Source organism: Homarus americanus, unplaced genomic scaffold (genome assembly GCF_018991925.1).
Source record: "Homarus americanus isolate GMGI-L3 unplaced genomic scaffold, GMGI_Hamer_2.0 scaffold17856, whole genome shotgun sequence".
NCBI classification, from domain to species: Eukaryota; Metazoa; Arthropoda; class Malacostraca; order Decapoda; family Nephropidae; genus Homarus; species Homarus americanus.
The window spans coordinates 1,457,774-1,662,882 of NW_024738735.1; the positions used below are offsets into that span (position 1 = coordinate 1,457,774).

At 39.8% G+C, this 205,109-nt stretch overlaps 6 protein-coding genes across 7 annotated transcripts in view; 2 read left to right on the top strand and 4 right to left on the bottom strand.

Annotated features, from left to right (window-relative positions):
- The window catches only part of LOC121874337 (forkhead box protein F1-like), an 86,030-nt gene extending 66,775 nt beyond the window's left edge, over window positions 1-19,255 (bottom strand). The window contains exons 1-2 of the mRNA XM_042378461.1: window positions 18,027-19,255; window positions 13,406-13,585 (exon numbers count right to left, since the gene is read on the bottom strand). Coding sequence (XP_042234395.1) covers window positions 13,406-13,585; window positions 18,027-18,894 — 1,048 coding nt within the window. The 5' untranslated portion in view covers window positions 18,895-19,255. The remainder of the gene's footprint in view (window positions 1-13,405; window positions 13,586-18,026) is intronic.
- A 21,032-nt stretch (window positions 19,256-40,287) lies between these two features.
- On the bottom strand, window positions 40,288-112,536 carry LOC121874339 (mucin-5AC-like). The gene is made up of 4 exons (XM_042378462.1): window positions 111,744-112,536; window positions 50,353-60,710; window positions 43,717-43,884; window positions 40,288-42,327 (listed from the first exon to the last, which is right to left on the bottom strand). Exons 1-4 carry the CDS (start codon window positions 111,784-111,786, stop codon window positions 42,169-42,171), a joined length of 10,728 nt encoding a protein of 3,575 aa, XP_042234396.1. The 5' UTR covers window positions 111,787-112,536; the 3' UTR covers window positions 40,288-42,168.
- Window positions 112,537-131,113: 18,577 nt separating this feature from the next.
- Window positions 131,114-170,694, bottom strand: LOC121874340 (tetratricopeptide repeat protein 17-like). Of its 2 annotated transcripts, none has more exons than XM_042378464.1 (20): window positions 170,551-170,694; window positions 168,583-168,720; window positions 166,339-166,460; window positions 165,096-165,207; window positions 163,428-163,651; window positions 161,951-162,118; window positions 159,163-159,282; window positions 157,027-157,193; window positions 153,965-154,199; window positions 146,746-146,886; window positions 145,437-145,686; window positions 144,073-144,297; window positions 143,107-143,295; window positions 142,156-142,234; window positions 141,870-142,015; window positions 140,394-140,662; window positions 138,755-138,992; window positions 136,447-136,604; window positions 134,673-134,778; window positions 131,114-134,349 (listed from the first exon to the last, which is right to left on the bottom strand). In XM_042378464.1, the coding sequence occupies exons 1-20, from the start codon at window positions 170,689-170,691 to the stop codon at window positions 134,218-134,220; spliced, it is 3,360 nt and encodes a 1,119-aa protein (XP_042234398.1). In that variant the 5' UTR covers window positions 170,692-170,694; the 3' UTR covers window positions 131,114-134,217. The 2 variants fall into 2 exon arrangements, with proteins under 2 accessions (XP_042234398.1, XP_042234397.1); XM_042378463.1 differs by having other exon boundaries at window positions 153,965-154,220.
- A 1,907-nt stretch (window positions 170,695-172,601) lies between these two features.
- Window positions 172,602-179,452, top strand: LOC121874342. Its single transcript, XM_042378467.1, has 7 exons — window positions 172,602-172,703; window positions 173,493-173,602; window positions 174,343-174,524; window positions 175,561-175,755; window positions 176,201-176,299; window positions 176,880-177,044; window positions 178,564-179,452. Exons 1-7 carry the CDS (start codon window positions 172,675-172,677, stop codon window positions 178,714-178,716), a joined length of 933 nt encoding a protein of 310 aa, XP_042234401.1. The 5' UTR covers window positions 172,602-172,674; the 3' UTR covers window positions 178,717-179,452.
- Window positions 179,449-187,899, bottom strand: LOC121874341. Its single transcript, XM_042378466.1, has 7 exons — window positions 187,883-187,899; window positions 187,250-187,704; window positions 184,681-185,023; window positions 183,583-183,730; window positions 182,052-182,491; window positions 180,811-181,313; window positions 179,449-180,110 (listed from the first exon to the last, which is right to left on the bottom strand). The coding sequence occupies exons 2-7, from the start codon at window positions 187,610-187,612 to the stop codon at window positions 179,775-179,777; spliced, it is 2,133 nt and encodes a 710-aa protein (XP_042234400.1). The 5' UTR covers window positions 187,613-187,704; window positions 187,883-187,899; the 3' UTR covers window positions 179,449-179,774.
- A 2,053-nt stretch (window positions 187,900-189,952) lies between these two features.
- Window positions 189,953-200,826, top strand: LOC121874343 (glycoprotein-N-acetylgalactosamine 3-beta-galactosyltransferase 1-like). The gene is made up of 10 exons (XM_042378468.1): window positions 189,953-189,960; window positions 190,337-190,399; window positions 194,258-194,425; window positions 196,131-196,262; window positions 196,593-196,731; window positions 197,089-197,204; window positions 198,252-198,362; window positions 198,628-198,788; window positions 199,441-199,596; window positions 200,211-200,826. Exons 3-10 carry the CDS (start codon window positions 194,311-194,313, stop codon window positions 200,286-200,288), a joined length of 1,008 nt encoding a protein of 335 aa, XP_042234402.1. The 5' UTR covers window positions 189,953-189,960; window positions 190,337-190,399; window positions 194,258-194,310; the 3' UTR covers window positions 200,289-200,826.
- Window positions 200,827-205,109: the final 4,283 nt, after the last annotated feature.

The following is a 205,109-nucleotide window of genomic DNA, read 5'->3' on the forward strand; positions in this document are numbered from 1 at the left end:
AGTAAGCGACGTGAGACTGAAAAGGAAAAGGATGGAGTATAACCTAAAATAATTAGCAGGATGGGAGACGGAAGGAAAAAAGGAAGTTCACCAAACAAATCTTGAAAAATTATCTTGATTTCGCATATTGTTGATAACTTGTCCACTATATCTATTGTGTATTTAACTATCACTGAGGTCTAGATCCTAAACCCTAGGGACATTGGGTGCACAATAAACTAGCCACTCGCCGACAAAAACTAACTAAACTTAGAAAAATAACGAGGGATGTAATAGAAACAAATTAAAAGGAGAGTAGGAAGAGCTGAACGGACTGATGACAGGGAGAAAACAAGGGAGTAGAGAGTACCAGGAGGTGAAGAGGCGTGGGACACCTCCATCCCTCAGCATATGAAGGAGGTGGTGAGGGGAGACTTGTAGGACACAACCCCAGGGACCTCGGCACCCCAGGACCCCATGAACTCCTCTAAGACATCCTTTACAGCACCTACCCCAGGGACCTCAACACCCCAGGACCCCACGACCACCTCTGAGACACCTATAGCAGGACCTCTCAACCTCTGGTACTTGCTTCAGGATACTCACATCACGGACCTTGGCACTCCAGGATATCTTTAAGAACACCCACATCGCCTCTCAAAAGTGACACAGTATATTATACTTAATGAATCCCTGTAGTACAAACATAAAGGGTTATTTACCGTCTCTGGACAAAGAAGAGGAAATGTTAATGGTCTCTGGGTAAGAGGAGTGGAAATGTAGCGCTTTTGGACAAGTAAAGGATATTTTATGGTTAACTGGATAAGAAAAGGGATATTCTTACGTCTCTGAACACACAGAAGGACATGTTAAGAGTTTCTGGACAAGTAAAACGACATTTTAGCGCCTTTTAGTCTTCCGAAATGTCTACCACAGAGATAAACCTCTTTGTTTTTTCCGCAGTAATAAGTATGTTAAACTTCATACTATTAATCCTTATCAAAGGCTTCTGTTATGTTACTACGAAAATTGCTAGAAAGAAATATTAATGTTTATGTAAGTAAGTCAGATGATCTGAGTACATTAATATATACATATAAATACGTTTATTTTTTCAGATATATGAATTAATTTTAATAGGGAAGCAGAGTGATTCGAAAAGAAAACTTTTAAGCAGACATGAATTTACACAAACACAAACGCTATAGAAGTTAATTTTAGCCCAGGTATAAAAGAAACTGTTCACAGGTAAATGTAAACTCTACACAAATCCGATAATTTATACAGATTGGTATTTTGAATATAAACAGATGACTACGACAATTTAATCTGTTAGTACAATTTTCAAGAATAATTGACGTAAATTGTGCACATAATATTATAAAACCTCTGATACAAACGTATTAAGTGTTTCATTAAGAATAATCTATCTGATCCTCGAATAAAGCTTTTCGAACTGGTCATTTAAACTTCAAGGTCAAAGGTTTTGGTGACAGATTATTCAAGTGTTTCATTCCATATAACCACAAACTTAGTCATTTAAAACTTCCCTTTAAACGCCTCTAGCATATTATTACCTTCAAGGTCAAAGGTCGTGGGAGGCGAAGACCCACACAACAACACCTCACCCTAGACACTTCCTCGCCGGGGGGTCATGTAATCCTGAGGTGGATCCCTCGGGTAGACAGTGAGAATTGGGAACGTGAGCTGAGGACCTGGTGGGGTTATATGTGGGGAGTCAGTTTGGGAGGAGGTAGGGGAAGGAGGAAGGAAAGGTGGGAGGGAGGAAGAGAGAGAGGGAAAGGGAATGGGAGGAATGAGAAAGGAAAAAGGAAGAAGGAAGAGAAGAGAAAGGAGTAGGTAAAGAAAATGAATAGTAGAATAGGATGGTAAAGGAGAGAGCAATTCTAGAAATATTTATATGAAGCGAATAATACATATGATAACCTTCATTAACTTTCATTAGTGAATTGCGACTTACTCACCTTTACAATTTAAGAATATAGAAATTTAAAAGCAGAGGAGTCAAGTTACTGCTCACAACTCTAAGAAACTTTTAGATATGGAAACAAAGGGAATAGTCATATTAGAGCTCTCATATCTAAAATTAAAGGCGGGAGTTAAATGAAGGCTTATAAATGATTCAGTAACATTTCAAAATACGGTAATTTAAAGAGAAGTCATATGAGAGTTCTTTATCCCGAGCAGCTCCTTAAGTGTCCTTGGGGTCTTCTCTCTCGTCTTGAATAAAGGAGGATTACTCCCTGATGCGCCTCATTATGGGCAGATTAGAGTGATCTTGAGGGACTAGAGGGATGAGGGCAGAGTCGCCGTGCCACCGGGATAACCTCGACACTGACACAACAAGGCCGTGGTGGTCTAACATGGTCGCTCCTTCCACTCCTCTGTCTCTTTGTTTTGCTCTGCCTTTCCTCCCAAATTAATATTATAGAATTATAACTATGGGGATTTATTGAGCTTCTCATAGACAAGATGGAAGCTCATATGACTATTATCATTACTTATTTTTGCACCTATTCTTCCCGCCTTTACCCTCGCTCCTCCTTCATCTCTTAGGGAAATCTAGTAAGGAAAATTATTCCTCTGTCCCATAACGTTGATGACATATTATATTCGCGACACTCACGAAAAATATATGAAACGTACATCCACTTTGCCATGTTGTTTAAATTTATAAACGCCCACAGACAACATGAGGTGTGTGTGTGCGAACTAGATGAGGTTACAGTAGGTACTAATACTAAAACTGTTGGCTAGGTAAAGGATATTAAGTGTTGTCTTGTATTACAACTGTAGAGGATAATAACTGATGACCTCCACAGGTGTCAAGTTTTTCGACCCAAGTGTAATTTATGATAGTATTGTATATTGTATAAATAATAATACTGAAAAAAAGAGACAAGTTGACCTTTAATTAGATATGTGAAATTATACTTACATGAGTTACCAATGAGTAAATATTAATGGGTTTATATCTAGAGTTTATGTTTATGAGTGAGTCAGAGGTGAGTGAGTGAGGGTCAGAGGTGAGTGTGTCGTCCTCTGTTTACGTTTATTGACTTGTCTTTTCTCGTCTTAATGGACATATTTCAGAATGATAATTTGGATTATTTATTTAATTCGTATATTTCATAAGAATGATTTGAATATCTTAATATTATTTATTTATTTTAATGATAATGTAGAATACTAATTATTTCAAATACCTCATATTAACAATTTACACTTTATAATAATTTTCTCTACCTTAACGCACTCGTGAACGCTCAGTTAACGCTTATTCTTATTTATTTATCTATTATTTTTACATTTCTTTCCCTTCTCCCTCACTGTTCGTTCATCTCAACTTCCACACTTAGACACTGACCATACATACACTCAGCAGCCGGTGAAGAATATTGTTGATTTATATATCTAGTGTGTTTATTCAACGGGTCAGCCACATTACGTGCTGATTAAAAAACATTAACATTAATTAGTGTTGGTTGGAAGAGAGGTGAGTGTGGGGGCTGGTACGGGCGCTTGAGTGGGACACGTAGAATGTTAAGTGCTCGGGCTGGCCACTGTCTGCTCAACCCCAGTACTGACGCCATCACCACACTGCCTCACTATCCCCTGTGACTCTCGGAGATATTCAGTTCACTCACCCTTGGCATTTTCAACTAAAGTGTGTCCACCGTCCATATAGTTATCAACCATAGCTGGCATACAGTACTACCTCTAGTAATTCTCAGCTTCGTGTAATAAAGCGATGCGATACTGTTTTTACTTAAACCTCAAAAACGCCAAGAGTTCAGCGTATATAAACCATTACGTAGCATTATGTTGTTTTATGCGTTTAGTCCTGCATTATAGAGCGCTCCTCCTTGTGTTGTTTGTATACGGTGGAGGTGTCACACTCCCATGTATGTAAACACAGCACCAAGAGCATCAACCTCCACCCTCTCTACCTGTCGCTGCCACCTCCACCCAACCATTGCGTCACTGTTATTACTACCTCTATCCTCTAATACTAACAGTGTGTATAATCCTAAGAATCATTTAACATAAACACAACAATGGGTTCGTCCAGACGTTGTGTTCGATTATTTAAAGTTTGCCGGAAAGACACTGGCCTGTCCCCGGAATGCTTTATCCAGGAAACACACAAGTAATATAACATCAAACACCTTAGCAGTGTATAAATAGACGCAGTTATTGTGATTAGGTTTGATTGTTTGACGTCAGAACCACATAGACGTATTTACTTCTATGAGTGAGAGTTGCATAGGTGTTGATCATACGGCAGAAGGTAGCAGAATGTCTCCTTCACACCGTACTCAAAGTGTAAATTCTAAACGTCACTATTCAAGAAATGTTGCTTCATGTGAGACAACAAAACCTATAGCGTAAAAAGAGTAATTATGTTACACTCAGTTCACAGACACACACTCTTCAATAGAACAGTCTGTGCGCCTAACCAGCCAATTTACAAAACACAACAGGCAATAACAGATGACTGATAAAACTTACATACAGAGCCGCTGTGCTTCCTGTGTCACTCTTGAACCAATCACAGGAGCGAGTTTCGGAAAATTTTCTTTGTCGTGATTGATTTCATAACAAACAGCAACAGTGATAAGCCAGCCAAAATACTGAAGGAATAATGAAATAATGAAAAACATCAGACGTTGCTTATACGACGACCTCACTCGTCACTTTAAACCTTAATTCTTCACCTACTTCAAACCAAATATTTCAAGGTTCACCAGATTTCACAGTTCCTTATAAACGTCCCTCTTGGGCGCCTCCGCCAGGTGGACTGAGGCTCCCCGAACTCCTTGTGGTAATGTTCCTCCTCCTGCCGGTCCCTCCCCCTGACCCGGTCAAGGTCGTTCCATGTAAATGTTAGCTTTAATGGCCGCTATTTACAAACAGTTACAAACACGGCCGAATCCACGCGCCTCGGATCAAACAGTTTACGTTGTGGACAGCTCGACCCTCCTCCCCGATCACACGCCCTCCCGCCTCATAAACACTCCACCCTAGCAACCTCCTCCCTCATGTCCCCTACAAGACACCCATTCACTCATGAATCTCACATATATTTAACACTTATCTCACACACTCATTTATTTTGCCTAAAACAACTCACACTATGAAAAAATTCCTTTGTTGTACCTAAAAAAACCCTTAATTTTTCCGCGTGGTGGTGGTCGGTCCCCAGCGGCCAGCTCCAAAGGACGGTAGTAAACAATTGTGCTCAGCAACCTTCAAGAGCTCTTACCTAGCCCGTTTTGGAAGAAGTTATTCCCTACTTAGCCATGTAAAGCAGCTCATTCTGTGAGATAAATAAACAAGCGTTCCTTTTATTTCTCGGGAATCATTGAACAAATGATTTACCTTCTTTTTGTTGCTTCTCGAACTCTATAAACATTGTGGTAGTGAGTCAACGATGAGGGTAGTGAAGTCCTTCAAGCGTCTAGTCGTGATAAACAAATTGAGTGATTGGTTGCGACCCCAGCGACCTCTGTCAGCGAGAATGAACCCTCTGTGTCCATCCTGAGGTAGTCCTCCAGCTTAATCACTACTCAATAACTAGAGAGAGAGAGACTCCGTGTGTTGAATTCTTGAGCCAGATGAGTGACTGGTCGACCTTTAAACTAATGAACGAGGGTATCTACTAGTCTTTAGTGAGGTGACCTATACCAAAGTCCACAGGGAGATTGTCCTCAAAAGGTTGACTAACAGAGCCTCGCCTCCACTACGAATGGTGGGCGATGCTCTGACCAACACCAGGTTCGGAAAACGTTAAGGTCCGTACCATAACATCAACACCAACTCGAGTAATCAACCATGCCTGATGCCTCCCTTCACCTCGCAATATCATGTTTATGGAACCTACGCCAGACGAATGTTCGCCCAACTAATTTCCTTCAGCAGTGTTTTGTGTATGATAAAAACATTACAAATCCTCGCCTGCACTGGATCATGAATGTATTTGTCTTCTGTATCATTACTCCTGGTTAATTTAATTATCAAATTCGTTTAATTCACACTCACTTTATCTATTTGTCTATCTCTCTTCCTCCCTCCCCTCCTCCCACAAAAACTGGTAATTAAATCTGGCGCGACCCTCCTCCTCCCCCTCCTTCTCCTCCTCTTTCTCCTCCCTCTCTCCCTCTACCTTCTGGTTTTCATTCTCCCCTCCTCCTGTCTCTCACCCCTTCTTACCTCACCTCTCTCCTAATTGCATTCTTCTCCTACCTCCTTCGTCTCCCCCTACCTCTCCTTACTTTTCTCCTCCCTTTCCCCTTTCTCTTGGTTTTTATTCTTCCCTTCTATGTCCACCTCCCTCTTCTCACCTCTCCCTCCTACCCTTTTTACTCTTCCCTCTGTTCTCTCCTATACATTTATTCCTAACTCCTTCCTTCATCCTTCTTACTTCTCCTTCTTTCTTTCCTCCTGCCCCTTCCTTGTCATTTTTTGCTGCTTCTTCCCTCTTCCTTCTCCCCTCCTTCCCCTCTCTTCCCTCTCTCTCTCCTCCCTTTAGCTGAGAAGGACCGACCATGATTCAGCACTGACATCCTCCCCTCACACACTCACACCTCTACCACCACCACCACCACCACCACCACTCCTCCACCTTCTCTACCATCTCTCTTATTTCACTTTTATCACCTTCCCCCTACCCCCTTCTTCGCTCTTTCATATGATTCCATTAAAAAGCTTTGTCTTGCTTCGTTGTCTTATTATTTAATCTTCCCCTCACATTTTTCCCCTCATTAGATTTGCTTCTTCTTCTTCTTCTTCTTCTTCTTCTTCTTCTTCTTCTTCTTCTTCTTCTTCTTCTTCTTCTTCTTCTTCTTCTTCTTCTTCTTCTTCTTCTTCTTCTTCTTCTTCTTCTTCTTCTTCTTCTTCTTCTTCTTCTTCTTCTTCTTCTTCTTCTTCTTCTTCTTCTTCTTCTTCTTCTTCTTCTTCTTCTTCTTCTTCTTCTTCTTCTTCTTCTTCTTCTTCTTCTTCTTCTTCTTCTTCTTCTTCTTCTTCTTCTTCTTCTTCTTCTTCTTCTTCTTCTTCTTCTTCTTCTTCTTCTTCTTCTTCTTCTTCTTCTTCTTCTTCTTCTTCTTCTTCTTCTTCTTCTTCTTCTTCTTCTTCTTCTTCTTCTTCTTCTTCTTCTTCTTCTTCTTCTTCTTCTTCTTCTTCTTCTTCTTCTTCTTCTTCTTCTTCTTCTTCTTCTTCTTCTTCTTCTTCTTCTTCTTCTTCTTCTTCTTCTTCTTCTTCTTCTTCTTCTTCTTCTTCTTCTTCTTCTTCTTCTTCTTCTTCTTCTTCTTCTTCTTCTTCTTCTTCTTCTTCTTCTTCTTCTTCTTCTTCTTCTTCTTCTTCTTCTTCTTCTTCTTCTTCTTCTTCTTCTTCTTCTTCTTCTTCTTCTTCTTTAACTTCTTCTTCTTCTTCTTCTTCTTCTTCTTCTTCTTCTTCTTCTTCTTCTTCTTCTTCTTCTTCTTCTTCTTCTTCTTCTTCTTCTTCTTCTTCTTCTTCTTCTTCTTCTTCTTCTTCTTCTTCTTCTTCTTCTTCTTCTTCTTCTTCTTCTTCTTCTTCTTCTTCTTCTTCTTCTTCTTCTTCTTCTTCTTCTTCTTCTTCTTCGTCTTCGTCTTCGTCTTCGTCTTCGTCTTCGTCTTCGTCTTCATCTTCTTCTTCGTCTTCTTCTTCTTCTTCTTCTTCTTCTTCTTCTTCTTCTTCTTCTTCTTCTTCTTCTTCTTCTTGCCCTCCTCCTCCTCCTCCTCCTCCTCCTCCTCCTCCTCCTCCTCCTCCTCCTCCTCCTCCTCCTCCTCCTCCTCCTTCATTTTGAACACTTCATTTGTTCGTTTCTCCTCTTTGTTTTTGTTATTATTGTTTTTCTATTCTCCTCTTTAACTCAGTTTTATCTCTTACACCTGCGGTTATCATTCTTCTTTCCACCTCTCTCTTTATCATTATTGTTTTCCTTGTCCATTTCTTTATCAGGTCTTCTTCGACTTCTTCTTTCCTTCTGTTTTTAAATAGTTCCGTCTATTTATTTCCATTACCAGGCTTTCATTCTACTTCTTTCCCCTCTTTTTTTATTTCATTTTCCCCCCATGCTTCTATCATCAGGTCATCCACTTTCTCCCCCCTCTGTTGATAGTCCTCTCTCAGACACCTTTAATCAAGAGACTTTGTACAGGTAACTATGTTTATTGCTCGAGATTAGCTCCCAAGGATAGTTAGTGTATAGTAATGAGTGATTTAACAACGGATGATAGAGGAATTAGATAGGTGTATTGGGTAAATAGGTAACGTTTCATATATATAGTTACACTAATAACGAATAATTTAATAACGAATAAGAATGATAAGTTCCTGGATTTATTTATTTTTAATTCTCGCCTTACTTTTTTTTAACTTTTTTTCCCTTCAAATACTTTCTTGATTATGAAACTAGTGACTTTTTGTCTACTTTTTTTTTACATTGTTTTCTCCTTCCATTATAAATACTGTACACACACACACACACACACACACACACACACACACACACACACACAGAAACACACACACACACACACACGTACACACACCAGCGGTAGATAAGGGCAGGGACTGAGGGTTTGTGTACAGGGATGAGACGACACTTGTGGCGGGTACGTGGCTACACACACTCCTGTTGATGTTGTCATTCGTCCCGCCACTACCACCATCCTCTACTAACACAACCACAATCCTTTACTAGCACAACCACAATCCTCTACTAGCACTATCACCATCCTCTACTAGCACTATCACCATCCTCTACTAGCACAACCATCATCCTCTACTAACACAACCATCATCCTCTACTAGCACAACCACCACCCTCTTATTAGCACAACCACTATTCTCTATTACCATTATCCATTATCACCTTCATCCTTTACCAGCGCAGTACCATCACTACTATCATCGCTACCACCATCACCCTTTACAAACACAACCACCATCCTCTGCAAGTACCACCACAGCTACCACCACTCTACCAACCATACCACCACCATTACAGAAGCGCCTCTACCGACACTATAATCAAAACCACTGCCAGTTTCACCACCAACAACAGCACCACCATCACCATTATTACCAGAATCAAAAACCCTACCATCATCACCATTAACACTACTACCACCGTCACCAACACCATCACAACTATCACCACTAATCACTACTAGCATCACCACTATCAGCATCATTACCACCACCCAGTCTCGCATCCTCTTGCTATATCTGGCTTAGAAGGAATCTCCGAAAGTCCTATCCGGGTACTATGGCTCCTGCTGCCTAAAAGGAATTCTCAGGACTCGTGAAATTCTCTGTTCGTGTCCTACAAGATAACTCAGACCAGGCAATAGAATCCTTTTTTATCCTCCAATGTTTTTTCCCTGAGGTCGAGGATATCCCCCTCTTTAGGTCTAAGAAAGGCGTCAGTGTCCTCGCGGTAGTTGTGTTCCGTGTAGCTACTTAGGGGAAGGATTATCGTGTCCTGTAACCTGCTTGTTGGGCTTGTTAGTGTGACGTTTGGGTGCTTGTAGGGGAAGTTGGTCAAGTGGGGTGATTGTAACATGTCGGCGTATCCAATTTTGATTACTTAAATCCAAACTTCGGAAATTCTGTCAAATCTTGTTTTCATTCTCTAATTTAACTTTGTATTTATCTATTGAATCAACAATATATATATGATTAGATTCTTATATGACAATTAGTTGTATTGACACAGTACGTTATCAATAAACGAGCTATGTATTTCAACCCTATGTACTGTAGGTGGCTATAAACTTAACAGTGTCACGTTCCCAGCAAACAATGTAGGAGACAGACATTACCTGAGGAACAACTGCTATGAAAATTCTAATGATATTTACATAAATCTCAAGCATTGTTTTCTCTTGGGTAAAAAAAAATAAATGTTCGTCATCTTTAAAGAAAACCGTCTTCTAACCAGGGTAAAATAATAATAATAATAATAATAATAATAATAATAATAATAATAATAATAATAATAATAAGTCTTTTTGCCTGAAAATTCGTCTGTTTCTTGCGTGTCTATATATCTGTATGTTTGTTCGTCTGTTTGTGCAATTGGCTTGATTGCTTGTTTGCAAGTCCATCTGCTTAATTGCTGTCTGTTTATATGTCTTCATTCCTGTTTTGTTCCGTTTCATACACCTTGTTTGTTTGCTACATCTCTCTCTGTCTGTCTGTCTGTCTGTCTCCCCCACAGTTATCCAGTTTTCATGGTCATCTGAGTACCATTACATAACAATCCTCTTTGCTTTGCTTGTCTGTCTGCTTTATATAACTCTGTCTATCTGTTTATTTTACACTGCCTCTCTCTGTCTGTATATCCCCATCTAGCACATCATTTCCAAGAGTGCCACAACTTTCTTGGCACTTTAGCTGTCAAAAACAAAAACAGCAACAACACGACTTATGTCTACATGAAGTCTCTCTCTCTCTCTCTCTGTTTCCCATGGCCCTCCTGACACACGGCGTCCCTCCCCCCATCCCTTGAAGGAGACGTTCATTAATCTTCCGGTAGGTTGGTCCACGCCTCTTGAGTTCGGCAGTTCCCACGCTGGAGGCTTATCTCTCCTCCTCCTCCTTCGTCGTTCTTCTCTTTTTGTTTTTGTCTTCCTCCCTTTCTTCTTCGTTGTCCTTCTCTTCTTGTTTCGTAAATTCCTCTTTTTTTCTTTGTCGTCTTTTTTCCTTGTCTTCTTTTTCGTCGCCGTCGTCGTCTTTATTCTCTTCTTCCTCTTCTTCTTCGTATTACTCATCATTATTTTTCTCCTCTTCTTCCTTGATATCTTCTTGGTCTTCATCTTTATCCTCTTAGTTATCCTTCTCCTCCTCCTCCTTTTTCATCCTGTGGCACCAGGAAAACAGGAAGAGGAGGGAATGGAATTGAAGGACGGGGAGGAAGAGATACATGGGGGGAGGAGCTAGGAAGGTGAGTGAGGGAAAGAGATGGAAAGGTAAAACGAAGAAAAGTGGATAGAGAGACACACACACACAGATACCCGAAGCTCATCTCATAATTGATTCGGTTAAAAAGGTTTAAAAAACAATTAGTTTATACATCAGAAAATTAACACTGAAAGACATGAAACAAAACAAAAAAATAATTCGCACTATCAAAAAGTTAATATATAAAATAAATATATAAAAAATAACACACTCGACCGCCAAGGATATATGTATTTTTTAATTTTTAAGGGAGAGAAAATTAATTAAGGAGTCATGGTGTTCCTCACGCATCCCAGACGTCACTTGTTTTGGCGCGCAATTTGTCACCGGCCGTCAACACCAGCGCCTCACGCCCGTCGACAACAACAACACAACACCGCCCACAACGCCGCTCATCCAACACAATTTTCCCCGTTTTTTACACACATCATCCTCTAAGGGTTTAAGGTCCGAATTATCACGAGGTTAACTCCTTAATCCTCCGAACTAGGGACAAAGGAACGCCTGTCTTAATTAAGTCAACTGTGTTCCCGTCCTTATTAGGGACGAACGTTTTTGAACGCGTTCTTTGTTTAGGAATTTAAGTTAGATGCTTTCTATATCAACTAGATATTAAAGAACACAAATTAACACAAAAAAGTATCATTTTAACCACCAACTGTCCGCGGCAGCTAAATTAAGACATTTAGAAGCGTTATCACAAATTTACTTAAGAGAATCACAGTGATGGTTCATATTGCTATTATGCCTCTAACTAATGCCAAGTGAGTGTAGCTAGTAGAGTTAAAGTCTTAGTGTAATATTAACGTCATTTTGAACTTTATTTACGTACTTTAACTTACGTCTTGGGGGAAAAATTCATAGTATCTCGAGTGTAAGCAGACATCAAGGTCAGGCAATGAACCACTGAAATATCTTGCTTTAGAGAATGCATCAGCTTACCAAGTTACCACACGCTTAGAAATAATACCTCTTAGAAGACTTACAACTTAGAATCCCCAGACTAGCGTGAATTCCAAGTAAATCTTCAGGTGTTTCTTGAAGTAAAAAAAAATGTTTCTCTTCTGACAATCCCTAAAGTTGCTTTAATATGTAAATCAAAAGGAAAGAACATAGTGAGGTCACAGTTTTAAGGCAGCATCCGGTGTTAGGTGGTGACATAACTCAGGTGCAGTCCAGCTTCAATCAGCGTTTCTCATTGGTGAATTTACGAGTCACGTCACAACTACGTCACCACAAGAGGACAGAACGCGTGGACGTCCTACCAAGTTATATAAATTAGTCTTCAAAACCATAACTACAATTAAAGTGCCACTATTAATCTATTTAGTTTAACTTTGTTCATAATAAATGACGTATTTCATATCATTTCGTGTCTATACGAGTTCTCGGCCGGAAAATGACAGACAGACAGAGGACAACAGGGAAATTTCAAACATTTTAACCAATATATAAAAACATGTTATCTCTCTCTCTCTCTCTCTCTCTCTCTCTCTCTCTCTCCTCTCTCTCTCTCTCTCTCTCTCTCTCTCTCTCTCCCTCTCCTCTCCCTGCGTGACCTCCCTTGACCCTAGCTGACCTGAGAGACAAGTGACGACGGGAGCGACATGACCCGCGGGACAGTGCCAGGGTAGCGTTACTGGGTGTGCTAGCTTACGTCCTCTCTCTCTCTCTCTCTCTCTCTCTCTCTCTCTCTCTCTCTCTCTCTCTCTCTCTCTCTCTCTCTCTCTCTCTCTCTACACACACCTCTCTCACACACACACACTCAATTCTCTTTCTCTCTCTCTCACACACACACACACGCAGTTTAAATAAATACTATCGTGACAACTTTGAATCCCTGATAATTATAACCTCTTAACTTTCTAGTAAACTCAGCAGTGTGTGGAGAGAGCGGTCGCTTATCTAGAAAGTGGTTGTAATGGGTCAGTTTTGCAGGATATTTTTTGTTTATGTGAGTACATAACTTCTTAAACGCAGGGTGTCATTTGGTGTGGTATTTTCGACTTAAAACGAGAGTAATTATGTATACATTTTATCTCTTTATCCATTTCTTTATATCTATATGTATGTATCTATAATTATGTATCTATGTGTATATATCTATAATTATGTATCTATGTGTATTTATATTAATAGATATATAGATTGATAAACATACGCATGTAATACTCTAATTATTGAAGGGATATATTCACCTAAATCTATTTCTGCTAAAAATTAGAATAATAATACATACTAAGCGTCTTATATGGTCTGTTTTCTTTCTTTTACAGACAAACCACACACACGTTCCTCGCCCAGGGTCACACGGTAAGTCTGGCCACCCACAGTATCTCTCACTCCTCACTGTAGGGCATTTGTAAGTGTTTGTAAAGTGAAAATTTTAGTGTGAAAAACGCCATTATGTACTTACCGTGGAGGGCCGCTAGGTCGTGGTGATGGTGGTGATGATGGTGGTGATGTGGGGGCTGGTAGGCGGAGACGTGGGCGGTGTTGGTGATTGTGGGTGTGTGCAGAGGCGTGTGGTCCTGTGTCACGCCCATATACCCGCTCACACCCTCACTCCCAGGCGGCGTCAGGGGACCGGGAGAGCCTTAGAGGGCGGGAGGGTGAGGAGACCGTCGTTAATAACAATAATAATAATAATAATAATAATAATAATAACTAATAATAATAATAATAATAATAATAACAGCAACAACAACAACAACAACAACAACAACAACAACAATAATAATATTAGTAATAATAATAATAATAATAATAATAATAATAATAATAATAATAATAAAATAATAATAATAATAATAACAACAACAACAACAGCAATAATAATAATAATAATAATAATAATAATAATAATAATAATAATAATAATAATAATAATAATAATAACAACAATAACAATACCCGGCGGTAATAATGATAATAATGGTAACAACCACAAAGGCATATTAACTCTGCTTCCCTTATTACTTGCAAGACTTTCCTTCACTTCCTACCTACCTGTAAGATCTCCCCTCCCCTCACTACGTACAGTACCTACCTGTAAGACTAATTTACATTCAGGAAGGGGAAGGGCACTTTACTTTCCCCTTCCCCTCTATATGTAGGACTTTCCTCCCCTCACTCTCTATAACTACCTGTCAATGACCTCCGCCCCCCCCCCCCTTACCTCTCACTCCCTACCTACCTGTAAGACTAATTAAGACAGGAAGGTGGGGAGAGAGGAAGGAACTTTAAACCCCCTCCACCTTCCATCCACACAACCTAACTACCTTCCTGTATGAATAATTAACAAGGGGGGGTAAGGCAATTTACGTCCCTCCTCCTTCTACTTCCCCTCCCCTTCATCTCCCTCCCCCATAAACCACCTATCCTTCCTGTAAAACTAATTAACATTGGGGAGGATAGGGAGGCACTTTTACCGCTCCACCGCCTGATTCTCCTCTTCCTCCCCCTACTCCTCCTCTTCCTCCCCCCACTTCTCCTCTTCTCCCCCTACTCCTCCTCTTCCTCCCCACTCCTCCTCCTCACTACTAATGCACTGAGAGGCGTGCTGGGGCTCTGTTGTTGTTGTTCTGGGGGCTGCCGCTGTACAAATGGCAGGTTGACGTTGGCTGTAGCGTAATCTGTTGTGGTTGGGGAACGGCCAACCCCAACCTGGCATGAATGACGACCGTGGTGGGGAGTGGGGAGAGGGAAGAGAGAGGGGAGACTGAAGAGTGAGAGAGAAGCTATAGGACGGAGAATATAGGAGAGGGATGGGAGAGTGAGGATTGAGAGGGGAGGAAAGGGGAGAGGGAAAGGAGAATGAAGAGTGAGAGAGAAGCTATAGAACGGAGAATGGGAGAGGGAATGAAGAAAAGGGGGGAGTTGTAGTGATGAAGATAGTGAGATAGTGAGAGGTGGAAGAGTGAAGAGAAAAAGAGAAAGGGAAGGATGGTAGGGAGAGAGAGGAGTATAGAGAGGATGTGGGAGAAGGCAGAAGGAAGGGAAACAGGTGGGAAGGGAAGGAAAGTGGTGAAGATAGAAGAGAGAAATGAGATGGAAGAAGAGAAAAGGAAGGGGAGAGGGAACAGAAAGAAGGTAGATAAAGATACAATAAAAGGGAAATAAGAGAGAATAACTACAGAGGAAAATAATACGTAATAAAAATTCACAAATACACACAGACACACACGATAAATAGTGAATAGTAAAATATGAAGGAAAATACTATATAAGCAATTAAAGAATATTATATCTTGCTTGTCTCTCATAGAAAAAAAATCACCACATCTCTGTTTTGTATTAAAAGAAAATATAATTAATAAGTCTATAGGAGCTTATTAACCCAAGTATATATATAATTTTTTTTTGAGTCAATAATAACACCGATTTACGTGTTTCTAAAGTGGTAAAAATCGGGTCAAGGTTCTCAGGTGTAATCGGAGGGCCGTATTTGTTGTTTGTGCCATGAAGGACAATATACAGGTTGGCCGTCACAGCATGGTGTTTGTTGGTCTTAAGATCACTGACATTATTACAAGCTAATCTGGATTATTTTGGATTTTTTAATACCCGTAAACAAGTGTTGATAGTGTTATTTATATTTAGGTATACTGGTGGATCTCTCTCTCTCTCTCTCTCTCTCTCTCTCTCTCTCTCTCTCTCTCTCTCTCTCTCTCTCTCTCTCTCTCTCTCTCTCTCTCTCTCTCGAGCCCTCATGCGAAATAGGGATAATTGTTTGTTATTGTTATTTAGTAAAACTGACTCGGTATCAATCAGTTAATGTCGCTGGCTCTCTTTAAATAACCAAATTACCTAGATATGATTTGGGGAAGTTATGTTCAAGTAGTATAGGTTAGGTTAGGTTACGTTACGTTGCGTTAGGTTAGGTTACGTTACGTTATGTTATCATTAATAATATTGAGCTAATCTATTCTAACCTAAACTTTAGAAAGTAACTGACTTTTTTGCCCAAAAGGAATAACTTTTTTTTTTTGCTACCACTTAATGGCCATTAATTCATGTGTGGTAAAATATTATGTTTCACAGAAGATGTTGTTTAACATCATAAGAATGCCAAGTTGTATTGTACCTATAATATGTTAGGTTAGGTCAAAAGCCCCCTTTCCCCCTCAAAAAAAAAAAGAAAAATACATATATATATATATATATATATATATATATATATATATATATATATATATATATATATATATATATATATATATATATATATATATATATATATATATATATATACACACACAAGTTAACGCTATTTAGTAATTACCCATATTAAATGAAGTTTGTAACAAAAAGCGATAATATCAATATACTGTATTTATTTTGTTAGAGAATTCATACTGGTCTTTATATATGTATGGTCATCAGACAATCATAAAGCAAACTGTATTTGAGTATTATTATTAATATGCTAAGTAAACTAACCTTAGCTAACCTCTAATGATTTTGGTACAGTCTGTTTATGTTATGATAATAAACGACGTCTTAGATAAAACTGAGTGAATTTGATCATATATGAACGAATTCTCACTAACCTACGCAACTGACTTCATGTATTTACCCCTATTTGGCCAAAACGTTTGAGTTCCGAATATATTTGTTGTAAGAGCAAATCATAAGTCAATCACGTAAAATGCAGTCATATGTAAAGCCACTATTGTTGTCTCTCGTGGCACTGGTGGTGTCACACTACTGGCACTCAGCTGGCACCAGAGTTTATCACAATATTTGTCAAGTCAAGACAACATGTAGAGGAGGACACGTGTACAAACTTGTCGCCTCCCTTAACACACACACACACACACACACACACACACACACACACACACACACACACACACACACACACACACACACACACACACACGCACACACACACACACACACACACATCAAGTGACCCATACCCCAATTCTGTAACTATATTTTCAGCCCTTTGGCTGCTATAGCAATAAATCGTTATAATTATTATTATTATTATTATTATTATTATTATTATTATTATTATTAATATTATTATTATACAACACTAAGCACTACGCATACAGCAATACATATCCACTTACCAACAAATACGTACTTCCCAACTCACACACAACTATGACAACACACATACACATGTTCGCGCGTGTGCGCCCAAACATTGGCATATAGGCAACATAGGCACTCATACCAACAACACACACACACACACACACACACACACACACACACACACACACACACACACACACACCACAGTAAGTCAGTCACACAGACCTAATAACACAAAACCTCCAGCAAGATGTCACCCGGCCGTCCTTCCGACCAACGAAGAATTTATCTAATCCGGATAAGAAAAATATGTGTTGAAATGGCTTGACACGGGGACGAGCGTAAAAACAGGGGGGCGCCTCTCACACATTGTGGCCTGACAGTTATATGTGTGTTTGGGACCACAGCCAAGCTAAACCATTATACAATAATTGCCCGGAAGTTTGCTTAGCGTTTATGACAAACATAACTATTGGTGCCTCTTGTTTCGCTGATAACAGTATCAAGGAGGGAGTTGTGGCCGTCAGCGGCTTATCGGGGGCAGGCGGTGACCCCGGGGAGAACCTGCTGAGGGCTCTCTTTCATACCTGGTGATTCCTAAATGTTTACAATCGATGTTGACAATCAGAGACTGTATTTTCTTACTACAGTTCAAAGTAACAAATTTATCCGAATTTTAAGTGAAAAACTCTTGCGGTCTTTAATGCATTTTGTTTTTCTTAATTCTAGTAATTAACCTATTTGTTTTATTCAGAGAAAGAGTTTTTTCTTGACCGATGTCATCATGAATGTAGTTTATGGATTAAAGAAACATTATTAGTTACGTGTTATCATATAGACTATATCCATAAATAACAGATAAATTAAAAGCCTTTTAGGCGAATAAATAGAGCGTGTTATGGTTGGTGGAAGTGCCTGGGCTGGCAATCGGGCCGGGACTCGTGGCCGCCAGGGCCGTGTGGCCGAGGCCGCTTGCTGCCACTCACCTGTCGGGCTGTTGCTCTGCTTGACGTAGGCTGCCGTGGGTGTGAGGGTGGGCGTGGTGTTGGGCGTTAGGGCTGACCACATATCTCGGTCACCAAGGGCGCCCATTGGCGGGAGGGGCGCGGCGGGCGTCATGCTGGTGTAGACGCCGGGGGAGGCGGGTGGATATTCTCCCACGCCGCCGCCGCTGTAGGAGGGTAGCGAGCAGGAGGCGGTGTACATGTTGCCCCCGTAGGACGTGGGTGGCTGTGGGTAACTGGCGTAGTCCTGGTAGGAGGGATACTGGCCATACTGCGTGGCCGTTGACAGTTGAGGGCCGCACACATCGTAGGGCCCTGGCAGGGAGGTTGCCGCGCCCTGGTAGAGGGGGTACGGCTTCATCGCCTGAACCTTCCGGCGAAACCCTCTGGGACGGCGGCGGAAGGATCCCTCTTCAAACATGAGTTCGGCCGTAGGGTCGATAGCCCAGTAGTGACCCTTGCCCGGTCTCCCCATGGATTTTGGCAGCTTGATGAAACACTCGTTGAGGGAGAGATTGTGGCGCACAGAGTTTTTCCAACCAGTGTAGGAACCGCGGAAAAAAGCAAACCGCTGCTGCAGGAACTGGTAAATCTCGGAGAGCGTCAGGCGCCGCTGTGGGGAGCTCTGGATAGCCATTACGATGAGTGCAATGTAAGAATATGGTGGCTTCTCCTGCCGTCGGGCTCCACCTCGCTTACCACCTCCAGAAGTCTTCTCGCTATTGACATTAGGGGCGGCGACTCCTGTCGGAGCATCTGTCGGCACCTCGGTGATGGGCGGCGGTGGGGCCTCCTCGGGAGGTACCAGGGGCGCAAGGGCCGCTACTCCGCCATCCTCTTCACCCTTCATGGCCACAGCGTTGGCCAGTAGTGCCAGGTCGCCGAACTCGGCCGTACCCGCCACACTCCTATAACCGAGAGTAGCGATGGTGGCGCTGACGGCGACGCCGCGGTGCTCCGTCCTGACTGTTGTGGTGCTGCGCTGACACACGGTACGAGTAGTGGACACCAGCCCCTGCCGTGCTGGTGCTAAGTCTACCTCACCTTCACAAGTGTTCAAGTCAGTAAATATTTACGGGTAAGAGGCACGTGGGGCGCAACACCACACGCGGCGAGAACTGCTCGTCTGACTGGCTGCCCTACACGTCTCACGCTGTGTCTGGGGTCACAGTCCGCTCTAAGTCGGGGTGGCACTGGTCAGGTCGTGCCCAGGTGAGCGTGCCACTGCTTCGGGCCCGCGCTAATCGTGCCCCCGGACCTCCCAGGGCGCATGCGCGGTCATGGAGGGCGGGGCCTGGCGGCAGCTCTGTAAAATGCCGCGATCATTATCCGCTTGTTTGTTTCGCCTGCCTGTAACGCGCCCCGGCCACGCTGGGTCCCAACCTAGAGAATCTTATTGCTATCATATACTTCTACACTCCAAACTCTTTCATTAAAATTAACCACATAAAGTTATGTTTCCTACAGAAGACGCCGTGGAGTCTGCTATTCACTGATCACTACAGAATAGTGAGTGGATGCTTCAGTAATTATAATGTTTGAGTAAAAGAAGCTAAAGATTGAAACATCGAAACATATTTTTTGCTGCAATGAACACGGCTATTTCAGGCCCCATCATTCAGTTCTTTTCTGAGAACATGCCCGTGGAAGCCAAGAAAATCGGCAACCCAGACCACCCACATTCTTGAGTTTTGTTACGCTCCGCCCACAACGTGGAAGCGCCAATCTGATTGGCCTACATCCAATGGGTGGAGTTAGTGGGCATTCTTACGCTGTGATTGGTCTTTGAGTCATTTCGTTCTAATGTCCTGTTGGTAATGGATTTTCTGAAATCTGGCATCTTCAAGTTGATACCCCAGCAATTTGTCTTAGCGTAATGACACAGCTGAGGCGACCATCTCTGTCCTCGGCTAGGAAGTATCTTTAGTTAGGTTTAGTTAGTCTATCAGGGATCTCTTATGGTGTTGGTATATCTTATAACCATTTTATTGACCACAAAAATATTATGAAATTCAACCATGGATTTTTATTTCATGGATTGATTATTATATCCACCCTAAAAAGCTTTTCTTGACACAAACGCGATACTACTACTACACGTAAAGAAATAATAATAATAATAATAATAATAATAATAATAATAATAATAATAACAATAATAAAACATTTCATTGTTATTGTTAGATTTTCCATAGGCTAACATAATCAATATTAAACCAACAGAATACCTCAAGACATCATACTGTTAGCAGTGAGACTTTTATAAGGTCGTGAAGTATATAGTATTTGAATATTCCAAAGTTACTTGTAATTATTATGAACGTAAATATGTAATCCTGCTGTCATTGAGTGCGATGATATAACCCCTTAAATCATCAAGTCATCATACTTTAGGGGTTAAGTCATCATACTCAAGGGGCTAATTCATTGTACTCAAGGAGTTAAGTGATCCTCCTCAAGAGGTTAACATATCGTACTTAAAGGGTTAAGTGATCGTTCTCAAGGGGTTAACATCGTACTCAAGGGGTTAACATATCGTACTCAAGGGGTTAATAAACGCTCTTCAGGCTTTAGTTTATAAAGAAGAAAAGTGAATATAACAGCGGCAATTAACGATGAAGAGCAAAGTCTGTAAGGAAGTTCAAAGTTTTTAATATCTTGAGTTTGATGTAATTGAACTTGTATCATCATATCAAATACAGATGAAATAGTGGGATATTATTCAGTGACTAGAAACAAGTATTATTATGATTCTTGTAAGTTACTGCTTGAAATAAGAGAGCATGTTTCCAAGACAAAATAAAAATTATGATTTATATATTTAATTTGTAAAATGACATTGACATAGATTTTTAACTTATTAAATTCTTCCGAAGCTTACGAAGTATGAGAATACAGGGAAGATTGACAGAGACAGGATCTTTCTGATACATATCAAGTTACAACATAGGAAGCCCGTGGTAGCGACATGCACCAACAAAATGAGAATAATTTACAGGAAGGCGAAGCCAAAGATTATGACCAGTAAACATGAGTCCTATCACGACCTTGGTGTACAGATCCCATGACCAGTGCCCCTCGCTCCGGCTCTCTGCTTGGCCCTTGACGCCCACTGTGCCTGACCTCCACTTGATACTAACTCTGATTATCACATTTTCTTAATATTCTCTAATAAACTTGGACACATAAAAAGATTAAATGTATTATCTATATTATATGACCTCTTGATGCGTTTTTTTTTCTAGAGGTGTAATAAATGTTTTGTATTAAAGATTGGTGTATATGAAATGTAAATTGTTATGGTGTTAGGTAAAAAAAAATAGAAAAAAATAATAAGAGCCTTTCTGTCATTGTTATTCTTTTCATTTATAATACCATTCTTGCCTTAGTCACATTTCTTCATAGTAACTCCTTTTCCCTTTCTACTTGTTTACACCTACAGTACTTTACACAGTTCCTAAGTCTCCTCTCTCCTCTAAAACATTAAATTCACGTTCTTTATTTATCCATTTTCTTTTCCTCTTCATCACTTATTCTACCCAGGATTTTCTCTTCTTACTTATTTACTCCTTTTCTCCTCTCCCTCTTTTCCTCCATCCATGCTCCTCTCCTCCTCTTGTCCTCTATCTCCCTTTCTCCTCTCCCTCCTTATTCGACGAACCACCACCGTATGTCTTAAGGATTCTCCCTCCTCCTTTGAAGCCATGCACACCGGTTCCGCCTCCCAGCCAGAATGTCACACTGAATCATAACAAAGACAGCTACTCAGGCGACGTCGTGTCCTGGGAGATGGTCACTGCACCAAATATTTCCTACTTGGATTGAAACTTCTCCGGGAAGTAATCAAAGCGAATTTTGGGAATATGTCACCAGAGCTCAGTGGGTAATTTTGTCTGGTTGAGGTCAAAGGGAGAGGTCAAATAGAGGGATGGTTGAGATAAAGGTAGCTACGAGGGGTCAGTGAGTTGTTTTTGTTAGGTGGAAGTCAAAGGGAGAGGTCAATTAGTGAGAGATGGTTGAGGGGTAGTTAACTGTGAGGGGTCAAAGGGTAATGTTTGGGGAGACGTTAACTAGGGGGCGTTAAGGGGAAGTTAGGTACGAAGGGTTAAAGGGTAATTTTGGTTGGGTGGAAATCAGGAAGGTGAGAAGGGAGCAGGGAGTGGTCAAATAAGCAAATAGTTAATGGGCAAAATTAGCAGAAATTAAGGGAGACAGGTTAAGAGAGGAGGTAGAAGGTAATGTTGGTGGGCGTTAGAAAGAATGAAGGCAAAGAAGGGGAATTAAGAGACCTGAAGGAACAAGAAACACCCCAGAGACTGTCGCTCCTCTGTGTGAGATATTAAACGATGAAACATTTCACTCTCTCTCGTCGTTCCTTTTTCTTCCTTAACAAGAGAGAGAGGGAGAGAGAGAGAGTGAGAGAAAGAGAGAAAGTCGTAACTCCTTTTCATTATATAGAAGGTCCTCAAGCATTGTTTCCAAGTGTTTTTTGTGTATTTAAGGCATGTGTGTGGTCCCTGGGGTTGGTTGTGGCTGGTGGGGTGGACGTACAGACAATCCCCATGTAAACACGGAAATTTCATCTCAAGGACGTTTCGTAAAAAAACATGTCACAGTAGGTTGTTCGGAATTACCTCTGACTCATACACCGCTTGTAACTTTCTCATGGTAACGTGGTTGTAAAGTTTATTTTATATGTAAACAAAACAAATATATCATAAGGTCTTCTGGTACAAACTTTCCACAGATACTTCAGGACTGCTTGGCTTTCACACCTCTTGTCGGTACTTTGACTTTTTTCCACATATTAATTTTCCCTGGAAATTTCCCTTTTCTCCCCTCCCCCTTGATTTTTTCTCTCCAAAAGTAACCCTGAGCTCCCCTTATTTCACCTTAACCTAGTACCGAGATTGGCTTCGAACAGTTTCAAACTTCAGATTATTCAGGAAGTTTTGTTTCTTGGAACACAGAGGAAATAACTTGAAGAAATTAAACTTAATTCCATGTATCTGTTTTTATTTGCTTGGAAATTAAACAGTTTTGTCGGCCCTTGTCAGAGAGAAGGAAAATTAAGTGTTTTTCTTAGTCACGTGACCAGTTCGTCTATACGGAAAAAAAACATTCACTCCCTCTTACACATCTTACATTGGTATTTAGTTGTCAACTGCGAGCCTGAGTAAATGAGACTGAATACCCATAAGAAGGCTGGGGTGATATTTAGAAACGTTGATGTTAAAGAAGAGTTTAGGAGCCAAGAGCTGGAACATGGCCACTTGTGTGGGATTTAGTTACAATAATAATCCATACTGACCATAAGTGTTGTTGTCACCCATAACACTTTTGTTGTATTTTGTTGTATGTTTTTCTTTTATATTTATGTTGTCTTTATATCTTTGTTGTAGTTTTTTTTTTTTGCCTTTTCGTTGTATTTTTGTTATCGGATCTTTTTGTTGATGTATGTTTTTGTTGTATCTTTTGTTGTTGTATATTTTTGTTGCTGTTAGACTTTTTTGAAGGATATCTAGAACACAGTTTTCATTTCCCGAACACCATGATATGCGTACATACTATATTCCTTAAGAGAGCTTCTATGATCACTGGGTCAAAGGTCATGGTTAATATTGTACAGCAAATAAATTCCTTTAAGCTCTTCTGTGGTATTAAGATTTTATTATATTTTACTATTTCTTTTTTAATGATTGTTGTTTTTATTTTCGTAATGTAAGAATAATATATCTTAATTATCTTCTTGAAAATGTATTTATTCCCTGTTCTATCTTCTCTTTCGTTTCGGGTTGTGTAATTCATTTATTAGGATATTCTAATTGGGAGTTTTAAATGTAATGTCAATTAGATTTAAAAAAAAAGAGGAATAGTGAAAGACGTAATCTTAATTCATTTGGAGATTAAAAGTCACAAATAAAAACAACGCCACGGCTTCAGTTGATAGTTAAGAACATTAAAAAAAATAAATCACTGCGCTCCGTCATCCTGAAACAAAGGTACCAAAGCCAGCGAGGGTAAAAAAGTTTTAACCCAGCGCCTCAACATCTGCTGAGGCTTAGTGGCCACAAATACACCGACAAAGAGAGAGAGGAAACATCAATGCCATTACAAAGACTAACGTGAAACCCCGGGGAGAAAAGGAAATTGCGAGAGTTGAGATAAACCCGGTAAAAAGATATTGAGGATGTAATGTCTGAGGCGGCCGGACCCCTTGTCTTACGCCTTCTTCAGGGAATCCGGGTTGTTCCCCTAGTTCACAAGAACCGTAAAATGACGTGGGCTCTCTGCCACCTCTCTCCCGATGTTTCTTCACTCGGTCTCGTCTGTATATTTGTTTTTGAGGACTCGGGGGTGATGAGATCCTAATAAAATCCTGAGGAGTAGACCCAGCTGCCCTCCACGGCCCCAAGAGGCGTCTCCTCCTTCGTCTGGATTTATCAGTTCCGGTTGCTGTCGCCACCGTCAGCTGTAATAATGTACATACCTCAACCCGGGGAGTGGGGTCATGGTGTGGTATTCTGGATGTGTGTGTGTGTGTGTGTGAGTAAGTGTCTTTTTGTGTTTACTTAAAAATCTGTTTACATTATAAGTTCCTAATTTACGCATTTTTTAACGATACAGTGACACCAAACTAAATAAACCGCAAACCTACAGTATACACAATACAATGAGTCGAGTAGTTCCTAGTGATCAAGTATTCACAAAAACAATACGTGTGAACTGCTAATTATAGAACATCAATGAAGTATTAATATTAAGGTACTTCCTAATGCTTTAAGAACATCAGCATTAAGTTATTCATGGGCCTTGTTTGTGCTCACATGGTCTGATAAAAAAAGAAACTCCCAGTGAACCGTATGTCCAGTCAAGATCATCCAGTCTGTGACCACACGCTCTTCCCTCCTCATCTGACCCACCGTATCCTTCCTCTCTTAATTCTACCTCTACTTTAATGGTCAGAATCCAATTGAAGTTGAAATCACTCCCACGCCTCATTGACCCCAGACGATCTGCTCACTACTCCTCTTCTAGTCATCAGTTTAGTCTATGATGTTGTAAAGCCAGTTATTTATATTTCATTCTCCCTCTCGTCTTTTGTTCGTTGAGACTTGTTAGGGTGGAATTCCCTCCTTGCAGTGTAGCTTTCTCTCTACAGTCTAGCTTTATCTCTCTACAGTGGAACTTACTCTCTACAGTGGTGGTAAAACTTCCCATTAGATCCCCCTACTTACAGTGGAACCCTTTTTACTGTGGAACGCCTTATCTACAGTGGAACGCCTTCCCTGTCCCTGTCTTAAGCTTGGCAGGTCTTACAGTGTTGAGCCGTATACAGGCACCTCTTGACATCAACAGGTTGATATGTTTCACTTCTATAGTGTAAGGCTGTAAGAGATCGTGAGTTCGTTCTGTGCCTTGTGCAATCGCAATTTGAGAGAGAGAGCATACCTAAAAAGGAAATGGAGAATTACAGGAGTTTCCCCAAATGGGCCGATATGTGTGTGTGTGTGTGTGTGTGTGTGTCGGCCTGGTGGTGTCTATTTGTCTTCAGGGAGGCTGTGGCAGCCCCTACACCCTCACACCCGCGCATTACCTCACACAACGTAAATACAGCTCACACCTGCCTCGCCTTGTTCACCACCCGTGAAATGGTTCATGAACTTGGGATTGTTCATGGTCATGGGAATGTTCATGAATTTGGGCTGAAGGTGGTTCATATACATGGGATTATTCACCTCCATGAGATAGTTCTAAAACTTGGTCACTGGTCACTGGATTGTTCTTGGACCTGGAGTAATTCAGTTACCGGGAATTATTCATAAACCTGAAGAGGAAGATAAAGGGGGAGGGGGAGGTTGATATTACAAAATCAAGTTGTGTCTGCTTAGCGTAGTTACCCCTCGTTAGGATAGAACACTTACTATAAGTAAACGAACATGAGGTTACTGATTGGTGGAAACAGATCACGTGACCAAACGAAATGATAATATTAGGACATCGTGAGGTTGAATAGTATAGAATATTACAAGGAAAAACTCTAGGGTAACACAAATACAACACTAGTTATGAGATAATCAATATTTTTTGTTTCAGAAAATTTTGAAGAATGATATGAAAATGATCACAGATTAGTACACAGACACTCTCTTTCGTTTACACACTGCTACTACTAGTACTACTTTGCTCTCACTCAAAATTATATATGGCGATCATCCAGCTATGATACATTGATATGAGTTATTAGGGATGTCACCTTCGTTGGTCAGTTCTGAGGTGACTAAAGAGGCCGATACGGGACCGGCAGCGTCGTCCACAGATGTTGCACATGTGGGGGGCTACATCTAGTGCGGGACGGGCGGCGGCAGCGTCTTTCCGGCATTGGCGCCTCTCTGCTTCGGTATGCCGTCGGGTTAACTCGAAAGTATTGACACCTTCACGTGTGGTGCTCCTCCAAGCGTTACGGTGTCGAGTGATCGACTGCCGGGTGAGGGGGTTGATTTGGCACTTTTTCAGGTTTGTCTTATACCTTTTCAGTTGTCCGCCAGCGTTACGTTTTCTACACACACACACACACACACACACACACACACACACACACACACACACACACACACACACATGTTGCGTTTTCATTGCACAGATTCCCAATGTTAATATCAATTGCTCAGCCGTGCAACTTGAGGAACCCGTGAGAATAAGAGATCCCCCCAATGACGGTGCCAGAGAGGCGAGATCCTCTCTCTCTCTCTCTCTCTCTCTCTCTCTCTCTCTCTCTCTCTCTCTCTCTCTCTCTCTCTCTCACTAACACTACTACCACTACCGCCACGATGATGACAACCACAATTAACACCACTACAACGGCTACCACCACAACCACCAAAATGACATCCACTTTGACCATCACCACAATTACCACCACTATCACCGGTCATAATCGTCACCCTAACGATGACTACTACCACCATTACTACCATAATGACTAAGAACACTTCTATAACGACGATGTATATCACCACAACAACTGCCATTATCTACCACAACGCCAACCACCACAACCACCATCACAACTCTAATCACAACAACCACCAACCATACCACCGCAAAAAACTACATCCACCACCACCCCCAAAGAAACAACAACCACTACCACCACAATTACAACTACTACAACTACCACTACTACCATCACTACTATAACCACTACAACAATCACCAACACCAGCTGTCTATGTTGGTGCAAGTGAGTGTTAATTTTCTCTGGGTGTTCTCTAAACAAACGTTGGTCACAGCGATCCTCAGTACAGGAAGTCACAGTGATACAACATTGTGCACTCTCTCTCTCTCTCTCTCTCTCTCTCTCTCTCTCTCTCTCTCTCTCTCTCTCTCTCTCTCTCTCTCTCTCACAGATAAGCTCTTCCCTCCTTCCTTCATCTTCCCCTCCCTCTACTATCTTTTTTGTGCGTTATCTCTCTCTCCTTCTCTCTCTTTATTTCCCTTCCTTCCTTCATCTTTCCTTTCCATCTTGCCATCATTTCATCCCTCATTCTCACCTCTTTTCCTCTTTCCTTCTATCTTCTTTCAATGTCCTTCCTTATACCTCCTTCCGTCTCTCCTTCCCGTCTTTCCTTCATCAATTTCTTCTTCTTATATGCCTCCCTCTTTCTCTGTCTCCCTCTCTCCTTCCCTCTCCTCTCCCTTCCTCTCCCTTCCTCTCTCCCCTCCCTTCTCACATGTGTCCCCTTGATGTGTGTATATAATCAAGATAAAAGAATGAGGATTGTGTGTATGTGGGTGTGAGAGTGTGTATGTGGGTGTGAGAGTGTGTATGTGGGTGTGAGAGTGTGTATGTGGGTGTGAGAGTGTGTATGTGGGTGTGAGAGTGTGTATGTGGGTGTGAGAGTGTGTATGTGGGTGTGAGAGTGTGTATGTGGGTGTGAGAGTGTGTATGTGGGTGTGAGAGTGTGTATGTGGGTGTGAGAGTGTGTATGTGGGTGTGAGAGTGTGTATGTGGGTGTGAGAGTGTGTATGTGGGTGTGAGTGTAGTGTGTGAGTGTGTATGTGGGTGTGAGAGTGTGTATGGTTATGGGTGTGTGTGGGTGTGAGAGTGTATGTGTGTGTTTGAGTGTGTATGTGGGTGAGTGTAGATGTGGGTGTGAGAGTGTGGTGGGTGTGAGAGTGTACATGTGGGTGTGAGAGTGTACATGTGGGTGTGAGAGTGTGTATGTGTGTGTTTGAGTGTGTATGTGGGTGTGAGAGTGCATATGTGGGCGTGAGAGTGCATATGTGGTGTGAGTGCATATGTGGGTGTGAGAGTGCATATGTGGGCGTGAGAGTGCATATGTGGGTGTGAGAGTGCATATGTGGGTGTGAGAGTGCATATGTACTGTAGGTGTGAGTGCATATGTAGATGTGAGAGTGCATATGTGGGCGTGAGAGTGCATATGTGGGCGTGAGAGTGCATATGTGGGTGTGAGAGTGCATATGTACATATGTCAACCGTGGAAGGCTTTTATTTCAAGATTTTTTTAATGCGAGTTGAAGGAGGAGGTAAGAGGTAAAACAGTTTAAGAGTCAAAAGAGCAATGTTTGGAATAGGTCAATAATATCTTATACCGAATAGGCGAGCTTGGTATTTCTTTAGGTGGAGTGCAAATTCATTATATTTGTGAGGTGGAGCGAGAGTGTGTTTGCCTCAGTGTCAAACAATTTACGTATCTCGGTCAACATATAACATTCATTATTAATGTTAAATCCCGATGGTGAATGTTTGTGTTACTCTTACTGAGGAACGCGTGGCTTTATTGGGTCCCATTACTATGTCTCTTCCAGTTTGTCTTTCTCCTTCATCTCTTCCCCTTCTTCTTCTTCCTCTTCCTCTTCCTTCAGCAATCATTGTGGCTGGCAAACTGGTACATAACAAAATTTGTCTATAATAAAATATAGTACAGTCCTTATATACTTACATACTGTATATAATAGAAGCGAACTGGTAATGGATATAGGCGTATATTAGTAATGGGCCATATAAATAAACTCTTTTCAGTGGTAAAGACAAAGCTGACATTTTCAAGGGGAAGATGGGGATAACTCTCATAATTCACTTCTGTTAAATACATCACAGCACGATAGAGGCCACGTTGACTTCCGCCACTGACGAATACTGTACACGACTGTAGTTCTAACTTTATAGTAGTAGAGTGTCTGAGCAATTAAGTAAATGGGTAAATAACCTCCTAAGTAAGTAAGTGAACAATTTAAGTAAGAAAATTTATAGAGATAAGTAGCCTACTTTTGGTAAGTAATTAAATAAGCAAGAAGAAAGACATTAAGAAAGTAAGTTGATAAATATATAAGTGAATAATATTAAAATTCAGAGGCCGGGTATAGATATTTGCTCAGAAACTTTAACAACAACACAATTCGAGGCCGCCTCACGTAACTGTGTTTACTCCAATACATCCGTGTCACATTACAGTCTCCAGCAGTTTCTCGCCCTGGCCAGTCCTGCTGCCTTCTCGGGACCTGCCACTCCACCCAAGCGTGGTGGACAGTTGATACTCCCTCAAGAGGTGTTGGAGGGGCATAATATTCCACCCAGGGGTGGTGGAGGGGCTTGATATTCCACCCGGGGCTGGTGGAGGGGCCTGATACTTCATCCATGAGTGGAGGAGGGGTCTGTTACTCCACCCGGGGGTAGTGGAGCGACCTGATACTCCACCCATGGGTTGGGGGGGGGGGTCTGATAATCCTCTCGGTTGTGGTATAGGAACCTGATACTCCACCCAGGGGTGGTGGAGGGGCCTGATACTCCACCCAGGGGTGGTGGAGGGGCCTGATACTCCACCCTGGCGGGGGTGGAGGGGCATTATACTCCACCTGGGGGTGGTGGAGGGGAGGGATGGCTGGCCCACAGTATATTTTCACACTGGTGGTGCGAGAGTTAGTGTCTGGGGAGGCTGGGATCGTAACTTACACTCCGGGGGAGGACGGGGAATGGGGTGGGGCGACGGGGGTAGGGGAAGGGAGGGGAGGAATAGGGAGAGAAAATGGAAGGAAATGAAGGGGAGGAGGATGGGGAGTTGAAGGGAAAGGAGGAAATTAAATGGAAGGGATAGGATGGAGTGGAAGGTGTGGGGATGGAGGAGGAAGGAAGAAGAGGCGGAAAATTTGATGCGAATGAAAAGAAGAGAGGAGGATGAGAGAATATGGAAATGGATAGAGGAAGAGAGATTGCATGGAAGGTCAGAAGTAAAAAAGGGGGGTGAAGCAAGAGGGAGAAGAAAGGAGTGGAACCAAACAATAATAAAACGTGAGGAGAAAGAGGAGGTGAGGTAAAGAAGAAGAGGAGGGGGAGGAGGAGGAGAAAACAAATATACTGTAGGTCTTCAGTAAATCCTCTTGACCGATATGACTATAGAATTTACATGGTCTCGCTAACTAAGGAAGACATGACCGATAAATCCAATCAGTTTAACACCTTCCTTGACATGATTGGAGGATTGGAGTACAAATTTTCCTAATCTGAATACTAGTTTAATTAGGTCTTACGGCACTGAGGATGGTGTCCTTGTTTAGACAGCCAAGAGGACAGAGAGATGATGAGGTCGTTACAATGGTGTCGCTTCTTGGGAAAAAGTGAAGGTGCGTAAACAGAAAAGAGTGGCCGAGTTGAGCGGTGTGGGATTGTTGGGGACTACTGAGAACCGGTGAAGAGATAAGAGAGAGAGAGAGAGAGAGAGAGAGACCCTCTTCGCTAGTGAATACACATCCCGCATAAGTGCATAGACCAGTGAGAACATACACTCACACCGCGTACACACACACACACACACACACACACGCACACATACATATACATTAATTTTCTCTGTACATAGCCGCTAGCGTAACATGTACACACACACGCGCGGGGAATGTATACACGTTATGACTATGGGGGTATACTATACATAATACACATGCAGTTTATCTACATATTGGTAAACATAAAGGGATAAATCACCTATACACGCATAAACCTCCAGGCAAAACAGACTGCCAGTAACACAGACAGACAGATTGACCGACAGACAGACAGACAGACAGACAGACAGACAGACAGACAGACAGACCCAGCAGTAAGGCTTAGGACGTAGACAGACGTATAGTAGAGTGTAATTGTAGCTTTTTTTGCTTCTGTCCAGCAAGATAGATATAGAGTGCTCAATAAACTAGCTTTACTCCTACAGAAGCTAGAACACACACACACACACACACACACACACACACACACACACACACCGGGGGAGACAGACACCCCCTGGCAGGGTTGGATGTAAACAGTTTACAGTAGCGCCAACCTCCAGGTCTGGCTTACTGGTGGATGTGTCCATGTAGACCCCAGAATATCGTTTGGGTGGTGTAGCACGTGCCTCCCTCTCCCTCCATCCCTCTCACTCCCTCTCCCTCCCTCTCATTTACTCTCCCTCCTCACTCACTTTCCCTACTTCCTCACTATAGGTCTCAATATGTTTTATTCACCCTTCTCTTACTATCCCTCTCTCTCTCACTATCTCTCCTTCTCAATTTCTATTCTTCCTTTCCATTCATTCATTCTCTCCCTCTGTATATATTATTCTCTCTCTCTCTCTCTCTCTCTCTCTCTCTCTCTCTCTCTCTCTCTCTCTGTTGGTCTCACTCTCCTTTTCTCCATGTCTCTCTTCCATTACTATCACTCATTTCCTCTACCCTTCTTTCACTCACTCTTCCCCGTCTGCTTCCTTTCAATCACTCTCTCACTCACTCTTCCGCCCCCCTCTCTCTCTCTCTCTCTCTCTCTCTCTCTCTCTCTCTCTCTTGCTACAACACTCACGTCTACTACCTCATGTCACTCCCATGTGTCTGTCACTCATGTCACTCCCTCATGTTTGTTCCTCAGGACACTTTCTCATCTTTTCTCCTCATGTCTCTTATGGCCATCCCTTCTAATGGCCATCTCCTCTTTGCCTTTTTCTCTTATGGCCATCCCTCTTAAGGCCATCCTCGTCTTATGGTAATCTTCTACCTTTTCCTCAACAAAATCGTCCTTCATGGCTACAATTTTTTTCTTTGATTGGCCACATTCTCCTTCCTCTTGGCCACATTCTCCTTCATCGCGGCATTATTTTTCCCTTTTGTGCCATATTCTCCCTTTTCTTAACCCCATCCTCCCTTGTTCAGCCACCATCCACACACTCCCGTTCCACCACACTTTTATCCTTCTTTCTTCTTTTCTTTCGCATTAAATTTTCCCCCCCTCTCCTTCCTTTCTGCTCCACCGTCCACCCTTTCCGACCACACCTTCCATTACTTCCGGCCACCCTTCCTCTTTCCTTCCTCTGCAACCATGCCACAACCTCGCTCCCCTTCTTCCTCTTCGTCTTTCACCCTCCAGCATATTTAGAGAGTCCCGACGTACTGTCCAGACGTCTGTGTTGTGCCTGCCTGTTACTCCCTCTCCCTCTCTCTGTCTCCCCTCTTTCCCCTCACCTCTCTCTCTTCTCCTCCCCTCTCTCCCCTCACCTCTCTCTCTTCTTCTCCCCTCTCTCCCCTCCCCATGCTTTTATCATAATTAACCATCTCTACGAGGTCACGTGAGGTAGAGGGCATTATCTGTACTCTTAACTCCCTAGTAGGCTGTACTGTGTGGGGGGGGGGGAGCAACAGGAGAATAGAGAGTCACGATGTTTATAATTTTCATGTAAATAATTGACCAAAGACGATAATATTCCGAGTGTTATTTTTTTATTTTGATCAAAAGTGTAATTGAGTAGTTTATTATTGTTATTGTTATTGTCATTATTATTATTATTAGTAGTAGTAGTATCATTACAGCTGTTATTATTGATATTATCTGTATAATGAATAATAATAATAATAATGTAAGCGACCACGTTTTCTCATAAATACTGAACATCCGGGTACTGAAAAATAATTCCTTTGATCTATTTAAAGGGCCTAATTACCTAATTGGCTGACCTGCTGCTTCCATCAACTGTCCTAACGGCTTGTTTAGACGAGCTCCACTAATGACTGGTACGCTAATTTGTTATGTGGTAGAGTGACTGACTGTGGAGAGGGAGGAGAAGACAGTCAGTATTTGGTGTTACTGAGTGTAAATAACTGTTCGTTCTTAAAATAGCTTTTCGCATTCGTAAATGGGTGCTTAGGACATTGTAGATTGGTGTGAATGACTGTTTGGGTGACTGGGGGATTTAAGTGATTGATGGGTTAAGTGACTGAGAGACTGTAGCTTGGTGTGATGAACTAACTGACAGAAAGACTGGAGACTGGCGTGATAAACTGACAAACTACGAGACTGGAAACTTGTATGACAAACCAACTGGCTGAGAGATTGGAAACTGATATGGGAAACTGGTTGACTGAGAGAATGGAGGTTGATGTGATATCCTGATTGACTGGGGAACTGTAGTTTGATTTAAAGATTGATTGGTTGTCGGTCAGCACAGGAGTGACTTCGTGACTTCATATATAATTGACTGGGTGACTGACTGAAGAAAACAAGTAATAAAAAGACTAACTGGATTTGGCTCTGTGATTAAGTATGCAGCTGACTGGTAACTGTTGTAAGTATTGATTTATCAGAACTGGAGACTAACTGTTCGTGACAGACTGGATGATTAATGTAAAAATGACTTTCATAATGTCATAACTAGAGACAGTCTGTACACTGTCTGGCTGACAGTTTTTATGACTGGTGAGCAAAACTTAAATGTTGGAAACTGACTGTCGTATTGAGTGACTATCCAAACTGGAGAGTGACTGATTGACTGACTGAAACAAGAGAGAGAGAGAGAGAGAGAGAGAGAGAGAGAGAGAGAGAGAGAGAGACTTAATTCATAGTAGTGGAAGGGATCAGGTATAAGTGAACCACGTGAGCGAACCCATGAGCCTGGTGAGTGAACCTTTGAATAAAGGTTAATGAAATTCTGAACCAGGTGAGTGAACCAGTGAGTCAGACGCGTTAACCATGTGAGTAAACCTGAGCCAGGTTAGTGAACCGTTAAATTAGGTGAATGAACTTCTGAACCAGGTGAGTGAACCTTTGAACCAGGTGAGTGAACCAGTGAGCCATGTGAGGGTAGAGCTCGTCCAGCAGGTGAGAGGTGATAGGACTCACCTGACACACTAATTAAGGTAGTGGGGGAGAGAGGCGTGGGAGGCGTGGTGAGTGAAGCCCAGGCCCAGCGCCATGCAAGCCCGCCAGGCTTATTACACTGCATACTTCGTATATATATATACACGAGTGTGTGTGTGTGTGATTTCACACATCCACAGACTTCGGTTTTGGATTCTTTCTACCCATAAACACCTCCTATCTAGGTTTGTGACTGGTGGTCTTCGCGTTAGTCTCTTCCTATGTCGTGGGATCCACTCGAGGGTCACCTTAGTCCACTGTTGAGAAGATCATGTACAATATCTTGCCCACTATAGTGTTACCTCACGTCCTGTCCTTAGGCTTTATGATAATGTTTGTTCTTTTTAGTTTGTGGTGTTATTCAACCGTTTTCTTTGTTTTCTCAATGGGTCATCTCAACATACAGTACATCTTTTGGAGCGTCTCGTATAGTACATTAAGTTACCCTTCACGAGTCGTCGTTGGTTCAACACACCTGTCAGAAACTTTGCTTTTCACACGATGACACATTTTGTGTGTTTATATACGTGTTTACGCAACATGATATAATAATTATTCCGCAGTGTCTAACAAACAAGAATATATTATTTACAAACAGCAGCTTCACTTCTACAAAAAAAAAATGCGTTCGTTTGACAAACACTACCTAACTTACCCATTAGTGGTGACCAACCCCACCAAACACTGCCCTCCTTTCCCAACCACACCCCCCAACATACCTTACCACACCCACAACACACTCCACCATACCATGAAATCACCAACAGAACACCCCAGAAAGGTCACCAGCTAATGAATCCCTAGCGAAGTCACCAAGACAGTTTAGTGGTGAGGATATAACATCAGGGTTTATTGTTTATTCAGCAAACAAAGCACACCAGAGAAGTTACCAACAGTAGACATCTGGCCAGATCACCAAAACACGCGAGAAAAGTCCGTCAAGTGGTGAGTCAAAACCACCAGGTTTTATGGTTTATCCCGCAAACAAAACACGCCCAAAGGGTCACCACTAACTAACATCTGGAGGGGGGGGGGAGGGGGTCACCAAGACGGGCGAGACACTCCTTCAAGTGGTAAGGAGATGGCACCAGGTTTTATGGTTTATTTCGTCTTTTGAGGAGCTGCCTGGAGGAGGGGGCGACGGTGTGGTGGGGTCTGGTGGCTGGTTTTGGTGTTTATGTTGGGCGTGTTGTGTTTAGTCGCAGCTGTCTCAGGCCGGGTCACCACGGCTCTTGTTGCGAGGGTCGTTGAAGCATCTGCGACGACGAAGATGCTAGTACTACTACTAGTACTACTACTGGCAAGAACAACAGCAACAACAACAATAATAATAATAATAATAATAATAATAATAATAATAATAATAATAATAATAATAATATACTACTACTATTACCACTAATACAATAATATTATTGTGTGTGTGTGTGTGTGTGTGTGTGTGTGTGTGTGTGTGTGTGTGTGTGTGTAATGTGGAATGTTGAGGGATTATTGTTGTTGATGTTATAATGTTACTGCGCCTCAACACCTTGGGTCTTAAGTACGTAACAAGGGTAGTCATTACACAAGTCCATCAACAATTAAAGATCATGAGAACTATGAGTCATAAGTTGTTTAAGTGAAAGTATTAAGTGACTTGAGTTGATAATTCTCACACTTACCGTACTAATAATATTATTGTGACTTGTACCATTTATTTTATAGCTCTTATCATTGTTATTACTGATATTATTATTATTATTATTATTATTATTATTATTATTATTATTATTATTATTATTATTATTATTATTATTATTGTTGTTGTTGTTGTTGTTGTTGTTGTTGTTGTTGTTGTTATCTCCTCTTAAGGCCCTAAAGTTCGTTATATAGAGGTCTATCGTCTTCCTATGCATAAAATCCACACAACTGGCAAAGCTTGGACACCTGATCTTGATGTTGTATAGCGTAGCCTCGCGGTTGAGTACGTTGAAAGCATTGGAGGCGTCTACCAGGAATGCAGCCTCACAGTCATGCTCCTCAAATATGTTTCTCATGGCGTGAATGTCACCTTCTGCAACCCCCCCCCCCTCCTTGCGCCTGGTAGCTGGCACATATACTTGGTTGCCTGCTGCTGCCCTCATCATCATCTTTGACTACCTCCATTATACATTTACCAATAATTTGTCTCAGCACTTCCCATAGGTCTATGCAACCTGAATTTTTGTCCAATGCGAAAGGGCTACTACTACTACTACTACTACGACTACTTCTTTGTAAACGTGGCCTGCAGCCTCCCCCAATAGCCACACCTTCGCCGCCATTTTATTACCTTAATATTAAATATCCTAATACATAAGTAGCTATCCTATCTGTGTTGAATTAGTTGAGCCGCAGATATATGCGGCATTCAGTGACTGTAGCCTCATAGTCAATATCTGCAACTGTTGTCGGCTTTGGGGCCGATGCTCTCGTTCCCCTGAGGCAGAGCAAAGCCGACCGAAGGAGAGAGAAGGACAGTCGACATCTCATCCAGGCTGTAACATACTGTAACTGTTGGGCTGCTGCTTCTGTTCGGATATCACCTCCGCGAGTCTGGCGTAGAAGCATCTTGCACTTGGTCCCATCCCACCAGAGGTTGTGAACACCCCATCCACGATAACTATCACTGTTATTATAAGCATAACTAACACGACCGTTACTGATACTAGTACACCCACTACTATTATCAATTCTATCCTATTAAAGACTGCTATTATGTTCACTTATGGTCGTAATATTTCTGATGGTATCAATGACAACGCTAAGGTTACCACCATGACAACAAACACAGGTGGCATAAATAATCGCCCTCTCAAGGGAACAGTGATTGAAGCACATTGTCAAGGTCGTCAGGTAAATATGTCAGAAGTTAATGTTAGGAAGTGCTTATTTTGTTTCAAGCATTTATGAACGAAGTATGTTCAGTCACCTCAAAGGTATCTCTCTACCGCCTTTAAGTTGTTTAATGTAGGATAAAGTTTCATAATGCAATAGTTGTATAATGCAATAGTAAGTCGGATTTTTTATACAAAATTTATGAACGAATTGGCTTAGGTGTCTCGTTGTTATCCTTCATTATATCAATTCTTACAAATGAAACTCTTTGTTATCTTGATTCCTGGTATTTCATTTGTTCTGTTTCAGTTTCACGTTTTTTTTCTCTTCTATTTATATTTTCTTTCGCTTAAATGAATTTTTTGGCTACGGTTTTGTTATTGTTTTTATGTCTGTTTTACCCTTGATGTCTTACCTTAGTATGTCGTCTGCTTCCTTACCTCTCACTTACCCTTTCCTTTCCTCTCACCCTGTCCTCCTTCCACTGTTCTCCATACCTCTTATAATATTATCTCTACCTTTCACCCTGCCCGCCTAAATTTTTACGCCCTTCATCACCGTTTTTCCCCTTTACCTACCCCTTTCCCCTCACGTCTCATCCTCTTTCCTCTCAGCTCCTACTCCCCTTTCCCCTATCTTGCATCCCTTTTTCTCTCACTTCATCTCTCCCGTCACCTCTCATCCCTTTTCCCTTCATCTCGCCCCCCCACTCTCCTCCCCTTCTCCCTCCCCTCACCTTATCCCCAGTCTGGACGATATCTCTCCCCTCCTTTAAGACGCGTGCCCTCCCCCACACAACCAATATGTCAGCGAGGGGGGCGGGTGGTTGCGGTGGGAGAAGAGGGGGGAGGGGCGCTCAGGGCACGTTGGGGGGCAGGCGCGAGTATTTCTGGCGTGCTGACAGCTCCCCGGCCCCTCCTCTGCTTCTCCTCGTCCCTCCCCGACCCATACCAGCTACCACAGAGACTCTGGTATTCCTCTAGAGAGCAACTTGGCTCTCCTGTCGGCCTGCCTTGCTAGGGACGGACAACAGCAGCAGCAGCAAAATGATATTGATGGTGGTGTGGGTGTTCGACTGAGTAGAGGTTCCTGTTGTAAATGAGTGACTGTGGTACGCGTACACATACATACTCACTCACTCACTTTTTTCTCACGTAGCTTTTATATACACATACGTAAATACTGACATAAAACACACACACATACACACACACAGTCTACTCCTGAAGGAAGACTTACTTATATACTTCTGGCCTGATCATTTTCTGCCACCTTAAGCGCCTCTAAACTTCCCACAACACATTAGGAAATCACATACTGTCTGAGAAACAACACAGGTGAGCCGTTTTCAAATTCACTTTCTTTGAAGACCAACTCTGGTAAATCATCAGACAATAATCACACCTCACATGACTAAGACGCTTCACTGTGCACACTCCCCATCCCTCGATTAGAATTAAAACTACTGTGTATATATTGAGCATTTATTTTTATTGTATTTCATGGGTATTATGTTACAAATAATACAGGATATAAAGGAGTTTGTGGTGCAGGAAGATGGGTGGGTACGGCACCAACACCGTTACACACCACATTGCCCCACACTAAACTACACTCTCAGGGGATCAACACATTGCCCTACACTTACCTACACTTAAAGGAGCCATCACATTGCCCTACACTTAATACACTCAGGGGCCAACCCACAGCACTACAATATATATTTTTCGTGAATAAGACGACAGAGAATTATTAATATCTCAATAATAAGTTATCTTCCATCTTATTGTGCTGTTTTTATCTATTAACTTTTGTTTAGTTTTTTACATACTTTTATTGTCATGGAGTTCATTATTAAATTACGTATTAATTTTTTTTTGTGGGTGATTATACGTGAATGATAAATAAGAACATAGCAAAAGCATGTGGAAAACCTTAAAACCTTTCTTAAAATACTATAACATTTCAAGAAGATTTTTCGAGCTATTCATGAGTAGTATTCAGGGGTCAACATCAGGGGTACAAAGCTGACACGATACTAAAGTCAATATTTCTATGTGTTTGGGAGATACCCATGACCCAAACACTTACAGTTTTGTACATGTTTAAGGACAGGGATTCAAAGTTAGCATAACACTGACTTTTTGGGTCTTAACACACACGTACTGGACATACACACAGGTTCCAAAACATTACCCTACCAACTTTGAACCCCTGATGTGACACCCTTAAGTTATAAATTTCGCATAATGCAGCATATTCATTCACTATAGATCAGGAAATGAATTCCCAAAGATTCAGGCGATGATATTTTTCTCTAAGCTGCGGGGAAAATATCGTAGCTAATTACAGTAGTCTAAGTTTATCTTCGACGTCACTTTGGCCACCACCACCGTGTCTTTTCTTCAGGTAACCAATTCTAGTTGCAGAAAAACAAAGGCCACCAATAATTAATTATCAGTTGGGTGAAGTGAGAAGAAATTAACGAGCAAGCCGAGACCCTCGACCCGTGCAGTGAATAGCCCGTGGCAGGTATGGACTATAGGGATGTACTGAGGAACCAGTGCATGGCATTAGTCGAAGAGCACCTGCAGTAGTAAACGAGGCGAGGTATGGGAGGGAAATTCTTTGGGTTAATAATTTAGTCAGAAAAGGCGCTCATGAAGCTGACTGACGCAACTAGAAATAACGCAAGAGTCTCTGGGAACTCGGATCCTGAACACAACTCATGACAGCCAGGGTCACACCACACAGGGTCACACCACATAGGGTCACACCACACAGGGTCACACCACACAGGGTCACACCACATTGGGTCACACCACACAGGGTCACACCACACAGGGTCACACTACACAGGGTTACACCACACAGGGTCACATGGTCCAGCATGACAACTCTGATTATCCTCAATATATTATTTAGGGGTCATTTCAGTTGTTCAAAGTTCGTATGATGCTGTTTTTTTAATATAGTTTTTAATGTAAAGAAAACTTGCAGCGTGTGAATTGGGCTAAAGATTAATGTCATGCCAACTTATACGTGGACAACAAATTTGCACGTGTTTAAATTCGGGGATTTAAAGTTGGCATGGTGTTGATTTTTAGGCCCATTGGCGCGCCATAAACATCTTAACACACACACACACACACACACACACACACACACACACACACACACACACACACACACACACACACACACACACACACACACACACACACACACACACACACACACACACACACACACACACACACACACACACACACACACACTCCATAAACAGCCTCGTACCAACTATATACCCCTGATATGACCTCTAAGAATATCCCTTATTAATCGTCAACATTTTATTGATAGTATTCTGATTATTGTAATTTTCAGACATCGAGTCCACATTACTTGTAAAATCCAGGAACTTATTATAAGCTTCTGTTTTTAAAGTAGACTTGATATCAGATGATACCATTCACGTTACTGTGAATCTTCCCGAGGATTATTTTCACTATGCGTGAAATTATTACCGAGATTTCCATTAGTGTTCTAAATTTCAATGAATCGAAGTCAAATAATAGTGTGTGGAATAATACAGAAACCATAATTCACTTGGGACTTATTAATACCTCAAGAAAACTCCTAACTACAGTGTACTGAAACATTATTATTTTTTTCTAATATAAATGTAGCCAATAACAATGTGATACAGATTCATTATAATATAATTAAAACATATATATCAAATTTTCTGATTATTATTATATTCTAAAACAAAAATCTAAATTTTATAACTACAAATACCTTTTATCAGATCACACAATTTTATAACAACTTAACCATTGGCCGCCTCGGATAAAATTAATATTAGCTAGAGAAAGTGCATGTGTGTGTGCGTGTGTGTGTGTGTGTCTTTGTGTATTTGTAAGTGTACATATGTCTGTGTGTTTATGTGCGTTGGTCTCATCAGGTGGTGGTGTTCCTAAGTATATTCCTGTGGTGTTACCTCACTTTTATCTGTTGACATAATAAGGAGGCCTTGCACCAGGACTGTCGATAAGAATGGTACTGTGTAAATGCTTCTCTCAGCTTATTAATTTGTTCTTCTGAAATAGGTGTTCCCTTAAGGTATACACAACCTGAGGTATACATTCCCTGAGGTACGCACACCCCAAGGTGTACATACCCTGAGGTACACATACCCTGAGGTACACATACCCCGAGGTACACATTGCCCAAGACACACTCATCCTTCAGGTATGGGTCTCCTTCAGGTTGGTGAGGGACACCTGACCACCAATGGAAGGTATAAACTATCACAAAGGTTACAGCTAGTAATATTTAAGGCACTTGTTGTCATGGTCGTGAGCTGCAACCCGCTGGTATCAACAGGAGAATAATCCCGCTACATCCTAGTTCCAGGTTCGACAATGGGATTGCATAGCGCTGTTGTTTTCTCACTGTAGGAAGCGTTACCATATTGCGGAAGATCGTATGTAAGCGCCTCTTCTGCACAAGTCAGTTTCTAGACTTGGGTTTGACCTTTATTATAGTTCACAAACACATTGGAGAGGGATCGTAAAATTATTAATTGATTGATAAAGTCATTTATCTTTTATTTCCGTCCCTTTTCAGAGTTTTACAATTGTGGGCCGCAGACATCACTGTCGTAACACTAAAGATATGTACAACCTTGTCTTTACGTCATCCTGTTGATCTCTTGAAAAAGATCACGGAAGAACGCGCCCAAAACCTAACTAGTCTCGCCCATTCCAAGCTCGTGGAATTAGGTCACTTCCTGACCAACACAGAGTAGAGTGTGGCTCCGCCTGAGTGTGTGTTTGTTTTCACCGTATTTGGCTTTCCATCTGTCGTTCCACTCCTTGAACTATCGCCAAAGGACACACACACACACATAACACACGCACACACACACACTCACACTTCCCCTCTTCTCTGTACGAAAATGTTTACCAGTGTCTGTTTTCCCAGCATCGCCAGCCAGGAGGACTTGGGGTCGTCTTATCTACACTGGCGAATGTCCCCTTCCTAGGAGTCTTTTATAGTTCGCAATTCCGTCATTTAACTCCTTCAGCTGTCACCAAGAGCCCGGATATCTGCCAGCTTCTGTGCCTGCCGCTGACAGTCGACGGTAAACCACCACTGGCAAACGAAGGTGTCCTGATGGAAGATTGTTCCTTTCGGACACAGGAAGGAGAACTTCTGGAGGCCGTTACACACGTGGTACACCTGCCGGAAGAGGAGCTCAGCTCAGATAGAGAACACGGACTATGAGTCAATGAAGAGACCCAACGTGAGGTATAGAAGAGATCACTAGTAAGGTGTTAGAAGAGCCCAATAGCGAGGACTAGAAAAATCAATGGTGTGGTATAGAAGAAACCAATGGTGATATTTTCTGTTGTAAATTAGGATATAGGGATGGGGCAAAGAGAGACCCCAGGGACCTGAGCTAAGAATTAATAATAATAATAATAATAATAATAATAATAATAATAATAATAATAGTAATAGTAATAATAATAATAATAAGTATAAGTGTGTGTGTGTGTGTGTATGTGTGTGTGCGTGTGTGTGTGTATGTGTGTGTATGTGTGTGTGTGTGTGTGTGTGTGTGGAGAGGTGAGGGAGGAGAAAGTGTGGAGGTGAGGACGATGTGTGTGCGTGTTTACCTGTGGATGATGGTGGTGGTGACACACCTGTGTGTCCTGGTGGCCACCTGGTATGGTCCATCCCGCAACGTGCACCGTCTAGTGTAAACTCCGAGTCTTATTTTGTCCTCCTATGCGCACACCTGCCATCGCACACACCTGACATTGTACACATCTACTATCATACACACTTGTCATCGTACACACATATACAGTATACCTTAGTATACAACTGCCATTTCTCACACTCACCATCGTACACCCTTGTCATCAAAAACACCTACCATTTCATGCATCTCCCATCTCACACACCTGCCATCGTACACGCCTGCCGCAGAACTCATAATGATCGTTCACCAACGTTCCATTCTACACCATCGTTGGAATCAATGGTTCACAATACTATCATCTCTCTCAGCTACGCAGAACCCCATCATTGAATCAGGAACACAACCACAGGTGTTCACGTAAGTTCTTATTATACTGGCTGTGTTAGCAAGAAATACTCCCTTTATACTGAGAAAACACAACTTACGACATAGTGACATAATGGACCACGTCACCAATGTACAGAGGAAGATAAAATTAGTTGAAGGCAATGACGTTATGAGTTAAAAATCTGAATTTATTATGGATCAGCTGACACAGAGAGGTGGTCAGTTATTGAACGTTTTAGCATTTGAGGAATTACATCTGAGGTTGTTTACGTGTCGGGAATGAGTGCAGTAGCTGAGCAACACATTGGTAGCTGCCTAATTATTTTCTTGTATTCATTCGTTCATTTTTACTCATCTTCATAAATTCACTCTTTCATGTGTACGTATTTTTATTTATTCATTCATTCAGATCTAATTATTTAACATGAATGTAGTCTGTAATACCTAATTTTTTTAATATACTCTAACCATTTTCACTCATTCTTGTTATTCATTTTATTCATCTTCCTACACTATGGATAAACTGGCCTCACCTGACAGGAGGTATCCGGGTCTGCGTACATCTTGCCGTGTCTGATTAAGCTTTTGGTGCACTCGAAGGATGTTTCTGGGATGTTCTCTAGCACTGGGTAGTCCACTCCTGCTGTCCCAGGGATCTTATCACCGTCAGGGTCGTCATCCAAGGAAACTCCACCACGGCCCTGAAGAGATGAAGGGAGAATTAGGGTAGTCGTTTTTCTCTTCTTTTTTTCTTCTTTTTTGGGGTTATTTGAAGGATTTTGAAAAATAGTGAAGGAAGTATCAGGATGTTCCTTTAAGGGTTTCTTTTGGGTAGGATGGTCGGAGAGATTTAAGGGATTCACCCTTTCAGGATAATGTTTAACTTTTTGAGGACTATGTTTTAAGCCTTTGAAGTCGATGGTTTAAGCCTTGGAAGTCGATGACCCTTTGACGACGAAGGTAAAACCCTTTGAGGATGATGGTTTAACCCTTTGAGGGTGATGGTTTAACCCTTTGAGGTAGACATTATAATCTTTTTATCATCAAAGGGTTAAGAACCGTGAAGAACCTCAAGGGTCTACAGAATTTTGAGAATTTTTTAAGGATATGTAACATTATAGGAAACCCAGGATGTCTCAAGATTTGGGGCAATTTAAGACATGTCACGAGAACTTGAAATCTTGGGAACTTAGGGGAATTTTAGATTCGGAGATTGTCTTTTGGGGTGTCTGGGAGCTAGACAAATGGGGCTTAAGAAAGGAATTTTAGGAAAACTAGGAGAGCTATGGAGACCTAGAGTAGATATCTAGAAACTTTAGAAGATTCGAGGTATAATTTTAAGGGAATTTTAAAGATACGGGATAATGATTCAAAAGAGTTTTAGGAAAATAAGATAGGGATTCAGATAAACTTTAAGAATATAAGGTAGAAATTTTTATGAGATTTAAGGATGTAGGATAATGATTCAAAGGATCTATAAGGATGTAGGATAATGATTCAAAGGATCTATAAGGATGTAGGATAGTGATTCACAGGAGCTATAAAGATTCAGAGGAGCTATTAAAATTCAAATAAGCTTGGAGAATGTAGGATAGGGTTTCAAATGAGCTATCAGGATACAGGATAGAGATTCAAAGAGTTTTATTATCCTGCAGTAGGAATGGGAGAGAGTTATTCTTCGAGTGGCCATGTTAGGAATTTTAGTGTGTCTTAGTGTACGAGTATATGTTGGAGTGGAGGTATTTTTTCAAGCACGAGATCCTTTGAGAATAGAAAACTGTAGGTGTGAGTTTATAATGATTTTTTTTTCTATATGTGCTTCTGGATGTTTGTTGAAGCTCCAGTGATCTTTTGATAATGATCCGAATAAAATTATAAGTGGATGTGTTGTAGTAGAAAAAAAAATATTCCTCTTGTCTTGATTCATTGGGGGTTCGAATCATTCAACCACCGATGATGATTTGTGTTTACGTCTCGTTCATCGGTGTTCAATTTGTACTATTGTTTGTACTGTGTTTCGTTTGGTGTTCGAAACATTACTATATTACTGATAATCCGTAATGTCGTTTTATTATAATGCTTCATTTACGTTTCGAATCGTCCGTCTCTCTCGCACGCTCATGAACCCACATCAATCAACGCTTCTCTCCACTGTTGCTGCAGCGATGGTAAACATTGTTTCAGTCAACAGAATGGACGTACATAGGTTGATGTTAAAGTGAAGTTTCGATAATTTTGGCCATGTAGTTTATTCCTATATTGCTATTGAATTAATATCGTATTTGTATAGTTAAGCACAAGTTTTCTTCTTAATATTACTCTGGGTAGCACTAAACCTTTGGGTCAATATTGTTGTTTATGTAATCGCTGAAAATATTGATCACTATTGTACTGTCACTACAATACTGTTATGTATACTTGTGTATTTTCTTCTCGTCTTACTCTTGCTGCGACTATCATCACCATATTATTTACATTACGACATTCTACTGTGAATTGCATTTTTTCTAACATCGACACCATTACTAAACCCTAAATCAATATGAAGACATAAAATGTTGACAAAAACAGCATCTGGGATGACATACACCAAGCAGCTTGGTGAACCTCGCTGAGGCCTCTTCTCATAACAGTTGTTGTCATCACTCAGATGGACCCAGTCAGCTCATCACCTTGGCTAGTATAGTACAGGAATGCTACAGTCGTTATGCATCATCAGGCAGCGCGGTAAAACTCTTCCTGATACTGATTTTCAGGTGTTCGCTGTACGACAGTTTTGGCTTTATGGACATTCAGTATTTTGAGATCTATTTTTTTTTTACTATTGACTTTACTTTCAGTCTCGTGTTGTTTTTCGTTAAGGGAAAGCAGATAGGATGTTGGCCATTATATGATGCGCAAAGTTGATGGCTGTGTTGTGTGTGTGTGTGTGTGTGTGTGTGTGTGTGTGTGTGTGTGTGTGTGTGTGTGTGTGTGTGTGTGTGTGTGTGTGTGTGTGTGGAGTTTTATAAATTTACCACAATTGACTCTTATAATAGATTATTAAACAAGACAGAACATATTAAAATACCAGTTATTATGCCAATGTTAGTACTATTCTATACCAAAGCATTATCTGTTAATATATAATACCATAACCTTTAGTTAGTTTAATGCTAAAATTATTTAGTAACTATTATACTCCATAAGAAAGAATTATTAATCTAATGAGAATAGGCGTATCCAGAAAATTATTCATTGGTCTTATCAACCCTAAACTGAAATTGATGACGTCAAGTTTACTGAAATTAATGACGTCAAGTTTACGTCATCAATGTAAACAGTCAACGTCACGAATCAGCTGTTCTTTGTTGTGTTGACCTAGAATGAATTTTGTGAACACGCCTCATAATTTAATGTTTGACTCACACTCTCATCTCCACCGGTGAAGGGAACCAGGAGGGACGGACTGCGTGTTGGAGATGAGGGTAGTTTGTTGGAGATGGGGAAGGCATGGGAAGGGGAGGGAGTGTGAGAGAGAGGAGGAGGGGGAGATGTTGTAGATGTGGTGAACCTGACTCTCCCTCGGTTCACCACAGTGTTGCGGTTAAAGTTGTTCTTGGTTAAGCGATTGTTGGAGACAGGGATTGGTGAAGGATTATTAGGGAAATGAGTAGATTGTGGAGTGTTGGCGAAATGATTAGGAGGGAGACTGTTGGCGAATTGGGGTGTATTGGCGAATTGGGTAGGGTGGGGAGTGTTGGCGAATTGGGTAGGGTGGGGAGTGTTGGCGAATTGGTCTGGAGGGAGACTGTTGGCGAATTGGAGTGTATTGGCGAATTGGGTAGGGTGGGGAGTGTTGGCGAATTGGGCTGGTTGAGGAGTGTTGGCAAATTGGTCTGGTGGGAGACTGCTGGCGAATTGGGGTGTATTGGCGAATTGGGTAGGGTGGGGAGTGTTGGCGAATTGGTGAGGCGGGGAGACTGTTGAATTGGGGTGTATTGGCGAATTGGGTAGGGTGGGGAGTGTTGGCAAATTGGGCTGGTTGAGGAGTATTGGCGAATTGGTCTGAAGGGAAACTGTCGGCGAATTGAGGTGTATTGGCGAATTGGGTAGGGTGGGGAGTGTTGGCGAATTGGGTAGGATGGGGCAATTGGGTGGATGGGGAGTGTTGGCGAATTGGTCTGGAGGGAGACTATTGGCGAATTGAGGTGTATTGGCAATTGGTCTGGAGGGAGACTGTTGGCAATTGGCTTGGATGAAGAGTGTTTTGAATTGGTGAGGCGAGACTGTTGGCGAATTGAGGTGTATTGGCGAATTGGTCTGGAGGGAGACTGTTGGCGAAGTGAGCTGTATTTTCGAATTGATTAGGATGGGGAGTATTGGCGAATTGGTTAGGATGGGGAGTATTGGCGAATTGGTGAGGGTGGGGAGTATTGGCGAATTGGGTAGGATGGGGAGTGTTGGCGAATTGGTTAGGGTGGGGAGTGTTGGCGAATTGGTTAGGGTGGGGAGTGTTGGCGAATTGGTTAGGGTGGGGAGTGTTGGCGAATTGGTTAGGGTGGGGAGTGTTAGGGACGAGGAGTGAGGAAGGACTGGTAACATGGGATTGAGGGGAGGTGTTGGGGGAGGGTGTTGAAGGCCGACTGTTGGAGATAAGGAGAGAGCCCTTGTTTGAGGCGGGGAACGAGAGAGAAGGTTTGTTGTTGTGAAGGAGTCTTGGAGGATTGCTGGTCGGGATTGGAGGTGGGGAAGCGTTAGAGAAAGTGCCTTGATGGGGAACACCAGGACGACTGCTGGAGATAAGGAGTGGAGTAGGACTGGTGGAGATAGGGGAGGGTGGAACCACAGTGTTGGTGGATGGTGTGGGAATATTGCCAGAGCCAGGGAATGAATGTGGATCATGAGCACCGACAGATAAGAAAGGAGTGTTGAAGAAGGAGAACGACGGCGGGTTGCCACTGGGAGGGAGGGAGGTGGAGGGGTTGGCTGTGATGGGGAACGGCAACAAGCTGTTTGGGTCTGTGACTGGCTGGTGATGCTGAGGGATTCGGGTTGGTGGGAGACCGAGAACCGTGGGAGGTTGGGGTCTGTTGGAGTGCGAGGACGATGAGAACTGGTTAGAGAGAGGAGCTGGTGGGGGATTGGTCGGGACGGGAGTTGGTTTCAGTTTGTTAGGGACTGGAGTACGTGTAGAACCCAAATGAGTTGGGCGATTATTGTCACCAGGAGGCCTGAAGAAGAACTGAATGTTCCCTCGCTCGTTGATTGGTTTATTGGGAACTTGGAAGTTTAATGACGGTTCAGGAGTGCTTTGGTCTCTGGGAGGACTTTGGGTCGGAAATTCTGGGAGGTTATTGGAGGGCGGGGTGAAGCGGACGGAACCTCTGTCTTTGAAGCTTTGTTGGTGTTGGTGAGGTGAGGGGGACAGGTTGTGGGAGGAAATGAGGTTGCCTTCACCGTCGAAGATGAAAGTTGTGCTCTCTGGGGGAGTGACTGGCTGGACGAAGGTCTTGGAGCCTCCGTCAGATGATGTGGACTCAGTTATAATAGAATGAGTCAAGTGAGGGTCAGTACTGGGAGGTGATGTTGTGTGGGAGAAAGGAGAAGAGGAAGTCGTGTGGGAGAAGGGAGAAGAAGTCGTATGAGAGTTAGGAGAGGAGGAGGTCGTGTGGGAGAAGGGGGAGGAAGTCGTTTGAGAGTTAGGAGAGGAGGAGGTCGTGTGGGAGAAAGGAGAAGAAGTCGTATGAGAGGCAGGAGAGTGGGTCGTGTGTGAGTTGGGAGAGGAGGAGGTCGTGTGGGAGAAGGGGAAGGAAGTCGTATGAGAGGCAGGAGCGTGGGTCGTGTGTGAGTTGGGAGAGGAGGAGGTCGTGGGGAGAAAGGGAGGAAGTCGTATGAGAGGCAGGAGAGTGGGAGTTGGGAGAGGAGGGTTCGTCGTTGGGAGAGGAGGAGGTCGTGTGGGAGAAAGGGGAGGAAGTCGTATGAGAGGCAGGAGAGTGGGTCGTGTGTGAGTTGGGAGAGGAGGAGGTCGTGTGGGAGAAGGGGGAGGAAGTCGTATGAGAGGCAGGAGAGTGGGTCGTGTGTGAGTTGGGAGAGGAGGAGGTCGTGTGGGAGAAGGGAGATAATGTAGTGGGAGAGGAGGTTGTCTTGTGAGTGGTGAGAGGGGAGATTTTATGGGTGGTGGGTGAGGAGGTCGTTGAAGGGGTGGGAGAAGAGGTTGTACGGAAGGGAAGAAGGGTGTTACTATGAGTGGTCGTGTGAGGAAAGGTAGAAGGGGAGGAAGTCTTTCGAGAAGTAGGATGGGTGGTGGTGTGAGGGGCAGTAGTTGTAGTAGTAGTGCCATGAGAGGTGGTCGAGTGTGGGGAGGAAGTAGTGGTCAAGCGAACGTTGTGCGGGGAAGGTGTGGTAGTGAATGGTTGCTGTGTGTTCCCGATAAAAGAATTCCTGGTGTGAGGCTGAGGTGTGGTTTGTGAAGCGTCAGTAAATGGGAAACTGTCGGCAGGTCTCTGAGAATGGCTGGCATGTCGGTCCCCATGAGTCGTCGAATCAGGCAAGTTACTATTAGTCGTCACTCTGGGTTTCGATGTCGAGGGAACTCGAGGCCTGAAATGAGTCGAGATTTGATGTTGAGAGTTTGTTCCGGGAAGGTTGGGTCGAGGTTGTGATGTCGGGAAACTAAAGGGATTATTATCGTTAATTCGTGTCGGGGGAGTGAGTGTGGTAAAGGGCCTCAAGAACTGTGAGGGTCGAGTGGTACCTGAAGAACCGTTGTCAACTCCAGGGGGGATCAGTGTCGTGTGGGGAACTATGATACTTTGAGGCGTCTTAGGGTTTGTGGTCATCAGGGAAGAGTCTCTAGAAATAAAGCGATTCCTAGGAGGATCTAGAGGCCCTTTCTGGATTGTGGGACGCTTGTGGAGAAGGCGAGAGGCCGTGCGTGACGGAGGTGAGAGTGTGGTGCTGGGAAAAGATTGTTTGGGAGACTTTGGTTTTTGAGTGACGGGTCTATCGTGAAAGAATCTGATTGTTTGCATCTTAAAGTTGGGTATGAAGGGGGTTGTTGACGGTGGGTTAGTGGTGGGCAAGAAGGTAGTTATGGCAGCCGGGGTGTTAGTGACTCCTTTCCCGCTGTTAATATGGTCATCAAGCGTTTGAGAACTATCAACAGTAAACACAGGGTTGGAAGGAACCTGAGATGTCGTCAGGAGTGAGGGAGAAGAAGGATCTCGGTCAGTAACGCCGGCGAAAATGTCATCGACGCCGCCGTCGTTGCTGGAAAAGCTGGGGATTGCAGCGTCGGCCGGAATTGCAGCGTCGGCCGGTCCAATCAAGAAGCCGGCAGCCTGATTGACGAAGACGCCAACGTTGCTCCCTGAACCCGAGCGATGTGGAGTTGAGGTCGGTCGTCTGCCAGGTAGGTTTTGTTGGCTCCCTGAAAGATTCTCATGCTTGTTTAGGGGGTTCTGCTGTCCTCTCTGGTGGTTCTGTTGTCTTGTTCGTGGGTTCTGTTGTCCTCTCTGGGGGTTTTGTTGTCCACTTTGGTTCTGTTGTCCACTTTGGTTATTCTGTTGCCCTCTTTGGGGGTTCTGTTGTTCCCTATGGTTGTTCTGCTGTCCTCTTTGGTTGTTCTGTTGTCCTCTTTGGTTGTTCTGTTGTCCTCTCTGGGAGTCCTGTTGTTCCCTATGGTTGTTCTCTCGTTCCCTATGGTTGTTCTGCTGTCCTCTTTGGTTGTTCTGTTGTCCTCTCTGGGAGTCCTGTTGTTCCCTATGGTTGTTCTCTCGTTCCCTATGATTGTTCTGTTGTTCTCTTTGGTTGTTCTGTTGTCCTCTCTGGGAGTCCTGTTGTTCCCTATGGTTGTTTTCTCGTTCCCTATGATTGTTCTGTTGTTCTCTTTGGTTGTTCTGTTGTCCTCTCTGGGAGTCCTGTTGTTCCCTTTGGACGTTTTTATTTCCAGAGAGTAAATTATGTTTTCCGTCCTGGAGTGTTTGTTGTCCGAGGACGAAGTGTTGGTGTGCCGATGGGGGGTTCTGTCGTACACCGCCCAGGCTTTGTTTTTCGTCTTTGAAGGTATGTTGATCACCTGGTCTCCTGTGCTGATCGCCTTGGGTATTCTGTAAACTACTTTGGCTAATAACTTTCCCATCTTGAATTATTTGATGGCCACCCTGGTTGTTAGGTAAACTACTTTGGCTAATAACTTTCCCATCTTGAATTATTTGATGGACACCTTGGTTGTTAGGTAAACTACTTTGGCTAATAACTTTCCCATCTTGAATTATTTGATGGCCACCTTGGTTGTTAGGTGAACCACTTTGGGTGATAACTTTCCCATCTTGAATTATATGATGGCCACCTTGGTTGTTAGGTAAACCACTTTGGGTGATAACTTTCCCATCTTGAATTATTTGATGGCCATCTTGGTTGTTAGGTGAACCACTTTGGGTGATAACTTTCCCATTTTGAATTATATGATGGCCACCTTGGTTGTTAGGTGAACCACTTTGGGTGATAACTTTCCCATCTTGAATTATATGATGGCCACCTTGGTTGTTAGGTAAACTACTTTGGCTAATAACTTTCCCATCTTGAATTATATGATGGCCACCTTGGTTGTTAGGTAAACTACTTTGGCTAATAACTTTCCCATCTTGAATTATTTGATGGCCACCTTGGTTGTTAGGTGAACCACTTTGGGTGATAACTTTCCCATCTTGAATTATATGATGGCCACCTTGGTTGTTAGGTAAACCACTTTGGGTGATAACTTTCCCATCTTGAATTATATGATGGCCACCTTGGTTGTTAGGTAAACTACTTTGGCTAATTGCTTTACCATCTTGAATTATATGATGGCCACCTTGGTTGTTAGGTGAACCACTTTGGGTAACTGGTTTACCATCTAGAATGATTTGATGACCACTTTGGGCGTTTTTTTGATTGCCTACGATAATGTGTTGACCTTCTTGGGTAAAGTGGTGTCCATCTTGACTACCTGGGATGCTGTGTTGACTTTCTTTAATGTTCTTTTCGCTACTTTGTATTATGTGTTGACCCTCATGAAAAATCTGCTGACCGTCCTGGAAAATCTGTTGACCGTCCTGGAAAATCTGTTGACCGTTCTGGAAAATCTGTTGTCCATCTTGGTTGCTGTGCTGACCGACTTTTATATTCTGTCCATTTCTTTGTGTGCTGTGTTGGTTATCTTGGAAAATCGGTGAACCATCCTGGAAAATCCGTTGGCCATTCTGTGAAATCTGTTGACCAATGTGGAGAATCTGCTGACCATTTTGGAAGCTCGTTTTACCATCTTGGAAAATTTGATTTCCGCCTTGAGGATTCTGTTGGAAATTAGGAGGCCTTAGATTCACATGTTGGGCGTCTTGAATGTTCTGGTGCCTGCGGTTGAGCGTCCCTTGTTGCTCCTGGTGCGTCTGACCTTCAGCTTGAACATTATGTAATCCTATGTTAATATTCTGATGCAGAGGTCTGGTGTTCTGCTTAGCTCCTGGAGGTCTCTGCTGTCCCACGGAAGGGATCTGGTGGCCTGGGATGTTTGACTGACTTCCTCGTGAGTTCTCTTGCTTGTGTTGTGAAGTCTGTAGTCCTCCCTGGATGTTTTGATGCCCTCCCTGTAGGCTTTGGTGTTCTGTTTGAAGGTTCTTTTGTGTTCCAGGAGGTGTCCGTTGCCCTTCTTTGAGGTTTAGATGTCCACCTTGTAGGCTCTGATGTCCTTCTTGGGTCTCTTTTTGTCCCCTGTTCAGGTTCTGCTGTTCACCTTGTGTCCTTACTTGTCCTGTTTGGGACCTCTGTTGTTCACCTTGTAGCTTCTGTTGTCCTGTTTGGAACCTGTGTTGTTCACCTTGTGGCCTCACTTGTCCTGTTTGGGACCTCTGTTGTTCACCTTGTAGCTTCTGTTGTCCTGTTTGGAACCTGTGTTGTTCACCTTGTGGCCTCACTTGTCCTGTTTGGAACCTCTGCTGTTCACCCTGTAAACTTTGTTGTTTTCCTTGAAGGTCTTGCTGTAATTGTAAGTTCTGTTGCCCTGGAAAGATCTGGTGCCCTTGGTTCTGCTGTGTTCCTTGAATGGTTTGTTGAGGTCCTTCCGGTTTCTGTTGCTGTAGCAACTTTTGTTGCTCCGCCTGCGGTGGAGTCTGAGATGCAAACACTCCCCGAGATATAATGCCTTCCTCTGAGGTAATCGTCACACCCTTCGTTATCATGTGATGGAGCAGAGGTGGTGGAGCGAGAGAATCTACGTTGAGGAATTTCTCTTTTGAATTGTTCTGTATAAGTCTCTTTGGGACAGCGGTAGTAGTGGGGAGGTTAGGCGAAATGATGTCTGGAGGATTTGTATCCACATTTGGAAGGAATGTCGTCGCTTCCTCCTGCTGCAAGGTTGTGCTCTCCCCTGAACTAGTTGCTGTTATGAAATCGCTTATGCTATTTGGGATAATAAAAGAACTTCCTGGAAACAGCGATCCGTTTGCAATTGGTACAGCCACCAGCACAACTTTGGGCGTCACTGTATTGAGGGGTGTTGTGATGATCGGTTGTTCCGAAACTGGTAACGCTTGAGTCGTCTCTTCCGGCCGGTTGTCTTGGCATAAATGACAAGGAGGGTCTTCCTCAGCAAAAAAGGCTTCGTTAGGATCAATTGCCACAGGTTGGCCCTGAGGTCTGGGAGTGGTAGTTACCAATGGCTTCCTGTCATTCACGGGTGGACGCCTAGAAGGGAAATTTGCTCGAGTCGTGAAAAACTCGTTCGGAGACCTAGTGGTAGAGGATGGTCGCGGTGATGATCGTGGAGTTGTAGTAGACTTTGAGGAACTTCTCTGAGGCAGGATGACGAATGTTGCAGGCGATGGTGAACCAAAATCAAGAGAAAACCTCGGAGGATGAGGCGCTTCAGTTTTTGATTCAATATCTAAAGTGGTCGTAGAAAAAGAAATAGGAGAGACTGTTGTGGCCGACGTCTCGAAGCCTACAACCTCAACAGTTGGGGATGTTCTTGGTGGTTCTGGAGACTCACGTTCCAACAGAGGAGTGACTGGAGGGATTATTGTTTCGAAATCGATGGCGGTGGTGGGCCGAGGTCTCGGCGCCGGTGTGGTGGAGTGGTGGAAAGGTGTGAATCCCTTTTGTGGTAGAGTGCGGGTTATTTCTTGTGGTCCAGAAATTGGGGAAAGTCTTACCTTTGTAGGTGAAGTAATTTTAGCTTCCTGATTGTTGAAGAAGTTAAATGGAGGGGGAACATGAGACGAAGTCATGCCTTCTGTTGACGAGATAATTGTCCTGTCTGACTGGAAAGTTAAAGTACTATCAATCAAACTTTTTGTGGTTTCATCAAAAACTGTGGGAGTTGATGTTTCATCATCAAAGAATTGTGGGAAAGACGTACTCTCTACTTCACCTGAAGTAGTAGAAGGACCAAAAAGAACATCATCAAGTTGTGTCGTTATGTCTGGCACCTCCGAGGGCCTAGATGTCGTTAGTCTTCTCTGAGTGCCGAACCTATTTCCTTCAACCTTCTGTCTATTTATGAGCGTCGCCAAAGTAGTTATTTCATCTCCATCCGGCTCTGTCGTTGGAAGCTCCAGTGTTTCAGGTTTTGGCTTCGATTTAAAGAATTGTGTAGTTCTTCTAGTATCGGTCTCCACGCTATTTCGTGGCGTTGTGGGTACTGCGGTGGCTTTCGTGCGTGGTTTTATGGTGGTTCGAGGAATCAACAGTGATGGGTGTCTTGTTACCTGATCAATTTGCGGCCTCACTGTTCTGTCCTCCATTAAGGTCGGGCGGGGTGTAGGAGACGGAGAGAAATGAGTCCTAGGACGTGTCTCCTGTTGTGGCTGAGAGCTGGAGAATTTCGAGGTAGGTCGAGGACGTCGTACGCGGAAGGTTCGTGAACGGTTACCTGCATTGACACGGAACCTTGGGGGAAGATTTGGGAACCTTCTGGCTGGCTGAGGATCATCACTCTCAGGGGAGAACGATGGACTAACTCTGTGTATGGCAGGACCTTCTGAATTTACGCTGAAAGGCCTGGGTGAGGGCACAGGCCTTAAGAAAGATGACTTCCTCTCTCCCTCAATTACCAGTGAAGATCTTAGCCCGTCTGGTAGAATTGGATTTGTTGCTCGACCTTGTGGAATTACTTCAGATATTTTGGGGGCATTTTTAATTCCAGCTGGACGTCTCCGGTGAAGCTGTCCTCGAAGCCAGAAATCTTGAGGTCTTCTGGTAGACGCCGGGATCTCTTCAGTAGTGTCCTCTGGCATGTCGGTGGTGAAGCTATCTGCTGGTGTTGTTACAGTGACAGCCTCGGTGTCTGCTGTCTCATCGGTTTTCTTGGCAGCTAAAGATTTTAATCTTTGGCTATTTAGTTCCAAGAACCTTAGAAACGCGGCATTCTTGGAGTCTTTGTTTTCAGAGCTCGGGTTATCGGTGTTACTTGAAATAGTAGACAACTCTTCAGCCTCCGTCGTCGTAGCCTGTGTTGTGGTCGTGGGCCTTGGCCGAGTCGTACCTTGAAAAGATGACTGCTTGGTACTGTCTCGCCTGGGTGGAGGCTGGGTAAAAGCACCACCCGAAGGTCTCACTTCATTGGACTTGGGTGTGGGCGCCTTAGTGGTCTCCCCTTGTGAATTTCTCTGACTGAGGAGTTCACTGAGGCTCAATCTTCCACTGGAAGTGACAGATTCTGGTCTTTCAGACGTGGTCCTTAACCGAGGAGAAGAAAGGTTATTATTTCTTCGTTGAAGCAAATCAGGTCTGGATGCCCTTTGAGGCAAGTCTGTTCTGGATGCCCTTTGAGGCAGATCCGGTCTAGATACCCGTTGAGGCAGATCTGGTCTGGATGACCTTTGAGGCAAGTCGGGTCTAGATGACCGGAGAGGCCTGTCTGGTCTGGATGTCTGTTGAGGCAGATCCGGTCGTGGTGCAAGTTGAAGAAGATGCGGTCTGGATGTTTGGTGAGGTATGTCCGGCGTCTCTGTATCTCTATCTCGATCGCTCGTAAGTTGTAGCAAACGCAGTTTCTCCCGCAGTGTTGTAGGTTCTGAGGACCCGTCAGAAGAACTTTTGGTGTCGCTATTCCTTCCTTCTCGAGGTGAGTTCTGAAGGGTGGCCATACTCCTCGCAGCAGAGAAACGACTGGGACGATTCTGCAGAGACGTGGGCACTTCCTCATCAAAAGGTAAGATTGATGCTTCTGTTGCAGCAACTCCTTGGAGAACCTTACCTGCTGGAGGGGCAATGGTGGTGATTTCCGTTGAGAGATTAATCATCGACGACTTTATCTCTGCTTCATTAGTGTCTGACGAACTTGAGTTTGTATCTTCTGACAGGATTCCTGTATTAATCGTGCTTGAGTTATTGTCAGCGTTTGTTGTTGTTTTTGACATATTCTTTGTATTTTCTTCTTTTTCTTCTTTCGTGAGATTAGAATCTTCGCCTGTCTTAGGGGATTCTGAAACCTCAGAAAGATTTTTCACTTTCGCAGAGGGCTCGGAGACGGTAAGTGACGTCACATCCATGTTAAGTATTGTTGGCACCAAATCTTCCTCAGCTGTGATGAAGCCCTCGAAGCTTGTGGTACTCTCGGCATCTGACATTCCCTGTCCCTCCACGTCAGTGGGCGTCTGTAGGCTGGTGGAAAAGAACACCAGCTCGGTTGGTGCAGGCTCCAGGTCATCATAGAAGTAATCCTGCGGTGTATCAGGTTTCTCCAAGTTTATTTCTAAAGGATCAACTTCCTCTGTTGTGGGTGTCAGAGTGAAGCCAAGAACATGGTTCAACGCCGCAAATTCAGGACGAACAGACGTTCTGTCGAAACTACGCAACAACATTTGGAAATTATCCATGGAATCAAGAACGTCAACTTCATTCTCACCAACTGCTCCAAATTCTGGTAGCGTAGAAAACTCTGTGGTAGGACCTGAGGACGTAGTTTCAAAGTTATCATAGTCGAGCGAGATAAAGTCTTGGTGTTGGGGGGCCGTTGTTGTTGGGGCGTCAGTCACTGGCTCTGTGACTCCCTGGCTAAACCTGGTCGTAGTGTCCATCATCTTCACTGACGATATCAGAGGATTGTTAGAGAAGGGAAATTTTGTTGTACTTGGTGGTGGTGTAGTTGTTGGTCTGGACGTTGTGGATCTACTGGACAGTAAAGGGATCCTTGAATGTGTTGATGAGATGGAAGTCATTGGAGTTCTCTGTGTGGTTAGAACTCCAAAGGTTGTCGTCAATTCCTGGTTTTCGGCTTCTGTTGTAGTGTGATCACCCACAACAAAGTCAGTGGTTGGGCCAGTTACAGATGTTGGAGTATCAAAGTCTTTGAATGACATCGTTGTCTCTTTTGTGGTGGTGGAGGATATTGGCGTCTCGGTCGCTGCTTGTAACCCGAGAGTTGTCGTTCTTAAAGTCGTTGCCTCTTGCTCTTCAGCTGTTGTTGCCTCTGTCTGCCCTTCATTTGTACTTATTGTTGCTTCTTCCTCTACTACATTAGGCTTTGTCAGTGTATCGCCCGATTCGGTTTTTGTGATGACTCCTTGTGAGATTAGCTTTGTAATCAGGTCTTGAATGCGTGGCTCCTCAGGTTTCGTTTCTTTTGACGCCTGCGTTGTTGCCACCAAACTGTCAGCCACACCCGTGTTAAAGTCGTCCGTCTGGTAACCAGTAGTGGTTGGAGGAGAAGCCTTTGTTGTGGTGGTTTCAGGAAAATGATTGAAGGCTTGTGTAGATTCTGAGTCCAACCCTGCAGCAGAATTAGTCAGACTTGTTGCTGCTTCATCGACTGTTGCTTCCGAGGAGAGTTCCAGTGTTGTGCTAGGGATTACTGGTATAATATCAAAATCACTTTTGTCTTCAGGATCAATTGTTGTGGGTTGGGTTTTCGATGGTGGGAGGTCATCAGAAGAAACTGTTGTGGATATAGACAAGACTGATACAGGTTCTAAAGACGTACTTAATTGTGTGGTAGCGACGGAGTATGACACTGTCTCTTGGTCGTCTAGTGTGATAGGGCTGGTGTTATTATCAAGTGAACTGTAGGAGACAGTAGTTGGTGGAAACTCTGAGGTGCTCATTGACTGTATGATTGTTGACAAGAGGTCGTCAAGGGGTATTTTTGTCGAGCCATCGTCTCCGTCAACAGCATGGATTGAAATAACTGGGTTTGAAGTGACGCCAAAATGTGTTGGCGACTGTATTGACGAATCGGTTGTCTCTGTAAACAGCGGTCTGGATGTTACTTCTTCTAGAATCGATATAACTTCCTCGGTCGTTGTGGTACCAGCGAGGCCTCTCAAGCTAAGCATGGCAGCGATCCTCTCCCGGATCTGTTGTACTCTGGACAACGTGGTTGACTCCGTGGTTGAGGAGGGCATGACAAAGAAATTCTCTGAGACAAAGTTGAAGTCAGACTCTTGTGTCGTGGTTAAAACTCTCTCCGTGGTGGTGGTCGTGGTGGTGGTTGTCGTCGGGCTGGTGGTGGTGACGGGCCGAGGGGTTGTTGTTCGTCTATTTTTAGGTATGAACCTATTTCTGCTTCTAAACTCATTGAGTCTCTCTCTAAAAGTGAGAGGCCTCTGGGTGGTCCATCTATGAATGATTCTTGATGATGCTTTAGTGGTGGACGATACTATGGGGTCTACCCCAGATTCGGTACGACCATGCAGGGGAGCCCTCGTGTTGCGTATACTGGGAGTGATGGTTGTGAGGGTACGAGTCACAGGTCTCTGCTTGAAGTCATCGCTCCTCCTCCTTTGTTCAAGTCTATTGCGAGGATTAAAATTCCTAGTGATTGACTGTCGCCTGGAATTTTTTAGGCCTACAGATTCTTGGCTGGGAGGAGACCCACCTTTGACGGAGGGACGACGGGAACCAGCTGACGTGGATTTTAAACGTCTCTCCCTCAGTTTCCGAAGGCGCTCTGTGAGTAACTGGGTCGGAGAGAGAGGCCTAGGTCTTGTCTGTCTTTTCAGGTTTGTTCTTGGTGAAAGTGAGGCCACGTCCGAGGAAAACGAATTGGACGATTCTGGAGCTTTAGTCGAGACTAAAGAAGCTGCAAGTCTGGTCGGCTGTGCGCTTTTCTGATCGAAGTTGTCCTGGACGGGCACATAATCTGTTTGATCTGTATTTTGATCAAAATTGCTAATCTGGTCCTGCGGGTGACCTTCGGGAATAAAGTTCCCCTGCACGCTGTCCGTCTGTCTAATGCCGTTATCTCCAGCCTGGCTACTAATCTGACTGACGTGTGTCAGGGAAATGCTTTCAGACGCAGGTAGTGTTACCGGAATGTCCTGGTTGCCAACTCTCTGAGGATGACTGAATTGGTCGTCACTTTCCTGTTTATCATCCCTGGCAATAAAGGTCCTACGCTCGGGTTCACTCCGGTGTAAAGAATCACGGCTACCTGTGGTCTTGCGGGCTTCAAGTCTCTCCGCCAAGGTCAATGGTTGCCGGTTTTGAGGCGGGTCTTTATCATCAGGTTGCTGGCTTTCCCGATTTCTCCTTGCTTGGTTACCTCGCGTTTTGAAATTTTTGAGACGAGAAGCCAAAGTTCCACGTAAACCTGGTGAAGCTGCTGGGCGTCTTGAAGTAAACTGTGGCGCACCACTTTTCCGGATGCCTGCTGGGATAGCTGCTTCATTGCCCTGCAGTATATCTGATAAGTTTATAGTATTTCTAATTGTGGTAGGAGAAGCCGTCGTAGTAGTAGATATACTTGTCGTCGTTGCTGTAGCAGCTGCTTCAGTTGTAGTTGTTGCTTCAGTTGTAATCGTTGTTGTTGCTGTTGTTGACTCTGTTGTTGTGGTTGTTGATATTATAGGATTGGTAGTTAATGGTTGTGGTGTAATAGCAGAATTTGTTGTAGTTGTGGAAGTTACTGGTGTGGTGTTTGGCTCTGTTGTTGTTGACGCCACTGATATACTTGCTGAGGTAGCTGGTGTATGTATTGTTGTTGTAGAAGACGAGGGAAGAGGAGCTTCTGTCGCGGCTACTACTTCAGAATGCTCTGCGTCTGTCTGATAAAGGCTTGGATTCTCAAGGGGTGCCGGAATTTGAGGGACTATTCCCGCTAAAGGTACTGCGGAAGAGCTACGACTACCAGGGCTGATGTCGCCTCTGCTGATGCCATCATCTGTGCCAGCAGGATGGTCAACCGCCTCAGAAACGTCGCCTTTTTTTTCTTGAAGTTCATCTCCATCAGGGGCAAAGGACGAAGCTCCGGGAGACACCAGAGAAGGACTGGGTATATCTGGAGACTCGGGGAATCTAATCCCACCTGGCAGAGGAGATTGGTTCATTGTACTAGGCGGTAAAGGTGGTTGTTGGTTTTGATTAGCAAAATCAACTAGAAAGGGATTTCCATTAGCCTGGAAGTTTCCAAAGAAGGGGACGGAGTGTCCTGGGGGGGCATTTCCGACCCCAGGTGGAAACGTAGGGAAGCTGGAAAAGACGAAAGGCGAAGGATTCCCATTAATGGGCTGGACCGTGGGCGGATGAGATGCTGAGACCGGAACTTGCCCTCTCACCCATGCCGACGCTGCTGAAAAAGAAAAGTGGATTTTATAACATTAATTGTAAATTATCTTTATTAAACTCATCTTCATGTCCATAATCCTCAAAAGAAAAAACAGCAGGTATGTATATAATATTAGCAATTATATGAATACTGATATGAATATAAATATAGTGTAAAGTATACTGTACGTTAAAACAAGTGGTAGCTGGGGGTTATAGCGACAAAGACAAACTCTTTACAAACACCAGATAACTTTACAACAGAGGGTCCTCGTACCCATCACTGACTCACCACCAGGGATGTGGTGACTGAGTAATTTCTTGCGAAACTTATCGTTTACAGAAATACAGTATTAGTATGATCAATTAACAGCACCTAGCGTTCTTCTCTACCTTGCAGCTTGTACAAGTTATGCCAGAGTAGAACATTTACCCGCCAAATCCCGGCACTAGTGCTCTTATTTTGCCTCTCAGTAATTACATTAACATAATTTTCATATTTCATTGGGGAAATATACGTGAGGTCTTTATAAAGTAAGAACCATTTATCCAAGATACTGATATTTTCTCTAAGGTTAAAGACACGAGTTTATAATGACGGCACGATGCTGTCTTTGATACCTTTTATATACCATGTGTAAAGAAGACATCAAGAGTGTGTCTTTGAGCTAAATAAATCAGTGACATGCCAACTCTGAACCCCTAAGATGACCCATAACTCAGAAAAAGAATAAACCCTGAATACGTGCCCTGTACTTGGTGTGACTCGAGTCCGTATCTCACCTCCACTACTCTCTAAGACAAATAGTTTGACATCGAATTTCTCTCTAGATGTTTTGAGGGATTCTGACAAAAAAAAAAGTCATCCTACACTATACTGCCTTGTCACTATTACTGCACCGTCACTCTCACCTTCGTCTGTGTTACTGCAGCTAACACTATACAACCTTTCTTGAATATCACTGAGTCGTCGTTTTGTGTGTGTGTGTGTGTGTGTGTGTGTGTGTGTGTGTGTGTGTGTGTGGGTGTGTGTGTGTGTGTGTGTGTTTTTTTAATCCTATGTCTCTGATCCAACGTTTTTTTCATTCTCGTCTGTTTTTCTGCCCTAGAATTTATGATGTGTTATGTATGCTAATTTCCTTGTTTCACTGTATAACTGCGACAATAAAGAAGAAATTGTACACTACTTGCCACAAGATTTTACACGGTGATTTGTACAACATTATGACGATAGTGTTGACAGGTATATAAACGAGAGACGAAATAACTACGATAATTAAATGCCGTTATATAATTCATCCATTAACATACTGAAACTACGAATTAACTTAAGATACTTGATACCATTTACGTCATTTACTGTACAACATTACGTCATTTACTGTACATCATTACGTCATTTACTGTACATCATGACGAACTAACGAGAATAATTCACAACCAGCGATATTGATCATTCCATAACACATAACTATATTAATCAGGGAAAAAAAAGTAAAAGATTCCTCACAACATTTCTCTCGTTCTCAGTGAGTCAGAGTTTCAGGGGATAATTGTCGTGTGTGTGTGTATTTATCTTGGTTGCTCCACGACCCAGCGGGGGAGCAGTAAACGTCTGCCAGGGGAGGACCTCCGCACACCCTTATGTCCTCCACAGTTTGTTACTTCGGTGTCCATTTTCTAACCTCTATTTCTCATTGTGTTGGGGTGGAGAAGGAGGAGGAGGTAGTGGGGTTTTGATGGTGTGTGTGTGTGTGTGTGTACATGAGCGCTATTGCGTGCATTCTCCTATATGTGTGGGTGTCTGCATGGCGTGTATGTATGTATGTATGTATGTATGTATGTATGTATGTATGTATGTATGTGTGCTTGCATGTACAGTATATCTGTGTAAACTATCTCGACTTACCAAAGGTATTCTCTCTCTCTCTCTCTCTCTCTCTCTCTCTCTCTCTCTCTCTCTCTCTCTCTTCTTCTTCTTCTTCTTCTTCTTCTTCTTCTTTTTTCCTTCTTCTTCTTCTACTTCTTCTTTTTATCGCATGTATTCCTTCTTTCTCCTTCGCTCCCTCCACCACACTGAGTCACTTCACACACCCTTCTTTTTCTATCTTTACGATCCCTTCGTATTTCATCGCCTCCTCTTTCTTCACCTCTTCCTCCATTCATCTTCTTCGTTGTCTTCACCTCCTCTTTCCTCCTTCTCCATCCACTTTTTTACTGGTTTTGCATCACCTTTATTTTTTTTCTCCATTTCTATACCCATCTTCTTTTTCTTCTTCTTCTTCTTTCTTTTCCTCGCCTTTCCCTCTTTTTCTTTCTCCTCTTCTCCCCTTCTCCTTCCCTCTATCTTCTTCCCCTCTCCTTCCCTTCCCTTTTCTTCCCTTCTCTCCCCCTCTCCTCCCTTCCCTTGCCCTAGCTACCTGGGGGTGTTGGCAGGTGGCCGCCAGGTCTTCCTTAATTATCTCAGGTGTTGGTCAAGTGAGACGTCGACTGATGGATACCCAGCCTAGCTCCTCCCCCCCAGCCGCTCCTCCCTCCCACACCTATAGCATACACCCACACGCCCACCTACATCATATACCCACACGCCCAATCTGTACCATACGCACACATGCATCTTATAGCCACATGCCCAATAGGACTGAACCCGATGAAGAACTGGTCCATTTGATCTAATGTGATCCAGCTGTATACTGCATGTACCCATCCCAGTGCACTGTTACCTATACCCATGAAATACACTGTTATAGACCCGTGATATACACTCTTATCTACATCCATTGTATACATTGTAAAGGCAATGTACTGGAACTACTCTGTAACATTCAATGCAGTAATATCCTGACCACTGGAATCTGTTATATACACCTGTTGTGACCTCTAATCTGTAATCTGTTTTGCGTTACCGCTCACAGGATGAGTATGGGATGCACAGTAAACAAATCGTTGTTTATGATAATACTCAAGTTCAATGTTATATACGTCCATGAAATACACTGAATACACTGGCTTGTTACTCACGCCAGGAAACTACCAACTTTCCAATACACAGGATCGTTTGCCTACAACTTAAGGCCCCCTGGTGATGGTCGGGAATCCAGTTTCCTAAGAATTTTTTTTTCTTGTGTATATTTCTGTGGAATCAAGGCGTGCAGTTACATACAAAATATACATTTAAAATTACAATAAACTTAGTTCACAAATGCGTACTTAGCTCCTTAAGGTATTTTGTTCTGGCTAACCCAAGAAGATTTTATTCATCTGAGAGAAACCTTTACCCATGAATGAGTCAAGATCAAGATATTCATGTTTAAGTCCACGGGCTGCACACTCCTGGTACTACGATGCTGATACACGTTTTCTTTGGTGCATGAGTTAAGGGAAACCTTAACGAAATAGATTTGATCTCAGAAATAGTAACTAGGAAATTTGGAAATAAAGAAAGGAAGAAAGAATTAATGAAAAGACATGTGAACAAGCAAAAGAAGGGTGAGAGAGAATTCATAATTAAAAGAAAAGATAAGGTAAATAGATAAATAGAAGGAAAGAGAGAGGAGGGAATGGACAATTGAAGGTAGATTATAGGGATGTTGGTGGAACAGCAGTAATGTGTACATCTCTCACACTATATCATGGGTTCGATTCCTGGCCCGAGACACATGTGGGAAGGGTATTATCCTCTGTGACTCTATCATACATCACAGGTTTTCTCCGGGTGGTGTTTATCCTGTAATAACACTGGACAATAAAATTCATAGCAAAAGTAACAAACAACAGACCAACCGCCCCGAACGGCTTCTGGTGGAATGATAACTTTAATAATAATAATATAGACAAAGAGAGAGAGAGCATATCTCCCGCTAAGACAACACTGAGAGGTTCACGCGTTTTATTTTCTAAGTAATAACAAATACCACTACAAGATTTTAGAGTCTTTAAGTTACTACAAATAGTCAGCTTAACCCAGAGACTCAAAGGAAGTGACTCAGACGAATTTGGGTGTAGGAGTGCAGAGTATAAAGGTGATGTTCTTGGTGTTTACTGCGCCACTGTCTACAGTATACCTACACTGTATGTACTGTTTGGACTGTACATGCTGAACCAATGTGGACTTTTATGACGATTTACTGAATATCTATATAACTATATCTATTTATCAACAGTATGTATGTATGTATGTATGTATGTATGTATGTATGAACAAGATTAATCATTTTCAAGAGAGAGAAAAAATCTATCTTGCTGAGTGAAGTTTGTAATATATTTTCAAGTGATATAGTTATATGTGTGTAGGTAGGTGGAGTAGTGTTGGGGTGAGTGAGAGAACATTAATGTCACTATTGTTGTGATGGACAGCCAAGACACGTCCCCAAGATGGTGTTCTCTTTCGTGGCTTTTCTCACGGGGTTTAAGAGAAATCGTGTTGGTTATATCATCTAAGTTCAGTCGGGTTATATGAGTGAATATTATAGCTTAACTCTCTCCGCCAATCACCACTCTGTGAGATTATAAAAAATTCATACGAACAGTTTAAAGAAAAAAATACAGGTAATCGCCACTTCCCACGTGCTGAGCCTGATGTGTGAGTTTACCTGAACGGTGAAAGACATCTCGCACATGACTCTTACACTTGACCTTGTATGGCCAGTGGTAAGGGATGCCGGGAATATCTGTGGAGAGAGCTTGATGTTGTACAAGTCTAGCGCGGGCTGCCTCCCCTACAACACATCCGTCACTACTCACCATTGCCTAGTAAAGACAACATCTTGCGGACGATAGGAGCACTGACCAAAATTTCAGGGATGAGGATTAACTATTACTTTATCTTCCTGCCGGGTACCAGAGCTACGTGTTTCAATCACTTCTTACAACTTATCAATTACACAATATTTTTCTGTACCTTTTTAGCTCAACCATTAAGTTTCGCGAAAACACTCGATGATCTATGATGAGTGTTCACATGCTTGCGTCTAGATAGTTGTTTTAACCCTCGCCTTGTCTCTGTATCTGTCTGTCTGTGAACTAAATTTTAAACGCTAACGTATTGTGTACAGGCCCCCCCCCCTCTGAGCTGAAAAAATCGTCTGGTGTTACCCAAATAACACACAAAAGTGGCGCCCCCGTAGTGAAGGAGGCTTGGGTAAACTTTTTATCTTCTGGACAATGGAATTATTTTAGTTAAAGCGGATACTGTTCCGCATGGAAAATATAAACCATCACTACCAGACCACACTAGCTATTATTCCGGCACAGAAACACAACACCAGTAGATGAGAAACAATAAACGTTCGGAGAGTTCTGTCTTTGTGAATCAGAGAGAAACGTCGGACAACGTTAACTAGAGATCAAGGCCAAGACTTTATATTAAGTAGAAACCCTAAATTAAAAAGAATGAGAATGCTGAAGGACCTCCTTGAGGGACTCCGCAGCTGTTTCCCACACTTTCCATCCTCCCTGTATGTGTGTGTGTGAAGCTAAGTGGGTCCTTCTTCAACAGTCTATATATAAACTCTTAGCTAACACAACTACCTCACAAGATACAAAATAACATGAAAATGTAGTTGCGATTAACATTCATTAGCTTTTAAAACAAAATAGGTAGATTAATATGAAAAACATCATCGCCAGTTTAAGAATAGTGGTGGAAGTGTGACAGACAGAGAGGAGGTGGCACTGTTGCAGCATCATGATGAGATATGTCACGGCGGAGGTCGTAATACACCCCAACATTAGTCCGATGTCGTAGGAAATACCGAGGGAGTAACGTCCGCCCGGATTCTCAAACACAGCCCATGCTAAAAAGTTTCCCCAGACTTAGAGTGTGAAAAACAAAAACATTTAATAACTGTAGAGTCACGATTAATTTTCGACGCCATATTGGTCCTGTACCGTAGATTAGTTGAGATAGTTAGGTAGGTTTTCACACTTCAATTGGGGGAAAAGTTGATATTCCGATACTGTGTGACTTCAGGTACAGAGAAGGTGACCAAGGTTGTCGCGTGTCACGAAGACTATGGCTTTTGTGGCCCTTGTCACGCTACGCTCTCAGACTGATCATATCATGGCCATAAGGTTTTGAATTTACATCATGGTTCACAAGGTTCTAGGTTTACATTATGACCACGTGGTTCTAAGATTACGCATGACCATTAGGTTCTGTAGCTTTGAATTTACAACCTGACCAATAATAGATTCTAAGTTTTTAATATGACCAATAAGTCTTAATATTTAAAGCATGCCCATAAGGCTTTAAGTTTATAACATGGCCATGGGACTCAAAATTTACAACATGACCATGATACTCAAAGTTTACTACATGGCCACAAGAGGTTCTCGGCTTATACCTCATAGACAACAGGTTCTGAGTTTCCGACATAGCCGAGGGATTATTTTGGTGGGGAATCTCCAACACGATTATGGCTCTGCTAATGGTGTGAATTTACATTACAACAACGGAATTCTTTGTTTACAACATTACCATGAGGCTCTTTGTTTACAATATGGCCATAAAACCCTGTTTCTTGTATGACTGTAAATTCACACAGCCAGCAAAGTTTCATAGTCACGAGGCTTTGCTGGTAGTTTGAGTTTATAACACAATATAGTTTACGTTTTGTCATTTCCTTCGTCAACAGTCGGCTGGTATCTTCTCGGAGTTGTGTCACGCTCTTGAACACTTCCAGAGTAAACTTCCAGTAAAATAATGTATTTAAACCTCTTTGGGGTTCTGAGTCTTTCTGACTATTATGACTTCTTGTACTATACTTTGCTGTGTCAGGTTATATCTAGGAGCTGTACTGATTACTGTTGAGAGATGGAAGCATCCACCATCTCTTGTGTTACTTTTTATATAATTTTGGTTTAAGTATCAATAAAGTAGGATATAATTAGAGTAATTAAAGAATATATGTGGCCTCATTCTTGAATATTGTTTCAGGCAAGATGGTCCCTGGCCCAAGACATGACGGGTGAGGCCAGTTTCCTCTACCACCAGAACAAGGTGAGCACGACTTCTGCTGCTCTTTATTATGACACGATGGACAAGTGCCTTTATTAATTTTTGATGTTGACTAAAAACATTGTTGTTCATGTTAGTTTAAGAATACAATTGTTAATAAAGGTTAAGGAAAGGGTCGCCATTTTTTTTTTGAGGGTGGCAGATTTTTTTTGGACACGTTTGTTGTGCTGCACAGATGCTTATCTAAAAGAAGAGAGACAAGAATGTAGGGAAGTGAAATACATACAGTTTTCCTTCAGAACTTTATGATCTTGTCATCAAAACTCCCCCAGGAAGGCTGAAGGTCTTAACCACTCATGATGACAGACAACATAAACCAACTTAATGATCTTACATAGCTAGTGATTTGGTTAGGTTTGGTTGGTGTCTGTTGCCAATAGTCGTAGCCCCCACAAGCTATTGCCGTTTGGTAACAACACTTCTAGAGATACTACTGAAGGTTCATAGTCTTTATTTAATCCTCTCCCACCTAATAATCATTTTTACTTTAAAAGAAACACATCCTTGAGATCCTGCCAGTATATAACGCGGTATAAGTGGCGATTTTTTCTTTAACCTTTACGATAAAAAACTAATTGAGGAGTAAAGAGAAATAGAAGGTAATGTGATTTTTTTTTCCAGGTAAGTGAAATTTAACATCTCGAGGGACCGCACCACCACAACACATCACACTTCAGGTATGTCCAAGTCAGTTTTATACGGTATATCAGCTATCTTTCTTTTTGTACTTGCTCGGGAGTCTTGTGTCTCCTCTAACCAAGTCGTCGTTACCTCCCATTTTGGAGATCGAGATAACGTTTGGGTATATCATTAACTCAATCATATTTCGGAACTTTTAATTCCTTCACGCCATTATTATATGATCCTTTAAGTAATTTTTCATTGCAGCATCATGCATCCCCTTAGAACTTAGAACGTATTCTAACACACACACTATCACAACACAAAAAATGTTCACACACACACAAACGTTCACATGTCTCCACACAAGACACTTAAGCCTACATTAGCATGGCCTTCACGCATTCAACAAACAACTAACCCCCAACACCATCTCTGTATAGTCTACAAGTGAACGCACTAACTAGCTAGCAAGCAGATATTACATCAAATGAAGTGATGTGCGTGACGCAAACTTTCCCAGAGATTAGAGTTTTGACGTCCACGGTGCTGCAACCCCAAGATAATCTCCGTGTTGCTTGATGTTGGTTGGCTCACAGTCACGGTGGCCCCACGACTGTCTCTCAGAACCTCTTGCATGTTGCGTCCCCTCCTGCACCTCCCCTTCTCTCCTCATATCTCGTGTCATGCACTGCTTAAGCAACCCGCCAACAACATCTTCAGCTTACTGCTCCGATGACTGACACTGTTTCGAAGTGTTGATGTTTCCGTAGAGGCTGTAGGAAGAGGAGTAGGAGGAGGCAGTATTGCTTTCGGTGTCTTATAGGGTATCTGTGTTGCTCCATCTTGCTTACGTCGAAGGTCTTCACTGGTGACACTTTCCGGGTGGTGTTTATATTTTGACACAACTGAGGCGTTTATCCCCCCCCCCCCAGCCCCGTATTTCCTCCCTTTTATTAAGCACCCGAAAATTTTTGAGTTACTTTGATCGAAACTGTCCAGTAGCATTGACCGAAAACTTGTAAGAGTTGCCGTAAAAAAAATAAAATAAATAGATAAAAATATCAGGGAATATTAACTATTGCGTGACGGGAATTCGATATAAATAAGATGATATTGTTTGTGGTGAAATTGTAGTTTTGTGTGAAGTAAGAAAAGCGAAGTATTGTAAATCGTACAAGGCCTGTACACATGTTTTATGTTTTCTGCATGTTCAGTGTTTTATGTTGGGTGAAGACATAGAATATTTTCCAATACTGTTCGTTCTCACACAATCATTCCTGACCCTTCGTGACATCAGTATTTATGATCTTTTAAAATCATAGCAGAGAGCTGCCTTTACATATGTATCTTACTGTCACTTACAGTACACGTACTGATAACTTTAATAGTGAATATACTGTGTAATTTTTATTATGATTCTTATTAAAACCTTAGGGTGTTTTTTAGTGCATGACGTGTCAAAAACATGTGGCTTGAAATTTATGGACAAATGAATAGTTTTTGTGGGAATTCTTTGGTGCGATTTTTCATATATCTGGCGTGCTTATTTCCCCGTTCTACTCCAGATATCGAGAAAATTTTCGCATTCCTTCTCACCAGAATAAGGAAAATGTCTGTGTTTACTCACGAGAACTCTGAAACCTCAAATTCTTGATTCGATTTGAATATAATCTTAGTAGAATATATTTTCCTCAAGGCACCAGTGAACATGCAGTAACTGATCAAAATTATAAACTTTCTGCGACGTTCTCCAGATATTTTAGCAACACACGGATGCGACAACAACAATATAAATGATGGTGTTACCAAGTAGTTGAAAATAAACGTATATATATATATATATATATATATATATATATATATATATATATATATATATATATATATATATATATATATATATATATATATATATATATATATATATATATATATATATATATCAGCCGCGAGGGAGTCAAATGGGCCTTGAAAATGAAACGATAATTCTACAGACGTGTACAGTATGACACAACTTCCTCTATAGGTTAGTGTCATCCACCCACTGACGGTCTACCTACACAACTGTGGCGGCGCACCGACGCCTGACCGCAAGACCACGAATGTGTAGGATCTCAGAACACGAAACGACGAAATTCCGCAGTGTTTGAAGAGGTCTATATATTAGCGTATGTACATAACATCACATGCAAGAGATACGCATGTAGAAGAACCTTGGATATGGAACGCAAGACAATGACATAATACTGGACATCGTGCGGAGATCTTGTGTGAGAAACAGATTATAATACAGTACATCTTTGGCAACTTAAGTATCATCACAATTTTTCACAAGACCATCAAGGCTATGTAATGCGACACAATATAAATCTCTTCCTAAGAAACTGAAACAGACCTTTTCCTTTTCAAGAGACAGGATATATCCATGAGTAAACTAAGTGTAAATTATTTATGTGTGTCCTTGATATACCAACTAGTAAATGTTGACTGGAAAAACTGGTTACAAGGGAGTGGCTGAGTAGTGGATCGAGAACGATTGTTATTGCTTATTCCAACCTGTACAATGCCTTTCAGACTTGTTTACTTGGAGTGTGACTGGTAGGAATTCAGAATACTTTTTTTTATCAAGACTTTCCCTGTACTGTAGCATGATACCGCTCTCTTTACCACTGTACTAATGTGTATAAGAGACCGAGATAAGCCCTTGAGATATATATATATTACCTTGTTTCGTGATATACACAGTAATGACGTTACAGCAAGTATACCTGTGTGTCAGGTGGCTGATAATAGATAAAAGAAGACACGATACAACAATAAGAGGTGGTAGATTACGTAGATAAGAGGAGGTAGATTACAGTGATAACAGAAGGTAGATTAGTGATAAGAGGAGGGAGATTACATTGATAACAGGAGGTAGGTTATAATGATAAAGGGAGGTAGATTACAGTGATATCAGAAGGTTGATTATAGTGATAACAGAAGGTAGATTAGTGATAAGAGGAGGAAGATTACATTGATAAGAGGAGGTAGATTAAGAAGATCATTTACGTGTACTCAAGAGACGGATGAATGAATACTATGAATGTATGAAGGAATGAAATGAATGAACAACTTCTTACCAGTGAAGTGTTATACTAGAGATAATAATGCGAATGTTATGAATGAACTATAGTAATATAGACGAGAGAGAGAGAGAGAGAGAGAGAGAGAGAGAGAGAGAGAGAGAGGAATAAACGGCAATGACTTATACAGCATCTTCTACAGTATAATCAACTTCAGTCTATCCAACCAGCTGTGAATCGACATCTATCTGTACAGTTGGGTAAGTGAAGACGGTCGAGTACAGTGCCGGACACACGGCCTCCCTATTTACCGTAGTCGCTGTGTTGTATCCACCGTGCCCTTTATACGGGTCGTCAGGCCTATGGGTCCGCCTTCATTCTATCATTGCCGTCAGCTGGGAGCCTCATCATCCTCACCACAATAGCCTGAGAACTACCGTTTTTATTCACATTATTTACTCTTTTACCCGGCGTAAATCCTGGTCATTTACAATCAACTGCGTCGTTTGCAATCGTCCTGCTGGTTAAATGATTTGATTTGTCGGTCCAATACTCTACAGCACTCCCACCATTATACATCGAGGAAATAATGGTGATAATGGTGGCTTGGGGCAAGATAGAGCCTAGCCCCAGACACATTGATGGTTGGCTAAAACTCTGCATATCAGCGAGAGTGGTTGGAGAGGAAGGAAGACGATAGAAAGGGTAGGAGGGGGGAGTAGAAGAATGAGGAGGGAGAGAGGGAGAGAAACAAAGGGTTTGAGCGAAAAGGAAATGAGATGATGGATATAAACATCAAGTATTTTACAAGAACTGTAATTTTACCGGAAATAGACAATTCGCTAAGAAATGATAATTAAAAACACTTATAACGGTAATAACAATAGTGGTAACAATGTCTGATAACTTATTAAGAAATTCCTTAACACTAATATTTGTGTGGCCGCGGCCTTGGGAGGTAAGAGTTTCCTTCTGATCGTCTACCGTATTACAGAGCCTCTGAGTGATAAACTGGGCCCCTGGCAGTAGTGGATGGCAGGTAAAGAGACCCAGATATCGTTAATCTGGTCAAGGTCCTGTAGCTCCCACAGTAGTCCATCTCCCTATCATGTTGAGGAGGCTGTAGTCGTCTTCAGGAGGTTATGATCGTGTCGTCTTCAAGAGGCTGTGGTCGTGTCGTGTTGTTGTGGTTGGGGAAAGTGAGACCAACCGCCTCCAGATGGTGAAGACGATGCCGTTAGCTTGTTTGATGACACAGAATGTAAACAAACAGTTGCTTAGCCTTGGGTAAAGTTCTGTCTTTTCAACCTTGGTCACGGTCTAGCATACAAGGCCTAATGTAAATATACGTAATCTAATGGAAATGTGTTTCAAATGCACCTAATAAAACGAATGTGATATTTATTGGATGTTGATTAAATTTGTATATAAACTCAGGAGTAATATTGCATCTGGAATATACCCGCCAAGCAAAACGTCTCATTAAGATGGTTTTGAGATGTGTTACTATACTGTTGGTAATAATATAATTAGAAACCCTAAATAATGAAACCCGTTTACCTGTCGGTGTGTTGGCATAGACTTTTATTATGGTGTCTTTGAGAGAAAGAGACAGACAGACAGACAGCTAGACATGGAGAGAAATTATACCTCTGTGGGCTAAATGATATCCCATTCTATTTATCACAGCGACAACATCCATGTTTCACGCCATCTGTGGTAAGATCTATCTTCATCACAAACACGAGAAATATGATTATAATTTACTGGCAGATGGTGGAAGGCCTCGGTCGATATTACACCAGCTTTCACGAGGGATCTGCATTTTTTGGTGTTACTTGAATGACAATGAAAGTAAAGGATAGTTAATTGATAGTTAATCTAGGCAACAATTTTTTTGTGGTGAGTTATTTAATCCTAGGTTGATATTGACTTATTCCTTACAATTGTTTGTTTACTCGCACTTGGGTACGTTTTTATATGCCTGCACTGTATAAATATACTGTATATCTGCATTGTCTATATACTTGCTGAATTGTATACTTGCATTGTCTATGATACAAACGCTGAATCAGTGTATGATGATATACTGAGTAAAACTGAACTGAACTGATAGATGGATAAAATGAAAGTCACCTTTTTCTGTAAGATATTAAAAGTCAAATTCATGTTTAAAGGTTTGTAGTTTTAGTCTAATTAATGTTATTCACTTATTTTTCAATCTTGATTCTTATTGTTCTCGTGACGGTTCAACTTACACGCGTCTGGACAACCGTATATCTGTTCAAGGCCAACTAGTTTCTTCCGATGTAAATAAAACAATTACTGAACAGTTATGGAATACCAGTTAAAAACAGTTTCGTCACCCTCGAACCCGTGAGCCATGTTATTCGTGTCAATTATCTCACTTGGGATAAAAATTACGTTCCAGTTTGGTGAAGAGTAAGTGTTTTTTAATGAATGAGGAACGCTCTCTGATTGGTTAGTTGCCGTCTGTGTTGATAAGTGACGTCATAGCTGGTCGCTAATTTGTGTCTCATTGTGGTCCAACTGCCAAACGACATCAGAGGTGTGCAGCAATTGATCAACTGGTTTAACACGTCATCAACGGAGGTCTTTGGTATATACAGTAACTGAATATTTATGAAGCTTTCGACACTTTGTTTACGGTCCGCTCACAGATTATCAAGAGGAAGACTACATTTGTAATCATAAACATATACGACAACAAAGACACAAACTAATGCATGTAATGGTTGCGTTAAAAACAAGAAAGATTTATTTTAATGTCAACTATTGTTACCTTCTATTGTTTTATTTATAGTAAAAAAGTAAACCAAAAATGAATTGAACAAAGGACTAATAGAAATTTACTCTTTTCTCTCGTTTATTCCCCTGTTTATTTTTTAGTTCATATTTACTATTAGGAGAGAGAGAGAGAGAAAGAGAGAGAGAGAGAGAGAGAGAGAGAGAGAGAGAGAATCAACGTGTGACCATACGAGGTACCTGTGCAATGTCCACTACAACACCATTAGGTCGAATTATAAATACCAGCAAAAGCCATAAGTCACTTTTTTATTAAAACACATCACCAACACTCACTTCCCTTAAAATTAATAACAAAACAATACGGTAATCCCCCAGATTCTTAAAGATCAAGGGAAATTACGTAAATAACGATATACAGTATACGTTATGTTTTTAGAGAATATATTGTGTTTTATTGTTATTGTGTTGTGTTGGTATCTTATTTTTTGTGATATTATTGATGTTTTATTTTTGTGTTGTGTTAATATTGGTATCTTATTTTTGTTGTGTTATTATTGATGTTTTATTTTTGTGTTGTGTTATTTTTGATGTATTATTGTTGACTTGTGTTGTTATTAATGTATTATTATCAAACGTTATTTATCTTAATAACTCTTCATTTATTCAGGATATTGATCAGGTGTTGTCTATAATATATTGTTTTTATTATATCGGTCAAGTATCGTCTACCGTAAACTCTCTATATAGTGAAGCGGTCAAGTGTTAAATCTACCGCAAAAAAAAAAATATTAACCAGGTATATTTTACCATTACAAAACCGTGAAGTAAAAAGTAACACGATGTATATCAAATAGTGAACCATTTCTGCAAATTACGCAGGACCCAACACTGCATGTCTTAGCGTCATGATCCAGGGGTTTACTGCCCCACCCTCAGTGTAGTAACCTAGAGGCTAAGTTATTATGCTAAAAATATCCCACAGTTTCTCGTAATTTGGACTCGGTAATGGTCGTGTCGTAAGTTCACACTACGGGCGGAAGGGGGGTAATTATTGCAGGTGGGAGCCAAATCAATAGAGTTCGGACCCATTAGGACTGGTTCCCAATCCTAATGGTTAGGTGAGGTTAGGTTGGGGGTCTACTGGGACTTGGTTTTATTTAACCAGTTACCAGGATAATAGCAGCGTCAGATTCTCAAAACATCGTACGTCATTTTTTACAATATACTTCACGGGATATATGAGACAGCAGCTAATTGGAACACTTAAACGGCAACACAAAAAGTACCTTCCAATATGGCGCTGGAATACCGTCAATAGATGGCTTACACTGTCACTATCATAAGAAGGAAAAATATCACGAAAGGAATTTATGCGAATCCTGACCTAGTCCCTCAAGGATTACCTCACCCACATGGGAACTCCCCCTCCCTCACCTCCCACACCCTGCCCCTGGCCAAGAATATTGTAACCCACTTAAGTAATTCGGTCACTTTACCTAACTCACATCACCTTGAAATATGACTCTTATTGCCCGTGGACCCTGTGATGTCATGTCACTGAACTGTAGCTAACGTGATGTCATCTTGATTCAGGAGCATGAAAGTGTCAAGCAACGAGGGACATGAAGGTTGTCTTTCACGTTATATCCAGCTTACACAACCACCTCTATATTTAGTTTTGCCGTCATGTATTATTATATTTTTGTGGAGAAAATGACGGTGATGTGCCGCCTCCTTCCTCTCTCTGATGATAAATAAATATATACAAGAAATAACTGGATAAAATGCCTACCAGAAAATATGATATATGAATAAAAATTGATTACGAAATATAACACAGGAAAAATAAAAAAATTGCCGAGTCAAATCTGAAAACTAAATCAAAACTAAATACAAAATAAAATATAGATAAATAACGAAGAATAAGATAAAACACGATTAAAAAAAATAACGTATCGGAAAAGCAAAACACGCATTGACAAATAAACAAAAAAACGATCTGTAGTTATGCAATAAGACCAGCTGCTCCTCGTCAGACACCGCGTGGTAAACATAACACATATGGTGTAACGGAGAAGAGGTAATGATGGTCACTTAACCGAGCGCTGACAACACGGTCATGTCATGGTCGACGCTATGATCATGATGTAATGAAGGACTCGCTCTTCCCGTTAACAACATAAGAGTAACGGAGTCACCAACATTAGTAACGAGGTCATGTGTGTTATTTTTTATAAGAACTCGATTTGTGCAACACAATTTAAAAATGATTATGATAAAGTAATGAAAATTTTTGAAAATTACTACTGCTACTACTACTACTACTACTACTACTACTTCTACTTCTTCTACTACTACTACTGATAATAATAATAATAAGATAGAGGTTTGTTTTAGATATACATCCCAGTGCAATATACGTAATACAAAGAAGCTATAGAAATTGTCCTTAGTGAAGACAACATGAGCTCAAGGCAAGCAAATGAAGTCAGTAAGAAGGTAAAGATAGTGAAGACAACACGATACAATAACTCAGTGCTGACAGTTCACCAATGATAACAAAATGAAGACAATACAACACATTTAGACAATACACCAAAGAAAATCAAGCAAAGATAATACAACTTATTTAACAGAACTACAAAGGAACACAGTGAAACACCTACAAAGAAAACGCAGCAAAACAGCAAGTGATGACAGCACACACTCACACACGGTGGTGGTCCAGACCTACTACTGTGCTGGAGGGGAGAAGGGAGGCAAGGTGTGTATTAGAGGCTTCCCCTATGATGGTCAACAACAACATTCATTACACGAAAAGGGAATTAACTTATATTTAGCCTTGCATTGCGTAATATACAGATTTATTTCACTTATAATGTGTATTCATTAGTGATTTTCTTTATGCAGTCTGGGAAATAAAAACAATTTAATGTACACGGGAAAACTCCTGTAATGAGGATTTAATCATGATTGTCGAGCTATTACTTTAGACAAGACGACGTATGATCTCGTAAGCGTATAGAAAAATAATTCTGATACACTTCTTTAGTGAGTTGCCTTATCCCCAGTTACTGACACACGCAAGAAAAAATAATAATCTTAGACAACATCAAGAATTCTGCCTCTCGTTTGCCTCTCGATGCTCTTTTGTCTTTTTTCTTGTCAGTCTCAACATCCTCTGACCTTCCCTTACGGTTCAAGACGAAAATGTTCCATAAAAAATGGAATTTATGTAAAAAGAATAATGGGTGTGAGATAAAGATTTGTTCTTCAGCGTTAACAATAAAACAGGCGACATTTGCAGATCATCATAAGTGGAGGTTTAATGTATCAGCAGCTGTTGTTGTTAGTGGTGAAATTTACGGCCAGCGAGCTGAGATAGGTCAAGAAGCCGGCCATCATACAGTATATGTGCATTGGACTGTTTAAATTCTCGATGTCCATCTAAAGTGAGTCCTAATTCTAGTGAACTTTGTTATGATTTTTATGTAAATGTAGCATAGATATAAACCTGAGAGAAAAGATGCTAAGACCAGGAATTTAAGTTTTTTTTTTAGATCACAACAGGGAAGACACTGATTTGTGTAAGTCCATTTATACACACTCACCGCAATGTCACCGTGTATCGTGTGTGGTGCCTGTCTTCACACACATCCCGCGTCAGATTGATGTAATGATAAAGGGGTAAGGCATTCCACGCGCGCGCGCGCGCGCACTAATCATAAAAGAAATATAGAATGTTGAATCTGTGAACTCAGGCTTAGGCCAAGAGGCGAGGCACAACACACAGTATACCCTCGAAGAATATCTTGTTGGAAATTGTTGAAGACCACATGAACGTCGCTGAAGTGTGCCAACTTTTTCTTGAACTTCTTGTAAAAGAAATAAAAACTTGGGGTCACCGCGCTTCCCCCTCCTTGTCAACCGCCGCATTTCCTTGAGTAACACTCCAGCAGACAACATGTGAGGGTGGTGACTGTCCCCTCACAGCTCACCTTTAGGAGCTGAACTAAAGAGAATAATTGCCTACGTGTGAAAGCTAAAACTTGGTGGCTGAACTTTTATACACAGCATGAAATTAAAGTGACACTTGTATCCTTGGACTGTGCAGAGTCATTGAGGCTGAACGCGTAGTGAAGCTTATCATGGTCACCAACTTCCCGACTGTCAGGGTGTGGGGAGCGAGGCGAGGAGGAGAGATTGATCTACAACTCTCCCTTCCTGATTATCTGTTCTGTTGTGGTTCATTACTCTTTCCCCCGTACTTCCTTCAAGACCTTTTTCATTGCTCATCTATTTATTTTCGGATCCTTGTCTTATTAAGTAGGAATTACATATGATAACCTCTCTAAAGGTCAAAGTGTATTTGGAATAAATTCTTCAAATGTCGAGACTAATACAGGTAATGTTTGTTGTTTATGAACAGTTATGAAGTTAGTGTTTCTATCATGAAATTTTTGTATCGATGTTACATCATCTTAATTCCAAGTGTTGATCGTGCAACGCAAGCATTAAACATACAATCATATGATAAAATTAATACGTACTGACCGAGTGACATGCAGGTAGAAGGCATTGACATATTGCCTCGTCGTCCTCATCCCGTTGGCATGTAAATTACTCTCGTGTGGCCGATTTCTCAAACCTTGCGTCATCTTTGTCAAGGTATAGTAAGCGACCACAACGCGGGGTCTTCTAAGCACTGGGGCGTCTGGATCACGACTTAAGGTTGGGTTAATGAGAGAATCATTATCTACTTAAATGTTTAAGTGGTTCACTCAGCATGATACTGTTGCTAATTGGCGAATTCATCCTTAACACTCATTATTATATATTGTTGAGGGTGATTTTCTAAGTTAAATACGACAACTGTATTATTCCATCCAGTGAACGTAACACGGAAAAGCGTAATAAAGAATGCTTATAAACTAATTATGACCTGAACACTCGCAGGTAAAGTCGATTAGGAACAGAGTAGTCGAAATGATTTTTTCCTTTAGATATTTTCAGAACTTTGGATTGGAAAGACACTCGTGTAGAGCGATAAACAGACTGGTTGGCAACTGAACCATACTCTCACGCACTGTTTGTAGGGCGGTAGTTGTAACTTACTAATTACTCTCTCTCTCTCTCTCTCTCTCTCTCTCTCTCTCTCTCTCTCTCTCTCTCTCTCTCTCATTTATTTATTTATTTATTTCATCTTTTTACCTATCAAGAAAATATCATTCATCCCCTTCATCCAACAATTTACTTCACTACAAGACTGAGGCTCAGACAACGTGACCAAAAGAACAACCTGAAATATTGAGAAAAAAACAAAAACAACGACGAATTTTCCCGATACGGCGGACTACCTCAGTGTCTCACGCATGGTCTGAGACTCGGTCATTACCTGGGATACATTAAGTACGATGGTACGTGATAACCTCAGAGCGTCTCCTGTTGATGGGGAGCCACGCACGCCCACACCCCTGGAAGCTGCTGGTTACGGGAGGAAGGGGAAACGTCTTTTGGTCTGGAGATGAATTTCTTTTGGTGCTGGATGGATTGTTACATCAGATAATGACTTTTTTTTTTTACGGTTGGGAAGGGAGGGAGATGGATAGATTGTCTGACTGGTGGTGGATGGTGAGCTGAGACAGACTCTTTGTTTTCGTATTTTTTGGGGAGGGGAAGGGAGGGGGGTGTGGTAGTGCATGGGAGAGGAGGAGGAGGAGGGAAGAGGAAGAGGGAGGAGGAGGAAGAGGTATTAAATGGACTGATATAGCAGACAGCTTTCACGATTTTCATTACTCTGTTTTGTATTAAATCGGATGTTACGACAGAAATATTTTCTCGCCGAGTTTGATGGAAATATTTCAACAAATGACTATTTTATCTGTGTTATGTGGACTCTTACCCAGCAGTTGGCTTCCTGCTGGTGTTAGGAAAATGGTCAAAACTTCTGGTGTTAGCTAACTCTTGTGAGACGAGTTTTGTTTTGGTAACATTCGATGAATAGTTTGGTCTTGTGTTAAACGGAGCATTACGATACAAGAAGAATTTCCGCCAGTGTCAGACCAGCTGCACTAGAGAGAGACAAACACATCTTCGCGGGAGATAAAGTTCACCTGTAAGGGCAGTTGAACCTCGCCAGGAGGTGAACTTTAGGGTAGAGGTGAACGAACGTGTCGTGGCGGATAAGGAGATGAAGTGAACAGTGATGAATATGTTGTTTAACCAGGCAAGTGTCGGAAGTTTAGGTGATGTAAAGGGAATTATTTTATAATTTTTTACTTTAACTTTGGTTTACATATATACAGCGTATATTTACGCTGAAGAATTCATAGCCTACAATCAAGCGTTCATACATGTCTAAATATATGCATACATACGTTAACACAGTCGCACACACACACACACACACACACACACACACACACAATCTGTAACCAAGCGTCATCACTCACTAATTACTAATCACTCAACAACACTCCCCACCATTGCAATTACTAGAAGTCTCACCACCAATCACTAATCACCATATATTTCTCACCACAAGTCACCACTCCTAACTCACCACAGTCACCAGTGTTCTCTCACCACTACCACTCCCTCTCACTATCGGTCTTCCTGTTATGTCTCTCAACCTGCACAAGCACGAATGAGGCGGACGGCCGGCTGCCTATATACTCTGACCTATACCTCGGACAAAAATACCTCCTTTCACCCGCTGGTCACTTTACGTCAACACAACTCAACACTCCTCACTTTATTATCATTTCCTTACTTGACAAAAACAAATGAGTCTTCAGGCTCCGTGTTACGACAAAGTTCAGTTAGTTTTCCCACACTTATTTCAACCAAGACACGCCACTCACCATTCTTGTCATCTTACACACGCTGAAGCTCTTTCGTGTTGGGCCATCCGTCTCCTCTCTTGGCTCACATTATGCCTCGATCTTCTAGGATAGTGACCCTCCCTTCTTGCCCATATGACTTCGCTGTTCCAGTAGAGAGACTACACCCTCGCCCTGTAGACTAGAGGATCCGGGTATGCTAAGCAAATTCTGTTTCAGTGTATGACATGTTGTCGATCTCTTTGTATCTTTTCTTGCCTTGTAAATGAATAGATATGATCAATTGAATAAGTGAATAAGTAAAAGTAAACGAAAAGATAAACGACAAAAGCCAGTCACTTATGCACAAACTGTTTCTATAACCCGTGAGACAACCGGTCCAGTTCTCAGGAAATACCGAGTGAGGTGACCAGCATTGGGGATGATTGTTTTGCCTCTGACAGCATGATACAGTGACAGACGGTTATCAAGAGATAGGTCGCTCCATCAATCAGGTACAGGTATCACACAGGGAAAAGGGAAACAATGGAGCACCTTAGCTTTCGTCTTTATTAAAGACATCTTCAGAGGCAACTGAATAAAGACGAAAGCTAAGGTGCCCCATTGTTCCCTTTTCCCTGTGTGATTTTATCAAGATTTATTTTATCCACGTTTTCATAGTGGATCTACATGAAATATATATATATATATATATATATATATATATATATATATATATATATATATATATATATATATATATACACACACACAGTATATATAATTAAGGAACAATTCACACTATTAGGACATGTTTCGTTGCACACATTTTGCTCTCACTAACATCAGTATTGCACATTAACTGGTCCTTACGTAAAGGTTTCAACTCCTAGGTGAGACCTGTTCTTACCAGCAACTGTGCCAGGAGAATGTCAGGGTGGTGAGGAGTAAGGGTGACGGAGAGTGGTGAGAAGTGAGGGTGAGGACTGAGGGAGAGTGGCGAGGAGGGAGGGTGAGGGAAAGGAGTGAGGAATTATGGCGAGGCGTGGTAGTTGACTTATCAACTGATAACTTTATTTAACTATATACTTTATTACTTATTCAGTAATTTATCTACTTGTCATTCCGGTCACTTCTTTATCCATCAACATATTTATTTGTATTTTTTTATTCCAAACGCCTCTTTTTCCTCCAGGATAAACGTGGAACTACAATGACAAGAACCAACTCATAATGTTAAACTTGCCTAACCAGATGTCACCTAAATAAGTCACTTTATCCTTTGACACACGTTTGCTTGAATCATCAGTCTCTATTTGGCCTGCTCGGGTCATTGTTTTTAACACTCACAAAAGAACTTGAAGCCTTTTTTTTTAAGATTTTAGCATTTAAACATCACAAAGAACTTAGCTAAGTTTATGTCATACTTACCTTAAGTTAGGTAATGCTAATATTGGTATTTAGCGTTGATATATTTCACACACACACACGCACGCACGCACACACACACACACACACACACACACACACACACACACACACACACACACACACACACACACACATCCTTAGTCACCCTAGATACACAAACGCACAGCCTATATTACTAAAACACAGTGGTGTAACGAGGGAGTAGAGCAGTCGGCAATTCCCTCTTCTACCTTTTTTGTCTTGTAACAGCTCTGCGGTTATAATCTTACAAAGCGACTACTTTTCAGCCAGCGTTACTGTGTATTCGTGAGTCGTAGAGAAAATACGCTTCATTCGAAGTTTTACGCAACTGATATTTGAATGAATCAAAACTTATTGCTATATGGAGTTCAACGTTATATATATATATATATATATATATATATATATATATATATATATATATATATATATATATATATATATATATATATATATATATATATATAAACGTAGCTAATCTTTATATTTTCAATGGTTCCGTCTTTTCAAAAATCTGAATACTGTATGCCATTGCTAAAACACCACCGGATGAAACAAGTACTATGCATACTTCAAATAAGCAAAGAAGTATGTCTATGCCTTAATACTTCATAACCTTGAACATATGCTTGCAATGGCGAGGCGCTAACGCAAATACTCGTCCACCTTGCTAGTTGATTCAGCTGCCGCGCCCATCAACACCAACGTCGCGTACACCAACAGTATCATCACACACAAACAAAGGACATTTTCATTACACACCAACGTAGCAAACACCAACGATGTCATCAAACAAACATAGCATATTAAAACAATGTCATAACACACGAACTTAACATACATCAAACAGTTTCATCACACACGAACACTCAACAACAATCAAAGAACTGGTTAATTACACGCAGACACTCCGTTAGCTGGCCCAACACACGAGATGAATGGCTTTCAGGGCAGTAAAATTTACCTCAATTGGGCTGTTAGTCGGCCAATATGTAGGTCTTCACGAGTAGTTTAAGAGCCATCAGGTGACCACAGAAGTCAGACACGGCCACAAACACCCTCATGCAGAGAGACACGAGACAGCAGTTGTGAGCCAGGCGTCGTAGTGAGTTTTTTCCTCGCGCAAAAATGCAACGTTCTGAGATGTAAACTGTGGATGTACAAAAGCCAGCTTGCCAGACCTGACTTAAAAGGTGTTCTGATACAAGTCTGTGGGATCTATTGTTTGTGTGTTTCTGTATGCATGTGTGCGTGTATGATTGGATGTATGAATATGTATATACCCAAGTATGTATGGGATTTATGAATGTTTATATTTACGCGTATGCATCATCTAAGTTCATATTTATTTTACTATATATTTCAGTGTATGTGTGTGTGTGTGTGTGTGTGTGTGTGTGTGTGTGTGTGTGTGTGTGTGTGTGTGTGTGTGATGGACGTGTATGTTTATGAATATTAAAAGTATGTGCGGGTATTCTGATCCATGTGGGTTGGTGTATGTTAGGTTAATAACCAACTGTAAGGTTTCCAAGGATCACTTATGAGAGTTTGTCCTATGTTCTATAAGCCTAACGGCCTATTGGGGATAATGCGGATGCAGCACACTGTACACAAAGCCCTTTTAGTACACAAGCATGCAGGCAGCATGGTCGGCACTCTACTTAACTGTCTTCAGTTCCTTAAATGTAAAGTTAGGTATCCAGTCACAGCTGGTTGAGCTAGTGGTGCCCTGGAAGTACCCAGTGACCACCGCACCCCCTTTCTAGAGATAAGGAAGTTAATTCATCACCATTATGGAAAATAGGGAAATATTGTTTCCATCAATACATAGAGGAGGGAAATGACAACAACCTAGATAAACAGAAGAAATTTCATCACCATCATCAAGAAGAAAATAAAATCTCCATCGCTGCACAGAAGAAAATGACATAACCAACTCTACAGAGATGAGGAAAAGGACATCACTATCTTCATTACTACCATAGGAAAATATGACATCACACCACTACCGATATGAAGAAAATAACATCACCATCAATACACAGAGACACCACCATCACTACCCAGAAGAACATTAACATCGCCGCCACTACACAAAGTAAGAAGAGTGTCGTCACCACCAAAGGTCACTTACTTATGACCTACAAAATCACAACGTAACCACGGAAGCCTGTGGCTAAGGTCAGATGAAAAAACACTTGAAATGGATTCGACGACTATCATCGCCCCTGGCAGACAGTCCAGTGAAGCAGAGGTGACAGACGAGACGGGTCAGTAAAAGTTCAGGAGGCCAGAGACGACAACGACGACCTGTTAATACCATTTTACTGAGGTCTTGGGAGTTTGTCCAGTAACCTTATATCTTATTTGAGGATGACGAAAAGTCCACATTCGACTGAAATACTTGTCTACTGGGGCAGTAAGTGTGGGTCAGTAGGTATAAAGGTGGCCGGGTCATGTTGTTTGTGTCCTCACACGGGCGAGGCGTCTTCCTTTCTAATGTAAAACTTTTGTTTACGGGGATTAGCCCACCCAGGCACAGGTCACTGACCCACATCTGGGCCTATACGCACATGTATAAACTTCTCTCTTCATATGTACACATCCTCCCTCCACATACACACACATACACACAGTCGGACACACACACACACCACTGTTATCACTCAGTCATCTCCCTCATACTCAGCGGACCAACAACATAAACTGTCAATTTCCACTATCAATCCCCAGTCAAGTGACGCACATAAACTGTTACTCTCCTGTCAAGTGACATATAAACTCTCACTCTCACCTCAGCGTGTCATGTTCCGGTCAGTCTGTCACGATTATGACAGTGACAACGGAGTCAGCAAGACTACAATTGAGATTCATTATTGTGAATCTGTATCCGTACGTCACAGTGTGTGTGTGTGTGTGTGTGTGTTCGTGCATGAGTGTGCAAATGTATCTGTATATGTTTTTGTATGTAGCCATGGTTATATGGCTGTGAGACGTAAACAAGATATAATATGGAATCATGCATTTCGACCGGCCAATAATCGTACACCCGGACTTCCTCGACACAACAGTCTGTTTACACTTCTTGAAATATACTGTATGTGGCACCTCTTAACTTCACTAAATCAATAACAGGGAAGGAAGGCACTTCACTAAATCACTATACTGTATTTCCTCTCACACAGGGGAGGTGTATCTACTTCATTATAGAACACAGTGTCTATCGAGTCTTCTATTGAGTTGCTATTTTATTAAAGAGAGAAACTAAATAAAAAAAGATGAATAGACATCCAGGGCCACGAGAATGGTAAAGAGGCTTTCAATAGCGTCTTAATTCAGTACCTGCATCCTGAATGGTCACCAGTAACGTGTGAGCCTTTCCGGTACAGGTGTTAGGCCTATCTGTGTCACATCCGGGAGGTGACGTGATGATAAAGCGTGTCGGAGCTTCAACACTGTGTGACAGGCCTAATATGGGATCTGTCAGATGTGTATAAAAGGATCCAAGTGCCTGGGTCCTGGCTACCAAAAGACTCTTAGGTTAATTTCATCATCCCGACCCTTCTCAACAGTCAGTCTAGTTATGGGGGTCTCGGTGAAATTTCGACGCCCACTCTGGTCATAAACTATTTAACAAACGTATGTTTATGTGAACCATTTAAATGCATATTTACGTTTCCAGTTAGGAGTGTCCTCACGTCTCTAGATTAAGGAAACATTTAACTTACAAATCCTTGGGAAGCAGAGTCCAGTTAAAGTGCAATATTAACGCTATTTTGATATCCGCCTTAACACATTTATAGCCTGAGTGGGTCAGTGAGATAAGTCCTCGACCTCTCCAGTTACGGGGAAACTCGGTGCACAGTACAGTACGTATCCTTGAGAAGTCTGGTCAAGGTGTTTATGAAATGATGTCTGGTTCATATCGAGGGTGTGAGGCCTACGTGAAGAATGTAGCGGCTTGATGAGGCGTGAAAAACAGGTGTGTGTGTGTGTGTGTGTGTGTGTGTGTGTGTGTGTGTGTGTGTGTGTGTGTGTGTGTGTGTGTGTGTGTGTGTGTGTGTGTGTGTGTGTAAAACCCTTGGTTGGGTTAGACTCTCTCTCTCTCTCTCTCTCTCTCTCTCTCTCTCTCTCTCTCTCTCTCTCTCTCTCTCTCTCTCTCTCTCTCTCTCTCTCTCTCTCTCTCTCTGTGTGTGTCTCTTCTTTCCCGTCCCTCCTCTACCTGACGCCACTCCCTCCCATATCACAGCTCCCTTGTTCCACCGCGTCCCAGCCAGCCCGTGAAGGTCACACACGTAGTAGCAGTAGGGGAGGCGACTAGGTCCCTAACATACCTGTGGCTGGGAGGAACACACATGACTGGTTGAGCTTATTACGACCGGCCTCACCCATCTTCTTTGTCTCCTAGGACATGCATACCTCATCCTCAACCAACCAATAGATACAAAAAAATAAAGAAATCATCACTGAAATCTATCTTAATAAAATCATTGAACCCGGGACGTAAATCACAGAGTAGACAAAAAATAATTATACGCTATGACAGACTGTCTCCTTGATGCCCATAAGCCCGGTGGTTTAAACCATACCGTAGGTTTAATGCCAACTTATTAACCATGATAAGTTGTGTTCGCAGAATCCATGAACTGGGAGATACACCTCACGGAAGATGTAGAAAATTATGCACTGTGAATTTATATTAATTCTTGAAATATATATATGAACCAAGATGTCTGATAATAAATTCTCTGATGTAAAATTTAAGCCATATGATAAAACAACACCGCCTTAAGATACGATTTTTCTCAATAAACTTCTCGAATTCCCCCCCCCCCCAAATTTTTTTTTTTTTAATTCAGATAAAAATATAACCACGAACAGTCTTAATATTTCCTGAACTGTGACATAAAGAAGAATAGAAAATAAGTCTTAACTATGATCAACCTTAATAACATTCTTTTACTAGTAATTAAACCTAAGTAATTACTGAGTGATTTGTTTACGTTTCCTGGACTGAGAAGCTGCCGGGAAAAATTACCTCAGATGACCTTGTGAAGTACGAGGGAGGGTGATGGAAGGGGGTGGAGAGGAAGGGAAGGTCGGGAGGAAGGTGAGAGACGAGGCACTTGTGTAAGGAGAGATTTGTTAACAGAGGTGGAGGGAGGAAAGGAGAGAGGACGATAGTGAGGAAGTGGGAGGAGAAGAGGGAGGTGAGTGAGGGAGCGGGAAGATGGGAGGAGAGAAGGAGGCAGTGAGAAGTAGGATTGTTTGTAATAAAGGTGGACGAAGGGAAGGAGGGAGGGAGCTGGTATTAGAAGAGATTATATAAGAGGTGGAGGGAAGGAGGGAGGGAGCTGGTATTAGAAGAGATTATATAAGAGGTGGAGGGAGGAGGGAGGGAGGGAGCTGGTGGTAGAAGGAGGGAAGCAGTGACCATAAAAGGAGTGACCAAGGAACTCACATATAAGAGACACTGCTGGTCACTAACACTTCATACTTCTATCTCGTTGTTTTATCTTCCTCGTTTATTTATTTCTTGTATATATCTTTGTCGTTTTATGTTCATGTTCTGCTTCTTTCGTTTGTTTCTTGTTTGGTTTCATGTTCGAATTAATAACCAGATGATTACTGTACTGAAACTATCCGGGAGGTTTTTCTCTAAACATTATATATTTTTTTCTTTTTTATCTTTCATTTTAACACACACACACACACTCTCTCTCTCTCTCTCTCTCTCTCTCTCTCTCTCTCTCTCTCTCTCTCTCTCTTTTTCTGTTTCACTTCCTTGTCCCCCCCCCCACACCTGCCCACTTACCGACTCTCCCTCTCCACATTTAACCTAAACCTTTCACCTTTTTCTCGTTTCTCTTCCCTTTCTCCTCCATTCTCTCACACTCTCTTCTCTTATTGTTCCTTCCCACTCCTCAGTGACGTCACCAAGGAACTCGCTAATCGACAATGTTCTTATATTACACCGACCTCTTGAGTATCGTTAAAGTGTGATAAATAGTAATAAACGATGGTAAATAACTTATAGCTAAAGAAGTTGTTATAAACACTAATAAAGAATAATAATGAGTATGGATATAAACACTTTACAGTACATCCAATTGGTGTTCCATCCCAGGGCTGGTAACCTTCAGCGGCTCTACGTCAAGGTCCAACAAACACTTCAGGTGACCTTCTGTACTCCTTCCTCACTTGCTCTCCCTTCATTCACCCTCCTCCTCCTCCCTTACTCGTGACTCTCAATCTACTCTTGAAGTTCGTTCCCTCTCCCTCCTGTCACACACACTCCTCCATCACTGTAATATGGTCACCCCTGTTTGTGACAGTCACCCTCCGTCACCAAGTCGCCGTCAGTCCTTCGCTACGCCCCCCCCCCCGGCGCAGTCAGTTTACCCCTACCTGTCGCCCAGGTGTTGAAACCCATAATGATCAGCCTATGTGCTCCATCATCCCTGCGTCGCTGCCCAGCCGTCCCGGGCCGAGTCGAGCGAGCCCCCGTACTTCACCACCATGTACAGATAGCGATCTATGGTGACCTGAATCTTTCACAATTCTGTTATTTCATGGTGTGAAGGCGTGCAGATATCATTCTAAAACACTGACATAACATTGAGAAGAAGTAGACTCACTTTCATCAATTGTTCCCGTCGTCGATGAATCAATAACTTAGACACAGATAAATAACAACATGTGATGAAATAAGTTATGTATTTGTAGAATTATCACCATTGTTAACTCTGATGCAGACTACAGACGTTGAGTGGGTAAAAAGAACAGCCATTGGCGATATATTAACCTACAAGGCGGCAGTATTGGTGCTGTACGCATTATTTTGTGATAATAATATACAACCCCCTGCTGAAGTTGCTCAACCAGTAACTAAAAAGTAGATGTAAAGACAAACTTGTATTGCTTATGATATTTACAGCAGGCCATCAGTACTCTGGACCTGTTCTATATAGGTTGAGGTTTATGCAACAGTATCAGATACATAGATCTTTGGATTTTTAGTTGTTGATATCTAATTCAGGGCACCGCTGCATAATAGTTGTTCAAGCACCGATTTATACAAACTAATTCTCTGTGGCTACCCGTTGTACTGTGTCAACCTAGGCCAGAATTTCGCTCCCAATACGAAAATTCCTTGACTGTGTTGAAAAAATAAATAAATAAATAAATTAGATAATAATGAAGAGGCTTACAATATACTCTCATTTATAGATTAAAACACTAACTGCTCACGTGTCGGTGCACTAGATAGTTACTGCATAACTACCGGAATAATCGACCTTTGTCTCAGTTCTCTGCGGTTACCTAATAATATCGATGGTGCGTTCTGTCTACAAGTTATCATTCGTGGTTTCTAATGTATAATGAAAACTGAAGAAAAAAACAGTTCTGACTATCTTGAAAGTTACATCATTGCTCGTATATGATATTACGACACTGAGGCTGTATTGTAGTTGTGTAGGTGATAAAATTTAACACGAGAGGTATTTTTTTCAATCAATAAGATTATTAAAGTATTATTTTGTAATTTTTCGTTTGAAATACTCGAGAAGGGTTTGTCTATTTATATAAAGGACAGAGTTATAGGTTGATTCAAGTCGAGTCATTCCCGTGCCTAAACCGCCCCACCTTCCCGCCATGACATCTCACAAACCCGTGGAAAACTCATGGTTATACTGAACCTTCACCACGAGGCAAGTACTTTCTCCCAGAAGGAAAAAAAATACTGTAATGCAAAAAGAAAAAATCGTTTCCCAGACTTGAGCATCATTATGGGAATAAGGAAGTATAAATAAATTAGGCCCGAGGCTCCTGAGGGCCCACCGGAAGTGATCAAAGTCAAGACGTATACTCAAGTGAGGCTGAATAAAAAGATATAGACGTAGAGTTAGTTCAGAAAATGTGCAGCGACGAAAGGAAAGTAGAATGCATAAATCTAATAGCGAGGAAATAATAAGATAAACCAGAAAAAGTGTGAAACGCAGAATTATATAGGAAGTAAATGAAACGGGCTGAGTGAAAGAACTGCAAAGTACATAAATCCAAATTGGAGTAATGACTAACATGACTTTATTCAAAAAAATATGAGGGAACAAGTATACATGAGGTTTGTTTATGTTTGGGTCGGAAGATGATGTTGTGTTTGAAGATTATGAGCCGCGGACAGTTTTATCTGGCTAATGTTGACGAGCAACCCGATGGTCTCTGCTTACACAAATAAACAGAGAGAAAACTGGTAACAGGGAAACTGTGAGTGTTGAATTTCGTTGTGTTGTGTGGGGGGTGGTGTAGGTTGTGTTGCGTGGGAGGTGGCTTAGAGTATGTTGTATGGGAAGTGGTGGAGGTTGTGTTGTGTGGGAGGTTATGGAGGTTGTGTTGTGTGGTGGATGGTGTAGGTTGTGTTGTGTGGGAGATGGTTTAGAGTATGTTGTATGGGAAGTGGTGGAGGTTGTGTTGTGTAGGAGGTGGTGGAGGTTGTGTTGTGTGGGAGGTTGTGGAGGGCTACACCAAGGCCACTAAACAACCCCAAAGGACAACCGGAGTTTTTGTTTCGCCTTACAATAAATTGTTTCGGTTATATATTCCTAGGATTTTGCAGCTATGCTTTCTGTAGTCGTCCACAGGGATGGCTCTTCTATGGTTTATGATGGGGAGGAGGGAGGGGGGGTCGCTGGTACCTCTTTATTGGGGATGTGTGGCTGAGTTGCTGGTCACAGAGTTACTATTGAAGACAGGGATGTGTGGTGACAATAAGAAGGAATATAAATCATTGTCCTGATCCTCGTAAATTTGTGTGTGTTTTTCTCCATTTCATTTGTAGAATAAAACATAGTTAGGGAAATTTTTAGATGTATGAAACTTTCAGAATATGGACCCATGGTTGTTTGGTCCCACCAAGACACATCTCCTGAACCAGATGGTGTGGGCAGATAAAGGTGACTAGCAAACCCGTCAAAATTCCGCTTACACTGACATTGCTGCGACTATATTGAGGAAAAATACTTTTGTCATATCTCAATGTATCACTGTAGTGTGGGAGGATGGTAATGACAGCCTGAAAACTTTTAGAATAATGGGTCACGGTCTACAACCCTCAGACCTGAAGGTAACACATTAATTGGTTATTTGATACTGTGATTATTCTGTAGTAAACAAGAGCAGTCTTTATTATGTAGGGGTATATTTGTTGTCTTGTTAGAGTGGCATTTATACACCAAAGATTCTGTAGGTGAAGGTCTTTACTGTGGTATAAACATCCCATAATGTTTTGTGGCGGATCATATCGTTTATATACTGTATTTATTATAAGGAGAGACGACCACTACTTCAACATTGAACCACGCCGGTTACACGGTACGGTCTCTCAACGTTTCATCGACCACGCCCACCAGTAACAGGAGAGGCATCACCCAGCACTAGCTTGATAATGGATGGTTAAAACTTTTGCATGCAGTTTATATATATACATACTTATATAAACACATACATACACACATTTATATAGTAATACATAAAATATCGAAAAGCGCAATCATTCGTGCACACAGCCTCGCATGCACCCAATCACAGGTTGCATAATTCCAGCTCACATCCCACTTGGCACGCAGCCTGCAGTGTGTGCCAGAGCTGGTCAGTTTTTGTCGGTGTTGACAGAGAAGCAGGGTAACCCAACCCCACAGGCGCCCTTTTGTACCGATGTCAAAATAACCAAAGCCGACGCAGTCTTTACCTTCACTCTTAGTTAATAATACACAAAGATACAAATAATATATGTCTTTTTTTATTTTTGAAAGTTGTCGTTTAGCGTAGAAACGGACTCATTTTTTAAAGGACCTGTTGACCCGCTGAAGGCTCCGTGTTTACATATCCTTCTTGGTATATAAAAGTTGTTGTCTAGTATAGAAAGGAAAATTTTGTGGAAAAACTTTGGTCTTTTGAAGAACCTAAGATACTATATAACAACATCAACAACTTAGCTATTTATATGGAACTTCCGGTTAGGTAGAATGTTGGGGAAAAGGTCAGAAGTTCCACGAAGGACGAGGAATAATGTTATGGGGTCACTGGCTACGATGAGGAGGAGAGAGAGAGAGAGAGAGAGAGAGAGAGAGAGAGAGAGAGAGAGAGATTTCAGTTGTCTAAGACGTTCACCTGATGGCCGTGGTATTGACGAAGGGAAATTTGCACTAGATAAGTTACTGGTGAGCTCGTTGTCGGGGTCAGTACCAGGACAGGTCAGGGTGAGAGTGAGAGTGGCCAGACGGGTGAATGTGTGCACCTGCGGGTGGGGGGGGGGACTGTGCACTTGAGTGTGACTGTACACTTAGCGTGACTGAGCCCCTAAGTGTGACTGTGCACCTGGGTAGGAGTGCTCAGCTCCAAATAATTGTGCACCTTGAAGGGGCTGTGCTTGTTTGTGTATCGGGTGTGGAAAAGTGCACCGTATTAAAAGCTTGCTCCATGAGAAGCTGGCTGTACACTTTCTCGGGATGTGCACTTTATAAGCTTAGTAGATATGTGCACACTGATAGGAATGTGCACCTAGATGGGGGAGGTAAGTAAAAGTGCCCTAGCATGGGGATCAAGGCCAGGCTGCCCAGGTGAACTGAAGCCTCCCACTTTCCTTTGGCTCTCAGGGGGGCGTGGCACAGGTCGCTGACACACCGCCCCCCCACCGGTCGCTTGTTTCCCAATGCCCACCGCTCACTACCCGTCTGTATCACGTCGCCACCAGCTTTTTGTCTCCAACAGCCCACTATACCCGTCTCCCACCGCCCACACTTTCCACCCTCCATCTCTCACTGACCACCGTCTATTACCTACAGCACGCCTCCCACTACCCATCATTACCCAGTACCAACCATCCACCCACTACCCACCCTCCAGTAGCCACTACCACTACACTACACTACACCACATATGCCTGTAACCACCTCCATCCACTAAACACCACCACACATACGCCAGGATGTAGACAACTTATTATTGTTGGTTTAGTTTGACTCACATCCAAGAAGGGTTAAGGAGACCTTTTAAAATTAGAGAAAATGATCTTCATAGTAAACATTATACCTCCACGTCCATAGTGATGCAGAGCGAGTGGCTTCAGATACAGAGTTCCTAAAGACAACATCTGCTACTATGTTCTGAATGTCAGTCGTGACAGATTTGCGTCGGGTAAGGCCTAGAAGAACGAACTAGGCGAGTCATAGCGTCTAAAAGAACTGGTTAGTATAGGCGCTCCCAAGCTCTTCACCTTTACCTATCATAAAGTCAAGGCCACCAGTACCTCATATGTGGCCCAGGGGGACACACCGTGTTCTTTGTTGCACGCACACACACACACGCACGCACACACACACACACACACACACACACACACACACACACATATGATCCTTATGCATTATCACAGTTTTGAAGAAAAAAGTCCGAAATTTAGGAGTGAAGCCCATTGTGCACCATCACCTGTCCCTCCACCAGGGAGAAGCAGGGTAACTCAATACTATATGTATAAACCTGTGTGTGTGTTTCACGAGATATGTTAACGACTTATGGTTCACGTGTAGGAGTAGCTTGCGTGAGGATATATTGTATTGTACAGGAGGTGAGGTCCATGGAGGTCAGCAGAGAGGGTGTTAGTGGTGCCTCACGCTGCCCCGCCACCCTTACCACCTCTCCACGGCAGCACTGTTATCGCGTTAACCAGTGACTCAAAATCACGAAGATTAATTAGAACTATGAGTACAAGTGAATATTAACCTTTGAATTACAGCAACCTAGACTAAATTTGGTAGAATTGCATCTAGAACTACTGAACTAATGTTAGCCAACTACTGTCTAGTGACTAGTCTTATTGTTATACTGCACTGTATACCGTCTTCACTTAAACTAATTAAATTATTTCTGGAAAACGATCTTGGTGTATCTTTTTTATTTAATTTCGATTTTTTTCCTTTTAGGCGCAATGCTCTGATGGCTTGTATCGTGTGACTCACCAGAATATTGGAAGTTTAACATAACAAATTCGACATAGATACCTGACGACACAACTTCATAAAATTTTGTTTGTCAAATCAAATTTATCTAAATAATCCGACAGCAGTATATATGTTGTACAGTGTTCCTAAGTTTATATAATTAAAATGTTCTGTGTTTGCTGTAAGACAACGTTTAGTGTTGTATTCTCTACAAATAAACACACTATCTCCAGTATCGGCCGGAGATATTAATGCGGTTTTCTCGCGAGTTCAAAGTTGCTTTTAATTGCTCTAAATTAGGCCAATAGCTTATGTTACGAAAATTACGTTACAAACATAAATTATAATTTTATAGGAAAATCATCAACCGTATAGTTATCCAAAAAAGTAATGTTCCAAGAAAGCGACACAGAGAGAACGTTTGCATGATAAAAATACATTTCAAGTTGTGGGTCTTGCAATCAATTAGTTAGGGTTTAAACCTCCCTCGTCTGCCATACATTTGTCGATGCTTTGGAGGTTTTAAAGCTTTTTATTCCCGTTTAGCGCCTCCCTCCACGTTGCAGTAGGTTAGACATAATTGTTGTGGTCCACCAAACATAAATACAATTTTTGGCGTGAGGAAACTGGCAACCATATGGCGAGACGTCAAGGTCACACTCAGGATTTACTCTCGTACCGGAGAAATTTAGTATGATGTATCAGGTCTTCATCAGGACAAGACCTGCACTAAATTATATACTATTTAACCTTTAATCATACAGCCATTTAAGATGTGTGAATATAAAATAAACACTGATGGCAGGAAATAAAATAAACTGCTTGTGTAACTGGTTTGGGAGTGGACTAGCAAGCTGTCATTATCTGAGAACCGCTCGAGTACTTTCACTTTTCCCCGTAGTGGCAGGGAAATTATCGTACGCTGACATCTTCCTGGTGATCGAGTTTTCACAGTGTTACGGCAAACTACATCGTGGTTTTAATGTATTCTGTCTATCCAGTTTTACATTATAGTTCTTTGAATCAGGTGTGGCCGGCCTAATGTATAAACTGTGGTCAGCATATACACGTTGTTGGTATCTGAGTAAAAGTAAATTGTTACGACCAACCGATGCAAACCTGGCGACCTGTATCTCTTATCTATTGGCTATTAATATCAGTCATTTAGTTTATCATTTACCTAATTCCTAATCTGAGCTTTCGTCCTGCCATTTTTATTATGGTTAACTTATAGACAAGCCATAACATTTGTCCGGTTTTTCTTCATATTTATTAGCTGTATACAGAGTCATGAAGTAATTTATCCCTTGAATTGTGAAACGTATTTTTGAAACACCCTGTATATTGTATATTTGTTCCACGGTATTTATTAAATTTTCACTACATTTCTAATTATACATATTGTCACTTCCTATTAATCATTTCCTCTGAGTTGTCTTTCCCCGTCTCCACTATTTCCCTCTCCCAGACATATAATAAGTCCTCTTACTTTCTACCCGCCTGACCCGCCACGCAACTTTCAAGAGTCTCGGGGGAGTCTTCATCTTTTTTTCCCACTGGTTAGGTTCAATTTTACGGAGTGACTGTCCAGTTATCCGGTATTTCCCTCCCTTGGTAAAACTATTTCTCTTGACATACATCTGAACGTGGAGGAGGTCAGCGTTGTTGAGATGACGTTTGGGCAGAACTGAACATCGTCTCTATAGTTTAATGTATTTGGGATGTAAAGATGACAATTATTTCAGCTATTTAATGCATTCACTGGATTTATTTTTGTTGATTCAATGTTTTTTTTATTGATCCTCTTGTGGTTATTAAAGATGCCGTTCATATCTGAGCTGACTTTCTGTGCTTATGGAATTATTTCCAATTTCTATTTGGTATTGTGATGTATTTTAATAACGTAGAATACTCGGCATTTTTCCAAGAAGTCTTCTTTTTTTCTTTTTAACCCCTTGTGTGCGGGTTCCCCACTGAGCTGTAGAAAATCCTCTGGTGTTGGGAAAATAAAATATTAAAAGTGGCTTCCCCGTAGTGAAAGGGTTAGTGGAGATACTCATCATTAGACTAACTGTTATTTTTATTATTATTATTATTATTATTATTATTATTGGGTTATTATTATACCAGTAGGTAAAATCTTTGAAATTGTTCCTATTGTCGTATGTTTCTGTTCTTCAACGACTCAAGTCTTAAGCACACAATCACTTACAAAGGCCAAACACTAGACTTAACATATTCAACATTAATATAAATAAACATTAATTTCATAACAGAAAATTTATACTTATACGTACTTAAGGTTATGTGCTGGCTACACCATGCTATTGAGTGACACACTTGTTAATACCTTTCACTTTTTTATAAGATATATTCAACAAGTCTGCCATGTCATTTATGTTAAGAGTATTATGTCTAGAGTTGATGGATCTGTTCAGACATTTGATTTGGGTATGTGGGGATGTTTCTTCGTGTTCTTTTAAGTTATTTTCTTCGTTTTATCATTATTTTTTTAGTATTATCAAATTACTTATTATTATTATTATTGTATGTTAAACCTAATCTGAAAATGTTTCATATAAGTCAGAGAAGTAGAGAAATAGTGTTGGAAACTCGCCAGCAACTTCCGCCCAAACACAAGCAAGAGTTTTAAGTTTCATTTCCTTAGTTACGAAACAGACATAGAGAGTCGAGGAATTCCTTTCAAGATCAGTACACGCTGACCCTGAGCCAGAAACAAGTGCAATTAAAAAAAAGAAAAAAGATGCAAACATGAATTCATGAATATTTACTTACACGAACTATGAACCGAATGTGGATCTATTAGATGACTGAATTGTCTTGAAACTGAACCGTGAAAAGAAAATCAATATATAGATAACTGAAACTCCTTGAACCGTGTACCAAGCTTGTTTATATAGAGCTCACACACTCACAGAGTAAAACAACAGCTAAAGTACAGAAAGTTGTGTCTAGAATTGTTATAAGAAATGATTACACAGGTTATCAGGACGTCCTTCGGGCCTTGAAATTACATCACTCAACCAAGGACGAGAAGACTTGTGCCTTGTATCCGGCAGATCGTTATTGCTAACCACAAATACCAGAGTCATCTTCCACTCAGTACAAGTTCCGCTCAGGTGCCCATCTCACGTCACAAATAGATGTTTTTTTTTCAGCAGAGATTCAGGACTCACTGCTACCCTAAGTGAGTTGTCCCCTCGATAACACGTCTCATTAACACCAAACTTCTACTCAACTCTTAATGGCATCTTCTTGTAACTGTCCTGGAGATATGCATCACATCATCCTGTCATGGCGTCTGAGTTATGTAACGGTGCTAAATTATACACAGGTTTACTGACTGGTTCACTGATGAGCCTCCAGTGTCTTCAGTAGACATAAGTAACGTTGTATGTGACAATATACCGTTATTATTGTAACTCTATCGTTCATTGTCTTTCACATTGTAATTTGAGGCACAGTGGTACCTAGATTATTATTATTATTATTATTACACACAAGATGCTATCCCCTCAAAAGTACTGGAGACTCATGGTATACTGCTGAGGGTATTTATCTTTACGTCTTGGGCTGTGGAACGTCAAGGTCGTCTGGGACTCTTTCCTCCCTTCCAAACTATCCCCCCCACCTCCTCCTCCTCTCCTCGCCAGCTCCACCACTTACGCCATTACCGCTACGACCCACCTTCATCTCACCTCTACCCCCAAAACGCGTTCACCCCCTCCCTCGCTACTAATCAACATCACCATCACCACCACTGCTCTCACCACCACCACCACCAATCATGACCAGTTTCCCCATCATTACCAACTACTGATTATCATTTCCCCTACAATTAGCACCTTCCCCGCCATCCCACGCATCACCAAGGTCACCATCTCTAACCACCATCACCAGCCTCACTAACCACTACCACCAGCCTCACTAACCACTACCACCAGCTGGCCTCACTCAACCTACCACCAGCCTCACTACCACTACCACCAGCCTCACTAACCACCACCACTAACCAACCACCAGCCTCACTAACCACTACCACCAGCTCACTAACCACCACCACTGGCCTCACTAACCACTACCACCAGCCTCACTAACCACTCCCACCAGCCTCACTAACCACTCCCACCAGCCTCACTAACCACCTCATCACCAGCCTCACTAACCACTACCACCAGCCTCACTAACCAGCCTCACTAACCACTACCACCAGCCTCACTAACCACTCCCACCAGCCTCACTAACCACTCCCACCAGCCTCACTAACCACCACCACCCTCACCAGCCTCCTCACCCACCGTGACTCTCTCTTCATTTCTGTATATTAGACAGTCGTTATACACTATACATTCCGTTTTCTATACATTACATATTATACAATTCAGTATTAGGTATATACAAATAAAACATTATATGTCATGCATCCATTGTACAGGATACACCCATTATGCATTATTTAGACTTAACATATTTAATCATCCAATATAAACTATACACATCATATACATTTCGTATTCACTTCATGCAACGGCTGTATATATCAAGTCTCACTGCTGAAGGTCTAAATAATGCAGAACCTTAGTTAAAATCTACCCTCGTTAAGAACCACACCTGAGAAAACCTGGACACTGGAAGCCTTTATTTGTTTACCTGCCTTGAGGCGTGTCGTAACCATTAATTATTGTTTGTAAATATCGCGTTATTGTTTACGGGGAAGGTGTCAGTAAATAAGATAGATCAAGAAAGATATATTTAATATTATCGATTGTACAAGTATAGGTAAACAGAAGAGATAGCACGCACACACGCACACACACACACACACACACACCCACACACACACACACACTAGAAAAAAAAATATAGTTTAGCCTGGACGTTATAATGGTGCTTTGCCAAGGTTGAGAGCAACCACACCTCACACCTGTACCCGGATATATTCACATCACCTGGACATACACGATTCACCTGGATATATTCACTTCGCCTTGATATACACAATTCACCTGGATATACTAATTTTCACCTGGATATACTCACTTCACCTGGATATACTCGCTTTACCTGGATATACTCACTTCACCTGGATATACTCGCTTCATCTGGATATACCCACTTCACCTGGATATACTCGCTTCACCTGGATATACTCACTTCACCTGGATATACTCGCTTCATCTGGATATACCCACTTCACCTGGATATACTCACTACACCTGGACATACGCATTACAGCTGGACATACCCACTATACCTAAACATATATCGAGACATACACGTCATACATAGATATCCACTCAAGATGAACACAGACAATGGCTGAAAAAAAAAGCTTAACATACTTAGTAGTCTACGTCGTACACAGCCTCGACATGTACGCATGCCTGAGCGTACACGTATACAATTACGCAATGCATGACGCCACACATTCTCTACCAAGACATACAAGGATATACGCATGTCACCTGACCGTACATAACACTGATTAACATGCACCTCATACCAAAGCATACACAAGATAGAAATGCTTTTAGACATGACATACTTCCTTGGGTATGATATGAAAATAATATGACCTGAACATAGCAGCTACCCAAAACTAAGAAGTGGCATTAGCTTATGATTTGGCTATGACATTTACCCATACTGTGGACGTGACATTTGCACATGGCGTGACATTTATGGTACTACTGTCGTCACGGGTTGTGCCTTGCCATGACGAACGACTTGTCAATGATAACCACAAAATATTTCCTCAGGTATGTTTTTTTTTTCTTTTTGATACTCGGAGTGGCTTTAGGTTTTGTTATTATGGTAAAACAAACTCATAATTTTACTCCTCACACAAGACTCTAGCCACTGGTGGAGGGAAACACTTAACGTAGCCATAGATGAAGAGAGGAGAAACAGTGTAGGAAGGAGAACGTCAAGGGTGAATGATAGAATGAAGGACTAAAATGAATAATAAAAGGTTTTACTAATAGATTTTCTTTATCAGAATATAGGCGAAATGTGTTCGAATTTTATGGTAAACGCTTTGAAAATAAGTTAATTGCAAATAATAAACATTAATACAACGTTATCATGCATTTTAATACCATATATACTTGAGATACATTCTAAAAAAAAAAAATATTTGTTACTTGAGTTTGTCCTTACATTTCAAGTGTTTATTTTACATTGATATTTCACGTATAAAAAACTGTTTATATCATTTCATCTACTCACTACATGGGAGTTACTCTTATACCTCTTATCAATAACTAAATCTTTACTTGTACTGATGCCTTTGAACAAATATAATAGTTACAGGGATAATACTCCTGTCTACTAACTGACCAGATACATGAGTTATCCTACCAGTGAAGGAGAGTAAATTCCTATGATTTCCTCCCAGCTGGTATCACAAAAAAATGAACCCGGCGCCTTTAGTCTCAGGATGAAAAGTGCCTTGGGGAATTACCTGTAGATGGTATTGAATGAGTCCTCTGTCAGCATGAGTGTGGTTAGTACAGATTACGACAGGTTTGGTTACCTTAGATTAAGTTAGTTTAGATTACATTAGGTTCGATTTGATTAGGTTTGGTTACGCTACATTAAGTTGGATACGATATGATTTTAATGGAGTCGGATTGATTAGTTTAGCGTGGTCGTGTTTCCTTCACTACCACACTAACAACTTATGTTTGGTTTGGTTATTCTCCAAGGTGAAAAATAATCGCTGGGAAAAAGAAGAAGAAAATGTCCTGTGAGATGTTATTCGATAGTGAATAATGTCCGAGGACACTAATTATAGTGGGACATTATTCACTCAGACACCGGTCGTACATGAGGCCTAGGATTTCGGGTCGAAGGGTAGGCCTATTGGGATTTTATCTATGAGGAGGTGTGTAGGCGATGGGCAAAGGAGGGAGGGTAGGGGAAGGGAGGAGGGAAGGGTGTATGAGGGCTGGGGTAGAATGAGGGAGATAACTAAGTTTATCGTATTCTCAATGGTTGAAATGACACCAGGTAGAAATAGGAAATAAAAGAAAGGAAATAGAAATTAATAATTATTAATAGTTAGAAACAATGAGAAACAAATAACAATAAGCAAGGAGAAGTAAGAGCAAATAGGAACAAGCAGCTATACGAAGAAAAATAGATACAAATCGGAAGGAAAAATGCAATAGGCAGGAATAAGTACGAAAGCGTAGGATAAAATAACAAATACAAACATATAGAAACAATTAAGAATAGGTACAAATAAGGAAGAAAATTATATAGTATCAGTAATTACTAACAACCTGCAAAAGACCAACACACAACAGACACGACAATTGGTAGTTGAGGTTAATGACACACACACACACACACCCGCAAGGAGGGACGCTGAGGCCACAGTTTTTATCTCAGGACGCCTCCACCTACTCCTCCAGCCTCATGCACTCTGATAACCCCCCTCAGGTACCTGCTCTGATGAGGTACTTTGTCTCATTACGATCTTATTACTTTCTTAGTTACCGGTTCTGGTGAGGTGTTCTGACCTATTGTATTCTTACTACCCCCAAGCGGTAGGCTGGAAACATTCACACTAGGTTTGTCTAACACATTTGGAATAACATTATAGTTTTCAGATTCGTCTTCAGATTCAGGCAATTCATTCAGAGACATTAGTGCATGTAAGGGCTTATATATAATGGTTTGGGTATCATAAAATTTTCTTACATGATACCATTGAGGCACTGTAGCACTGAAATATTTATATTTCTTGTCCTTGCTTAAAGAACTAATTGGCACCATAGGGAGTATCTCATCATCTCATAGCAACACGGTGCTCTGTTCTATCAAACATGATACTAAGCTGCAGTAGCTGGAAAACGAAAGCACTTACTATAAGTGTGTTAGATGAGGTCAAGAGCCTGTGACAAAGGTTAGTACTAGGAACAAGTCTTGGTGAGGGGGCGTGGTCGGATAAGCTTGCCAACGCCAAACACCTGAGTCCTGGAAGAGATCTCACCTGGTCCCTGGTACATGCCAAATCTTAGACTTGGACCACATAACACCTAGTTCTTAGAAACCCTTTATCAAAATCCTCGAACACCTGAGTCCTGGCATAAATCACACCTAACTCCTGGTGTACACCACACCTGAGCCCCAGATCAGGTCTACCGGGTAAGTCACCTTCGCTCAAGCCACCCACTGCTTACCAAGGTCAGTTGCACACCCTCAGGTACATGTAAAATGGTACACCTCTGTAGAGACCAGTCATGACTAATTTGAATCTGGAACACTTCTGTCATGTCTACAATAGGTCACTGGATTTAAAAATAAAAATGGATTGCATCTAACTTAGTTAAAAAAATTCAGTGGGTGTGGCGGCCGAATAGATACAGTGTTCGTCTTCTGACCTAGAGGTCACTGGTTCGAGCATGGTGCAGCTGCTCCAGTTGGTCCAACTGTGAATGAGTACTTAACTTTATAGTTGGAGAGATGAGGGGAGTCACACTTTCTGCTTATGTAATGAGGCTTTATATGCAGTGTGCTCTATCTACACTGCCCCTACCAGGCCGTCAGGCCTATGGGATCCACTTTCACTTTCACATGTGATGCAAGGGTCAGTCAAGATTATATTCAGCTTGCTTTAGACCATATCTAGGTTATATTTACCAATGTTAAGATGACATATGCTTATTTTTTTACACTGCTATCTTTTATAAGAAAAAATCACTTGACTGAATCTTCTATTCCATCTTTAGGTTCAGTCTTATTTGATAGACTAAGACGCATAGAGCCTCAAGCTGTTTTGTTTATTTAGTGTGCAGCATACGCAGACAAGTTACGCTACAACCATTTTTTTGTTCAATACTTCTTAATTAACCTTAAGTCATTTAGGGTATTGCAATAATTCTGGCTCGAAACAATCGATGCATTATTGTATTAAATGTTTTATCATTACGAACCTTCCTCCAGCCAAGCCAAATATCACCGAGTTTCCCCACCTACTGTAACATTTATCGAGCTTATTTCGTTAAATTTAATTATTTTAATACAACAAAAACACTGAAAAATACATTCATAAATGTTATCAGTTCACAGACACTAGTCAGGATCAGTGTCACACCACATGGTACATTTAGAAACTAAAAACAGATCCTAATTTCACTCTCACGTGATGAACACGGCTACCCCATAACCCCGCCGACGCCAGAACCGGACCTGGTGGAGGAGTTTGTGGGCGGTGGGCGTTGTCTACCTGATGTAATCTACCAGTTGTCGTTATATACATTATAATTGAGTACAACGACTATTGATTTGTCATATGAATTAAGTATATAATAGCAATACTTTGTTTTGCAATGGCTGATTTTGTTGCTATTTCCTCACAGATGTTCAGGAGTCAGTTCCTATTAGCAACAGCTCGCGAACCTAAACTGGTTGGCGGGTTATCCAAGACATGGAGGAGGAGGAGGGTATGGGGGTAAGGGGGGTGGGGGACACAGAGAGGGAGAAAGAAGAGGAGGGGAAGAGGCTAAAAAAAAAAGGAATGGGAGAGTAAAAAAGAATATACATAACAAAAAGAAAGATCAGAGGGGGGATAAAGAGTAGAGACTAGAAGAAAGTAATAGATGAATGAAGGAGAGAGTAGAGGGAAGGAGGGAGTAAATACAATGAAGGGAAGAGACCTAGGGAGAGGAGGGAGGGGGGGATACCACCACGAGGAGGGAGATAGGGTGAGCTGTTGAGGGGGTATAGTCCAAGGTCAGAGTAGATCCCCGCCAGCAGACCCTCTTTCAGTGCTACCCCAGTCACTCGGTCACATCTTAATCTATACGTGTGGCGGATTTTCTAAAGTTCCTACGTTAAATTTCTCTCCAAAGTGAAAATCTGTGAGATAGTGTCCAGTTACGGCGGTGTTTGGGTGTAATTATGACCGCCAACTCTTTCTTCTTCTTCTTTTGTGCTATTGGTTAAGTTTGCCAGATGAAGGCGGTCTCACCTCAGTAGCGACGAGGTATGTTGATTAACGTAGGGATTCTATAGTTTGTTTTAGATTTCTTTTAGATTTAAGTCATACTGTGTTCAGGTTCTATTCAGGTTTTAACATATTTTTTCAAGTTTATTTCAGATTAACTTGTCGCCAGTGTCAGAAAGATTAATCACCTCTCGTGTCATCAGAGGGACGTCTTCGATTTTTTTTTCGGCGGGTAAAAGTAAATCAAACAAGTCAACAGAAACCAGCCCACGTTTACATTTCCGTTTTTAACCAACCTTACTTGCTTAACCGAAATATCTTGAGAGAAAAAACTTGTTTTAGAAGTTTATTGTCAGTATTTTTTTTATTCGTTTATGGCATTACAAGTTTTAATACTGTTGAAATTTATACTGTGGAAGAAAAGCAGAAAATGGGAACTTAGATAACTTCACTAGAGGCAAAAGCGAGTACAGTATATAGGATGTTACGTGACCAGCAAGAACAAACTAAAACCATTGTTGTTACTTTTGTTATTGTTATTGTTATCATTGTTATCAGTATCAGTATTATTATTATTATTATTATTATTATTATTTATTAAGTACTGCTATTATCACGATTATTTTTTTCTTATCATTATCAAATAAAATCCTTCCATGGTAAATAAAAGCGTGATACACAATAAGAATGGCTTAAGCAACACACACACACAAAAAAAAATCGAAGTCGAATAAAAACCAGAAGTTGAAAGTTGTTATAAGACATCTTGATAACCTTACAGTAGGAGAGAGCGTCTATTGAATACAGACGAATAATACAGCTGCAGATGGAAGAACGCCTCTACTGTATCAGAAACTAGTTAGATACGCTTTATCAATACACGTTATGGAACAAAGATAACTTGTGATTCCGGACATTGGTTGATTTTTCCTTATTGATTCGGTTCCACTTATGTGTAGGGACGACGCTCCATGGGTTGAGGCGTAGGTAAGGTATTGAGAGAGTTCTTAAATACAAACCCATGAAAACATCTTGAAAAAACATCTTATGCAAAGTATATAAAGACCTGTTCAGGGTTTATGACTTGTTGAAAGAGGTCTGTGTTGTTGTTGACATTTTTGTTGGTCCGCCATCTGTACAACACATTGAAAATATAAATCAAGAAAAAATTAAAATTAACCAAAAAAGGTACTTAATTTTTTGCCACTCTTAAAAAGGTAGAGGAGAAAAGGTTACTTGTACTCGCTCATCTGTTGGGTACGTGCCGGATCTGGCCACACTTCCCTGGTCATCACCTTCAGTATTTCGTTTATAAGAGATAAAAAACAGCAAAATATTGATAACTCAGACAAACAGGTAAAAATGAATAAAAGGTCGTCACAGGTTTTTGTACATCTGCAAAAAGTCAACAGCTAAAGAAGGTGAGGTCAAAGTTGTGAATGCTGTTAAATTTGTCCTAATTGTGATGAATATTTAACTATCAGAGATTGGATGTTAAATATCAACTACACTGTTCTGTGGAGCAGGCAGAGAGCAGTCTGTGAAATAGGCCCCGTCCAGAAAGAGAAGAAGAAGAAGAAGATAGAAGATAATGAAGAAGACGATGAAGAAGAAGCACCTTTCTATAATTATACAGGTACTCGTATCTAGAAAATTAAGCAGATACATAAACTCCTCGTAATCACTCCGCTGACATTTTGTTGACATTATAAAATGAGTCAGAAGCATGGCAACACATGAAGCAATCGATATAAATCCTAAATTGTGAGAATTATCAGAGAAAAGGGCACAAGACAAGTGTCTGTTTGTGCGTGTGGGAGAGAAAGAGTCAATACCAACACCCTACACTCAGTTGCGTCAGTACAGGTTCTGGGGGTACTTTAGGGGGATGGTTTGTGGTGGGTGACGCACAGTGACTCACTCCGGTGGTCACTCTTCGGAGTAGCCGGAAATAACGATAGCGTTAGTACAATCCCGTCCCCCTAAGGGCTACTACCTACTATGAGAATGAACTGCTGACATCACTGCTACTTAAACAAAAAAGACCATCACTTCCACGTAAAACCCCACGAACCACCACCGTGTTAAAACTAAAGAACTACCATCACCACGACTTAAAAATCCTATGACCACCATCACGACCACACTACGTAAAGAAAAAAGCAAGAAACAACAACAACTACTATCACCACCACCACCATCACAACCACCACCCCCGCCACTCTGCCCTTCAAGGCTACCTGGGAGGGGCGTGGCTGCCGTGTGCATGCCCTGGTTCCACTCCCTGCTTGCATGAGGCTGGAGTATTTATCTTCTCCCCAGGTAAATGTCACCCGACGATACAACCTCAACTCCGGTCAACATTTGCACTGCTGATGCATCGCTAAATAGACCTCAATCTGACAAACTCTGACCTGAAAGTTACGTGTGAGAAACAAACACTCTCTGTATCCTATGGTGACAGAAAGGATCCATCGCTAGTGTGGCCTTGATCTGACAAACACTGACTTGGACGGTACGTGTGTGGGATAAACATTGCGTGTCGTAAGGTGACAGAAAGACACATTACCCAGGTGTCCTTGAGCTGACAAACTCTGACTTGGAAATAATGTGTAAATACTAATAAGTACAATTAAAATTTACTCACGTATGATACATCGCAAAGAAAAGCCTCGAGCTGACACAACCTGACCTGTATATAATGAGCAATAAATAGCTTGAATCCGTGTCATAAAACATCGGAACCAGCGCGTGTAACGAGAGGTTGACTCATGTAGGTAGAAGTTTGTATTGTCTATCATATTAATTACTGTATTCTAAAAAGCCAATCGTTATTTCCCCATATCTTTAGCACTTTCTACATCACCTTCATTTTATATCATTACTTCAGGATTACAGCGAAGTTGATCTGTGAAAAGAACACACTAGCTCAGCCATTACGACAACAGTTCAAGTTAATGTGTTTTTTATGTCATAGTAATCCCCTAATGGTAACTATTTCAATAGTTGTTAGTGTATCGATCAGTGAAAGAAGAGTTTAACGCAATTCTCAAACATTGTTTTTAGACATTCAAGAAAATATCAAAGGAAAAACATAGTAAAAAAAGTAATAAAAAGTAAAGTCTAGAAACAACAGAAAAATATCAATAAAGAAGATGACAAGATAAAGAAAATGAAAAAAATAATCAATAGTAGAAAAATAAATGAAAAAAACCCCACAGTAGTCAACACCCTCCCCCCTCCTCATCCTCCCTCCTACTCCTCAACACACACACAGCTTCAACAGGTAACCAACATAATTACGCTCTTGGACACGTTTGGCCGGACCCTCAGTGTTGGAATGTCAACAAGAGGGAAAGGAACCACAGGGACTCAGGGCTACTACGTCCGCCTGTCTTGACTCAGGTGTGGTGTGTCCTCAACGTGGACCTCTGTCGTAATTGGCCAGGTGAATGGTTGGGTTGGTGTGGTAAGATGGGAGAGAGGGATAGGGAGGGGTAAGGTGAACAGGCTGTGAGGAGATGAAATTGGGAAGAGCGAAAGAGAGAGAGAGAGGAAAATACCTGAAGGGGATCCGATTAAACAGAGGTGGTAGCATGGAGAGAGAAGATGAGGTGTGAGGTTCCGCAAAGATGCACAGGTTGAGGCAGAGAAAGTGATGGCCTGGACGTCGCCGGGGGGACACGACGGGAGAAAGGGAGAAAGGACGGTGGGTGGCAGTAGGTCCAGGTGTAGCGTCTGGAAAATCACATCATCCTCTCCTCCAAGATCAAGAGGCTCTGGAGGATCACGTTACAGTGGAAAAGGTCGGGGATTTGATTTCAATCACATATTTTTAGTCCATATATCGGATATAACACGCCTTCGATGTAATCCAACCTCCCTACTCTCACTTTTAATATGACTTTTTATTATTGTGAGGAGTGCTTTCAGTTCACCAAACTTTAAGATGGTTCAGGATCTTTAAAGGAAGTCTTTCGGCTTAAAGGGATCGAGTCCTAACATACTATATTAACATGAGCTTTACATGTGCTGTGCTATTATTTTGAAAGCCCATACATATTGATATCATTATTAATATTACCATCATAAGCATTATCATTATTACTGTTACTATTAATATTATCAGTAGTAGTAGTAGTAGTAGTTGTAGTAGTAGTAGTATGAACCCAACGTGTTAAAGTATCAACAGAATAGCGTCGCAGCGTCACCAGGTGTGAGTTACGTTACACCAGGTGACTGCATCATGCTTGTTTTCGTCACTCTCACACATGATAGCGTGTTCCCTCACCGTCACTGATGTCGTGTTGCAGTGATGGTTCTGAGCCTGATGGTGATGGAGAGGAACTAGTGAAGAAATGGGAGGGGGTGGTGGGAGAACATGTAGGAGAGCTATCGAAAACGTGGGTGACGGGAGAGATGGGAAGGATAATGAAATAGAGCTAATGAGGACGAGGAAGAGAGGGGGAATTTGTAAAGGAACAAGAGAATGAAGGAAGGGAGGGGGAAGGGTATAGATGACTTAGAAGAGACATGAATATAAAAGGGAGAGGGGTAATAAAGGTAATAATATCATGGTGAGGGCTTAAGGAAGGAGACGGATGGGAAGGAGAGAATAGGTAGTGAAGACTAGGTGAATAGGGAACAAGAGAGAGAATGGGAAGGGTAGTGTTGACATGGTGTAGAGAAGGATGTTGGAGAGGGAGCCAGAGAGTGGGTATAGTTAGGGATGAACTTCACTTTCACCCTCTTGAGTCTGGCCGTTCACACACACACAGGGAGTACCAGCGAGGCGCAGTGTTTGTGGTGCATGACTAGTAAGAGACAAGTGGTTCAGTGACCAGGGCTGTGGCACCACCTTGCTCTAGTTTTTGTCTCGTATTTCCAGACAACCAACTCCTCCTTATTTGTCCGTCGCCCTTATGGTCTTATTTATTGTGTATAGTTTTCTTTTTTTCTTTTTATCATAATTTTTAATGTCCTTTATTTGTTAGCCCCTTCTCTCCTTATATATACTCGTATGTACCCGATCTTAAGAACATTTTCAGATTAAAAGTTTTAGTTTATCTGTTACGCAACATGTGTTCCTTTAATTCTTCATTTATTCCACCTCTTGACCATCTTATTATTCTTCTTTGCCCTTTTTTCAGTTTCACCAAATGCGAATAAAAAAATTCATACAAGCTTTTTTTCAGCAGTCTTCTAAGAAGAATACACTGGGCTTAGAAAGATAACTCAGTTTTTGCATATGTCAACAGTATTTCATAGACAGATTCAACGCTATGAAAATAAATTGGTTTTTGTCAAATAATGTACTTGGTAGATCTTCCTTGGGCGTGTTCACTACATATTTGGAGCGTCCATATATCGAGTATTAGTGCAAAGCTGGGTAAATCTTAGCTAATTTTAATCCACAAGGTCGAACATCCACTGGTGTACAGTAGGTCTCGGAACCGGAGCTGAGGTGAACACATTTGATTTACAAAACACCCGTGAGTTATTAACACTTAGCGGTAACTATCGTTCTTATCTTCTTAATACTTCCTTCATCCATCTTCTGTATCGTCTGTTACACTATCATTCTTCTAGCTCCTGTTAATCTACCGATACATAACCCATTACTGCCCCCCTCCCCCTAACTCCCCATCCCAGCTGTTACTCTGACGCTCGACGCTACTGACCCAAGACACCTGTATGGGTGCTTGATGAGGCAACAAGTGTGGATGATGACACTTGCCTCATCATTCTGGTCTATGGTCCGTAGACGCTCACTCGCCACCCCTCACGCCGGGACGTGCTAGTGATTTCGGAAATAGCCCGTTTGTACCAGAAAGAGTAGTCCATAAATAGAGGAGAGGTTGAAGGGGAATGTGTAATGAAAGAGTAGCTAGATTAGAGACGGATGGAGAGAGATGTTGGTGAGTGGATAGGAGGGAGGAAATGACAGGTGAAGGAAGTGTTTCCTCTTTGGAAGTATTGATACAACTTCCCCTCCCCATCTCTCTACACTACAGTAAGACTCATGAGTCAACAACTTCCCCTCCTGCTCCTTATTCGAAACTCAGTTTCATGAGTCGCCACAACCTTCAGTGACAGACAGACACCCACCAACACTCATAGCCATCAAGAAATGAATTCCTATTTAAAACCACAGTCACTACTGATAATGACAGACATCAGCTGATCAATCTCCACGAAGGTTGATTGTGTTCTCTAAGCCTTGACGACTGATAGAACGAGAGGTATTGTACAGGAGAGTAACACAGTAACGCCAAAATACGTGTAATTGCATTGTAACCTTGGGAAAACATGTGTATTAGAAGCGTAAGAAAACATGGGAACAAAGAGCATAACCTTGAAAAACATGAGTATTGATAGCGTAAAGTAAAAAAAAAACATGTGCATTAAAAGTGTGACATTAAAAAAATATATATTAGCAAAACATTCAAGAAAAAAGTATTATTATTAAAACGACATTCTAAACAAATTAAAACAAAGGAAAAAACTTGCTATTAACAACATCATCTGGGAAAAACTACTCGTGTACGAAACAAGCTATAGCACCAAATATATGTACTCGATAATACCCGCCTTCAGCTAGAGTCAGCACCTCCTCGTGATGGCATACAGTAAGTACCAGGGTTGCAAGGTCGCTTACAAGTGGGTTCTGCCTCAAGGTTTCTTTCCACACAAAAAAAGTAAACAGTCAAGGCCTTTTAGACAACCTGGGCTGCGCATCTTGATCGGCATATCCTTTCTTGTGGAGTTAAATAAAGAAAAACTCGGATAATCGACTCAAATTTTATGAGAGGAACGAAAGGGAAACGTCAATGGAGTCACAGGTGTTATTAGGTATAAACAGGTAATGGCAGTTATGAATAGACTAGCAGAGGGAGCAATAGGTATGAACTAACAAGAGGTAACACCAGGTATCATCAGACAATAACAGGAAGCAAGAGTAAATAGAAAATAAGCTTTGATCGAAGGTTACCCTGGCCTAAATGCATGCAATTTATTTAACACTATTTTTCTGGTATATTGATTAACCTTACCAACCCCCCAGCAAAAAATAATAATACAATTGTGGGAGTATGTTCGAGGTTGAACACCAATGGCTGACTCAATTGAAGGAGATAACCTGATCTTCTGGGAAGGTGGTACGCATACCTTACCAATGGGTAGGGAGATTCCGGTTACAACATTCAGGTGGAGTTTAATTCCATAGTGTCTACAGTAAGTCCATCTATAGTCCCCAGTTCCATTTCAAGTTTAAGACACAATGCACCTCTAACCAAAATGAATTCCCGAAACAGAAGAATGTCGAGAGGACTTACCTAAGAATAGTATCAGGGTCGATGTAGAGGAGATCCCGTTCATCTTGTAGGGTTGGATCGTGTAAGGCGACGCTCCACTCAGAGGTGCTGGGAGAAGCTTCCGCCACACATACTAATCCTCTTGTCCGGACGCTCTGCGGGATAACTTCGCTTGCTATATGGTTTTCAGTCTCTGTTTCTTGTGATGTTTATTTTCTTTTGTTTAACTTTTGAACCTTTAGTTTTATTTCGTTTATTGTTTTTTATTTAATCTTGAAGCCTTCGTTTTGTAACTTATTATTTGTCTTTGGTTGAAATATGAATTTTATCCACATGGACAAAAAAAATCAATGGTTAGGTTGTACATACTGTAAGATGCCACAAGGAACTACGCAACTGACATTTAGTACAAGGTTATTTGGTAGCAGACTGTAGGTGTTGTTCTGTGCTACGAACGATATCATATACATAAATATATAGCCTATAAGAAAATATGAACATCTTATAAGCTCTATGCGCTATTCAAGTTACCTATGGCGGATAATATTTGTTTGGGTGTTAGGTGAGAGTAATTAGGGAGAACGTAGTACGCTAGTGATATGACACCTCTTAGCTGGACTAAATGTCTTCCTAGCACCATCTAACCTTTATGAACTGAGCACTATAATGAGGTAGATGACAAGTACAGCGGGACAAAGCATTCCAAATGACATATAAGTCCTTGGAAGAGATTTAACACCACAGTAACCTTTCTAGCGCCTGTCTATATTATACTTAACTCCTAAAGGAGGATTAAATGATCTACATAACTATCTGAACCCTTATAGTTTAACTGTCCTAGACAGAATCTAATCCCTTTAGGAGGATAAAATCCTGTTAAGTACGACATTAGTCAGGCAGGGGTGCGTGTATTGAAGTGTCCAGGCATCGCTCGCCACCTTAAGAAATACTGGTATTACACCACTACTACTTCACACCATCATATTCCACGCCACATTGCGCCACACAGGCTATGCAGAGCTGAACATTAAGGAAACATCCATAGGACGTGTAACTTTAGGCAAATAAATAAATCAAACTGTCATTGAAAGGTCAATTTGTAAAAGTGGACGACAACAAGTAGAAACAATAGTGAGTAGCCATGTTGCACCACCTCTCCCACAACATATTTCCCCGCTGTGTAGCGTTACGCCACAAATATAATATATTCTGGATGAGTGAATAGTGTTGCTGTAACTCGCACCGCAGAGTGACCAAGCGAGGGCCTGTGGGAGCTCACTGGCCGTCCCACAATTACCACAGCGGTGAGTCTTCGCGCCCTTAGTGCCCCCCCCTCAAGGTCGCCCTGGAATCTAATCGTGTATTGGCGGGGAAGGCTCATTATATATATATATATATATATATATATATATATATATATATATATATATATATATATATATATATATATACATTTTGTGTGTGTTATCTGTAACTTTGGTTTTACGTTTCTCTTCGATTTCAAACACGCTAAGGATAAGTGTTTAACTGCGCGCGCACGCACAAACACACACATATACACATGGATATACGTAACTACACATACAGTACATCCATACATACAGTCGAACTCACACATATTCACAAGCATTTATTGTCCTCAGAGCAGTAACCATACAGCGTGGCGGGTGTATGATAGGGTCTACATACACCGCTCTTATGTAACTGTGCTCATACGTGTGTGATCATGACCAGCCTGCTTCGAGTACACTACACCTGTTGAAGCAATAGACTCTGAGAAGCAATGGTACCAATACTGAGAGTTATTTGACACGATATGGGAGAAATACCTGGGTGTTTGTGCTACGTCGTTACGCAACTTTTACACACCCTGCGACACAGTCCTACCACAACACACCCTTGCATACACTCTAACGTGAGGGTTATTAAGACAACTGTAAACACACTCTACAACATAACTGTAAACATACTACAACACAACCCAATGTCAAATGTAAAGGTTACCAACATAACCCTATAAGCGGTGTGACATGACTTTAAAAAAAAAAGAACATATATATTAATTTGCTAACACAAGACACACAATCATGTTAACATAGACAATGAAACACCCAACGGGGACATCTACAGGAACGTGTGTGTGTGTGTGTGTGTGTGTGTGTGTGTGTGTGTGTGTGTGTGTGTGTGTGTGTGTGTGTGTTTGTGTGTGGTTACTTCTAGCACTTAAACAACTTGCTCCATGGTCAAATACGATTAAACTTGAGAGACATGCAGTGGACAGATAGAATGGGAGAGAGACAAGCAGAATGGTAGAGAGAGAGAGAGAGAGGCAAGCAAGAGAGAGAGAGAGAGAGAGAGAGAGAGAGAGAGAGAGAGAGAGAGAGAGAGAGAGAGAGAGAGAGAGAGAGAGAGAGAGAGAGAAGCAGGAATCAGCAGCCAGGTAACCCATATTAGGTTCAATAATGACACCACTTGACTCTTACAAAGACCTCGACCTAACCTCTTATCAAATATCAGCTGTAATTAAAAGTCAAGTGAGAGGCTAGAGAAAATATAATTCACGATATATCAGGGGGCATAATACAACTCCTTCACTCTGTATAAGATTAACATACAAATACATATACAACATGCTCTCTACTGTATGGTAAAGAATGCACACCAACTCTCTCTTAGTGCACAAAATATGTATATACATCAGTTTATATAAAAGCCTAACATGAAAAATGCAAGATTGATAGATCATATTATTGCCCCATGGATTTTATAGCAGTAGGCAAGAAGTTAAAAATTCAAAGGAACATTAAAAACTTGTTTAGTCTCTCCTATAAATAAACCCCCCCTCAGGAACCATCCTTAAAGACGATGCTGGACACGTAGTCATGTAACACTCATGGAAACTATCATACAACACGTACCAACTCTTATACTCTACATCCAAAGTTATATATTAACTGTAATCCGCCATGTTCTGTGAGTACAACGAATCTCATGCATCAATGTTCCTGAAGTATTTTGAGTCGTCATTCTCTTTCCCTGAAGTGGATGTATCTTATACACTGATACAATAAAGTTAGCACCACCACTAGACTGAAGCATGTAACAGTTAATGTATACATAAGAGATCGTACATTAGACATAGTCCTCTCATACGATACATAACTCAAAAACTGATCCTCGAGAAATAAAAATATACATAAAGCCTGAAGAAGGATACTACACCCACCATCACATCCTGGAGTCACACACGCGAAAAGACGCCCTCACATAACTTCTATCACTGTAGTACAAACGCACCAAGGTCTGGGTTCTCAAATGTTTAATCGTTATGTTTTATATTAACTGAAGACGAAAACTTTTCTGGTACTGTAGTCTCAGTGCCAATCTAACAACTTTCTTTGACTGGGGTCGTAAGATGGGTTCTCTCGTCCCCAGTTCATGGAGAGTGAAATCGACCTTACACATTACTTGAGAGGACCAGCCCTGCAGGGCACCGGAATTATAAAAAGTAGACCTGCCAGACTGCCACCCTGCCACCTACTACCACTCCCCTTCTTCCCACTAATGTTTGCCCTTTTCTTTTCTAATTCCTCCCTTTCCTCGTCACACACTCTCACTCTCCGATTGTAACTTAACACAACCTCTGAAACAATTAAATGATGTGTGGTTCAAAAGATCGAGCTCTGAACTATCGAATATCTACTATATTTAATTTTAACAATTATTTCTTTTGCCAATAAATATACTCCTGTAAAACACGTGGGAAACACCGGTATATGGTTATATAATTTTAATCCAGAGTTTAACTCAACTTTGGACGGAAATTCACTCTAGGGGCGCCGTTTTTCAGACATAATAACACCGCAAAAGATAGCTCATCTTGTACACAAATGCGAGACTGCACCACTTGTGGCATCTTCACATATTGGCCTGGAGGTAGACTATAAAGCCGTATACCAGTTCCTTCACTTCCCGAGCTTGCTGTTTTTGTCGCATTGAAATCACTGCTGCAATACTTTTTTTCTCTTTTCTAATGTTAAAAGTATGTGTACACTTGTCAAGTCAATAATAATTTACAAAATAAGCACGAATGTTTGATATATCTCTTGTTCATATCAGACCCAGTCAAGGGCGGAGCTTCGTCTCTACACAAAACACACCACTACCAGAACACCGCGCCCGTCACCTGCTGCGTCTCGTGCGCCCGAGATTATGTGAATGGATGAACGGCCAGGGCGACCCTTTCTTATATAGCTGCGTGTGATGACGTCACGGGTTTGACCAGCGGGCATGCGTCGTGGGAGTCTGGGACAAAAATTTACCTTGGTGTAGGTAATTGGTTGTGATCACCTCCTGAGGGTTTCGTATAATGAGGTTATGAGATGTCACTCGTCCGTGTGTTCTTGTGGCACCACTATCATGGCTGATTACTTTGTTGACAATTTTCTTCGCGTTCGTGTGTGTGTGTGTGTGTGTGTGTGTGTGTGTGTTTTCCATGGGTAGATGATACTTTGACTAAATGAGTGTGAAATTTAACCAACTGGGACTTACAGTAACTCTGGGAGACGCTTTATCAGGTTAAACATAACACCATCCAAAAACTATGACATCAATCTCTACTTACCAAAACAAACATTCTTCTTGTAATAGTCCTTCATTTATTATAACCAGCACTTAGTTTCTTTCTCTTCGTTATAAACATCATGGGACAGTTACATGACCGGAAGAAAGAAGAGATTACTTGTAGGTCAACACTGGAAAGGTAAACGCAGGTAATAGGTCACACAAACAGCTGCAATTTACGACTCCATATCGAAAATTAGTCTAATATGGAATTTCTTCGTGAATGTCTTTATATATAGTGTCTCATGCAGTCTTAGTGAGGCATAAGTTTGTCGCATTTTGTTTTCTTTATTGTGGAGTCTACGTGTCTTCTCTTCCCCACTCTTATAACCCGACTGTCAGACCAAGCAAAGATCTTGGCTAGACAGACACACATGGGGCTTGGGTCACTTGTTGTCTTTGATGCTTTCGGTAGGTTCTTACACGACTCTTGCACCACCCTCCATACAAGTTATTTTCTCCCTTTAATTAGGTTTCTCTGTCCCCTGAAAATCCACCCCGCACAAAATAAGAGAGGGATAAAAATAACAGATAGATAACATTGTTTCTGTGGCGCCCTGTCTCTAGTTTCACCATTGTAGACTAATATACATTTAAACACTTAAGTATGAGTAGATATGACTAGATAAAAATGACATGTTTGTCTCCTCTCTCTAATTTCATCGTGAAGTTAAACACACTTAAATGCTTTAGTGTGTGTGTGTGTGTGTGTGAACAAAAGGGCGTCAGGTAATAATTCAATAACTCAAAACAAAGTCACGAAGCTTATTTCGCAAGCTGGTGTGTAGTGTCTCCCTCACCCTCCTGGCTTGTGTTTCTGGTGTCCCCCTCCTGCAACCTCCCCCCCTCTCTCTCTCTCTTTCTGTTTGTGTTTGTGTTTGTTTCTCTTGTGTAATTTATGCATTTGCGAAAGACATTTTCTTCATTTTCTATAGTCATATTTATATGTACACAGATGATAACATTCACAGCATCCATCTACCCACAACATTCTTTGTGCGCATCACTCAGGTAACAGTACACCATCTATCACCTGTTGAGTATCGTAAACGCCACCACCACTGGAGTGTGGCAAACTCAGACCCGACTCTTAAGGCTCGCAAGATGACTATTCCTTGTCATCGAACATACAATAATACTTCTAACTAGTTGACTTAGCTGGTACAGTTGTGGAAATGTGTTTCTACACCCCTGTGGTAACCCGTGTCTCCAAACGGCCAACCGATATGACCAATAGCAAACCTATCCACCAATCACGTCCGTCGTTACACATCCAATACTCATTCATTCATAAACAGTGATACTAATACTGCAACGTTCCCGTTTGGAGGCATGGGTTTCCTGAGGGGGGGGGGGGCAGAAACACATTTCAGCAACTGGACCAAGTGAACGTATCTTGTTAAGGTCGGGTTTCAGTGTAATTTTGGTGTTATTTTGTGTTTTAGCTTAAGCCAACCAGTCGGATGAATTCCTGCAACTTCGGAAACGAGGAAAATTCACCATATGATCCTTTGGTTATCCGGCAACTGATCTTATGTTGATCAACCGGAGTCACCGTGCACACTGATCTGAACTAAATAAAATATAAAGAAAAGGGATAATATTAGTTATTTTAAATATTGGTGTCACAACCCACTTTATGGTTACTGGGGATAAAAATCTGATAATGGAGAGAAAAGTCAATAAAATTTAAGTGATATAAACTTATAACCAGCTAAAAACTCTTAGTACACACAATTAATTGCTCTACCCATTGTCATTGCTCTCAGTTGTACCTCACTTCCCAAGACTTATGCTGCCTCCATTACTGCTTTACATCCTGCCATTTTGGTGTGTTACTCACAAATATCATTATGTATAACACAACCTCGAGAAGTGTTTCTTAACCTTTCAGTACAGTGTTGATGTTACAACGTATTACTGCGCCTCAACAAATAAGTTCGTTAAACGTGTACTCTAATAGTCATAAACTAGACATCAACGAATAAGAATTAAGATAAATGTGTTTCTTTGGTTTAAGATGAGTACGATGTGAAATGGCAGCAGCAGAGTATAATATATTTTTTTTCACTTTTTTTCCTGATGAAGCTTAGAAATGGATTCCACCTTCTGCATCCATCCCATACGTGGCATGCAGCCGAGTTTGTCCTCTCGTACAGTTTCCAACAATTTGAAATAACTTGCTGCATTCCATCTTCAATCTTCGGCAACTGGGCGTCTTGGTGAATAGGATAACGGCACTTGTCTGATCTCTCCCTGCGGTTTTTATATGAGGAAAAATTTCAATGCTTATAACAACACACACCAGACAAAATCAGAGGGTTCAGGAGTTCTTCTGTCAACTGTAGTCTTTTTTCAAAGTTCTCTTGGCCAACTGCTTTGGATTCGAGTGTCTGAGTGACCGGAAGCATCTTGTTACTTTTTTTCATTTCAAGAAAAAAAAGTAAACAATTCTTCACTTTTCACTTTTCACAAAAACTAAGGTCGAGATAATCTTAACAAAACCGTCTCAACTGACGCTTCTTTTTCACTTTGTTTCTATATAGTTCACCTTTCAAATAGCCCCTTAGTCACATGGAAATAGTTAAGAGTTTATAAGTTAAGTACATGTATATTCTAATTTTCTGTTCCAGGATACACTTAGATCAAGACATGAACATTTTATCTTGGTGATCAAATGTATATACCTGTAAACGACATCACAAGTCACAAAACATATTCTTGAGACTTAAGTATAAATTACATTAACTCACCACAATTAATCACCCAAACACCAGGATCACTCAGTCATCGCAACCATTACACTCACCATCCTTATCATCACTCCTAATTAATCATTAATCTTTTTTTTTTAAATAGTGGACACCACAGCAAGCCTCGATCAACGTAAGATATGACAAAATTTTAACCCAATAGTCTACAACTGGATTTCCAACAATGATGTAAACGTAGGATCATTACACACTTCTATAATAAAAAAAAAGATTTAATTATCATCTCTAAGAAATTAAACATTTGGAGAACAATGAGGAAAATAATAAAGACATCATCATAAATCTTTTAAGAAGGTCAGTCAGTGTCGCTCATGAAAACCCAAGTTCGAGGGATAATTATTTTTGTCACTGAACTTCTCAGTTCGGTGATCTTTGAAAGTTCAAGTACGCTATCCAATTTGGTATTATATATATATATATATATATATATATATATATATATATATATATATATATATATATATATATATATATATATATATATATATATTGTACATATATAGACACACACACGCACCTATTCTTCCAAAACTTATGGTTAACACTTTCACTTCGCATATCTTCCGTACCTACACATTCCCTCGTCTGATCCACTTTCGTTTTTCATCTTACATCACTTTCTCTCGGCGTCATGTGTCGAGGTCCTGATGACACCCCAGACCTAGACAGTCTAATATTTTTTACCAGGTTTCTATCACTGCCTCTAGTAGCCACTCCATAACTCTTAAAGATAATACTATAAAAAAGTAGCAAATGCGTTAAACGGTAAGACAGAAATTAGCTCGATGGGGAACCGAGAATAGAAACGAAATAGCATTAATATAAAACACTGTATACACTAAACAGAGAATTCATATGAAAATAGCCACGAAATAAGAAGAAAAACTAAATATAATCCAGTAATATTACACATACGTTGCCTCGAAGTATACCTGTTTCTTCAAGTTTACTTTCTTTTTCGAAATACTGTATTATGTGGACGATAATAGTTTTCGCCACATTTTAGAAAGGATGTAAACCTCAATTACTCACCGTAGAGATCTTAATTGTTTCATGTTTAATATACATATTGTTACGTATTCTCTCTTGATATTTATTTCCGTGTATACAGTAGATCATACTTCCTAACCCATCCGACGTGCCGTAACCTTGACGCAGTCGATCCCGTCATTATCTTATCTGTCCTATGCCTGAAGAGTTTGCTTACGTGTCCATCTTCTTCCGAAATCTTCGAGTACTCTATCCGTCTTCTCTCTCTGTTACCTGTCTTATTTATTAAACATAAGTGTTTTCCTTCTTTTCTCTTTAGTATATACGAATACTGTAGGTAATTAACTTCCATAACATAACAAAACATGTATCTAGTTAAAAGTGACATAAAATTCCTTCGGTGATCACAAGAGACATGGTGTAAAGCAGGCATTGGTGGTGAGGTCCATTTGACTAGTAGACCAGAGTCCCGAGTGTCTTAGCCACTAATATACTGTACAGTATGTACCCGACCACTGACGCACTCATTATTATTATTATTATTATTATTATTATTATTATTATTACTTTTTATTTTTATTCTGAAAAATAAATTCCTCGTTGCTTCATTACCGATTCATCATATCCCTTGTAGATGGCCATTCAACCATTTGGAAACATTAAGAAAAAAGATGACGATGAAGAAATACGAGGAGGGGAGGAAATGACGAACAACAAATAACAACAGTAACAACAGCAATAAAAAAAGAACTAGAACAAGAACAAAAAGCGCGAGTAGATGAAAAATGAAATAACAGAAACAAGAAGAAGAAAGAGGAGGAGGAGGAGAAGTATAGAAATAACTATCACTTGGAAAAGGCGTAAATTGTAAATTGTTACCACAACTTACCAGAAGTATAATTACACGGCGACAAAGGCAATGATGCTGTTTGAAACGTTGTTGGAGTAAGTGAGAACTGGTAGATATAAAGTTTACTCTGAAGGAACGACGATCGAGACTTTTTTGTCGTCCTCTAACAATGTTGTGGTTCTATAAGGTTGTGACTCCCACCCCCAGGCGCTGGAAGAGGACACCTTGTCTTCCTGAGTTATTACCGTCTACTCCAAGGTCATTTCATCTCCGTCAAATGCAACTTGTATTTCCTCTTTCTCCAAGCCTTTTAATGCGTTTATATTACAATATCTCCATTTCTTTATATAATGAGAAATTGATGTGAAACAAATTGTAACACATTTCGTACTTTTGCGTTCTTAGTCATTGACCATGAACACCATTTCTTATTGTTTACTTACAGACTTCCTCCTCCTGATCACCCACACCCTTCTCCTCCTGACCACCGTACGTCGTGATCTCTCCTCTGACCGCCGTCACTATGTAATTATTACTGGGCCGTCCTCAGTTTCACTCCTCCAGTAGTAACATCTTCCTCATCCTTCCCCTCCTTCACCTCCTATTTTCTTACCCTATTACTCTCTCTTTCTTCATTCTATCCCACTTATTCCCCTTTCCTTACCCTACTGCTTCTTCAGTTCCCTATCCCCACCCTAATCCTCCTCCACTCTCCTTTTCCCTACATTTCTACTCACTCTACCCTCCCTCACCCTCTCGTACTCCTCCGTCATCCTGTCCTATCCCTTCCTCGCCCTATATTATCACTTTATTACCCTATCCTATCCCTCCGTCACCCTACCTCTCCATCACTCTCCATTTCCTCGCCCTGTCTTTCCTCAATCCCCATTTTCCTTACCTTACCCTTCCCTCATGCTATTCACCCCACCCATTTCCCACGTCCCTTCTCTTACCCCACTCTGCATTCCCTCTGCCTTCCCATTGTAGCGGAAATATTCTCCTCTGACCTTTATTCTTAGCGGCTACGAAACATCTGCCGGCTGAAACAGCGTCTGTCCTTCATACACCAAGGACCCTCTTCTCCAAACTTTTTTCCCAGGGGCGGATCCAGAGGTGTAATTGTGGGGGAGGAAAGGCACAAGTTCTGTTGGGAATCCGACTGTATGGTCCCCAGTAATAAAACACACGAATATCACAAAGTTGTAACAAACAGGCACGATCACTTTTAATCCCAGTTACATGAACACAATTAGTGTAAGAATGATTGTGGATCCAGATCATAAAGATTCTCTCCCTTAATTTTGTGTCATTACTGGCACTAAATAAACTTATTAACCTATAATTCCTATTTAATTTTGGACTAAACTGTACACTACGTTAAATGGGCCAGATAGATGTGATGTATTGTTGCTTATTTGTTTTTTGCTACAAGGAAAATTCACGTATGAACCTTTGAGAATCCGCATACTATTCTGGATGACTTGACTGATTGGTATAATGAGCTCATTATTACCTAGACTCCTAGAAGTTGAGTTGTGGTGGGCGAGTAATTAATTTTATATGGTTACAATATCACGGTAACGAGTCTTCATATTATTTACCCAGTAAGATCTAAGTTTGGTCTTCGTGTTTGAGGACCACACTGGGGATAAATCCTTTGACTTTTCTTTTATCCTCAGAGTTCTATTATATGCGCTGTATGATAAGTTGTTTATTCTATGATATTTTGTTCTTACCCATATCGTACCTTATTGTGCATGCTATGAATTGCAATTAAACTAATCAATAACTGATGTCACTAATTCAGTGTTGCAATGCATATCGGCCATCATATCTTTGCAAGCACGGATTTGCAATGTCTCTCTTTTATTATAGCTAATATACGACACGTGACCGTCAGCGGTTCGGTAATTATAGGGGGGGGGGTGTTTTAAGACAATTTTGAACGCTGATTGCTATCACTTCTGTTCATTTTCTTGGGAAAATGTTTAGTTTTCTAGATATAGGTGAATTAAGGTAGCATTCTTACAGTCACTATATCAGCTGTGTGGAGCAGATGTAAACATTGACAGCCAATCACATTATCACATGCGAGTATTTCAGACAGCCAATCACATTCGAGTATTTCAAAGGAAAACTGGGCAACTAGTTGAAGCAGAGTAGTTTAAAGGACGAGCAGTCAAGACGTGCTAAGTGTGTTCTCGTTTTCTGGATACCGTGTCCGAATTTAGAGGTAAAGACAACCTTACGTTGAAATTATTTACAGACCACGATACCTTTTTATCTCTAGAGTTTGTCCCGACTGTGGAAAAGTCTGTATAGTAAGGAGTGACCGGTCACACATTCCAGTGTAACAGCATGACCCCACACAAGAAAAGCAAAGCGCTTGAAACGGTGTGGATACACTTCCGTCTTCCAGTGTGTATAAAGGCACGTGGTTAGAGCGATCACAGTAACTGTAAGTACAGTAATATACCTCCTAGGTTAGGTAGGGTTAGATAAGGTTACGTTTGGTTAGATTAGCTCACGATTTTAGCCATTTTTATATTTTTCCTCAACATATTACAGTATCTCCTAATAAATCATTGAGAAAACGGGAACTTTTTAAACCCATTTTCTATGAAAAGCAGAAAACATTCACGTTCAGAATAATTGTTACCTGTTACCATTCTCATTCTAATTTTTCCCTTAACCCTCTTCATTACTTCCTTCTCACTTAGGCAAATGTATTGATACGTTAAGGTTTTTTTTATTTATAGATTGGTACATTGTAATTTAACATGCTGAAGTCCGCATTTCTGGAAAGTATTGTAGGAATTTGTCAATGGACCAATGTGAGGGAATTGGTTGGTTTGAGGAACTTACTCTAGTTACTTTTGTGCCACAAATGAGTTTACTGTATGCCACAATAAAGTAAAGTTTAGTTACGTACTGTACAATATAGAAATACTGAAGTAGCTTAATTGGCCTCCATACCTCCAGTTGTGGGTGGGGGGGACATAGCGAGCACAGTGAGCCCACCCTGCTGGGGTTTGGGAGAGCGCTATTCTCCCCCCCACCAATGATTTTTTTTTAATGTGACCAATATCATGGGCATTTTGAAGCCATGTACACTTGGTATTAGGAGATATTCTGAGGTCAATAGTAACTACTTTTTACAATATAAAACGCCTGAGTACACTGCATTAAAGAAAAAGTATTGGAATTTTCTGATGAAAACGGGGTCCGGACCACCAGGAATCTCCCCATTGGATCTGCCCCTACCAACATCGGCTTTATTTTAGAAGGAATTAATATGAATGGACGGTAAAGGTAAAGCAGACAGAACACCAGAAGGAGTTCGATTTAATTCATTTTTACAAAAAATTTTGGGGCGATAGTAAGTAATAAAAACGATAAAACAATGCACCGAATCTAATAGAACCTGACCTACCCAAAGAAAACCACCTAATATCCAAGCGAGCCCTACGGACCCCCGGCTTATTGAGATAGGATACTGTAGTGGACGTCTCCCCTACAACTACCTACAACTGCGTATCGCATTCCGACGTGCTGGCGTCTCCTAGCAACCAAGCGAGAGCTGATGCCAGATGGTACGGTTGCTTAGCAACGAAACTAGTCACCGGCGACTTTCTGGGTTTTCCCAACATGATTCATAGAGGACTGGCGGCTGCTGCTGGGTATATAAGCTCTGTCTCTCCATTGAGATTCATTCTGCCCATCTTCCTGAACAAGCAACACCTCCTCCAGCAAGCTCCACGCTGTTAACATTCATTCAACCAAGGAGGCCAGCAACAGGCAACATCTTCTGTAACGAAGCTCCTGCACATCTACCTCCTTCAACACGCTACTCACCGAACGTCTCTACTGACCAGCTCCTCACCACACGTCTATCATATAACATATATTATACAAGAAAACCCCATTAGAGTTTCCTTCCATCCTGAGTGCTAGACAACATTAATATCTCGATACCCCTACAATACCTTCAGAGGGCAAGGGTTTCTCTGAACTGAATAAAAGCGTCTGGTGTTATCCAGAATAGAATACTTAAGGGTTACATTACCCTCTAAAGCTTGGATGCCGAAGGTTCACTTGACCCCTGGAGTGACAAAGATTCAGTTGATCACTTGGCAGGGGCGGATCCAGGAATGTCAGGGGGGGGGGGGGGCCAAGAAATTGGAGGGGGGGAACATGGCAGTACAGCGAGCCCACCCAGCTGGGTGGTTTTGGGGGGGGGGGCGCTGTAAGCCCCAGATTTTTTTTTAATTGGCCAATATCATGGGTATTTTGAGGCATGTACACTTGATATTCGGAGATATTCTGAGGTCAATTGTAATTACTTTTTACTATACAAAAACACCTGAGTACAATACTGCATCAAAGAAAGGTTATTGGAATTTTCTGAGGAAAAGGGGGTCCTACTTGTAAAAATGTTAAGAATCTCTTTTGAGTTTATGGATCCTTCCTCATCTGAACACCGAAAACAAAACCATCACATACTAGAACCCAAAAACAACACTGAAAACAAGAATAAGGTGAACTTTTTTATAGTCATAGGGTTTTTAAAGGTTAGGATATGTTATGTCAAGTTTAAAAAAATATATATTTTTTTTTTACCCCACATTTTCCCTCTAGTTCAAACCCCAGCCCAATTTGAACAAGTAATATTGTTGTTAATTTTCTGTTAAACTACTCAAAAAATATACTGTACATGTACATTGCCAAAGAAAATGCTAGAGAATAAATATTTTTAGTTTCTTTTACTCTCTATGCAGTACTGTATAAGACTTAATATATAAGTAAGTGTTGATTGACAACTTCTAAATATTTACCAAATAACTTATAAATTTTTATTTGTAGAATTAAAACAACATAAGATTAAAAAAAAGCAAAAAGTTAATTTCAGAAGTTATATGCAAACTTCAACTCTTGACATTTTGGCTTAGAGATAGTTCTGAACAAAGCTATTTTCCACGAAGATACAATACGTATTGGCATGTACTTTACACCCACTAAAAAAGGGTGCCGAATAATTTTTTAGTGGGTGTACATGTTTATATAAATGCTCATGACCACACAGGTGTACAGAGTCATACAGGTGTACACCCACTAAAAAATTATGCTGCACCCTTACGGCATGATACAATTTGACATGGGTGCTGAATAATTTTTTAGTGGGTGTATAAGAGTAAAAAGGATATCCTCCCATTCAGGGAATCCAACCAATAAGGGATGGCGCTTGCACAAATTATTTTAGTACAGTACTGTTGGAAGAGTTTACTGAATACAGTGCAGTACTGTATTGCTTTGTATAAGTCAGTGGTTCTTAAACTTTTTCATGTCGTGGTCCCCTTTATAAGTAGATTTTTTTTTTATGTGGACCCCTTTATATTATGCTTATAGGCTAAATTATTCTTAAAGATATATTACTGAATTATTTATTAATGGTTTTACATTACAAATTTCACTGCACTCAACCCTTCCCCTCCCATCTCTCTTCCAATGGAATGAATGGTTCAAAACGACTGTACTGCGTTTCAGTGTCATGTCTGGTTACATTTTAATTTGGTTGCACTTTTTGGTCTTCAGCTCAAAAAGTGTGGAAAATCTAACCTCACAGTTGTACGTTGTAGGGAACGGCATCAGGTGCCTCAAGCCTTTTCTGAGAGTCCAGGGTTTTCTGGCCAAACTTCTCTCCCTGAAAAGTTGCTTCAGTGGCCCATCTGTTGAAATCTCAACAAAGTTAATCAACCTCTTTGATGTGGGTGTTGTCTCCAAATGGATTTCTGATCCACTCAAAGCATGGGTCTGGTTTTGGAAAATATTTTCCTAATTGCGAGTGTAAGCCTTGTAGATGGGCTTTGAAGGCTTCTATTATGTCGCCATCTAGCTCCTCTTTGGCAGTGAGGAGGAAGTCCGTGAAGGTAGGAAAGGACTCAAAATCTTTGCAATTGAGATGTCCAGCTTTTTGCGTGCTTCCCATATTGTGTTCTGGATATCTTAGATGGTAACAGCCCTTTTCTACAGAGCTAGATTCAATCCTATTAGTGAACTGAAAACATCTGATTGGTATGCCAATTTTGAGAACCCTTTGAAATCATGCATTTGATCTTAGACGCCATCTTATCTATGAAGGAAGATTTTCACCTCATTGCAAAGTTCAAAGAGATGGGTGAGTATGCTGTCATAACCTTCAGAATATTTAATTACAAATTCTTACATAAAGGAGGAGTGGAAGCGACCATCTCCCTTCAATGTTCCGTCAATTGTTACTAAACCAAATTACTGAACTGGCCACCAGCCGATGCAGACATGTTGGTACCATCACCCCCTCCACCCACAGTGACAGAATATTGACTTTCTTCATCCCTTACAACAAACAATATATCTTTTATACTTTTTCCAGGTTCTTTGAAAATCTTGTCACTATGTTAGTGAAAAATTAGCAAAATATGTATAGACAAGTGTGTATAAAACCTTCTAGCTTTGAGACAAAATAATTTATTTGAAAATGAGACGACATTTTGACCATATCTGGGGTCCTTTTCAAATATATATTGAGACCCCAAATAGCTCACAGACCCCTTGGAACATTCCCCAGACCCTCAGGGGTCTGCAGACCACACTTTAAGAACCACTGGTACAGTATAAGTACAGTATAGGCTAGTTGCATCTGGCCGCACTGCAGCATGACTACACACTGACATTGCTAGTCACTGACAAGGCATAGGCTAATGTGTGTAGCAGGGGACTGCTCTCCCCCACCAGCCCCTGAACTGACAAGAAGTGCAGGTATTACTGGGTTGTGGTTGGCTGACCGAAACAACTCATAAAAAAACAATCGGTTATAGTAGCAAACCTCAATAATTTGCTGTTTTTTTTTCCCAAGTTAATGTATCAGGACCACTCAAAAACAGGGTAATTATGCATTCTGACAAGACCTTTCCAGGACAATGGAACCAGGCAGTAAAATACAGGACAATCCTGTATATTGTACTGTATGGAATGCCTGGTAACCCTAGTCTTTCTTATAGAAACAAAGCAAAACTTAGAGCATTCCACTCAAGAAAATTTAAACAGTTAAAGATCAACTGCTGTACTTAGTTTGAACCATATTAATAAGGTAAAAATATAAAAAGAATAGGCATAGATCTATAATTTATTGATATACATATATATATATATATATACACATATATACAGTACTGTATATATGTACTGTATTTCACAGGCCTCAGGGAGACAAAAGATATTACAATGTCTCCGTATATCATCCAAATATTATTGAGTATTATTCATCCATCAACCCAGAGTCTTTATAGTTATATCACATCTTGTAATCTAGTCTCTCAAAGAAAAAGAAAATACCGATAGCCAAATTTATGTCATACAAGGTCAAAAGGCATACAAGAATCAGCCATGGTAATCCAGGCAAGTACCAGTACAGTACAGTACATAAATTGGTGAAGCCTGTAAAAATGGAATGTAGTTAAGGTTTTCATGTTTATAAATAATTTTATTCAGACAACTGAGGTACTTCATAATCCATCCTCAAGAGATTTATAATTAATTACAAATAAAGAACAACTGATAAATATAATTCCAAGTAATTTATGATATGAAGATGGAGTTGTGGAACATCTAAACATAAAAGTAACTAGCCCAACCCATTACACCCGTATATATACAAATCAGAAGCAACCACATTAAGTACATTAATTTGTTCAACAAAACCCTTGATTTCCAAAATTAAATGCAACACTTTTTGTCCTTGAAATATTAATATTAAGTACTCACTAATTTAGACACCAAGGAACTGTGTGACCTACAAACACATTTTGCAAACCCAATACTTTAATATCATCTCTTCACCACTATGAAGCCTCACAAACTTTTGCATTAACTTTTAACTTCATAGTGTAGATACTAGTGCAGTAAATTAAAGTCATCAAGACTAAATTACTTGTACGTATATCTTAAAAATTAATATATCAGTGTACAGTGTACAGGTACTTATTACATGTACTTGGCCAAAGGTATTCAGATTTTACTAGAAACTACAGATACATTACTGGTACTTATGTAGTTCTTGAAATTTTACATATTTACGTAGAGATTGCCATACTTTAAATGAAGAGAAATCTCCTTAAAATTGTTTCTCACCTAAATATCTTGTTTTATTGTTTCTCCTGTGGTGGGTAGAAAGATTTTATTGCTTTACAGAATTAACAAACAGATAATTATCACACTTAAGATAAATACTAATGTGGTCCCATGGTCATACTGAAAGTTGTTATTACCAATACCGTAATTATTATTTCCAACTTAGAGCAAAAAAATATGCATTTTGACAAAGAAAAAATTTTCAAGAAAAATTATGTATCCATTAACACTAACCTACACATACCATATATAGATACAGTACATACACAAATTATACATAAATCTTTCAGTTTAATGTTTAAAGTAGCACCCATAAATATTGTATGGCAAGTATTGACTAGACTATTTCAACAAGATGAACACACTGTATAGTACAGGTATTCTTACTAGCAATTCACTTTTTTATTCTTAGTTTTATTTTCTAGTTTCATAAAATACTTTTGCATAACTTATAAAGTTTTATATTCATATTATTCCATTTACATTCTCATATTTTACAAATATTTTTATACTGTATTTACCTTCAAAAGCATCACATTAATACTGTATTCTTAAGTTTACCATACAGTTTCACATACTATACTTACAGTATCAAGAATGTTGAGCAACAAGTACTGTATACTTGAGAGTCATCAATAATGCCATACATGCAAAATTATATCATACAACATAGTACAGGAATACAGTACATTGGTTAACGAATGGGTTAGGGGGAGTTGGTTTCTGAACTACTTCAATTAAAATAATGTGAAGACTATAGGTGTTTAAGGGTAGGTAAATTAAATAATTTTTTAGTATTTCTTCTCTTAAAACTAGGTGGCATAATTACAATTTTGTTGTGAGCATTAGCCAATGTAAACAGTTTCGGTCACCCACTTTGCTGCATCACTTGCCAATCCACTTAGCACCTAGATATGGAACATTAATGTTTTGTTTTATATTGGTAAATGTGATGTTTACTGCTAATTACCATATACTGTACAGTGCAGTACAGTATTGTACTGGCACTTGGAAATATTTGTTCTTTTTTGCTTCAGTGAAGTTTTTCCCATTATCAAAAGAATAAATATTATTTGTCAATCTGGGGGAGCACTCATATAGTACAGCCAATTAGGTTCTGGGAGGCTTATTCGTAAAATCATAGTGGCATAACCCAAATGTTCCTTTACTGGGATGTTTCTGTTCTAGTATGTGATCAGCTGCATGTCTGATTGCACAGCAGTTAATATTATTATTATCATCTTTTTGATAATCGATGTACAGTATATATTTTTTAATATACTCTGCCTACAAAGGTCATAACACATTACGTAACTGTATAGATTTGGCACTAATGACACCACAACATGATTCAACAGTGGGACTCCACCTTTGACTAAAATATAGAATACCTGATGAACCTTTGAAATAAAATGATTCATTAGTATTATGTGACAATAACCATATAAAGTACAGTAATCCCTCACCAACTGTAGTTTTCCCAACCACAGTTTTGAGTACATATCCACATTTAATTCACTTGTACACCATTTCACCAACCATGTTATCTAGTTTTAAATATCCACAGGTTCCCATAGCCACTGAAGAGGATTTCTGGCCCAGAGCCATAGAAATATTAACCAGATCAGGTTTATAAAGTCACTAGTCTTGTCCAATTCATTGTTTATATGCTCCTCAAATGACAAGTTATCATCTACTGCACCCATATCTTCTACCTTTTCATAACCTCTTTATATCGATTTTTTTTCCCAAATTATATGGTATATGGCTTTCTACTATCCTGCCAATAGTTATCATTTAACACATTCACTTAACAGTGTGGGTGTAGTACTCACTCTCCGTGTCACTACTGCTCAAAAGATTTATAGATTTATAGAGAAATTGTATTCTAAATAATATAACATTTTTTTTTAAATAGAAGAAAATTAACCTAAAATGTGTAATACAGTAATATATACTACTTGTATATACTATATGAAAAATGTTGATGAATAATATATCTGGTTATATGTTTTGAAGATTTTAAAAATTTCTATGCAATAACAAATTTTCACTGAGATATGTATAAATAAAACTATGCAATAAATCAGTATAATAAAACAAGTTAATACTGAATAAAACAGAAAAATAAATACAAGTACCTGTGCTATGGGATAACTGAGATATAAAGCTGCCAGACATACAAACAGACAGGAGCCTACTCTGACAGCTGTATTCTTGGCCCTTAGGTGTATGATCTTGTGTAAAAAAATAAAATAAAATTACTCATACAGTACACACCTTTGCATATGAAAATCTTGTATGGTATGAGGTCTTCAAACTCCTAGTTGTATTGCCAGGGAAGCAGTAAAACTTTGAAGCCAGGCATGCAGCATCAGGGGAGACCTGCTCCATTACAATGTTTTTCAAGTACAGTGCCTGTACAGTATAATATATTTTTTAAAGTATAACATACACCCTATACGTATCTTCAACTTTTCAGCTGGACATTGAAGTTACTTCCTTTATTATGCTTAACCTTTGCCAACCAGGGTAGAATTCTATAATGTAACTCCTGCTGTTGATGAGGGAATGCTGTACTGTTTTGTGTGTTCAACATTTGAGCAGCTTATGATCAAAATGATGCATTCCTAATAAAGTATGAATATCACACATTTTCAAATCGGCAAACATAAAGTAGATCCTAAAATAAATAAGTTTATAAGTTACCAACAGCAGCAAATTTTGGTTTACTTGTACATGCAATTTACCATTTGTGAAGCAAAAAGTTTGTGCACAGTACAGTAATTCAAACATATAAAAATAAACACTTACATTAAAAATTAAATCTTACATGATCCATAAATATTGTAAATGAAACGACCTTAAATCATCTTAGATCTGCACCAAATAATGAATATTTGACTATGGCTACTGATTTAAATACTTTTAGTAGTTAGTATTTTTTTTCCTTTAAAGACTAAGAAAATATTGTGAGGCAGTGTGTATATACTGTATACAGTACATTTGAGCAAAGTATTCTTGTCTCAATCACAAAAAAAAAAAAATCTGATTACTGTACAGTTAACATTAAGAGATGCTCTACCTTTATCTATTTACATATTCATCACATGATCTTGTGCTCATTCCTATTATACACACCATATCTTTGTACATTATTCTCACATTTGTGTCAATTGGGGGTTAAATTTAAACCAAAATAGCAACCCCATAAAAATGGGAGGGGGGAACTACCATCTTACTACCAAAAATTTCACAAAACTAAAGTACTGTACCAAGCCATTCTCATTCATGTGTGTCTAAAATATCTCCTTTTTCAAATAAAAATTTGGGAATTTTTATTAATTTTTGAAAACTTAACCACTGTATATAAAGACAATACGTACAGGTACTCCTCGAATTATGACATACTCAACTTACGACAACCCGGACATACGACCGCCGTGGTCGTATAAAATATTTTTCAAATTATGTATTTTCTAGTACCGACGTTAGTTATCGCACTTTGTACTGACAAAATGTTCGTTTGTAATTCCCTTTAAAATGGCTGGCAAACGTAAAAGTGAGATTTCTCGTGGTGCTGAGAAGAAAAAGAGACACCCATGCCATAGCAGGCTATGGCATGACATATAACTGAATCTAGGCATCTAAAATATATGCAATTACCAAGCCTCAGCACATCGGACCTACCATATATGCCAAAAAATAGTAGCAAACTAACTGTATGCATAAACATGAAACTTTTTATGCTATACTGTACTTAAAATGACAAAATCAATAAATTTTTAAGTAAGCAAACTTTTCATAAAATTTTGCTATAATCAATTTTGGTTAAAAGTTTTTTCTTCTAATTTTAAGAACTTAGTCTGAAAAAAACCCAACAATGTTAGTTACTTATAGTCTTCATTTATGGTGTTAAATTAGGAGCATCTAATAGGGTTTATTCTTTCATTAAGTGCTAAAATTTATACAGTACTGTACTGTACTTTCACAGCTGCCCATAACTTCATACAAGAGCATTAAAGTCAATTTGAATCCAATGTTACTCTAAACAGCTTTCTCTCTTTCTTTCTTTTTTCAAACACCTATAACAAAAATACTCCCTCACAATTCATGCTGCCCAATTCAATCCAAATCCTTTCTCCAGCTATTAAGGTAACTTTCAAAATCTTATCCTTTGCCTGTACCGGTACTTAATATATTTTTCTTTATCGTGATTAAAGACTGACCCATTGAATCATACCCTTCTGTTGTTATATGCTATTAATAATGTATTTACCAGCATCATTCATATAAAACAAAATAAATTTGACCAATACAGTATACAAGTTCTTTATGTAACTTGTCACTTTTTACTTTCACAAATCAGTCTAAGCATAATCCCCCTAACAAGTTTCATTGTGGTCTAATTATAGTAAGAGGAAGTACATTTTCTATATCTTTCTTGGTAATTATTGACGACACGCCTATCACTGAATTTTCATAGAAAATTAATTCAAAAATGCTGCAATGTGTTTTGCAGCGGACACTGTTGTAATTTGAGCAAATATATTAAAATGGGGTTATTTCTAAATAAAACCCAACCTAACCTTAGTCGATAAGAAACACAAGAGGCTGAAGCATTGTTAGCAGATGGCACCAACCTAACCAAAGAAACTTACCTAACCTTACCTAACTTCTTAGCCAGGGGCCTACGCTCCCTGCCATATTAAACATAAAGGACTTACTTTTATATGGTGTAATTTTATGTTTTTTGTTGATGTGACAGCATGGATCGGGCCACCATGCCGTTTAACCGCAAAAAAAAAAAAAAAAAAATGGTGTGAGTCTAGGGGCTTAATTACAGTATCTATCAAACTCAGCAATGAAAGTATAGTAAAAAAAAAAATCCATCAAAACAAATTACGTGGCAATGGTTATGTCGTCACTATTAGCTTCTTTCTTTTACATTGCTTTTTATGTAATATCTTACAATATTGTATACATTCCCCTTAGATTTTAATAATACTTGCATTGGTATTCAGCTGCTGCCTGTGAAAACTATGGCACATTCAGCAAGTCATAATGTTCAACAGAATCACCTGGAGCACTCCTAGTTTTTTACAGAGGTCTCATCACTAAGTGTGGCACATTGAATAGCTCGTAACCTATCTCTGGCTGGCTCAAAGGAGGACTGAAGTGCTAATGTAGATTGATAAAAGGCAGTTGCTTTCTCCAGATCACCCTGTAAGTCAGAAGAGAATATATAAATTAGAAATTGTATTTACCAGCATGTACAGAACTTTTTCCTTACTGTAAACAAAAACAAGAGTAAGTAAAATGTCTAATTAAAATAAATAATAATTTCCCAAAAATGTACAGGTTCCCTCTTTTTATGAAAAGCTGGTACTATATGCACATCTGAAAAGTTTTATGCACCAAACACATCATAAACCTGCCCTTAAAAATGCGCCAAACTTTACCATTAAATAGCACTGTACAGTTTTATTTTATACTTACTAATGTAAGCTATTATAAATAGAAAATTATAATATGAACATAACTTACCTTAGCAGCATATATATTGGCCATCGTAAAATGGATGACAACAAACTTAGGTGAAATTTCCAATGCCATATTTGCTACCACAAGAGCATTGTTGTAAAGACCCGCTCTGAAATAAGGCAAAATACTTTCAATTAAACATTAGTAGGACAATGACTATATGATACTGTAATGATCAGAAACAAGTAAAAGGAGATGTGTCACAAAAATACATTCTGTCAACATATGAAAAAGACTCGTACATTCTAAGTTCGGTAAAACATGATTGAGTGGTAGAATTTATTAGGAACTAGAAGTACAGTAATAATTTTATTTAAGAAAGGAAGATGTGATCCATACGAGTGTCCTCATTTTGCTTGATGGAACCTGTATAACCTTGAAACTAATGTTAATTCTTTGTCAACCATACCAATACAGGCTGAAGAAATCACTGCACTGTTTAGTCTTTAAATGATTTTATGTATATAACTGAGTTCTCACACCATGAATAGTTTTGCTTTTCAGTTTGCCTGATGATGGAGACAGGCTGTTCCAAAACTGTCACAATGGAATCAATAAACAAAATGTTTTATCAATTACTGTACATCATAAGACTCCACTTCCTAAAGGACACGTCTATTGAATTTATACAGTAAACCCTCGCCAACTCGGACCCTTTTATCTCGGATCCTAGTGATTCTCAGATGGGGTCAACCTCGGACACTTTTCCATCCAACTCAAACGATATTCAAAATGGAGAGACGAACTCAGAAAACCCCAAGTCTCCCCGAAGATTATTGAAGGCTCTCGCATCCTGACGTACATATGTACATGGCATGGTATTCCTTTGCAAATGGATTATGGATATGTTTCAATCTATATCTTATAGAATCAGTGAAGTTTTGTTTAACCCTTGACTACTGTATTAAATAATGTACAGTAAAGCTTACATTCAACTAAGCTTATTTTATTTTCTTAAATATTCTGGTAATGAGGGATTCATACCTTTAATTGTAGTCTGGTTCCCTCTTTGAAAAAAATTCTGCATAAACGAGTAATGCTGGAGAAATAGCATACTAGCTGGCAGTATAATGGTTTCACAATACAATCATCACTAGTGTGTGATTGATAGCTAGTAACATATACCTATCTACAGTGACTTGTCATAAAAACAAACTGGTTTACAAATATTCAAAGAAATCTGGAAAAACACATCTTTCCAATATTATACAACCTGTCCATAATATGTCCAACATCATGGATAGATTTATTATTGTTCATTATAGGGGGCCATGCTGTGGCCATTGGACCCTCTTCTGCCTTTTATTGCTTCATAACAAAACTTTTCATTAATTTTATAATCCAATCTTGATACTACTACCACGTGACAATTAGCCATACAGTCTCTCCTCGACTTACGACTGGGTTCCGTCCCGACGACCAGGTCGTAAGTCGAATTGGTCGAAAGTCGAAAAGGAGAAAATAAGTACATAGAAATTCTAAAATGGGTGTCTCTTTCTTTTTCTTCTCAGCACCACAAGAACTCTCACTTTTATGCTTGCCAGCCATTTTAAAGGGAATTACAAACAAAAATTTTGTCGGTACACAGCGCGATCACTAACGCCGGTACTAGAAAATACGTAATTTGAAAAATATTTTATACGACCACGGCCGTCGCATGTCCGGGTTGTCGTAAGTCAAGGAGTACCTGTATATTACTCCATTTTTTACTATAAATATTTGACCTTCAGTGCTCTTCAAAACTTACAAATACCTGTAATGTAATTTAATACTTTACCTGTGTAGGATGTTGGCAAGAGATATAAGAGGGATATCTTTCATGTGGCGTGGAGCATGGTGTAAAGTATGCCTCAAGCAGTCTACTGCTCGCTCCCCACTGCCCACTACTCGCCAGTATAAAGCTGCTGCTGTTGCAACTACCCATGAAGTTTCATTCTGTGGGGTTCATTTAATGTTAATTTAAACTGCTGATCCAATTTCAATCACTAATTAACAGAGCAGTGCAGAACCACCATGCCTCAGTAAACACTAAACACCTGCATTAATCTTCAACTGATGATGAGTAAAACAAAGTGAGCCTCCTTGTTTTAAATTGACTTGTTCAGCATCTCTTGCCGAGAAAGCAAAAAACTTAGTTTGTGTAACTGTTCCAAAACTGAATTTGTAATTTTTTTTTTTTTGTAAAATTCATATTTTCCCATTCATTAATTTCCAAAACACACACATTCAGCTAAGGAATAATAATAAGAAATTAAGTTTCACAATTACTTTTACTCCATCCTAGAACACTTACATTAGCAAAATCTGCTAAACAAAACCTGGGGTTGCTGTGGAAGGGCCACAAACATTTTTCACCAAAACAGCTCCTTCATATGCAGAATGGCCAGATACACCTTGCATGGAATAATTGTCATATGCTTGGTACAGTTCTTCAACTGTTCAAAGGTTGGAGCTAAAAGCATTCCACTTAATTGATTTTCCTACAATCACCATATCTCTATCAGCTCTTTCTCTTCACCACAATGTTTCTCATATTTCTTTTAATTTACTACTATATTTCAGTCACTGTTTTTGGGGTGTGTGTGCCTGTATGCCAATTCTTAAGATAGGTACTGTGACACATAACTCACTGCTTGAGGATACAGTATTGTATTATGATGGTTCCTTTTCTCCCTCCATAACGAAGCAATGGCTTTCTCTCCCCCGTAATGTTTTTCCTACATCCTATAACCTACTTCTCATTAATCCCTTGTGTACAGTGCTGCCTCTAAATTGAATAGAATCATATGGCATTAGCTATATGAAATTTTAAAAGTGGTGTCCATATAGTGAAGGAGTTAATAAAAAAATATTATTTTCTAGTAGATTCACTTCTATAGTACTTTACAGTCTTTTTTTTCATGCTCTAGTCTAGTGATTTATATAAGTAAAATAAGGCAGATCCAGTGAGTCTGCAGACCAGATTTTTTCGCATAGACAGTCAGTCAGTCAAGATAGGTTGCAACAGAGCTGGCGACCAAGGCTAAAAAAATCAGATGTAGGGTTTTACTTTTCCTGTGAGAGACAGTAATGTAATGAAGGAAGGCATGGGAGGGAGCAATACTTTTACAGAACCACAAAATCTGACTTTTCATCATTAATAGTCTTGTTCTATTCTTTAAGCAGCAACCGAAAAAAAAATTACCTTAAGAGATATTACAGCTTACAATGTTTTTACTGTTCTGCTTTTATGGTGTTAAGGGGCATCTGAGTAACTGCATCTGTTGTCTGAAATTAGTGTTTTATATTCATTCTATAATCCCTGGTAGCTAAGTCATGTGGCAAGTTCCTTCAAAAGATTTCTCAAAATTTTGCCAATGGAAAAAATGATGGCACATAATATATTCCTGATTTTACATAATCTCATAAATATTGGGTGAATTACTACACAATGGCAGAAGCTATTGCTAATTTCTTATTTCAATTTACACAATTGAGGAGCTGAGCTAATAGTGAGCATTGGAATCACTTAGATCTGTAAGAAAAGTCAATTTCATTTACTGAGTGCTTTCAATAATTCACGAAACATCACTCCCCTTAAATATCCAAATGTCAAATGCTATTTAGAGTGTATGGCACAAACCTATGCCAAACAGCAATGTATATGAAGATACAATAAGAGTAATAGGAAGACTTATCTATTTGGTAATTCAACTTGGGATCTAAGAAGGTGTTAACAGAATGACTTAGCCAAAGGAACTGAATAGGAGGAGGTATGTAAACCTTTTTATGGTTGTGGAGGTTAGAAATTTGTGACTCTCACTGACTGTTTTACCTCCTAACCTACAGCTTCACTGGTCTATTAAGGTAACCACCAGATAAAGGGTTCATATCCAAATTTGAGAGGATGAGATGTGGGCGATGTGTCCAGGTCAGCTGCTAAGCAAGGCAAGCTTCTTAGGAATGACATGCTTTGCTAGTGGGCACTTAGGGGTGGTAAACCTTATAGGTTACTTGTGAGCGAGTCATAAGCCATAAATAAGGAATTCAAATAAGCCAGTAGCCACAGAAAAATTCTTTGTGAAAAGCTTTAACAAAGAAGTTACCTTTTGAAGTGATCTCGCAATTCTTGTTGCCATCAAATCAACAGACACAGGAGTCCGGTCTGTGAGAGTCTGTAAAGCTTCCCGCAGACCCATTTCAGGGAAGTGGGGAAGGAGCTGACGATGTCTAATACCCGCTAAATGATCGAGGGTGTGCATGGAGGCTGGCAAATCTCCTCTACATATAGGCTCCTCTAGTGGGGTACCCACTGCAGGACTCGCCACAAGATATTCAGATATACTGTGGAGAAACAAAAAATATATAAAAATTTGCATATTTTATGTGGATATCATTTTTCTTATAGAAAATCTTAAAAATTCAAAATGGTGTTTGCTAATAGCTCCTTGCAAAAGAAGTATTCTCACATTTATGTTTTAAAAATTGTGAAGATATTAATCAGCACACCTTTTCCAATAATTACAATAGTGTAGATTTTCAATTTGTATTAGAATTTAAATACAAACAAGCATTTACAGAACTTGTTCAATGAATCACACATGTTGAATCATGAAGACACCCAGGTAGTGCTACTGTATATGTTTACACTTCTCCTTCAATCTAGTCATAATCTTGTATCTGTACTGGAAGTGCGTACAGTATTTAATGCTGAACACCTCCCTTTGGCTAAAAATTTAAAGCTGAAAACTTTAATGAACTGTTGACCAAATTTTAATCATCCCCCAAAATTATATGAACAAACCAATAAGAAAACTTTGTAAATGTATTAAAAAGTTCATCAAAATAAAATTTATTTGACAAAAGTTTCATCTCACATCTTCAACTGCATGCCACAGCTTCCTGTTTTCTTCTATGGGAAGGGAGGGAGTGTGTGAGGGTCAGGAGGCCACACACACACACCCTCAGTGTTCTTTGTACTTTCATGAGTTGCATAAACAGCTCATTTCAGTCAATACTGATGTTGCATAAAAAAAAATTATTCACTTCATTGTACTAGGAGAATGGTATGCAAATGAATGTCCAAGAAAAGATAATAAAATCACTATAAATATTATATAAATGTTAAAAATATTTGTAATTACCATTACAAGCTACAAACTCAGATAGATAGATGGAGGGAAGAACAGAACTGTATTACTGTACTGTTATATCAGCCTGAACTTCAGTAGAAGGGTTACTGAATTCAGTCTAAGAATTTAACATGAAAAAACCTTGTTTGTTACTAGCTGTCTGAATTCTACACAGTTAAGAGCCTATATCATAATCCCATGTTTGAAAGACAAAGCAAATGCACGCAGGAAAAAATAAAAGACAGCCAGTCTTTGATGATACAGCAACACAAGCCGGTAACACTTACTGCTAGAATAGAATATTCTGCGTTTGGCTTATTTCTTTGTTTAGAAGTTACTCTATTTTTAGAACAATATGAAAGGCATTTGTTAATAAAAAATTATTATTGCTGTTATCTCTCGTTTAGCGAGAATTTCACTTAATGTTACGTTTTTCAGGAGTGCAACTCCATCATTAAATAAGGGATACCTGTACTGTATATTGTTTTATATCACTGAAATATCAAATTAACGAGAAGTGAAGGCAATGTATACAATAACTAAGTTTATCAAGGGACATCTTGTCAATGGGTCAATTTCTACTACTGTACTGTACATTGATCGATCAACTTACTCTATATTCTTTGCTGAAACAGAGAGCCAAGTGGATGTGAAATGTTTGACGTCGCTCAGTTTATTAGCACGATCACAAACATGAGGTGGTGGAGGGGGGGAGGCTACTCTCTCTCTCACCCGTAGAAGAACATCTGGTAATGGGTCATCCTCTATGACTGGAGTGTCTGGGTTTGTGGATCCCTCAACATCGGCAGTAGTATAAGTTGCAGTTGAATCTTCAGCACCCAGACCAATGCGGACATGAATTTGCTTATTAGGTAATCCAAGCTGTAAGGAAACCCAGAAAGCATCGGTGAATAAATTGGTATTCATAATTTAATTGTCGATGTCAAAACAAAGTTATAAGCACAAACTTTCAAAATCTGTCTAAAAGATCAATGCCAATAAAAATAATTATAAGAATTCTGGCAAAATGGAAAAGAAAAATGTTGCAAGTTAGTATCAGCAAAGCCTAGATGATGCAAGTAATTAAGGAATCCTTGTAGGTTGAACACATTCCACAGTGTACAACAGTAACATGTAATGATATGTAGAAATAACAAGTTACAAGAAAAAATCAGCCTTTCAACTTGAAAAGTTATCATGTTAAATTAAGTTTCAGCTTAATTTTTTTTTCATTCGGAGTATAAAATCAGTGTTTTATAGTTTGTTTTCTTTTTTTAACTTATATGAAAGCCCAAGCTATTCTGATGCAAAATGTATCAAATTGATGCAAAAATAACAACTCCTTGGTCTGGATACTGGTGCTTGCGGAAGAAAAAATCTCCGTGCATAAAGGGCACAAACCAGTGGGAACAAAAACCAAGATTTCCAGTACCCAAGAGGGTAAAGTAAAGTCATTGTCATTTTTATCATTTTTATTTATTAATATCACTGTATTAAATTTCAATATAGCATTTGAGATATTTGAGGAGGGGTTTGGTAGAGGTTCAGTATGCTGTACAGTAGAGTGAATTCGTTCGGTATAGTAGAGAGTTAATATTGGAATCTGAGGAGCAGTTTGGTATACAGCATAGTGAATTTTGGTATAGAGAGGTAATGCTGTCCTCTTGATACTGATAAGATCACTGCACTCCAAACCAACTTTAAATTTCATTTAATAGAAACTAAAGTGAATCATCACTAAGGTGTTCACTTTATTGCTGTCTCTAGAAAGGGATGCCAACAGCTATGAACACAATAACCCAAACAAATAGCAGAAATGGATTTTGATAAACTTAGTATGTAGTTATCACATGGATAATATACTATCTATAATCGGCCTTTTTTTGTCATTACATTCCAGAGTTATGGTGCTTGAAACTATAGTGTACAGTGTTTAGTAATGAGAGGAAAACATGTGAATTGAGGGAGTACAGTATAGTGTGGCTGTGGAGAAAATTCAGAGCAAAGAAAGAATTAATGTGAATGGGAACACAAAACTGGCAAAGAATGAAAGATGCAACAACCATTTTATGAAATTAATACTATTTACCTTTGCTTCAGGTCCCTGTGGATCACTAATCTCTTTTGTGCTTTCTTCTTCTGTTACTTCTGGTGGTGGAGTTGAAGATATTTCCTCTTCTGTTTCCTCCTCAGTTTCATTTTCAATATCTAAGTTGATCACTTCTTCTACATCATCTGTCAAAGTACATTACAATAGGTACAAATCATATTCAGTGCAGTAAGTATTTTTTTTTTTAAGTGAAATAACTTGAGAATTTTAGTCCTTTGGCAAAATAATTACTTCTAAAAATGTGTATCGGTACCACAAAACTTACTTTTCTCTTCATTAGATGCAATACCTGCTAAGTCCTGGCAGCCACCATCAGTTGTACATACTCCTTCCTCTACCCCACCCTGAAAAGTACACATCATCAATACCCTGACAAGAACAACAGTTCAGTAAGAATGGTATCAAGTTAGTTTAACAATGAATTATAATATATTTCCCACATTGGCAAGCTTGGCATATACGATAAGTGGCAAACAAGTTCAATTTAAAACAAATGGCCAATGCATTGTGAACATTCAAAGTTTTGGTTAAAGGTTAATGACTAACCGCCCTTACCAAAGAATCAAAGACTGAGTTGACCCACACTAAAGAGCCTCAGTCAATGGAATGTCTTCTGTGAGACTAGTCCATTATATATAAATGCTTAGAGTAGAATTTGGGTGAGAGAGAGAAATGGACAAAGACAAAAATATTTCTGATCCTTGCGTGTACTGAGAAGGGTAAAGGAAGGGATAACTGGTATTCAAGTCACTGGTTATACAGTACTTAATAGACACACACTGCTGATACACTGCTGGGTGTATGAGTGTGGGGTGGGGTGTAGTGTGCCTCCTCCCTCAAATAGTATTTTATTTTTACTATTTAATTATTAAATGTAGAATTATGTCTTAAGGGTTTAATAATGAAATTCAGTTGTAAACTGATGTCCCAAGAAAGTACAGGGTAACCCTGTGAACAATCAGGATTTTAAGTACCAAGTAGTTAAAATGATATGGAAGAAAAACTACTGAGGACAGTACAGTACTGTAGTAACTTAAAGAAAGACTGACAAAGTAAATACTGCACTAATGTGGACAGAGTGAACAGAATTCCATGAAACTTGCAATTTGTAGAGAAGGCTCAGCATTATGCACCCTGCTGTTTGGTGAAGAAAGGCAATACAGTATCTTAATAGGCAAAAAAAATTTAACTTGCCGTAAAAAAATAATCACCTTACCTGGTTTTGGCATGTGGGCAAAGGGCGTATGGAGTGTGGAGGTCGAGTGTGACAGGCAAGGGCAGTGAGGTATTGAAGAGCAGATGAATGATTGGGTGAGGCAGCTAAAACACGCTCATAATGATGCCATGCACCAGTCAAGTTCCCCTTTCCACAGTATAAATTGGCTAACAGGAAATTAGTTTCAGGCTGAGAAAGAAAAAGATCATTATTATGCTTATTATCAAAACTTAGAATTTTAACATTCAGTACAGTAGATAATACCTGCACTGCAAATATCATCCAAAAAAAAAAATAACATAAAAAAACTTCCAAGTACAATTATTTATATTTTTTCCCACTAAGATAGTATGGAATTCTCTATTATGTCACATTATCCATGCAATATACAGTACCCTGGAAATTTTGCTCGAAAACAATACCATAAGATACAGTAATTTTTTTCGACTGCATTCATTTCTGATTTACCTATAGCCACCATGCAGTAAAAATTCATGAACTGTAACAAGTACAGAACTAAAACACTGCATCAGTCAAACATTTTATCCCCTTCTTTCCCATTTGGTTTATAAATTCTGCTGGAAGCTATCAACCCCACAAGCTTTATCTTTTTCATTTTCCTCCCAGCTGCCTCAACTTCTGTTTCAAGAGTAGGCAATTTGATCTTTATTTCCTTTTCGTTTCTTACCTCTACTCTATCTTTATCATTGTATAGGTCTTTGTACTCTGCCCATTTGAATTTCTTTGTTTATTTTTATGCAAACCTCACTTCGCTTTCTCATATTTCTTTATAATTTTCTTTAAAATTTCATTTGTCATCCACTTACTTTTAGCCTCATTCCTCCTATGTCCTATATGTATTTCCCTAGCCTCTAACAGTACTTCTTTGTAATTATTAAATTGTTGTCCTGGTCCATGTTCATCAAAGTCACATATGTCTAAAATAAAATCTAGTAGAAAACTTACTTCATGATCAGCTACTTGCGTTGCCTGGAGGGTTAGTGTAAGAGCATCATCAATGTGCCCAGCAGTGTAAAGCAATGCTGCTATGTTGACCAGAGGAACATCTCGCCACTCATCTGGTGCCGTTGCTACTGCACGGCGTAAACACTCCACTCCATTATAGAGATTACCATGAACTCGCCAATACAGACCCGCTAAGTTATAAAGTAGCCACTGGGGTCCAACACCCTGTAATTATGGAATAGTTTGTAAAATTTCTATACGAAGGTATATCTTGATATACATATTTGTATGTTTGTACTGTATGTGTTTATGCATGCATGCATCTATATGTACCAAATATATTATACAAAAAAATCCAATAATTTTTATGCCAAAAAATAATATGAAAAGAAAATGTCCACTCCCATTTACATTAATTCGTACGGGGAAAATTCCCCCGATATTCGCAATGGCATTTAGGAATGCGTACCTTGACCGGAGTACAGCTCCTACCCGACTTACGACTTACTCGACTTACGACCACCCGCACTTACAACCTGCCTCAGTCGTACCAAAATTTTGTCAAATTATGTTTTTTTGAGTCCCAACGTCAGTACACAGACAAAATTTTAGTTTGTAATTCACTTTAAAATGGCTGGCAAGCTTAAAAGTGAGATTTGTGGGGCTGAGAAGAAAAAGAGACACCCATTTTAGATTTTCTATGTATTATTTAAGCATTTTCGACTTACGACCTGGATTTGGGTCCCTATCCCCGTCGTAAGTCGGGGAGGAGCTGTATTTCCGTGTGTGTTTATGTACACAAACACACACACACACGGGGTTGTGAGACACTTGAATTACTGAAAAATCTGAAGGTTGGGGGATTACAGATAATCTAATTGATATCAGTACAGTATTTAGGATCAGGTCTGGGGTTTACTAACCATATGCCAAGTTAAAGTTAGGTGTAGAAGTAATAAATGAAGATTCAAAAAATTTTCTACTGAAGCTACAATTGGACATAAATACAATAGCTATTATTCAAATCTGTTGCACTAGTCTGGTATGAAAGCATTCACCAGTGCCCGGAGAAATTCCGTGGAATGGGATATGTAGTTTTTTCCAGGGATGAGAAAATTTGTATCAGTAGTGTACCTGGAAATCTCTCAAACCCAGAACTGCTTGGCACCATTTATTCTGACTAATGGAGAGATTAATGTATACTGTATACACCAGCCAAGCAAATCAAAGAGCCAAGTATATTCAGCATTCCCAACCAGGTTTCATGGTACAGTATATGATTAGTATTTTCAACACTCCATCTTTAAGAGTGACCAGTAACTACCACAGCATGACAAATACAATTAAAACTCCTTTAATTTTACCCTTTTCATGGCACTGCTGATACGCTGTCCGATTTCAGCCTCCACACCTTGATACCCATACTTCATTAAGTATGGAACAGCATGAGGGTCGCGATTCCGTGTTGTGAGTGTGTGACGCTCCTTGATACCAGGGATGTCATCGATCCCCTCAACTGTATCTGCCAGTCTCTCACAAATGGGTGGATGCCAGGGTAAAGGGTGTTCCTCACTGAAGCTTACATCAATGTCATCACTTAGGAAACGATCTACACTATAAAGAAAATGTGCAGAATTAAATAATAAATGATGAATTTTACTACAATTATTAATCATATGAGAATAATTTAGCACTTCACTTTTCATATACTGTAATCTGTAAAAAAAAATAATTACTGTACTGTACTTGAAACAACTAACATTATAAGTAGGTAAATAAGTGATGAAGGAAAGACATTTTTTAAGTTTCAAAATAAAAAACACATTTTTACTCAGGACTTCTATACTCTCAGAAGTCATCTTATCCTCCAATTTTATTTAACATTCAAACATTCCCTGTATTATTACAGGTATTTTTTTTAAACTGTTTCCTGCTTAATGTAGAGATTGGATTCCTGAGGAAATATGCATATACTGCACTAAATCCCTTCATTCACTGTCATCCACAAACAATCTCTTTAAACTCTTTATCATCCTTTCACTTTTACTTAACAACAAACTCTTAGAGCAAGTCTCTATGAAAAGTCTTAACATCCCAAATTTTCCCATTACCTTCATGCATGTGCAATACTGTATTATACTTTATATTTTACTTACCGTATCTATCTACCAAGTGTCTTTTTTTTCTATAAATGCCACTGTATATCATAAAGCATATTTACATGCAATGTACACTCTCAACAAAAACTTCTCTAACACTTGGCCTTGACGGATGTGAGAATGAGCAGAATGGGGCTTGTCATCTCGGAATGGCTTCAGATTCTTCGTTAATTTTTCAGATTGCATAGTGCTTATAGCGATTGAGAAGTTTTTGGTGATTGTGTACAATAAAAAGATAAATGTAGGTAGTAAAAAAGAATTGTTAAATTTAAGTAAAAATACGGTATTTAAAAATTCATAAACACTCTTGTCTTCAACCAAGTTAACATGAAATTTGGTGGCTTACTATGATTTCCAAATCCATATTACATGGCTTCCTGCTGGGCCTTCAGCACTTGCATATAGCTATGGAAGGTGTTTGAAGATGAGTGAAGGTTGTCTTGGTACATGCAACAAGCAATATATGTACTGGTAATATTAGCAAGAAATATTAGGAACAAAAAAGATATCTTACGAGAATCCTTTATTTTCCGCTGGAAGGAACACAGAGGGAAAATCATCCCACTGTGGCAAGAGAGGAGCTTTTTCACATTGTTCTGCCGTTGGGAAGCCCTCACCTAACGTCATATCTAGTACACCTGGAGCACCACCATTCCTGTGAAGAATATGTAAAAAAAACTTAGCTGCTTGATGACCAAACCTTCATTCATCAAGATTTTTTAAACCAGAAATCTGGATAAACTATGTGAGAATTTTCTGGCCTGTTTGTGCTTTTGGTCTACTTAAGTCAGTTCATTATGAACCCACATGGTCCATTTTGAATGTACCCATAAAAAAAATTTATAATGAAAACACATATTGACCCAGTCTACCGGACTGCTGTATGTGATTGTCACATGTTCATGTGGGACGTGGCTCACTCTGGGGGTTGCTGCATGCAGTTCTTTGGTTACCCACATTCAGCATACACCACACTCAACAGCTTGTGTAGTATGGCACTAAAAAATTTTTTTTATTGTTTATATTCTCTATTAACAAATGCAGGTGCACGAATAAAATGATTGCATAGAGATAAACATATTGCTGATAAACCAAAAATAGTTTTTTTTTTCATATTTAATATACTGTACCTGTAATGGTATGCTTAGTATTTATAAATAAGTTTATTTTGTGCAATGAAAAACACTTTTATGGAAAGTTCAGATACAGTACTGTATATACAGTACTCTCGATTTAACGGAGTCCGATATAATTAATTCTCGATTTAGTGGAAGGAATATTTTCCGCTATTTTTCCAAACCCGGGAGCCCCATGTATACTGTACTGAAGTGCCATTTATGTGAGAAAAATGTCATAAAATATAACTGCTAGGAATGTAAGCCAAAACTGGTAACAATACAATAAGGTTATGGTAATTTTGGTGCAATAACAGCGTGGTTGAGATACATCTTGAACATTCTACCTCAAATGGACGGTATGGTACCTGCAACTCATCCAAATCTTATCTAATTTCTTACCTACATTCCAACCACATCTAAACTATATACTTGTTTATTCTGATCTTCAATTTTTTACTTTATTCACACTGCAAACATCTGGCTGGCCTTTTGAACAAGCATATTAGAATCTAAGAATGAACTAAACATGACTACACACTGCTGAGTCTACCCGATAACATGACTCGTAAAGAAAGTGGTTATTCATCTATGTTTTAGCATAGGTTTATTTTATGAATTTAGCAGTTTTTGGACAATTCTGGTTTGTAAGCTTTTCAATTAGAGATTCTGTACTGTAATTGTAAAATCAGGACTCCTTTCCCCTCAATTACCAGTACCTATAATCTGGTTTAATAGGGGTTAACTATACAAATTTGTAAGGAAAACTAGCAAAAGAAGAATGGGCATAGAGCCAATCATAATACAGTGCATACAGTATTTTCAGAGAATAGGGAATGCTAATACAGTAGGTGGAGTATTTTTAGAGAATCAGTGGATGCTTTCATTTGAAATTGGTAGGAGCAAAATAGTCCAACTCTGTGTACACCAAGTGGTCAGTGTTAAGCCATATGTTTTGTTGATTTTCTGTACATCAGCATACAGTATATACAGAGATAAAAAAAAATAGGAGATTTCTAAAATATGGAATAAAGAAGATAATTAATGAGGTTTTCCTGTACAGGTAGTCCTATTTTTTCCATCTCTCAATCCACTCTTGAATCATTACTTTTACTATTCAAATTATAGCTTTATTATTATTTTATTTCTTAAGAAATTCCTTTTTAATTTTCCTCGTCTCTAAAGTAAAGATGCTATAGTAGGTATTGGAGAATTATGTTAATTCTATGAAATTGAGTCGTTATCATCATCAATATTTTACTGCCATTTTCCAAGTTTGTGTGGGTTAGCCACAATTACCTGATGGCAACTCTCCATGCTGTGCAGACTTTTGTAGCTTCTCTCATCAACTTCTTAATTCTATTGTCATTTTTTACAAACTCTCCCCATGTCATTCTTGGCCTACCACTAGCTCTCCTCCTGTTCCAAATTTACTCATGGATCTCTAGACCCAGTTCGCCTCCTCCATTCTCTCCAAATGCCTCCCCTTCGGCTCCACAACCCATAGATTCAGACTTGCATCAATTTTTACGGCTTCGGGTTCTTAAGTCAGAATCTCGGGATTCATGGAACAGCAGGAGTGGCGACAGGACTTTTATTTATGACTATACAGTATGATAAAGGTGTAGTGACCCATGGTGGAAACTGGAAAATGGCCATGTGTTTTCTGTAAGAAAGGCGTTGGCAGCAGCTCAGTAATGTGCATTGAGTGTGGAAGGTGTGTACATAAGAGGTGCAGTGGAGTAGATGGTAGACTGCAGGATGTTGCTGACTTAGTGCTCTGTATGTGCATGTCACAATGTGCCCAGAGCAAAGCTGTAGAAACTCAACATTGGAGATATGTCCGTGGACTGTGTTGATGAGTTCTGTTATCTGGGTGTCATGATCAGTGCCATTGGGGGTGCTGAAGTCTGCTCAGTTGCAAGAGTCAGAAGTAGGTTGAGGAAGTTTGGGGAGATGCTGCCTTTATTGACAGTAAGAGGACCTTCACTCTGAGTGAAAGAAAGATTGTAAGTAGTTGGTGTGAAAAGCGTGATGTTGTATGAAGTAACTAGACTTGAGCGAGCTGAAATGAGAAAGGTGAGGTGGATGTGTTATGTGACACTGAAAAACAGGAGACCCTGTTCAGAGCTAAGAAGGCAGCTGAGTATTGTGAGTATTGGTGAAATCCTGCACAGAAGCAAGCTGAGATGGTTTGGGCTTGTGGAGAGAATGGATGAGACAAATTGGGCTCAGAGGTGCATGAGCCTAATTGTGGCAGGAAAGAGGGTTAGGGGTAGCCCAAGAATGACATGGAGAGAGGTTGTAAGAAATGACATTAGAGTTGGGAACCTGACGAGAGAGAGGCTTCAGGAGACTGTGCAGCATGGAGAGCTGCCATCAGTTAACTGCAACTTATAGCCGCAAAACTGTGATAATGAAGATGATTATAATGATTACAGTAGTACCCAGATTTACGCGGTCAATTGAACCCATGGGGAACCGCGGAAAGTGAAAACCGCGTAAAGTGAACAACAGAACATATGGGATTAATTCCAATAGAGACTGGCCCGACCCCCAAACTCCAATTTTTCAGACACAATGCCTATGTTGTAGTAAAAATTACATCTTAATTTTATGATGGTATGCACACACAATTAATAATTAAGAGAAATATCAATAATATTAGTTTTTTAACACTTACATTAGTAGAAAAGATGGCTGGGCACACAGGGATGGGGGGTTGGTTCCGAGGCAGAGGGCAGATTATTGGCCCTCACCTGTATCACTTGTATCAATTGTATCACTATCCACCACATAGGCTTGCAGGGCCTCTTTGTCAAACCCCTCAAAGTCCATATAAGTCCATATCCTCACTATCACTATCACTGACTTAGGCCGGCTGTGGTGGGTGGCGGGTGAAGAACTCGGTAATGTTTTGATGACTGGGTGACCTTGTGCGCATCCTGCCCACGCCGCTTCCCATGTATATGAGTAGATGCACCGCGGAAAGTGAAAGTTCGGTTCTGGCGAGGCACCGCGTAAATGAGAAATCGCGGAAAGTGAAACCGCGTAAAGCGGGGTTATACTGTATAAGAGAATATAGGTAAAATTAGGAAGTGAACAAAAGTTTGAAGATGTGGATAGTTTTGGCAATGCATGAGAGAGCATGAATGCAACTTCACTGATTGATGGCAGTATCTACAGCATGTAAACAAAACAGCAGGAATTTAGGATGATGTAATAATTCATCAGAAGTCAAGCATGGTATATTTTGAAGAGAACTTATCTCCGGTTATAGAATGAAAATCAATATATAGTAGAACCCCAGTTATCCAGCACCTACAGGGATTGAGAAATGCCAGATAAAGACATTTTTTGGTAAGTTGAACCTCATTCTTAGGATCCCCCAATAAATCCTACAATGCACAGTGCTACAGTCTACCCTCCAAAATTCATGTCTCAGACAAAGAGACTGTTTTAACTCTTTTTCCACTATATATAAATGATATGCCTTAGAAGTAATGAAAATATAATATAAAAATATAAAATAAGAAAAGTGAAGAGCATGGGTGGGTGGGTGTGTGTGTGTGGGAAGTGAATGTGTGTGGAGGCAGTCGGTTATAACGGCGTGGCCGACTTGCCAGCCCAGCTGACTTGTATACATGTTACATCTAATAAAACAATAAAAGTGGTGGAAAAATCATTACAATACAGGTACTGTGTCCACCTCTCTATGATATTCCGCTTTAATGATGGTGATGTATTAAGACCACCCCCCTATTTATGATATAAACAATCCGTATGATATTGGTCATCATACGGCCAATGCGGACACATCTCTCGGTTCATTTGTCAGCTGTGGTCTACCCGTGCACTGTTATACAGCCATCTGGTGCACTACAGTACCAAGCTTTGTTCCATGGTGATCGCACATGGCCCTGATTGTGCAGTGCAATGATTATCGGTTAGTATCAGTGTTGTTAGCTACTTATCATCGGTGTTTTTTTGTTTCTTGTACCTTACAGTCAGAGGACATCACTAACATTCACATTGTACTCTGTTTTGGTGATTGTTAAGTGATTTTTGCTATTTTTTGTGACTATAAAGTACTTTGCTCCTGTTGTTGTGAACATGATGTGAGTAATGTTGGTCACAATTACGTTATCATCATTCACTCGGTTTTTGTGACAAGTGCTATCACTCTGTTTTGTGACTGTAACTTTGAAAATGTCTGGGAAGGCCAAGGCACCCAGAAAAACCATGTCTCTTGAGGTGAAGCTTGATATTGATACTCCCCAGAGGCTGTGTGGGAGTCAGAGTGACATCTCTACTCCACCTTCAAGAGTCCCCTTGGTCTAGAAGGGGACATGTAATGATGACCAGACTTGTTCTTAATGATGCGGTGAGTGTCATTTAATTGTGTTGTAGGTATATTATTAGTGTAGGAATCAGTTTTTCAGTGATATATGTGGGTCACCAACTGTCAGGGAACGTATGTATGTGCGGGAAGTAAACGTGTGTGGAGCCAGTGGGCTATGACTGCGTGACCGTGATCCCTCTCGATGTGACGTCTTGGCATATATACAGCGCAGCAGCCACACGTCTGTCAGTCAGAGGGTGGTTTAGTGTGGAAGGACTATTTAAAAAAATATATATGTGCTGTTGTAATTTATGATATGCTATGTCTCAATTTTATCGTTCATCATAGCAATGAATATGGCAGCTCATCCCCATTATGCACAGTATTCCAACTTATGATTCTAGCTGATTTTGGAAGAATTTTTATTTTATTATTTCATTTTGGAGGCCGGTTACCTGGACTCCGGATAACCGAGGTTTTACTGTATTACTGTACTACAGTAATATATTTATCATAGATATTGACCTAACATTTCATACTGCTCAGGTATAAAATTATTACTCTTCTGTACTGAACTGCAGGTACATCAATTGGATTATACAGTAATCATTGTGTACACCAAAAGTTATTATTAAAATCATGTTTTGTAGCCTTTTAAAATGTTTGGGGGTTACATATTTTATAGTTATGTACCTCGGCTTTTATAACAGAAATTTAGGGTAAAATGTGAAATGATTTACAAAAGGTAATGCCTGTACAGTACTTTTGTTTTTGTCATATTCACTCTCAAGTCTTTTGGGTCTAGTGCTCTAGTCCAACCTTCCACCTCTTAAATTTCTCCACTGCCTCTTTAAAGTTATCTGCTATCAGCACTAAGTCATCAACATGCAACTCCCAGGGCACACCACTCCTAAAGTTCTGTGATACTGCCTTGTGGACCATGATAAACAGAAGAGTGCTCAAGGCAGACCCTTGATGAATCCCTACTTTTCAAATTAACTTCCTTCACCATATACTCTCGCAGTGGATTTTTAGCCATTACTGTATATAATGCCATAACCTCTCGAACAAGACACTCCTAGCAATAGAATTCTTCAATAAATATTTGCAGCACTCCAATAGGCCTGAAAATGTGCAAAAGCATGCATTAAATGACCTGCTCATAAAAAAAAAAAAAATAGCTGAATCAGCTCATTGAAAGAGTACAAAATTTGGTTTACTTTTCATGCAGAACGAACAAAATTTTCAATATTACTTTTGAGGAAAATTTATGAAAACCAGTGCTTCTGTTCAATTTATTATCTTTACACTTCTACTACCTTTGTGTGGGGTGGATCATAAGGTACAATTACCTCAAAGACAGTGCAGAAACTTGAAATAAACAGTATACCGATTTCAATCATGATAAACTGCATATTCAATTAGGGAGGTCAAAACATTATGAATAAAATAAAATAACTACGTATCACCGAGAGTGAAACAAATGCTCAGTTTGTTTTACAGCTTCCATGATAATTAAACTGTAATTCTGATATCTTCTCTGAAATATATACAAAGAGTAAGTCCGAACAGCTAGTTGGTAGAAGAATATATATGTATGTGCTGGATGGTCTTTATACAGTAATATCTACGTTAGCCGGATTCCCTCAAACCCGGAACTCGCCAATAGCGGGAGTTGAAATTTTCTTGGAAAATCGGTCCCAAAGCCAGCTTTGGGAATGATTTTCTGAGAAAATTTTGCCGAAACCCGGAAAATTCCGGGGATGGGAGAGTTTTTCCGGGTTTGAGAGATGAAAATCAGGCGCATTTTCTGGAAATTCCGAAAAAAAATTTTGTTACCCGGAAAATTCCGGGGAGGAGGGATTCTTTCCACCCTTGAGAGAGTCGCCTTGTTACCCAGAAATCTCTCATTGCCGGAAGTGCTCTGCACCAATTGTTTTATTAGACTCACTGCAGAACATAACTTATCTAATAGCACAAAATTAAGGTGTACAGGTACTAGTAATTTTTATTTGGCAGTTTATTGATTCTTATGTGAAAAAATCTGGGAAGTGGTTAAAACTAATGGAAAGCACAAAACCGGAGTAAAATAAAAAAATAAAAAAATTCAGTCAATAAACTGAATACAGTAATATAGGTCTTTTGTAAAAATATAATTAATGAAGATTATGTATACGTAGTGCACAAATATCAAGGTCTTCCCTTAATCAGAATAACAAGACTTCAGCACAACTTGAAGCAATATTCTTTAAGTTACTTAATTTTCTACTTCTTACCGATAAGTCTTGGTTGGGTGCAATGGCATTATCTGTGGGACTTGTGACATTAATAGTGGTTTCCTCTTGAGCACATGTTGTCCAAGCCTGAGGGCTTCAGACTCCACAGTGTGTAAAAGACTCTGAAGGTCCAGCAAAAGCTCTGAAGGAGAGCCCCGCTGCTCCAGCTGATCCCGCCTCATGTTGCAGCTGAGGAAGGTATGGCCATCCTGCTGGTACTGGAAACAGTCCTGGCCTGGCAGATGGAAGAGGTTATCTGTTAGATGACAGATGAATAAGAGTTAGAAATAAGGACAGGTAAACTGAGCATTCATAAAAAACTCTTTTATATGATGTAGACATGCACTGATTATTTCTACAGGTAATTACAATGCATATTGACAACATAAGGTTACTCTAGAAAATGAAAAACTGTTGGTAACTAAACTCAAAAAGATGAAAGATAGGTATACTGCTCTAGATCAAAATTTTAAACTATGCACTACAAATGTGATAATACAATGGAAGTTTTATAAGCCAAGATCTAAGCAGAATTATTGAAATCATGATTCAGAAAATATATACACAGTACAGTACTACTGGAGTGTGATAAATATAACAAAAATACTTTGTAAGTTTAAATCAAAGCAGGTTTATTTAAAAGAAAAATATTTCAATACATTAAGCAAAGTCTATAAAAAGTAGGAAATATAAGATGCGGGAATCTTTCCTTAAGAAAATAAAAAAAGAAACAAAATCCAAAAGAATGCTAAAATGCGTGGGTCTAAGTACCGAGTCCAATGAGGGAACTTAACAGGAGGAAATCAAATGCATATCAGAAAGATGTAATTCACTGAGTATTGTGCACTAAGGCAGTGAATTAATTATGAATGAGTGAAACCAGATACAATGGAAACTTTTACAGCAAAAAGGCTAAGTTGCTCATCATCTTCATTTGTTCACAGGAGGTCTGCTCATCTAAAAGTGCAAGATCATAGCTTTTCTACCCTATCTACTAAATATTTAAGCTATACATAACACAACATATACAGTAGCAAACTGTGGCCAGTTATATAGTGCAAGATGCAATATCTTCTATTTTTCAGTTTGGAACTACTGTACTGCAAATACTCTTTTACTCCTATTAACAACAATTTAACACACTTGTTTCATTTCTGAAGAACGGTGTGTTGTAGAAAATTGCACTTAAGTACTGTATAGAAAAGTAAAATTTTATGCTGTTGATGACTCTTGTCCTTCATGTTACCCTTCCACCTATTAATACACTCCATGAATCAAAAATAAAAGTTTATTCAAATTTTAAACACTCAAAGCACATGGTGATCAAGGCTGTGTCTGGCCATGGTATGCAGTAAACATAAGGATTTTTATCATAGTTTCTTTGTTGATATTTTTCTTGCTAGCTGCAGTATTGTCAGTGGGCAGCTTAGGGCAATTGGGAATCATTTTAGCAAACACGAAATTGGTAAACAGGAAACACAAACACAGCACAGAAATTATATGACACTGTACATATAACACAGTGGCACAGTTCTAGCCAAGTGATAGGTGCATGGTAACTGCCTCCTGGGAGTGTCCAAGGTGGATGGCTGAAGACATACTATCCATCCCATGTGTTTAGTGCACTCGCCTAATGACTGTACTGTATAGGGATTCTTCTGTGTGATATGAAAAGTGGCTACATTTTAAGAGGCGTGCTATAATGATAAAAGGTTCTTTGGAATCATGTCATATGGGATCTTACTGTAAGAAGTACAGTCCTGTATCTTAGGACACTCTCATGTTCCGATAGCAACCCCTGGCATTTATTGTTGTTTATAGTACTAAAAATAGTTGTAAAATTCTGTGAATGAATCTGGGGTTTAATGACTGAGCAGTTCCTGTAACACATACTAAACTCTTATGGTCCTTATAATCTATCATTTAGAGGAAATTCTCAACTAACTTCCTGTCGAGCATCAATTGGACTTCCTATAATATATGTTTATGACGTTTTCTTACATTGCAAGTTACATGATTTATTTGTATAAACTTCAGAAAGAGAGAGGACAAAAGACCTGCCAATATCAGTCATGATATGATGACTGTCACCACGTGGGATGTTTATTTATTTTGTTGTCAAAGGGATTTTATACTAACGACTTTGACATTTCCACTTTTAATGCTTATTTTTTTTAATTATTCGCTAATTAATATTTCACGTTCCCATGGTATGTCAACCATAGTGATACAGTGAAATTATTTTGTTGAACATAGATTTGGCAATGACTCAATTGGCTCATCCACCCTATCATTATTACAACAAACATCTATATTCTGGTAGAGTATGTTAATATAGAGTACAAATAATGTCTCATCATTTATGAAACAAATGATTACAATCATGGAGATTGTTAACTCTTGGAGCAAATTTATGCTACACATATATGCACACACACACTCTGTCCTATCAAATCTAGATATACAGTATTTCTAGCTTTTTAAGTATTTTGTTTTTTTATTGAGGATTTATTATTCGCAGTAATTTTGTCTGATGCTAGATTGTTGCAGGAACAGCTCAGTCAGTAAACCCAGACCCATTCACAGAATTTTACGACTGTTTGTAGTAAACACAACAATAAATGCCTAGTGTCACTATCTGCACACAAGTGTGTTCTAAGATTATTGTGCAGGACTAAACATATAAGGAATGAAAAAGTAAGCTGGAAGGCAAGAAAAAGTAAAAAACGAGCAGTAAAGTTTTCTGGACATTAATGGAGCTTGAAAATAAATGGTGGATAACCCTACGAAGTGCAATGTGAAGGTGTCACGATGAAGAACCTTCACTGAAGCTACAAAGAGAGTTTTTCCTTCTAAATACTTTACTATTACCTTGGGAGTGTTTTCATTGGTAACCAAAGACAGCCAAATATATACAAACTATTTTCTAAATCTTTTGAATTCACTTGCCTTTATATCATATGATCAAATAATTTTTTGGGGTTGTAACATTCTTAGCCGCTTCACTTACAATTTTCAATGATTCATTACACTCTTGTACTGTATTTATTATTTCTCCTCACCTCTCCCATCAGTGCTCTCTCTGATTTTTTGTTCCTCATACTCCAACCTTGACTCCAGCTTCATCTCTGGAGTGGCCTGTTCCAGTAGTAGCTTTTGCTGGAGGGATAACCATTCTTCATGACGTTTCTGATAGTCTCTCAGTTCTCCTAAAGTACGCTGAAGTGATCTGTGAAGAACGAAAACTGAATAATATAACTTTAAAACCAGACTCTGATCTTAGACATGTCCTAAATTTAATACAAGATGCACTTGGTAAAAAAAAAAAAAAGGGGGGAAGAATATGAAAGACAGCTGACTAACACTGACTATATGCTTCCCTGGAAATAATGGGAAAATAAAAAGAAAATGTACACAAAACTGTCCATAAACAATTACAGGTAGTCCCTGATTTACAAAGCTTTGGTTTATGAAAATTCCAAGTTAATTTTTTTCCCCATGATTTCATTTATGAACAAAAACCACAAGGTCACAATTTTTTTAATTGTTTTTGTAATGAATTTCTAAGTAATATTGAAAATATACTAAAATAATGCATTTTTTTTAACTACCAGTATGCTTACTTATTTCACTAACTTTTCGTAATTCTCAAACCCTCGCAATGTTATTAAGTCTACAAATAAGCTTCCAATGTGTCAACATTCTCCTCCAATCACCATATACAGTAATTTAATTCTAAACTCTCCTGAAGAAAAGCAGACTCATTACTTACACACACACACACACATAGAGTGTTGTATAAAAGAGAAATTATAGTGCAGTACTGTATTTTGTATTCTTTAGTTTTGTACAGTAAAAATGTAAAGTTCTAAGAGAATGTCTGTGGAAATTTGAATTAAATTAAAGTTTGAAGGTGTGAAAATTGCTGGCAGTGTAACACGGGAGGGTGAGCATCGCTTCAGTTCACAGCTGAGAGGCAGGCTGGCAGACTGTACTTAACATTTTGCACCTTTGTGGGCTGACAAAGTTTTGTCAGTGGCTCTAGGTACCATTTTTTAAACACTTGAAGCCAATCCATGACTAAAATCACAATGATGTGGAGTTTTCAGTTCCTCATACTCTCTTTTGGTCCAGTTTTGACAGAATTTTCATCTTTTCTTTAACACTTAAACACTTTACATTTCCTGTTTGCACTGCAAATTTAAGCTTGAGAGCACTATGAAAGTAATTTAAAACTAATATTAATTAAAGAGTACTGTACAAAGCACTCTCAGGCCGATGCTTGCACTAATGTTATCACAGCTTAAGCGTCTGTGTCCACATCATTCACACCATGTAATGAAAATTGCAAAAATTTAGGATGAACCAATAATTAATTCATTAGTAGAGTGTTTTTTTTAAGAATGTATCTGAAATTACAGTACAATATATAATAACAGTCAATATATTATAGATGTTGGCTTAGCCTTTCATACTGTTAACTGTTTTCAATCTCATCTAGTTTTGCATGTATTTTACTTAATATGTTCATCATTGGCTTATAATCATTGTGTACACTAAAAATTTTCATTAAAAAGTAATTTTGTGCATCGTGTGGCATTTTAAGATGTTAAGTAATTTTTTTGGTACAGTATCTCAGAGTTATTATGGGAACCTATAGGAAAATGTCCTTACTGAAGATTTATGAAGGGTTTTTCAGGAAGAGAACCCTTTTTTAAGTTGGTGAATGCCTGTTTAGTGCTTATGAATGAGGGTTAGCATTAAAATGTCAATTCAGTAATGGATTTAATAGGGTGTAGGGAGCATGAGGCCCCACATTTGACATCACCAAAAATTATGTATTCATTACTTTTATTCTTTCCTTTTAATGTGATGCATATTTGTCAATAGCAATTAACAAAACACATTTAATTAATAAACAGTTAGGTTTGAGTTTGGGTACATTTAACAACAGGCCAGTTTCAGCTTGAATTTTGTTTTCATATTGTGCCCACTCCTGGAAGCTCTGAACCCACCCACCATTGCTACCAAAGTAAGAATCACTGGCAGAAAATTAAAACATAAAAGTGTACAATATATTATGCAACTTAAATTGTCTATACAGTACTTGTTAATATCCATTAATCCTATACAGTTCAGTCATAAATAATTTCAATATAGTGATATGATTGTCAATATATTTAAGGAGAAATACTTACTGATGCTGATTTTCTAAAGCCGCTTCAAGCTTGGAATGACAAAGAACCGCGTGTTTCCTACGCCGTAAACTCTGGTCACCCGGAGACATGTACAAGGCATTCTCAAAGCATAAAACAGATCTGAGAGGACAAACAATTGCCAAATGATTAAGGCACAATTATGTTGATACAAATGTTAAAGACATCTCTATCAGTAATTTATTAATACAGTACAGCACTGTACATTATGAGTGATGAGGATACTGGGGGTATCAGACATTTGATAGCAAAAATTTGGATGTAGAGATATGATCTTTATAATAATTACATATGTATGTAACATAAAACATTTAACGGTTTTGCCCAACAGAATTAAAAACATATACAGTAATAAGATACTGGTACAGGAAATTTTATCCGGTTACCCTCGAGACCAACTAGGTGTCAGTTTTCAAATTTCCTGGATTTTCTGAGAAGCATCAGTCTGCACAGCCTAAGTCTAGTTCCCTGTACAGTATAACCTTATCAGTATTAAATAATTTGGTTTAGCTTTTAATATACAGACTCTACTTTTCATGTTTAACATAACAAAGGAAGGAGACACAAAATATAGTACAGTGGGCCCTCGGTTAACGAACACAATTCGTTCCACAGAGTCGTTCGTTAACCAAAAATTTCGTTAACTGAATCCATTGTTTCAATGGGATATTGGGTAATTGGTTCCAGCTCACAGAAAAGTGCATACAAAGTAAAAAAAAAAAAAGTGCAGTATAGTACACTTACTTTGAGGTGTGTATGTAGGAGGTTCCTGGTTGATGATGATGATGGGAATTAAAAGTGGAGGTGGAGGAGAAGGAAGTGGGGATGGAGGAGAAATCACCTTTCAGGGGACCCATACTTGATGCAGTAAGTTCACCAATAAAATTTTCAGTTCACTAGGTGTAATTCAAGATTATTTTATTTAAATCAACACTGCACTGCGCTATATATTATCAATATGTTAACTAAATTTCAGAATGACCAATAATTTTAATGTAAAAATGAAAAAAATATTCAAGACACCAATAAAATTGATGTTCACTCCACTGTCAACAAAGCCAAACTGACGCCTGGTGGCCAAGTCAAGCAGCTGATGGGCGCACAAAATACTAGTTCCCTGTACTGCATATACAGTATTATCAATATGTTAACTAAATTTTAAAATTACTAATAATTGTAATATAAAAAATGCAAAATATTAGAGCACAACTTTCTTGATATTTACTCCACTGGAAACGAATGTAAACATAGAACAGATTACTGAATTGGCAGACTAGCCTATCAGCTGATTAGCTGATGCTCACAACAAAACGTGTTTTTTTGTAAGGATTTGTAAATTGAAGTTTTGTTCGATAACCGAATTGAAGATCCTTATGGGAGGTAATTCGTTAACCATAATTTCATTAATCGAACAGTTCGTTAACCGAGGGACCACTGTATAATAAATAAGGGCCAAAATTATTTATGTTTACTTACCAAATCATCATATCTGCTTGTGATATGATGATACAGTATTTGTTTACATTAAAATCCCATTATATTATCTTTTAATTAAAAAATAACATGTCTGAAAAAAGGCACCAGAGTGAAAATAAAAGTGCCAAAACTGAATAGAAAGCATTAACATTGGATGTGGAGCTGGGAGTGATAAGGCAATTTGAGGCAGGAGAAAAACTCACAAATAGCAAGGGCAGTAAGCCTTGCTGTATCTATACATTAGCAACTACATCATATAAATTTATACAATTTTCAATAGCAACTAACAAGAAATGGTATGATATTATAATATTAATCTATCCAGTATTTGGTAACATGACTGTATCCATCAGAAAAGCTCTTGGATACATGTTCACAGCAGAGTTTATGTAATGTTCTCTCAATGTTACTCCTTCCTGCATGTTGTGTTCAAAAACTGTTTATCATGTACTGTACATTATAAAATTACTATTTTTGTTCTAAAACAATTAATTCAAATAAAAATATTTAAATATACAGTAAATTCATGCACTACAGTACCAATAATTAAAAGAGGTAAGAAATATTTATTTTCAGATAATATTTCAATACTACAGTATATAGAAGTTAGATCAAAGGCAACGATTTACAAATTACAAAACTGATGGTCATTTATCCACCTTGTACATAAACCCCCCCTAATTCTGCATACATACCTCCCTACACCTTCACCTTTTCACTCATTCATAAAAATAAAAATAAATAAAATAATATTGATAATCATCTTATCAAAGATCCATATTTCACCTGCATAAATATCAAGGGCCATCAAAACAACTTTACATCCTACCAACAGAATAAATGTCTACAACAACAACTTTAAATTTCAAGAGATACTGTTCCTAAAAAGAATTTTATATCAGTTCCAATTATTGAACACATACAATAAATAAAAAAATTCTACTCTAATTAATTGTTGAAGAAATCAAAACAATAAATTTCTTTACACACACACACACATACATACAATTATAATATGAATGTTGTGCCCATTCCCCCTGCATTTACATAACAACTGTTATATCCATTACCCAAACATTTTACATGACTTCTGTATCCACTCTATGTACACTTACAACATGACTGTTATATACACTGTACTACTGATACTTATAAACATGACTGCTGTATCTGCTCCCCTCATCTTGAATTCACACCCTACAAAAATTTAAGATAGGACATAGTATAAGGATTGAAAATTAGTATGTAAGTGTAAGCAAGACTATAAAATGTTTACCTTTTCTTTTTTACTTACACATTATAAAAGGCAAGTGTAGCATATACATTTCCAAGAGTTATATGTGCCACTGGAGAATGACGGTAATGGTCTATTGCTGCATGAAGAACCAGAACAGCTTCATCTGACCGTCTAGCACGATGCAGAACATTGCCAAGGTGAACTTTTGGAATGTAACGGTAATTCCTGAAACAAAGTTGTATCACTAAAAGACTTTATTTATGAGTCTGTTCTTGACAAGAGAACTAATTAGTAATATTACTGGCAATATAATAAATTATATTAAGACCTAATTACAACAGGATCCCAGAGTACACTAGGGTTATGCTCATGCAATCCCCATGCAAGTGCGAATTCACTTATACTGTACTGTCCTGTATTTGGGTTACCCCTGTATACTGTATTTACGTATAACCTCTTTTTTATACAAAGGTAACAACCGCGCAACTTCAGAGTTTGATATGCCACTCTTTAGTAGGTAAATACAATATGGGCTTTTTCCCTTTTTCTCACTCTCACCACCATGACCACGAAGGCCTGGGAGATATTCATAGAACCATTGCGAGAGAGAGAGAGAGGACACATTGGCAATAATTTAACCTACGTATCATACCATACAAACACCACAAATGTACAAACGAACACAAATATTAAAGCTTTGGTACCGTAAGAACATTTTTAATGTACAAACACTCAAACTATCCTTTGGGCTATGCAACGCAGTGCAGTCACTCAGAGACATGTGTGTATGTTCTCCACATACACACTCCGGCTCTACATTTTTCTTATTTTATAGTTTTATATTATATTTTATTTATTTCGTATCCACATGAGAGTACCGGTATTGCATTTTTTGTTTTGTTTCAATGAGCACAGACAAGTGATAAATACACTGAGCTAGCAAGAGATGCTGGGTGGGTTGGCTCACGTGAGAAATAAGCCCAAGCATAAGGGCAGTTCAGGGAGTCAGACATGTATAAGGGGTTGCATACTATGGATACGCATACTCTGAGATGCTACTGCAATTAAAAATAAGGGCAATGATGAAATTAAAATTGGCCATAAAGTGCAAGGAATGTTCAAGCACTATATCATATATGCAGCAACTAAAGCAGCAAGAATAATTCTTCAGCTAGAATTGGGAGGCTGAGTGTTTGGCCTGTGATTGTACAGAAATGGTCAAAAGTTACAATAAACAGGAAAGTTTCTGAGGATCCTCCTTCTCTGAAAATAGTAAGTCAACAAAATTTAAGATATGTACGTAACAGGAAAATTTGAGCACCAGCATTATAAGGCAACAAAAGTCACCAAGAATTGTCCATAAGCTTCCTCAGCAAATCCTTGTAGAAAAGCTTTCCCCTGTAATTATTCACAATCAAACTCTTTCCCAGTCAGGTGGAATAATACAATCAACATAATTGTATTGATAGAGTGTTCAAGAATATCTTAAACAGCATTTCATACAATCTGACATTATGAAGAAAAGTGTTCTTACCTTGGTGAAAAGTGCAATGCTCTTCGCACACATTCAATTGCTTGAAATGGATCAGCCTTTACTCGCCAATATTGTGTTGCTAAAGTGTAGAGAACCCAAGAAGAGGTGTTGGCAGTGAGAGCTGTGGCAACACGGTGACCCCACACTGATACATCTGACTCACCCCCAACAGTGGATAGCTCCTCTTCTGCACTTGTAGTAAGGTTGTCTCGGAAACGGATACCCTAATGGGGAAGGGAATTTGGGGAAATTATTCAAGAAGTTACCTGTACTGTATATACAGTACAAATGACTCTCATGCTCACTTGGTACAGCTTTCACCTCACAAGCAAATTTTTTTGTTACAGGTTTGATTCCAAACATGAGTGAAAGATTGTGCACTCGACAGTAAAAAATTGTGCACTAACAGGTGTACAATATTTACCCATAACAAAACAGCCTATCAGTAGATTGGTACCTTGCCAAGAGGGTGGATTAACCCAGTAATAACTAACTGTCAAGAATATGGAGATCATAAATGTCCTGCCACCCTACATCAAGATAGGAAAATGTATGAATGAAAAAACATTCAGTAGCTAAAGAAAAATAGAACTAGTTATAGTAGTTTGTAAAACACATACCAGTACTGTACTGATTGCATCCATTAGTCAAACTTCTTAATTATCTAATCATGTAATCCAAGTGTTGGTATGTATAGAGAATCCTTGAAAATTTCACTAATCTATGCAAGATATTTCTTTTTGTGTAATCCTCCTCACAAATGTGGGTGGGATGGAATCATATACAAATGGATGGCAGTGCTGGTCAATAAATGTACCTCATGAAGGATTTTCTTGACAAGCCCTTTCTTGCAATGCTGCATGGTGGTTGGAACATAAGAGTAAATACAAACTTTCTCTTATTTTGCTGGAATCCATTCACTAACAGTGATGGCATTACCAAAAACTACTCACTGCTATCCCTCTCACTTGTACATCCAACTATATCATTCCATCTACTTTTGCCCTTTCCCTCTTTTTCCAAATCATACACTATGCACACACTATTATTTTATAAAACTTTCACTTCCTATTTCCTTAACCTCTTGTGTATGAGGGTCTCTCTGTACTGAATAAAATCGTCTGGCATTAACCAAATAAAATATCATAAGTGGCATCCCCATAGTGAAGGGGTTACTATGACTACATTACATTAGTTGATAATCTCACTTCCCTTTCTCTTCACTGCAATGTTGCTTTACTCCCTTTTACAGGTACTTAAACAGGCAATGTTCGGTGGATTTGGCATCTTGTGTAGCGCCGGCAAGCCAGTGGGCTCGTAATACTCGTGTTGCCCGAGGTGCCCACCATTTCTGTTTGGATGTCGGTCACACTAGAAAAACCCGTTATAATACATCCTTCTTTCCTCACACAGCCAAACTGTGGAATGCTCTGCCTTCTTTTGTGTTTCCATCCTCTTACAATCCGTCTTTCTTCAATAAGATGGTTTTTCGGCATCTTTGTGGTGTAGATTAATATAATCTTTTTCTCTTCTAATTTTTAATTTCTTTGTACTCATATTTTTTCGACAAAAGAAGTATTATATAAAGATGATGTATATCATGGAAAAGTATTTAACCAATAAACAGTATTAATTTCATGTATGCAAATGTATAAAAAGATGACTCACCTGAAGATGTTCATAGGAAAACATTGAAAAGGGGAGGTCAAAAGAAGAGACACAATCAGGCTCCTGCAAAGTGTCTGACACACCAGGGGGTGGGCCAAAATGATCGTCCAACCTATAAAGTTATAAACAAATAGGAGTTATGTTAATATTTATATGACAAAAAGTTTAAAAATAAATGTAAGAAATACAAGAAAAGCATTTCAGTACTGGGGTTCCCCGACTTACGGATGTCCGACTTATAAACGCCTGCAGATACAAGAGGGGGTTAAACTTGAAACTTACAGTACAGTACATTATTTTATTTACCTGATGACTTACTTTTTACTTTCATTTTCTGCATTTTGTCATTCTATTTCTTCTTTTGTCTTAAATTAAGTGATTTTAGATGTATATAAGGACTTAGGCTATAATATAGTGGGATTTTAAAAATTGTTCTGTAAGTACGGTATGCACATTACATGTATTCCATCTTCTGTACAAATATGACTTAAGAACGTCCTCAGGAATGGATCCCATTCGTAACCAGGGGACCCCCAGTGCAGGCAGTCCCCGACTTACGACGGGGTTAGGGACCCAAATCCAGGTCGTAAGTCGAATTGATCATAAGTAAAAATTTTGAAAATAATACATAGAAAACCTAAAATGGGTGTCTTTTTCTTCTCAGCACCACAAAACTCTCGCTTTTAAGCTTGCCAGCCATTTTAAAGGGAATTACAAACGAAAATTTTGTCAGTACACAGAGCAATCCCTAACGTCGGGACTCGAAAATACATAATTTGAAAAAATTTAAGTATGACTGCAGCAGTCGTAAGTCGAGTTGTTCGTAAGTCGAGGAGTACCTGTACAGTATTGAACTGACTTGAGGTTAATTGCAGACATAAAGTATTATGTTTTAGAAAAAGAAAATATGAAATGTTCCTTCCATGCAGGCTTCTAACTTAAGGAATGTGGTTTACAAGATACTGTAGTTAGGGTTTTCTTTACCCTTTTTTTGACACTGAAACTCTTGCTCCCATAATTCTGAATCATATTTCTGTCTTGAAATTTCCTTAACTTTTATTCAAGCACGAAAGTGAATACAGTACTACAAATTTTTACAAACTATAAAGTAACTTTTTATCATCAATATCAACCAAATAAAACCATAAATTGTTAAAACTATAAATACTGTACATACTGTATGTGCATTCAGATGTGATCCAGGTCAAGACCACTTCTTAACATCCCAATAGCACATACAAACCTAATGCCTGCACTCTCCATGTTGACCACAGTGCTGGCATACAAATCAAATTCTGTGAGTGGTCGGCCAGCAAGAACACAGTCTGAGTCTGTGCGATATATTCTCTCTTCTAGCTGCGTATCCTGAAGGAGAACAGTTCATAAGATGTTATTTTATACTCAAATTCAAACTACTGTAGTCATAATACACCTCATATATACAGGTGTATGTTACAGTCAAACCATATAATCATGCATTTCATGAAATGGCGAAATTTTTACAGGGGGTCTCCGTCTTACGAACATCCGACTAACATACGCCTGTGATTACGAACGGGGTTTAACTTGAATGTTACATTATTTTGTTTATCCGATGACTTATTTTTTACTTTCACTTTCTGCATTTTGTCATTCTATTTCTTCTTTTCTCTTAAATTAAGTGATTTTAGATGTATATAAGGACTTAGACTATGATATAGTGGGATTTTAAACATTACTCTGTAAGTGCGCTGTGCACATAGTACGTTCAAATCCGACTTGAGAACGTCCTCAGGAATGGAACCCATTCATAACCTGCGGACTCCATAGAGTGAAATGAATGTTTCAATCGGGTAAGGTTAGGTCCTAACCTAACTAACATAACAATATAACGTTACATAATATTATGTTACGTTTTGTTATATTAGGTTAGGTTAAGTTTGGACCTAACCTAACCCAATCGAAACATTCATTCTGCCACTTGACTAAAAAAATCAGACATTTCCCAAAATACCTGATAATACAGTCTGACTGTAACATACTGTATACGATGGCCCACTCAACCCATTACCTGTATGCCACTAGCTATCAAATACTTAACTGGTGAAAAAAAATTAGCACTGGCAAAATACTAGTGAAGTTGTGTAACAAATATATGTACTGTACACACATAATGTAAAGTAGTTACAAATTTTTACATAAAGTAATAATAAAGAATGAAGGAACCACAGCCACAAAAGGTCTCTACTTAAACAGTACAGTATATTACAATACAGTACTATTATAATAAAAAATTACCAGCTACTCTAAATAATAACTGATTACCCAGTAATAAATATTGTATACACTCAAGTCAACCAACTGGCTACTGCAGTGGTTCTCAACCTTGTTTGCCCCATGCACCCCTTTCACCATATGTCAGAATGTCATCCCCCCTCCTTTCCAAGATTGTCTGCCTTAAAAAGTGCATTCCAAATAATATGCATATAAAACTGAAAATCCTTTATTTTTTTCCCATATTAGTACATATACATTTACAATTTTACATGGATTATTTTTATAGTGGAGTTTTACAAATTAAATGCCAATTGAAAATGTTGATGGATTTATAAAACTTGAATAAAAGTAAAATAGTTTTTTTTTATTTATAATGAATTACTTAACAGACCAAACTGAAGCATAATGCAATAAACAAAAAGTTCAATAGAATACCAGGATATTGTAAATTTGTAATTAATTTTATTCAGATGAAGATTACAGTCAATGAGAAACCTGTGATTGTTTTTTCTTCGCCAATTCTGGGATACGCGGAGGAGTGCTTGAAAGGGCACAACGCAGGTCATTTTCTACCTCTAATCTACTACGTTGCTTCGTTTTAATTTGCAACAGAGTTGAAAAGCCTGACTCACAAAGATATGTCGACACAAACGGAAGCAATGCACGGATAGCTCTTTCTGCCACTTTTGGGTAGGAATCGCACATCAAGGGCCAAAATTCTGTGATTGATTTCTCATCGAACATATCTCTTGCTCCCGAATCAGTTTCCCCCCCCCCCCTGAAAACCTGAATTCCCCCCTGGTTGAGAACCCCTGGGCTAATGGGTCTAATAGTGTAGTGTGGGTCCAAAGTATACACAGATCAAGGTCAGAGTATTTCCATCCAAGCAAGAGCCAAAACCAAGGATTATGTTTTCCAACTCTACTATAATTGGGAGAAATCCTTATTATGAGTACATACTGTACACAAAAGCAAGCTAGCTAATCATTACAGTTTCAGCAAAAAAAAAAAAATCCAATGTATACCACAACTCTTAATCCTTTATACTATATTATGCACTGTACATGAAAGTACTATATATCTCTAAACTGTGCCAAACTTTATACTTAAGAATACTTAGAAGAAAGCTACTCATAAAGTAGAAAACAGAGTTCACATCTTTGTAAACTTGGTTAGTCTTTTGCATGTAAAGGTTTGGAAATTCTTCATAGGAATCCTTAACAAAACTTACTTTATCTTCATTGCGATCAATCTGTGACTTCTGGGAGACAAGATCTCTCTTTAATGACTCAACTTGCATGGCTCTCTGCTCTTGTTGAGCCAATGCCAAAAAATCATAAGGCCTCCGCAACTGGAATATTGAATCCATCTGAAAAATAAATAAAAATGTGGTAAAACTTGTACAGTACAGTCCTAAGCACAGGATTAAGGCCTGTTAGAAATACAGGTACCTCCAATTTATGCAATACTGTAATTATGTTCTTGAAAATCAAATAATGTATGATAAATAGTGGAAATTAGGGGTTTTCATTATTAATATGAGAGTACAGTACCCAATATACTAGTGTAAAACTACAGTACTGTATTCAGGTACCAGAAAATATAAAACACTATGGGTCTTTGCTTGTTTCACAAACATGCTGACAGGAACATTTTCATGAGTTTGGTGTTCAATCCATGTGCTCAATATTTGTTCCATTATTTCCATAATCGAACTTCAGGTATGTGAGGTCTTTGATGCACTGACTAATATTCCACTCTTGGCACTCTCCTTGATCTTCTCTGCACTATCATGAATAGTCCATAAAGTAAATTCACTAAGTTCAAAGGCATCCTTAATATTAGCTGTTCATTCACCTTTCATAATGTTGGAGCACATCCATCTTAATCTCATTGGTAATGTCCTTATACTTCTTAGCACCACTGGTACCAAGAGAACTTAAAGAAAACTAGTGGATGATGCAAGGGGCAAAATACTTTCAATATACAGTACTGTACTGTATACTGTGCTGCAGCACTTTGTGACTATAGAATCGAGCCACGCACCGAGGACTGCAAGGTGGGATGCTGCCTACCGACACCACGGGTACGCAGATTCTCGTATGGTGCTGGCAATGTGACACTACCACTCTGCCAGCCCAATGATGATGTTTGTTGATGGCAGCGTTATTCCAAACATAAGCACACATAAATTGAAAAAGTGTAAACAGATCGTGTGTGTTATTCTAAAAAAATTTAGTAAATTAAACATGTATATATCAAAGTGGTGTCTGTGCAGTACTATAATGCAAACCATTTGAGCCTTTTGTAAAGTTTTATCAAAATGATTTTGCCCCAGTGTCTCCATTTCAATTGTATACAACTGAACATTTTTCAGATGGAGATTTTGAATGTTATTCTTGTAAATTCACATAAAATATTAATTTTTTTTCCCATTGTACTTGCATCCAATGCATTACTACCATTACATACATATCAAGAAAAATCCCAAAATAAATTCAAGCTAATAGGTTAGTACCATGAACACCTTTACACAATTTTTGAATGATGAGATCCTTTTAATGTACACAGTATTTTTATTTCATCGGTAAAGTGTCCGAGATGTAATTTAGAGTGTCAATACCGTGTAGATCACCATGCATAGTACTGTGATAAAGAGACAGACACTGACGGCCACTTCCTCCTTGAAGTCACATCACACCATCCTCCTATATCTCTTACTTAAGGTAAGTTTCTTACAGTAGGAGTTAGGTTAGCTTAGGCAAGGAGTTGAGTGTAGGTTAGGTAAGGTTAGGTTAGGTTAGGCAAGGAGCTGAGTGTAGGTTAGGTAAGGTTTTTTTTAGTTTTTTGAGGTTTTTACATTATTTGACCCTTCCAATATCTCAACTATTATTCATTTCCGACGGCAATGAAGTTCATATTTGTGTTTAACTCGGTGACTTACACTAATAAAAACCTATTTTCAATATTCAGTAGCCTGGTGTAATTTTCTAAATATTGACCAAAGTTTAATCTATTTAAACTATTTAAATTCGTATTATCAAAATTCTTTTCTTTATCTCTACAAATAAAGAATCAAATTCAATTTAACCAGTACAGTATAACCACTAGACTGAAAAGTTAAAGTTTACTGTTTACAGAATGGGTTGCACTTACACACCGTAACAGACTAAACTACGAGATATCTGATCAAACGTACTTGCGCTTGTATTTTGCCATCTTCGGTGACGACCCAGTGTGTAGTACAGTAGGCCTTCAGTATGAGAAGTGTGTAAACTGCTAGGAACAAGCACCGGATGCTGAACCTTCGCTGCTCCATCGCGAGACGCCACAACACCATTAATCTTTTCGGCAAGTGTATTACAGAATATTATATTTATTTAATAATTTTTCCAATACAAAATAAAACAAAAATTTATAGGTATTAATAAAATTATTATACCAATAATAACTACTGTAATATTTGGTAAATATCAGGAAAGTATTATGCCAATAACTATAGCTATGACGTCATAGTAAACAAGCGTGTTTGAGCTGCTGGTTGGTTGACGACGGTATTGACGCCGTTACCATGGCAACGAGTAAACTTTCACCACTGATCGGCTCGTTAACCGCTTGAGCGATCGGTCACGTCTCTCAAAGTATAATAATAATAAATAATAATACAGCATTAATATTGTTTTAATAAAATCATCATCATACAAATTTATATTTGGTTTAGCATGTATCTAGACATCTTAGGTATACAATTAAGCATGCACATAGCTATATACAACGCAGGTATCCAGTGTGTATATTATTTAGACCGTGCAGGTAGGTAATTTCTGCTACTATAGACACACACAGCAATAGTAAACATTACGGCAATGCGACCAAGGAAAGCCAACAAAGCCACCAGATCCTTATTTTCAGATGGGTCTTTTATGCCTATGCTTAGTTATTAATCAGTACACTGTAATAGTATATCTGCAGGAGTAAATGTGGAAGTTTGTTGATATTGTTCATTAATGTAAACCGCCATGCTTGCCTTAATGATGTGATGTTATCAAAAAATGTAGGAGACACATAATGATCGCTAGCATGACTGGTGGAGGATTTGACGGTAGTGGCAGGATCATGCTATCAAAAATGTCAGTGACTGTAATGATGATCTTTCTCATAACTGGTGAAGGATTTGATGGCAGAAGCAGGATCATGTGTGCATTCCCAAGACAGAAAGTGTTCAATCTCAGAAAAAAAGGTGACAGGACTAACTCATTCACATTTTGGCAACATTTTTATTGTTTTGATTTTCTTCACAATCAAGCTGTAGTATTTCCTCAAAATTCTGTTGAGAACCTGGGCTGAAAAAAAAAAATAATGTTGTTAGTTACCAGTACCTGTGATAATATTTTGGGTAACTATGCACATTATTTTGGAACTGGAGATTATGGTACAATTCAGTAGTCTACAATTAGATAACAACAAAGATCGGCATCGAAAAGTTACAAGAGGCGAATAATTCGTGGAAAATGGACGAAGTTTTCCCAGTCATTATCAAAAATAATTCCTGTACAAACATACAAGGTTTTCAACACTGATCCTTAATTAACATGCTGAACTGCACCTAATCAACGATTTTGAAGAAAACAAACAAGTCACATGTTTCAAGTAAAATTTAATTTCAATACAATTAAATGTATTAGACGGCATTGTCTTGAATTGTGTCCTGGAACAGGCGACGGAACATTGCGTTGCCGTGTCACTGCCTGAAGCGTAAATGAGAAGGAAATAGGAGCGGAAATTACAATGTGACGTGTCGCGTGAGTTTGAATCTAACAACCAAGATGTCTAATATAAATTTCAAAGGACTTCAGATGATAAACTTAGATTTGGGCCAGAGTATACACGGCTTAGATGACTCATTATTATTATTTTATAAACTAGCCCTAGGCATATTTTTTTCTGGGAATCTGGTACATTAAACATATATATATATATATATATATATATATATATATATATATATATATATATATATATATATATATATATATATATATATATATATATATATATATATATATATATATATTGCTCCTTAGCATTTTTTGATGCGTACAATCCATAAGTATTCTCTTAAATTTGAGTGGAACACAACAAAAAACATAAATCTAAATACATAACAAAGATAATAGTGTACCCTATTGGGTGCTGGTTTTCTGTCATTGTTTGCCTTGAGGGGTGAACTACGCCACGGAGGCACCAACGTGTAGAGGAAAACTCGACTTAGTTGAGCTGGACACAACAACTGTATACTATAGTTGGTAGTGAGTGTGTCAAGATGTCTGTGGATAAAACCCGTGCTAATAGGTGAGTGTTTTATTTCTAAATCAATTACTTGTTGCCGTGATGCTACTCTACACCTAATTGAAGGAATAATGTTGCATTGTATTAAGGATGCTGTTATGAACGACTCGCCAAACAAATTTCCGGATATCATAGACGAAAGAATAATTAAGATTATATTGCAGTTATTTTCAGTAAATTTTCACATAAAAATCATTGTAGATGATTACAGTTTAACGGAGAAATTTCGTCTCCCATATTAATGAGCTACCCGGCGGTGTATCGGAGGCGGTGATGTGTCAGGCGCTACGGTACATCATGGACAAATCACGTTGAGAGCTTTCAAAATACAATAGTTCTACTTAACAAAAATTGTAGTTCCGAGCCATCTTTATTTACCTATTTTCTCCATGAACATGAATTTCTCTATTCAAATCATTGTCACGAGATCTGGCTTAGTTTTATAGTTTGATTGCCTTATTTATATCTTCCTTATTCAAATTCATCTTCCTTGTATGTACTTTGATCACATTGCCCCTCATTCTATGTTTCTCAAGAAAGTACAAAATCGGTTTCTTAATATCTCTGCGTGGAAAGGTGCTAAATCTTGGAATGGAAGGTTGCTAATGATCGGCATTAAAAAGTTTAAAATATTCGAGATTGAATTGTAAGGTTGCTATTAAGAGAATCAGAAAGACCTCATGAGGAAATTAGGTAAGGAATCCCCATCAGGGAAAATGCGCTACTGCTGTACCACCAACACAGAACCACCAATCCTACCCTGACACCTGGACGTCTCTCTTCTCCCTGTAGGTGGGTGAGTTTGGCCCTCCTGACGGTGTTGGGGGTCCTCGGGCTGGTCTTCCTCCTTCAAGCTGCTGCCATGGTGTTCGGGCCTTCAAAGTCTGCCTGTACAAAACAAGGTAAGAGAGAAAGTGTGTGCGTGTGTGTGAGCCTTACTCCCCTCCCTTCTCTACTCTCCTCCCTTCTCTACTCTCCTCCCTTCTCTACCCTCCCCCCTTCCCTACTCGCCTCCATCGCCCACCCTTATCTCTCCTTCACTTCCCTTCCCCCCCCCTTCGCCACATTCTCCTCCCTCCCCCATGCTCCTTCTGTTACTTATCTCCTATTCTCATTTTTGAAATTGTTTTTACAGATGATACTTAACTCATTTGGGTAAATTTTATCTCTCGTTCCTCATTTTTCCAATCTACACTCAATCATTATACTGTCTCCTAATTTATTGGTGCTCTGTCACTTGCAGTTTCCAGTTCATCGCTGTGTCTGGTTGATTGAATTGTTTTATATTTAATTCCTTCAGTACGATATCCCCTCCCCCGAACATTGAGTACAGTGCATTATTAGACCATTGCATAGGATATATAACTCCTTGAATAGTCCTACGATGACTTAATCCATATAGTATGATTCTTAATCTTTTTCAGTACAATCACCCATTGCTTAAGTATGATGAATTGCAATTAGGGTTTTAATCTATGGTACTCAAGTGTTTTAGAATATACCTAAGTCATTTATTAATTTCTGTTATTCACCTCTTCCTCTTTATTTCCTATTTGATATCTATTTACTTTTTTTCCCATATGTGGATGTAACTCTTCAGAAGAGATACAGTTCTTGACAATCTCACTTCCCTCCTTAAAAGTGTGCCTGGCCAAGTTCCTGGAGGGTCCCCCGGCTTTCAACGACGTCGGGATGTCGACATACCTGAGGAACAACCATTTCCTGCCGCCCACCGCCTCCGGTTACCAACTCTCTGGCATCAACGGCAGGACAGCCAACTTCGATGCCATCCTCCAGTATATCAAAGAATATTTCAATAACAAGGTAAGAGTCTGTCAAGGAATAGATCAATAACAAGGTAAGAGTCTGTCAAGGAATAGATCAATAACAAGGTAAGAGTCTGTCAAGGAATAGATCAATAACAAAGTAAGAGTCTGTCAAGGAATAGATCAATAACAAGGTAAGAGTCTGTCAAGGGATAGATCAATAACAAGGTAAGAGTCTGTCAAGGAATAGATCAATAACAAGGTAAGAGTCTGTCAAGGAATAGATCAATAACAAGGTAAGAGTCTGTCAAGGAATAGATCAATAACAAGGTAAGAGTCTGTCAAGGAATAGATCAATAACAAGGTAATAGTAGTAAAGATTTAGGTTAAGAATAGTTTACTGACGGAATGGAGGACAGAAATCACTAATCATAATCTCCATGATAAATTTTATTAGGGTGTCTTGAACTTATAAGATAACAGCCGAAGCCTTTCACCCTTATCGTTATCATACTTGTTGTCTTATAGTGTCTCAGTGACGTAATAAAGACAGAATCGCTTTACTAATATAGTTTTCAGATCTTTCATGAGCTAACACAAACCCTTTATTCTATAGAAGTTTATTTTCAATTATACAGTATGATGACTGTATTGGATTTATTATATATTTTATCAAGTTTATAAAGAATAATTCATAATAAAATGAAAAAATATATAAATCAATTAATTTCCACATGTTTATTCGTAGAGGATTCAGATAATAACTACAAAAGATTTATCCTTAACACAGATACCGTATCAATGAGGTGTGGAGGGAGTTAGTTGTCCCAGATGTTTATTGCCATTCATCTACGTTTATGAAAACTCACCACAGAACGTGATCTATCTCGTAGATTTTCTTCCACGAGCCTCTGTCCAAGTTTACGGTTTGGTCACTCTGGAAGTCATATTTCGCTCAATATTCATGATGTAACTTTTAAATTTGATACACATATACATGGCGTCATTCTCTAATTTAGCTCTTGCGGACAACCCTTCTTATACTTTGTTGATGGTAAAATAATCTATGATATAACGTGTTTATCTTGGTACAGCGGGGTGGGGTCTTCGTGGACGTGGGTGCTGGGGATGGAGAGTATCGTTCCGTCACCCTGGAGTTGGAGAAGACCTTAGGCTGGACAGGCCTGCTAGTGGAGCCCAACGAGCACCTCTACAAGAAGATCCTGAAGAAGGGTAGGAAGGCCCAGCTGACCAAGGCCTGCATATCCCCCTACTCCTACCCTACTGTGGTAAGAAGAGTGTAGTGGATGTAATATAGATAATGAAGATGTACACACGGTAAAACAAAATAATTTGTCCAGATAGGTCAGATGAATTTCGAAATTATCAATATGACTCGTGTTGTCTCGATAGGACTGTCAAAATCCTTCGTCTGCGGTGCAATATTGTTTCAAACAAAGTGTGGATAGCTACTTTTTTTTTTACCGTGTGGACGTAGATCATGGTGTTGTGGATGCAGTGTAGATGACGAAGTAGTGTATGTAATACTGTATATAGATTGTTTAGTGAAAATGTGGAAAATGTGTTGGTCCGACATAGTTGATGGATGAATCGACACATGAATAATAAAAGTTGATGAAAGAGAGAGGGAGAGGTTTACCAATATGCAAGTAAATTTAATTCAAGGAAACTAATCTTCTCAGGAAAACTTCTCATTGATTTTTCGGTTCGCAGCTGAAACTGGCGTACCCAGTGATAAAGGAAGGGGCGAGCGAGGAGGAGGAGGTGAAGACCCTCTCTCAGACCAAGCTACACCGACTCTGGGACCAGCAGGTAAGTCACACAACAGTGCCCCTATCCACACTCTTTATTCTCTATCCCCGTCTTCTGGATCAAGATTCCGTAAGGGTCATACTGTTATATTCTTCCCCTGTACAGTAACTTAGATAAGAGGCAAGTTATCGTGTTTGTGGTTAATTAACAGGTTATTTTTTACTGTTTTGATTGACTTCGTGATACTACAGCTTTAGTGGGGCTTTCAGATACGTTGTTAGTTTTTCAGTTCGGGAAAATATTTAAGTTAGATCCTCCGGGCATCTAACTATTAAAAGAATATTTAGGGGAATCCTTACTTATGTAAGTCTTCATAAAGTCATATGATGCACAAGCAGACGAATGGGGAAAGATACTGTGTTCTGGTGTATTTACAAAAAACACCTCCTTACTATCTCTTTTTGTTTAGACACACTAACTCCTTTTTTACCTCTGTGCCTGGCCATCATTTTTCCTCTTCAGGGAAAACTTTGCTGTATTTCTGCATTTTACTCCTCAAGACGAAACTTACCTTTTTTCCGTCTTCGTTTTTCCCACCAGGACAAAACTTACCACTTTCTTGCAATTTTTTCCTCCTCAGATTGAAACAGGACTCGTGGCGTTTGAGGCTCAGTGTGTCCCACTCGAGAACCTGATATACGCGGCAGGCATCACCAAGTCCTTCGACCTCCTCGTCCTAGACATGAGTGGCACCGACCTGGACATTCTTCTCAACACCAGAATGGATGTCCTCCCTGCGTTCGAGGTTAGGACGGAGTCACTTGGTATAGGGGGAGGGAAAGTGGAGTCAACCTCCCCCTTTCATCTTAGCTGTTGGTCTTAGTGTTGCTTGTATTGGATTTTAGTTGTTTTCCAGGTTTTCCCCGTCATTCAGCTCATCGTCTGGATGTAATCGGATCACAATCTTATTGGAAAGTGAAAGTAGGAACTGACGGCTCCAACGCCTGTGTTACGTAGGCATAAAATCGCCAATTATTTGACCTCCCTCCTCCCCTCACCCACCCCTCCAGTACGTACTTATTCTTAATACATTGAATAGGAGAGAGTTAAACTATCTTAATCAAAGAGTTAAATCATCGTCGTCAAAAGGTTAACCCACACATCCCTCCTCAAAGGATTGAACTACCATCCTCAAAGGAATAAACTCTCGTCTTAATGGGTTGAACCTGATGTACCCATGAAGGTAAGGAATGAATTTTAATTTCATACTTCTTGACGCAGTTTAAGGTTTTCCCGACTTAATTAGAGGCTTTTGAAAGGTTTTATTAATTTATTTTTATTTTTTGTCATTGCAGGTGTTATAACGAAGAGCTTTTAATTTATTGTTGAACCTAAATTAATTATTATTTGCCGTATTGAGTTTGTATTACTCATATGGGCTAATAACTGTGAACACAAATTAGAATGCATCATTTAGCCGCCGGGCAGACCAGATCATACAAATTGTAATGTATTTATACGTTTCAGCAGCTTAGGCTATTCAGCGTTTCAGTTAGTTAATTTATACATAAGATACCTGCCAATAAAAATCATCACGGAATACGAAAGTTAAAATATTGTAAATAATGATAATGATGATAAGTGGACGTAAGAAACCAATCGTCGGCTCTTTCACCCCTCGCGCGTATGTTGTCCCTCCACCTCCTCTTTCCCTTCTCTAGTGTGCATAAGTTACATATATATAACCCTTAAAGGTGCCATCTAATTTATTCTAGCTTTTCTTAGAGCTTATTTGAGCTTTTAATTGATAAATCATCTTTTTATATCGTCGTTGTCCTTTTGCCTATCTTCTGATTTATTTGATTTAATTTTCTTTGTTAGTTTCATTGTAATTCTCTATTGTTACGATTTTTTAAAACGCTACATTAATTTTAGCTTTTTAATATCTGTAGTTTTGTATTTCCGTTTTTAACTTTGTTTTCAGGAAGTCAGACGTTGTTATTATGATTTATTGTAAGTTATTTCCTCTTTCTCCAGCATATTACATTTCTTAATAAATTATCCCGAAATCATAGGATGATTCTTCCTCTTATCGTTTCCAAGATAAATATCCACGTCCCTGTCTCTTCCTTTGGATGATCCTTACCCCTAATCTCCTATTTATAAAGTTTTAAACTCCTTTCTCCCATTTAGAACGATCCTCACCTGCCCTTTATGATGATTCGTGTCCTTATATCCCCCTTTGAGGACGATCCTTACCTCCCTTTCATGAATATTCACTCCCTTGTGATGATCCTCACCTCCCCCTTTGTTTCCTCTGGCAGATGATCCTGATCCACGCCAACGGGGCCAACGTGGGTAACGATATTGGAGGATATTTTCTCGAGTGCAACATGGTCATCAAGAAGGTGTTTGGGAACTCAGCCGAAACCGCCTCCTATGTTCTCGTCAAGTTCGACGCCCGTAAAGACCTGTAAACTCCCGTCGCCAGCTCCTTCCCCGACATCTATTTAACAAGTGCGAAGCATCACTGGTGTCGTCACGTGTGGTCATAGTTTGGATGAATCAAATGCTGTATAGTTATACCTGGGAGTCAAGTGAATGAAATACACACACATGAGTAAAGTGAAGCGCCTTTATCTTTACTAAAGGTGTTGTTACTAATATACAGGTTAGGTGTATTCATTTGTTTACGTAAGGTAGTAAAATATTTTATTTTATTGTGTTTGTTGATTGATCTATCGCCCCCCCCCCCCAACTATAGAGGTGGCTATGGTGAGGGAAAGTGCTCAGTACGGCCTGTGTAGGATCCCTCCACTGTTTTTGTTAATCTTGTCCATGTGGGCTTATATGAAGCCCTGTACTGTTCTCGCTTCCACAGCTTGAGCTGGTAGACTGTTCCATAAGTCTATCACTCTCTGTGTGACGAAGTATTTCCTTGTATTCGTCTTGCATGATACCTTGGTAAGCTCGAAGTGTTGGTGGCGTGTGGCATCACGAAAAATTGGCCGGGTTTATGTTTTTCATCCCTCAAGATTTTGAATGTCTCTATGAGATCCGCCCAATTGTGTCTTTTCTGAAGAGCTGTCACGCCTAATATTTTTTATTACCTGATGGACAGACAATGATGAAGTATAGATAGGGACAGACAAACTTTGAATCGATATAAATGAACAATATCTTGTACGAAGGAAAATAAAATCACTCACTAACCTCTTTATTATTTATTGAATTTTTTTATTGGATAATTGCGGGGAGAAATTATGTAACACAAGATATAAAGATATGAAATAAACACAACACTGGTAACATTTATGACCATTTTGCATTATGGCTGACACAATCTGTTAGAGTTACAATGACAAATAAACTCTCACCCAATCACTCACGTCACAAGTCAAACGTCCTCTTGAGCTTGTCTTCCTTCGTTTTATTCCATAAGCTGCTACTTTACAGTATCAACTGTGGAGCTTCTCCATTTCTTGTGGAAATGAAAATCTCTGTCTCCAGCACGTCTCCCTTGCGACACTCTCAGTCATCTCGTTGCGTGTCTCTCTCTCACGATCTCCTCAGCTCGAGCCATGGGCACCCCCTTGTTGATCCACCCCTTCAAGATTTTATTCCCATGGTCTTGAACCTTGACCAACTTCTTATTACAGAAGCTCTTGGCTCTCTCAGTCTTGGCGAGGTCCCCGACTGTACACACTACCGCGTCCCAGACGTCGCTAGCCACAGGGAGGATGTACTCTGGTGGGAGGATAAAGGTGTCCTTCGGGAGCTCGATGGTGTAGGTGAAGGGAACGCCCAAATTATACATGTAGTCTTCGGCGGTGCCGGAAGCCAGATACAAGAGTCTCGAGGACTGACCGTACTGTGGGGAGGAGAGTAAGATGGGAAGGTTACCATGTGTAAGGTGTCAGATGAATTGTGAACTTGGGGGATGGAGACCAATTTTAGATGGTGGAATTGTTATATATATATATATATATATATATATATATATATATATATATATATATATATATATATATATATATATATATATATATATATATATATATATATATATATATATATATATATATATATAACAAAGAAGTCTGTCTGTCTGTTTCAATAATTTCTTTGCATGATATTTTTCTCCCTGTCTTTATTGTCATCATTTCATTTTTTTTACATTTGCTGCCGTTTTCTCCTTATATATGTTTCCCAAATCATTTTCTAACATTTGTATCAGAATCTTCCACTATAACAGTGTCGTCTGCAAACAACAGGTGACTCCTCATCACCATCATCATCGTTTTACGGCCATATTCCAAACTTACGTGCATAGCCGTAATTACCTGATAGCATGTTTTACCGGTTGCCAGCTGGTATACAGGTGGCTCCCCTTACTGTCACCTTCCCAATTTTACAGAGTGGGAACTGGACATTAGAAGTTGGCCTTTTAAGTTCCCTCCCAGCTGACAGGGCGGGGTCACTATTCCATGAAGCAATAAAAAGTTACCTGCCGACCAGATGAAATGTGGATTACCTGTATGGAAACTTAATGACCCATTAGTTTCACTCACCTGAAAGTGCATGTTGTTTATGTTTAGTCTGTCAGCAATTTTCTTGGCCATTTTCTTGAGCTTGGCTTTCTTGGCGGGCTTCTCCATGGTGTATCCCCAGGGATAGAGGACGTACTCGCCGAAGCTGTGGAAGCTTAAGAACATCTTCACCGTCTTCCGGAACACCCAGGCCAGGTTTGCAAGACTCTGGGTCTCTATCTCGGAGAAGGCGTGGGAACCGCGATAGATTTCCGAGCATAAGTTGTCGCTGGAGCCGGCCCCAGTGTCCCATGCCGTCCCCCAGTTCCTGTTGAGGTCGACACCATAACACCCGGTGCGGTTGCCGGGACGGCGATTCTTACGCCACAGCCGATCGTTGGTGTGGGTGAACTCGTATCCATCCGGATTGATCGCCGGTACTATGATAAAACTGACATGCCTCAAGAACACTTTTCCTGCATCGGCCAGCTGCTGCGCCAGAAAGGTCGCTACTGCATGCGAGATCCACTCCCGGGCGTGGGCTCCTACAAGGAGAGAGAGTGAGAGAGAGAGAGGTGGGAGATTCTGGATTTTACGGAAGGGAGGATAATTATCCATGGAGGAAGGAGGAGGAGGGTTTTGTCATTTTCAATATTTCAGAAGGCAGACGATAGAGAGAGCGTTATAACACTTAAAAAATGGGACGAGGTGATCTTAGCGATGTGTGGAAGAGTTTGAAAGATATGGTTCAGCATGAAAAGGAAAAATTGAAAGTGAATACTAATAACAGCCAAGTGAATGAGTTTATAAACGGGAGTGATAGTGTAAGATATATGGAAGGAGGTGAGTATGGAGCTACAGTACAGAGGTGTGGAAGCTGACGGCCTAAAGAGTTATTGTAGGACAGACAGGTGGCCGAGTGTGTTGAGGGGTAAGAATGTGAGTTTAAAGGTGTGGAGGATACATAGCCCCAGTTACTGTGATGAGAGGGAGACTATCATGAGTGTAGATACAATGCAAATTGAAAGAGAGGAAGGTAAGCAGGATGACGGGTTTATTTTAAGGAAATTTAGTGTCCTCATTCCTCATTCTGATATCATCATGTCTCACTTTGATTTCCTCATTCTGATATTTTTATTCCTCACACCTACGTTATACTCTTCCTATCAACCAGTGAACTCAACAGTCCAACACACTATAAGCTGAACGAAACATCCGCCCACCTGCCACTTACAGTGCCACTCTCTCTAGGGTCTAAGCAAATTAACTGTTGATCAACGTACCTGCTTCAACAAGGATCACAGGCTTGGAGTGCCTCGCGCGTGACTTCCTCTTTGTGCCGCCATATGTTCCCATACTGCCATTTCTCCTACCGAATATTTTGTTCTTTAGCTTCTGGTTATCAAATGTCTTCTCTACCCCTTTCCTCGGTTCGGTTTTATTCAATTTTATTTCCTTATTCCTCAGGTTCTTTAATCTCTGTCTGTCAGCCCGGTTTCTCCTAGTTACCATGTTCCTCTTTCTGTTAAGTTCCTTAACAATGGTCTTCTTCCCCCCTGCTTCCTCAGGATTCTTCTTCTTGGTGATCTGGTTTATTACTCCATTCCCCTCCTCCCGCGGGGCGTTCTTCTGTGTGCTGTAGGTCTGCTGGGGATGTCCTCGGGCTCGGTGCCTTCTGGCGCTCAGGATTTTTCTGCGGTAGACTTGGGCCATCCGCCTAGCACTGAAGAAACAGCCTATACTGTAGCGGGTGGTGACGACAATACACCTGTCTCGTTTTGTTAATAGTTTTGAATGTTTAAAATATTTTGATTTGTTAAGCCCACTTAAAAAAAAAAATTAAATGTTTTTTATCTCCATTCTTGTGAATCTTTCCAAATATTTAAACATGAATACATTACAGACACAACTCAACGTCTGATCAAAATCATTGGACTATGCAGCAAAAAATATTGTAATAATTAAACTTCTGATGCATTTGAAGTAAAACTACAGTACGTATCTGGAAGTACCTTATAACCCGTAGATAGACGTATATGGACAATCGTTATGTGTAACAAGTTTATTGGAAATACAACTAAAGACAAAAGGCAGTGTTGTTATGTCGGTCTTAAAGACTGTAATGTAGTTGATCATTACAGTGCGTCTTATCACCAAGGAGTACAGTACACGGTAAGAGAAGAAAACTAAAGTGGAAAAAGATGAGTGAATAAATTTTTAAGAAGGGTTTTGAAAGCATTCCATTTAACTTAAATATTCCGCTACTGAATCATCCAGGAAACGTAAAGGAAATTACTTAGTTTCAGGTAGACATTAAAGATCCAGCAAACATTAGGCTACCCTTCACACATCACGAAGTTATAATTACAACAATATTTTTTCTTTTTTTTTTAGTAGAAATATTGGTTATTAATATTTCTGTATTTATGTATTACTGGTTAGTGGCGAGTGGCTGACATGCCTAGGCCGTTTGGGGTGCAGTGCCGTGAAGCTATGGGGGGGAGGGCTAGGTACGGCCGACGCTTCCAGTCAGTCAGGCGATCAGTCAAAAAAGGCAACAAAAATGTAATCGGCAAAGAAATAAATTTGAAAGAAAGTTATGTGGAAAATGAAAAGAGAAGACAGGAGAAGAGACAATTACCACGAAACTGTCAAAAATCAGTAAAACAGAGAGAGAGAGAGAGAGAGAGAGAGAGAGAGAGACGCCTTACAAGTGTTCAACAGAAACAGATGGAGCAGCCAGAAGCTACATAGATAAACAGACAGATGTACTATAATATATATAGACGAATAGATGGATGAAGGAGCGCTCACTCAGTAGCGATGATGAGTGCCAGGAGTGGGCGGCCCTCTGTGGTGTGGCCCAGGTTGAGGCACTCTACTGTAGCCCGCTGTTCCGCCAGGCCCCGTGCAAAGGTGACGATGCTGGGGTAGCGGTAGTAGTCGTCCCACGCCAGCGACTCTGGGGGCATGGAAAGGTGAGATGATGATGGTTGTGGTGTTGATGGGGAAAGAGGTGAGGTACTTGTGGTGGTGATGGGGAAGGGGTGAGGTACTTGTGGTGGTGATGGGGAAGGGGTGTGGTACTTGTGGTGATGATGGGGAAGGGGTGAGGTACTTGTGATGGGAAAGGGGTGAGGTACTTGTGGTGGTGATGGGGAAGGGGTGAGGTACTTGTGGTGGTGATCGGGAAGGGGTGGGGTACTTGTGGTGGTGATGGGGAAGGGGTGAGATACTTGTAGTTGTGGTGGTAAAGGGATAAGGTGATGGTAGTTGTGGAGGAAGAGGAGATATATATCACATGTTAGGAAAGTAGTTTTTCTGGTCAAGTCAGAGTTTGCTCGGAAGACCCTTTGATAACAACCGCAATACATATGCTTGAGTTAACGTATGTGTGTGTATCCAGCACAACCTGATCGTAATTTTAAAAGTGATGAACAGGTTACAAATCTTAGTTCTCTGATTAGCTGTGGGTGTACCAGAATATTCACATGTGTAAAATTATTTTCAACTTACGAGTCTTGTACCCTGGACCAGAGTGGGCCGTCAGGACTATAACACTCTCACTCTGGTCCTGTACATACAAACCTCAATTTTGTGTGAAATTATTGGGTTTTTTTTTATCTTATGGAATTAAACCCTCAGCAACCCTAACACCTATATTTTGAGCTGTTGATAATATTTAGACTAATTAAGATGCAGCTTAATACAAATATCCATTGCCATAGACCCCACACATTAATACCATTTTACGTGTACTTTGTTCCACTGTATAGCCGCGAACAGGTCATATGAGATATCGTATGGGAGAAGGTTTGCTACTATTAGTGTCTTTTATTATCATTATTGTTATTGTTCTTCTCATTATTTCATTATCATTATTATCAATGTTATTATTATCATTATTATTACCGTGACCAGTCAGTCGTGGTTTGGTGGAGATAAACAAGGCGTCACCCAGATCATCGTAGATTGTGCCCCACGTCAGCAGTTCCTCCATCAACCCCCGACGTTGCCGCCGCCCTCCTCTTCCTTCACCAGTTGCTGTGTCTCCCCTATTGTCCAGTCCTTCACCCACACCACCTGCTGCCTCACCATAGTCACCAACATCCTGATGGTTCTCTCCACCGCCCTCCTCTGCTGTATTGTTCTCTGCGGCGCGGTGAGTGACGAGATGGTTAGAGTCATGTTGGTGGTACCTGGATGACTTCAGCAGGTGAGGGACGCTGGTGTGTGAGCTCACCGCCATCTTTACCTATATAAATATTAAGTCATAACTCAGCTAACATGTGATAATAGATGAAATGTTATCAGTACATGTGATAAGAAGTCCCAAATATCATAATTACCTGTCATCCATATCTACTGTATTAAGGGCATGGTAAACTCCACACACACACACGGGGAGGGGAAGGGGTCTGGGCTTTCACTCAACCTCCAGATCTCACTGTTTACGTGCGACTATTGGAGGAACCAAGGCTCATCTTTTTCACTTCTATCATCTTCGCCCTCACTTGCTTCAGCAATTGAAGAACTATAGCACAATCCTACAAGGCCTCAACTGTAGTAACGGGATCCATGCCGAACCTCGTCTTGACACTTTGTTGTTGTTTTCGTTGATTTGGGCAGATGCGTCAACAAAACATCCCAGTGTGACGCAAAACATCTTTGTTTTGCTGGCCGGACCGTGTTTGCCAAACACGTTTGGGGGAAAGTGCCCAGTGTGCCGCCGCCTTAAGTCGCATTCCATTTAGAAATGCCACATGGAAGTAAATTAAAAAAAGAAAGTATGTATTCCATTTTTTCTATTCACCTACCTATCCAGTATTATATAATCACACGTCTAGTATAAAAAGGTGGAAATAAAAAAAAAGTGGTATAAAATAAATTCCGAGTGATACATCTCCCAGATCATGAGATCGTGGCACCGTTGGACTTAAAACGTCGGGGCTGGAAACGGAGACCCTACACAACAATTCCTACGATTCAGCCAACATGCGACTATAGTTAACACTTTCTAACTATTTCACAAGATTTCAGGCATCATAATCTGGGCTTTTTAATAAAAAAACAGAAATTAACTTTTTGGTGACCAGAGGGAGGTATCTAGGATATATGGAAACCGCGTGAGGGTTGTTTCGTAGTTAGTGAGGAAAGTCGGATATTTGGCACAACTATTTATTTAATATTGAAGTGTGTGTGTGTGTGTGTGTGTGTGTGTGTGTGTGTGTGTGTGTTAGTCACGTGTACTGATACAATTGATACACGTTACTATCTTTACAGCCGTTTGAATTGAATAACGCTTACATTTATTATTTCTTCACAGGAGTTATCGTGGTGTAGTCCCCGCTACTGTACTTCATGGTGCCTCAGTAAGACATAACATAAAAGACACTGAAACTTTCAACGTAAAGATGCGAAGAAATATTGAGGATTAGGATCGTACACCAGTGGGAGGACAAACAGAAGGCACAGTGATAGGTTAGGTTCCGGATAATTGTTATGCATTTGGATATTTTTTTTTTTTTTATTGGGCACTCCCCTACATCCTTGTGTAAGGTGAAGCGCAGAAGCGTTTACAGTGCCCAACAGGGAAGCATGCTAAGTTCATGCTTGCCTTTATGTCTCATGAGTTAAGGGCGTAGAAGTCTGAAGAGTCAAGGGCATAGAAGCCTGAAGAGTCAATGGTTAATGTCATCAAGTTATTGGAAGCTCCAGCAACTTGTCCCTGAATACGAATTCGCAACTTTCGATTTACACCAGGTACGCATTTGGATATGTGGATATACAAATGCATACGTTAGCCTTTTTTGTGCTAAAGTGCATTTTCAAATAGTTTTGTTTTAAAGGCATATTTATGGGCAATACTAAGACAATTTATTACACACCCTTCTGTAATATTTAAAGTCAGAATGTACAAAAGAAACATACTTAAGTCTGTGTGGTTCAAAATCAGGCTGTGGTTAGGCTAGAGCTAGACCATGATTGGTTGGTCAGTGGACAAGAGTTGTCCGTGACGGGTTCGTGTTCAGCCAAACGATTTTCCAGTGTATACATGTATGATGCACGAGCGCCACCAGTTCCCTCTTTGATTCCTGACACAGAGGTACAGTACACTGAAATGTTCACTTAGTTTTGCTTGTAATTTTATATTTTGACTTAGTAATATGATCTAATCACAGTGATTTGTTTGTTAATGAACGTGTATAAATATAACTGATTATTGTTAATGAACGTGTTTTGTTAGTGAAGAAAAAGTTACTGCTATTTTTATGACTGAAAAGTTTTGTTCATTCAGCAGAATTTATTGAAGCCGAGAATTAGCCTGTATATACGCCTGAAAGTAAGCAGTAGGATAAAATGAATGATAAACAGAACAAAGTTGCTAACACTAGTTAAAGCCGACAGGACTTCAAGAGGACACAATGATAGGACACAGTCACTCGAACAACACGAATAAATAATCAGCACAGTGACTTACCACCACACGGGACTTCTCTTTGACGGCCCCCATCATCACTACATCCTTGCTGGCCTCCAGAACCTCCAGCAGCGTCTGTAAGTTTTCTCTTGATGGAATGAAGACTTGTAGTAGCCGCCATCCACTGTAGTTCTTCACCTGCGCCTCCTGCAGTATTCCCCATTCTGACGGAGGCTCCTGCTGAGTGAGGGCCGTTTTATGTAATAAATTCCCTTCATCGTTGTCAGAAACAGAGTTCGTGTGCACTTCAGCTTTGTCTCTTGGAGAGTTTTTTCTCTCGACTCCTTGAGGGAGGCCACAAAGGAGGATGAAAGGGAAAAGGAATAATGCTTGAACTCTCGGCGAAGTCCAGAAATGCGCCATCTTTCCTTCAACTACTCCAGATATGTCGTCTGCGCTTCTTCGTTTACATACTAGAAAACCTCGCGCCTCACTTCTGAAGTCACCCTGTAAGTCTTTAGTCAAAGTAGTTATTAATTTCAGGATCTAAAAGGATTGAATCTCACCACAGTACCAACATTTTGATCACGGTAGCCCTTTCGAACAAGGGGGACTGCAAGAAATTGTAAACACAAAATTGTGTTCGCTCAAGTCAGGCAAACAAAATTAAGACCAGACCAAATCAAGCCTTACCCTGATACCTGACTGCTGATAACTAGCACAGTTAAGTGATAGAGAGGAGGGAATGTGAGGGAGGGGACTGATTAGGGTGTGTGGGTGTAAAGGGTGTTTGAGATAGAGGGATTAAAGTATTAAGCTAAATTTTTTCTGAATTCACCCAGGATAAGAGTGATAAAGGGAGGTAAAAAGTGATAGTGGTGTTATTTCGATAAAATTTAGAAGGGGGGAGAAAAAGAAAGACAAAGAAAGAGAGAGGGAGAAAAACCGATAGAAGAATGACAGAGAGAGAGAGAGAGAAAGAGAGAGAGAGAGAGAGAGAGAGCACATTTGAACGTGTAGGTATTTAATTTTATCCAGGAACACTAGGTACCACGACCCTTACCTGGATTTTTTCCTTTCCACTTATCAGCTTACTAGCTTTGCACGATTGTGTCTAAAATCACCGAAAAGCCACTTAAAGCTGTTTATATACCATGCACCTCCAACGCACATCATAAACACACAACCACTCATGTACTACCTACTGTACACATCATGTATACTTATCTGCACACGCACCTGTGTACGTACGCAGGGGGTAGATACGCATGTACAGTACACACACATTGCAAACACGGGCAGAAACTAGCTGCGCGTACAGTGTATCTTATCAAAAGCTCAGTAGAAATTCCCATACGTGCATTACAAAAATAAATACACGCGTTCATGCAAAATGATAACACCAAGTCACATACACAGTCTACGTACACAATTGTATACACGCACTTCGCACACAAATTTACATTAAAATTTATAAGCATGAACACCACTTACACTAAACACTACGTGCACATGGATTTGGTAAAACGGCCACACATACTCGCCCAATACAAACGCTCACACAAAACATAAAAGCACGCATGCATTCCTATACAGATGCACTGTAAAAATGAGCAAACACACAATACGGACATATTCACTCGACAATAAAAGTCCTGTTGCCTCACCCGCCTCTTCATGAACCTAGAGATTCAGAAACCTCATCGGACTATTGTTGGGGAGTGTACTGTACATATACGCACAGAACTCTCACGGGTGTCGTGTATCAAGACATTAAATTACATAAGGACAATCAATCGTCCATTTCCATCTATTATTCTCTTTGACAATGAGTATTGAATTATTGATCTCTACAGAAATTAGTCCCGCTTAACGAGAAGCTTCAGTAATTCGTTATTTTAATTATTCTCACCATTATAACAGATTGAGTCTCGTCACCCTGCATTATCTCCCTTCTCTTCCTCTGCCAGAAGTGGTCAGCCCTCACCCTCCCCTCCCTCCGTGCAGTGTCTGGTGGCTAGTGTCTATTCTTATTATTTACCTCTTAATTGTTTATACAAGTTTTTAACACAAAATATAATTGAAAACAAGCCAAAACAATATAAGAAGCAAATTAAACTTAAACACACACACACAGACACACACATGGAAGAAACAGATAAAATAATGTAACGGAGAGTACATAGATAAACTGTTAGGTCATTCGCCCTGCCGCTGCTGTGGCCGCCGCATAACACTATTCGTAAAGGGGGGATTACAGGTGGTAGGTTGGCTATCCCCTAAATACGCCACTCGAACATTTCGTTGGACACTATGCCTTCGCAACTTGTAAGTAAAAAAATTAACTAATTTTAAAGCCTTTACATCACCAATTTAAAATCCTAACGTTGTCTAATCCACATAATTTACTGTAATGGTAACTCAAAGAATGTGGAGGTAACCAGCAACTGTCAGAAAGATAACGGTACCTCTAACGTTTCGAGTCTCTCGTCACCTTATCGAACCGTGTGTTGCGAGCTTCGCAGAGGAAGCCGTTTTCTGTTCATGCCGCTTATCACTGAGGGACTGTTGGTGGAGTGACGAAACGGGGGTGGTGCAACTGGTGCTATGTAGTTAGTGAGCGAGGAGTACCCGTGGCGGTGAGAGGTGATAGAACTGAAGTGTGGTGCCAATCTGGAGTTACAGAAAATAAAACACAAGATACTTTTAATAAAGTCTCAAATTGGCGGCGAGGAAAACCTGGATCCACAGTACAGTATACTTACTTGGTAGTAAGTACAGTACTACTGATAAGAAATATTTATCTCAAGTTTAACTGAGTATTATGTAATAAACGACAGTGGAGTAAAAGAAAGTTGAAAATGTACTGGATGGGAAATTTTCTGGTTTTTTTTGTGAACAAAAACCCCGCGATATATAAACAATAGTGCAAAATAAATTGTGATCAAGAAAATGATTATCAACTGTGTTACAGTGAATATCTGTTTTTTTTCCCCACTCATGTCCATAATGGACAAGTTGACGGTTCTTGGCAAACACAAGAAATACACTGTCACGTTCGTACAGTAGAGTGATACGGTATATATAATTTGTAATAAAAGTTTAAAGTCCTGCTACTGTATAATAGTCGAGATAACCTTTTCTCAGGAAACAGGACCGCCATTTACAATGACGTCACTAGTTTCAAACACCGCTGGGCTGCAGTTATAGGTAAATTTTAAAGGTGTTTTTTTCATGGTCAATTCATGGACATTTCGTAAGTGAAGAAATGTGCCGTGAAGAGCAGCTTCAAACATAGGTTGGATGGATATATGAGCGATAGGGGTTGGGTGTAAATGGGACTGGCCAGTGTGGCCTGCTGCAGTGTCCTCCATTCTTATGGTCTTTTGGACATCAAAAACCCCCATGTTCACATCAAATCAGCTGTCATGTATTCTTACCTGGTAGACTTTCTCTTCTTTTTTCAGTGCATTTGCAGAGTATATCAGTACTTGACGGAGATGCGAGTAAATTTAGAAGCGATGACATTGTCTGGATTTTGCTTTGATAATGCCTGAGGCGAGCTAAACATGACAACATAGTGCTGTTATTGTTTTGATGATTCACTAATGAACCAATGGGATATATCATCATTTATATTAATTAATGGGTAAAATTTTACGATAACTACCATAAGTATTTTGATGTTTAGATTTGAGATAAACTATATTGGGTAAATTTTAAGTTTTGGTCATCCCTGAACTTAAACATGCAGACTATGTTTTTTTCTGGTGGTTTGCGATGTGTTATGAACGATTTAGATCTTCATTTGTATCGGAAATCACTAGTTTGAGTTACTACCCTCCTCCCCCCGCCCTTTACCGATGTCTGTTAAGCTAACCTTGTAACTCACCATACCCTGTATTTTCTGATGCGTTCGAAAAATGTTTTGCAACAGAAATCCTGTAGACATAATGTGTCTTATTGTTTAAAGTACTTAATCCCATAGTTAGAATCTTAAGGTTCCCTAAATGATCAAAACCAAAATAATACCAATATTGTTTGTAATGTTTAAACTATGAAATTTGTTGAATGGGCAGCTAATATACATTGAATTAGTTTATGTGCTTAGTAATATTTATATATTCAAAATAGTATTACCGTGTTGCACAATAAAGCATAATTAATTATTATCTATTAATATTTATTTACTGAGCCGATCAGCCGAGGACGTTGGACAACTACAGCTGACTAACCTCCCGCTGCAAAGTTCACCTCAACCAGTGACGTCACAACTAATCACAGCTTTTCGCAGTCATGTGACTTCTTAGCAACTTTAACCCTTATTTTTGACACTTTTTGGCCAATTTATTTAAAAAGGGCATTACCATAGTGAATTTAAGCGTTTTCTTTTCCCATTGACTTGCTATTTTACGAAAAAATTCCGATCGTCAACTCGTCTATTCTTAATTGACTAATCACTACAGTAGGGGCTCACACAACAATATGGTCCCACAGCAAAACGACCAAATATTTAAGATTACATGGTCCAAGCTTGAGACATAATGCTTCATGGTATTCTTTATATTTTATTTAAAAATTTGTGCAGTAGAGTGGTTTTAATGTAATTTTTCATCACTTCATTCGTAAAAAAAAGTTATATTTTAGTATTATAATTCAATATGCTGTATAATAGAGTGTGGTATTTTAGGTATTTTATTCATTATTGTACGGTATGCAAAGTAAAAATACATAAATAAATCTACTTTTATATAAAAACAAGAGGTCATAGTTCAACACCCTGTTCAGCTTATGGGTGAGGGGGGATAGACAATGAACATGATTAGACGATTGCATAAGCTTCAGGCAGATGCAAAATAAGCCTTTGAAGATAATCATGATGACGTTTGATATTTGTAAGGATATCGGAACCTTCCAGAAACACATAAACGAATAAATATGATGAGCAATAGTATAGTTGAATAAAGACCACCTCATTCCAGAAGTGTAATAAAATCAACTCATCCACATAGAGCATGAAAAAAAAAACGGCATCTTTACCCTTACATGAAAAATATTTATATTTTTTTAATCAAAAGCGACGAACACTATCTGTTTACCCGGAACTAACGCCGCATGACATAACGGAAACCTGTTCCAGTTAAAGCGTTTGTTAGCAAGGTCGACGCTCCTTTACGCTTTCTTTACACACACACTCCGCGCACTCACCTTTAACACACCGTACATCCACTCTTAACACTCTACATTCAAAACACACCTTCAACACATTACCACGCACCTCAACATACACACTGTACACAACCTCAGAACTACACTCTGCAGACCCTTAGCACTCGACGCAACCTAGTAGTCAGTACTCTACACGCACTCTCAACTCTCTACACACTCTCAACATTACATACACACTCAACACTACACACATTCTTAACACACTGCACTCTCAACACATTGTATACACTCTTTGAACAATCTACACACACCTTTAACGCTCTACATGCACTCTGAACACACTCTACACACCTACTGTAGTAAGCTAATGGAGTTTCCGTCTCCCTTCCAATTCCATCACCTTGTTCATAACTGTCTTCCCGTCATTTCTAGCTCTTTCACTTGTCTGGCTGTCAGGTGGTGTCACGTCACCAGTTTGCTAGCGTGGCTGAACTAGCCATATTAATATTCGATATGAAGATGGATTGTGTACAGGTGTTGAAGCGGCACACCTGACTGAACACAAATTCATTATGCAAATCAAAATCTTTATGCTCAGCTGCGCAGAAATTAACCCGGTGAATACTAATCCTGACCGCTAAACAAGAATTCCATACTGGGGCGTTTTTTTTACTAAACAAAAAACACTCATAAAACGCTTTCATACCAGACAAAATGCCATTGGATGTTATCCCACAAAACAAATACCCCAACATGTAATTTGCAATGAAATAAAACCCTAATGGAAATTGGGTTGCGGGATTATGTCTTATTAGTGATAGTAAGGTAAATATTGAACAGTTTGTGTAATAAATTGTGGTTTTTCGCCATAAATCAAACGTCGATTAACATTACAATTGAATTAAGAACTACAAGCGAACATTTAGTTAGGTGTTGTTAAATCAGATTAAATAAAGTTGCGAGGATAAGTTTAGTTAAGCTAGTTTTAGTAAGGTTTGGTTTAGCAGGTTTAGGTTAGATTTGATTAGGTTAAGTTAAATTTAGAGAAGATAAATTAAGTTATATTTGGTTTACCTTTAGTTAGGGTAGTTAAGTTTAGTCAGGTCCAGTTTTGCTAGAACTGTACTTCAGCAAATTAGTCGACACTTCTATACAACATGCATTGAAATACTGTAATTGCTTTACTATCTACTTATGAACAGGTGGTTCTGATAACTTATACTTGTAAAGTAGATAGATCATTAATTACCATCCCGCTAATTACATACTTGTGGTACAGTATGTTAAATCAGCCAACCATACCTACTGTCGTCCATCACGAATTGACACATTAATTTTCCCCCAGACGCCCGGCCTTTCGTTGGTGATTTACAAACTTCATACATACTGTTTTACAAATTATAATAATGATATAGATATTATTTTTGTGATACGTAAATTATTATAGTGATGATTAACAAAGGATGATAGCAATGATTTTACGAGTTATAATACTGTTATATAACATGCAATATGATAATGATGATTTACCAGATACAGTGTCATAAAGATGATGATTTACAAACTATACATTAAAATAATAAGGTGCATAATGTAATTGTTATCGTCTATTATAATGATGATTTATAAATTATGGCAGTGTTGATTTACAGATTATAATAACGATGACTTAAAGGTTATAAAATAAGGATTCAATAAATGTAACAATGACAACAAACATTAATGATGATGATATACAAAGTGATGATTATGATATTAAACATTCTTCATTGATAGTTAGCTGCAGTTCAGCTGTTCAGGAAATTACTCCCCAAATCTCCAGTCTTATCATAACCTTATCTCTGACGGTGTTATCTGTGTTCATAGTAACCAGCAGTAAGAGTTCTCCGTGCCTTACAGTTGCTGGCTGGTGTTTTCCGTGCTGGCTTTTGGGTGGTGGTGGTGGAAGTGCGATGCGGCGCAGACCACAGCAGCTGGTCTTCCTCACACTTGTAAGCTTCACTATCGTCGTCTTCATCACCCTCGACCACAGGATCTTTCCCTACAGATCAGTACGGCCTTCATCAAGTAAGTCTTGAGAATTACCTCCAACAAGCATCTTCAAATTTTGTTCTGTGTTAGTTCAGTTTCTCATCAAGTTTATACTGGCTCACGTAGCAGGGTGTGGAGCAGATGTTCGTTTTTGTTTTCCCTAGGATGGTGTACGCGGATTGCTTAAATCAAACTAGATAAAATAATATATATATATATATATATATATATATATATATATATATATATATATATATATATATATATAGCACGCTGTATACTAAGCCTTTGGTACACAAGGAGGCAGCATGGCTGCACTCGACCGCATTCACTTCCCCAAGTTTTAAACTTAGGTACCCATTTACAGCTGGGTGAACTGGGAGTGCCCGGGAATCGAATTGCTGATCCCTGGAACAGGAAGCGAGCGCTGATATGCTTAATAACTCCGTTGCTGACGCCGAACACGTTTTTCGCACCACCTTTAAGTTTTGTGACTTGTCCAGCTTAGTTATAGCTCTTTCAGAAGTTTTTTGGGTAATTGTGCCTTTTAAGCTGTCAACTCTTCAATTATCTCAGAATTTTCATTTACCCCAACAGCGGGAGTTACAGTAGGGGTAACCAGGGACTTTACTATCTACAGTACCTTACCACATATGCTCAGCAAGCCCGAACTGACGTGCGGTCCATAATTTGGGGACTCCTTGATCTAGCTGTGCATATGATATGCAAAATCACTGGAACACTATTCTAGAAACTTTATATTTTGCTCATTGTTTTGTACACTGGTGAGGTAGTGATGACCGAGAAGCTCATTGGCTGTATAACACGCTGCCAAGGTGTGTCTTGAACGACTTATTTTTGTCAAGTATAACGCGTTGGAAATACATAAGCATTGCTGTATTACTTGCTTGGTGTCTGTGAAGTGCACTACTCACACCTGTTAGAATTTGGCACTAGGATCACCTCTCATTGATGTGGTACTGCTAACACCTTTTGGGATGCGACACTTAACAACACTGATGGGGCAAACACCGATAATACCCTACTGATGAGGCTTGAGGAAGCACTATGGCGTTTTCTCGTATTTAAACATTAAAGAGATCTATGTTTTTTGTCTACTACAAAACACTTCGAGGGAGAGAATATTACTAGCGCGATGACCACCGTAAGCCACCCAATTCAAATTATTATCACATATTATCTACAGATTTAAAAATTTATTAAAATCTAATCCAATCAGTAACCCTTAAGTGGCACTAGTGCTTGTTTCATTCAGCCTCTATAATGTTCCCTGACTGTCTCGTTTGACTCTGACTATAGTTAAACACTGAGGTGAACTGAATTGTACTAATTTAATACTTCCATTTATAAGTTTCGTTATCAGGTCATTAACACATTAAGTTATGTGTTCTGCAATGCTGCCTCATTGCGCACATACTGTAGGATTTGTCTGTCAGAAATTATTTTGATATAGTTTTTCTTTGCTTCAGGATCATCATTTGTTATAATGCTCATTAGTTCAGGCATGAAATAATAATGAGATTTGTTACGTCTTATTTTTTGTAAAGATTTTGTTGCATTTAATGTTACTACTACTACTAATAGTAATAATAATATATAACAATAATTATTCTTATCTATTGTAATAACAGAATATTATATCTTATTATTATTATTTTCATTAAATATATATCTTATTCTTATTATTCCCTTGAATTCCTCTTGTACCTGATAACGACAGTAGAGATATGGGAGGCGCGGGTGCTGTGTTTCATTCCCACGTCTCCAAAGTACCACCTGCTGAGAGCCCAGCATGTGAAGAACACCTGGGGACAACGCTGCGATCAACAGGTCTTCCTCAGCAGCAAGGCAGGCAAGTGGTAGTAGAGAAAATCACTGGGAGGCCGTGACCAATTCTCGGAGACAAAGGTTTCTTGTTGGGGTATCTATTCTCTAGGTCTAGGATATGCGCGAAAGAAATTGGCCGCCGGAAATCAACTAAATCATAATTATTTACCGAGCATTTTTGTTGCCCAAACAGTTCATTATCCGTCTAATTCACTATAGGTTTTTTATGTAACAGGTAAATTCAGTATTTTTGCTTTATTCTTGCACAGTTCAGTCAATGACTGCAATGAAAAATTATGATCGATACTGACGGCGGACCTATGCCTCAGAATCAATCATTGTGTGTCTCCTTCAGATAAGGAAGTGGGTGCGGTGCAGCTGAAGGTGAAGGAAGGATATAACAACCTGTGGGGGAAGACGAGGGCCTCCTTGAAGTACCTCTACCACAACCACCTCGATGACGCTGAATGGTTTTATAAAGCCGACGATGATACGTGAGTGAGCGAGGAAGGAATAAGTGGGTGGGAGGGTTAATTTTCTACTTATCAAGGGTGTTTATGGGTCTATTGCTGTCAGTGGTGGTGTCGACAGTGTTTTTTTTATATTGAGGCTATAAGCTACCAACAACCACTTTTCTAGCATGATGTTTGTTATTTTTGTAAACCATCTTTCATTTTTTATGTAAATACAAAATAAAAGTTGCTTGAATCTAAGGAGAAATGACACAAGTACAGCCGTAGCAATTTTTTTTTTTGCACTTTCTTCCAATCCCCGTCCCCTATCCCGGCTAAGAGACGATTCCATGCTGGATACCAGGAGTCTATCATGTTAACCGGTGTCTTGTGTTTCAGCTTCGCGATCGTGGAAAACCTGAAGCATATGCTGAAATTGTATGATCCAGATTTTCCAATTTATTTCGGTGCTAAGCTGAGGGCGAAGGACAACTCCCAGGTGTTCATGAGTGGAGGTAAGAGCTGACGGGTTATGATGGGCAGGGGAGAGTGTGGCTGAGTTAAGAGCAGAGATGTGAATCAATATGCAAGGAACAGGATGACACAGGTAGTGAGAGTGAGCAAGAGGATGTGTGACTATGTGTAGATAATGAGAGGTGCAACAGAGAGTGAGAACAAATGGGAGAAGAAGTATTGTAGAAGAGAGACAAATGGACAAATGGCAGTGAAGGACGGGGAAATAAGATGAGAGAGAGAAAGTAGTGAACAGAGAGAGAGAAATCGACTGAGAAAAACAGGATAATAAAGAATAAGTGAGAAGAAGGACAGGGTTCAGAGGACAGGTAGATAACACAGAAGGAAAAAAGTAAATGAGAAATCAATTAAACAAATAGACACACCTGAAACAACGGGGTAGCGTCACACTATGCCACTATGACGCTGTAACCGGTGACGACAACCGCCACTACAAAGAATATCAATCCCTGACTCGATCTCAACAGCTTATATACATGAGACTGCGCCTAGGGTACAGGTACCTTTGGGAGTACATTGGCAACCCTGAGCCTCACCGCACTGTTTGTAAACTTTGTGGCCAACCCGACTCTCACACCCTCTCTCACTACATCCTCACTTGCCCTATGACCTCCTCCTATAGGTCCCCAGCCGTTACCAACACCTCTTCCCTCCCAGACCAGATATCCCTCCTCCTAGTCACAGGCCGGCATTTGACATTATTAGGGACCTGCCACTCTTTGCCATAAACAGATAAAATGTACCGGGAACTTTCCCCCCACACACTCATCATTCTCTCACTTTATGTAACTTGACAGAACCTATGACCCTTCAGGCTTTTACGCCGTTAATGTACGAGTCATAAAGGCAAGTATGAACTTTTCATACTTCCCTGTTGGGTGCTGTAAACGCTTCTGCGCTTCACCTTGCACAGGATGTAAGGGGGTGCCCGATAAACTAGCCCCCTCGGGGGCAAATCTGAAAATCTGAATTAAACAAATAGGAAAGAGAGTCTGGAAACAAACAACACAAAGATGTTATTTTTCCAGGTGCTGGGTACGTACTAAGCCGAGCAGCGCTCAAGTTAGTGGTGGAGAAGGGCTTCACTAACTCCACAATATGTAAGGCTGAAAACAAAGGCAGAGAAGATGTCGAGCTTGGTGAGTCAACGTGATATCTGTTCTCGGATTTAGTCACAAATAGTCAATAAAGTAAAGGCAGTTTACCCGATTTCCCTGTAGTGATATTACTGCTGTCATTAAAGCAATGTTTTTAGAATCAGACAATTTAATCAGAATTATCTGTACAAAAATAGATGTAGTGAAAACCTCAGTCACTGATGCTGTTTAGGGTCGTTTAATAACATAATAATTCCTATGTTCTCTCAAATCACTATATTTGACCTCTTCCTCGTTCATTATCCAGGAAGATGCATGCAGGCAGTGGGTGTAATGTTTGGCGACTCACGGGACCACCTGGGCAGGGAAAGGTTCCTCTGTCTTACTCCTGAACTGCTCCTTCCAGGTTGGGCCACTGCAAACAAACATGGCTGGTTCTGGAACATTGTCTATTATCCCATGAAAGAGGTGATCATTTCCTACTCTTGGTTTACGTGAAGTTTATTAAATGTTCTCAGCCAGCACACCTAACAGTCATGTATCCAGCATAATTCTGTTGTTTTGGGATAATAGTTGCTTGGATTGTCTGACTCGGGCCTTGTCTTGTGGCTGTGGTTTCTTAAAAGGAGGAAGAATTTACTGTAATTTATTAGATTTAGCTTCTGATAATACTAACTTGAGTTTGCTAAGTCCCTTATATCTAACAAAGATATACGTGAGTTAAGTATAAATCTTATAGTCCGTGGGCTAAATTCCCTACCAGTAATATTACCACCCACAAGTATAATGATTTTTATTTTCAACTTTCATAACTACAAGACTAAGCTTCATAACAGACATTCACGATACTTATAAGTGTAAAATTATACACATTCATGCTGAAAGAGCCTTGTGACAAGTTATTCTGATTTACTTAATCATGGTAATGAGGCTCGAGGGTAATATGAAAGAGGAGGAGGTGAAGGAAGAGGAGGGAGAAGGAGTGAGTGGTGGAGAATCTAAGGGTGGTGGCATGAGAAGACAGTCAGAGATGCCCCAAAAAAATATTTGCAAGCCCAACAAAATCACACACACACACACACACTCACACAGGAACTAATTCGTGTCAACACACTTGCAGGGTCCCATGTGCTGCTCTGAGAGGGTGGTGTCTTTCCACTACGTCAAGCCGAGCATGATGTACGTGTTCTACTATCTAATATACCAGGTGCACCTGTCACACTTCCAAGGCCCCCTTCCGCGCCTACCCCCGGATACCTCCAGCATCCCGAAGGAGGTGGGTAACTTGATGGTCATGGTGGTTTATAGATATATCCCTGTATATACACAGACTCTATAGATAGTACTGTATATGTGTGCTTTAATACACATTGACGTGCATGCACACTACTCAAACACGTATGTGCTGTACATTCACGAGTGCTAGTATTATTACATTTGGAAATACACTCACAAGCACAAGTGTAGCAAGTATTAACACGTCTACAAAACAGGCATGATTTTCCAACACACACACACACACACACACACACACACGTACACGTACACGTACACGTACAATTTGACGCCTTTTAAGCTCACTATTGTTGCGTGTTTTAAAAAACGGGCCTTTTTTTGAGTGGGGGGTGGGGTCAATGTTCCTTTTATTAATGTTTCCACATTTCTTAAATATATCAAACACGAGGAAAGGAAAAGTTAGTTGTGCACCTCAGGAACCTTTCCTACTTTTCACTGACTCACAAAATAATTCCCTTCATGTGTTAAGGATATTTCGAGTAATGGTGTTCTTTAATATTTAATTTTACTCTCACATTTCTTGTCATGATTTTTTCCATAATATTTTCTATAATTTTTCCTTTAATTTCTGGCTGTAATGTTACTATCCCTCAGGTGTTGGAGAAATACGGGATGGCGGACAGAACCTCAACACATGCCACTCAGGAAAACACTACCTGGGAGGATTACTAAATGTACTAGTCAGTAAGAATCTTCTCTCTCTCCTCCGTAGCTGTTTAGTAGAGTAGCTAGTGATCATTTTCACTTTACAGATGGAAAAACAGTTGTTCGTAGCAACTACTAATAAACTTCAAAGATGACTAGCATATGTGTGTGTGTGTACAGGGGGAAAATTTTACCCTGACGAGAAGTTAATGTTATGAGAGAGTGATGGGTGATGCTCACAGAACTGGGTGGCACACTTTACAAGCGAGCAGTGTAGTCGAGCTGGTATTATATTCAAGGAAGTGTGGGATGATATGAAAAATGGATGACTAAGATTTTTTGGTAATAAATCGTTTCAGTACTAACAAACCTTTAACAAATTATCTGTGTGTGAGTGAGTGAGTCTGCCATAATTGTTATTTATACGGGAATGCCACTTTATTGATGGGAGGAGTGAGAAAGATTCATTCACCATCGCTAGTGTGACTGAAACAGTGTACTCTATTGTAAGGAAGGACAGACATTAGTTCCTTGACTTTTGTTAAGAATAAAAGGTTTCGAGAGACTAAGAGAATTTTTTTGGTAAAACGAGAGAAATAATTATTTTTCTATAGCACATTCAAGACTTTTAGAAGTTCAGATAGAGGCTGCGCTGCTTGGTCAGTCTCAGGCCGATACTACAGCGGAAGGGCATGGCTGGCGGAAGTGGGCGTTTGCTTTCATATACAGTGTCAGTGTGTTGGTGTACCAAAGGGCAATGAGGCCGCAGAGTGTCCGTAGTGCTGACGTGTTTATAGTATTATACGGACTTTCTTAGAAGAAAATGGAACAAGAATATTAGAAAAGGAAATTCTCTTAAATTGTCTTCTTTCTGATGAGAGAAAAAAAGAAGGAATTTAAGAACAAGTCAACCAATTTTTTTTCTTAAAAATTTACTTGTTTTGAGATCAATATAATTAGTGCAAAGAAAATTTTGCAGGTCTTCAGTGAGATGTCAATGATACTTATCATCGCCTTGTAAAATTGTAATCCTTTAGTTATTGAACTGCTGAAGAAAGTGTCGTGACGAAAATGTAATCTTGATGGAGAAACAGTCAGTTAGTGTGTGAACTTTTACCGCTGCACGATGCCTTAAGTTTGACAGAATACGAGATGGACTGAAGAGAGAAATAGAAAATAGGAAATGCTTAGTAACATTAAACTTAAAAAGTTCTCTGAACCTTTATCAGTTCTACCTAATGGTTATTTCATATTATTTCTTGTTATATTTTTTTGTCCATCAAAACACTACCATTAGCTTGTCGAACCAACTGTGTTTTTATTTGTGACATGAGGTTTGTTTATATGCGAGAAGCTTGTAGTGGACGTCTCCCCTACAACTGCGTAGCCACAGCCACCACCTGCTACCGCCTTCCCTAGCAACCAACCAGATGTTACCGTAACTTAGCAACGAAACTAGTCACCTGCGACTTCTCGGGTTTTCCCAACATGACTCATAGCGGCTGCTGGGTATATAAGCTCTGTCTCTCCATTGAGATTCATTCTGACCATTCTTCTCGAACAAGTAACACCTCCTCCTCCGCCGTTGCCTGGCTGCCTTCACTTCTCCTCGCCTGCCTGGTGGCCCTCGCTCCCGCCAGCGAGCATGGCGACCCACCAGCTGTCCTTCTCTGAGCTTCCTCACCAACCAACTCTCATTCTGCCCATCTTCCTGAACAAGCAACACCTCCTCCAGCAAGCTCCACGCTGTCAGCATTCATTCAACCAGGAGGCCAGCAACAGGCAACATCTTCTCTAACGAAGCTCCTGCACATCTACCTCCTTCAACACGCTACTCACCGAACGTCTCTACTGAGCAGCTCCTCACCACACGGCACCTCCAGCACCAGACTGTCTATCATATAACTTATATTATACAAGAAAACCACATTAGAGTTTCCTTCCATCCTGAGTGCTAGACAACATTAATATCTCGATACCCCTACAAGCTTGTAAAGAATTAAACATATCTTTTTCAATTTCTTGTGTACTTCTATGTTGAAAAAAAATGTTGCTGACCAGTTCAAGAAGAGGATTTATTTATAAATAAAAGACACATAATCATTGTCCGTTAATTACTGTACCTACAGGTCACAGACCAGCGAGGAAAGTCGTCCCAGCTGGTGCAACATCAGGCACCTCCAGGCTCGTGCTGGGTGAATGGATGCGGTGGGGTCCCCTCCGCTATGGACTCTGTGGGTCACCACCAGGAATTAAAGTCTAGACTCAGAAAAGCATTTTATCAAAATCTACTGCAGTGTACTGTACGTACACAATTCTAAAAAAAAATGGGTTGGCTCAACACACGAACGAAAGCGGGCACAGCACACTGCAGACGAAGTCTTTTTCAGGTTCACAAAGAGTCAGTGTGGCCGGCACTGTACGCGACCAATTCCCTTCTCCAACTGTAAAGTTAGAAAAAGTCAGAGCATAAAAATAATCTGGAGAGTTTCAAGGAGTTTTCAGAATTGATAACTAGTGCATTATGTAGTTCGACACGTGGACTCCCATGGAAGTCCAAATTTAAAAAAAAATATGGCGTAACAAGTATGGACTGAAGTCAGATTTGAACATGTACAAACTTTCAGGTGTATTAGAAAGATAGTTGTATCTTTCCAACACTTGAATTTTTAACATATTTAAGGTGTCACGAGGCTGATCTTTAAGGCCTTACACACTCAATTTTGTCAAGGTGTATTTTGAAGCCCATTACTGTTCTTATTTCCGAAGCTTGGGCTGCTTGAAAAAATCTTAGTGTTATGCCGAGGCATAATTTGGTATTGTAATTTTTGTGAACTGGGTGTTCTGATTTTTTCTGTTCCAAGTAGCAGTTATTTTGGCAAGTCTTAGGAGATTTTCTTTTATATATCGATATATTACTGGCATAATAATTTTCTAGAATGTATTGCATCACTTTTGTTATGATTTACCAATGTATTGTAAACCTAGATCATTCTAGAACTCTGCAGTCATATCTCGTTCCTACCTGGATGTTGCTAGAATGCTCTAAGCGTCTGACGAGCAGCCTAGGAGGTCAGTCAACCGTTTGTGCTCTGAGTGTGAAGTACAAGCCTAATAGTGACAGCTAAAATTATTTGTTGTGCAAGTATTGTGGAATTGTTGTGAGCGTTATAAAGTGAAAAGACTTAGGAATTGTACACTGGTACTACCAGTCTGGTAGTGTGCTGACTGTATATATTCGAAATGTGAAGCCCAGTTGTAAAGACGGATCCTGTGAATAGTGTTGTGATGAATTAGTGATAATTAAAGGGCACTACAGTGCACAAGTGTGTTTCTGTGACCTGGTGGAAATCTATCTGCCTGTCGAGAAATTATCGTAGACTGGCCGGAGAGCCAGTGGAAATTCGACGGCACTTGTGATATATCTACTGCTTCTGTATATACGATCTGGCCGCTGGTAACCAGCAGTGGAAGCTGGGTAAGCGGCGGAAAAGAGGGTCATAACATTTCACTCTGCATGATAACTTGGCGAGCTTGTAGTTGTGTTCTCTCGTTAGTCACAATATTCTCGAACTGTTGTTTCAAAATAATAACGGAAGAGTGAACTCTGTACAATTTATAGAATTTGTGCGTGTTTGCATTAACCGGTTAATATTATAATCAACTGTAAATCATGTGTGTGTGTGTGTGTGTGTGTGTGTGTGTATCCTCAAATCTTAAAATTACAACATTCGTACATACATAAAAATTACGCGATATTATACGTCTTGCTTTAGGAAACTCGAAAACGTATGCGGAATAAAAATCTTTAAAGGAAGTTTCAAGGTTCCTTAAAGGAATAGTAAAATTCAAGGTAAATCAAGGGAGTTTTAGTTATGCAATTTATAAGAGTTTCCCACCTCAATAAGGAAAAGACTAACTTCGATTAATAGAAAACGATGGTGTCACAGCTGACAATTTACCACATACTATTATAAACCTTTCAGTACTATTACATGCTTCTGCATAACTACTAAATACCACTATATTCTGTCAAATATTATTATATATCTTCCAAAATTTGTATAATTCTAATAAAAGTAACCAAATACCACTGAATTATGTTTAACACGATGCTTAATCCATTTACGTAATATGGTAAACAAGCAAACTACCCATTTGACCCGCAAACTACTCGGTGTCCAGGTTGTGTCACGTACACACCTCTCTTGTGTCTCTTGTCGCCGCCAGTCTGCTTAAGCTCCCGAAGGAATAAGATGTCGCTCAGTATGTGTTAGTGTTTCATTGTGAAGTGTGAGATTTTACGTGATCAGTGTGACGTTAAAACTAAACGAGTGTATTTTCAGTGTTTTTGTGATGTAATACTGGAGAAATTTACTCAGATATACAATTAGACATGAAGACAACGTAACAATACATACGAAATCATACATGTGAGTGAATGTATGTTTATTCTAAGTGCTTTTTGCGATTCATAATTGATTAAACATGACTTTTACAAGTTGATTCGGAAACAAATGACGGCTGATTCAAGTGTGCTTAAACTTTATTATGGTGATAGTGGAATTACATATAATCTCAGGATTTTAACTACTGGGCAGAGACTGATGTTCTCCGTGACCATGACGACAATGATACAAGGTAAGGTAAGGTATTCATGTTATGGACTGGGGACCCTGGCAGTTTTTTGTTTCGTACCCTTATCATCCCTTTTGTAACCCAATAATTATCTTAGTTTTACTTTACTTTTATCCTCTTCACCATTGATCGGCTCGTTAGCCGCTTGGGCAATCAGTCACGTATCTGTTACGCACTGTTGGCAAGCAAGGCCTAAAGTGCACTAAAAAT

Excerpts from the sequence above, each read along its gene's own strand:
- LOC121874339 (XM_042378462.1), bottom strand. The coding sequence starts at position 111,786 with ATGAACGGGATCTCCTCTACATCGACCCTGATACTATTCTTAG. Across the intron at positions 43,885-50,352 it reads CACTCCTGACGACATCTCAG|GGCCGTGGTGGAGTTTCCTT; the intron begins GTTCCTTCCAAC and ends TCATCTCTTCAG. Across the intron at positions 42,328-43,716 it reads ACCCGGATACCTCCTGTCAG|GTGTACCACGTGTGTAACGG; the intron begins GTGAGGCCAGTT and ends CTCTTCCGGCAG.
- LOC121874340 (XM_042378463.1), bottom strand. The coding sequence starts at position 170,691 with ATGGTGTTGTGGCGTCTCGCGATGGAGCAGCGAAGGTTCAGCATCCGG. Across the intron at positions 140,663-141,869 it reads CACAGGGACCTGAAGCAAAG|CTTGGATTACCTAATAAGCA; the intron begins GTAAATAGTATT and ends GTTTCCTTACAG. Across the intron at positions 136,605-138,754 it reads TTGCGAGATCACTTCAAAAG|AATGAAACTTCATGGGTAGT; the intron begins GTAACTTCTTTG and ends TGAACCCCACAG.
- LOC121874342 (XM_042378467.1), top strand. The coding sequence starts at position 172,675 with ATGTCTGTGGATAAAACCCGTGCTAATAG. Across the intron at positions 175,756-176,200 it reads CCTACTCCTACCCTACTGTG|CTGAAACTGGCGTACCCAGT; the intron begins GTAAGAAGAGTG and ends TTCGGTTCGCAG. Across the intron at positions 177,045-178,563 it reads ATGTCCTCCCTGCGTTCGAG|ATGATCCTGATCCACGCCAA; the intron begins GTTAGGACGGAG and ends TTCCTCTGGCAG.
- LOC121874341 (XM_042378466.1), bottom strand. The coding sequence starts at position 187,612 with ATGGCGCATTTCTGGACTTCGCCGAGAGTTCAAGCATTATTCCTTTTC. Across the intron at positions 182,492-183,582 it reads GCACTCATCATCGCTACTGA|TGCTAGGCGGATGGCCCAAG; the intron begins GTGAGCGCTCCT and ends CTGTTTCTTCAG. Across the intron at positions 181,314-182,051 it reads TGTGATCCTTGTTGAAGCAG|GAGCCCACGCCCGGGAGTGG; the intron begins GTACGTTGATCA and ends CTCTCCTTGTAG.
- LOC121874343 (XM_042378468.1), top strand. The coding sequence starts at position 194,311 with ATGCGGCGCAGACCACAGCAGCTGGTCTTCCTCACACTTGTAAGCTTC. Across the intron at positions 197,205-198,251 it reads CCAGGTGTTCATGAGTGGAG|GTGCTGGGTACGTACTAAGC; the intron begins GTAAGAGCTGAC and ends TTATTTTTCCAG. Across the intron at positions 198,789-199,440 it reads TCTATTATCCCATGAAAGAG|GGTCCCATGTGCTGCTCTGA; the intron begins GTGATCATTTCC and ends ACACACTTGCAG.